Here is a 269889-nt window from a genome sequence, read left to right as displayed (position 1 = left end):
TGTTCCACAACTAGCCATACCATCAGACAAGGTTTGCTCGTACAATCACAACAACCACCAACAATGTGGAAAATTACTCAGGACTGTTTTCTTATCGAAATGGCTAATCTGTTCTGGCCTTAGACTGCATAATCAATCTACTCAAAATCATTTGCAAAGTGATGGAAGGTGCCTTCAACAGCACTATCAAGTATGTCTTACTATATGCAGTAAATATCCGACACAGAAATTAATTGATTGGATTTTTCCAGGATTACTCACAAATCTCACTTCAGCCTCACCGCATCCGGCAAAAGAGTTGGATTCTCAGCATAATAAGTAACTATCCTTAATGTCAAAACAGCATTTGGACAAATGCGGCATCACGACCATTAGTAACATTGAAGTCAGTGGAAATCAGGAATCTCATCTGGTTTGACTCACATCTAGCAGAAGGAAAGTTAGCTGTGATCTTTAAAGTGCAATCATCTCAGCTACAGAATAATACTGCAGGAGTTCTCAGGGCAGCATCCTAGGCTTAACCATCTTCAACTATTTCATCATTAAACTTCCTGCATCATAAGGTCAGAAATGTGTTTCTTTGGTGATGATGGCAGAGTGCTTATTTTATATACCTTTTCATAAGAAATTGAATAAATGTTTGAAATCATGTATATTAATGATAATTTTAAAACAGTAAATGGGACTGGAAATGTTGGTTGCATGCCCTCTGTCTAGGATCATTTCATAAATAATCTTTAGAGAATATATCTTTTGTAAATCATTTTTTATGCATTCATTTAATAAAAACTGCTTATTCAAGGGGGACCGTGAGAAATACCTTCATGCACTAACATGTTCTGATCTGGAATACATTGTCTGAAAGGAAAGCAGGTAGAAATGTAGAATTAAAGCCATTTTGCTCAAAAATCTATGATAGGCATTAAGTACATTGTCCATGCTAGTTTTTAAATATAATCTAAGTCAACATCCACAACTCTAAGGAATAGTAAATTCTGGAGGTTTATATTCAGTGCCAACAATTGAGCACACAATGGGCACCAATTTGTATCTCTCTGAGTTTTCATAGCACCCACAAAATAGTCACTCACTATTGCTCATCGTCAGCAAGTGAAACCACACTTAGACTCTTTATAGAAGAGATCCATATATAAGACACATCACGTGCTCATCCCAGTGTAACTGCCAACCCATTGAAAAGAATTGCTGATCACATTAAGGAGTCTGTCTGACAAAAGGTCTTCAAACTGAAGATTAACAGTTTTTCCATAAACATTGCATGACCAGCTGAGTATTTCTTGCACTTTATTTCACTGAAAGAATTACCCAATTGTTCTTGTTCACCTGCTCCTACATCTCATTGCGTCATAGAATGATACAATGTGGAAACAGGCCTTTCGGCTCAACTTGCCCACACTGGCCAACATGTCCCAGCTACACTAGTCCCACCTGCCTGTGCCTGGTCCATATCCCTCCAAACCTGTCCTATCCATGTACCTGTCTAACTGCTTCTTAAACGATGAGATAGTCCCAGCCTCAACTACCTCCTCTGGCAACTTGTTCCATACACCCACCACCCTTTGTGTGAAAAGGTTACCCCTCGGATTCCTATTAAATTTTTTCCCCTTCACCTTGAACTTATGTCCTCTGGACCTCGATTCCCCTAAAATCTGAACACTTGGAATGGTTTTTGAACAAGAACTCAATTCCCTATTGCTCATATTTTTTTAAGACGTCATGACGTGCACTGGATTTGTATGGTGTTAGCAGAAAAATTTTGAAAACAGAATGAACATTTGAAAAGTTGCATTACATGGCTAATTAGATCATAACCCTGTTATCTTGGAGTTTAACTCTCAAAGAACATAGAACAGTACAGCACAGGAACGGGTCCTTCGGTGCATCATGTCTGTGCAGAAAAAGATGGAAAGAACAAATCTTATCTACCTGCATATAATCCATATTCCTCCATTCCCTGCGTGTCCATATGCCTGTCCAAAAGTGTTTTAAATGCTACTATCATATATGTCTCTACCACCACCCCAGCAGCAGCCTCCAGGCGCTTACCACTCTGTGCAAAACTTGCCCCGTACATCTCCTTTAAATTTTGCACCTCTGACCATCCTGGGAAAAAGGTTCCGGCTGCCTACCCTATCTATATCTCTCACAAGTTTATATACTTCTATCAATCTCCTGTATTCCAGAGAAAACAACCCAAGTCTGCACAACTCTCCTTGTAGCTAATATCCCTTAATCCAGACATCATTCTGGTAAACCTTTCTACACACTTTCCAAAGCCTCCATGTCCTTCCTGTAAAGGGGCAGCCAGAACTTCTCACAATGCTCCAAATGACGCCCAATTAAAGTCATATAAAGCTGCATCAGACAGTTTCATAAGGTTTGTTCTTATACTCAATGCTCTGACCAATGAAGGCCATACGCCTTTTACCACTCTTTCTACTGTCAAAGAGTTATAGACTTGGATCCTATAACTTTAACTAGCACAATCAGTTCACAGAACATAACTATGATGTAAAGGTGAAAAGGTTGGAGTGCCTGAGAGTAGGAATGGACAACAGCATAACGAGGCACAATTGTAGGAAAATGTATTCTGCTAAAAACTAGTGAGATTTCATGGATGAACAAAGACATAAGGGAGTGATGAAAATAAGGAAAAAGGCAAATATTAAGTATATAAATGTTGGATGAAGGATTTGCAAGAGAGAATTCAAAGTGTTTCAAAGCAATGCCAATTTAGGATAGCAAAGGGGGATTATGGAACTAAATTATCAAAAGGTTGGGATGAGAATAGGATCATCACAGGCCAATACCACAGGTAATAATTTGGAGAGATCAAAAATATCAAATAATGTATTTGCTTTATTATTAACCAGAAATATATGCCACTATCTGTTGCGATAACAATGAAATGAAGGGATTCCAAACAGAAGAAGGGATTTCAGTAATCAACTGAAAGAGGATCAGCCCCCATGAGGCAGATGGATTGCATCTATGCATTTTTAAAGAATAGCAAGTGTTGCTAACTTATTTAACAGTTAATTAGAAAAGGATGCAATGCCACAAGCAGGCAGATATACAGTATACCATAGTATTTATATTTAAAGAGGGGCTAGAACATAAAACAGCGTATAGCACAAGAACAGGCTGTTCGGCCCACAATAAGTGCTGAACATGATGCCAAGACCATCTCTAATCTACCTGCACATAACCCATTTCCCTCCATTCCCTGCATATCCACAGGCCTATCCAAAAGTCTCTTGAATGCCACTATGCCTCAACCACCAATCCACTTGAATGCCTCAACCGCCAATCCACTTGAATGCCTCAACCACCAATCCACGGACACCTCATACCTACAATGAGCAGGAAAACAGGATCTTCTGGTTTCCACATGAGGGCTGCAGCATCATCTGCCAAGTGGGAACGGGATATTTACGTGTACTTTCTCTCTGCCAGGGGTGATGGTTGATGTACATACCATTGTGGCATTTAAGATACTTATAGATAGGCATATGGATATGCAGCAAATGGAGGGATATGGATTATGTGCAGGTAAGAGTTGGTGTTGGCATAATTTTCGGCACAGATATTGTGGGCTGAAAGGTGTTTTCTTGTGCTGCCCTGTTTTATGTTTTATGTTGAAAGAGATTTGTCCATGGTATTGGCATGTATTTCACTGTTTTATTACAAACAACTAAAGATCTCATAGTGACAAAAAACATATTTGAAGTATAATGTTTTGCTTTTGCACATTTTACAGGGTACAGTATTCTTATTGATAGATGTGCTGACAACATGTGGTAAAACTGTGGAATTGCAGGGCAGTTTCCATTCCCAGATCAATGCTTGTTTTAGCAAAAAACAAAAAGACGAAGGAACATAGACAGAGCGTAGCACAGGAACGGCCCCTTCAACCCAAAATGCATGTGCTGAACATGATGACAAGGTTAACTTAACAAGGTTAAGATGACTCTTGTCTGCCTGCACATGATCTGGGAGAGTTGCCTCCGGCAGCGCAGTGAGAACGTCCAGTTTATCTCCAATATCTTTCAGCTGCTGCTCTTTGTGTTTAAGAGGCAGAAATATAAGAAGGACAGAAATATTTGGAAAGAAAGAACTTGCATCCAGGTGGTCCTTGGAGCATCCTAATGGACCATACAGCTTTCAAGTAACGTGTAAGTGTTGGACTTTAAGGTTTCAATATGAACAGGTTGCATGAAATGACCTGGTTTTAAGTGAGAATAAAAGATTCAAGGTTACTTCAAGTGAAGTATTTGAAAGGATTCTGGTGGGGATACTGAGCAAGGGACATAACAAATGGAGCTCTGGCATTCATGAGTCATGTCATTTCTATAGCCAAGGGGCAGGGAGGTCTGCAAATCTGCTAAGAATCTATGAAAACAATGGTCCCATATTATGCAGGATCTCCCATATCTGAAAGGAACATTGTCTGTCATGTGTGACAATGATGCAAGACATTTTTCTTTCTTAAAATACAAGATTGGGGTTGGAAATCTCGAGCACATACACAATTCCCATAATAACAGAACTGAACCACTCTGCAACCTTGCTCCTGCTCATTTGGAACCATGATTGGAAGCATTTGAGAAGAGCAGAGTTGCTACTTCAGATTTTTAATGTGCCAACTATACATTAAACCAGAATACACCTGTTTTTGAAGTCTAACATTATCCCAAGTAGAGGCATCATGATGAACACTTGAAACTTTTTGCACAATTTTGCTCAATTTTCAGAATTTGCAGAGATAAAACTAATGAGAATAAGGAGTGAAAGAATGAAGGAGTAAGATTAGAAAACTTTAAGCACTTCCACCTTGGAGAAAAAGACGTGGATGTATATCGCACCCTCCCGAATCCCAGGGATATTCCGAAGCCTTTACTGCAATTTGGTCCCAATTGTAATACAGCAAATACACATTTCCACATAACATAATCAAATTAACTGTTTCACTCCTGAATACCTTCTCTTACAAATATTGACCAGATGCCAACATTACTTGCCTTTGAAAGATGTTTTAGAAAGTTTTGGTTTAACATTTTATCCAAAAGATGATTACATATAAAAATATACCAAAAACAAAACAAAATAATGGGGTTATATATTTAAAAAATCTTTATTTACTTGAAGAGCTGTGACATCCACCTGTGTCAAACATTTTCTATGGTTCCTGATTTTCAGCAGCCAAGAGCCAGATTTTCACATTCTCTCCCCAAGGCTCTCAACAGTTCTCTCCTCAATTCCTTCAGAAATGGTCTCATCACCTGCCCCAAATATTCCTCAACACTTGGCTATTGGCATGGAGACATAACATGGAATCAGGCCTTTTGGCCTTTGGAGTCCATGCCAACCATCAACCACCCAATTACATTAAACCTATACTCATTCCATCCATGGTTCAATGGTAGGTACAAAATGCTGGAGTAACTCAGCGGGACAGGCAGCATCTCTGCAGAGAAGGAATGGATGACGTTTCGGGTCGAGACCCTTCTTCAGTCTGAGACCCTTCTTCAGTCATTTTGTGTCTACCTTCGATTTAAACCAGCATCTGCTGTTCTTTCTTATACTTCTGAGCTGACCTCAGAACACCTAAATTGCCTCTGTGGGCAGGGGAGGTAAGACCCCAGTCCATTCACCAACACTGTTTCTTTCCTAAATCTGCTGCTACCTTGAAGGTATAACCCGTAATCTTGAAGATATCATTCAAGATGATTTGTTGGGGTCACAACCGTAAAACATTGTTTTGCGGTGTTAGTGGCGAATATTTAATTTGTACTTACAGTACTGAACTCGATACCATGGGAGGAATATCTGCAAATTGTACATTGCAAATACAGGTATATCCCCAACCTACTTGCCCCAATCAACATCTGGTCCGTTGGAAGATGAACCTTTAAAAATCTCAGACCCACTTGGTCGGGTGTTTTTATTTTGTACTTTTTCTGACCATCCATGCTCTTGTGGTGACTCCAGTCCACGATTGCACATGTCCAGTGCACGTTCCTGTGTGACACTAGCTTCCCACTCGCTGTTAGAATATGAACATGATGGACTGTAAAAGGCACCATTGGACAGTGGAAACAAAAGGAATCTGCTGCTGTGACCATCAGATGTGAACCTGTCTTGTATCCCTAGCTAAAGCACAATGATACATTTGTCATTCTTGGTAATAAGTGGTTAAGATTACAAGTACAGGACAAATACAAAAAAAAATCATGGTCATGTAATATTAACAAAGCTTCTGCCAGAAGTCAGTGGCTGTTAAGTTGTTTGCTAATCGCCTTGAGCATTTGCTTCATGCACTACCAGTGCTGTTTGCTTTCTTTACATATCATCTACGAAATGTACTATAGCAATTCAACAAGGTTTATTCAACCGCACATGGCAGCTCTATCATCTCCACCGCCAAGAAGTTCACTGGGAGCAGCGCATGAGAATAAATTACCCTGCTAGTTGATTTGCAAGTATACAACCGTTCCTTCACCATGGCAAGCTCTAACTTCTGAGATGCCTGACACCCAACATCGATGGAGCAGCTTCCCCAGTTGACCTCAACGATGGATTCATCAATACCTTTGTAACAGCCAGTTGGAATGGGTGATAATCGCTTGCCTCGCCAGCAGTGCCCATAAGTGCATTAATATGGAGGTTGCAATGTTGAACAAAGAATTTGATTGACTTAATACAAGCTGGTCAGGTGTGTGCAGATTTCAAAGCTGTTGCGATGTAGTTGACTACAATTCGTCATCTTCATTGTGTGCTTTTGGCTTGAACCTCATCGTGTGAATTGGGCTCTCGACCAGCTTGGGGAGGTACATAGGGTGTCGCTCTAATCTCTTGAAGCTCATTCGCATCCCATCACTGTATCTTCGAGAGAAATCCTCCACCTTTGTCAAATGTGCCAAGTCAATAGAGTACCTTCTTGGCGATTTAAGGATCCAGTTGGAATGCAAACTGTGCTCACTTGTGCTGCTGGCAACTAGGTATAAATATAGAAAGATAAATATGTAGAATTGTAATTAGCACATAAGCAATTGACTCCTACATTAAGTTCAGGAACCTGCATTTATAACATAGTAACTTTTTTAACATAGTAACATGGCACACGTCACTCAGCGGGAGAGTAATCATACAATGATGATACATAGGGACATCGATCACCAAATAAGGGCAGCAATGATTTATGTGAAGTCATGATTGCATGCAGTTTTAAATGAGGAGGCAACACTATAATTGTCAGCCGTACAAATGAACAGTCATCCTGGAATGGGCCTTTCACATCTTCGAATCTGCTCCACTGCACAATTAGATCACAGTAGATTTGTTTCACAGTTCTATTTTGCTGTCTTGGATGCATATTTTATAACACATGTAGCTAAAGTTTATCGATCTCAATTTTGAAATTTCCAATTTACTACCAACTTCAACCATATAACAATTACAGCACGGAAGCAGGCCATCTCGGCCCTTCTAGTCCGTGCCGAACACTTACTCTCACCTAGTCCCATCTACCTGTACTCAGACCATAATCCTCCATTCCGTTCCCGTCCATATACCTATCCAATTTATTTTTAAATTATAAAATCGAACCTGCCTCCACCACTTCCACTGGAAGCTCATTCCACATAGCTACCACTCTCTGAGTAAAGAAGTTCCCCCTCATGTTACCCCTAAACTTTTGTCCCTTAATTTTCAAATCATGTCCTCTTGTTTGAATCTTCCCTACCTCAATGGAAAAAGCTTATCCACGTCAACGCTGTCTATCCCTCTCATAATTTTAAAGACCTCTATCAAGCGCCCCCTTAACCTTCTGCGCTCCAAAGAATAAAGACCTAACTTGTTCAGCCTTTCTCTGTAACTTAGGTGCTGAAACCCAGGCAACATTCTAGTAAATCTCCTCTGTACTCTCTCTATTTTGTTGACATCTTTCCTATAATTAGGTGACCAAAATTGTACACCATACTCCAGAATTGGCCTCACCAATGTCTTGTACAATTTTAACATTACATCCCAACTTCTATACTCAATGCTCTGATTTATAAAGGCCAGCACACCAAATGCTTTCTTTACCACCCTATCTACATGAGATTCTACCTTCAGGGAACTATGCACAGTTATTCCTAGATCCCTCTGTTCAACTGCATTCCTCAATTCGCTACCATTTACGTCCTATTTTGATTTGTCCTGCCTGATGTAGCACCTCACACTTATCAGCATTAAACTCCATCTGCCATCTTTCAGCCCACTCTTCCAAATGGCCTAATTATCTACAACACCACCTATCTTAGTATCATCTGCATACTTACTGATCCAATTTACCACACCATCATCAAGATCATTGATGTATATGACAAACAACAGCGGACCCAACACAGATCCCTGAGGCACCCTACTAGTCACCGGCCTCCAACCTGACAAAGAGTTATCCACCATTACTCTCTGGTATCTCCCATTCAGCCACTGTTGAATCCATCTTGCTACTCCACCATTAATACCCAACAATTGAACCTTCTTAACCAACCTTCCATGTGGAACCTTGTCAAAGGCCTTACTGAAGTCCATATAGACAACATCCACCGCTTTAACCTCATCAATTTCCCTAGTAACCTCTTCAAAAAATTCAAGAAGATTAGTCAAACATGACCTTCCAGGCGCAAATCCATGTTGACTGTTCCTAACCAGACCCTGTTTATCCAGATGATTATATATATTATCTCTAAGTATCCTTTCCATTAATTTGTCCACCACTGACGTCAAACTAACAGGTCTATAGTTGCTAGGTTTACTCTTAGAACCCTTTTTAAACAATGGAACCACATGCGCAGTACGCCAATCCTCCGGCACCATTCCCGTTTCTAATGACATTTGAAATATTTCTGTCATAGCCCCTGCTATTTCTACACTAACTTCCCTCGGGAATATCCTGTCAGGACCTGGAGACTTATCCATTTTTATATTTTTCAAAAGTGTCAGTACTTCCTCTTCTTTGATCCTCATAGTTTCCATAGCTACTCTACTTGTTTCCCTTACCTCACATAATTCAATATCTATCTCCTTGGTGAATACAGAAGAAAATAAATTGTTCAATATCTCCTCCATCTCTTTTGGCTCTGCAGATAGCTGTCCACTCTGACTTTCTAATTGACCAATTTTATCCCTCATTATCCTTTTGCTATTACAGTACTATAGCTGTAGAAACCCTTTGGATTTACTTTCACCTTACTTGCCAAAACAACCTCATATCTTCTTTTAGCTTTTCTAATTTATTTCTTAAGATTCTTTTTACATTCTTTATACTCCTCCAGCACCTCATTTACTCCATGCTGCCTATAATTATTGTAGAACTCTCTCTTTTTCTGAACCAAGTGTCCAATTACCCTTGAAAACCATGGCACTTTTCAATTATTACTCTTTCCTTTCAACCGAACAGGGACATAAAGATTCTGTTCTCTTAAAATGTAACCTTTAAATGTCCTCCATTTCTCTAGTACATCCTTCCCATAAAACAAAATGTCCCAATTCACTCCTTTTAAATCCTTTCGCATCTCCTTAAAGTTAGCGTTTCTCCAATTACAAATCTCAACTCTTAGTCCAGTTCTGACCTTCTCCATAATTATATTGAAACTAATAGTATTGTGGTCACTGGACCCGAAGTGCTTCCCAACACATACCTCCGCAACCTGACCTGTCTTATTTCCTAACAGGAGGTCCAGCATTGCCCCTTCGCTAGTAGGTGCCTCTATGTATTGGTGCAAAAAACTATCCTGCACACATTTTACAAACTCCAAACCATCCAGCCCTTTTACAGAATGTGTTTCCCAGTCTATGTGTGGAAAATTGAAATCTCCCACAATCACTACCTTGTGCTTACTACTAATATCTGCTATCTCCTTACATATTTGCTCTTCCAATTCTCGCTCCCAATTAGGTGGTCTATAATACACCCCTATAAGTGTTGCTACACCTTTCCCATTTCTCAGTTCCACCCAAATAGCCTCCCTAGACGAGCCCTCTAATCTATCCTGCCAAAGCACTGCTGTAATATCTTCCCTGACAAGCAATGCAACACCTCCACCTCTTGCCCCTCCAATTCTATCACACCTGAAACAACAAAATCCTGGAATATTTAGTTTCACTGCCTGCTGTACCTGCATGCTTACTTTCATTGACTGATAAGCAATGACCCCCAGATCTCGTTGTACTTCCCCTTTTCCCAACTTTACACCATTTAGATAATAATCTGCCTTCCTGTTTTTGCCACCTAAGTGGATAACCTCACATTTATCCATATTAAACTGCATCTGCCATGCATCTGCCCACTCACCCCTGTCCAAGTCACCCTGCATTCTCATAGCATCAAATACTCATCAGATATAACTCCGATTCCACCAAGTAATTACTTCTACATGCTGGACTTTTATTTTTCCTATTTAAACTTAAATCTATCCATTAGGTAACTATTTCTTAATTGACAGCAATGAGTACACTTCACAAATACCTAATTGTTTGCATATCCCTTTGGAAGATTGCAAGTTTTTGAGGGATCAATATGGATGCAATTGTTTCTTCCCTAAGATTTTACAAATTATTCCTCACTATATTTTATGGGGCTGGGATCATGTCATAATGTTACATTGACACCAGTATGGCCTCCCACGATTTTCAGTGGACATTTTCCACACCAAGAGATAAACAGGGATACATAGACCACAATGGTATGCATCGAACATCCTTCAATCAAATGATGGCCCTGGGAAGTGAGATCCAGCTAGCAATTATCTAATGCACAAGGCAGCTCACCAGCTCACAGCTCAACTCACAGCCCTTTTTTTTTATTGTTCCAAACCTTCACCCAACAAAGGTCCAGCTTTCACATGAGACCGGAGTCAAGGTCCTTCTTGTTGCTGACTACCCAATTTGTCACTCACCACAGAAACCATTGTGAGTTTGCAAGTCCCCTGTTGCATAAAAGACAGTCCAACAATTAGATATATTAAACAAATCTCAGGTCCACACATGAGTGTAGGTCTTTGTTCTATTATATGGTAACTTTATAATCAACTACTATATACAATAGTAATGATTTTTATGGATCAATATTTTCTGTGTTACCATTGTAACACAATGTAAGGGGTTGCAGTGGGGTCAAGGAAAGAGCGTTCACGTTGCGGCCCTATTCTCACCAATCTTTCCACCACCATGCACAAGAAGCACAAGACAGACACCATTGTACGCAGATATAGAGAAGTTCAGCTCTGGGTGAACAACTTCTAATCTTGTGTGTGGACTCGATAAGAAGAAGAAGGGGTTTCAATTTAATTTCAAGATTTATATCTAAATGCTTTAGCTTATTGTATGACACTGAGACTCCTTGGTACCTGCAAATCTACAGCACTTCGATTTTCAACGAGCAGACTAAAAAGATAAACTTTGATTTCTACTAAGACAAACTTACTAACAAAGTCCACATCAATATGCATAGCCCCTGCTGTATGAGTCCTGCTTTTGTTTCCCTGATCAAAAGCTGCGATGACTGAATCAAAGTATGCCAGTGTTTCAGCCTCTGTTGGTGCCGGCGCAGGATTGGATTCATCCTTTGTCTTCTGTTGAATTAAAAAAGCAGTGTTATTTAGGTAAAGATTGAAAATATTTCTCCTTTACCTACAAAATTCGAGCTGCAGACAAGAAATGCAACCCAACATTTCGTACTAGAACATGGAGTCATACAGCTGCATGGATACAGGCCCTTCAGCCCATTAAGTCTGTAATGTCTATGAAGCATCCATTGCTCTTAATCCCACTGTTTATTCTCCCCAAATTCTTACTCAGCCCTCCAGATCCTACCACTCACCAGGGGATTTTTACAATGGCCACATAATTTGCACATCCATAGTATGTGGGAAGAGAATGGAATGGACAAAGGAAACCCATGTAATCACAGAGAGGACGTGCAAACTCCACTGGAGGCTAGAGTTAGTGTATTAAAGGATGAATACAATCTCTATGATTTAATGATTATTTTGATTTGCTTGCTAACATTAAATTTGGGGAGAACAAAGGAAGAATGATTTGCATAAAAATGCCAAATATCTAAACCTCAAGAACACTCTTTAGCTAATGAAGTACTTTAGATTTGTAGTCTCTGTCATAACATAGTCAAAAAGAGACAAGGGTATTTAATTGTCACATATACAACAGAACAATTAAATTCTTGATTGCAGCAGCATAACAGTCCTGTAAACATAATACACATGGATAAATTATAATGAACAACATTGCAATAAATTAATAAGCCAATCTGGTGCACAAAATCCAAAGCCTTACTACGACCAAAGACTGTCCATAGTTCATCGTTGAGGTTAGTGTTTTGTAGTGTTCAAGAGCATGTCACTGAAAGTAAGCATGCAAGTACAGCAGACAGTGAAGAAAGAACGTTGTCCTTCATTGCGAGAGGATTTGAGTTCAGGAGCAAGGAGGTCCTATTGCAGTTGTACAGGGTCCTGTGAGACCGCATCTGAAGTATTGTGTGCAATTTTGGTCTCCTAATTTGAGGAAGGACATTATTGCTATTGAGGGAGTGCAGCGTAGGTTCCCCAGGTTAATTCCCGGATGGCAGGACTGGCATATGAAAGAATGAGTCGACTGGGCTTGTATTCACTGGAATTTAGAAGGATGAGAGGATATCTTATAGAAACATAAAATTCATAAGGGATTGGACAGGCTAGATGCAGGAAAAATGTTCCCAATGTTGGGGGAGTCCAGAATCAGGGGTCACAGTTTAAGACTAAGAGGTAGGCCATTTAGGACTGAGATGAAAAACTTTTTTACCAAGAGAGTTGTGAATATGTGGAACTCAGCCACAGAAGACAGTGGAGGCCAATTCATTGGATATTTTCAAGAGAGAGTTAGATTTAGCTCTTAGGGCTACAGGAATCAAGGGATATGGGGAAAAAGCAGGAGCGGGGTACTGATTTTAGATGATCAGTCATGATCATATTGAATGGCGGTGCTGATTCAATAGACAATAGGTGCAGTAGTAGGCCATTCGGCCCTTCGAGCCAGCACCGCCATTCACTGTGATCATGGCTGATCATCCACAATCAGTACCCCATTCCTGCCTTCTCCCCATATCCCTTGACACTGGTATCTTTAAGAGCTCTGTCTAACTCTCTTGAAAGTATGTCTAACTATTTCTCAAATGATGGGATTGTCCTCGCCTCACCTCCCCTGGCAGGTGTTCCATATACCAACCACCATTTGTGTGAATAAGTTACCCCTAGGATTCCTATTAAATCCTATTAAATCTTCTTCCCTTGAACCTATGTCCTCTGGTCCTCGATTCCCCTACTCTGGGCAAGAGACTCTGTGCATCTACCTGATCTATTCCTCTCATGATTTTGTATACCTCTAAAAGATTCCTCCTCATCTTCCTGCACTCCATGGAATAGAGACCCAGCATACTCAACCTCTCCCAATAGCTCACACCCTCTAGTCCTGGCAACATAGAAAAATAGGTGCAGGAGTAGGCCATTCGGCCCTTCAAGCCTGCACCGCCATTCAATATGATCATGGCTGATCATCCAACTCAGTATCCTGTACCTGCCTTCTCTCTATACCCCCTGATCCCTTTAGCCACAAGGGCCACATCCAACTCCCTCTTAAATATAGCCAATGAACTGGCCTCAACTATCTTCTGTGGCAGAGAATTCCAGAGATTCACCAGTCTCTGTGTGAAAAATGTTTTCCTCATCTCGGTCCTAAAAGATTTCCCCCTTATCCTTAAACTTTGACCCCTTGTTCTGGACTTCCCCAACATCGGGAACAATATTCCTGCATCTAGCCTGTCCAACCTCTTAAGAATTTTGTAAGTTTCTATAAGATCCCCCCTCAATCTTCTAAATTCTAGCGAGTACAAACCGAGTCTATCCAGTCTTTCTTCATATGAAAGCCCTGACATCCCAGGAATCAGTCTGGTGAACCTTCTCTGTACTGCCTCTATGGCAAATCTTTTCTGAACCCTTTCAAGCTTGACAATACCCTTGCCCATCCAAATGCCTGTGTAACCTATCGCTCAGAATACTCTCTAGTAACTTTCTAACTACAGATGTTAAGCTCACCGGCCTATAGTTCCCAGCATTTTCCCTGCAGTCCTTCTTGAAAAGAGGCAGAATATTTTCCACCCTCCAGTCTTCCGGCACCTCTCCTGTATTTAAGGGCGACTCGTAAATTACAACCAGGGCTCCCGCAATTTCCTCTCTTGTTTCCTGCAACGTCATCGGATATATCTGATCAGGCCCTGGAGATTTGTCTACCTTCATACATGACAGTACCTTCCGTACTTCTTCTATGGTAACACTGACTGCTCTCATGACACTTCCATTGACTGCCCCAAGTTCCTCTATTCTACAGTCTTTCTCCTCAGTAAATACAGAGGAGAAATACTCATCTATGACCTCCACACAGGGGTGACTGCTTTGATTCCTGAGAGGTCCCACTCTCTCTCTAGTTACCCTTTTTCTCCTTATGTAATTATAAAATCTTTTTGGATTGTCCTTAATGCTACCTGCCAGAGCTATCTCCTGGCCCCTTTTTGCCCTTCTCTCCTTTTTCAATTTACTCCTTAGTTCACAAAACTCCTCCAGGGATGCACTTGATCCCAGCTGCCTATACCTGTGCCATGCATCCTTCCAGGGCCAGCCTTAGGAGGCGCGGGGCCCAATTGGGAACAATTTTCATATAAATATAAATACATAATTATAAATGAGTCATATTGAGGCACGTGTCATGAGTAATGTGACAGTCAGTCGTCTTTGAAAAAATCTTAAACCGCGCATGCGCAGATTGTTCTCTCCGTAAAAATAAAAAATAAAAATAAATAAAATAACAATTCAATTTGCCCAAGGCTTCCAAATCTCCTTCTTTCTGAATTACTGAATGGGTGGGGGGTGGAGGGTGACGGCAGGTGGAAAGATGGTGGGAAAAACGGGAGCACATCAGGACAACATGAATCAGTTGTCATCTTATTGAATGACTATACTAGTTCAAGAGACCAATGAGGGTGAGAGTTCCTTTCACAGCATGTGGGGAGTCTAGCCAGGGGTAAAGTTGTGGGGAGGGCAGGAGCGTTGAGAAGGAGGGGGTCGAGGTTCATGCCAGTAACCCACTCACTCACCACTGCCGCTCGCTCTGGGCGCAGAGCCACCGCATTGTGGCCGGGGAGGGAAGCAGCTCGCGTGGCTACGAGCGGCCGCCTTCACCGGACAGTGGAACCGACTGCCCGCTCACCTCTGGCAGTGCTCTCCGTCTGAACAGTCAGGGGACCAGCCCAAGAGCAAAGATCATAGAGTGGAGTGGGTCAGCGGGTGATGGATAACATCACAGCGGGCTGTGGAGCTTACTCCTGTGTCAGCGCGAACAAGCGATCAATTGAGGTTACTCGCACTGACATATGGAGTAAGCTCCACCACCCGCTGTCCTGTTATCCATCGCCCGCTGACTCGCTCTTGAGCTGGATGCTGGCATGATCCCCGACCCCCTCCTTCTCAACGCTCCTGCCCTCACCGCAACTTTAACCCTGGCCAGACTACCGACACGCTGTGAAAGGAACTCTCTCTCCCCCCCAGCAGCACTGTCCCTTTACAGCCGCTTCCCATCAGCTGCTAGCAATGAGGGATAGACTTGGCTATCCCTCAGTATAGCAACATCGTTCTTGATGTTGCTGTACTGAGGGATAACAAAATCTATCTTTCTTGGCTAACAACCTAACCTTCGGCCTCCAAGATGCAGGTACATTTTCTAGCAATGTTACAAAATGTTGAGATTTTAAAAATCAAGTCTGCAATTTATCCCATCAGATACAGCATAAAAATAAGTTTAATTTGACACCTATTTCACTTTCGCTTTTCCATTGACTTAACATAAAAGCTGTGATTGACGACAGTCAAAAGCCCATAACTTTCTTAAAAATTAAGAGAACTGATTGAAATTTTCAGTTATTATAGATTGAAGCATTCTGAAACAAATATAAAACATCTTACTTGGATGACCTGAAATGAAAGCATATAATTAGTTAATTACCTAATTGTAGCTAATTACAAAATTGTCCGTTGTGACGGAAATAGTAATAAACACCCAGACTGTCTTGAAAATTCAAAAATGTGATATTCTCAAGATCAGAACTTTAATATTATTGTGTTATATGCTGCAAGTCCGTAACAGATAGGTAAATAAATTACAATTTCTAGCAATAGACAGGTCTTTATGTAGAAGATCAGTTGCTAGCTGGTACATTGGCATACCATAAACAGTAGCATCATCATACTCCACAGATTGTAACCAATAAACAACTCTGGACACCTTGTTTTTCCTCAACTTTTCAATTTTGGCATTGTAAACTACAAGGGGGGGGGGGGGGGGGTGGGGGACGCTATGCCCCCCATGAGAAATGTTATTTAACTCTGAAATTGAGGATAGACAAAAGCGAGAGAGAGATAGGGAGGGAGCGAAAGACAGAGAGACACAATGTGGATCGGTAGGTAAATTGAATGACTAACCTGAAGAAGCTCGCCGAGAAGAAGCCCTCAAAAGTTTTAAGAAATTCTCAATGTGTCATCAATGCATCAATCTACATTCCCCAGAAAATATAAATGTGTTTTGTATTAATGACGCCGCGTGAATTGTATTCAAAGGAACGCAGCGTCATTAATACTTGTTCAAAACACAATTACATTTACTGAGGAATGTGGATCGATGCATTGATGACACATTGTATAACTACTTGTTAACTACTGGCTGTTAACCAGTGCTAACAGTAGTAGTTAACAAATCGTTTGTGTCTGATGGCCACGCAGCGGTTGTTATCCATGTTCGTTTTGTAAAAAAATCCGTATGGTGAATGTTTTTTTTAATCTTTATTTAACAAAGCGAATTTGTATTTCCGTATGAAATACGGAAAATTAAGGCGGGGCTCCCACTTAGGCGCTGGGCACAATTGGGAGAAATCGGTCCAATCGGCTTAAGGCCGGCCCTGCATCCTTTTTGTTTTTTGAACTCATGCACCTATTTTTCTATGTTTGTTTCTATGATGGTTGTTGGGAAGAAGCTTTTCTTGAACCTGGAACTCACTCCAATATCTTCTTCCCGCTGGTAGGAATGAAATGCGAGTGTGGCTAGGGTATATGATGATATTGGCTGCCTTTTTCAGACAGCATCTCCTTTTGATGATGAGGAGGTCATCACTTGGACTTTAAGAAACATTTAGACAGGTACATGGATAGGACAGGTTTGAGGGATATGGACCAAACGCGGGCAGGTGGAACTAGTGTAGCTGGGACATGTTGGCCGGTGTGGGCACGTTGGGCCGAAGGGCCGGTTTCCAAATCTATGACGCTTATCCATTCCCCCACAGATGCTGTCTGACCCGCTGAACTACTCCAGCACTTTGTGTTTTGCTAAACCAGTCATAGTTGGCCTAAGGTATCAATCAACTCTGAAGATTGAGCCTGAATAAAGGGTTCCGATCCGAAGCGTCACCTATCCATGTTCCCCTGGCCCGAGTTACTCCAGCACTTTGTGTATTTTTGTGTGTCATTGCAAGGTGTCAGGTTACAATGAAATAATGATCGGTTGTGCACCGGCCAGCATTCCCTTGATCCTCTTTGCCTGATGTCATGGAATATTTCTATACCTGCCTTCCCGTGGATAATGTGTCCATTTATACATAAACCTGACAAAACAGAACCATAGAGTTATGTAATAGTGAAGCGGGCCGCTATGTCCAATCTCATAATAGTAAACAAATTGCAAAGCTCCTAACTTTAAAGAGCGGGGGGAGGGTGATAATTAGAAGTGCAACCGCCGTGGTCTGTTAAAGAACCGTTAGACCTACTTTGGAGGCGTGTTTCCCAGGCGATGGCTTCTTGCTGGTTTTAGAAGGCGCTACCAGGGCAGAGGATTGGTCGGGCCTGTCCTTGGACTTGCCGTGGTTGCTAGCAGGCCGGTACTGCTGGCGCAGGATGATCAGGTCGTGGAGATACTGCAGGCAGTCCTGAGTCCTGGAGAACATCCATAGTCTGTCCTCGGCCTTGATGTTGTAGATGGATGAGTCGACGCTCACCGCGCTCTGGCTGCGCTTCAAAGAACTTCCGACGTGTTGGTGACTTTCCCCGATCAGGTAGAGGGAGGTGCTACGAACCAGCCTGATGCCGGACCCCTCGCTCGGCCACTCTCTGCCACCGCCGGACTCACCCAGTTTACCCTCGGCGTCCGGCCGAAACATCAGGTTCAATTTCCTCAGCATGGTGAACGGCGAGCCACCAAGCGCTCCGTGTTATTGAGCGATAGACAACTGCATCTTCACAGTGAAATGTACTAACCACAAGTTTATCATTTAGACGGGGCTGACAGGAAGGAGAGCCCACGGCGCCCTGCCAAGGTTGCTGGTTAGATCATTATCCCAAGTCCGTTCAAACATAACTTCTTGATGTTCTTCGCTGCAGCGTGAGGTGCTCTCCAAGGTGCTAAAGGACACTCGGCGAGGTCGCAGTGGCTGCCCTACGGGTTAGCGTTCCCGGGGCATAGAGTTGGAAAACACGGTGTCTGGGGACAGTTGACTCTGTGGTAACATGAGCAGCAATCCGATAGTATCTCCCTCTCTGTCACACGAGCGCCGGGGCTCAAGTGTCTCCCTGTCCATCTGCAGACAAAAGCCGGTGTCAACGTCGCCCATCATCTACCCAGTAAGGATCAATTTGGAAAAGTGAAGTATCAGGCAGTCGCTGTGCACCTTAATGATGGGGAGCGGGCACCAAGAATGTCTGAAAAGAGCCTTCCAGCATTAAGACTTAATTTTTTTAAATAATTCCGTGCCAATACATTGCACCAGGTTTTGGACCATTCCGAAGTCGCTGGGCTAGTGTTAAATCATGAATGGGCAGAGATTAAGTTACAGTGCTTGTCAAGCTGTCTGCTACGCGCTGCACAGTTCGGGAACTAAAGGGGGTAGATTTCACTTATTTGATAAATGTTGCATTGAAGGATGTGGAACAGCCACATAATGGTGTTTCGCTCTTTTCTGCGGGGATCTGCAGCATTAGGAACTTGGTTTGCCTCTGGCTATGGAAGTAATTTAGTACATGCCCGCCGTGTTGATTATGGTGGATCCATGTACAATGCCTGACACTGGACCTCATCATAATTGCAGTTAGTGTCACAGGATACCAATTAACATGTTAATGAATGAGAATAAGACTGTTGTTTTACAGCAGCCCGTGTCTCCAGTTTACCGCAAGCAATTTTTCAGTGCCACCGCACACTGAAGGCACAGATCCGGAGGGGGGAGGGAGGAGGGAGGAGGAATTAGATGGAGAGGCTGTGTGTGCTTCATGTGAAGACAAATGCAGGCCCCTTACAGTCCGAGACAGGCGAATTTATAATGGGAAACAAGGAAATGGCAGAACAGTTAAACCAGTACATTGGTTCTGTTTTCACAAAGGAAAACACAAACAATCTCCCAGAAATACTAGGGGACTGAGGATCTCGTGGGAGGGAGGAACTGAAGGTAATCCACATTAGTCAGGAAATTGTGTTAGGTTAACTGTTGGGACTGAAGGCAGATAAATTAGGGGTAGTTCAAAACAAATGTAACGAGAAGATAGGTTCCACCCTGGAATAATGTAATAGTGGATTCTATTTTTCAGTAGATTTGAATCTGATAAAGCGGGGATTCGTTTCCAACTTGTGAATTTGTGTCATTTCTAATTGAATAAAGTTTAATTTTGGAAGTGATTGTTTACAAGGACCCTGGAAATATAGTTGAACCCGGAGATATAGGGAGAAAATCTAATATGGGAAAAAAGGTATAAATTCTAACAGAGCAATGGGGGAAGCTTCTATCTCAGAAAATGAGAATAAATTCACAGCAGAGGTATTGAATGAGAAAGAAAATGGCAGATTTACAACACTGAGGGGATGATTCAGTGGTTGGAAAAACTACAGTCCTTTTATCTCCATATTCCAGCAACATGAGCCCAACTGGAAAATATTTCATCACCCCAGATGGGACTTGAACCCTTATCCATTAGGCCACTGGGGCTTCCCATAACAGTGGCTAGTTAGGATGGATAGGAAGGTAGCTGAAGCTGGATTCACAGGACATTTTTAAAACATAGAAACATAGAAAATAGGTGCAGGAGTAGGCCATTCGGCCCTTCGAGCCTGCACCGCCATTCAATGTGAACATGGCTGATCATCCCCAATCAGTACCCCGCTCCTGCCTTCTCCCCATATCCCCTGACTCTGCTATCTTTAAGAGCCCTATCTAGCTCTCTCTGGAAAGTATCCAGAGAACCGGTCTCCACCGGAGGCAGAGAATTCCACAGACTCATAACTCTGTGAGAAAAAGTGTTTCCTCGGCTCAGTTCTAAATAGCTTACCCCTTATTCTTAAACTCTGGCCCCTGGTTCTGGACCCCCCAACATCGGGAACATGTTTCGTGCCTCTAGCATGTCCAAACCCTTACACTTTTCAGATAGATTCCACACAGGTACACTGAGTACAGATTCAACTTTGGAAAATTTACCTCAGATGTAAATGTTTAATAATAGGGCTAGCAACAAAACTGGGATGATGGTGATAGTTCTAACTTTAAGTAATAGAATGTGTAATAAGGATATTTTCTATTGTGGATTAATGGGGTAATATCTCAACTGGAGCATTGAGATACAAATTAACCTGAAGTAATGTGAATTTAACCTTAATAAACATTTCTAGCTAGATTCTTGGGGACAGATTTCAACCTGCAGGAACTGGAATAGATTTTAACATAGAGAGATAAAATAAGAATCTCACTTGGAGAGAAAGTGATCCTGGAGTAATTAAGTAATTGAAAAAGATTCCAGTCTGCCGAAATGGGGGAAATGTGAGATTAGAGTAGATAAGGGGAGTAGAAAAGTCAAGATGGTTGATGTCTCATCAGCAATTAGAGATTTAAAAAAAGCCAAGTGGATGGCCATCTGGAGGAATCCAATAGGAGGAGGAATGTTGGAGTGCAGGTGTGCGGGGAAGATGCAAGGATCAGCACAGTCATTGGTCGGAGCCCACGGGGGGCTACAGTACAGGTAAGGGTCAGAGGTTGAGGTTGGTGGCCCCGGCCTGTGATTGGCCGGGGAGGCGGTGAGGACCATCGGGAAGATAGGTCCTGACATAAAACGTCACCCATCCTTTTTCTACAGAGACACTGCCTGACCCGCTGAGTTACTCCAGCACTTTATGTCTATCTTTGGTATAAACCAGCATCTGCTGTTCTTTGTTTCTGTTGCTCCACTCTTCCTACTTTGAAGAGGTTCTCTTCCTCTCTGCGACGGGAGTTCTGCAACCCTCTCTCACCACTCTGCCTCTGTGATTCCTACTGTTCTCTGGCTCTACGACCATGTTGTAACCCAGACTCACCACATGTGTTTCCTCTGCGCTTGCCTGCGCCTCCATCCTGTACCTTGTAGCTGCCAACTCTGATACCAGACCTCCAGTTTGGACACAACCCGGATTTCAGGCACCAACAGTCGGTCCACCGCTTCTCACAACAGTTCTCCTTCTGTGCCCCGGCTGTCAAATATTTCAGCAGGATCTTGATCGGTTGGACAGATGGACTGAGGAGTGGTTGATAAACTAGATTGGATAAACGCAATCTCTTGCCCAGAGTAGGGGAATCGAGAACCAGAGGGCATTTGTGTTAGGTGCGGGGGGGAAAAATTTAATAAGAATCTGAGGGGTAACTTTTTTACACAAAGTGTGGTGGGTCCAATAGGAGGAGGAATGTTGGAGTGCAGGTGTGCGGGCCCCGCATGGACTTACCATCAGGAGCGGGGTCCCTCGCCGGGGACCCCTGGAGGGGAGCTTCAACTGCCGGCCCTGCAGTCTGGGGTGCTTCTGGCTGCGGTGCGGCAGGGACTTTAAATCTTCGACCGCCGGCCGGCGGCCTACACCAACCTGAAGCCGCGGTCTCCGGTGGGGAGGCACCGATTCAGGACTTACCTGGACTTTTACCTGTCTGTACATCTGGACGCCCACAGCGGCGGCTGCAGAGGGTTGAGGTCCCAACCACGGGAGGAAATGGAGGAGGACTGGCCAAATTTTGTGCCTTCATCACAGCGATGAATGCTGTGGTGGATGTTTGTGTTAAATTTTTTGTGTGTTTTTGTGTGTTCTTTATCATTGTACAGCTGCTGGCAAATTCATTTCACTTGCACTTTATGTGCAATGTGACGAATAAAACTGATTGTATTGTATTGTATTGGGGATAGTTTTTGTCTTGGAGCGATAGAGTATATTTACCCTGGAGTAATTGGAAAATGATTTAATTGCCAGAAATGAGGAAAGGTTCAATTAGGGGAGATAATCTTAACCTTGTATAATAGCGGATAGATTCCATCTTGAAATACTATGGACATAATCCCACTTGGATTGACGGAGCCATAATTGATCCATGAACATTTTGAATAGATTTGAATCTTGGAAAATGGGGCACCATTCTATTCTTGAGGCGAAGTTACAGATTCTATTTTTTATGATCATGTTATTATCTGGAGTAATGAGAATGGATCTAATCCCAAACAATCTGGACAAATTCAAACACAGAGAATAAGGAAAGCTTCTCATTTTGCACAATAGGATTTGATTATATCTGGGAATAAAGAAGTACATTTCAACAGCTGTAATAAAAATGATTCTAATCTGTGTGAAAGAGCAGGCCACCATGGTCTTGTTTAATGGGGATATATTTTTAACTTGGAATAACGTGGAATGGAAAGGAATTGTATACAAGAACAAAAGTGAGCACTGTCAAATCTCGAGAAATAGAGAGAAGATCTAACTTGGAAGAATCGGTGTAAATTCCAAAGTGGAGCTATGGAATAAATTTCTAACCTGGACTAATGGGAATTGATTCACACCTGAGGTGTTGAATGATAGAAACATGGAAGAACTGCACCAACAAAGCTCCAGCAATAACGACAGTACATCGCCCAGAAGAAAAGTTCTTTGTCACCCCATCCCATTCCCCACCAGGATGCTCTCAAAGCCCTCCGGTTCTTCCTCGACCAGAGAAGCAACCTATACCCAGCCACTGACACTCTCCTCCGCCTAGCGGAGCTGGTCCTTACCCTCAATAACTTCACGTTCGACTCCTCCCATTTCCTCCAAATACAAGGCGTAGCTATGGGCACATGCATGGGCCCCAGCTATGCCTGCCTATTTGTCAGTTACGTTGAGCAATCCTTGTTCAATACATACCAGGGCCCCATCCCCGACCTCTACCTCCGCTACATCGACGACTGCTTTGGCGCCACCTCCTGCACCCGCACACAACTGACTGACTTCATCCACTTCACCACTAACTTCCATCCGGCACTCAAATACACCTGGACCATTTCCGACACTTCCCTACCATTCCTTGACCTCACTATCTCCATTGCAGGTGATAGACTTCTGACCGACATCCACTATAAACCCACTGACTCCCATGGCTATCTGGACTACACTTCTTCCCACCCTGCTTCCTGTAAGGACTCCATCCCCTACTCCCAATTCCTCCGTCTACGCCGCATCTGCTCCACGGACGACGCGTTCCACACCAGGACATCTGAAATGTCCTCATTATTCAGGGAACGGGGGTTCCCCTCCTCCACCATAGATGAGGCTCGCACCAGGATCTCTTCCATACCCCGCAACACTGCTCTCTCTCCCCATCCCCCCACTCGCAACAAGGGCAGAGTCCCCCTAGTCCTCACCTTTCACCCCACCAGCCGTCACATACAACAAGTAATCCTCCGTCAGTTTCGCTACCTCCAACGTGACCCCACCACTCGCCACATCTTCCCATCTCCCCCCCATATCTGCCTTCCGCAAAGACCGCTCCCTCCATAACTCCCTTGTCAATTCTTCCCTTCCCTCTCGTACCACCCCCTCCCCAGGCACTTTCCCTTGCAACCGCAAGAGATGCAACACTTGTCCCTTTACCTCCCCCCTCGACTCCGTTCAAGGACCCAAGCAGTCGTTCCAGGTGCGACAGAGGTTTACCTGCATCTCCTCCAACCTCATCTATTGCATCCGCTGCTCTAGATGTCAGCAGATCTATATCGGTGAGACCAAGCGGAGGTTGGGCGATCGTTTCGCCGAACACCTCCGCTCGGTCCGCAATAACCAAGCTGACCTCCCGGTGGCTCAGCACTTCAACTCCCCCTCCCACTCCATCTCCGACCTCTCTGTCCTGGGTCTCCTCCATGGCCACAGCGAGCAACACCGGAAATTGGAGGAACAGCACCTCATATTCCGCTTGGGGAGTCTGCATCCTGGGGGCATGAACATCGAATTCTCCCAATTTTGTTAGTCCTTGCAGTCTCCTCCCCTTCCTCAGTCCCCCTGCTGTCTCCTCCCATCCCCTAGCCTTCGGGCTCCTCCTCCTTTTTCCTTTCTTGTCTCCACCCCCCCCCCCCCACCCCCGATCAGTCTGAAGAAGGGCTTCGGCCCGAAACGTTGCCTATTTCCTTCGCTCCATAGATGCTGCTGCACCCGCTGAGTTTCTCCAGCTTTTTTGTGTACCTTCGATTTTCCAGCATCTGCAGTTCCTTCTTAAATTCTTTGTCACCCCAGATTGGATGAATCCACAATCCCTGGCTTAGGAAGCCAATGCCTTATCCATTAGGCCACTGGGGCTATTAGACCCTGCAGCTGTTTGATTAATAGGGAGATTGCCAAAGCTGGATTCACACGAGTTTCAATCATATAATATTTCAACATATTCAACCAGTTACATTTGGTATAGATGTAATTTTGTTCTCATATCATAATACTTTAACCTTTTGTCATGATGCTAGCCTCGAAATTGTGGTCACATGGATAGTTATGTTATGGAAATGGTTCCCATCATACATTTATGAGGATGTTGCCAAGACTCGGGGGCCTGAGCTATAGGGAGGGATTGAGCAGACAAAGGACTCTATTCCTTGATGTGCAGGAGGATGAGTTGTGATCTTATAGAGGTATACAAAATCATGAGAGGAAAAGATCGGGTGGATACACAGAGTCTCTTGCCCAGAATAGAGGTATCGAGAATCAGAGGAAATAGGTTTGTGAGGAGGGAAAGATTTAATAGGAACCTGAGGGGTAACTTTTTCACACAAAGGATAGTGGGTTTATGGAACGAGCTGCCAGAGGAGGTAGTTGAGGCAGGTACTATCGCAACATTTAAGAAACATTTAGACAGATACATGGATAGAACAGGTTTAGAGGGATATGGGCAAAACGCAGGCTGATGGAACTAGTGTAAATGGGATGTGTTGGTCGGTGTGGTCAAGTTCGGCCAAAGGGTCATGACTATATTATGGAATGGTTTCTAATACTGTGCACTGCGGTGATTCCTTTCCTAGATTAATGGGAACACATCCACTGGAGTAGTGGAGTAAAATTATAATCTGGAGTAGCGGCATTGCAATGAGAAACAAGTATTGCAAGTGGAGAAAACACCTTCCATGGTTAGCTAAAGAATTCATGATAGCATCAAATGCAGACAGAAAGTATATATAAAGTGGTAATTGCTTAGCATGCAGAAAGAGTTACCAAGTACAAGACCAGTGCTAGAGTGTTCCATTACGACATAACATGTACAGAGTGGTGCTAGCCTCTGACCATCGCCGCTGATGTACTGGATCAAATCCAGCAAAGAATGTCCAGTGTCTCATTGTGCGTGCTCTGTCCATTAGGGATGTTGTTGTTGTACAATCTGGGGAGAGTAATGAGAAAAGGGGAAGGCAGCAGTTTCCATGATATCGAAAATGTGGTAATGAGAGGGACACAAATGCTGGAGTAATTCAGCGGGTCAGGCAACATCTCTGGAGAAAAGGAATAAGTGACGTTTCGGGTCGGAACTCTTGTTCAGGAAGTAATGAGAGACTGGGTTATCTATCAACACCTGGTGCAGTAGCTGATGGTCCTCACAAATGGAGAACGTTTACAGCCCTGAGCACCACATCGCAGAGGACAGTGCCCTTGCCCCAACCCACTCAGCAGTCCCAGGTAGATGCTACATACTGAGCCAGGGGGTGACTCATTTCTGAGAGAGCACTGGTGGGATGCAGGGCTTGCACCAGGTGACCAGGACAGCAGCACGCAGCCCCTGCAGATGTTCTCCTGATCTTGATCTGCAGGGTCACATTAAGCACGACATCGCTGTAGTGCAAAAACAGGTGGCAGGTCAGAAGATTGGACAGAATGTAAAAACAAAACACAACAAATAACAAAAAGGTGATTGAGCAAGGATAAATAAGAGTGGAACTATAAAGTCTCCTAAATTTACATTGTTTGAAGATCACAGAAATAATGTAAGATATTTTCAGGGTATAGACGGCAATGAGCTGTGCCGTTTTGATTCTTTTTGCTGATCGGAATACAGCAAACTTCCTCACTTAAAGCAACTTCCACTTCACACACAATGGGATACCATGTTAAAATTTAGAAAATGTGACATCATGGATGCAATGCAGCTGTCTTTGTCTATGCCCTGATCTGTGCAGGAGTTCGGGTTACTCTGTGGTGGAGGTTAAGTGTTGAAACCTGATAGACTGTGTGTTTATTTGAAGGCTTGCTATATTTAAATTGCTGCATTCCAGAAGACTGACCAATGTCTGACGATGGGCCGAATGGCATCTTTCTATGCCATCAATTTTCTGCCATTTGCCACCAGTTTCCATGCCACATAGCTTTGATATGATGCTTTACATCATACTCAGCCATGTCACTCTAACAGGGAACCTGCACCAATGTCCTTCAGTGATGTACAACATGTACGGATTCACCCATTCATATCCTCCTGGCTCTAGCATATTTGGTGAAAATAAATTATTTTTCATTACTTTGTGTTCTCCAAAGCATTGGCAACCAATTAGATACATGTTGAAGAGCAGTTAATGTTGTAACAAGGCAGCCATTTTGTGTTACCATGATGCACCAGCGCAAAGAGTAAAATGATAGTGATAGGATAATCTAACCAGAAATGTTGTTGAAATTATAAATATTTTTCAGCTCACTAATGTTAACATGCCTGCTCCCTCACATATCTCCTTTCCATTTCTTTTTTGACATAATGTGTGGGATCATTTAACCTCCTCCCCTCTGGGGGAGCAGGGAGGGGCCTTGGTTTTAATGTCTCTCATCCTCAAACAGCACTCCCTCCTGCATTAGATTAACATCTTCATATTTTTTTCCCGGTAGGGAAAGTTGGAACCCCAGTATTCTGACTCTCCCACTGGGCCTGAACTCTTGTAACTCCTACTTTGTAACTCATCCATCCTGTTTGCAAAGCGAATCCTTCCTGTAAACAGGGGAAAACTGTTGAATAAAAATGGACATTTTTATGAAGGAATGGGCCTCCTCTTAACTTCACTTGTCATTAATAAGTAAAAAGAAAAGCAGAACCGGTACTTAGATTGTACGTTATTGCCCATGCCCAGTAAAGTCTGTTGTCTTATCCATTCATACACAGCATTAGACCTGCTACAGCCTGACATTTGTCAGATCTTCGCACAGAAGGAAATAATCGGCACTCTCCAGTTCGTACATACATATAGACATGCACACACACACACACACACACACACACATGCACACACATATACATATGCACTGAAGGGCAGGATTGTTCGACGGGAATCTCACAGACCCAACAAAAAAGAAAGCTAACCAATAGTAATAGCTGATCTCTTTCTGTTACTGTTTGCAAACACCCTTTTCTGGAGATATACCTGTACCTCACTGTACTTGTGCATATGATAATAAAGTTGACTTGACTTGACACACATGTATACATTTGGATCATCATAACTGGTGCCTCACAGGGTGTATGTCAAGGTTGCCTTCAGTGGGGGAGCAGATCCCTTTGCTGGTGGGGCCATGACCCTCATTAAAATGCACCAGCTAAACTGCACAGTCATGTGATAAAAGCTTTACCTGCATATTTAGACATTTCAATTTAAAAAATGATCATCCTTTTCCAGGATGCACTCCAACCCCAACAGCAACCCCAGTCCAGAAGGCCTCCTGAATCCCAAAGGTGCGTGCCTGTGTGCTTCCTCTCCAGAGGCAGTCGGGCACAGGCACATCCTTGGAGGGAGGGCAGGCCATCAGCCTGCACAGCCCCTCGTCGACCTCTCACCTTGTGCTGCAAATGGCTACTTTGGCCAGTCCCACCAGCAAACCAGCAAGGAGGTACCTTCCTGATCCCCCTCACTCCCCACCATCCACATCAGGTGCCCAAAAATCAGGAATCATAAGGTCATGTGATAGGAGCAGAATTTGGCCATTCGGCACATCAAGTCTACACCACCATTCAATCATGGCTAATTCCCCTCATTACCCCTGACACCCATACTAATGAAGAATCTATCTATCTCTACTTTTAAAATAACCATTGACGGCCTCCCCAGCCTTCTGTGGCAAAGAATTCCACAGATTCACCAGCCTCTGACTAAATAAATTCCTCCTCATCTCCTTCCTAAAGGAAACGTCCTTTAATTTTGAGGCTATGACCTCTGGCCCTAGACTCTCCCACTAGTGGAAACTCGGTCTTCCACTTCTGAAATCAATAATCAGTTCCTTGGTTTTATTGACATTGAGAGCAATGTTGTTGTTCTGGCACCATTCAATCAGACGATTGATCTCGAATCTGAAGAAGGGTCTCGACCCGAAACATCATCCATTCCTTCTCTCCAGAGATTCTGCCTGTCCCGCTGAGTTACTCCAGCACTTTGTGTCTATGCCACCTATCCATGTTCTCCAGGGGTGCTGCCTTAACTCGCTAGACGATTGATGTCCCTACTATACTCTGATTCATCATTACTCGTAATTCGTCCAACAGCCATGGTGTCGTCAGCGAATTTAAAGATGGGGGTGGAAATGTGTCTGGCTGCACACAGTCATTGGTGTAGAGTGACCAGAGCAAGAACACAGCCTTGAGATGCTCCTGGGCTGATGGTTATGGAGAAAGAAGTTTTGCTGCCAATTAAGTTCAAGTTCAAGTGAGTTTATTGTCATGTGTCCCTGATAGGACAATGAAATTCTTGCTTTGCTTTCAGCACACAGAACATGATAGTAGGCATTTAATTAGTACAGATTGTGTTCTATTGAAGAGGAAGTCGATGATCCAGGTGCAAAGAGATGCACAGACACCCAGTTCCCTGAGTTTAGGAATACGTTTGGAATCCATATGATACTGAACACCCAGCTGTAGTTGGTGAACAGCCTGACGCATGCGTTTTTATAATCCAACTCCACCAATTTCCGGGTGATCTACAAATTTACTGATCATGCCACCTACATTTTTATACGGACGCAAGGAACTGCAGATACTGGTTTACAAAATAAAGGCATAACAATTCTTGCCACAGCTGGAGCTGACAGAAACTTGCACCTTGCAGTCTGTGAAGTGACCTGAATAAATCAGTAATCCGGATGTTGAGTTGAATCCGCCTTCAGAGGAGGATTTTCAATCCTAAAACAACGTTTGGGCATCCAGCGATAAGCCCCTTTTAAAACAGTGCCGAACGCATTGCTGGCAGGCAGCAAGGGGGCAATGAAACGTGTTGATCCCGTGCAGCCTAGTCCAACCCCAGTAATATCACAAGGGTATTGACATCAGTCCGGGTTCAGGAAGAACTCCCAAATCCCATTTCCCATCCTCCAGATAGACACAGAAGCTGGGGTAACTCAGCGGGACCCTTGGGTCTCGACTCGAAACGTCACCCATTCCTTCTCTCCAGAGATGCTGAGTTACTCCAGATTTTTGTGTCTATCTTCGGTTTAAACCAGCATCTGCAGTTTCTTCCTACACAATCCCCCTCTTCTAAAGCCCTTCTACCCCCCACCGACCCCCACCACTCCCGGCCTGGTTGTGGGAAGAGGAAGGGGAATTCCCCCAGAAATGCCGCAATGGTCCTAGTTATTTCCGATGAGTGATGTAGTTTTCACCGGCCACGGGGCGACTTGTTTCAGACCTCCTCTGCTATCGCCTTGTATAATGGGTCCTCTAGTACTGGGACCTCACTGTTGTCATGAATCTGTTCCACAGCCGCCAGGTTACACCACGCCCCCTGGAGAGGCGGAGCCAGGGCGAGGAGCATCGCCATCAGTGCAGGAGAGGCGAGCGGAGAGCTCGCAAGGGACAAGTGGGCGATGGAGAGGAGAGGTACCAAGAAGGACTGGGCAGAAGAACCCGGACGGTAGGTCGGTCTGTGTTTGCCAATGAATGTCAGGGAGTCCAGGAAATTTATGGCAGTCCCCAGGCTGGTGAATTGCTCTTTGAGTGTTAACATTGGTGCAAATGAGTAGCTTTGTGCATTTGTGCTGGCGCATTAATGTGTGTGAAGTTACATGCTTTCGTGAATTAAGTTCCTGCTTGTGTGAGACCCACGTTGACAATCCTGGTCTTCTTCTTCTTATCGAGTCCACACACAAGATTAGAAGTTGTTCAGCCAGAGCTGAACACACTTCTTGGCATCTGCCCAATGGTGTCTGTCTTGCGCTTCTTGTGCTTCTTGTGCGTGGTGGTGGAAAGATTGGTTGAAACAGGGCCGCGACGTGAACGCTCTTTCCTTGGCCCCGACAATCCTGGTAACGGATACGTGTTTAAATAATCATTTATTTGAGAATCTGCCCTGTATAAGTTCCCCTGGAGAGGGATTCCCCCATTCATAATACTAATCAGGTCTTTAGTGACAGACCTGCGGTCTTGATAGGACTATTGTCCTATCAATCTCACAGAAATTGACCTCCAGCCAAGGGGATTGCAACCAGTTTCTCTCACTGCCAGGTGTGGGGTGGAACAGGTCATGGGTTGAGACTGAGTTTCAATGGTTATGTGGGAAACAGGATGCCCACAAAGAACCGGCGGGTTAAATTTCATATGAGAATGAGTAGAACAACTGTCCAAGTATAATGCAATCAGCAGCCTGCAAAGGTCTCCAGAAATTCTTCAAATGATAACCAGAGCAAATATCTTTATAAGGTCTTGAACAAAGGAACACGTCACAAGGTGTTACACCCAAATTACGATCAATAATTTGACATACATTTACATGGGAATTATTAGGCAGGTGATGAGAAACTGCTTTTGTTATTGATATAGTTTTGGCAGATGGGTATAAGTGCCAGTCCACCCCTCACCCTTATTCTGCCTTGTACTGAGTGGCCCACCAGAGCATATCAGAGTCACTGTCGATCATCAACCACATAGTTGTCAAGGCTGAACTCCCCTGAAACAGGCTTCCGTCCCTAAGGAGAGGATGTAAGTCAGTGCGGAGGTGTTTTACAAGTCATCTAGTTTCCTGCAGTCATGACTGTCTCTGCCATTCTTATCCCAAATTTAACTAAGTTTAAGTTCACCTGCTGTCTTGGTCAGATTTGAATTTATGTCTCTGACCTTTGTGTTGGTTCCTGAACTGGTAATTCGATGCTGCTCCAACACAAAGGTTGGGGTTTAAAGAGCATCTTAAACAAGACAAAAGAGGTATATGGCGGGAATTTCACAACTTAACCCCTTGGCATCTTGTGGCAAGGTCACCAATAATGATTCAAGTAATGAGTTCCATACCAGGACAGCCGAGATGTCCTCATTCTTTAGGGAACAGGGGTTCCCCTCTTCTATCATAGATGAGGCCCTCACGCATGTCTCCTCATTTCCCCACAGCTCTGCTCTTGCTCCCCCTCCCCCCAGTTACAATAGGGACACAAAAATCTGGAGTAACTCAGCGGGACAGGCAGCATCTCTGGTGAGAAGGAATGGGTGACGTTTCGGGTCAAGACCCTTCTTCAGAACCGAAACATCACCCATTCCTTCTCTCCAGAAATGCTGCTTGTCCCGCTGAGCTACTCCAGCTTTTTGTGTCTATCTTTGGTTTGAACCAGCATCTGCAGTTCCTTCCTATACAATAGGGACAGTATCCCATAGTCCTCACCTTTCACCCCATCAGCCGTCACATACAGCACATAAACCTCTGACATTTTCACCATCTTCAACGGGATCCCACCACTAGACGCGTCTTCCCATCTCCATCTCTTTCTGCTTTCCGCAGAGACCGCCCTCTCCACAACTCCCTGGCTCATCCCTTCCCACCCAAACCACCCCCTCCCCAGATACTTTCCCCTGCAACCACAGGAGATGCATCACCTGCCCCTGTACCTCCTCCCACGACCACGTCCAGGGATCCCAACCTTCAAGGGAAGTAGATTTCACTTGCACCTCCTCCAACCTCATGTACTGTATCCGCTGATCCAGGTGTGGACTCCTATATATCGGTGTGACCAAGCGCAGACTTGGCAATCATTTCGCTGAACACCTTCGCTCAGTCCACCTTGGCCTACACGATCTCCCAGTTGCCAAATACTCTAACTCCCTTTCCCATACTGACCTTTCTGTCCTGGGTCTCTTACATTGTCAGAGTGAGGCCAAATATAAATTGGAAAAACAGCACATATTTTGCTTGGGCAGCTTACAACCCAGCGATATGAAAATTGATTTCTCTATCTTCAAGTAAACATTCCATCCACCCACTCTCTGTCCCTCCCCCACCTTAACCATCATACTAGTTTCACTGTTGCCCTGTTGAATTTGTCAGCCATGATCACATTGAAAGGCGGTGCTGGTTCGAAGGGCCGAATGGCCTACTCCTGCACACTGTTTATTGTCTATTGAATTTCAGTGTCTGTATAACTCGTTACCACCTCTCCCACAGCCAACAATGGACCATTCCCTTGATTATCGTTGCTTTTTGCATATCTTTCAATTGTTCTATATCTTTTGTTTCTCTTTCCCCTCAGTCTGAAGAAGGGTCTTGACCCAAAATGTCACCTATTCTTTTTCTCCAGAGATGCTGCCTGATTCACTCCAGATTTTCGTGTCTGTGTAAACCAGCATCTGCAGTTCCTCCCTACTAATTATCCCAAACCTTGAGAGGCCAGAATCGAAGGGCCACCTATATTGCAGAGGTTGGAGGAAATTGCAGAAATGGGGATGGGCAGGATAATGGAAATGACGGATGGATGGATCAGTTCAGATCTCGCCAGGGAGGGAGAATGGGGTGATTGGGTTTGGATGGGTAGCAGACGTTTGGATTACCTGGTCCTATGATGGACATCACTCAAGTGGAATAAGCCACTGCGTGACAATGCAAGAAAAATGCAGCTTCACTGATAAAATGACATAAAAAGTATCAGCAGAAGTCACTCCCTCAAGATGACGGCATCTATCATCAAGATCCCCACCAACATGGCCTCTTCTTGTTGCTCCGTTGGGCTAGAGGTACAAGAATCAAGAGAATTTAATTGTCATATGTACCGGCAATGGAACAATGAGATTCTTGCTTGCTGCAGCTTTACAGGCCCATTAATGCAATAACTCAAGAAATAAATATACATTAATCAATAAAACAATAAAATAATAATCAATAATACCTGGTCACCAGACTGTAATAGTGCAAACCTGAAGTAAATAGTGCAACCAACAAAGTCCAGAGTAGATCAGTTGCTTTGGTATTGTGGTTAATGTTGTGCAGTGTTCAAGAGCCTAATTGTACCAGTGAGATGAGAGCATGGCTAGGGTGGTGCGTGTCTTTGGTGATATTAGCTCCCATTTTTGAAATAGAACCTCCTGTACATCCCTTCGATAGTGAGGAAGTCGATACCCATGATGAACTGGGTGGCGTCTACAGTTTTCTGTAGCCTCTTTCATTTGATCTACGAATCAGGCCATGATGCCTCCAGTCAGTATGCTCTCTACCGTACACCTGTAGAGTTTGACAGAGTATTTGGCAACATACAAAATCTCCTTAATCTTCTAAGGAAGTAGATACGTTGATGAGCTTTGTTTGTGATTACGTCAATGCACTGCGCCCAGGACAGATACTGTATGCATGCCCCAAAACGTTAAGCTGTTGACTCTCTCCACCACTATCCCTGTTGATGAAGACAGGTTCATGGACCTTTGGTTTTCCCTTCATGAAGTCATCACTCAGCTTCTTGGTATTGCCAACACTGAGAGAAAGACCATTCAATCAGATTTTGTACCTCCGACCGGTAGTCTGATTCACAGTTATCCATTGGGTGGAGTATTAAAGTGACTATCCCAACTTTCTTTCACAATTTGATACATCCCTTACCTGCCTGGTTTGAATGACTCTATTCACTCCCGTCCTCCTGTATGTTAATCCTATAATTTAAACAACCCATCAGAAAGGCAGCTTTCAATGATGTGTGTTGAGCAGTACAGTCTTCTGTTGACTGACCGCCTTGACTAAAAATATTGCTGTTTCTATTTCAGATCAAACTTAAGCTGCAAGTCATCAACAAGCAGTGAGTACTAAGAATACGTACGATAGGTCTATCCTCCTCTTGTTGCATGCACTGTAGTGTAAAAGGAAAAGGCTACACTAAAGCTCTTTATTTCCATACATATTTTACTGAAAAATGGTGCCTCCAAGTATGTAACATTTGCTGTATGATCTAACCTGTGGAAGTGTAGTCATGGAATCATTTGTCATTATTCTGTACCTTTCTAATTTAACTAGCCCTTCTACCGCATGAGGTTACCAAGGACAATTGAATAAGAAATACATTTATTTCATGTAGTTTCAGGGCATCCCACAGTGCAGTAAGATTATTGAAGTACTTTTATAATGTAGTCAGTCTGTGATGTACAGGCATATCTACGCACAGCAAGATCCCACAAGCAGAAGTTCAAGAGATAGAATGGAGGAAAGCAGGATGGCCGTCTCACTGTATTGTTGGTAACTGTTGTTGTACCACATTTCTCTAAGTGCCCTGATATAACATCCTGAATAATAACTTCTTACATTTTCCCTGTGATATGTTAAGTTACATGGCCTGTAATGTTCTTCTTTCCATCTCCCTTCGTGCAAAAGGGTTCAACATGCTATTTTCAAATATAATGGAACCTTCCCTCAAACAAGAGAGTTTTGGAAAATTAAAATCATGCTTCCTGCAATCATCGCCTGTCCACAACTGTTCCATAGGTTCTCATGGCATGGGACTGGGTTATTTGGCCCACCCAATCTACACCAACCATCAAGACACAAAATGCTAGAGTTACTCAGTGGATCAGGCATGGATAGGCAGCGTTTCAGGTTTGACCCTTCTGCAAACACATTCACACTAATTCCATTTTACTCTCCCCACAACCCCAACAACTCCTCCAGATTCTACCACACTTCAAGACACTGGGTGGGTGGGGGGGGTTACAGTGAATCATTAATCTGTTTTGGGAATGTGGGAGGCACCTGCAGGAAACACGCACAATCACAGAGAGAACGTGCAAACTACACACAAACAGCACGGGAGGTCACAATTAAATCCAGATCAGTGGAATTGTGAGGAAGCTGCTTTAATGGCTGTGTCGCTGTGTTCCACCCATAAGGTGCAGAGATTGATTATGTTAACTGCAGCAGTACATTGTAGTCAATAACTGGCATACTAGAGCCCATTTCAGACCCTACCATTTTCAAGGGCATCACAGTGGTAGAGTTGCTGCCTCACAATGCCAGAGCCCCAGGTTCGATCCTGACTGCGGGCGCTCTCTGAGTGGAGTTTGCATGTTCTCCCGGAGATAGTGAGGGTTTCTTTTAGTTGCTTTCATTCCTCCCACATCCCAAAAGATGTGCCAATGTTTAGGTTACTTGACCTCTGTAAATTGCTCATAGTTTGAAGGGAGTGGATGCAAAAGTGGGATAACATAGAACTTGAGTGAGTGATCGATGGTTGGTGTGGACTCAGTGGGCCGAAGGGCCTGATTCCATGCTGTATCTTTCAAACAATCTTTCAAACAATTAATTCAAACAATAGGAATTGGCCCCACATGTAGGCTAGACAAGGATGGTAACTTTTTTTTAAGACTGCAACAAACATGATGAACATGTTGGGTGTTTACAACAGCCTACTCCTTTGTGGCTTCCATAATTTTTGCCTAAAAACCTATCCGCCCTAAGGGTGGTACAGTGGCGCAGCAGTAGAACTGTAGCCTCACGGCGCCAGAGACCCGAGTTAAATCCTGACCTTGGGTGGTGTCTGTGTGAAGTTTCCACATTCTCCCTGTGACCACATGGGTTTCCTCCGTATGCTCCGGTTTCCACCCACATCCTAAAGATATGCAGGCTTAATTGGTATCTGTAAATTGTCCCTCGTTTGTGGGGAGTGGATGCGAAAGTGGGATAACATAGAACTAATGTGAACGGGTGATCGATGGTCAGTGTGTTTAATCACTCTGCAATGACTTTGTCAACCTGTTTAGTACTACTGAACAGGTTTTAAATTCTAGCCAGTCTGCTTGTAACATTGAGATTTTTAAAAAACTGTCTGCTCCAACTTCTGCTTAAACTTTACTGGAAACACAGTTCCCAAAAATGTATCTTGTGCCTCTAATGTCCCTCCCCCTCTCATAAGCAATCCTTGTTCCCCTTTCTTTGGGGCAACAATTGCAGAGCCAGTGGGAAGGGCTTGCGTATGGTAGCCAGTGGCAAATGTTCTCTTCCCCCTCCCTCTCCCTCTCCCCTTAATTTGATGTTGTCCAATGTAGCTTCAGGCAGACTGCCTCTTGTTTTGCTCCCAGCATGTTATCTCAAACCTTTCAAGCCTACAAGAGATTCCAAAGATCTTTGGGCAGTAGAATTGTTTAGGAATGCGTTCATGGGGAAATGCCACAAACTGCTGGTAAACTTCAAGATGCCACAGCGAAAGGTGAGAATGGCAGATGGTTTCTGTCTGTTGATAGGGAAGACGAGCACCTTGACATCTTGGGAGAACTTCCAGCAAGAGGGAGTGCAAGAGTAAGAGCTTTTATGTTCTTGCGAGAAGCGGGAAATGACTGCAGTGTATGGATCCTCTAAAGCACAACGCTCCAACTAAGTAGCGCCAGCATTCCCTCTCTCTCTATCCATCCCCCACCCAAGTCGCACAAGCTTCTAATTTTCACCCTACAAACAGCGAACAATGGCCTGTTTCCTTTATCATCGCCATCGTTTTGCATATCTTTCATTCATTGTTCTTTATCTGTTCACATCACTGTTTATATCTCTCGTTTCCCTTACCCCTAACCAGTCTGAAGAAGGGTCTCGACCCGAAACGTCACCCATTCCTTCTCTCCAGAGATGCTGCCTGTCCTGCTGAGTTACTCCAGCTTTTTGTGTCTATCTACGGTTTAAACCAGCACCTGTAGTTCCTTCTTACGCACTTCAACTAAGCAGTTCGCCAGCACTACCTTGGATTCTCTGCCACAGAAGGTAGTTGAGGCCAGTTCATTGGCTATATTTAAGAGGGAGTTAGATGTGGCCCTTGTGGCTAAAGGTATCAGGGGGTAAGGAGAGAAGGCAGGTACAGTATACTGAGTTGGATGATCAGCCATGATCATATTGAATGGCGGTGCAGGCTCGAAGGGCTGAATGGCCTACTCCTGCACCTATTTTCTATGTTTCCATGTTTCTATGATATGCTGAGTGTCAGCCTGGCAATCACAACTGCCCTGTCAAAGCAGTGTTACGCATTTTAAAAGCATTAATACCTGCAGTCGTTAATAAACATCAAAAAAGCTGCAAATGTGAGAAATTTGAAATGTGAACTGAAAATCCTGGAAACACTCATTTTTATGCAGCATCTGTGGAGAGAGAAACAGTTAATGCCTCAGATCTGTGAAACACATTAGTCAGTGTATCATAGAACTATCATTCACTGCTGATATTTTAGTAATAATTTGAAGAAAAACTTAACAGGTGATGCAAGAAATGAAAAACTGTTTGGTAAATACCCAACAGATAAAGAAGCACCATCTATTGCCCTGCTAGCCAATGAACTGGCCTCAACTACCTTTTGTGGCAGAGAATTCTACAGATTCACCACTCTCTGTGTAAAAAATGATTTTCTCATCTTGGTCCTAAAAGATTTCCCCCTTATCCTTAAACTGTGACCCCTTGTTCTGGACTTCCCCAACATCGGGAATAATCTTCCTGCATCTAGCCTGTCCAACCACTTAAGAATTTTGTAAGTTTCTATAAGATCCCCCCTCAATCTTCTAAATTCTAGCGAGTACAAGCCGAGTCTATCCAGTCTCCAACATGAAGCCTGCCTGAGTTACCTGCAAGGCAGTGTGGAGTTTGCACGTTCTCCCTATGACCGTGTGGGTTTCCTCCCCCTCATCCCAAAGTCATGTGAGTCTGTAGGTTAATTGGCCTCTAGTGAAATTGTCCCAAACGTGTAGGGGGTGTTTGCGAAAAGGGGATAATGTTGAAGTAGTGTGAACAGGTGATGGATGATCAATGTGGACTCGGTGGGCTGAAGGGCCTGTTTCCATGCTGTTTCTCTAAACTAAACAGATTCCCCACATTAGTGGAAAGCCTGCACAATATTTGTTTACATCTCTTATTAAGCGCTTTGCCCAGCTGTAAATTCATCATTTGCACCAATAGCAGCTTCTGTCGGCAATTAATTTTATCTGGGTAGACAATGAATCATCTTAAATCAGAGCTACTCACCAAAGGATTTTGGAGTTTATTAGAGATTTACAATTTAATCTGTGGGATTGACTGGAAAAGGAAAGGATGGTGATGGTGCGTTTGTAATGTGTCTCAGATCTCCTGGGAACTGTGTTCAGATGAATCTTATTATCTGTGCAATTAGGAAAAAGATGAAGCTTTTATTTGTTTATTTGGTTAGAGGCCCATTTGAAACAGCACAGGTTGTGAGTGTCTGAGTTGTCTGAATGCTTGGTCCTACTGGAAACGTCACTGAGTGTATTTGCTGGGCCCTATCCCTGGTTGTTGGTTACACTTGCTGCCATCGCCTCAGACAAAGGATACTATTCATGGATGTGTATGGGGCACCTTGTCTTCAGGCGGTTGCATTGTGCATTGAGTTTTAAACTGTGTGTCGTTTGTTTTTCCATCATTGGGCTGGTGGAGATGGATGCGCTGAGTCTTTCTAAAAGAGGCCCCGCCAACAAAACCCCAGTCACAAAAATGCATATATTTCAGATACATGGGACAATTGATAATGATGGCACTGGAGACTCGTGCATTGTTATTAGATCCAGTTTACATGGTCTAGGAAGGTTGTGCAGCTAAATCTTTCAAGCTGCAGAAATAGTATTCTTATGCTGCTTGATCAGATTCCATTCATATCTTGAGGAGGAAAGGGAGGAAATTGGATCAAATCATCCTATAATCATCTAAATTCAAGGGAATAAAAAGACTTGCACTTTACCTGATCTTGAGTTTGCAACATAGCCTACAAATTAGATCTGTGACTTTTAAGTGTGAGGTTCAGGAATGCACTTGTGTACAAATCACAGCTAGAGAGCTGCAACCTCTCACCTCCAATTACCACGTTCAATCCTGACCTTGGGTCTGTCCGTGTAGTTTGTCATAAGAGTCATGGTGTGATACAGCATGGAAACAGGACCTTCGCCCTACTACACTAGTCCTACCTGCCTGTGTTTTGCCCATATCCTTCTAAACCTTTCCTATCCATGTATCTGTCCAAGTGCCTTTGGTGTGTTCTTCGAGGAGACCGCGTGAGTTTTCTCCAACATCTTAAAGACATGAGTTGGTATTTAATCAGTCATGATAAATTACCGCTCATGTGAAAGTGGGAAGTAGAATCTGGGAGAAGTTGACAGAAGAGTGGGGAAAATAAATTGGGATTAGTGTGAATGGGTGCTTGATGGTCAGTGTGGACTCGTCCTTTGTCTGCACAGTATGACTCTGTAATACTACATTAACGTAAACATCTGGAAAAGTGTGTTTTATACTACGTTTAAGACGTGTATAAAGGCATAGAAGGATATGGTCCTAATGCAGGCAAATGGAATTGGACAAAAAGGTTGGCATGGACATGATAGGTCAAAGAGCCTGTTTCGGAGCTGTACAACTCTATGACAATTCTAGCACAACTTCCTTGTACTACCATTGTGCCAGAATAATATAAAGACGAGTATCACAAATGCTGCCTTAGATTCCATATATACTTTGTTGCTATCTTCAGGGATTTATGGGCATGCAATCCTATATCATTCATACTTTTCATTACCCTTTATTATTATTTCATTTTCCCAAATGCATTATGTCACACTTCAGGTTAATCTACAATTGCCATTTCTGTGGCTACCTATCCAGTCTATTGAAGTTTTCCTGCAGCCTGCAACTTTCTTCCTCAATGTAACTCTTGCTGCCGGTGTGGTGAATAAATTACTCATACTGCATTATTTATGCAAATCATAGGTATATATATATATATATATATATATATATATAACCATGGAAATAAAGATTCATAGAGTCCCACAGAATCTAGCGTACAGACCACTTTTGCATCCACTCTCCACACACTTGGGCAATTTACAGAGGCCAATGAACCTACAAACCCACACATTTTGGGGATCAGAAAGAAACTGGAGCACCCAGAGGAAACCAACATGGTCAAAGGGAGAACGTGCAAAGTCCTCACAGCCAGTTGCACCTCTGTGCTGCCAAATTATCTATTATCCCTTCTGGAAAATGTACTCTGCTCAGAATGTTTTCCCTAGTAATTTAACCTGCAATGAGCAAGTTGATTTCAAAGCATTATTTCCCAATCTCAGGCACTGTACCTGATTTCAGTTTGTTTATTGAGTCTTGCGCAATGCTGGGAAATAACATTTATTGCCTAACTCTATTGTCTTGGAGAAGGTGAGGCAGCTACTGTGGTCGAAGCATCTCCAGCCTGTGAGCCTGTAATACGTTTTATCTAGAGTTGATTTGTAAAGGTTCTTCGAAAGGGCAGAACAATGGCATTGTAGGTTCGATTCTGATCTCTGGTGCAGTGTGTGAGAAATTTGTACATCTCATTGCTAGTGCGTAGGTTTCCTGAAGTGCTCCGGTTTCCTACCACATCCTAAAATTGAATTGCTTGTTAGATTAGGGTCCAGTGTATAAGTGTGTTGTCGGAGAACTGTGGGGTAGGGATGCATGTGTGAAAGAATAGGTTGGAGGAAAATAGGTGGGAGAATGGATTGAGGGGAATGGTGTTTGAGAACCAGCATAGGTGAATATAGCCTCTTTTTGTGTTGTACAAAAATATAATAATCCTAGCATACACAAAGGCAATGCGAACCTTATTTTCATCCAGTGTACTGTGGCATTATAGAATGCATTGTTTGGAAGGCTGGTGTGAAGATACAACAGTAGTTTTCAACAGAGATTTTGGAAGTAAAATTACAAATTGCAGTTATTGGGAAAGAGCAAGGATTAATCGGATAACTAAGAGATAACATAGACAATGAGCTGAAAGGTCTCAGTATGCTGCAATATTTTATTGATGCACCAGGAACCTTTAAACACAAGTGGGATGAAAGACGAAGCCTTGATCTAATATTTTCCCTGAATATGGCATTGCAGGAGCTCCCCAAATGCCACTGGGGTTAGTGATGATTGTGTGTGGCAATCTGACCTGCAGAGGGGGGCATCATCTGCTCCTTCTGCCACTAATGTAAGGTCTCTGTGCACTCCATTTGCACGGACTCTCAACCTTATAAAGATTTATACAAGTATGAGGGGCATATATATAGGGGGGGGGGGAGATTGTCTTTTCGCGGGGTAGAGGAATCTAAAACCGAAGGGCATAGGTTTAAAGTGGGAGGGGGAAGATTCATAGAGGCACGTTTTCCCACACAAGAGGGTGATGCATTATTGGAATGAGCTGCCAGAGGAAGTGGTATAGAGGGTTTAATTACAATGTTTAAAATACATTTAGACTGTTAAATGGAGAGGAAAGACTTAGACGGATATTGGCCAAACACAGGCAAATGGGATTAAGGTAGATGCGCATGGATGAGTTGGGCCAAAAGACCCATTTGCATGCCGTATCACTCAATGAAGCCATGAATCCTGTTGCAAATGCATTCAGATGTTTGCATGAGTTGGCCGAGATATTGCACAACTTCAAGGAGGTTTGTGCACATCATTGAATCATTTTCTGCATCTACCTGGTGATCTTCTGCCATGACAGAGCTCAGAATAGAGCATCTATCCCCGGAGTCTGGGCTGGACATTTACCCAGTTTAGCCCGTTGAACAATTGTTGATCTGATTCTTCCATGGTTTTGAGCACATAAACTTAACGTGAGCAATTGAAGGCAATTGAGTAACAGGGGAGCTGAAGAGAGTGCTTATCCAGTGAATTGCAGTGTTCCTCCTGAAGATGGAGTGAAGTAGTGAAGATGGAGTGAATTATAACTTTTCAAACAGAACAAGGTTTAGACAGAGGAAATATTTGAGGGGTTATTGAGGCCGACCAGATAAATAGAAGTTTGGAGGAGAGCTGCTTTGAAGAACCGACATAGACAAGGTTGGCCTAATGATTTGTGGTGTAGTCTATGAATCTATGTTAACATTGATCCAAATGTCTTCCCCCCTCTTGTCCTCTCTGCACATGCAGGTGAGTTGTGTTTGGAAGATGTGCCCAATCCCTTCCTGGTCACCATGCACATCATCACCAACCCGGGCAGTGCACCAGCCTTGCAGAAAGCTGTTGACAGCCTGGTGACTTGGATTGACCCCAGCTTGCGGCTCTTCGTGGCCTCCGAGGGCGGTTCCGCGCTGCCGGTGGGAAGCGTGACTGACGAGGACCAGCCGGCGCTCGCTGTGATCATCTTCGTCCGTGAAGAGTGCGGGCAGCAGATCTCCCGGCTGCACGAGTGTTTCCTCCACCCGCCGTGGCAGTACCATCACACCGAGAGGGTCAAGGGCAGGATCCTCCCTTACATGCCCAGGAACCAGGACTTCTTCACCCTGGCTGACCACGCCATTCTCTGGGCCGTCAGGCAGGTTCACTACGGGAAAGAAATCATCCGCCTCACCCTTTACTGCAGCTTCGACAACTTCGCCGACACAGTCGGGATGTACGAGTTGATCCTGAAACGCGTGGCGTCGAAGTACAGGTCGGACTTTGTTTTCTTCACTGTCTACTCCAGCATGGAGGTGGAGATTCAGCTGTCTTTGAAGCGGCTGCCAGCAGGTCGGCTCCCAGCTCCATGCCCGTCCAACGTTCTGGAGTTCAGAGTTCACGCTGTGGGCTGCCTGGTCCCTCTCCTGCCCAATCCCTGTAGCCCCATCAGTGAGAAACGATGGCAAACCGAAGACTACGATGGCAACAAGCTCCTGTTGCAGGTAACATTGCCCCCTGCGTGCAAGGAGCAGGACATATACAATATATTGTTTAAAATCCCCGTTTCCAAATGCATTGCTGATAAAATGGCGACTGACATATTCAGTTCTGGGTGCGCCTTCTCTTGGGATCGGTTTCATAGACAGGAGCGGGAAGTTCCTGGTCTGTGCCTACAAACTCCAGAGCTGACTGTCAATGTCACTGTGTGGGCCATCTAGCGTGTTCATTAGTTCATAAGCCATAGGAGCAGAATTAGTCCATTCGGCCCATAGAGTTTGCTCTGCCATTCGATCATGGCTGATCTGGGGTGGAAGATTGCAATCTTCACATGGCCCACCCTGTTTCGACGAATGCAATCAACCCGGCGTGCACAATCAAATAAGATCAAATAGAACAAGCTGTCCTACAACTTTAGGCTGTACACGCCATCCGCAAGAAGAAGATGGCTGATCTATTTTTTTCTCCTGCCTTCTCCCTGTAACATTTGAACACACTTACTAATCAAGAACCTATCAATCTCTGCTTTAAAAATACCCAATGACTTGACCTCCACTGCTTTCTGTGGGAATTAATTCCACAGATTCACCACCTTCTGGCTAAAAAAATTCTAATGGTACATCCTTTCATTCTGAGGCCGTGCCCTCTGGTCCTAGACTCTCCCACAACTGGAAACATTCTCTCCACACCCACGCTATCTAGGACTTTCATTATTTGGTAGATTTCAATGAGATCCCCTCATCCTTCTAAACTCCAGCAAGAACCGGCCCAGAGTCATCAAACCCTTCTCCTGTGGCCTCAAAATCAATATAAAGCTGCACCTGTGGCCGAACCGTTAAGGTGACTCGAGGTTTGTGGGTAAATGGTTAGTCTGGAGACCCTTAAAATTTACAAGACAATTACTGTTCAGTTATCAAGAGTCAGACAGTTTGTAAAGAGATTCAACGGTCTCTCCAGGACAGCATCGACCATCGACCACTCATTTACACTAATCCAATGCTAGTCCCATTTAATTCTCATCAGTTCTCTCCAGATTCTACCACTCGCTAGTGGCAATTTACAGTGACTGAGTAACCTAGAGACAGGCTTGCCCTTCTCGATGTGGGAGGAAGCCAGAGCATCCGGAGGAGACCCATGTGGTCACTGGGAGAACTCGTAAACTCCACACACAGACTCCGAGGTCAGAATTGAACCTGAGTTGCTGGAGCAGTAAGGCAGCAGCTCTACTGGCTGTGTCTGTGTGCCTCTCACAGTTCATTGTCTATGAAAGTATTTTTAACTTGGAGTCATGCATACACCACACTTGGTGGTTAGGAGTCAGCTATTCCTGCCTAAGCTGCAAACCTCAGGTATTGCCCTGGAATCTCCAGGAGCTAAAGATTATTCCATCTGGAATTTGCTCCCAGTCAACTAAGATGGGGGAGGGAAGTTGGGATCATTTTTTAAAAATGTTGTTTATTGGTTAGAAAAATATTTGCTCTGTAGAGGTGAGCTGCACAGGGTAGACAGGGATCATGTGATGAGATATCCCCCCCCCCCCCCCCCGATACGTCCAATCGGATTCAGCAAGATGTTACAGTTGTCACTGATTTAGCCCAGAGAGAGGTCAAGGCCAGCTTGAGACCAACAAACATTATCCCCATTTCTCAGGCAGGCCACTGATATTCCCTAGTTCCCAAATAAAACCCACCGGATGGAAATCTGGAATCCCTTGTGAGCCTGGTACGGGTATCACAGGGTTTTGGCACAATAAATGTCTCTCCCCTCCCTCAAGCCTCTATCTCTCTCTGCTCCACAAGGTGGCTATAAACATCTATGGTTACATTTTTTAATGATTTATTGCCTTCAGGCTCAGAAGCTCTCAGCTCCGACCTTCCAACTGTGCATTTTGTGTCATCTGATTTAGACACAGTGCACAATATAAGTAATGATGAGAATGTCTATATTTTGTTGGATAAGACTGATGCACAAAAGGTGATTGAATTTTTCACAGCACCACACAGGTATTTATTTACACTCAAAGCTCTCCCTCAATCCATCTATGGCTCTTTGCATGTCTCCTCCTGAGTCACTCCTGCCTCCCCCACCCCCACCCCCACTCTGTCTCTGCATTGACCCTCACACCTGCTCAGTGTGGAATACTAAACACAAAACTCTAAATGCGGCCTCACCAACGGCTTATACAACTGCCACATGACTTCCCAATTTCTAATCTCAATGCTCTGACTGATGAAGGCCAATGTGTTAAAAGACTTTTTGACCATTCTATTTACCTGAGATGCCACTTTCAATGAACTATGTACCTGTACTCCTAGATCCCTCTGCTCTACAACACTCCCCAGAGCCCTACCATCCACTGTGTAGGTCCTGCCCATGTTAGTGTTCCCAAAATGCAACACCTCACGTTTCTCTGTATTAAATTCCATCAACCATTCCTCAGCCCACCTGCCCAACTGATCAAGATCCTGCTGCAATCCTGTGGTCAGTCGCTAGCTCGGGCAACAGTCATCTTTGGTCTCACTGAAGCTCTGTTCCATGCCGTTGATCTTCTCCTGACCACAGTGGTTGAATCAGAGAGTTCATGACTCTGCTGTCACATTTCACTCTGTGGTAAGCTTCCAAACATAGACATGCCACCTACCTCCACCGCCATTACGTACCCTGTCCCCACCACCGCCTCGTCCTTTACCCATTTGCAACTTCTCAGCCGTTCCCATATGCTACCCTTGCTCTGCAAACTTGAGGCCATTCAATACTTTGCTGTCAGTGTACCAATTCTCATTTATCTCACCCACATTGGCTTTGGTTTCACAGAGCCCCGTTTCAAATAGGATTTTTATATGTTTCATTTTTTATGTGTTTCTCAAGGCCTCACCCCTGCAGCTTCCAACAAGATACCTGCACTCTGCTTCTAGATTTTTGCACATCCTAAAATGTAATTAGCTCACCAGAGTCAGTGCGCCTTCAACCATCGAAGTTCCAGGAACTGACGTTCCCTTACCTCTTTGTTCCACGTTCTCCCCCCCCCTCCCCCCCCCCCCCCTTTTAATCGCTACTTCATGTGCGGCCTTTGGCCAAGCTTTTCGTGATCACACCCGAATATCTCCAAACATTGGCTCAATATCAAATCTAGGTTGATAATATTTGTACAAAGCACCATGCAGCATTTTTACCACATTGAAGGGCCTATGTAAATGCAGGTGATTGTTGTTGAATGTTATTTTAAATGTTAGCAATATTTAAAAGCAAAGCCAAATACTCGAGCAACCTAACACTGTATGAACATGGTCTTTTCGTATCTGCTTTAAGTTGTCACTAAGTCTCTGTGATGTCGCTCACTGTTGAACAAGTGATTGAGAGGCCTGGTAAACAATTGGCCTTTGTTGTATCAGTCAATACTCATTTCACATGGATTTACAGAACTTTCTCTCTGGCACATACATAAGCGGGAGATATCAGGCAATGCTAGGTAACCCTAAGTGAAGTAATAGGCTTTAAAGGCTTTGGCTCCGTGAGAGAACTGATTTATACATCAATTAATGCACACTTAACATTGAGAGCCATCCACACAATGTCTCGGCTTTAAACATGGGAAGCGTTTTCTCTATCGCCCACAGCCTCCATTACATGCACAAATCTGGTGGATCCATATCTCAATTAACGATCCAACTTGAACATTAGGTGTAAAATGGTACTATTGTGGAAAGGAAATAATTGCAAAAATGGATCCTAGCTCAGGCCCAAAACAAAAGTCTGTTAATCAAAGATAGACACAAAAGGCTAGAGTAACTCAGCGGGTCAGACAGCATCTCTGGAGAAAAGGAATGGGTGACGTTTCGGGTCGAGACCCTTCTTCTGACATTCAGAAATTAATTTTGTTTAGTTGGATGACTAAGCCAGAGAAATTCACATTGATGAAATTCAAGAGAATTGAGCCTAGGGCTTCAGAATTGATCTTCAAGCAATGTGTGTCAGGAACTGTTTGCAAAAGAACAACCTAAGCATTAACAAACAGTTTGATTTTAGTGGGACCACGTGAAGATTCCAATCTCACACCCCTGTCCCATTGTGATGTCATATCATATGTAAATGAAATCCATTGTGATTGGACATCTGTGAGATGGCACTGTGACTCATGCAGCTGCTTGATTTAAATTTTTTTTTTTGTTTTTTACTAAAAAAGCAGGGAAATTAATAACCAAATTTTCTAATTTTCAAAACAAAATGTGGAGGAGGAAAAAAAAATTCTCCGTTACGGCAAAGGGTGGAGGAGTAAATTCACAAACAGCTTAAACAAATTTTCGCGAAATAGAACCCGCTACAAACCAACAAACCAACTAGAGTTTTAATAATTATTAGATTGATTGTGGCTTAAACACTGGTCAGGATGCTATTGGATCTTAGCATCAGAGAGGGTTGATAGTGTCTCAGTTTAGCATTTCATCTGAAACAGATGGTAAGAAATTATTACCCCACCTGTGCTGTTGGAAAACAAGGAGAAAGAAGAATAATCCCTTTTGACCACAGCAGGGACATGCACAATGGACACATCAATTATGACAGCCCAATTTCACCAGAAAACAAGCTTCAATTTGAAAAACATTTTATCCCAGGATGCAAATAAAAAATACTGTATCTCAAATGTTATGGTTTAACAGGATCCAAGATGACACCCAAGCCAGGCGACTCTTTGTGTCCTACTCACAGTTTAAATCTCCATGTATTTGTACACTGTTTCTTGTTTTCTGTGCAGGTGCAGGATTTGTTCAGAGGTCCGTGGAGAAGGAGGGGAGTTCCTCAGTTCACCGCAGTGAGGAGTAACTCCTTCACTCCCCTGTGTACAGTGATGCCTCGTGGTTTGGGCTGTGCACCGGAACGATGTGGTCAACACCAGCTGAGTAGCCACAAGCCCCACCAATCCAGGGCGCTTGGTCGCTTCTGTGGGAGTTCTCAAGAAGATCTCTGGGGTGGTAAAGAAGGGGACACCAGGAGACGTGACAGCAGTGCCTCTGGGTACTCGCGGACAGCCCAGCGCAGCAAGTCCCTGTTCTGCCTGCCGACTTTCACCGGATCAGTTTCCTCCTCGTTGTCTTCATCGCCGCTGGGCGAGATGGCTCTCTCTCTCTGTGACCACCGTCGGCTGACCAGAGTCCCGGCCCGAGGCGTCGTGCAGGGTGTGGATGGCATGGCGGAGACAGATGTGGACACAGGGTTAGCCACCTCCTGCTCCGATCTCTCTGTCTCCACACTGGACAGCTTCAGCCAGGACTTGAAGGTTGCTCTTCCCTCCTCACGGAAGTGCGGCAGGAATCTAGCATCCGGTCTCTTCAACTCCTCATTCTCGGCAAGACACCCACTCCCTTCCCTCTATGAGCAGAGTCCTGGTTCCTTCCCTCACTTCCAAGAGTTCTCCCCCTCCCGTCTAAAGCCGCGCTCTCCATCTCCCCGGGACCCCATTACCACCTCTTGGCTCTGCCACAGAGCAAAGCAGTCGTCATCTCCAGTAGCAAACTGTCCTGCTGGGAACAAAAGGTGCCCCGAAAGCCAACAGGCCAACACTTGCCAAGACCCAGAGCAGGAGTTCTACATCTGACCCATTTGGTAGGGCCCTGGTCTCCTCCTGTTGGCGATAGGCATGGTGAATGGTAGAACACAAACAGCAGGCATCAGATTATTCTGCTGCAGTGAAAGACAGGCCACTATGTCCTTGCAGGAGACGGTGAGGTTTGGATATTACTGATTTAACAAATGCAACTGTTCATAAGCATCCGAGATGAGAGGAGATCTAAATGACATATTCCTTCTGAACTGACCACGTTTTACATGTCCAACAAGACATACTTGCCAGAGATCCAAAGAGCATTGAAGGCTTCAAGAATGAAACCATGTTGTGTTTACAAGGATTAATTAATTACCTGATAGAGGGGAATGGAGGCAGGTTACAAAATGTGTCATTAGATCATTCTTAACAACAGTATCTGCAATTCCTTTCTGTTAAAATGTGCAAATTTGTTTTATAATTCTCCGATTTCAACCAGATAATAGAATATTTTTGGTAATTGACATTATTTTAGCATTACTATTGATCCAAACCAAATTAAGTTTGCAGTCAGCGAATTGAGATCTTCCTGATTTGACCGGGTCAGTTGAGAAGAACTGCAGCAGATTCAACAGAGATTTGTTAGACCTCAAACATCGCTGGTTTCCTCTGTGTCACACAGCTGTGATCATCACCAATGCAGATCTAATCCAAGTGCTGACCAGGGTCAGATAATAACACACAAAGCTGGAAACGTACAACAGCCTTGTCAGTATGTCTCCACAGATGCCACCTGACCTGCTGAGTATTTCCAACATTTAAACACAGAACGCTACACCTTAGGAACAGCCCTTTGGCCCACACTGTGCGTGCCAAATGTGATGCCAGGTCACATCTGCCTCCATGTGATCCATATCACTCCATTCCCTGCATATCCATGCGCCTATCTAAAAGCTTCTTAAATGCCACTATCGTATCTGCCTTCGCCCCTAATAGCCCATTCCACCACTCTGTGTAAAAAAACTTTCACTGCACATTGCCTTTAAATGTCGCCCCTCTTGCCTTAAAGCTATGCCCTCTAGTCTTTGCTACTTACACCCTGGGAAATAGATTCTGACTGTCTGCCCTATCTATGCCTCTCATTATTTTATATAATTTCAATCGCTCCCCTCAACACCCTACACTTCAGAAAAAACAATCCAGATTTGTCCATCTTCTCCTTATAGTTAATGCCCCGTAATCCAGCTAGCATTCTCATAAACCTCTTCTGCACCCTTACCAGAACCCTCACATCCTTCCTATAATGGGGTGACCAGAACTGCACACAATACTCCTAACCAAATTCCTGCAGCATGATGTTCCATGGAGCTTCTGGAGACCTGGATGCCAAGATACCTCTATACATCAATTTTGTTAAGGGCCTTGCCATTAACTGTATACTTTCCCCTTACATTTGACTTTCCAAAGTGCAGCACCTCATGCTTGATCAAATTAAACTCCATTTGCCAGTTCTCTGCATATTTCAGTAGCTGATCTATATTCCACTGTAAAATTTGACAGCCTACCTCACTGTCTGCAACTCCACCAATTGCGATATCATTTGCAAACTTACTAACCAACCCATTTACATTTACATCCAAATCACAAACAACAGAGGTCCCAGCACAGATCTTTGTGGAATTGCACTGGTGACAGATCTCTTACCAGAAAAACACCCTTCCACCATAACGCTCTGTTTTCTAATGGCAAGCCAGTTCTGAATCCATGACAAAGACACTGCGCATCTCATGAATCGCAGCCCTAATCACTGCACTACCTAAACATGAGTTAATGTCAAACCTTCAGCAGGTAAAGTAATTGCACAATTCCAGCACTGGTGGGCAAATTATACAAGTGCCACAACAATAATCCTTTGCTGCTGTGTTTTCATTACCCTTTTCTGCAAATGTTTTGGATCTGATGTGGCCAAAATGGATTATCTCCACACACCAACATTCCCATTGCAAAACTCCAGCCACAAATGATTTTGGAATAGTGAATGCTAAGGTAATCACATATAGACTCAGCTGGGACTTTATGTAATTTAGAATTGCACTACTGTCCCGAACATCACACGGCACATGAAGCCGGCGAATGGTTCAATGTATCTCGGTTAATCACCCTTCCTCACTAAAGCGATAAAATCTTCTTCTTGCGAATGAAACATAAACCAAAGGAATAGTTGGATCTCAAGCTGGGTGTTGAGCAGCCGGGTTGTTGTCTCTGCGTCAATGTCTGCCAGGCCCTGAGCTCCATTGGCAATCCCATCGGCAGACGTTTGTAGGCAGGCTGCATCCAGCCCGTATCGTGAGGCATCGCAGGTTACCGTGACAGGACGCCTCAGGTCGAAGAATGTCAAGGTTGGAGCGCTGGCCAGCTTGGACTTTAAAGAGTCAAATGCTTGTTAATTCCCAGATAGTTCACCATACCCAGGAAGCGTTGTAGGCTTAACACGTCAGTGGGGGCTGGCATTTCTGTGATGGCAGCAGTTTTCTTCGGGTTGGGCTTAAGACCGTCAGGAGTGAAAACATGTCCAACATATGTGACCTCTGGAACCCTGAACTTGCATTTATTAGGGTTGAATTTCAGGTTGATCTCACGTGCCCGGTCCATAATACGCTTTAGGTTGTTGTCATGCTCCGCTGTGTCTCTGCCCTATACCAGGATATCATCTACGATGATGGCACACGGGAGTCCTTCGAACAGCTGTTCCATGTTTCTTTGAAAGACTTCACTGGCCGAGTTGATGCCGAATGGCATCCTGAGAAATTTAAATCTGCCAAACAGTGAGGCAGACGTGGTCAGGTTTGATGACTCGTCATCTAATGGTATCTGCCAAAACAAGCTTTTTGCGTCAAGGACGGAAAATACTGTTGCGCGCCCGATCTGTGCAGCGAAGTCCTCGACCGTTCTCATCGGATAATGTGAGCGCTTGATGGCAGCGTTCAAATCTTTTGGATTGATGCACACACAGAGCTCGTCTTTGTCTTTCTTGAAGGTGACAACCATGGTGGAGACCCAGTCAGTGGGCTCGCTGATTTCGGCTAGTACGCCCATGGGGACCATGTTTTTTAGTTCAGTCTCAATTCTGTCTTTCATGGCATGTGGCACACGGTGGGGGGCACGGATGACTGGGTCGACGTTGGGGTCAATGGCTATCTTGTAGATCACAGGCAGCTTGCCCAGCTTGCCCAGCTTGCCATCGAATAGATCAGGGTATCCTTTTTTCGGGTCTTCAGATATTTGTAACTTGTGAACGGACCAGTCAAAGGAGACTAGCCCTAAGTCTTGACACCATGGATGCCCAGTAGAGTCAGATTTTAAGATATAGAAAGTTAGATTTCTTGTGGTGTTTTTTGCACACATATGAAAATAGTTCTTCCCAGAGGATACAAAACCTCCCTCTCCATAAGCATGTAAGGTGGAACTGTCTCTAGTCAAGGCCTCATTATTTCTTATCTTGTTGTAGACGTGCACAAACATTACATTCACACAGGCCCCGGTGTTGAGTTTGGCCTTCACAGGCTTGTTATTAATTGTCATAGAAATGGAAGGATCCAGAATCTTACCAGCTGTGTGAATGAGTGAATGCACAGTCGACTCCTCATATGTGCTAATTGGATCAACCTCGTGGGCAGAGTCGAGTTGGTCCTGTGAGTCTGGAATTGTTTGAGTTTGTTGCAACAGGTGCAGATTAGATGCTGAGCTAGAGGGTCTGTTTCCACGGGACCTGCAAATGACGGCAAAATGATTCATCTTTTTGCAGTAATTGCAAGGCTTTCCGTACGCTGGACAAGATGATCGCCCCTTGTTGTGGAAGTAGTTACAATTAGGAGACCTCTGAGGGGACTCATTGGCGAATCTCCGGTTAGCCAGTTGAGGGGGTTCATTCATAAATCTTCTTTTATCGGTTGGTGTTTGTTGTCTGTTGAAACCCGTCAGGTTTATGGTCTTCTTCTGAGTGTCAAGCTGGTTGCTTAGTGGAGCACCAATTTCAGACATTCGACAGGCATGTATTGCTTGTTTAAGGGTTAAATCAGCATTCCGCAGTAATTCAGTCCTTAGCTTTAGATCGGTCATATCACTAACAAGCTTGTCCCTGATTAATTTGTTCGTCATGACCTGAAAGCGGCATCGCTGAGCCATATATTTCAAGTCACAAATAAATCTTTCTACAGGCTCATCGGGAAGCTGGTGTCTCTCGAAGAATTTAGTTCTTTCTAAAATACGGTTTGAGGGTAGGTCGCATAGTTCACGGAAATTACGCAGTAAAACAGTGGGGTCACGCATAGACTCAGCAGGTGTAACTACCTGATCATTGGCATCGTGAATGGCTGGTGCATATTCAAAGGTCCGCACTCTCATCATGGCTTCGGGTCCCGCCAGGTTAAGTAGGAGGGAAGCCTTGACAGTATCTGGTTCATTTCGGTGGACAATGTTGATAGAGTGTTCGTAGTCGATTTCAAAGAGTCTCCATCGTTCCCCGATGTCAGAATCGAAGGTGAGCTGCGCAGGTTTTCTGCATGATTGAGCCATGGTGATGCAAATAAAACTGATAAACAGAAATAAAACCCGATATACAGACGCACTGGGTTACTACAAGCTTTCCGACACCATGTAGATATGCAAATTTCACAGTCTGGAGTTCAAAGTCATCTTTAATCTGTACACATAGTATAGCGGTACAGCATGTTGTTAGTTCATCGTTACCGCTTCCAAGACTGCCTAGTGTAGGAAGTGGGTGTTTGTATAAAGCAACAGTAAGGTGATGATAGTGATGCTATTTCTACTATGATTGGTTCACATGCAATAACCAATCTACAGATGGCATGGACAAGTTGGGCTGAAGGGCCTGTTAACATGATATGACTCCAGATATTCCATCCACTTTCACCATACTTTCAGAATTGCTGCACTAAAACACAACCTCCACATTTGCTAGTTAGTTTAAATGTGTGGTGGCACCGGACAAAGACATCTCTTTATTTGCTCTAACAATACCCCTTACAACAGTACCTTTACTAAACTTCTAAAGGACACAAAGTGCTGGACTAACCCAGCAGATCTGGTTGCAACTCTGGAGAACATGGATAGGTTACATTTTGTGTCGAGACCCTTCTTCAGACTGTAGTGGGTTGGGGGAGAAGAAAGCTGAACATGTAAGAGGCAGGACACAGTGTGGCAAGTAAGCTTCTCTTCACTTCAAGCTGTAGAAAGTATATCTCAGTTCTCTCTATGGAACTTTCATCTGCACTGGATATTGATTTTTATTTGCCTTTTGCATCTGGCGCACATTGTGGAAATGAAATAGGATAAGTGAACCTTTTTGATTCTTTTGGAACAAGCATGTAAAGTTCTAAAATGAAGCTGCACATGATTGCAAAGCAATAAATGCCGAGGTAACTAATCCTAACATGCCAATAAACAGGGAGTGATCTGAGGCAAGACAGAGGTTGAAGGAATTTGACGGGTAAAGGTTTCACACAAAGTTGGTGTCTGGGATGAACTGCCAGAAGTTGTGGATGCAGGAATAGTAATACATTTAAGAGGCATCTGAACAGATACTTGAATGAGCAGAGCATGGAAGAGTTTGATTAAATGCAGACAAATAGAATTAGTATGGTTAGGCATGATGGTCAGCATAGACATGGTGGGCTAAAGAGCCTGTTTCTGTGCTGTACAATTATGACTCCGGCTGAAACACTCACTGGATGCATGGAATAGTTGGCTCCAAACCATCACAAGGAAGCTTCACTTTCAGTCCAAAATGGCATGGATTGTCTATTCAACATTACAGAGGGCTAACCCTGTGCAATATTCTGAATGTTGTAACTGTTTCTTAAAATTAAAAATGCCTACTGATTTTTCAGAACCAGAATTCTCACCTTTAATTGGCAAAGGGATAGCTTTCTTAAGTAGCTGCAAGTTTTGAACAGACTATATGTTGGTTCAACAGTTGTGATATCTGCCCTGGGCAATGTTCTCGCCTTTTGATTAAGCCAGTTATCAAAAGAGATTGTGTTAACAGGTGCACCTACATTCAAATTGAAAATGTGTCTTTGGTGTCTGCACACTATGTTATTGCAGAAAAATGTTCTGCACGCACTGTATTCCTACTGTGCTTAACAATCACTCTGGCACAAACACCACACTTAACACAAAGATGTAGCCCGATTCCATCCTACCTCCGATTTTAAACCATGCTTAAAAACTACCTTCAAACCAAATATGTGATCACCTGACCTAATGTCTCTTTATGTGGCCGTTTGATTTTGTCTGACTTTGAAGAGGCATGAGTAATTTAGTTTAGTTTCGAGATACAGTGCACAAACAGACCCTTCGGCCCTCCAGCGATCCCCGCATATTAACACTATCCTACACACACTAGCGACATTTATTTTACATTTACCAAGTCCGTTTACCTACATACCCATACGTCTTTGGAGTGTGGGAGGAAACCGAAGATCTCAGAGAAAACCCATGCGGTCATGGGGAGAACGTACAAACTCCGTACAGGCAGCTCCCATAATCGGGATCAAACCAGGATCTCCGGCGCTGCAAGCACTGTAAGGCAACAACACTACCGCTGTGCCACTGTGCTGCCTTCATTATTAATGCTTAAGTGCTATATAAATCTGTCAGTTTTCTCTATCAAATTGAACATGCGTAAATGGGCATCTTGGTCAGCATGGATAAGTTGGGCTGAAGGGCCAGTTTCTGAACTGAATTATTCTGACTCAACATGAAAGTTGGTGCTGGTTAACAAAGGGCTGAAGTGTCTCTAAATTGAGACTGATGGGAAGGCCTCTCTGGTCAAATGTGGGAGTTGAGGACAGTGGTAGTAGGTGGACATCGGAACTAACAACATCTCACAGCTCCAGGGGTGCCAGAATGACTTCACTGAATCAGTCAACCTAAAAGAATTAACATGATCTTCCACAGAGGGCATCACTGATGTCTGGAAAATCTGCAACGTACCACTTAGTAGTGAAATGAAGAGCAGGGCAAGAGTGTCTACTGACATCTTGGAGATGGTTGGACAATACTGCAAGAGGCATCAACTGTGGAACCCTTATTAAACGTTATTAAATGGTTCAGTGTAACTAGTCACTCTGTGTGATCCAGAGATCACCCCTTCTGCCTGATTTTGTTAATCAATGGTCTGAGCCAAAGGCCATAACATTAAGAGCCCTAATAGACGCTGTAAGCTTGACTGTGCCAAAAACATACACTCTCAAAAGGAGCCCAGCCTGATTGTAAATGAACTGGCTAACCTTTGTGCCCCAAATGAGCGAAGAACCGTCAGTCTTCTGGAGAATTATACCTGCCCACTTGTGCTGTAAAGAATAAAGTGCACCACTGTATCCAGATTGCACTCACTTTACGCAATGGTAATTCTAAAGCTCGGCAGCACTAGCTTTACACATGCAAGGCAGACATATTCATATTGTTCCCATGGGTAGCCAATCTCTCTGCAAGAGAAACTCTTCTATTGTTCGGCTGTCATAGCCACTGAAGCCAGCTCATCCACAGGTGAGGAAAGGGCAGCACAGTGTTAGAGCCATTACCTCACAGTGCAATGGCCCAGGTTCTAACTGACCTCTGGCTTAGCTGTGTGGAGTTTGCACTTTCTCCCTGAGACCATGTGGATTTCCCCTGGGTGCTCTGGGTATATCCCGCATCCCAAAGACACATGGACTGTAAAATTACTTGGCCGCTGCAAATTACTACTAATGTGTAGGCGAGCAGTAGATTTGATGGGAATGCGGGGAGAATAAAGTGAAATTAGAGTACGATTAGTGCGCATGAGTGTTTGATGGTCGGCAAGGACTCTGGGCCGAAGGGCTGGCTTCTGTGCTGTACAACTCTGTTACTGTTTGACTCTCTGTACATTAATAAAAGGCTCACCAGGGTGCCATCAAACACAAATCTTAAACCTCTCTCCTGCCTATCTGCAGGATCCATGGTATTAATATTAAACAGAAGGGTCCCGACACAAAATGTCCTCTATACATTTTCTCCAGAGATGCAGCTTGACCCGCAGAGTTACTCCAGCATTTTGTGTCTATCTTCATTAATACTAATTGTTTGGCTATGTCACCTGCTTAAGATGGAAACCATCATTGCCTTGGTTTCATAAATATCCTTGAAACTGCCCAACCCCACCAGGGCCAACAAGGCCCTTGGAAGAAACCAGTCATTCTTTTTAGTCCATTAACATTTTGCGATTAAGTCACAAAATTATGTTCGCATTTGGGAATTAAACCCATGTATGTGATAAACAAGCAAATTATCAAAACATTTAAGGTCATCACAGTCCTCCCAAACACAAATCAAGTATATTTCAACAGCAGGCAAGATTTCTCCATCAACCACACTGCCAGTTGCCATATAAATGTACGGCGGCATCTGTTTCAATGTGCTTTAGAATGGATTGGAAACTACGATATTACTGAAATCAAAGGACCTCATAGTGGTGTATGGGTTCATGAGGGGATTAGATAGGATAAATGTACATAGACTTTTACCCAGAATGAGGAAATCAAGAACTAGAGGACATAGATTTAAGGTGAATGGGAAAGATTTAATAGGAAACGGAGGGGCAACTTTTTTCACACAGAGTGGTGGGTGAGTGGAACGAGCTACCAGAGGAGGTAGTTGAGGCTGATGCTATCACAACATTTAAGAGACATTTGGACAGGCACATGGATAGGATAGGATAGGTTTAGAAGGATATAGACCACACGCAGGCAGGTGTGATTAGTGTCGATGGGACATGTTGGTTGACGTGGGCAAGGTTGGACCAAGGAGTCTGTTTCCACGCTGTATGGCTTTACGGCTATTTCAGGCAGGATTAAGCTGAGCAGGCAGAGGAAGATATAAAGAAAGCTGCAGAACTATTCTGGGAACAGTAGAGAGAGTTGCTACTGCTGTACTGGAGTATACAATTGATAAACACATGGAAAATAGTGAAGATAAATGTCAGGATTCATGGGAAGCATTGAGAATATGTTGCAAAACTAATGCGTCTTGGAAGCACATCAAAGCAATATGATTGGAATAACAAAAAGCTGATCTAGATCGTAACAATGAACTTCAGCAGTAAAAGAAAAAGAAAAAGGTCATTGGTAGTGCAACAAGTGTAATTATTTACGAAGCATGCAATAGTATTTTCCCCTCAAAAAGAGAAATTTTAAAGAAACTTATAAAATGTGCAATCGTTTTCATCATGTGGGGAATATTTGCATAACTTGTAAATGTCACATTTCGAATGGCAATGTAATGGAGCTTAGAATTTTCAGAAGGATGGAGTGGCTTTAAAGGGATGCCACTTACAGAAGGGACTTCACTGTGTGATATAGCAGTGAGATGTGGATAGGCTCGGATAGAACTCAGGTGTCCAGTAATGTTGAACTCAACGCTGCACGGAAATCTTCCAAGTAGATAAAATTAAAATTAATTGGAAAAAAACCTGCTGGAAATATTCCGCAGGTCGGTTTGCGTCTGTGGAAATAGAGACAAACGTGAACATTTCAGGGCAATGACCCTTCCACAGATGCTGTCTTCCTTACTGGGTATTTTTTAGTTTCACGCGATTTTCTTTCTCGTATTATGAATAAATGTCAGTATGTGATCTAAATCAAATAAATGTCAGAACATGGTTCAAAACGGTAGCGCTGATGCTTCGGGTGTAAGCAGTGCGACGCCGGACCAGTATCAAAGGACAAATGTCACACGCAGTTCGATAAAAATGCTGGAGTAACTCAGCGGGTGTGAGGCAGCATCTATGGAGCGAAGGAATAGGTGACGTTTCGGGTCGAGACCCTTCTTCAGACTGATGTCTTAAACAATGTCACACGCAGGATATTCAACGACTTTTAAAGTAGACCGTGGGATCTAGGAATTGGTGAATACAGCGTGGGAGGGAGAGGGGCAGGGTGAGAGGGAGGGAGAGAAGGAGAGAGCAGGAGGGGAGAGAGATAGAGAGAGGGAGAGAGGGAGAGAGGGGGTGGGGGACGTGGGATAGACAGCAAGGCTTTTACATTGGTCGGTATGCAGTAGTGAATTTGAGTGAAAGATGTTTTGAGGGATTTGGGGATTAGGTCGTGGCTGTGACGTGATGTCCCCTTTTTCCTCGCCTGGTTTTGTATATAAGAGCCGCTTGTAAGGATCCGGGGAGAGTGGTACTGGCAGCGCCGACAGCCGAGACTGCAAACCTGCCGCGGTCACAGGCAGAGTCTCATGACTTCTCTCAGGAGGGCATGAGAGAGGGCGCAAGATAGTTGGGGAAGAGGGGAAAAAAAGGCAAAAGAAACCAGGAAGAAACCAGCAGGTAATTAATCTAAAATGATAAACACAAGAGGTTGCAGACGCCGGGATCTTGAGCAAAGATCAAACTGCAGGTGGAACTCAGCGGGTCAGGCAGCATCTGTGGAGGGAAATGGACAGAGGTCGGAATCCTACAAGAGTAAATAAATTAACATGTTTTGGCGCATCCAGGCGGCTATTTTATTTAAAGAATTGCAGGGAATCATATGCATATTTCAATTACTAAAGTGGGTAAAATGATGAATAAGCAGAGTTGAAGGTGGGGTGATGGCAGCAAAAGCTGAGAGATGAGATAAGATGAAAGATGAGATGCGGTGAGATCAGGTGGGCACATTAACACTGCAAACTAAGGTCCAAAGATCTTCTCTGGAATGATAGAATGACTACTGAAAGCATTCAGCGGACAGACAGTGTCGGTGGAAAGAAAAAACTGTTTCAATTTCTGTATAAGATTCTTCAAACTGGAACGGTAACACCGTCCCGCTTTTCACGGGTGCCTCTGAGAGTTTCCAGCATTTGTAGCTTATATTTCATATTTCCAGCATCTGCAATTTTCTGAGCTTCAATAAGTAAGGATAAAGAGGCAGTCGGTGTGAAATAAAGATTCACAAGAAAGGAAGGAGTTAGTTATGAGAAATTATGGAAAAGTCTGGACCATTGCCACAAGAACACGTCAGTTTTCTCTTCTCAGGCTCATAAGAGGATTTGAGAGCAGATGATACTTCCAGGTGCCACAAACTTCAAGACAGTTTTTAAAATATAGGTACTGCAGCAGAAGCTTCTCTCCACCAGGGGGCAGTTAAGGTGTAAGACTCCCAATTTCACAAGTAGGCTTGGGAGGTTTCAGGGGGAAGCTGGGTGACCATTAGAGGAAAATGGACCAAAGGCTTTGGTGAGATTTTTTTTTAAGGTGGGGGGGGGGGGGGGGGGGGGGGGGGGGAGTGGGGGGGGGGTTGCTAGTGTGAAAATAAAATATTGATGCTGTCTGAGGGAGAGTTGTTCCAGTCCAATCAACAGGCTGAGGAGGGAAGTCACCTGAAAACAGAATGCAAACATAAGGAAATAAATTTATACAAACATCAACTGTGACAATTAACAAACTGATTTGTTTTTAAATATATGGGGTTGTAGTTATTTCCCAAGAAATCATTGCTCTTTGGGAAGTCGAATATAAGGTGAAAATCAATGGTTAATGGCATTGTTACAGAGGCTCTTGGAGTCTACAGTCCCCCAGAAGCAGCAACAGAAGTGGATAGAATGGTTTTGGTGGGTTTACTGGCAGAGGAGATTAGTGGCATCTTGTTCAGCATGGACATTGTGGTTTGGAAGGGGTCTGTTCCTGTGCTGCACTGTTCTATGTTGAGAAGTTGCCTGCAAGCCTAACACGTTGCTTTCCCCCCTCATTTCTTATCCAATAATTTGCGTGGAGCTTACTTACACCAAATCATCCAGGTGCGAATTGTCTTCAACTCACAGAAACCCTTCTCAGCTCACTAGCGTAACCTGGCCCCGTGTCAAATAACAGCTTTCCTGAAAAGACAAGTTAACATTTGATTCTAGCATGGGCAGGATTGCAGGGGTCTATTCTTGATGTTTGTAAAGCAATTTTGTTTACCAAAAAGTTTTAAAAAATTCTCCTTAATGTATTTTCCGCATAATGGTTTTGCGGCTTCAGATCGGTTGTAGTTAAAAATAATCACACTTACATAAAATTAGTAAGCATAAGGGAAAGCTTGTTGCATTTTAAGAAGGAATAGTAAAAGAGAGTTGCAGGGAAGAATTATTATGATTTCCTTGGGTCTGATTGTTTGTGTTTGAAATGTTCCAGGATGTGATGATGAGATTTTAGAAATGTTGGCTCAAGTTATTTTAGAAATATTAACATGTAAAACATGAGAATCACTTTGTCTGTAGTACATCAAGGACATTCTTAGACATACTAACAGTAGTGTAATATTGATCAGGTCATTTGATCAGAGAGGCAGCATTGTACCATTCAAAATTAAACAGGATAAGGTGCTTAGTTGGAATTACAAATCAGTGCACAACCGTTACAAAGCCCAGTAAGCTTAGCTAAAGAGCAAATGAAGTGAAGGCACCAAGATAAGGTTGCTAAATGTGCAGATGACACAAAGATAGACAAGGGGGAAACTAGGGTAGGTTGTGGGAGCTCAAAGATTTGGCAAAAGGAGTGGAATGTGGGAGATTACAAAAACATCTATTTTGACAGGACTTTAAAAAAAAGCATATTGGCTAAATAGAGTCATAGAGTGACCTAGCATGGAAACAAGCCCGTCGGCCCAACTTGCCCAAACCAGCCAACATGTCCCAGCTACACTAGCTCCATCTGTTCCGTTTGGTCCATAAACCCTCCAAATCTGTCCTATCCATGTACCTGTCTGTTTCTTAAATGTTGGGATAATCCTTGCCTCAACTACTTCCTCAGGCAGCTTGTTCCATACACCCACCATCCTTTGTGTGAAAAAATTATCCCTCAGATTCCTATTAAATCTTTTCCACCTTAAACCTATGCCCTCTGGTCCTTGATTCACCTACTCTGGGCAAGAGACTATGTGCATCTACTCGATCTATTCCTTGCATGATTTTATACCCCTCAATAAGATCACCCCTCATCCTTCTGTGCTCCAAGCAATAGAATCCAGGCCTACTCAACCTCTCCCTAAAGCTCAGACCCTCTTGCCCTGGCAACATCCTTGTAAATCTTCTCTGTACCCTTTCCAGCTCGACAACATATTTTCTATAACATGGTGCCCAGAACTGAACACAATACCATTGGCCTTACCAATGTTTTATACAACTGCAAATTGACCTCGCAACTTCTATACTTAATGATGACATACTGCAGAGATCTGAGACGCAGATGGGATCAAAATGTCTGAGTGCTTGATCTGTAAAAGGCAGGCAAGTAATTAGAATTATTAGAGCACTATAGAATTGTCACCTTGTCATCTCTGGCCTTTGTCCACCTATCTGCCAATTAACCGCTGTCACCTGTGTCCACCTATCACCGACCTGCTTTGTCAAGTCCCCACCTCGCTTGCAGCTTCCTTTCTCCGACTACAATCAGTCTAAGGGTCCCGAACCGAATCCATGTCCTCCAGAGATGTTGCTAGACCCGTTGAGTTCATCCAGCAGTGTGTGATATTTGCTGAAGATTCCAACATCTGCAGTCCCTGTGTCTACAGAACACTATCATATATTGCTTCAAAAATTGAATTAAAAAGGAGCTATATATTGGGGATTAGTGTGACCACATCTGGAATACTGTGTAAAGTACTGTTTTCCTTACTTAAGGAAAGATTTTAATGTTGGAAGCAATTCAGAGAGGGTGTACTAGACTAATATCACAAATGGAAAGGTTGTTATAAAATTAAGAGTTGAAATAAGGGAAGGTTTGTATTCAGTAAAGTTCAAAGGGGGACATGAAATATAAGATCATGATGGGATTTGACAGGGTGGATTTGGAGATAATGTTTCCAGTTTTGGGAGAATCAAGGACTAAAGGTTGGTGTTTTAAAATGTAAAGCAAAGATGAAGAGATATTGTTTTGTCTTTCAAGTTTGTATGGCTTTGGAACTCTTTTCCTCCAACGGTAGTGAAAAGAGTCTTTAATTTTTTTTAAAGTAGAGGCAGTTTAGACTGTAGCCTTCCATCACAGTGAGGAATGTGGGGAATCCACTGTGGTGGATGTTAATGTTAACTTTTATATAGTTGTATGTCTTGTTGTTTTTTTTTAGTGTGGCTGCATGGTAATTCACATATCACTGTACCTTAATTGGCACACGTGATAATAAAAGAGCTTTGAAACTTTTGAAGAGGAAGTGCTCCCTCTCCTGGCCAACTTCATCAACAGCACGGGGACATTGTTATTATCGCTGCAGGAACCTTATATTGCCTGTCGCGTTTTTGTGTAACGGTGACCGAGTTGCAAACGTCATCAATCTAGTCAAAAGAATTATGCAAATACCTTAACAAATATATCGCATTATGCATATATCGCATATATGGACCTTATGGCCACATTTATACTTTAGTTGTGTTAAATAATGTGTTGTGCACTCGCTGCAAAGCTGAAGACGAGCAATGTTTTGTTTGTTTCCCCCACCTCATTTGCCTGCATCTTATAGGCACTGCGCCTCATCGAGGCAGAGTCGAAGCTCGCTACAGCCGCCACATTATCATGCGTCCCCCCTCGATCCTCAGTTTACTACTGCACTTGCAGTTAACGTGGGAGAGCAGTGCTTTCCAGGACTTCATCAGGCAACGGAACACAGAGTTCGCTCTCAACCTTTACCAGCAGTTTACTGACGCTGAAGAGAAGAGCAACCTCATCATATCGCCAGCGGGTGTCACGTTTGCATTGGGGCTACTGCAATTGGGAGCCAAAGGAGAGACTTCCGCGCAGCTGGAGAATGCCCTGGGATACACTGTACACGGTACTGGTGAATATAATCTGTAACAATGCCCTGGGATACACTGTACACGGTACTGGTGAATATAATCTGCCAGGGGATACGCTGTACATGGTGCTGGTGAATGGCAATAATGCTCTGGGATATACAATGCGTGGTACTGGAGAATGTGCCCCTGAACAATGCCCTGGGATATAATGTACATGGTAATAGTGAATGTATCCTGGAGAATGTCCCGGTCTTTGTGGCCAACTTGTCCAAGCCGACCAACATGCCCCATCTGCACTAATCCCATTTGCCTGCTCTAGGCACATACCCCTCTATACCTATCCTATACATGTATCTGTCTAAATATTTCTTAAACGTTGCGATAGTGCCTGCCTCAACTATCTCCTGCGGCAGCTTGATCCACACACCCACCAACCCTTGTGTAAAAAAAAGTTCCCTCACCCCACCCAGGTTCACACTAAATCTTTCCTTTTGATATACCGTAGGCGGTACTGGTGAATATTGTTAATTATATTGCACGGTTAATTGTTGATTTTACTAAATGCAAATTAAGTGCATCAAGATAAAAATGTCACCAAAGATAACACAAAATGCTGGAGTAACTCAACGGAACAGGCAGCATCCCCGGATAGAAGGAATGGGTGACGTTTCGGGTCATAGAATAGAATAGTTTCTTTATTGTCATTGTAACATGAACCATGTACAACGAAATTGTAAAATGTCAGCCAGTCAGTGCACCATTCAAACATTTCTAAAAGCTAACGATACATACAAGGTAAAATATTTAAAAAGATAAACAACTAAAATAAATATCATAAAAATAGCACGCATAAACACCCAGCCCTACATCCTTCTGTCGATTTCACAGTCTCTTAGTATGTATTGCCCCTGCGTTCCTTAGCGGCTACATTTAGTGCCTTTATAGCAGTGGGGTAAAAACTGTTTTTAAGTCTGTTTGTCCTTGTCCTTGTAGATCTGTACCGTCTGCCTGACGTTAACAGTTCAAACAGGGAGTGTCCGGGGTGGGAAATGTCCTTTATAATACTCTGGGATTTTTTGATGCAGCGGGAACTGTGTAAGTCCTCCAAGGTAAGGAGAGGGCATCCGACAATCCTCTGGGCGTTGTCAATGGCCCTCTGGAGCGCTTTCCTCTGAGCCGCTGTGCAGCTGGTGTACCATACGCATACACAGTATGTTAGGAGGCTCTCCATGGAGCACCGATAAAAGGACAGCAGCAGTCTCTGAGTGATGTTATTCTCCCTGAGCACCCTCAGGAAGTGCAGTCTCTGCTGGACCTTTTTCAGCAGCGCAGAGGTGTTCACGCTCCACGTCAGGTCCTCCTCAATATGGATTCCCAGGAAGCGGAAATCCGCCACCCTCTCCACACAGTCCCCTCTGATAATTAATGGTACCATGTCCGTTTTATTCTTCCTGAAGTCTATTATTATCTCCTTGGTCTTTAAGGTGTTAAGGAGCAGGTTATTTTCTCCACACCACACTGTCAGCTGCTCCACCTCACCCCGGTAGGCGTACTCGTCCCCCCCGGAGATGAGTCCCACCACCGTAGTGTCATCCGCAAATAAGGAATAGGAGTAGAATTAGGCCATTCTGCCCATCAAGTCTACGCCATTCAATCATGGCTGATCTCTCTCCCTCCCAATCCCATTCTCCTGTCTTCTCACCATAACCTCTGACACCTGTACTAATCAAGAATCTATCTCTCTCTGCTTTAAAAATATCCACTGGATTGCCCTCTACAGCCTTCTGTGGCAAAGAACTCCACAGATTCACCACCCTGACTAAATACATTTCTCCTCATCTCCTTCCTAAAAGAACGTCCTTTAATTCTGAGGCTATGACCTCTAGTTCTAGACTCTCCCACTAGTGGAAACATCCTCTCCACATCCACTCTATCCAAGCCTTTCACTATTCTATATGTTTCAATGAGGTCCCTTCTCATTCTTCTAAACGACTGCTCATTCCTGGAATCATTTTTGTAAACCTCCTCTGGACCCTCTCCCGAGTCAGCACATCCTGACGCAGATATGGTGCCTAAAATTGCTCACAATATTCCAATTGCGGCCATACCGGCGCCTTTTTGAGCCTCAGCATTACATCCCTGTTTTTGTATACAGGCCCCCTTGAAATAAAAGATAGAATTTAGTTTGCTTTCTTTACTATCGATTCGACTTGCCGATTAACTATTTGGGAATCGTGTACCAGCACTCCCACGTCCCTTTGCACCTCCGATTTCTGGATTCCCATCCCATTTAGAAAATAGTCTACGCCTTTATCCCTACTACCAAAATGCAAGATTCCACACTTTGCTACACTCTTTTCCATCTGCCACGGTCCTCTCTATCCACTCTCCCAACCTGTCCAAGCCCTTCTGCAGAGTCCCTGCTTTCTCAACACTACCTGGTCGAGAGTCGAGACCCTTCTTCAAACTGAGCCAAGGGAGAAGGAGACATCGAGATGATGTGAAAACGAGACATCAAAGGGGATGTGGATCAAGGAAATGTAGGATAGATCGTTATTAGCTAGGAAAAGGTACCAACGAAGCATACAGATACAATTTAATCAAGGGGGTAGTCACTAGGAAACTAGGAAGGGGGAGGGACGGTGAGAGAGGGAAAGCAAGGATTACTTGAAGTTAGAGAAGTCAATATTCATACTGTTGGTGTGTAAGCTGCCCAAGTGAAATACGAGGTGCTGTTCGCATTCCTTCGTCAAACTGTGAGCGCTTTCTACTGCCGCTACCATTTTTAAATGTTTAGGTGAAGGGGCGCGTACAGGGACCCCGCCAACCAATTTGAGGAGACAGGTTGGGGAGCTGCACGGAAACAACCCAAGTGATTCGGAGCCAGAACCCTGGTCCCCGGGCAGTCCAGACCTGAAATGATACAATTTCTTGAGTTGGCGCAAACATTATACAACTGGATCAAATAGTTGGGCATGACGACAGTAGCTTATTCTAAAAGTTTTCATGGTTTTACACTGAATGTCCAGTTTTAATTATAAAGCAAATGAATATTTATTTCAACTAATGTAAGATTTGTTACATCAGTTTCACAAGGCATGCAATAACTATTATTAACGCTTATCAGATTCGCGAGTTCAACATTTGTTACAATCGACCTACGGGGCTCTGACGAACTCCAGCCATAGTCCAAACATCCACCTGGCGTGTGGCCTCTTCGTGGAATCCGGCATCCAGCTCTCTCCCAAATTTTCGGAGGACACGGCCATCTGGGTAAACGGGAGCTTGCAGCGGGTGAACTTCGGCAACCCCAATGAAACGACCACGCTGATAAACAAGTGGGTTGGCACCAGGAGTCGAGGTAACCAGCACTAGCGCACATCTGTGAAACAACGAAGCGCGTTCTTTCAGTAGGTCGTGTAGGGAGAACTCAGTCTCATATATTCCAACCAGAATGGTGAAGGAACATTATCCAGAAACAGTCGCGTGTACATCGGGTCTTTACAACCTTACAGCTCCTCAGAGGTTTACATGCAACAAATATTAAAGAGCTCATGGTGGGAAATTTTATAGCTTCTGATCTGTCCCCACCTTATTCCTGAAACCGCGTTGAAAAAATGTGACCGTATCCTGAGCGTTTTTAAGTAGTTAGTTGGATATTGGCCAAAACACCCTCGCTCTTAAAAATAGTGATACGGAATATTTTATATGCCGCAAGGGGAGAGGAGCGTTGGTTCAATTTAACTTCCCTTAGGCAAACTTAAGATCTATTAAGAACAGAATTAATCTAATCATGTTCTAAATTATACTTCTTTGGAATTCGAATTAATTTATTGTTCCAATGTAGTTACGTTTCAGTTTAAATTATTCTTTTCACTTTCAGTGCGTTTTACGAAAAACTGGGTGTTGTGGGAAGTTGGTTTATGGGTGTTGTAGCGGTAATAAAGAATCAAAATATATTAAACAGTGTATATATAAAGTAACAGAGTAATAATCAAAACTCCTAATATCCCAAATAACAAATTGTATAACATTTCAAATCAATTGCATGAGTTACGTTTTTGTGCCGTTGTGTTCTCTATGCCATTAGTTATACTCTTTAACATAACAAACCTATTTCAATGGAAAAACACAAATGCTTGCGAGTCAAAATAGTACAATTATTTGATTATCTTCACAGGTGAAATACAAAATGTAATATCTCAGCCAATAGAAGATTCATCGCCAGCGCAGATTGCTGTTATCAGCACTATGCACTTCAAAAGCAAGTGGCAGAATCCCTTTTCACTCTCAGAGACGCAGCATTTCAAATTTACCAAAGCAGACGGATCTGTCATTAAAGTACCAATGATGTATCAAGTATCAGAAGTAAATTATGGTAAGTGGCATAGGCCATGCGCGTATAGTGCTTGCTCGGCACCATTGGTAATCATGAAAGTACAAGCTCAAAATAAGAATTTCAACTAGAAATGGAAATGGAAAGCAGGTATCAGTGCCCATGATAGAGTTTGTAAAAAAAAAAATTGGTTAATGTCCTGCGAGAAAGATTGACTAGCAATGCTTATCTTGAGTTAGATAGAGCTCTTAAAGATAGCGGAGTCAGGGGATACAGGGAGAAGGCAGGAACGGGGTACTGATTGTGGATGATCAACCATGATCACAGTGAACGGCGGTGCCCAATCCTCTTGCTTCCCGCTGATCTTTGCTACCTTGTACTTCTTCGCTTTAATGTTTAAACTGTCCCTGACGTCCCTTGTCAGCATTGGTCGCCCCTTTCTACCCTTGGAATCTTTCTTCCTCCTAGGAATGAACTGATCCTGCACCTTCTGTATTATTCCTAGAAACACCTGCCATTTTTGTTCCACTGTCATCCCTGCTTGTGTATCTTTCCAGTCAACTTTGGCCAGCTCCTCCCTCATCGCCCCATAGTCCCCTTTATTCAACTGCAACACTGACACCTCCAATCTACCCTTCTCCCTCTCCAATAGTAGATTAAACCTGACCATGTTGTGGTCACTGCTTCCTAATGGCTCATTAACCTCGAGGTCCTTTTTCAAATCCGGTTCATTACATAACACTAAATCCAGAATTGCCTTCTCCCTGGTAGGCTCCAATACAAGCTGTTCTAAGAATCCATCGCAAAGGCACTCTACAAAGTCCCTTTCTTGGGGTTCAGTACCAACCTGATTTTCCCAGTCTACCTGCATGTTGAAATCTCCCATAACAACCACAGCATTACTTTTGCTACATGCCAATTTTAACTCCTGATTCAACTTGCGCCCTATGTCCAGGCTACTGTTTGGGGGCCTGTAGATTACTCCCATTAGGGTCTTTTTACCCTTACAATTCCTTAGTTCTATCCATACTGACTCCACATCTCCTGTTTCAATGTCAGCCCTTGCAAGGGACTGAATTTCATTCCTCACCAACAGGGCAATCCCACCCCCTCTGCCCACCTGTCTGTCTTTTCGATAGGAGGTATACCCTTGAATATTCAGTTCCCAGCCCTGGCCCTCTTGCAGCCATGTCTCTGTAATTCCCACAACCTCATACTTGCTAGTTTCTAACTGAGCCTCAAGCTCGTCCACTTTATTCCTTACACTTTGCGCATTCATATACAGCACTTTGACCTCCGTATTCACTTCCCCCCTCGAACCGCTCGCAATTGGCCCTGACCTTACTCTGTTGTCCATTCTCGAGCTTTCCTTCCCATTAATTCGAGAATCTTTTGTAATTTTTCCTGTAGTCACTTCCCCTTCAACTCCATCTTTATACTCCCAATTTGTCAACCCCCCCCCCCCCCCACTATTTAGTTTAAAACCACATGTGTAGCCCTAGCAAACCTGCCTGCCAGAATGTCGGTCCCCCTCCAGTTAATGTGTAACCCGTCCCTTTTGTACATGTCATCCCTACCCCAGAAGAGATCCCAGTGGTCAATAAATCTAAATCCTTGCTCCATGCTCCAGCCCCTCAGCCACACATTGAGATCCCCTATCTCCCTGTTCCTGTCCTCACTAGCATGAGGTACTGGAAGCAATTCAGAGATAACCATCCTAGAAGTCCGGCATTTCAGTCTTCCTCCCAACTCTCTGAAGTCACAATGGAGAACCTCCTTCCTCTTCTTCCGCATGTCGTTTGTGCCTACGTGCACAACTACTGCCGGCTGTTCATCTTCTCTCTCGAGGATGCTCTGAATTCGGCTCATGACATCCTGAACCCTGGCACCAGGGAGGCAATAGACCATCCTCGCATCTCGCCTGCCGCCACAGAATCTCCTGTCCGCTCCTCGGACAATGTAGTCACCCACCACTAGGGCTCTGCCCGACGTCGGTCTCGCCGGTCGAGTCCCATCTCCAGGATTGGAGCCACCGACGTGTCCGCCGCACGGACTGGAAACATCGTCTCCCCAGACAGTTCCCAAGAGGGCGAACCTGTTTTCATTAGGCACAGCCACCTGGGTCTCCTGCACTCCACGATTTCCACCCTTTCTCTCCGTCACACACCTTGGTTCTTCCTGTATCCTGGGCGTGACTACCTCACTTTAGGTCCTGTGCAGGAAACTTTCGTTTTCGGGATGGTCCTGAGTTCATCCAGCTGCTTCTCCAGTGCCCCAACACGGTCCTTTAGGAGCTGAAGCTGAGCGCACTTGCCACAGTTGTAGCAGCCAGAGGCTCCATCTGTGTCCCTGGGCTCCCACATTCTGCAAGACTCACACTGTATCATCTGCCCCCACGTATTCACCGCGCTCCGTCCTCTCGAGCTTTATGCGTAGCCTCCTCTCCTCAGCCTCCTCGCCAAAGACTCTCGAGCCAAAGACTCACACTTTACTCGCAAGGCACTTCCTTCATAAGGCTGCTCCCTCACTGCCGCTCCCTAAGAACCGGATGCTGGTTTAAACTGAAGATTTAGCCTCACTCTGACAATGGAGGAGACCGACGACAGAAATGTCTGTGTAGGAATGGGAAGGAGAATTAAAGTGTCCAGCAAACGGGAGATTGGGTTGGTTCACGCGGGCTGAACGAAGGTTCCGCGAAACGATCGCCCAGTCTGCGTTTGGACTCGCCAATGTATGAATCCACATCTTGAACAACGTATACAGTAGATGAGGTTGGAGGAGGTACAAGTGAACCTCTGCCTAACCTGAAAGGACTGTCGGGGTCCCTGGACAGAGTCAAGGGAGGAGGTATAGCGACAGGTGTTACATCTTCTGCGGTTGCAGGGTGAGGTACCTGGGGAGGGGGTGGTTTGGGTGGGAAGGGTTGTTAACCAGGGAATTGCAGAGGGAATGGTCTCTGCGAAAGGCAGAAAGGGGTGAAGATGGGAAAATGTGGCGAGTGGTGGGATCCCGTTAGAGGTGGCGGAAATTTCGAAGGATTATGTGTTGTATGCGACGACTGATGGGATGGAAGGTAAGGACTAGGGGGACCATCTCTGTTATGACTAGGGGGAGGGGGAGTAAGGGTAGAGCTGCGGGGTACCGAAGAGACACCAGTGAGGACCTCATCTATGATGGGAGATGGGAACCCCCATTCCCTAAATAATGAGGACCTCGGATGTTCTAGTATGGAACACCTCATCTAGGGTGCAGATGCGGTGTAGATGGAAGAATTGGGAGTAGGGAATAGAGTCTTTGCAGGAAGCAGTGTGGGAAGAAAAATAGTCGAGATAGTTGTGGGAGTCAGTGGGTCAATAGTTGTGGGAGTCAGACGTTAGTCAATAGTCTATTTCTTGTGATGGAGACTGTGAGATCAACAAAGGGGAGGGAGGTGTCGGAGATGGTCCTAGTAAATTTGAGTGCAGGATGAAAATTGGTGGTGAAGTTGATGAAGTCAATGCAAAGTGTTTGTTACAGCAGAAAAATAAGCTTAGTTAAAAAAAATAAGGAAGACATTTCTAAAATGCAAGTGATGTTGCAGGTAGGGCTATCGCTATGGATTTTGCACACATTCTCCCTGATTGCATGGGTTTATCAACATCTTAACAACATGCTTATAGGTTAACTTGCCACAGTAAATTACCAAGTATAGGTGGGTGGTTGGAAAAGTAGGGGAAGTATTACTTCACGCAAGACACAATAGATTACAGGGAAATGAGATTGCCTGAGTTGAACAAGAACGTGCTCTGCCCATCAAATCTTTTGAAATTTTGATTGAAGAACAGCGTGCAACAAAAGTTGAAATGACAATTAAAGTGATACAACTCAATTAAATTGTGATAATCTGATTAAAAGACTTATCACTAACTTTCCCTTTCAAACCTGCCTCCCAAATTCTTTGACCAAATTTTCTTGAAAGCCCATTTATTATTTTCCAATCCAATATTTTACTGAAAGGCTAATTTAAACACTCTTAAAAGGCCACAAATGCAATTGGAGTGACTATCTGCACAATTGGTAGTTCTGAGCATCTTCACCTAACTTATTAACTTCACCATTCCAAGAAAATATTAAAACCCAAAAGTCTCTCAAAATTAGCCTGGGACAAATGTCCCAATTGGTTCTGTGATTCATCCAACTCTGCCGCTTTGCAGACTTGCTCCCTGTGCAGACCATTCTAATCTCAGACCTTTGCCAAGCTGCAGTGAAAACCATTTGAGCTCCAGATTTCCAAGGGTAAATTTTATCAGACCTATTTTCGAAGTAGACTGAGAAAGAAATACATACAATTGTGAGACCTCTCCCTCATTCTCCCAGATAATAAAAACAATGAATATAACTTGAATAAGAGATTCTTAAAAACAAGGTTATTTATTCTGATATTTATTTCTTCCCCATCTAAATTGAAGGCCAGATCAAGACCGGAGGTAATCAGAGATTTATTATAGTTGAACTCAGCTATCTGGAGCACACAGTAAGCATGTTTATCATCATTCCCAGTGAAAGAAAACAAGGCCTCTCTTATGTAGAGCCACACATCACAGCTCAAACTCTTTCAACGTGGGCAAAAAGTATGAGAAGAATGAAAATGGAAGTTTTCTTACCCAGGTAAGTTTGGCCCTTGTAGACATAGAGGTACATATACAAATACATTGGTCAATGTAATGTTTTAGTAACACATTAGTTAAATAAAACATTGACCATGGAACAACACCACAATTCAAACAATTACCCCACGGCTGAAAATAATAACTTTAGCTGGAGTTTCCATGCAAAGGGGAGTATGAATCCTAAGTCCAGGAGTTTGGAGATAAGTTTGGTTAGAATTATGGTGTTGAAGGCAGATATGAAGTCAAATGAATGGGAGTCTGATGTTGGTGTCCTTTATGTCCAGATGAGGTGGGCTAGGCAAATGGCATCTGCCATTTACCTGATGCAGTGGTAGGCAAATTGCTGGAGATCACAATTGTCTGCGAGGCTGGGATTGATGTGTCCCATGGCCAATTACTCTATGCATTTCATGATAGCCATGAAGGCACGCAACTCTGCTTCTCTTTGCCACTGGGATTATATTGGTTGTCTTGAAGCTGGGGGGGACCTCAGAATGGAGCAGGAAGTAGTGGAAGGAGCGGGACTGCATAGATTCTAAGGCCATGACTGGGAAACTGTCTGAGCCAGTAGTGAGATGTTCTCAATGGTGAGAGTTGGTTCATCAGAAGGAAAATATTTAAGGGGTGGAATATCTTGGTTTTCCCACTCCAGGAAGGAATGTCCACAAATACTTGAATAGTGGGAAGTCATTAGAATGAACAATGAAACGTCATCTGACCGAAAATGGCTGTGCACATTCATACACTAACATTGCCACTTCGTGACTTAGTATTTAACAAATACACAAGGGTAACTTTGCTAATTCACTAAACTGAAGACTGGCAAGTACAGAATATCCTCACTTTACACACTCACCTGGATTCACTTTACATTGAAAATGATTTTGGACTACTCAGTGCCGCAGTTGTAGAACATCAAACTGATTGCATCTTATCACACTTAATATTTAGGTTTAAAGTGCAAAGTAAATTCAACCTCAAGACGGTGCTATCAACTTTGGGTATCACTGATCTTTTCAGTCCTACTAAAGCAGACTTCAGAGGAATTTCTGGTAAGCAGCACTCTAATCCTAACTAGGGTGGATTATGGCTATAAATAACATTGTAATACAATAGGCAATAGGTGCAGGAGTAGGCCATTCGGCCCTTCAAGCATTTGAATATTTAAAATACATTTTAATATTCCTACTTGATCTTCACTTAAAGCATTTTAGATCTTTCTATTTAAATATTATTTATGCAGTGAAATTACTTAATTGCTATGCGAGAAAAGTGGCAGATATAACCATATAACAATTACAGCACGGAAACAGGCCATCTCGACCCTTCTAGTCCGTGCCGAACACATAATCTCCCCTAGTCCCATATACCTGCGCTCAGACCATAACCCTCCATTCCTTTCCCATCCATATAACTATCCAATTTATTTTTAAATGATAAAAACGAACCTGCCTCCACCACCTTCACTGGAAGCTCATTCCGCACAGCTACCACTCTCTGAGTAAAGAAGTTCCCCCTCATGTTACCCCTAAACTTCAGTCCCTTAATTCTCAAGTCATGTCCCCTTGTTTGAATCTTCCCTACTCTCAGTGGGAAAAGCTTTTCCACGTCAACTCTGTCTATCCCTCTCATCATTTTAAAAACCTCTATCAAGTCCCCCCTTAACCTTCTGCGCTCCAAAGAATAAAGCCCTAACTTGTTCAACCTTTCTCTGTAACTTAGTTGCTGAAACCCAGGCAACATTCTAGTAAATCTCCTCTGTACTCTCTCTATTTTGTTGACATCCTTCCTATAATTAGGCGACCAAAATTGTACACCATACTCCAGAATTGGCCTCACCAATGCCTTGTACAATTTTAACATTACATCCCAACTTCTATACTCAATGCTCTGATTTATAAAGGCCAGCACACCAAAAGCTTTCTTTACCACCCTATCTACATGAGATTCCACTTTCAGGGAACTGTGCACAGTTATTCCCAGATCCCTCTGTTCACCTACATTCTTCAATTCCCTACCATTTACCATGTACGTCCTATTTTGATTTGTCCTGCCAAGATGTAGCACCTCACACTTATCAGCATTAAACTCCATCCGCCATCTTTCAGTCCACTCTTCCAACTGGCATAAATCTCTCTGTAGACTTTGAAACTCTACTTCATTACACGCAACCCCACCTATCTTAGTATCATCTGCATACTTACTAATCCAATTTACCACACCATCGTCCAGATCATTGATGTACATGACAAACAACAGTGGACCCAACACAGATCCCTGTGGCACCCCACTCGTCACTGGCCTCCAACTTGACAAACAACCATCCACCATTACTCTCTGGCATCTCCCATTCAGCCACTGTTGAATCCATCTTGCTACTCCACCATTAATACCCAACCATTGAACCTTCTTAACCAACCTTCCATGAGGAACCTTGTCAAAGGCCTTACTGAAGTCCATATACACAACATCCACTGCTTTACCCTCATCAATTTCCCGAGTAACATCTTCAAAAAATTCAAGAAGATTAGTTAAACATGACCTTCCAGGCACAAATCCATGTTGACTGTTCCTAATCAGACCCTGTTTATCCAGATGCTTATATATATTATCTCTAAGTATTCTTTCCATTAATTTGCCCACCACTGACGTCAAACTAACAGGTCTATAATTGCTAGGTTTACTCTTAGACCCCTTTTTAAACAATGGAACAACATGCGCAGTACGCCAATCCTCCGGCACTATTCCCGTTTCTAATGACATTTGAAATATTTCTGCCATAGCCCCTGCTATTTCTACACTAACTTCCCTCAATGTCCTAGGGAATATCCTGTCCGGACCTGGAGACTTATCCACTTTTATATTTCTCAAAAGTGTCAGTACTTCCTCTTCTTTGATCCTCATAGTTTCCATAGCTACTCTACTTGTTTCCCTTACCTCACATAATTCAATATCCTTCTCCTTGGTGAATACCGAAGAAAAGAAACTGTTCAATATCTCCCCCATCTCTTTTGGCTCTGCAGATAGTTGGCCACTCTGACTCTCTAATGGACCAATTTTATCCCTCGTTATCCTTTTGCTATTAATATAGCGGTAGAAACCCTTCGGATTTACTTTTACCTTACTTGCCAAAGCAACCTCATATCTTCTTTTAGCTTTTCTAATTTCTTTCTTAAGATTCTTTTTACATTCTTTATACTCCTCAAGCACCTCATTTACTCCATGCTGCCTATAACTGTTGTAGATCTCCCTCTTTTTCCGAACCAAGTGTCCAATTTCCCTTGAAAACCATGGCTCTTTACAATTTTTACGATTTCCTTTCAACCGAACAGGGACATAAAGATTCTGTACTCTTAAAATTTCACCTTTAAATGTACTCCATTTCTCTTCCACATCTTTCCCATAAAACAAACTGTCCCAATTTACTCCTTTTAAATCCTTTCGCATCTCCTCAAAGTTAGCCTTTCTCCAATCAAAAATCTCAACCCTAGGTCCAGTTTTGTCCCTCTCCATAATTATATTGAAACTAATGGTATTGTGATCACTGGACCCGAACTGTTCCCCAACGCATACCTCTGCCACCTGACCCATCTCATTTCCTAACAGGAGGTCCAGTACCGCCCCTTCTCTAGTAGGTACTTCTATGTATTGTTGCAAAAAACTATCCTGCACACATTTTACAAACTCCAACCCATCCAGCCCATTTACAGAATGTGTTTCCCAGTCTATGTGTGGAAAATTGAAATCTCCCACAATCACTACCTTGTGCTTACTACTAATATCTGCAATCTCCTTACATATTTGCTCTTCCAATTCTCGCTCCCCATTTGGCGGTCTATAATACACCCCTATAAGTGTTGCTACCCCTTTCCCATTTCTCAGTTCCACCCAAATAGCCTCCCTAGACGAGCCCTCTAATCTATCCTGCCAAAGCACTGCTGTAATATCTTCCCTGATAAGCAATGCAACACCTCCACCTCTTGCCCCTCCAATTCTATCACACCTGAAGCAACGAAATCCTGGAATATTTAGTTTCCAATCACAGCCCTCCTGTAACCATGTTTCACTGATCGCCACAACATCATACTTCCAGGTGTCAATCCAGGCTCTAAGTTCATCCACTTTTCTTACAATGCTCCTAGCATTAAAATACACACATTTAAGAAACCCACCCTCTCTTATTCTCTGATTATTTTCTTTTTCTTCTCTCTCCCCTACATTTTGGGTCAGAGTGGTATCATTCTCTGCCCCCTGCTTCACACACTGACTGCTAGCTTTCCCAATTTGAGTCCCTCCCCCCAACCATACTAGTTTAAAGTCTCCCCAGTAGCCTTTGCAAATCTCCCCGCCAGGATATTGGTCCCCCTTGAGTTCAAGTGCAACCCGTCCTTTCTGTACAGGTCGCACCTTCCCCAAAAGAGGTCCCAATGATCCAGAAACTTGAATCCATACCCACTGCACCAGTCCCTCATCCACGTATTTATCCTCCACCTCGCTCCATTCCTACTCTCACTGTCGCGTGGCACAGGCAGTAATCCTGAGATTGTTACCTTTCCAGTCCTTCTCCTTAACTCTCTACCTAACTCCCTAAATTCTTCTTTCAGGACCTCTTCTCTTTTTTTACCTATGTCGTTGGTACCTATATGCACCACAACCTCAGGCTCCTCTCCCTCCCATTTCAGGATTTCTTGGACACGTTCAGACACATCCCTGACCCTGGCACCAGGGAGGCAAACTACCATCCGGGACTCCTGTCTGCGTCCACAGAATCGCCTATCCGACCCCCTGACTATAGAGTCCCCTATTACAATTGCCCTGCCCTTCTTTTCCTTACCCTTCTGAGCAACCGGACCGGTCTTTGTGCCAGAGGCCCGGCCGCTGTCGCTGCCCCCAGGTAGGCTGTCTCCCCCACCCTTACTCAAGCATGAGTACTTATTTTCAAGGTGTACAGCCACCGGGGTACTCACCAGTCCCTGCCTCTGCCCGTTGACCTTCCTAACTGTGACCCAGTTTTCTGTCTCCCGTGGTCTTGGAGTGACCACCTCCCTGTAACTCCTTTCTATGACCTCCTCGCTCTCCCTGAGCAGACAGAGGTCATCGAGTTGCTGTTCCAGGTTCCTGACACGGTCCCTTAGGAGCCCCATCTCGACGCACCTTGCGCATTAATTTGTTTCTAATAAATAGCCAATAATCCTCTATTTTAAATGCAATTGTGATTTTCAATGCTAAGTAATAACTGACAATGGTTCATAATTTTAGAGCATGAAAAACTATTTGTTTCTGAAGCTATTCATGAAGCAAGAATAGAAGTAACAGAAGATGGCACTGAAGCTGCAGCTGCGACAGGTATTTATTGTTGTGAATCCGTATTTCCCGGCAATGAAGACGCACCCCCAATTTAAGTAGCTACATTTTGAAAAAAGGATGGCGGGACAGGATCAAGGGTTTGGTTTAATCCAGGGGTCTGCAACATCACCTGCATGCACCGGGACTGCCTGCAGTTCCCAGGTCGCCTGTAAGGAGGGAGGGGGAGGGGGAGTGGGAGGGGGAGAGGGAGAGGGAGAGGGAGAATCGTTCTTCAGGTTACTGTACTGAGGGATAGCCAAGTCTATATTTCTTGGCTAACAACCTAACCTTCGGCCTCCAAGACGCAGGTAAAATTTTGTGCCTTATTTTGGGGTAAAAAATAGCGTCTTCATTGCGGGGAAATAAGTTAGCTCTTCCAATGTAACTTTGAGAACAAGAGCTCTCAGATGTGCAGAAATAAATACCAATTAGTTTGCCTTGCACTAGAATAGAGATTCAAGAGAGTTTATTGTCATGTGTCCCAGATAGGACAATGACATTCTTGCTTTGCTTCAGCACAACAGAATATGGTAGGCATGAATACAGAACAGATTAGTGTGTCCATATACCATTATATAAATATATACACACATGAACAAATAAACAGATAAAGTGCAAATAAACAGATAATGAGCTATTAATGTTCAGAGTTTTGTTTGAGTTGAGTTTAATAGCCTGATGCCTGTGGGAAAGAAGCTACTCCTGAACCTGGACGTTGCAGTCTTCAGGCTCCTGTACCTTCTACCTGAAGGTAGCGGGGAGATGAGTGTGTGGCCAGGATGATGTGGGTCCTCGATGATGCTGCCAGCCTTTTTGAGGCAGCGACTGCGATAGATCCCCTCGATGGTAGTGAGGTCAGAGCCGATGATGGACTGGGCAGTGTTTACTACTTTTTGTAGTCTTTTTCGCTCCTGGGCACTCAAGTTGCCGAACCAAGCCACGATGCAACCGGTCAGCATGCTCTCTACTGAGCACCTGTCGAAGTTAGAGAGTCCTCCGTGACATACCGACTCTCCGTAATCTTCTCAGGAAGTAGAGGAGCTGATGTGCTTTCTTTATAATAACATCAGTGTTCTCGGACAAGGAGAGATCTTCAGAGATGTGCCTGCCCAGGAATTTGAAGCTCTTGACCCTTTCCACCATCGACCCGTTGATATAAACGGGACTGTGGGTTCCCATCTACCCCTTCCAAAGTCCACAATCAGTTCCTTGGTTTTGCTGGTGTTGAGGGCCAGGTTATTGTGCTGGTACCATTTGGTCAGTCGGTCGATCTCACTTCTCAGAAGTAACAAAGGTTCATGGTTTTCTGTACACCACCTATCTTACACACCACCTATCTTAGTATCACCTGCATACTTACGAAACCAATTTACCACACCATCATCCAGATCATTGATGTATATGACAAACAACAGTGGACCCAACACAGATCCCTGAGGCACCCCACTAGTCACCGGCCTCCAACCTGACAAACAGTTATCCACCATTACTCTCTGGTATCTCCCATTCAGCCACTGTTGAATGCATCTTGCTAATCCACTATTAATACAATTGAACCTTCTTAACCAACCTTCCATGTGGAACCTTGTCAAAGGCCTTAATGAAGTTCATATAGACAACATCCACCACTTTACCCTCATCAATTTACCTAGTAACCTCTTCAAAAATTTCAAGAAGATTAGTCAAACATGACCTTCCAGGCACAAATCCATGTTGACTGTTCCTAATCAGACCCTAGATCCAGATGATTATATATATTATCTCTAAGTATCCTTTCCATTAATTTCCCCACCACTGACGTCAAACTAACAGGTCTATAATTGCTAGGTTTACTCTTAGAACCCTTTTTAAACAATGGAACAATATGCGCAGTACTCCAATCCTCCGGCACCATTCCCTTTTCTAATGACATTTGAAATATTTCTGTCATAGCCCCTGCTATTTCTACACTAACTTCCCTCAATGTCCTAGGATCCTCGATGTATATCCTGTCAGGATCTGGAGGCTTATCCACTTTTTCATAAGTGTCAGTGCTTCCTCTTCTTTGATCCTCATAGTTTCTATAGCTACCCTACTCGTTTCCCTTACCTCACATAATTCAATATCCTTCTCCTTGGTGAATACCGAAGATAATAAATTGTTTAATATCTCCCCCATCTCTTTTGGCTCTGCAGATGGCTGTCCACTCTGACTCTCTAATGGACCAATTTTATCCCTCGTTACCCTTTCGCTATTAATATAGCTGTAGAAACCCTTTGGGTTTACTTTCACCTTACTTGCCAAAGCAACCTCATATCTTTTAGCTTTTCTAATTTCTTTCTTAAGATTCTTTTTACATTCTTTATACTCCTCCAGCACCTCATTTACTCCATGCTGCCTATTATTATTGTAGATCCCTCTCTTTTTCCGAACCGTGTCCAATTTCCCTTGAAAAACATGGCTCTTTCCAATTATTACTCTTTCCTTTCAACCGAACAGGGACATAAAGATTCTGTACTCTTAAAATTTCACCTTTAAATGTCCATTTCTCTAAAACAATTCTATTTTTTAGTTCTGCCCATTTTAATTTTATTCCATTTTATTTCAGCCATGTTTCTAATGAAAAGATCCCGGGCACTTGTATTTAAGGCTGACAGGCCATTTTTCTTTCTACTGCGCCATCTCAACACAGGTAATGCGATGTTGATGTGTTTCCTTTTCATATACTGCTTTTCGTATGAAGCAGTTGCTGTTCAAATTACAGTGCATTATGTTTCACCATCTTCCATTAATCTTTTAAGCTCACATGATAAAGAATCCAAGCTTAACACGTCCCTCATTCCTGGTCGAGAACATGCATGTCATCCCTGCATCTTTTCAAAGTCTTTTCCAATGTTTAGTGCACAGAATTGAAAACCATGCTCCGAGGTTTAACCAGTGAATTGCTTTATATGATTTGGAGCATAATCCTTCATGCTTTCGCTAATTACCTACATCTTGCATTGGTCGTAATTTGATTTGCAATTGATCATTTGCAATGAATATTGCTCAAAAATAACACTTATAGACAAGTTACGAACAGCAGCACATTATGCAGCAATTTTACTGTACAGGCATTGAATTTTTACCCTGCAGAACTTGATGAACACAATACAAAAATGTCATGTTAACATGAGCCATTTAATTCCACAGGAACAATAGTTTTCATGGGTCGTGTGATGGATCCGCTTGAATAAAAACATTACAAAAGGTTATCGGGGACAGTCTCTTCAATGAATCACTAAACCAAGGCACTGTCCGCTCTCTCAGGTGGATGCAAAAGATTTCATGGCACTATTTTGAAGTCTAGCCGAGAAAGTATCTCCAGAGTTCTGACCACCATCCATCCCTTCACCAGTATCGCTAAAATAAACCATTCCATCTGCTGTTTGTCGGAACCCGGCATGCAAGTTGCAGTGCATCTGACATTGGACTATAAAGTAGATAACCGGCTTGAAATAACTGTGGGATGTCCTGAAAGGTGTTATAAAATTGATACCTCTGTAGAATTTTAAGGTATGAATTAAGCAATAAGTACTTTGCACATTCCAGGAAATATTATGATGTTGAAATACCTACTTACTTTGTCAATTTAAAGACAGGCATCTGGTCGAGATATTACATACCATACATATCACTTGATATATAAACTCAGTGAAAGTGTTGTATAGTTTAATGCTAAAAGTATCAAACATCTCTGTGCAGCATAACATTTTCTTGCTTCTTGTTGAGTCAAAGCACTATTCACACACAAGTAGCAAATATGCCTTAAATAATTCACCAAATGTTTATATTTAAGCAGTGCATCACTTCCTCCTACCTACAATCCACTTTAAACATTCAGACTTACCTGGTATAAAAGGGAACATCCAGCCGCCCAAATCAGTTTGAATGCACTGCGAATGCATCATTACATTGCAGTGTAGATTAGTAACACCTGTAAAGCCATCCATTCCAGTAGACAGGTAATTTGCTTATTTCAATGAACCATGTCATTGTTGAAATAAATACCCTGAGTACACAAGGCTGGTTACACATGCACAGGAAAACAATCCAATATAAAATAGATACTTTTTAATGCAGGAAATAGTAACAAAGGCATTTTAAATAATCTCAAAATATGGCCTTTTACGACAGAATGTTCCATTCAAAAATAATTTGTCTTAGGCAAATTAGTTTGTTTTTTTAAAAGACAAATGTCCTCATTGTTTATACAGTTTTCTTGATATGGGCCAGTTTCCAATGATTGATCAGAAGGATTGACCTGGGGAAACCAGGTCAGCCCAGAAACTGTGACAAAAAGTAGACGACAAAAACACATCTTGGAATCCATTGGACACAAAAGACTTTTCCTCCTTTAATTCCATGCAACATGAAAATCAAATTGGGTTCATTTTTGCCAAATGATTTATCCCATTTCTGAGGCAAGCTGCTTCAACTGGAAAAAAAAATGGTTAATCACAGAAAGCAAATGTTACAGAATGGTGTCTTTCTGAAGGTAAAATAACATAACTCATCTGCTCGAATAGTGATGTGCCTCGTGCCCAGTGTCCTGAATGTGTCATACAATCATCAAAAGATGGCATGTCTAATACTACTTATGCTAAGGTCCAGATAGTCTAACCGTGCAAAGAAAAGGCGGCAAATTTTGCCACAGAGCAAGTGAAAGTACAGTAAAAGTAAGCTTGCGTGGTCCAATATGGATTTCTCAAAGACTTTAAGAGAACACCAGAAAACAGTCCAGTCTTATGTTTCTCAGGATTCATTATCGGTTGTTGATATAATTTACCCGACTGGATTTACTTTGTATTTCTTCCAAAATCCCTTCAAGCTCTTCAATCAGTACTCGTTTTTTAAACCTATTAAAAAAAAAAACAACATTAGCATTTACAGCAATAACAGCCTCTTCAAATCCATTTGGCGGCCCTAATAATACTAACTGTTCGAATTCCAAAATAGGAAAAGACTAGCTTGATTCAATTCGATATGATCAATTATTTCAGTCAAGTGAACATCCAGAATAAGTCTAATCGGGCTCATTGAATAAGATTACTTTAATACAAAATAAAGGGTGTGTCACTTTCTCAATTGATGAGGTCATCTCACTTATTTTTAAGCATCTCTCTGCTTTTTGTAAAAAAAAAAACAGCCGTCATGGCTTTCTTTCAAAAACAGATTCATTGCTTCTTCCTTCCTGTTCAGGGTTGGAAAGTGAGAGAAGGTCATCTGAGCATAATGTGAGGTGTCAAGTGATTACTGAGAAAACATTTTCAGGAAACTAACTTGCATTAGCATTCATTTCATTGGCTCTTTTTAAAAATATTACACTTTGATATATAGGACAACTAAAAATAATTGTATCCTTTTGGTGGGGGGGGGGGGGGGGGAGGGAAAGAGAGTGGACATTAAAAAGTTTGAGATGTTACCACTTTCATTTTGCTTTATGATAAAGCGAAGAGAAAAGCTGTTCAATAGTAACACATTTGTTGCAGGCAATAGTTTGGGCATCTGTATTCCAGTTTTCCTTTCAGTACCTTGGAATGTTTCTTGCTTTTCTCTAAACTCAATGGACAGGTCATCTGCCGCTGAAACCTCCGAGTACTCTGGCCGATGTTACTCTGGTTATGGCTGGACAACACTCTGCTGCCCATCCTCTCTTATTCCACTCACCATGAACTTACTCAAACAATGCTGCCTGTATCCTAATTAAAAACTCATCCTTCACCTCAGAGCATGCTGACCTATATTTAATCTATCCACGAACAGGTCTCCATGGACTTCCATATCCCAAATATTAAACCATGTATAAAATTATCTTCCCAGGTTTAGTGCAGTTTAGAAATACATCATAGAAACAGGCCCTTCGGCCCACCGAGTCTACGCCGAACACAGATAACTTTCGCAAACCTGTTCTATATTATCCCACGTTCTCATCGACTGCCTACTTATAAGGGACCATTTTATTTTGCAGCAGCCAATTAACCTCCAAACCCACATATGTGTCTTTGGGATGTGTTCAAAAGGGAACTGCAGATGCTGGAATATCGAAGGTACACAAAATTGTGTCTTTGGGATGTGGGTGGAAACAGGAGCACCTTGATAAAACCCATGTGTTCACAGGGAGAACATGTAAACTCTACAGACAACACGAGGTAGAAATATAGAAAAATAGGTGCAGGAGTAGGCCATTTGGCCCTTCGAACCAGCACTGCCATTCAATATGATCATGGCTGATCTTCCAAAATCAGTACCCCGTTCCGGCTTTTTCCCCATATCCGTTGATTCCCTTAGCCCCATAAATCTTTCCCTTTGACGAAAGAGAGGTCAGGATTGAACTTGGTCTCTGGCGCTGTGAGGCAGGAGCTCCAGCAGCTGTGAAACTATGCCGTCCTAAGGTTCTCTGCCTGTCACAATTTCCATGGAATCCATATTAAAAGCCATTAAAAATATAAATTATTGTTGCAAAAATATGACAAAATATAGAAGATAAAAATTTCCAGTAATCTTTCAGTAAGATTGCAAAACAATGATTGGCCAAGTAGGATAGCTGAAGTGGTGTAGACAAGGCTGAGAACTTTTATTTTAATTCAACTAAGTATCTGTATCTTAGGTGAAAGAGTGGTGAAAACATTGCCCAGTGTACTTTATGTGGAACTCTTCCAAGTCTGTTTGCAGCACCCTTTTCATTGTTTGCATCCACACAGACCTCCACAGTGGTTAGCAATTATTTTTTCCATGGTAAGGCCACTTTGCAATGCAAAGCTGTGCAACACATAGCAGGTAACAATTGGGAAGATTCTGGTGGTATTTTATGCAAAGCAGCACTTCGCCCATTACACACTGCAGAAAAATGTTTGCAGATGCACAGGTTTCATAGTTGTGCTCTGCATCAGATAACGACCAAGGAATAAAAAGATGTTAGCGACTGATGAAATTAACTAAATTATCCTTGCAATCATCTTCACATTCAAATAAAAATTGGCAGCGAAGAATACTTTCAAATGAAACTATGCTTGGGAAGCAGGAATTAATGCACGAATGAGTGTGACTGATCAATAACAGAACCCTTTGGAAGAAATTCCATAGAGAGCATCAGATTCTGCATTCCCAGACAAACACATAAATTGTATCACTGGATTACTATCCTTTTTGCTATGTTCCAAGCAGCTACATAATATTATTATTTGGCAAAAGTGAATAAAGGAATCATCATGAAAAGTTAGTCATCATTACGACAAAGTCACAAATGTTTTTATTACAGATATCTTCTGTGGAAAAGTCAGAGGGAATCCTGATCTTGAGTGATCATGTTGCAGCGAGAGAGGATGGGGAGGATGTTAGATCTGTTTGAAACTGACAACTGTTCACAAAAATTTGGCTAGGTGAATATGTTGACAAGAAAGCTTTGAGTCTAACATTGATAGTTAACTTTCAGTGACCTGGTAAACATTCCCATCCCGGCAGTGGTGATTACAGCCAGCCTGGATTGTCCTTGTATTCCTAGTTTGGTGAAGGCCACTTCAGTTATGAAACTTAATGATATGGAAGCAGTATGCATTTCATTTAAAGTATGTGAAATTCAAATGTAGTCATATGGTGGGCAGGATTTTACATGGTATAAAATTTAGAGCTTCAAAATTCTTTGTATATTTGCTTTATTACTTTGCACAGACAGTAAATTTGAGTGAGAAATTGCCATGGTGTGTGCTCAGGGCAGGAACGAGAAATCGGAAATAATTTGAGAAATTCAGAGACAATAATTCAGTTTTTATTGAGAAGGTGAACAGAAATATGGACAGCCAATTTATTCCAAGCTCCTTGGGGAGCAGACCCCCAATCCATGGTCAGGCTACTGAAAATGTTCTGAGTCACTGGCAGTATTTTAAAGAAACACATTTTATTCAATATGTTGTTTGAAGTCTTAAAATCTCTATCTATCTATATATACACTATTAAAAGTCTCATCCTGTCTGTCTGTCTGTCTGTCTGTCTGTGAGATTAAGGGGCTGCGCCAAAACGGTACAAATTAGCATGAAATTTTTCACAGAACTTTACTCAACTTTTACCCGTGGACATCAGTATCATATTTCTTCACATTTTATGTTATATTTCACGTTATTGATATTTAAAGTTAAAAAAAGCCAACTTTGAAAATAATAACTGTTTGTGAGAGTGAGACTTTTCTAGCAGCTTCCAGTGATGATGTCACAATGGCATCTCACAGTCGTCCAATCACAATGGGATCTCATTTACACAAGCTATCGTGAAGATTCCGAAAACCGAAAATGACATCACAATGTGATCTCTGCTGCCAATACAGAAGCTATGAGAGTTGACGGAGTTGGGGATGACGCTGTGTGACGCCAACCCCCCCCCCCCCCCCCCCCCCCCCCTTGGGGGACGGGGCCCAACGGGTCCCACTTGGTCTAGTATATTATTAAAACTCTCATCTTGTTTCTAACTATGCGTGTGATTTCATGTGATCTATGGACCTATGTCAAAACGGTACATGATAGCGCTAAAATGTTTTACACCATCTTACTCACCTTTGTCCCGTGATTGTTTGTATAAAGTTTAGTTCAGATTGCTGTTGTATTTCACAAGTTATTGACATTTCAAAGTTTTTAAGAACAATCACTTCAAGTGCTGTGACAGTTGCTGGCAGATTCTGGCAGTTGCAGCTATGATGTCACAATGGGATCTCATTTACATAAGCTACCCGTCAAGAGTCCTCCACCCGACAATGACATCACAATGGGATCTAATTTACATAAGCTGCCAATCAACAATGTTCCGGTGCAATGAGAGATTTGTTACATTGTTGTAAGGAGAGGGAGTGGGGAGGAAAATAAATGTTATTTAAACATAGTGTTTTGTGGGGGAGTGCGATAGGGGAGAGGTGAGGGAGGGAGTGACTAAGGATAGGAAATAGGAGAGGGGGAGAGGTGAGAGAGGGAGTGGAGGAGGTGAGGAGAAGAGGGAGGGTGGAGCAGGGGGAGGGAGTGTATGAGCCGCACCTGCGCAGTTGGGGGCTATGGGTGAGTGGTGGAAACGGGTTGCGTTGGGGAAACAGGTGAGTGGTGGAATACTGCGTTGGGGGAACGGGGCCCAACGGATCAGGGGGTATGGAGGGGAGAGGGGTTATGGAGGGTGGGAAGGAGTGACTGAGGGTAGGGAGTGACTGAGGGTAGGGGAAAGGAGAGGGAGGGATGGGAGATATGGGGAAATGAGCCACGCCTGTGCAGTTGGGGGCTATGGGTGAGTGGTGGAATACTGTGTTGTGGAACGGGTTACATTGGGGGAACGGGTGAGTGATGAAATGGGTTGCGTTGGGGGAACGTGTGAGTGGTGGAATATTGCGTTGGGGGAACGGGGACCAATGGGTCCCACTTGGTCTAGTATATTTTAAATGTTTCATGGTTCAATGAGAGATGTTGCTCAACAAATGCTGACTTTCAGTCATCTGTGACTTGCATCATCACCATAAGGGTATGAATTGTAAACCAGATTGTTATTCTGCAGAATATTTAACACACTGATCCTTATCCAAGCATTTATCCAAACAACAAACTAAAATACAAGTAAATATATGTAAAACAAAAACGTCTCCTTTTTAAACAGAAATAATTTATAATCAGAAGGCTAGCTAAAAGTTAACTATCATCTTCCAAATAATTGAGACATAATTCATACTGAGAAGTGAGGAAGATCAAAGAAAAAAATCTCAAAGACGATTAAGAACATACAAAAACAATCGAGTCAAAAGTAGCTGAAACCATCCAAATAACCCAAAGTAATTTAGGTGGATGGAAAACTGTGTAGTTGGAATTGGGTGGAGGCGGAGCTATATTCGAAAGCATAGTTTTAAACCCACCAAGGACAATAAATCAAATCACTAATCTTTTTTTAAAGAATTGATTCAATTGTTGTGCATCTAAATTTTTTTTAGTATCTTGCATGCTTGTCAACTGCCAGAGATTGCTTGAGCCAAAGATGGGGAAATGTGTCCTTTAAAAACATAAAAAGGTCAGCTCAAAATGTGAACAGGGTAAAATACTTCAAAAGAAGTCCCGATTAACGTCATCACAAAATGCAATTGATAAGACATGTAATCCTATAATAAATTGACAATGCTCTTCCACCAAAATTCCAAAGATCCATTCGGTAAGAAATTACCTTGCTGCCTCTTTAATGACATTTTGAACAAATACCATCCGTGTCTCCAGACTGCCTTGCACTAGTTTCAATAAATAGAAGATATTTTCATAATCTGAAAGAGATGATATTCAATTAACAGTCAGCACCATGTGGGAAATTAATGATCAATCCCAGTTTAAGCTAACAGAATCTATGGCTTCTGATGTTCACAAAAAGCAAGTAGGTTTAATTAAACGTGTATCAGAAGAATTTACTCAATTACGGGCTAATAATGGGAAAAAAGCTCATACTTAAATTCTGGAAAAATGCGCCCACACCAACAATAAAAATGTGGACATCAAATATGTTTGAAACATTACATCTGGAAGAGATGAGATTCCTCTTAGCAGGTAAAGCAAACCAATTCCAAAAGACGTGGTCTACGTTTATGGACCTATTACAAGCATGAGGTGCAATAGTAATTTAAAAAATAAATAAATAAATAAATGGTATCAGGGCCTGGCAATGGGAGGTAAAACAACAAAAACAGACTTGGTTGGTAGTCTTTTTGCGGAGTTTAATGTTATAATAGAGCGATTGTCCTTACTTTCTTTTTCTTTCTTTTCTAGGGTCTACTTTCTTACTTTACTTCCTTCTCTAACTTCTTTTCTAAGGGGCTTTCTTTTCCCAACACTCTCTTGCACTTCACGACTCTTGCGCACCTTCTTTACTTTCCTTACTTCTATCTTTTTCTTAAAGCTTAAAAAAAAAATGAAGCGGTACAAAAAATGTATTAAGATATATGTGCTGTGTGTTATTGTAATTTACCGTACTTCTAATAAAAATAATTTTTAAAAAAAATTAAAAAAAAAGCAAGTAGGTAATGAGGTTGAGCAACCATAGTGTAACAAAGGTTCATGCTACTTCCACTCAAGGATTTAAACTCCAGAAAGAAACTGAACAGCTAGGCCAGACTGTGTATTCAAATATAATTAAGTGAAATAGGGTTAAACTCCCAAACAGTTAATTATCAGCTCTACCTGATCATGGCACTTTTTTTTTAAAAATAATTATAATCAGAAATATTTAATTGGGTAGATCAGCCAAGTGGTATTATGGCTTTGACAAAGACTTAGAAAAGCAGAGTCCAACAAAATACAGATCGGAATTGAGAGATGTACACTGCAGAACAATGTCTAGACTGGAATTTGACCAGGACCACAGGACTTCTGTGACTCCCTTGCAATTTGGAAACTGAAACTGATCCACAGCTCAAGGTTAAATCAGACCATCTTAACACTGCTGTAGTTTGGCTTCTTAGGTTTGGCAAAAGATAAAGACTTGACCATGTGACAGGTAACAATGGTTTAAGTGAGAGCAGTAGGAAATATGAAACCAAACACGAAGAATATGAAACCAAGTTCAATGAGCCTGCTTCTGGAATAGAGCCTCACAAAGTAGAAGTAGTAGAGACATGGACCAACAATTCTTTCGGACTTCTAATGGCCAACATTAATCCCTCTGAGGTAGAAATAAATTCTGAATACTTGTAATAGAAACATCGTTGAAGACTATTACTCGAGGGAGCAAAGCAAGTAACATTTTATTCTTAAATCATACTTACGCCTGCCAGGTTTCCGAATTTCCTTAAAAATTTGTGTCCTTAACTCTATATTAGTCTCTTGTTGCTTTGACCTCATAAGTGTTTTAATGGCATTTGGTGAAGACCTGTTCAAATGTCCATCTTGGCATACTTCACTGTCCTTTGATTCCTCATGGTTAAGATCAACACCATCAATAGAATTATTATTGACAAGTAAAAGACCACCGTCCATCTCATGACTTGCAAATTCTTCTGCAAAATCCACAGAGTCAGATGTCGCATCGATCAGAGGTGCTGCTAATTCAAGTGTGTGGGGTGGAATTTCAACTGGAAGTAGGTCTGCAATATTGTTTTCAACATATTCAACACACGTAGCCTGATTTTCTTCAGTCTCTGGAAAAGGAATTTAAAAAATCAGTGGATAACTATTAATGCAGGAGACTAAAATCCTGCACATTTTAAATTCTTGCTAATTCTTGTACTAATTAAACAAAATACACTGGAGACACAAGGAACTGCAGATTCTGGAATGTTAAGCGCAACACAAAGTGTTGCAGTAACTCTGTGGGTCAGGCAGTATCTCTGGAGGAAATGGATAGGCAATGTTTTGGGTCACTACCCTTCTTCACTTTGACTACTCTTTCGCATACTCAGCCCAGTTGTCTTTGAGTGTCATCTCAGTTCAATGCTAGCACTCTCAGCTTAGATTTAGAACATAAGTTGACAAGTTGAGTGGAATTCATGCCAGACTGCTGCGGTGGTCAATTCATTGGGTATTTTTAAAATGGAGATTGCTAGATTCTTGATTAGTAAGGACGTCAAAGGTTATGGGGAGAAGACACGAGAATGGGGTTGAGAGGGGAAAACAGATCAGTTATAATCAAACGGTAGAGCAGACACGATAGGTCAAATGGCCTAATTCTGTTCCTATATCCTATGGATACCATACAATGGTTCTTACACAGAAATATTGGCTGGTATTTCAGTGCAGCTGTTCAAAGGATGTGCCTGTTAAATCAGATATATGCGAGATCTCACAACATCCTAAAGCAGAAGAGCCAGTTCTCCCAATGTCGTAATCAACAGCCTTTAATCATTATCATGACCATCGCACAGGCTTCATCCGCAGAGAGAGCCATAAAAAACAAACACAGGTCCTTTGGCTCAATTCATCAATATGGACTGTTGTCACGACATCTCCATAAACTTCTCTAGTTACCCTTCTTCCATTAATATACATAAAATATATTTGGACTTCCATAGGATCCAGACCTGCACAACCGGCTGATATATTTACCATTGCTCAGTTTGTAGCATGTCATTTGGCAGAAAATTAAAGTTTCATTCCAAACACCTGAGGATCACACACCTTGAAGTACTCAGGGAATGCAAGTAAACTGCAAACATTGAACGATGAGGGCAAACTAAGTTTGGTCACACCAAATGATCAAGCTCAATATATTGAAATGTCAAGTGTTTAAAACCATGCTCAAAGTTTAAGCATGGATACAAAATAATGCTGAAAGTTAAGAATCTGTGAAATCATCAACTTCACAGTATCAGAGAAGCAGATTAAGCAATAGGACTTGAAACAGATGCTAAACCACAGACATCAAAGTGGTTAAGACGTCATACTCTCTTTCAGGGTACCCCAGACAGGATAGTAAATGATTACAGGTCTTCCCATGTTAAGAATGCTTGACTTATAGACACCCTGCACATATAGACAAATGCCTGGAGACAAGCAGGATGCTGCAGGCATCTTCTGCCAGGTGGGAATGGGGTATTTCTCTCTGCATCCCCTGCCCCTCCAATCCAGAGCCACACAATCAGGGGCTAGGTGGAGTCAAACAGAGTTGAGCAGACTCATTTGCTCACTTATTAAGCCAGCAAGTTCAACTGGCAGTAAGCGCTTCCCAGGCCTGTTTGCTTTCCTGTCACAGTTGTTTCTGTGATCCTGTCCTACACAATGTTTATGCTTATTTCTGACTTAAACAGTTCGGGTCACAAACAGTTTTCAGTAACGGAATCCTGTCGTAACCTGGGGACTGCCTGTCACATTATATATAGGGCTGAACATTGATTTGTTGGAAAAAGGCACTTACGTAAAGTGATGATAAAATAAGAGAAAGGAGAAGAAGCAGAAAGGGCTGTAAAGGGTACTCTGCAAAGTTTGTGAACTTGCAGGAAGAAGTCAATCTGGGTAGAAACCATGAGCAGGAAAACATTGGTCATACACATTGACAACGATAAAACTCTCCAGCACAATATCAAAGGAAGGAAGATGGTAATGAAAAAAGCCTCCTAAAAGACAAATTCACTTATGTGTTTAAGTACAATGCATTCAACAGAAATGGCTGGTATATTTTGCTTTTGTGATGAAACTTCACATTAGTTCATACACGCCACATTATATTGGTTCTTTCAAACATTCATGATACGACATCTATAACAAACCAATAACTTCGGCATTGATTGAATTACATTTGCCCATACCTGGAACAACAGCTACTGGCTTTATAAGATCTGCTTGTGGCTGTATAACTGGCGAAAGGGGAGGGCCCTTGCCATCACTGTGATTAACCATTGTTGACGGCGTTGGTGGATACTCTTTCAATAAAGGTGACATACAACGACGTCTTTTTGGAATTCCTGCCACATTCAGCTCCATCGGTCGTTTGCTTCTGTTCTGAGGTCCCGACACAAACTCATCGGCTTCATCAATCATCATTCCCTGCAACACAAATATCCGTAACTCTCGTGTCCACAAAGATATGAGTCTCTGTCTATCTATCAATAACTTATCTATCAATAATCTGTCATCACATACCAAAAAACTAAATAAAAATTACATCACAAAAATGTTATACATACAGCACTCAAACTTTAGAACATCTGCAACCACGTGATCTGGGTGCAATATAGAGTACGCCTTTAGATTCACAGTAATTTTAAGTGAAATGCAAGTTTTAAACCGGGCACGGTGAAATTAAAGGAGCTGTACCAGAAAACCGTTAGAACTAATTCATCGGAATAAATAAAGAATAAAAAAAAAATTCAGTTACAAGCAAAGAACACGGGAATGAGTGTAATTAGATAGCTAATGGCGGAAGTGGCGGCGCTGTGAAACGGCTGCTGCTCGCCTGTAGTCTGTCTGTTTTTACTTTTTTTGTGTTGTTTTTTTTGTCTTGTTCAGTTAAACTTTTGGTTATTAGGTTGTGTTATGTGTGGGGGGGGGGCTGAAACAGGGCTTTCTGTCTCTCCCTTTGGGGGAATGCGACTTTCTTGTCGTATCCCCCTTCTCTACCCCCGTCTGAGCTGAGGCCTAATGGCGGAGCTGGCGGCCTCCAACCTGCGACCGATCTCGAAGCTCCGGAGGTAGAGCCAGCCAGGACTTACCAGCGCGAGGCTGGCCGTCTTCGAGATGCAGCGGCGTTTGGGCAGCGGCACGACTCGGCACTCCGGTGAGGGCGGACGGCGCGGGGCTGAGACACTCCCGTGTGGGCGGCCTGGCTCCCGGCTGGAAGGCGCTCCCGTGTGGGCGGCCCGGCTCCCGGCTGGAAGGCGCTCCCGTGTGGGCGGCCCGGCTCCCGGCTGGAAGGCGCTCCCGTGTGGTCGGCCCGGCTCCCGGCTAGAAGGCGCTCCCGTGTGGGCGGCCCGGTGCGGGGCTGAGATGCTCCCGTGTGGGCGGCCCGGTGCGGGGCGGAGACGGTGCTCCGGTGGCTGAGGCGGCGGCGACCTGAATCCGGGGCTCGGCTGCGGGCCAGTGGACGACATGTCGGGAGCTCGCAGGTCACAGGCTGGTGCCTGTTTTCCGGAGCTCCCGTGGCGACAGCTGCGTCCGCTGTACTGGAGGGCGGCAGCTTCGACCACCCCCGGGCCGCGGAGCTTGAACCGTGAGACTGACTTACCATCGCCCGGTGGGGTATCGCCTCAGCGCAGAGGGAGAAGAGGAGGGAAGAGACAGTAACCCTAAGACTTTTGCCTCCATCACAGTGAGGAGGTGCTTGGTGAACTCACTGTGGTGGATGTTAATTTGTGTTTATTGTGTGTTGTTTATTATTACATGTATGGCTGCAGGCAACGACATATTGTTCAGACCGAAAGGTCTGAATGACAAATAAAGGATTCAATTCAATTCAATTCAATTCAGCTTGTTCAAAAGCTGTGATTCTAGCAAAAAATAGGGCAAATATGCAAGGCTGCCAAGAGTCAGAGGGAAGTTTCCTCAGTTAGTCTGTAATTTATCCTTTGGCTTTCTACTAACTTCATCACCCCTAGTTGAAGGAAGGAGAGAACAAAGACCACAGGTTCCAGCAATGTGCACAGCACTTTAGTAAGTATCCGGCAAGGAATATGTAAACCTCAGTTTAAAGTCCCATTGTTGAATAACACTCACTATTGATGCTCACCCATAATTAAATGCATCTAAAATGGTACTGGATACGATACACATTAAATTATTCTCCCTTAAATTGGGTTTGTGTGCAGAAATTGCATAAGAAACTCAAAAGACTGCATGTGTTGAAATGCAAAATAAAAACAAAACGCTGGAAATATTCAGCAGGTCAACCAACATCTGAGGAGAGAGAAACATAGCTGTTTGAGGGAGTGTTTCCATATGCAAAGGCAATGTGAAAAGTATAAAAGAGACATTTGTGATAAGGTGGAGATACATGATACATGTATCTCCAAGTTGATACATGGAGTTGATGCTGTCTGATTAATTTGCAAATCAGACCTTTTGGAATGCACAAATAAATAAATTCCATAGCCAGATTAGAAAATATTGAGATTTACTTAAATACATTGAATGGCATTCAAAGAAGCTTTAAAATTGAGTTCAAAGTTCTTACATTACTGCCTCATCACGTTTTAAAACTGAACTGGTCAGTGTCCATTGACGGCAGTTTCGGTATTGGTAGGCATGTCAAATCTGACACGATTTGCCTGGATAGCATGAAAAACGTTGTTTTGCATTGTATTTCAGTACACAATAATTGTTGCACTGGTTTATTATTGTGTAGAGATACAGTGAAAAGCTTTATGTTGCATGCTATCCAGGTAAATCATGTCAGATCTGATATAAAATACTTCAGTTTGCTTGTTACTTGAAATATTATACAGCAACACTTTGTCCATTCCAAACCCAATCAACATATGCACAGAGGCTTACATTAAACAAAGATTTGTTTCCTCTACCATCCCCGAATAGAAAGTGCACACAAGGTAGATGACATCTGTGTTATGAAGATTTAACTGAGATATACACAATGTTCTATGTAAGCAAGAGTACTCAAGTTAAAACAGCCAAGAGTCTCAAGAGGGCCATTAGCATGTCTGCCGAATGATTTATACTACTTATGGCTTCATAGCCCCAAACATTGCTAAAAATAGCTCTAAGGAAAAAACAGAAAACATCTGACAGCTCAAGAGACTTAAGCCAGAGTACAGCTGTAAATATTTATTTGAACACCTTGGATGGGTACGAAAGTGCACAACCTCTTTTGGAAAGGTCAAGGTATCCTCAATTTGCAGCTGCCCATATTTAAATATATAGGTACATACCTTCTTATCCAATTTGAAAGGATTTCCAAATGTATGCAATCGCCTGGGCTGATCAGGGTCAAGTTCACGCAGGGGAGAAGGCACATGTTTCAGGAACTCCTGGTAATTTCCCATCTGTGCTATTGGGACACTGTGCATCTGATCTGGAGAGGGGAAAAAAATAACATGGATAATTCACCATTTTTCACTCACAGCAAATCTGAGTAATAATATGAAAGAGTCTGCTGAAATACCACCCCAATATTACAGTATCTTTGCAGCATCCATGAACAAAAGCAGAATAAAAGCTGGAATTAACTAAGCATATCTACAGAAATGAAATGGGGTGCACTATACAAACAAAAATAATCATCAAATATTCTAAAATACTGGGACAATTACACACTGGGACAATTACATACAACAATCAGGGGTTCTACAGAAACTGAGATCCAAATACAGCAGATGGAAATGCTTTCTTACAAAAATATGGTACCTCGGAACACGTAACAATAAACTAAACTAAATTCATCATGGTTTGAAAAACCCAAGGAAAAAAAATTATAAATGAGCTAGAAAGTTATGCACCTTTGAGCAACTACTCCAGAATGTTAAAAATATTTGCATTTTAACTGAGCTTAAAGAATAACTTTTGAAAAGTTATTGACATTTTAAGCTTCAATGTAACAGGCTGCCTCTGTGGCAATTAAGAAACTGGAAGATCAAGCCCCATTGTAAGACAAAATTAAAACTTGGTTAGTTGGCATTCAAGTCCATTCAAAGACTCACCATTCTCCATCTCTAACTCTCCTAGCCTCACAGCCTAGAGATAATTTTACAATTCTACTTCTTTCAACTCACCTTAAAATTACCTTCTCTTTCAATACTCTTAAATTCCAAGGAAGTTCTTAATACTGCATATAACCATATAACCATATAACAATTACAGCACGGAAACAGGCCATCTCGACCCCTCTAGTCCGTGCCGAACACATAATCTCCCCTAGTCCCATATACCTGCGCTCAGACCATAACCCTCCATTCCTTTCCCATCCATATAACTATCCAATTTATTTTTAAATGATAAAAACGTACCTGCCTCCACCACCTTCACTGGAAGCTCATTCCACACAGCTACCACTCTCTGAGTAAAGAAGTTCCCCCTCATGTTACCCCTAAACTTCAGTCCCTTAATTCTCAAGTCATGTCCCCTTGTTTGAATCTTCCCTACTCTCAGTGGGAAAAGCTTTTCCACGTCAACTCTGTCTATCCCTCTCATCATTTTAAAAACCTCTATCAAGTCCCCCCTTAACCTTCTGCGCTCCAAAGAATAAAGCCCTAACTTGCACTACCCATCAATTTGTTTTTCAGTTGCAACTTTTATTGGAATTGACTTTGGTATGTGCTTTTGTTCTTAGGTTATTTGCCTTCATAAATCAAGGCAGTATTTTGGAATGGAGCCATAGCATTTTTGAACTTTCCTCAGGTAAGTGTGCACCACAAAATCTAAGTGAGCATCAAGATTCGCTTGTCCAAAATTCCTAACTCATTAAGTTTAAACAGGCTAAATCTTAGAAGGACAAGCACAACCAAGATAGGTGCTGGGCATTTTGTATCAGCTATTTTCATTATTGGCAATCATATGTGTTTGGCAGTTGGAAACCTGCAAATGATAATCTGGTCTTTCAGGTCAATGGCAACAGATTTAATCGTTCATTTCAAACTGCCTTACACATTATAGAATGGACTGCTTTGGTGCAAAACAAAATAGAGAACAGTGTCATTAAAGCACATCTTCCATTTTTTTTTCTCCCCCATTGCTTGTGGTTGGCGTGATTAATATAGTGCGGCACAGTGCCGCAGTGATAGAGTTGTTGCCTTACAGCACCAGAGATCCAGGTTCGATCCTGACTACGGGTGCTGTCTGTACGGAGTTCGTACATTCTCCCCATGATCTGCGTAGGTTTTCTCCGGGATCTTCGGTTTCCTCCAGACAAAGGTTTGCATTTTGTAATTGGCTTGGTATAATTGTAAATTGATCCCAGTGTGTGTAGGATAGTGTTAGTGTATGGGAATCTCTGATCGGCGCGGACTCGGTGGGACGAAGGGCCCGTACTGTATCTCTAAACTAAACTAATATTGAAAATAGTGTTTAATTACCCCAATAGTGGTTGTCCTATTATCATTGCATCCATTTAAATGACACAGAAATTGTTAGCCCTGACCATTTTTACCTTCATCTTGTCCTTTCAATGGACCATGTGAAGTTTTCAACAGGTTTAACCTCATGCGTGTAAGCTGATCCAGAAGATTTCGTCTTGGTATATCATAAGCATTCTTGTAACTCTGAGGTTTCAAATCCTTCAAAATAATTTAAAAAAAAAAAAAATTCAAGTACCAAAGTGACATTACATGACCTTGCATATCAAACATTCACTAAAGGCAACCTCAAACAACCAGGTCCTGAAGCATGGTAAATCTATAGTTAAAGTTATACTACAACTGTCTGGTGTGGAGTAAATTTTGAGTTGGTGTGGAACCTTTCATAGACTCAGAAAAACTGAATGGTTTTGCAAAGGTCAAACTTCCTCTGCAATTACTTTACTTGGACTCTAGACATGATTGTTGTCTGAATGTTGCACACAAGAGTAGGAAATATGACTTCCTACAAAGAAAGAGCACCAGAACATCCATAATCTCAAAAACCAAGACCTTGTCTTAGAACCTGTATGAACATACAGTGCCCTCCATAATGTTTGGGACAAAGACCCATCATTCCTTTATTTGCCTCTGTACTCCACAATTTGAGATTTGTAATAGAAACAAAATCACGTGGTTTAAAGTGCACATTGTCAGATTTTAATAAAGGCCATTTTTATACATTTTGGTTTCACTATGTAGAAATTACAGCAGTGTTTATCCATAGTCCCCCCATTTCAGGACACCATAATGTTTGGGACACATCAATGTCATGTAAATGGAAGTACTCATGTTTAGTATTTTGTTGCATATCCTTTGCATGCAATGACTGCTTGAAGTCTGCGATTCATGGGCATCACCAGTTGCTGGGTGTCTTCTCTTGTGATGTTCTGCCAGGCCTGTATTGCAGCCATCTTTAGCTTATGCTTGTTTTGGGGGCAAGTCCTCTTAGTTTTCTCTTCAGCATATAAAAGGCATGCTCAATTGGGTTCAGATCGGGTGATTGACTTGGCCACTCAAGAATGTAGCATTTTTTAGCTTTGAAAAACACCTTTGTTGCTTTGGGATCATTGTCTTGCTCTAGAATGAACCGCCGGCCAATGAATTTTGAGGCATTTGTTTGAACTTGAGCAGATAGGATATGTCTATACACTTCAGAATTCATTATGCTACTACCATCAGCAGTTGTATCATCAATGACGATAAGTGAGCCAGTACCTTCAGCAGCCATACATGCCCAGGCCATAACACCCCCAACACCGGGTTTCACAGATGAGGTGGTATGCTTTGGTTCTTGACAGTTCCTTCTCTCCTCCATATTTTGCTCTTGCCATCACTCTGATATGTTAATCTTCGTCTCATCTGTCCACAAAACCTTTTTCCAGAACTGTGATTGCTCTTTTAAGTGCTTCTTGGCAAACTTACCTGCCATCCTATTTTTTGCGGCTAACCAGTGGTTTGCATCTTGCAGTGTAGCCTCTGTATTTCTGTTCATGAAGTCTTCTGCGGACAGTGGTCATTGACAAATCCACGCCTGACTCCTGAAGAGTATTTCTGATCTGTCTGACAGGTGTTTGGGAATTTTTCTTTATTATAGGGAGAATTCTTCTGTCATCAGCTGTGGAGGTCTTCCTTGGCCTGCCAGTCCCTTTGCGATTAGTAAGCAAACTGTTGATTTTGGTAAGCCTAAGGTTTGGCTGATGTCTCCAACAGTTTTATTCTTGTTTCTCAGTCTCATAATGGCTTCTTTGACTTTCATTGGCACAACTTGGCATCAAATTGCAGAATGATCTGCGTTGGAATGGTCAGACTCATCATGCAACGGTGAAAGCAACAGGTGTCCTAAACTTTCTGAGGCGCAACTTTCATCATTGTTCAACTTCTGTCAAGGAGAAGCTATACTTCACCCTCGTTAGACCTCATTTGGACTACGCAGTTGCAGCATGGGACCCATACACAAATAAAAACATTTCTTCCATCGAACGTGTCCAAAGACAGGCAGCTCGATTTGTTACTAACATCTATGAGAGAGAAGCGAGTGTCACCAAGCTTCTGAATTCTCTGGGGTGGAACCCTCTCCAAGACAGACATGAAGCTCACCGTTTGACCTGTTTTTACAAAATGTTAAATGGTCAGCTCGACATAGACTACAAGACCTACACCAAACCCAAACCAATTAGGAGCAGACGAGGGCATTCGATCCAATTTGTGATCCCAGCTACAAAGACAGATGTATACAGCAATTCGTTCTTCCCCCGCACAATTAAAGCATGGAATAATCTCCACCCAACTATAGTTACCCAACCAGATGCAATAAATTTAAAGTAGCTCTCTTCACCATAACCTTTTCTGGCTTAAGCCCTCCCTTCACCACCTCCAGTTTAAATTCCATTTGGAATATTTTGGAGGACCAAGTTGACCTGATAACGGTTTCCCACGATTCTCTCTTCACCCCCCCCCCCCCCCACCCCCCCCCCCCCCCCCCCCCCCCCCCCCCCCCCCCCCCCCCCCCCCCCCCCCCCCCCCCCCCCCCCCCCCCCCCCCCCCCCCCCCCCCCCCCCCCCCCCCTCCCCCCCCTCCCGCACTCCAATATGCTCGAAATACTTTTCCTTAGATAATCCTATTTATCATTTAAGAGGCAATACACATCCACCGTTCTTGACAATTTCTCTAGTTATAGTTTTTAAGTCAAATAGTCTAATGTAGTGTAGAGATGCTCAAGGGACCTCCAAAGTCAAAAAGGAGAATTTCCCATTTTCAAGCCAGCTGACAGGTCCCTGGAGAAATTTGCAATTAACTTTGCAATTCCTTTGTTGAAACTGTCAATTCCACTGAAAAATAAATACCTGAAGGTGTCTTACCGTATTCAGAATCCCAATTTGAAAGCCAGTAAACTCCTTCATGTTTAAATCCATAAGTCTGTATGGAGGCTCTCCTGTGATGCCCATCAAGATTTGCCTTAAGTCTTTGCGCTGTGTTAACGAGAGGGCATTGCTTCTATTCCTTACTTTAATGCCAGATTCTTGAAGCGGTTTCTTACCCACTGAACTTATGATTCGGTCGGATTCCAGTTTAGCCTGAAAATTACAAATTAGTGTTTTACAAAGGAAATAATTTAAAATTCAAGATAAAGTCAGTAGACAGTCAAAAATAACCGTAGATTGGTCCCAAACAATAGGAGGTTTATGGCGGGACAATGGAATTCATATTTCAGGAGGCACCCCCAAAATACTAAAGTCCTTAAAAATTCACCCAAAACTAGGCTGTGTTAATCCTGCCTTCGCAAATGCTTCTTCGGCTAGGAGTGGCCTCAACAAGCATGAAGGCACAAAAGAATGTTGTTACTATACCAGATTGACTGGAAGAACAAACATTCCAATATCAGTGGCCTCTCCCAGTCCATTACCAGAGCCTCTATCCAAGTTCCTTTGGGCAGCCACATAAGAATCCTGAATTAATTTTGTTTAGAGATACAGCATGGAAACAGGCTCATCGAGTCAGCACCAACCAACAATACGCTAGTTCTATTCTACACTCTAGGGACAAATTACAGAAGCCAATTAATCTGTATGTGGAATGTGAGAGAAAACCGGCACACCAGGGAAATCCAAAGCAGTCGCAGGGAGAATGTACAAAGTCCGTAAAGACAGCACCCGCGGTCAGGATCAAACCCGGGTCTAAGGCAACAGCTCTACCGCCGCGCCACTGTGTTGCCCAATTTAACATGCTATTCCACCATTTGATTCATGGGAAGAGATTGCCAGGCAGATAAAGGAAAACATTCAATCATGTGCTCAAGTATAAAAATGCAACAACCACAATGATTCGTGGGAATTCTAAACTCACAATCAATCAAGGAAAATCAACAAATTAGGACTGCATTCCATGCACTGGAAATGCACAAAAGTTGCTCTGCTTAAAAAGGCATAATGTGCACATCCCTCCCAAACAACACATCCATCCTGTCAGGCACCTTCCACCCCATCTGCAGAAGAGTCTGCAGTTTCCACCTTGGCCTCACCAGCCACCTCAGAAACCAAAACCAGAGTGGAAGAAAAATCATCTTTAATCTTGCGGGATTGCTTAAGAAAAATTCTGTACTAGAAACTGAGCTGGAAGTCAAACGCCCCTTAAAATTGGTTTTGCCGCACGTAAAGTGGGTGTAATACCTTTGTCACTTCCTCACAATTCACACATGGCTTTCATCTTGGGACAACTTGGCTGCAAATCTTGCTATAAAACTTGACTATACAATAAATATTTAAGAGCTTCTGGAATTAATTCAGTTATTCCCTAGTAGGAAGGCTGTGGGAAGGCTGCTAGAAAGAAATGGTTAGATAAATTGAAAAAAATCTTACCTGTTGACTAAGTTTTTTGAGGTAAGAAATTACACTGTAGCTAAGACCATAATCCACTCCTTCTGCAATCAAGTTGGGAGCTCCCATCATCCTCAATGCTTTTTTCAAAGGCTGGTGAAATTCAACAAAATATTTACTGCATCAAATGTCCTTCACTCTCAGAGAATCATCAGAATGCAAAGTCTAGTAATAAATCTCACGCTCGCCAACATTATACACCACCTTAGCAAAGTCTAATTCTTCAGGTTTAAGCACTGTGCTTGAGGGGGAAGGACACTAAAATTAGAGACAAGACACTGCATTTGCTGAAATCTAGAACTAAAAATCTAACAGCTCAAAGAACTCAGCAGTTAAACAGCATTTGTGGAGGCAAAGGGATGTTTCACATCAGGTCAGATGCAGGGTCTCAACTTGAAACATCGGCTATCTCTGCGCCTCCACAATGCTTCTTGATGTGATGATTTCTTCCAGCAGTATATTTTGTTACTCTTGACACTGTAATTACGATTAATATTCGCAAAAATTAAAATCAGCTCATAATTCTGTTCCTGGAACATTCAAAAACTGCAAAATCAGAATGTTTGATAATGTCTAATGTCACCAATCAAACTGCATTTTAAGTATTACTTTTATATAACATATGCACTTGTTTGATCAATGTGATTTCCAAGCACTGTCTTTTGAAGAGGCAAAGGCAGCCAGATACTTCCTTTACACCACTGCAAAGAAGCACACAAAACTCTCGTAGGCCACATGATAAACCTCAATGCCAACATTGAAGTGTTGGCAACTCTCACGTATTGAGCGTGAGTCTCAAGCATTTCACGCAATTCTCATGCTGATCACAGAATTTCTCACGCTAAAAAAAGTTAATATAAATAAATAGATACAGGGAGTCACAAACAATTCTTCCAGATCTAGACAAGGCTTCCAGATCTCCGCCACACCCACCAATGAGAATAGTTTTCTGTCGGCGGGTTTCCCATAAAGAACGAACAATTTGATTGGCTTAAACCCACCGCACACTATTTATATGCATAACCATCTACCGACAACAATTGATCCGAAGTAAAGCAGATGTCATAGAGCTCCCATACGCCATATCCCATTGGCTGCAGATGTATACGCTCGTTATGCCCATGCCCGCGCGACATGGAATTGTGTAACGTCGCCAGATCGAATCCGGGTACGTTATACGTGCAGACGATCTCAGCTCATCATTGCACTTTGGTGAATTTAGAAGTTCCGTGGTTTCACTGACAGTGAATTTGCACGGTACGTATTTTGTTTATGATTACTTTGTTTATTTATCTATGAAGTGAACATGTATTAACTTTATTTTCTGGAATTTAGTTTTAAATGGGCAGAAATAAACTGAAGAAGTATCAAGTTAGACTGCCAACTTCTAAGCTTAAGTTAAACGCAATAAGCCACGCACCACCGCCCCGACGCTACAGTGCAGTGCAATTAGTGCCATGACATCACTATGACGTGGCGTCTCCGGTTGTCGCCGACAGGGTCGTAGCTTGTTGTATCTTGTCACGGGTGGACGTAAGTTGACCGGTTGTCGTAGGTTGTCGCCTGTGTGGTCGTAGGTGGACGTTCCAATTCGGGAGGAATTATGACGCCGGTCAACATAGCTTGTCGTAGCTTGACGTCGACTAGGTGGTAGCTTGTCGTAGACATTGTCGTTGGGTGGGTCCAGATTTCTCACTCTCAACTCTCACCCAATGTTGGCAGTTCTGACATCGTGAAGCAATGCAAACCCAAGGAGATCTGTTGTAAAGATGCCTGGGACTTGCAATCCATACCCAAGACACTGAATATTAGCATTCCTCACACCTATAGGTGGTTGCCAGAACAAGCAGAAATTCTTCTGATGCACCAAGAAAATTAGGACTAGCAAGACATGTTGTGAATTGATTAATCGATTGATTGAAAAATACAGCATGGAAACGGACTCTACAGCCCCTATCGATCACCCATTCACATTTGTTTCACGTTATCCCACTTTCTCACCACGCCTCACACATTAGAGGTAATTTGACAGAGGCCAATTAAACTACAAACTCGCATGTCTTTGGGATGTGGAAGGAAACCAGAGCACCCTGAGAAGATCCACACGGTCAAGCAAGAATGTGAAAACTTCATTTCGAGTAACCCAGATCTCTAGTGGTGAGGCATCACCCCTACCACCTGCACTACTGTGCCACTTTAATATACCAGTCCATGCTTTACTGTGATGTAAGATGAATCGCAGAAAGGGGACAGAAAGAGGCCGAATGGACAAAGCGACGGATGACAGGAAGAAATGGCAGCTGGTGAGAGGGGAGGGAGGCCCACTGTGACCAAGTGCGTCCAGTTGGTGGCAGCAGCCTAAAAAAAGCACTAACCCCTGGGGCTACAACATCAGCCGCAACAACAGCCACGTCAACAGGATCGTGCAGTGGGTGAAGAAGGGCTCACTGGTTCACCGTGCGTGCTGAGGGTCACATTGGAAGCCGGGGCTGTAAGCAGCCAGGGAGGCTGTGTGAACCGGGGGGTGACATGGGCAGGTCCGTCCGCTATAACCAAAATCCATTATAAAGGGGTCCGTTAAAACGAGGGTTTACTGTACTTGACTCTCACCAAACTGATAAAGTATTTGTGCACTTCTTCTTACACCATCATCCACAACACACTAATCAATGTGATCTTAGTTATCCAATTTTATGCCACTATTGCTGGGAACATAAAAAGCAGGAAACATGGCTCTGTATCTGGGCCTGCCATCATCCTATGATGAAGCTGAAACCAAGGATGGTTCAGAAAAGCCGACAACACAAGTTGTGGATCAAAAGATTTTACCTGCATTTGCCAACTGACATAAGCTTTAAAATAACCTGGTGGAGGCTACCAAATAAAATATGTAGAAGCGCACACTGTCTCTAAAGAAAAGCACAGAATTATACATTCGCAAAATTTTGGGAATATAATGTTCAAAAATTATTTTTCTATTTTAATTTCAAATCAGTGGGAAGTCAGATTTTTTTTCCAAAATCATAACAATTCCTGAATTTATAACAGGATTGCCTTGATGATGATTTGTTCAGTTTTGTCTAGTGTGAGCAACTTGTCCTCAGAATATGACATGTTACCATATATGAATAAGTTGTTCTTTTTAATAAATCAATGGCTATCTTTATACTTAGCATAAGGACATCCCCATCATTTTACCTATAACCCTGCTAGTGCATCTCACTCTTGTCTCCCCTCCCCTCTGAATTATTTCCATTCTGAGGTTCTGATTTACACCAATTTGATACAAAGAAAATTGATATTAAAGCTTCATAATTCATTTATTAACATTTCACGTTAAATCAATTACGTTGATGGGCATTTTTTGCAACTTAACGTAGTAGCAGTTCACACAAAGTTCAAGTACAAACTACATTCAACAAGAATAGGTGTCATAATTTGCAAGAAATGCATTTGATGGAATTGGACTTAAGGAATGTTTCTACAATTTAACATGCAGGTCAGATTTACTCTCCATATCTTCACGTGCTATATTCAGACAAAGGCTACACCAATTTTCAAAGGCTAGACAATTTAAAATTAAAATGCCAATTCCCACTTTGGATTGCAATGAATGATTCAGTGACCACATTTAATTTGACCCTCCTGGTCCAATAATAGCAATGTGTGCTTTAATCTTGGCAAATCAAATTAATCTGCTGATCAAAATTGAGTGTTTTATATTAGGCAGTGTGTCTGTACGATGCATATTTAAAGTAAAACGGTCATAAGTGATATTTAGAGGAATGTTGACACCTAAACCAGGTTATTTGATCTGGGTGACTCATAGCGATCCTCATCTAATTGAGTAAAGTAAATGGATTGAGAACATGCAACAGAAAATGCTGCAGGCAGAGGTCAGAGTGTATCGATTGGGGAAAAAGGCACACCAATAAACATACTGGGTTTAAACCACTCTCTGATTAGACATCTGTCAGATAAATGTCACATTAGTACCTGAACAAAAGGGAAGGGGGGGCGGGGGGGGAGATGATAGGTGCACACAGCTAATTATTTTTGATTTACATACAAAACGACCTGAGAAGTAGCAGCATTTTTTGGTATTCCATGTTTCCCAGGCGTAGAAATTATTTTGTCTTCAACTCATTAAAAATATTAGATGCCAATTTAGCAATGCCACTTATGCAAGGCACAAATTGCACTTTACCGCAACCAGTTTTGTGGAAAATTACTAAAAGGCTAAATGCAAAATAATTGTCGTTAATTGTGAGCAATGTTACATAAATTGCAATGCACAATTCACACATGAAATTTAACTAGATTGTTCTAATCAGCACATAGAAAAAGATGCATTTCATGAAGCATATGATCCTTTATTATTCAAAGAAATATGATCAGTACTTTTAATACCCCTGTACAAAACCCCCGAAGTGCCAGGCACTTTTACAGGTCATCCTTGTTTTCAGAAGGCAACACGCAATACGATAACTGACTGATTGTAACACAACCCTATTCAATGGTAACAGACCAAGCAAATAAAGTTTTATTACTTAAAAATACTTGATAAACTAACTAGAAATATGCTACAATATGATAATAGCTTGAACACTGTTGACAAATCAGCAGTAAAACAAAACTCAAACCAAATAATGCTAAAGCCCAACACAATTTGGCAGATGGGCAGAGATCGCATATTCTAACACACAGAGGCAACTTGATCTGGATTCTAAAGTACATTTAATTTCTATCATTTTCTCACTGTTCATGGAAGTTTTATTTGAAAACTTGAGGGAGATTTCTAAATTTGAACAAGTAGCCTGATGGATATCTTCAAAACTGGAAAATGTACGCAAATGTTTAGTTTGGTTCAACAATGCAGGGCGGAAACAGGCCCTTCGGTCCACCAAGTCCGAACCGACCAGCGATCCCTGCACTCTAATGCTACCCTATACACACACACACGAGGGACAATTTACAACTATACCAAGCCAATTAACCTACAAACCTGTATGTCTTTGGAGTGTGGGAGGAAACCAAAGATCTCGGTGAAAAACCACGTGGTCACAGGGAGAACATACAAACTCCGTACATATAGCACCCATAGTCAGGATCAAACCTGGGTCTACTGGTGCTACAAGGCAGCAACTCTACTGCTGCGCCGCCATGCCGCCCTAAATGTTGCACCAATAACTCAAAAATATTATCCATTATATTTCTTCACAACAGCAGTAGGTTAGAGATGAATTGCATGGTTTGGCTCCTTTTTCAAAAAAACTAAACTAATCATTTAACAATTATACAGTAGACCATGCTTTACAACTTAAATTTTAACCTAATGACAAAGTGTCAGAACTAAAGATATCACAAACCGTTAGACAAGACAAGAGAGTTTATTGTCACGTGTCCCAGAAAGGACAATGAAATTCTTACATTGCTGCAGCACAACAGGATATTGTAGTCATAAATACAGATCAGATCAGTGTGTCCATGTACCATAGAATATATATATACACACATCAGTAAACAGATAAAGTGCAATAGGTTGTTATAGTTCATAGTTTGTTTGAAGTTGTGTTTAATTCATTTTCAGTCTGATGGCTGTGGGGAAGAAGCTGTTCCTGAATCTGGATGTTGCAGATTTCAGGCTCCTGTACCTTCTACCCGAAGGCAGCGGAGAGATGAGTGTGTCGCCAGGATGGTGTGGTTCCTTGATGATGCTGGCAGCCTTTTTGAGGCAACGACTGCGATAGATCCCCTCGATGGTAGGGAGGTCAGAACCGATGATGGACTAGGCAGTGGTTACGACTTTTTGCAGCCTTTTCTGCTCCTGGACGCTCAGGTTGCCGTACCAAGCCACGATGCAACTGGTCAGCATGCTCTCTACTGTGCACCTGTAGAAATTCGAGAGAGTCCTCCTTGACATACCGACTCTCCGTAATCTTCTCAAGAAGTAGAGGTGCTGATGTGCTTTCTTTATGATTGCATCAGTGTTCTGGGACCAGGAGAGATCTTCGGAAATATGCACGCCCAGGAATTTGAAGTTCTTGACCCTTTCCACCATAAAACTCAGCCTATTACTCTGTGCATCGACATTTATTGACCCAATAATTGAAATATATCCTTTCTTTTCTAACCCACACCATAGACATAGCTTAATTGAGAAATAATACATCTTTAAAACTTACAAACGTCTTAACCATTAAGTACAGCCAAAATCTTCTCACCCTGCAATAATCTACACATATAACTATACACCAGATTTACGAATAAAGCTGAATATTAAATTCTACATACCCCGATATAATAAGGAGGCATTGTCTTCAAGTAATTTTCAAACGCCTGTCGCCATTTCATAACTGGCTTCAGCTTATGCACTTTAAACAAATCATCTGCAAAACAGAAAAAAAATTCATTACTAGTTAAGTGAATTAAGAAATTCCCTTTTGTACACCAGCTGACCTGGTTTTTAAAAGAAAACATTCAAAGGTTATTTTCTGATGCAGGAGAAATATGCAGAGTGCGATTTTCCCCAGGCCTTAGTTTACATATAGTGTAAAGATCTTGTGCCTCTGCCATTAAAAAATCTGACCTGCTTCATGCTGGAGGTGGATATGGAGAAGAGGGATTAAAATCAAAAATGCTTTAAACTATCAAATAGGAAGTTTGAACTCTCCTGCACCTCCAAGTTACAATGGTAGGTTGACAGTGAATTCAAAATACTTCAGTATTTAATCAATTTACTTCAATGACTATAATGATACGTCCTAAATGCACGTGTCACAGATGCACATTCCATTTAAAAATGGAATGTTTGGAGACTAGAAACTAATATCCCTGCAACTCTAGGTTCAGAAATAAAGCAGTGTTGAATTAATGTTTCTTCTCCCAAACTGAAGGCTGCCAATGCCTCTATCATGTCCCTGCTGTATGTCATTTCACATTACAATTTTATTCAATTCGCTTATGCATTGCTGTTAAATTAGGTTCCTGGCAACTTGCACCAATTGCTCATGTTCTGCACATAGAGCAGAATTTAGTTTTTCTCAACACAGCAGAATTTTGCTTTCATGAAGTAAACCCAAACATAATAAAAATGGTTTTAAAGGGATGGCTGGTGTCAGAATTGTGAGCACTGTTCCAAAGTTATAGAAGTTATTTCATTATACCAGATTAGACGGAAATGTATTCTGTACTTGGCCACATTATAACTGACGTGGGGATGCCTGAAATTCTCAAAGAGTCCATGTTATTCTGCACCTAAATATTTCCTATAATGCACTAAAGGTTATTAAAAAATACAATGTTATAAAAATATAAAAATTAAATATTGTTGTACATCAGAGCAATTTGGCAGCATTGCAAAATTTTAATCGAAAATTATTTAAGGTAGCAATAACCAGGGAGGTTTAGAATGCAATTCACTATTTTTGCCAAGTCATTAATTTGTGAATAAGTATATACAGTCAGATAAGATCTTATTTAAACCAAGGTATTAAGCACCAAGCATTTCCATATTTAATCTGTGCTTGAAATTTGCTGACAATATCAATGGAGTTACAACACCAATATGAAACAAGTTGAAGCAATTTCTATGCTTCTCGAATTTTGAATGAGTAGGAATCAGTCAAAAACCATGTATAAAGACCACAGTAATTCAGTCCCACCTGTGTTATACAAAACAGAATTAGATACACCACTCGCATTTTTATAATACTCGTTTCTGGACTAGGTAGACAGAATGGAATATGGAAACCTGCCATTCCAGTCCGGGGTTGTGTTGGCTTGAAAATCAGCAGCATCCAATCCAACCAATTCGTACCTGGTAATGCCAATCTAATTTGGCAGACCTTGGAAGTAGTAATGATGCTGTATGGATTTATTTTTCAATTACAGGCAATCCTCACATTATTTGGCAGGGGGAGGAAGGGTATTATTTTCCAAGAATAAGCAAGTATTGTAATTTTCGGTAATGTGAAGCCACACAATGCGTCAAGGAATGTGAGTTTAAAGAAAATAACATGTTTATTTTCTTCCCCAAACCCCGCACAAATTCTGTGAGAGTGAGTTTTATTCCATGTCCCAAATTTTTTTTGGTGGCAATTAGTGAATTATGCGAGGACATATATTGTTATCCGTAATGCAGGGATCACCTGTAATAAGGTCATTTTACCCTAAAAAGCACAAATCACAACACCTCCAACTCTCCTAAATGTATCTGCAAACTGATAAGGCCAACCAACTAAAATACCATTCCTTACCCAAAATCAAGTCACTATCATAACAAAGTGCAAGAACAGCAGCAAAATAAATTTGGGTGCAAGGAGATGTGTCGTCATCATGAGTTAAGTACTATTACAAATACCTTTATACAGGGAAAGAGAAAGCTAATTATACTAATACATTGCCCAGCGCTCAGGATGCATTCTCAGAAACAAGAGTATGAACGGTGGCGCAGCGGTAGAGTTGTTGCATTACAGCGAATGCAGCGCCAGTGTTTTCGCAGCGCCGAGCTCGATCCTGACTACGGGTGCTGTCTGTACGGAGTTTGTACGTACTCCCAGTGATCTGCGTGGGTTTTCCCACGAGATCTTCGGTTTCCTCCCACACTCAAAAAAATGGACAGGTTTGTATTTTAATTGGCTTGGTAAATATAGAAAAATTGTCCCTAGTGGGTGTAGGATAGTGTTAACGTGCGGGGATCGCTGGTTGGCACGGATAGTGGGCCAAAGGGCCTGTTTCTGCGCTGTATCTCTAAACTAAACTAAACCAAACATTAGAAGCAGACAGAGCAGCATTAGAAAGAAAAATGTTACAAACAACAATGGTGTGCTCGGAGCCTGGCATGAACTTGTCCTACCCTCTGCTGTGTTGGGAACCATTGCCCTTGATGTGTGCTGCTGTGCGCATCCTTACCTTCTCCACTGTTGTGCCAGACACCTGGCAGACTTGCAGCAACTAATTGCCCACAGCTTAATATGGAGAAACTGCCCGTGAGGTCTGCAATTGAGCAGGCCAAGTCAAATGGTGCGGCTGCTCAGCATTGTGTGCGTAGGGCTATTGTGGGGTTTACAGAAGCTGCTCCATGTGTTGACAAACGCTCAGGTCCTGTAGTCTCTCCCATTGCTTTCTGCAAATGTAATGGAAATTGCCATTGCCCCTTATGTTTGGCTGCACAGTTCTCCCAAGCCCGGTGATTTCCGAATGGTAAAAAAATATTTCAATAGCAAGCATTGTTACGGCTGTTACCATTCATAATTTCTGGGCTGGGAACAGCCAGGATTTCTGCATCCGAGTGAAATGGGAGACAGCAATGTTCATCAGATCCAAAACTGATAGCCAGATCAGATAGGATTCAGGCAGTCTATCAACACATGGCGTACATGCACCATCCTCACCAACAGTCCTCATTCACCATGCTAGCCAGGGTGCAATCCCAAGGGTCACATCTCAGCTCTGCATCACTCACTTCAGACTGCTCGACTGTCTCTAAGGCAGCCTCCCCACGCTAAGCCGTGGATAATTGATAGCTGTAGGTGTGCCAGCAGATGGCAGGGATTTATCTCAGCATCCGAGCACAACAGCTCACATCCCGAATAGATATATATTTTACAAGTGGAGGGGAATGTGTCTCAGTATTTGGAATGAAGGACCAAGAGCATTATAACAAAATCAATGCTCTGTGGGATACCAATGTATCAGTATTAAGGAAAGTGACAGAGTTTGAGCTTTCATCATTTGTAAAAAACTGATTCCATTGTCTGTCAATTTGCCCATGAAACGCTGCTCTTCAACAGAGTGCAGAGAAGAAGGAAGGGAGACGAGTTGGAAAACTCTCAATTTGTTTGTGAAGCCAAACTTGAAACTTATGTCCTGCTTGGTAAAATGCTGAAGTCTGAGAAAAGGTTCACACATAGCAAATGGAACGTTCACAGCAGAGCTGGCTGATTTACTTTGACAAATTGTAGGTTATACAACAGAACTTGAAAGATGTATTCCTACATGAAGAAGAATCTGAAGAATGGTCTTGACCCGAAACGTCACCAATTCCATCTCTCCATAGAAGCTGCCTCACCCGCTGAGTTTATCCAGCATTGTGTCTACCTTTTCCTACTTTGCCACATGATATGTGCAGCAGGATCGTTGCAGTTTCTTGTGTCAGTGACCAAGAGTCCCAAGAATCTGAGTACACTATCAAGACAAGTTAATAGAAAATGCAATGACATTACTGTCTTTTCCAACCAAAAGCTGCAGGATAGCATAATTTTCGATAACAAAACAGTCCCGCCAAGTTAATTCAAAATGTATTTGAAATGCTTAATTGGATAGCTTGTCAAATTAAAATCAACTATTTAAATTTGTGAATGTAGTCTGATCTGTTTATGGTCATTGTCTTATTCTGGATGTGACAAGGAAGATAAACCAAGCAATATGAAGGGAAGGACATTGCAAACTAAAGGTTTTTAAATGGCACAGAACATTTGAAAATATGGACCTGTGCTTGTTGCCCAAGAATGATTTCCAACCAAGAAAAAGTTTTAACTCCCATCTTCATCTTTAATTACATCCTTGACCTATTATAAGTCTAATCTATACTAATCTTACAAGTCACCAATGGTGATGCCACATAAGCCAACCATTTTACTTGTGGATGCACTTTCAGCTACCAATGTCACATGGTTTAGAATTCTCTCTCTTGGCCTCGACACCTTTCTACTCTGGCCCATCTTTATGACAATTGTTTAAAAAACTCTCATTGCAGTGTCAAATGCTTAATTGCTTAAATCTGTGAAGCATAGAAACATAGAAAAATCAGTGCAGGAGTTGGTCATTCGAGCCAGCACGCCATTCAATATGATCATGGCTGATCATCTAAAATTAGTATCCATCTCCTGCTTTCCCCCCCATATCCCTTGATTCCTTTAACCCAAGAGCTAAATCTAACTCTCTCTTGAAAACATCCAGTGAATTGGCCTCCACTGCATTCTGTGGCAGAGAATTCCACAAATTCACAACTCTCTGGGTGAAGTTTTCCTTGTCTCTGTCCTAAATGGCCTACCCCTTATTCTTAAACTGCAACTTGGAACATTTTGCCATGTTAAAGAAATATGTGATTATTATATAAATGTATGCTGTTTTTGTTTCATAGCTCAGTCCAAGAGTTTGGATTCACATAGCAACATTAAGGTAAACTCTTTCCTGGAGTATGTCTTGGAATTTAAAAAAACATGAGCCAAAGAGGAAACTGAAAGATGAGCTACTGAATGCTTAATCAAAGGAAATGGGTCTTAAAAAAGAGAAAGTGTACAAAACCAGAGATAGTTCTCAAGCTCACTGCCCAAAATAGCAAAATGAATTGTCACCAACAAGAGGATTAAAGAAAATACAGGTGCACAGAAAATGATCAGAAATGGAAAAATACAGAATTCTCAAAGAAAGTATTGGGTTGAGGAGAGGGTTAAGGCCATGAAACAATTTGAGTTGATTGAGAATTTTTTTTTTGCAAGGTGGAATTGCTGGATATAAATGTTTACAAGCACAGGGTATTGGGTAAACTAAACGTCATTATTAATTCTTTAAGAAAAATGGAGCAGGATAAATTTATATTGCATTCTGCTTGTCCAATTAATTATTTAATGCAATACTCTGAACAATGCTGCACATTTATTAGGAAACAGTGAATAATGTGCAATCAACTTGTCAAGGTGTTTTAATAGAACTCGCTATTGATAATAACCCAGAATAAAATCATACAAAATGAAAATGCAACTTCATGAAATCTAAATAAATTGGAGGGAAGCAATTGCATGAGAAAATGTTACATTATACCAGAGTTCAGCAAAAGTTACCTACCCATGAAACAATGCAACAGCAATGGCGGGCCTTGGTGTCGACCAATGAACCATGTTTTCTGACTGTCAGAGGAAGTCGAGAGAGAGGCTTATTGGTCAGGCCCAGTTCGTGCTGATTGCATTTCTCTGGACATGTAAAGACACACACACATATACCATCATTAGATTCATGAACAACAAATAAACGCATCATACAGCAAAGGCCAAGAAGCAGAGATGCAAAAGCAGATTTTCTATGGCTGTTCAAAAATGAACTGTAAAGCAAAACAGCACTGACCGTTTTGCAAATGCAAAGGCCAGTGATCAACAAATCTGCTAATTTCTGTGTCAAACACATACACAATTGATAGATTAAGAAACCATTAATATGAGCATTGATAAATGGATAAACCAAACATTCCATGGGACTCCATTCATTACACAACTGGAAACGGATCAGATTGCAACTTTGCCTTCTATCATTCATAATTATTGTGCATTAGATGATTGAAGAACAGGATGATATTTAATTGTAATCAATTTATACATATCCCTAATCTTTATTCTATTTCATCTACAATATATTACCAGAATGTTGCCTGGAATAGAGGGTTGCAGATAGGGAGAGATAGAATAGGCTAGGTATTCTCACTAGAATTTAGGAGGCTGAGATTTTTTTTTTTAATTATGAGGGAAATAGAATATAAAATATTACCCTCTTCCCCTAAGACAGGAAAGCCTAGAACTAGAGGGCATAGATTTGAATTGAAAGGGGAGAAATTTAAGGAGATCAGAGGGACATGAGGTGTGGTGAATATCTGGAATGAGCTGCCAATGGATGGTGGAAGCAGGTATAAGCAGGCATAGACAAGGTGGGCCAAGAGGGCCCTTATCTGTTGTACGTTTCGATGACTCAAATACACAATCACATCACTTAAGTTATGGTATTCTCCTCAGATACAACCTAAAACCTCATCCTCTGCACAAGGCTAATTGATTAAAAATAATTGTGCTTCCATCCACTTTTCTCCAGAAAACAGGCATCATGGGCAATTTTCATTTTGTGTATCACAAATCGCACAACTGGCCAACAAAACGTATGGTGGGTTGCAATCTAATTTGAAACATAGCTGAAGTCTAAATCAGCTTTTTTAATTTACCTTTAAAGAGGTGGGCGCCTGCCAGTGCTCCCCTCCCCCCCCCCCCCCCCCATGGCTTCTCTGAATGAGATTCATTACACTACAACTTGAAGTGAACAATGCAACAGCACTACCAGGACATTTAAAATCTCAATCATATCATCAACATTAGTTCAGTACTTATTATTTTCTTTGAAATTAAATTTAACCTGCAAGTCCAATGGGTAAGAAACATGCCTGCTTGATTTTTTTTCTTTAACAAGCTACAATGAAGAGCACAAGAACCATCGAGATATGCAATCAGTTCGCAGGGATTGGAATGGTGCAGCCCATTTGCGTACCACACACTGATAGAGATTTATTTTTACTTGTGGCATTGTAGAACAATTAAGATTATACTTTATAGCAATTGGTAAAGGCAAAATGTTTAACTATGCTTCTACAGACTAATTACAAAATACTTCAAATAATTGATGAATCCTAGTTTCACTACCACAAGATGCTTAAAGGTGCACAATTTTGACCCCAAGCAAGTTATTATATATACTATATATTATATAATATATAATATATATTGTATATATATTCTTCCGAGCTAAGATAGATCAACAAGGCATATGTCACTTTTTTTTTAATCATGCAATGCATTAAGATTTCAATTGCAATGAACTTTCACAGCTCATTGGACATTTCAGTGTGTATATGTAGTATTTGACCTGCAATGATATTCATTGGTGCTTCTGCTAAAAGTCACTTATTTAATTCTAATTCAAACATCATTATTCATAGAAACTGACTCAGGTGGCATTTCTTTTATTGTCAAAACATTGCATGTTAATTCAAATAGTTTATGAGCAATACATCTGCATTTGCATCCCATAGAATAAATAGACAATGACCATTATCAATAAATTCACAAGAATACAAAAGAAAATCAGATGACACAAGGACTTTATAGTTCACTTCAAAACTGGGCCCCTCCTTTAGCAGGGTTTACAACAATATACTTACCTAAAAGTGGAAGCAGTACAGGATAGTTGTAAGGCATCACATAAAGATTAACACAATTCAAAGCTGTACTAGCTTTCAGGTAACCAAAAGGATGACCAAGGTCACTATACTTCCCACTGTTGTTCACATACACCTGGAATAACAATAGGATGAATTAGACTATGAAAAAGGAAGTCTGAAATCAAGTTTGGAATTCAGCTGCCTATATGACTTTGTAATAATAAAAATTGCATAGCTCAGATCAAGTTTAAAAACTGAATATGAAGTTTAGGATAATTTTTTTAAATGGTTTATTTTAGAGTTATTTCCTGTAAACTACTTTTGTCTGAAATGTATCTCATTAATTCTTATAATGTGGTCCATGTCAATATTCCATCCCTGATAGTAATCCCTGTCACTGTTCCTGAGAAGCTTAAATCAAAACAAAGAGTTTGAAATACACAATGGCAAAGCTGATCAGAGGGGAGTATTTCAGCCATTCAAATACATGATCTTACTTAACAGTAGACACAATATACTGGAGTAACTCAGCGGATGGGGCAACATCTATGGAGAGAAGGAATGGGCGACGTTTCGGGTCGAGACCCTTCTTCAGACTTATTTAACGGTTTAGTTTAGTTTATAGATACAGCGCGGAAACAGGCCTTTCGGCCCACCGAGTCAGTGCTGACTAGCGATCCCCGCATATGAACACTGTCCTACACAAACTAGGGACAATTTTTACATTTGCCAAGCCAATTTACCTATATAACATACACACGTTTTGCACACGTCTTTGGAGTGTGGGAAGAAACAGAAGATCTTGGTGAAAACCCACGTGGTCACGGGGAGAACATACAAACTCCGTACAGACAGTACCCGTAGTCAAGATCGAACCCGGGTCTCCGGTGCTGCAAGTGTATATATAAATATATAATTTAGCCAATTTTGTTCCCTATTCCTTAATATCCTTGGTCCATGATAATCTAACCCTAAATTATTAATCAGAGTACTACGATCATCAATTGACCGCCATCGACCATGTTTTTGTTGGGTGTCAAATTCCCTGTACCTAGTTCACATCTTTGCAAAGTTAGAAGACATAGCTACGTGAAAATATTAAGTTGTAACAAGAAATAAATTGAGTGGACATACCAATGGAAAATATAAAAATGGGGCAAGTTATTCACCTACACTGGGTAGAGAAAGAATAAGGATTACTTTCTTCATTAAAAAAAAGCAAGTTGGAAGAAAATAAGGAATTGGAAGACACATATGCACACGAACCCAAGAGCGGGAAAACAGCAGCAACTTTCAAATGGGAGTAGGAAGCTTCAAATAAATCTGTGCCCTTGGGTATGATTAGTGCAGATAAACCATTTATTTAAATATAGAATCTATCAGGGCCAGGAATCAACTTAGAACACAGCAGGTACCATAAACTTCAGATGTTCATTTACAAAGAAAGATACAAAGTTCTGGAGTAACTCAGTTGTTCAGACTGCATCTCTGGAGAACATGGATAGGTGATGTTTCAGGTAGGAAGCCTTCTTCAGATTGACGAGTCACAAACCGAAACGGAGCAGAATTTGACCATTCGGCTCATCGAGTCTGCTCTGCCATTTGATCTTGGCTGATCTATATTTTCCTCTCAGCCCCATTCTCCTGCCTTGTTCCCACAACCTTTGATGCCCTTTCTAATCAAGAACCCATTAATCTCCGTTTTAAAAATACCCACTGCCGTCTGTGACAATGAACTCCAGATTCACCACTCTCTAGCTAAAGAAATTCCTCCACATCCCCATTCTAAAGGTACATCCTTTTATCCTGAAGGTCCCAAACTTACCATCTAAACTCCACCAGCAATTTTCTGGCTGTGCATTAACTGTATGACAGACCTGGATTTTGTGAAACTCTAGCATTTTGACGATCAGGGTGGGTTGAGGGTGGGGGTGGGGGAGTAGAAATTGGTATTGGTTCTCAGATCCAGCACAAAGTTAGAACTTTAAGACCATTGGGCAGAAAGAGAAGAATAAGCCAAGCATTTCCTTTTACTTTTGGTTTTCTTTTAATAAATACTTTTAAGTCTGAATTGCAAAACGTCAGGAGGAACTCAGAAATATTTTTTGCAATCCTGACAAAACTTCAGATCATCACCAGGTTTGAGGGAATACATCGAAGTCCCTCACCCTGAGCACAGGATCGCCCCAGGGTTGCGTCCTCAGCCCCCTATTGTACTCCCTGTACACACATTACTGTGTGGCTAGGTTCAGCTCCAACTCAATAATTAAGTTTGCTGATGACACTGTGGTGGTGGGCCTGATCTCCGACAACGATGAGAAGGCCTACCGGGAGGAGGTGGCTGATCTAGCACTCTGGTGTCAAGCCAACAGCCTCCTCTTGAACATCAAAAAAACTAAGGAGCTGATCGTGGACTTTAGGAGGGCACATCATCCGAGGACGTACACACCATTGAGGATAAGTGGGGATACTGTGGATAGGGTGAGCTGTTTTAAATATCTGGGAGTCCACATCTCTGAGGATATGACATGGACATCACACGCCGCAGCACTCGTGAGTAAGGCAAGGCAGCGCCTTTACCACCTCAGGCAATTGAGGAAATTCAGAGTGTCTCCGAGGATCCTCCAGTGCTTCTACTCAGCGGCTGTGGAAAGCATCTTGTCCGGAAATATTACCATCTGGTTTGGGAATTGCTCTGCCCAGGACAAGAAGGCTCTGCAGAGAGTAGTGCGTTCGGCCGAACGCACTATGGGAACTTCACTCGCCCCCCTGCAGGAACTATACATCAGGAGGTGCAACTCCAGAGCCAATAAAATCATGGGAGACCCCTTCCACCCCTGCAACGGACTGTTCCAGCTGCTACAGTCAGGCAAACACCTCCGTTGCCATGCTGTGAGAACGGAGAGGTTGAGAAGGAGTTTCTTCCCAGAGGCCATTCGGACTGTAAATCTCAGCAGGGACTAACTTTACTGAACGTTCTTCCTTCCGCCCACAATATTTAATATGTAAAAGAATATGTGTGTGTTTATGATTGTGTTTATAGTTTGTTTGGTTGTTTGTTTGTTTGCCTTTTTGCACAAAGTCCGCGAGCATTGCCACTTTTCATTTCACTGCACATCTCGCATGTGTATGTGACGAATAAACTTGACTTGACTTGTCTTGAAAGGCTTACAGGAGAGTTTCATGGAAAGACCAAAAATGCTGGAGTAACTCAGCGGGACAGACAGCCTCTCTAGATAGAAGGAATGAGTGATGTTTCATGTCAAGACACTTCTTCAGACCTTTCTCCAACCATCCTCATCACTCCATTATGTCGACCAAGCCCTGCTGCCACATGGAGCCTATTTTGCTCAATTTGGCTGGACAAACATGGGCTTTCTACATCTGGCAGAGTAATATTTAGCAGAGAACTGACCACAAATGAAAGTCTATTGGGCCCAAAGTAATAAAATCAGAGGCATTGGTTTTGCTGCAAATTTCCCTGGCTTTACTTTTATATCATCATATCGAGCAGCAAAATTTGAGTACCATAAATGTTTAATAATTTAATCCTTTTGAAAATGTTCAGCATTAAATGTGCTAGCCTTCTTTATTCTCAGTGGATACAAATGATAAATAGAAAGTGGTTACTCAGGACACCACCTTCCAATTTTCAGCAACATACAGGTGAAACCATTATATATTTCTGGAGGACATGGATAGGTGACATTTCATGTTGGGGCTCTTCTTTAGACTTGAGTCTGAAGAAGGGTCCTGACCTGAAATGTCAGCTATTCACGATCTCTTTTTTCCGTAAGCCAGCATCTGCAGTTCCCTGTTACTACAGGCTACTATATTGACTTTCATTCAGCCCTATTGTTGTTTCTTCTTTGAAAAATCAATTTAACAACGTCAGAGATTTTGGGACAAACAAACAAACATTATAACATTAACAAAACTACTCAATATTTATTTTATCCAACAAAAAGTAGGCATTGAGCACACAACTTTAGACAATATAATTTAACAAAAAACTTTAATGGCACATTATCAATTTTACCTCAATTTGACTCTTTGAAAATGATCCTTGATACAAATTGAGTGCACAAGTTATCTGCATATGCTGGTATCCTCTTTGTTTAGGCATAATGTGCATAGAGGGCAAAAAAATCTGCACCATGCACAAGAATTTTGCGCTCAACAGTTTTACAAGCTTCTCCTACAAACAGATACTTTTGTGAAGATCGCCAATAGGGTACACTTGTGTCAGCTTATTTAATCATGGAGCAATGGGATAAAAACAAAATGAGAATCTCCCTTTCATTAGTAAGGCCACCCAAGCTGTTTACAAACCATCAATGTAAAATTATGTTTTAAAACTTAACACTAAGTTTATGCTATGCTATTCTTGTGGCATCTATTCTGTCAAAATTGGGTTTATTTTATGTGCAGGTCACAATGCACCAAGAAATTGGTCCCATTGCAGGTTTGGGAAGACATATACAAAGACACTGCACCAAATTAAGCATGGATAATCCAATTTACTACCCAACAAAGACTGGGAACATTTGTTTCCCAGTCTTTCAGCGCTAAGACCTTTCCACTTCCTTTGCTTAGAAAATTACAAATCACTTTTGATTGCTTTGTTTTGAGCCATTATATATTCTCCTACACCAGATGTACTTGCACCCCAAATCTGTAAATCATCATGCACTTCATCCCAAGTGCCTGCAGAAATATGCAAATGCCTTTGCTTAACTGTTTTAATTGCAGCATAACTGAATAATTATTAGCTGTACCTCAGAAAATCATAAGAATATCCCATCATTTAAGAAACAGTTAAACAGGTACATGGATGGGGCAGGTTTGGAGGGATATGGACCAGGCGCAGGCAAGTGGGACTGGTGTAGCTGGGACATCATTGGCTGGTGTGGGCAAGTTGGGCCAAAGGGCCCGTTTCCACACTGCAACACTCTATGAGATATTGATCAGTGCCTCTGAATATAAATTTTGAGGTTGGTATGCTAAAATGCAAAACCATAAAAGATATCTTACCTGCCAGCAGGTGAGAGGAGATTTGCGCTCCAGAATATATTGGGTTAAAGGTGAAGGTTCCAGCTCATATTTATCAAAAGGCAGTTTATCAATAACCATTGGGTCACAATCAGCACAAGAAAATTTCACCACTGGATGGGCACTACGAGGTGGCTGAATTAAAAGATAAAACATTCAGAAAGAATTGAGTTACCTGTAATGAAAATGTTAATTGCAAACCTATGATCTCAAGTTGCAATCATCAGTAAGCCAAGGCATCCCCAAATCTGGGTGTACATATTATGCTTTTTAAATGTTAAGAGACATGACGAAAAGAACACAACTGCATAATATTTATATGCAATGCATATTTCTTTGGGAATTCTTTTCTTGAATATCATAAAATAATTTAAATAATGAACCATTGAAAATGCTGTGGTGAATTACAAGAGTAATGCACAGCAAGCTTAGCATAACTGAATGCTGTTGTGCAAAAAAATAACAAGACAAAAGAACATTTCCATCTACTATTTTAGGTAAATATGTATTCAAATACAGTAAACCCTCATTATAATCGACCATAGTGGGGGGGGGGGGGGGGGAAGATGTTTGTTTTTGCCGATTGTCTAGTACAACCAAGGAAAGTATTATCATTGTATGAATTTGAAACAAAGAACGAAAGATGGTGGTTAATACACAAAAGGACACAAAGTGCTGGAGTAACTCAGCGGGTCAGGCAGCATTGCTGGAGAACAATGGAAAGGTGATGTCAAGACCCTTCTTCAGACCGATTCAATCTGCTGAATTACTCCAGCACTTTGTGTCGGTTCACCTTAAAACTAGGTGCCGGTGCCACTGCTCGGCACTGCGACTCCTTCACCAGCTGCTGCCCTAATCGGTTGACACAGATGTTGTTGTGGCTCACCTTTGGGACAGCACTTTCTTCAGGCGACTCCAGGGGAGAATGAGGAAGGAGGTGACGTTAGGGGTTGGGGGAAGGGAGCCCCATGGAGACTAAGAATATGCTGTCAGTCGGCTGAAGAAAGTGCTGTCGCCAGGGGCTACAACATGAGCCTCAACAGCTGCGCCAACAGACCATGCACTGGGTGAAAGGCTCACTGGTGCATCTTACGAGTTGCGGGGGGCGTGGAAAATCGGGGCTCAAAGTGGCCGGGGAGACAATGGGAGCCGGGATTTGGTCAGCAGGTCCGTCCGCTATAACCAAACTCCGTTATAAAGGGGTCTGTTAAAGCTGGTTTACTGTATTTGAAATCAGTTACTAAATATGCAATATCTTTAAGGCAGACAAAAACAGAAGTGATTGGCAAAAACTTACTAGGGTTGGAGAGTTTTGGTCTGGCCAGAAGGATTCAGGGATGGGCCAATGTCCAACTGGAACACCAGTTTTGTGGTTGGGACGTACATAAATGAGTTTGTGACAATTATGCCAAGGTTGTGGTCCAAACGGAGGGGCGGATTTAGGACCATCAGTAACACCATCTAGAACAGATGAAGAATCACCTTTACCTCTCTGTTCAATAAGCAACAATAACTTGTTACAAATAACTTTTTATCTTCCTTCCACTATATATCATATCAGAAATCTATTAAAGGTGTGTGTGTGTGTGTGTGTGTGTGTGTGTGTGTGTGTGTGTGTGTGTGTGTGTGTGTGTGTGTGTGTGTGTGTGTGTGTGTGTGTGTGTGTGTGTGTGTGATTTTGCATGTGAAACGTATCTCCTCGAAAACCAGACGCAAAAACGCGGAGATTTTTGCAATTTCTGTAGGGGTTTAACTGGGGGGGGGGGAGGAGGGGGTGGTTAGAGGGGGGGAGGTGGTTAGAGGGGGGGAGGTGGTTAGAGGGGGGGGGTTAGAGGGAGGGGGGTGGTTAGAGGGAGGCGGGTGGTTAGAGGGAGGGAGGTGGTTAGAGGGGGGAGGTGGTTAGAGGGGGGGAGGTGGTTAGAGGGAGGGGGTGGTTAGAGGGGGGGGGTGGTTAGAGGGGGGAGGTGGTTAGAGGGGGGAGGTGGTTGAGGGGGGGAGGTGTGTTAGAGGAGGGGGTGGTTAGAGGGAGGGGGGGGTTAGAGGCAGGGGGGGTGGTTAAGAGGGTGGGGGTGTGGTTAAGGGGAGTGGGGTTGGTAGAGGGAGGGGTGGTTAGAGGGGGGAGGTGGTTAGGGGAGGATGTGGTTAGAGGGAGGGGGTGTGGTTAGAGGGAGGTGGTGGTTAGAGGAGGGGGGTGGTTGTTTAGAGGGGGGGGGTGGTTAGAGGGGGGGAGGTGGTTAGAGGAGGGAGGTGGTAGAGGGGGGGAGGAGTGGTTAGAGGGGGGAGGTGGTTAGAGGGGGAGGTGGTTAGAGGGGGGGAGGTGGTTAGAGTGGGGGAGGTGGTTATGAGGGGGGGAGGTGTGTTAGGGGGGAGGTGGTTAGAGGGGGGGAGGTGGTTAGAGGGAGGGGGTGGTTAGAGGGAGGGGGTGGTTAGAGGGAGGGGGTGGTTAGAGGGAGGGGGTGGTTAGAGGGGGGTGTGGTTAGGGGGGGGGGTGGTTAGAGGGGGGGGTGGTTAGTGTGTGTGTGACACGGCAGGCTGCTCCCCTGAATTCCATAGAGCAGCCGACAGCTTTCGTGCTTGAGACGCGCACGCTTCATTTCTGGAACATTCTGAACGCGTGATGCATGGTTGCATTTTGCTCTATGCCTGCTCTGCCTCAAGTCTCCTCGAGGAGAACGAAAACCCCTCTCTCCCACCTCAAAAAACACAAGAAAAAACCACAAAAACCAAAAAACTTAAACACTAAAAAGGCCGGGCGCACTATCCCAAAAAACTCCCTTCCACCTCACCCTCTCTCCCCTTCCCTCTCTGTCCTCCCATCTCTCACCCCTCCTCCCCCTCCCTCCCCCCCCCTCACCCTCCCTCCCTTCCTTCCCTCCACCCCCTCTCCCTCTGTCTCTTGCCCTTCTGTCTCTGCCCCTTTCTCTCTGTCTCTCCCCTCACTCTCTACCCCCCCTCCCTCTCTAGACGCGCCTACGAGTTGATGCGCCAGTGGATATGGCGGTTATGGGGTAAAAGGAGCAAATTAATAATAATATAATATCAAGGGGGGTAGTTAGCGTGTGTGTGGGGGGGGTAGACAGTGTGTGTGACACCGCATGCCCACCCCCCCCCCCCCCCCCCCCCCCCCCCCCCCGCAACCACACTTTGGGGGAACAGACCCAATGGATTAACAATTCTAGTAACAATTAAAATTGCAAGAAATTAAGTCCGCAAGAGGCTCAAACTGAATAGTAGACTTTCACTAGGAGTATCTTGGTTTCAAATCTAACCCAGATTGACCGGAACAAGATGTCTGTTATGAGTCTTAGGGCACAATACAGTCGTCAGTTGACAACACGACTGATGTATTGTGAGAAATAACCAGGTTTTTCCACACGTCCACATTACCAGAACCCATCCTTCACTACTATTAGGCTGAATGAGTACACAAACTATTGCAGATTACATGAACAGTGCAAGACCCATCCTTAATGACAAGAATAGTTCAGCCAGCATTATTTATTTATCCACCTACAGTTTATTTGGACGATTTGGATGAGAATGTACAAGACATGATTAGCAAGTTTACAGATGACATGAAAATAGATGACATCGTAGATAGCGAAGACAGTTATCAAAATTGGGAGCAGAATCTTGATCAGTTGGGCAGGTGGGCTGAGGAGTAGTTAATGGAGTTTAATACAGGCAAGTACAACACCTCCGATCTACCCTTCTACTGACGGACTGTCTCTTCCCTTGCGCTCTGCTGCTGCTGAACCCCCTACTCCCTCGCGCTCTGCTGCTCTGTGCCCCCTACTCACGCGTCAGACTCGCTGTGTTCAATTCCCGGGTCACCAATGCTCTCGCCGCATAGGTCTCCGGTTATTTAGCCGGTGAAGAGAGGAGACGCGGATCTGTACCGTACGCGCGCGGGACGGGTTTGTAGGACGACCCTTTGATACGAGGATTTTGTTTGAACGATCTGTACTTCCCTGTACGTGCTATTAGCATTTTGGTTACTGTATTAATCAGTCAGCACCTAGTAACGTGTTTATTCATATATGTCACTTTAATTTAGATGTGTTTCACTTTTATTCCTACAAGGAAAGATGTAGATTGGTTACTAACCAATGTAGTGCTTTAATATAAGAAGCTCCACCTGCTAACGCACTATTCATATTATCGCAACCCGGCATGTGCAATCAGTCTATGCTGCTGTACAGTAGAAGCAGCATGCTGTAATGTGTTACGTGTTATTCAATAAATACCGATGTACCAGATCTGTGAGTATGTGTGATTTACTCGACACAGAGGACATAGGTTTAAGGTGACGCGAGGGGGTAGATTTAATAGGAACCCAAGGATAAACTTTTTTTTTTACACAAAGGGTGGTGGGTAAATGGAACAAGCTACCAGAGAAGGCAGTTGCGGCAGGTACTTTCAGAATGTTTACAAGGACAGATACATGGATAGGAAAAGCTGAGAAGGATATGGGTCAAATGCAGGCAGGACTCGTGGAGATGGGGCACATTGGGCCAAAGGGCCTGTTTGCAAGCTATATGACTATCTCACACCAAGGATCAACCAAAACAAAAGCATTTTGGAAGTCTTTGGTTGACAGTTGCCTTTTGTGGGTTAACAAATAATTCGCAAAAGCAAAGATAAACTCGTAGAAAATCTTTTTACTCCTGGTTAAAGTACTACTAACATTTAACGCCCTTTCTGCTCACACTTTGTACCTATCCAGTAAATTTCTTACTCAATTCCCTTATCAAAAATATCTGATAGGGTTTGGATCACCAAATTTAAAATAAAAATACCCCATAACATCAAACTAGCTTACAAAGCTTCAAGTATTTTCACCAGTTTTGTGATTAAGAATGTAATTCAAAGCTTGCAGGCGGAAGTAAGAATGCAGCCTTTTAACTCAGTATGGCTTCAATAAAATGTTAAAAAATCCTCCTGTGGAATTTTGGTAGTAATTTGGTCAAATCAAAAACAGGAAGAATCTAAATATAGCAATTGTTCCTCTCCATTCAAAATGCAAGTATCAGAATTGGTTTAATGGATCAATACTTTGTTGATGTATATAAATAGTATACATTTCAGACTACTAATGAAGTCCAATATCAACGTTAAGATGAGGGTGGAAGGATTACTAGCAAACCTATGTTGAATGTGAGCTCTTTATGGACTTTCAGAAATAATATTAAAATTATTCATACTGAGCACACAGCTCTCATGGAGTAAATATTAAGTGAACAACTTTTTTAAGTTCGCTTTTTTTCCTATTTATTCTCCTGAAAAGCAGATAAAATATGCCCAAATAAAATGTACTCATAATTTACAGTGCCCTCCATAATGTTTGGGACAAAGATCCATCATTTATTTATTTGCCTCTGTACGCCACAATTTGAGATTTGTAATAGGAAAAAAAAAAGGAAAGAAAAAAAAATCACATGCGGTTAAAGTATACATTGGCAGATTTTAATAAAGGCAATTTTTACACATTTTGGTTTCACCATGTAGAAATCACAGCAGTGTTTATACATAGTCTCCCCATTTCAGGGCACCAAAATGTTTGGGAAACAGCAATGTCATGTAAATGAAAGTAGTCATGTTTAGTATTTGTCGCATATCCTTTGCATGCAATGGCTGCTTGATGTCTGCGATTCATGGATATCACCAGTTGCTGGGTGTCTTCTCTGGTGATGCTCCGCCAGGCCTGTATTGCAGCCATCTTTAGCTTATGCTTGTTTTGGGGGCTACTCCCCGTCAGTTTTCTCTTCAGCATATAAAAGGCATGCTCAATTGGGTTCAGATCAGGTGATTGGCTTGGTCACTCAAGAATTGACCATTTTTTTGCTTTGAAAAACTCCTTTGTTGCTTTAGAAGTATGTTTGGGATAATTGTCTTGCTGTAGAAAGAACCGCCGGCCAATGAGTTGAGGCATTTATTTGAACTTGAGTAGATAGGATGTGTTTATACACTTCAGAATTCATTATGCTACTACCATCAGCAGTTGTATCATCAATGAAGATAGGTGAGCCTGTACCTTCAGCAGCCAGACATGCCCAGGCCATAACACCCCCACCACAGTGTTTCACAGATGAGGTGGTATGCTTTGGATCTTGGGCAGTTCCTTCTCTCCTCTATACTTTGCTTTTGCCATCACTCTGATATGTTAATCTTCGTCTCATCTGTCCACAAGACCTTTTTCCAGAACTGTGGTTGCTCTTTTAAGTACTTCTTGGCAAACTATAACGTGCCCATCCTATTTTTGCAGCTAACCAGTGGTTTGCATTTTGCAGAGTAGCCTCTGTATTTCTGTTCATGATGTTTTCTGTGGACAGTGGTCGTTGACAAATCCACACCTGACTCCTGAAGAGTGTTTCTGATCTGTCGGACAGGTGTTTGGGGATTTTTCTTTATTATAGACAGAATTCGTCTGTCATCAGCTGCGGAGGTCTTCTTTGGCCTGCCAGTCCCTTTGCGATTAGTAAGCTCACCTGTGCTCTCTTTCTTCTTAATGATGTTCCAAACAGTTGATTTTGGTAAGCCTAAGGTTTGGCTGATGTCTCTAACAGTTTAATTCTTGTTTCTCAGTCTCATAATGGTTTATTTGACTTTCATTGGCACCATTTTGGTCCTCATGTTGATGAACAGCAATAAAAGTTTCCAAAGGTGATGGAAAGACAGGAGGAAAGACTAGTTGCTCAGAGCTCACTTATATCTGCATTAAAGAGGCATTTAAACACAAATTGCTCACTGTGATGGAAGGCAAATAAAAGTTCAATCTCTTCCCTTCTTTGTTCTCCCACATCTCCGGCAAGGTAAGAGATTGAAAAAAAGTTTTCCTGATCTTGTAACTGGGATTGGATATTATACCATCATAGCCCTAAATACACTTATAACATCATATAACAAACTTCATTTTCAGTAACCTGTGTGGATACACAGAATCAGTAGCCAGATGGTCAGAACCTGGCAAAGCTTCAACATTTTCTGGGCACCAAAGTTCACACATTTCATCCTAATTAATGTATGATCCTAATTAATGTATAATAGGATAGGTAAAATAAAAGTTATTCTTGCAAGTACAGGACAAGGAGATATAACAGAATTAGAGGGTGCTATCAGAAGACCCTTTACAGTGACGATAATTGAAATTTAGTATTCTATTGTCCAATCTCCCACCACCAAACAGGTTGTAACTTTAACAAATTTATGATTTCAAACCAAAAAGGATAGATTTTGTTCGGCAAACATTTCAAGGACTTAAGTATTAAAACAAGTTGATACTAATTATGAGCAAACAAGGTGAGAACTTGATCTGATTCCTTATTCCTTTGTTTCATTACAAATACCCAGTCTCCTTGAGTGGCATCCGAACCACACTGAAATTTTAAGCCTGGCCCCAAAAACATCACTATTCAAATGCTTTTCATCAAACTTGCACAAACAAACCACTAGATCATTTAACTTGGATAGTTAATGAACACTAGGGTACAACTTACCATCGCCCACAGGTGCTGGATCTGGACCAGTTTTTTCAAAGTTCAGCACCACTCCACTTTGTACTTTTTGCACAAGTGACTCCAGACACTGAAGCAGCATTCGTTGCGTGCACACACAGTATGAACGACCTACAGGCAGAAATAGAAAGTCAGCTATATTTGTGGAGACCAGACATAATCGGCAAATAAATGCTTTGTTTTTTTTGTTGCTATTTTTCACTAGTGAACTCAGCTGTCATCCCTTACAATAGGGTCTGATTATTTTTAGAAAACAGAAAAAATACATGAAACGTCAAAGGTTCCGCAAGGAGATTGCTCATATCAAACTCAGTTGAGATAAAATGCTGATATATCCAATACATCAAAAGCTCAAAAATTTAAGGATAAGCTGTTTATCAAAGATATTACCACGCAAGTTCGTTTTCTTAATTAAGTGGGTGAAATAAAGGATCAACCCTCTGCACAGTTACTGCATGAGATAGCAAAGCATGAAACTAGGGACAGAGGAGAAAGCCTTAAAAGAGGAAAACAATGAATAATACTTGATTCCTGCCTTTCATCAATTCGGCCTGTTGGTCAGTATGTGCAGTCCAGTCCACCTCCACATTTCTTCACAAAGCACCAAGTAAACTGTACAATTTACTATACTGTAAATTTACTGTACAATTATAGTCACTTGTGTTACACATGTTTAAAACTGTCAAATGTGTTCATGTACCTTCACACCCAGCTCTGGTAGAAAGTCATTAACTTAAAATGGTAACAGTCTCTCCATAAATGATGGAGCAATTTCCAGCAATTTATTTCCATTTTCCAGCATCTGAAAATTAACCACACCATTGGGGTCAAGTGTGTTGGACAAACTTTAGTCTACACAGTCCTTTTTTACTAACACCTGGCACACTGCACAAATATTAGGTCATTAAACATGGAATATAGACAGGTTTTGTGATGTTATGCTCTTAATAATTCAGTTTGCTACAACTGCAACTGAATATGTGGAAGGACTCCTAACCTAATAAGTGCATTATGACAAATACATTTTTTTGTTCTAAGCAAATACAAACTGCAAAGTAGAGATTGCTCCTCTGATTAATGGTAGCAAACCAACCATGCTTCATATGATAAGAAGTTATCAGAAACAAGGCAAGGTAGCGATTGTGGGAGATTTCAATTTTCCACACATAGACTGGGAAACACATTCTGTAAATGGGCTGGATGGTTTGGAGTTTGTAAAATGTGTGCAGGATAGTTTTTTGCAGCAATACATAGAGGTACCTACTAGAGGAGGGGCAGTGCTGGACCTCCTGTTAGGAAACGAGAAGGGACAGGTGGCGGAGGTATGCGTTGGGGAGCACTTCGGGTCCAGTGATCACAATACCATTAGTTTCAATATAATTATGGAGAGGGTCAGAACTGGACTTAGGGTTGAGATTTTTGATTGGAGAAAGGCTAACTTTGATGAGATGCGAAATGATTTAAAAGGAGTGAACTGGGACATTTTGTTTTATGGGAAGGATGTAGAAGAGAAATGGAGGACATTTAAAGGGGAAATTTTAAGAGTACAGAATCTTTATGTTCCTGTTCGGTTGAAAGGAAAGTAAAAATTGGAAAGAGCCCTGGTTTTCAAGGGAAATTGGACATCTTGTTCGGAAAAAGAGGGAGATCTACAATAATTATAGGCAGCATGAAGTAAATGAGGTGATTGAGGAGTATAAGGAATGTAAAAAGAATCTTAAGAAAGAAATTAGAAAAGCAAAAAGAAGATATGAGGTTGCTTTGGCAAGTAAGGTGAAAGTAAATCCAAAGGGTTTCTACAGCTATATTAATAGCAAAAGGATAACGAGGGATAAAATTGGTCCATTGGAGAGACAGAGTGGACAGCTATCTGCAGAGCCAAAAGAGATGGGGGAGATATTGAACAATTTCTTTTCTTCGGTATTCACCAAGGAGAAGGATATTGCATTATGTGAGGTAAAGGAAACTAGTAGAGTAGCTATGGATACTATGAGTTTCAAAGTAAAAGAAGTACTGACACTTTTGAAAAATATAAAAGTGGATAAGTCTCCAGGTCCTGACAGGATATTCCCTAGGACATTGAGGGAAGTTAGTGTAGAAATAGCCGGGGCTACGACAGAAATATTTCAAATGTCATTAGAAACGGGAATAGTCCCCAAGGATTGGCGTACTGCGCATGTTGTTCCATTGTTTAAAAAGGGTTCTAAGAGTAAACCTAGCAATTATAGACCTGTTAGTTTGACTTCAGTGGTGGGCAAATTAATGGAAAAGATACTTAGAGATAATATATATAAGCATCTGGATAAACAGGGTCTGATTAGGAACAGTCAACATGGATTTGTGCCTGGAAGGTCATGTTTGACTAATCTTCTTGAATTTTTTGAAGAGGTTACTAGGGAAATTGACGAGGGTAAAGCAGTGGATGTTGTCTATATGGACTTTAGTAAGGCCTTTCACAAGGTTCCTCATGGAAAGTTGGTTAAGAAGGTTCAACTGTTGGGTATAAATGCAGGAGTAGCAAGATGGATTCAACAGTGGCTGAATGGGAGACGCCAGAGGGTAATGGTGGATGGCTGTTTGTCGGGTTGGAGGCAGGTGACTAGTGGGGTGCCTCAGGGATCTGTGTTGGGTCCTTTGTTGTTTGTCATGTACATCAATGATCTGGATGAAGGTGTGGTAAATTGGATTAGTAAGTATGCAGATGATACCAAGATAGGGGGTGTTGTGGATAATGAAGAGGATTTCCAAAGTCTACAGAGTGATTTAGGCCATTTGGAAGAATGGGCTGAAAGATGGCAGATGGAGTTTAATGCTGATAAATGTGAGGTGCTACACCTTGGCAGGACAAATCAAAATAGGACGTACATGGTAAATGGTAGGGAATTGAAGAATGCAGTTGAACAGAGGGATCTGGGAATAACCGTGCATAGTTCCTTGAAGGTGGAATCTCATATAGATAGGGTGGTAAAGAAAGCTTTTGGTATGCTAGCCTTTATAAATCAGAGCATTGAGTATAGAAGCTGGGATGTAATGTTAAAATTGTACAAGGCATTGGTGAGACCAAATCTGGAGTATGGTGTACAATTTTGGTCGCCCAATTATAGGAAGGATGTCAACAAAATAGAGAGAGTACAGAGGAGATTTACTAGAATGTTGCCTGGGTTTCAACAACTAAGTTACAGAGAAAGGTAGAATAAGTTAGGTCTTTATTCTCTGGAGCGCAGAAGGTTAAGGGGGGACTTGATAGAGGTCTTTAAAATGATGAGAGGGATAGACAAGAGTTGATGTGGACAAGCTTTTCCCTTTGAGAATAGGGAAGATTCAAACAAGAGGACATGACTTCAGAATTAAGGGACAGAAGTTTAGGGGGAACATGAGGGGGAACTTCTTTACTCAGAGAGCGGTAGCGGTGTGGAATGAGCTTCCAGTGGAAGTGGTGGAGGCAGGTTCGTTGGTATCATTTAAAAATAAATTGGATAGGCATATGGATGAGAAGGGAATGGAGGGTTATTGTATGAGTGCAGGCAGGTGGGACTAAGGGAAAATAATTGTTCGGCACGGACTTGTAGGGCCGAGATGGCCTGTTTCCGTGCTGTAATTGTTATATGGTTATATGGTTATAAGGCTCACATTTAACTGCCTTCTGAAGTGTCTTAGGGTCAAGTTCCTCAGTTGCATCAAGGAACCACTAATCATTTGGAGGTATCTATTAATTACAGTGGTTTGAACAATAGACAATAGGTGCAGGAACAGGCCATTCAGTCCTTCGAGCCAGCACTGCTATTCAATGTGATCATGGCTGTTCATCCCCAATCAGTACCCCGTTCCTGCCTTCTCCCCATATCCCCTGACTCCACTTTCTTTAGGAGCCCTATCCAGCTCTCTCTTGAAAGTATCCAGAGAACCGGCCTTCACCGCCCTCTGAGGCAGAGAATTCCACAGACTCACAACTCTCTGTGAGAAAAAGTGTTTCCTCGTCTCCGTTCTAAATGGCTTACCCCTTATTCTTAAACTGTGGCCCCTGGTTCTGGACTCCCCCAACATCGGTAACATGTTTCCTGCCTCTAGCGTGCCCAAACCCTTAACAATCTTATATGTTTCAATAAGATATCCTCTCATCCTTCTAAACTCCAGTGTACAAGCCCAGCCGCTCCATTCTCTCAGCATATGGCAGTCCCTCCATCCCGGAAATTAACCTTGTAAACCTACGCTGCACTCCCTCAATAGCAAGAATGTCCTTCCTCAAATTAGGGGACCAAAACTGCACACAATACTCCAGGTGTTGTCTCACTAGGGCCCTGTACAACTGCAGAAGGACCTCTTTGCTCCTATATTCCTTTTGTTATAAAGGCCAACATGCCATTCGCTTTCTTCACTGCCTGCTGTACCTGCATGCTCACTTTCATAGACTGATGAACAAGGACCCCCAGATTCCATTGTACTTCCCCTTTTCCCAACTTGACGCCATTTAGATAGTAATCTGCCTTCCTGTTTTTGATACCGAAGTAGATAACCTCACATTTATCCACATTAAACTTCATCTGCCATGCATCTGCCCACTCCCCCAACCTGTCCAAGTCACCCTGCATTCTCATAGCATCCTCCTCACAGTTCACACTGCCACCCAGCTTTGTGTCATCTGCAAATTTGCTAATGTTATTTTGAATCCCTTCATCCAAATCATTGATGTATATTGTAAATAGCTGCGGTCCCAGCACCAAGCCTTGAGGTACCCCACTAGTCACTGTCTGCCATTCAGAAAGGGACCCGTAAATCCCTACTCTTCCATGCCTTCATATTTAAAGATGGGCAACATGCTGCCTTTGCTTGGAATAATACCTCATGAACATTTTACGTTTTTCCATAACAAGCTTTAGGAATATTCTGTCATTATTGCTGACAGGATATTTAAGTGATCTATTATTAATAATAAAGAACTCGACATCATCTGGCCAAGTGATGATGCAGTTCAAGTAACTTGTTTTGATCAGTACAATAATATGCTCCAAGTAACTGGAGACCATTCTAAGACTAGAAGATGCAAAAGGAAGACATTTCCTCGAGGACTTTTACAATCCTAACACAAGACATGACCAATTAGTTGAAAGAGTGAATACAAGCACTGTAAAGTTTTTAAGAAAAATTAGGAAAGCCAAAGCCACATCTTTTATATTTTCACACAAGAACTTGCATTTCGATGTCCTTTCCACAATATTAGCAACAGTAGTTACTACTGTATTGGTGGAAGTGTATGAGCCATTTGCTAATTCTTCCCTCTGCTTTTTTAACCAACTCTCACTCTATGCCAGTAAATTGTCTTCCATTTCCATTTGGTTTATGCTTTTGATGAACCTGTGGGACATTATTGAAAGCCTTTCAAAATCTAAATAGAGCACAGCTACTGGTCCCCTTTATTTATTCTGCTGGCATTATCCTCAAAGAACTCCAGTACTTTAATCAAACACAAGTTTCATGCCACAGGTGAATGGTGACCCTGCTCAATCCTTTTATACTTTACCGTTTTATATCCTTCATTATACAGTGCAGCAATTTCTGAAAGTTCCTTATTCTGGACCCTACATTTGTCTAAACCAATAACATGCATTACATAGAGCAAGGGACCAGCAAGTGAACCTTGTAGTGGCTGAATAGTAATAACCTTCCAGTCACAAAAACACCTAGTAACCATTATACTCTGCTGCCCGACGATGAACATTTAATCCAATTTGCTGCTCTCCCTTGGATTCCATGGCCTTTATGACCAGCTTGCCTTGAAGCCGCTCGTAAAAGCCTTGCTAAAATCCAAATTCAATCCGTACACAAAATTCACTGTTCACATTAACCCTCTGACCTTTACTCAGAAAACATTAATCAGATTTTCAGACACGAGTCAAGAGTATTTTATTGTCATATGTCCCAGATAGAACAATTAAATTCTTACTTGCTGCATGACCTATCTCTTAAAAAACTACACTGAATTATCTCTTTAATCCATACCTTTCTACCAAATGGTTTATGGCTTTTCTGAGAATGGATTTAAGATTTCCCCTTCTGCTTAGTTTATCCCCATTCAATAGTAAATATTCCTCCTCCTTAACTGTAACAACTGCACTATTCCCCTCCTCTTTGAAGAAAACTATAAATTATTTATTCAGAAATTATATCCTTATATCCCTCATCTCTATGTACATCATTCTCAGTGCCTCATAAACAGCATTCTTTCCTTATCCATGCTCTTTAAATGCTTAAAACACCCATGGTTTCTTGATCTTACTTGCAGTCTAACACACTATTTAGGACAGCATCCTTCACACTGCAATTAGCTGGACCAGCTATAATTTAGTTTATTCTTTTTTTTTGTAGAATATCAAAAGTACACATATAAATTTATGCATATCGTAACGATGTATTTCTTCAACTTGATTACATTTCATTTTGCAGTTCATAAAGTATACAGGTCTTGCTGCAATTCTGTGCTGCATCCAATACAAGCCAACTCCAGTGTACAAGCCCAGCCGCTTGTACACTGGAGTTTTGTACATTTTGTACATAAATGTCACTGTACAAAATGACAAGTACACAAAGTACATGAAGATTTGAATAATATATAAGGGTGCAGTAATTCTGTCATGACTAATTATAGGAAAGCAAATTGAATTTAAAGAGTTTATTTTGAAGGGCAAGATAGTCCATTCAAACTTTAATTGGACAATAATCTCACCTCCTGTAACCTCACACATGGGTGTGATGGCAGATTCATCAGATGGCACACTGCCCAATTGCTCTGTTTCAAGGGGCATCAATCCAGGAAGACGCAAGACTAGGGCAAACAATCGCTGATCCCAACGAAATGGCTCCTTAGTTAATTCACTCCCTGGCAAGGGGGAATTTAATGGTAGGTGGAGCTGGAATTGTGGAAAGAAATAGCTCAATTAATATTTTATTCAAGTGCAACTACAAATTTAATTGTATATCCTTGTTTTTAATAACACGCAAGGATAAACGCGAAAGAAGAAGTGTGTACAATTGTTGTCCATGGCAAAAGATTTCAAACTATAGTTTGAATCAAATCAAAAATGGGTGCTTCCTGTTAAGTTTTGAATCATAAAGCCTGTCAGACACTGACAACCAGAGTGACAAAGAAAGGGCTTCAGCATCCAAGCTTCAGGGGCAGGAGGAGGCAGAACCAATTTGGAGTACAAATTTACAACCTATAATTTATTACCAGCTATTTAAAAAAAAAAAAATCCCTTTTCAATAGTCGAACACTCTGCCAACATATATAAAATAGCATTGTTGCATTTACATTGAAAGGGTTTTTAGTCTTCACGACATCCAATACATCCAATATGGTAATGTGTAGCTTTGTACACCAGTTGGTGTGATGACTCTCAATCTTATTGTTGGAACATTCTAGAATTCTTAACACTGGATGATAAATCTATCCTGCAATGGACCAAGTAATTAACCAACCATCACCTATATGACTTTGTAAACAAATATACCCAAACAAATCTGTCCAACATTAGGCAGATCAATGACTCAATCTCAGTGCCACTAAATTTCACTGTGGTATTCCCATTTTTTTAAAATTTGCTATGAAGCTGAGCAGTCTTAAAATTGATAAAGGAATACTGCAGTTAAAACCAAAGAGTAGATGTTTCTTTTCAAAATTCAATTTTGCAGCTCTAATAGGACCATATGGTGCTGCATGTGAATTACAATAACATTTCACAAACTGGAGGCATTAGAGAAATCCATGAAACATTTTTAACCTTTTCCACAGATGAAGATACAATTGAGAAACGCTATGCATCATGCATTGCCCAGTTACCTATGGGAGGAAAGACTATTCATCTAGCCCATAACACAAGTGTACAGTTGTTGAAAGGAATAACTCCCACTATGAGAAGAATAACATATTGACAATACTCCCCAATCTAAGAATAACACCATAATTACCTGATCCAAATTTCAAATGACTATAATTTATTTTTTTCACTAATTTAATAGAGCAAATGATTCCTTTTAAAGAGAATTGTGAGTTGCACTGGGCTACTTCTGAGCAACCTAAAATTTCCTCACATCCAACCCTCCGAAATAAACAGAGTAAGGAGCATAGTGAACTTATAGACCAGCTTACTTCTGCAGTACATTGAACAACTATTCAGAATGGGCTAATTTGGTTGAAGGCAGAGTAGGCTAGCTGCACAAAGAAACTGTTTGAACCATTTCAGCATTCTGGTATGAGTCAAATAGCACGTGCCAATCCACAGAACTCTGCTCTTCAATGGAACAAGTCAGAGGAGATGCAAGAACTTTGCAAATGTGTTGTGAATCATTTGCAGCACTGACAGGTAAAACCCATGTCCAATCGTGCAAAACAATTATCACAAGGAACCACAATCACTTTTAAATGCTCCACTTCCTTTACGAATCCTCACCAAGAGGAAACAGTGGAACACATTGATTAAAATAAGACAGGAAAATTCTCAGACGAGTTAATCTGTTTAAAGGAAGCAGGGATGTTTCCACTGAAAGACCATTTTCCCTGAATTGTTTCCACTGAATTGCCAGACTTGCAATTTAACGACATGTCAGGGTACATGATTATGCACAAATCCACCATGCTCTCTGAAGGATGTATCTAACATCCTTAGTTTAAAATTTGAAGATCATACCAACCAAGAACATACATGGGTATAATTAAACCTCACCCTTTATAGGGCAGAATGATGGTATAAAACTGGATTTGAGGTTTTTAGTCACCTATTATAACCAAAATGATGCACTACAGTTTGAAACCTAATGTTCAATATCCTTTTTCCATTTTATTTCTTTAGAAATAGGATAGGATAGCCTTTTATTGTCATCCAGACCGAAGTCTGAACGAAATTTAAGCAGTCATACATACAATACAATACAATAAAAAAACAACAATAAACACATATTAACATCCACCACAGTGAGTCCACCCAACATCTCCTCACTGTGATGGAGGCAAAAGTCTTAGGGCTGCAGTCTCTTCCCTCCTCTTCTCCTTCTGCGCTGAGGCGATACCCCCCGGGCGATGTTAAAACCTGTCCCGCGGCTCAAACACCGCGGCCCGGGGTAGTCGAAGCTGCCGCTCACCAGTCCTGCTGACGCAGCCGCTGGCCCGCGGCCGAACCCCGGTCTCAGGCCACCGCCACCAGAACTGCCGTCCCAGCCCCCGGAGCATCGTTCCAGCCCCGAGCCGGATCGCCCTCACGTGAGTACTGCCACCGTCTCAGCCTCGCGCCAGGCCGCCCCGACTGGGCGCCGCTCCTCCCTCGGGCTGGGCCGCCCCGACTGGGCGCCGCTCCTCCCTCGGGCTGGGCCGCCCCGACCGGGCGCCGCTCCTCCCTCGGGCTGGGCCGCCCCGACCAGGCACCGCTTCTCCCTCGGGCTGGGCCGCCCCGACCGGGCACCGCTCCTCCCTCGGGCTGGGCCGCCCCGACTGGGCGCCGCTTCTCCCTCGGGCTGGGCTGCCCCGACCGGGCGCCGCTCCTCCCTCGGGCTGGGAACGCCGTACCTCCCCGAGCTCGGCCACTCCGACGGGAGCACCGTTCCTTCCTCGGGCCGGCCGTCACAGCCCCTCACGAAAGCCCTGTTCCAGCCCCGAGCCGGGCCGTCCTCACGGGAGCGAGCTCATTGCGAGTCCTGGCGGGCTCTGCCTCCTGAGCCTCGAGGTCGCCAGCTCCGCCATTATGCCTCAGCGCAGGCGGAGGCAGAGAAGGGGAATACGACAAAAAAGTCGCATTCCCCCCGCAGGGAGAGACAGCAAGCCCCGTTTCAACCCCCCCCCCCAAAAACACAAACTAAAAACCAAAACTAGACTAACCAAAACGAAAATAAACAACCCAAAAAACACAAAACAAACAGGACTGCCGGAGAGCCGCTGCAGCCAGAGCCGCGCCGCCAAAATGGGCATTGAAATATAGCAGGCTATGTGTGGCCATGGCACAAGGCAGATGGAACATAATATAGTGCTCTTTCAGGAGAGCAAGCATATGACGCCACTACTTCAGGCACAACAGCAGCCATGAATGTGGATGCCTCGTTACACATCCAATACATGCATACAATTATCTCCCCGGGTTGTCAGGATCACCAATCTCTTGAGCATAGTTGCCTTGCAAGATATGTAGTCTTCCTAATGGTACAGGATAATTACACAGAAAGGGTTATGCATTTGGGAGGCCCATCAACCCAAATCTACTCCATCCTATCCCCCTTGGTCAAATCCCTCCCCACCTATGTTCTAGACACCTCAGACTCCATCCTATCCCCCTTGGTCAAATCCCTCCCCACCTATGTTCTAGACACCTCAGACTCCATCCTATCCCCCTTGGTCAAATCCCTCCCCACCTATGTTCTAGACACCTCAGACTCCATCCTATCCCCCTTGGTCAAATCCCTCCCCACCTATGTTCTAGACACCTCAGACACTCTCCGCCGCCTCCACGCATTCCACTCTCTGGGCCCTCACTCCCTCATCTTCACCATGGATGTCCGGTCACTCTACACCTCCATCCCCCACCAGGATGGCCTCGGAGCCCTCCGGTTCTTCCTCGACTAGAGGAGCAACCTATACCCAGCCACTGACACTCTCCTCCGCTTAGCGGAGTTGGTCCTCACCCTCAACAACTTTACATTTGACTCCTCCCATTTCCTCCAAACACAAGGCGTAGCTATGGGCACACGCATGGGCCCCAGCTATGCCTGCCTCTTTGTCGGGTACGTTGAACAATCCTTGTTCGAGACGTACCAGGGCCCCATCCCCGACCTCTACCTCCGTTACATTGACGACTGCTTTGGGGCCACCTCCTGCACCTACACACAACTGACTGACTTCATCCACTTCACCACCAACTTCCATCCGGCACTCCAATACACCTGGACGATTTCCGACACTTCCCTACCATTCCTTGACCTCACCATCTCCATCGCAGGGGACAGACTCCTGACCGACATACATTACAAACCCACTGACTCACATGGCTATCTGGACTACACGTCTTCCCACCCTGCCCCCTGTAAAGACTCCATCCCCTACTCCCAATTCCTCCGCTTACGCCGCATCTGTTCCCAGGATGAGACATTCCATACCAGGGCATCGGAAATGTCCTCGTTCTTCAGGGATCGGGGATTCCCCTCCGCCACCATAGATGAGGCTCACACTAGGGTCTCATCCATACGCCGTAACACTGCTCTCTCTCCCCATCCCCGCACTCGCAACAAGGGCAGAGTCCCTCTGGTCCTCACCTTTCACCCCACCAGCCGGCAAATACAACACATAATCCTCCGCCATTTCCGCCACCTCCAACGTGACCCCACCACTCGCCACATCTTCCCATCTCCCCCCATGTCTGCCTTCCGCAAAGACCGCTCCCTCCGCAACTCCCTCGTCAATTCTTCCCTTCCCTCCCGCACCACCCCCTCCCCGGGCACTTTCCGTTGCAACCGCAAGAAATGCAACACCTGTCCCTTCACCTCCCCCCTCGACTCCATTCAAGGACCCAAGCAGTCGTTCCAGGTGCGACAAAGGTTCACCTGTATCTCCTCCAACCTCATCTACTGCAACCGCTGCTCTAGATGTCAGCTGATTTACATCGGGGAGACCAAGCGTAGGTTGGGCGATCGTTTCGCCAAACACCTCAGCTCAGTCCGCAATAACCTACCTGAACTCCCGGTGGCTCAGCACTTCAACTCCCCCTCCCATTCCCAATCCGACCTCTCTGTCCTGGGTCTCCTCCATTGCCAGAGTGAGCAACAGCGGAAATTGGAGGAACAGCACCTCATATTCCGTCTGGGGACCTTGCGTCCGTATGGCATTAACATTGAATTCTCCCAATTTTGCTAGCCCTTGCTGTCTCCTCCCCTTCCTTAACCCTCTAGCTGTATCCTCCCACCCTCCCATCCGCCCGCCCTCGGGCTCCTCCTCCTCCTCCTCCCCTTTTCCTTCTTTCTCCCCCCCCCCACCCATCAGTCTGAAGAAGGGTTTCGGCCCGAAACGTCGCCTATTTCCTTCGCTCCATAGATGCTGCTGCACCCGCTGAGTTTCCCCAGTAATTTTGTGGACCCAAATGTATTAGCTGCCGGCTAACTGAGTCAATTAGAACTTACTACAATCTCACTAACCATGCCATTTTCCTGACTCACAAGAGTCAACTACGTCTCCCACTATTCACCACATACCCCAAATCCCATGACAAAACAAGTATTTTGGATGCATCAACTGAAATGGATCCAAAATAGTCAATTTGATTCAAATGATCCATCGTGTCCTTTTCCAATACCTTAATTAATAATGTAATAATCACATGACCCTTAAGGAGTCCTTGGTCTTTCAGACTTTCTCAAGTTTGCAAGATCTGCTCCTCATTCACACTTATACCTTCCTTTCAGCCTTCATGTCGTACTGCTGCGTGCATGAAATAATCAGATAATTATCTTATGCTTTTGATCACAATACACATTTCTTCATTACTTCAGTAGCATCCATTTGAAACTTGCCTTTAACAATTAAGCAACAATTGTCAAATGTATATCTAGTCTTCAAGATTTTAAAAAAAAACTAACTTTTTAAACCATGATGAATAACACATAGAATGTGGAAAAATTAAGTTAATTATCCTGTTCATTGAATCATTGGGTAGCACGGTGGAGTAGTGGTAGAGCTACTACCTTACAGTGCCAGAGATCCGGGTTTGTTCCCAATGTTGGGGGAGTCCTGAACCAGGGGCCACAGTTTAAGAATAAGGGGTAGGCCACTTAGAACGGAGTTGAGGAAAAACTTTTTCACCCAGAGTAGTGAATCTGTGGAATTCTCTGCCTCAGAAGGCAGTGGATGCCAATTCTCTGTATGCTTTCAAGAGAGAGTTAGATAGAGCTCTTAAAGATAGCGGAGTCAAGGGATATGGGGAGAAGGCATGAACGGGGTACTGATTGTGGATGATTAGCCATGATCACATTGAATGGCGGTGTTGGCACAAAGGGCCGAATGGCCTACTCCTGCACCTAATGTCTATTGATTATGGGTGCTGGTCTGTACAGCGTTTGTGCGTTTTTCCCGTGACCTGCTTGGGTTTTCTCCGAGATCTTCGATTTCCTCCCACACTTCAAAGACTGGCAGGTTTTAAGGTCAATTGGCTAGGTATAAAAATGTAAATTAGCCGTAGTGTGTGTGTTGGATAGTGTTAGTGTGCAGGGTTCACTGGTTGGTGTGGACTCGGTGGGCCGAAGGGCCTGCTTCCACGCTGTATCTCTAAATAATCTTAAATTACACTCAAGGGACAAGAATAAAGCTCATGAAAAGAAAATCTATTAACAAAAATTGGTATGATCATTGATAAAAAGACCATAATTTACCTCCTCCTGTACGCCACCATTGTTTGTTAATTTATTCCCATCAGTGATTGTAATGATGATTGATGGCTCCAGAAAGAAAGGATTCCTTCCCTGAAAAACAAATTAATTTTATTTTGTAAGTCTGTGCTGTTGTTAATGTTCCTATCTGCATCATAGCTGATACCGAGCGCACGCTGAACTGGAAGAAACCGATAAAAAGTGAATATTTTTCATTGTTTTTCGTAAAGGTTGGTCAACAAGGTGAGAAAAATTCCTTGAAATGGTACTTAGTATTTTTTATAAATCATGCAATAAGCTTTATGCATATGTTTTGAAGTTTTGTTCCCATTTCGTACCAAGGTCCCGCCCTCCTGGATATTGGATACAGCCCTTGCGGACATGACCCGCCTTCACACTAGATGACATACCAGAGGAATTTGGATCAGAACGTATTGACCTATGACCTTCATCAAAAGCACTTTAGGTACTGAATCAAGCATAATTCAGTGTTCCTCCAGTATTTACATTTTATCAGTCACATCATTTTAATTCATTACAATTATCAAAGCTGGCAGCCGAGAGCACCCAAGCATTCATGTAGTGAGATCCACTTCACAGATGCCTTGCTGTGACTCAGGATAACCTGTTATGGGGTTTAATTGGCCTGTTCATGGTGTAGAGGGGACAGTAACTTGAAACCTATGCAGATGTACCTCCACTCTTCCACACCATCCCCCACATCATTGTTTTTGACCTCCCCATCTCCCACAGCTGAGGAGAGAACCCTTTAGTAGTACTTATTCTTCTCATTAATCAACACATGCATGACACAGCAGCCATCTGTTTAATTGAAATCAGATTTGTAATACTTATGGGTGATATCCAATAAGAAACTGTAGCACATAATCAACTCACCAAAAAATATTTTTGAGGATGTGACAAGTAAAATGGAAGGAGAGCCAGTGGATGTAGTGTATCTGGACTTTCAGAAAACCTTTGATAAGGTCCCAAACAGGAGATTAGTGGACAAAATTAGAGCACATGGTATTGGGGGTAGGGCACTGATATAGATAGAGAATTGGTTGGCGGACAGGAAACAAAGAGTAGGAAGAAACGGGTCCCTATCAGAATGGCAGGGAGAGGCGAGTGGAGTGCCGCAAGGCTCGGTGTTGGGGCCACATCTATTTCCAATATATATTAATGATTTAGATGATGGGATTAAAAGTAACACTAGCAAATTTGCAGATGACACAAAGCTGGGTGGCAGTGTGAACTGCGATGAGGAGGCTAGGAGGTTGCATGGTGACTTGGACAGATTGAGTGAGTGGGCAGATGCAGTATAATGTAGATAAATGTGAGGTTATCCACTTTGGCGGCAAGAACAAGGAGACAATTATCTCAATGGTGTCAGATTAGGAAAAAGGTAACTGATAGTAAACATGCAGGTACAGCAGGTAGTGAAGAAAGCTAATAGCATATTGGCCTTCATAACAAGAGGATTTGAGTATTGGAGTAAAGAGATCCTTCTGCAGCTGTACAGGGCCCCGATGAGACCACATCTGGAGTATTGTGTGCAGTTTTGGTCTCCTAATTTGCGAAAGGACATCCTTGCTATTGAGGCAGTACAGCGTAGGTTCATGAGGTTAATCCCTGGGATGGTGGAACTGTCATATGAGGAAAGATGGGCAAGCGTATTCACTGGAATTTAAAAGGATGAGAGGAGATCTTACAGAAACATATAAAACTAGATGCAGGAAAAATGTTCCCAATGATGGGGGAGTGCAGAACCAGGGGCCACAGTCTAAGAATAAAGGGGAGGGCATTTAAAACTGAGATGAGAAAAAACGTTTTCATCCAGAGAGCTGCGAATTTGTGGAATTCTCTGCCACAGAAGGCAGTAGAGGCCAATTCACTGGATGAATTTAAAAGAGAGTTAGATGGAGCTCTGGGGGCTGGCGGAATCAAGAGATATGGGGAGAAAGCAGGCATGGGCTACTGATTGTGGAAAATAAAAAATATATAAATGATCAGCCATGATCACATCGAATGGCGATGCAGGCTCAAAGGGCCAAATGGGCCCCTCCTGCACCTATTTTCAATGTTTTCTATGTTTTCTGAGTGAAATCCAACTTGCAAGCAGGAAATGGGTACAAACACTTCAGAGCATTGTGCACGTAAAATCATCTTAAATATATTTCATAAGCATGTTCCAGGGAATAAAGAGATCATGTTGCCTGATTATGTTTGGAAAGAAATTCAAGAAAAAAGATTTCAGATTTTTTATTGGAGTGGGAATGGGTTTGCAGAAAGCTTGCTTAGAATGTCATAAACATACAGCAAAACCCAGAAGTATCAAACTGGTAAATCCTGTACAGTACTTCCCCAGGCAAATAACACCTCATGTCAACTGTTCCGATTTAGGCATGTAACAACAACAACAACAAAATGTTAACCTTTAGATTGGGTGAAATTAGGATTTAATAACTAGGGAAAATCCAAATCCAAAACCCATCGCGCTTAACATTTAATTTGGACACATTCCATCATGCCCGAACTATTGAATATTCAACACAGATGAAAGCAAAGTGATGAGCAGCAGACAAATTATTTCGCCCTGACCAAAAACAAGCCTCAGTCCATTCAATCCAGGAATTGCCTGATGGCTTGTAATAGGGAACTCTTAACTGTTTACAAATTCTAGCAGTTATTATTGCTGAACTCCGACTCACCCAAGTAGGTCAAATATTCTGGAAAACAGCTTCAGAAGAATACACAGCCATCAAAAGGTTTCATAGCCTAAGCTGCCAAACACTTGCTCATAACCAATGCAGCAAACTTGTGACCCATCAGCAGAATTTCATTCTGATGATCACTCATTCATGAATTTGGAAATGGACCAAGTTTATTTTGAACCCCTAGGTGAAAATGGCCTTTAAATCAACCCGAGAAATGTTAAATGCACACTAAAATTTGCCTTTGTGGCAGTATCAATTCTTACCATGATTAACAGGCTAAATAGCAACAAAAGATGGAGTAAATATCTATTCAAACAAATGTGGAATTCTCTCTTTTAACCTTTTTGAGCACTTGGACTGGAGTGCAGACTAATGTTCTCTCTCGCTTCTGTTATTTTGGCTGCAAAATGAAATTGGACCCATGATATCAGCTGCAATTTAGCTGGTAGCACTTTCATCTTAAATCCCACTCCAGAGATCTGAACACAAAAATCTAGATTAAAGTGTGCTCAATGGCTGGAGCTGCTAACTTTGGAATGAAGTTAGTCCCCATCTGTCCTGTCAGCAAGATGCAAAAGATCTCAAAGCACTATCATTACGAACGTTACATAAAATATTCAGTAGCCTGGCAAGTATTTATCCATCACTTCACATTAAAAAAAAGTGACTAGAAATGTCATTGTTTGTAGGGATTTGCAGTTGTCAAAAAGGTTACCATTATAGTTACATAATAGAAGTGGCCATGTTTTCTGAGTACTTCCAATAACATATTCTTGCAATATTCAATTAAGTCTTGAAAGTTCAATTTGAAGAATAAATACAGTAAAATTCTGATCATCCAGCACCCTTGGGATTTTGGTAGTACATGACCAACGGGATTTCCCGACTATTAGGTATTCATAAGAGTATCATCCAATGCACTTATGTTTCACTTTAAAACAAATATATCACAATGTACTATAATAAACCTAGTGAGTTTAGAGAGAGTAGGAAATATACCAGCATCCTGGACCCCAACTCCAGCAATGCATCTTCCTGCCCCAGATCCCAACCTTGACACCAGTTGCACACCCAGCCTTGTCCAGACACTGACCCTACACCCCACTTGTACCATCTAATTCTGACTCACATTCTCGACCAATGTGCTAGGCAAATGCCAACCATTAGGATTTTAAACAATTCGATACTAAAATAGTCTGAGTTTTATTGAATCGGTAAACATGTTTTATTCGTATGGCTATATGGTGACCCCAAATTTCACTGTACCAATTGGTGCATGTGACAATAAATGTTTCTTGAATCCCCTTGAATCTTGAATGTAACATGCAAGCATCAAAATATAAGAAAGTCCATTTGCTTTGCTAACATTACTTGAAAAAATCAAGCCAAGAACCAAAACAAAAAATACACTGGAATAACTCGCGACAAACAGTGAAGAGAAAGGGATGGTCGATGTTTCAGATCAAGGGTTCTGTAACACACAAGTCTCTGTTTCTACCCTTCCCCCTCTTCTATCCCCAGAGATGCTGCCTGTCCCGCTGAGTTACTCCAGCATTTTGTGTCTACATTCGATTTATACCAGCATCTGCAGTTCTTTCCTACTCATGGTACCCACGTACAGCCAGAGTTAAGATCAAAGGCCATCAATCCAGACACATTCTTTCCCCATCCATCCCCCCTAAATTCTCTCCTAAGTACCTTCAGCATTGTCTTTTTGAGAATCCTTCAGTTACATGGAATGAAATGCCATTTAAAGACAATGAATATAAATGCCACACTAGTCAAGAAACACTTGAAATTGTTTATATGATGCTGCCACAGGCACAAAGTATGTCATTGCCTCATGTGTATCTTTATAAATGAATGGTGAAAACATATGGATTTCTGGCCCATAGTGTTTGTCATATGATAACTGGCTATCAATGCAGCTATTCCTCCATGTTTCATAAATTATCAGATTTTGGCAACATTAAGCAAATTCATTAGGATCTTTTGTTATTTTCATTGAGCAAGGCTATTTTGGAAGTACTGATGACAATTGCTTTGCCAATCAATTTGTTTTTGAAAACTAAACAGCACAGATGCTGCAATAGAGAACAAAAATCAGAACGCAAGAAGAACTATGCGGGTCAATCAGCATCTGTGGAGACAAATTATGTCACTGACCTATCAGATCAAGATCCTGCATCAGGATTGAGAGGAAATTGCCAGTATTTAACAGTAAATGAAGGGTGGGGTGTGATAGATAGAACCTGATGAAGAGGGAATGATGAGCAGATGGCACCAGGTAAGGAGCAGGAATGGAAAGGATGAACAAAGGAAGATACAAATGGTGGGTAAAACAGTATTTATTGGAGAATACCCACATTGTGAGTTACCAGAAATGGGAAAATTGGCCTCTTGAGCAATCCAACCCACTTCTAAAGATCCGTAAGAGAGATACAATGAACTGCAGATGCTGGTTTATACAAAGAGGAGGCACAAAGTACTGGAGTAATTCAGTGGGTCAGGCAGCATCTCTAGAGAACATGGAAAGGTGAAGTTCGGGTCAGGACCCTTCTTTAAGTCCAAAGAAGGGTCCCGGCCCAAAACATAACTGTTCTAACTTCTGCAAAGATGCTGGCTGGTCCGCTAAGTTACTCCAGTACTTTGTGTTTCTAAGATACATGACCTCCATCTCAGTCCACATTCTTGATCCCACATCATCCCACTAAAACAGAGAGCAGTGCTGAACTACCTCTTTGGTGACCCTCAGATTATCCTTGATCGGCCTTTGCTGGCTTTACTTTGCACTAAACGTTATTCCCATATCATGCATCTATAAACTGTAAATGGATCGATTGTAACTATGTATTGTCTTTCCGCTGACTGGTTAGCACGCAACAAAAGCTTTTCACTGTACCTCGATACACGTGACAATAAACTAAACTGAACTGAAAAAGTTAACTGATCAGTGTTACCTGCTGGTGCCACTAACCAAATAATCTGCATGCTTGGATTGGAGCAATAAACTACAATATATAAGGATTGTGCATTGAAAAAGCAATAACTTTAAGGTAAAACCCCCCATTGACATAAATTAATCGTTTGTGTATAATTTAAGATAACTTTCGCTCCAAACATCCACCCTACACCCTAGAAACTGTTCCTGTTGACTGTAAACAATATTAATCTTCAGTTGACCGATCCTCCGCTCAATTATTTTTGAAGTTCTTCCAGCAATTTAGATAGGGTCTCATTTAACAGAGAAGTGAAGAATTTTTCTGCCACTGTTATGACAAAAAAAAGAATTGAAAAGCAGTGGATAGTTATGTTCCTTCACCAGAAGAACTATCCAGTGTCATGTTTATTGGTTACGCAGTAACTGAACAGATGTAAAAGCTTAAATCTGAAAAACAAGGAAATCCAATCAGGAGAGAGTGTTATATGTCATCCCACTCAATTATTCCACTGTTGGACCATTGGTGGTCTTGCTTTTGGATGAGATCCAATGCAAATAACACAACGCAGGGCAGGGAAAATAATGTCACAATTAATGGAAGGATCAATTCAATAGCTTACACTGAATGATAGTGTGATATGCCTTTCAAATGGTGGTTCCCCTGAAAGTAGCAAGTTTCTACAGTGCATAATACAACGCAAGAATTTCCTGTTTTATTAAATGAATATAAAAATAGCAACTATGATAGGTTGCAATAAAACAGTGAAATGGATAGTCCTATGAAATATCGTTAGATCAAACTAGTTTAGGCAAGTTCACTATGAATCAATCAATGACATAATCAGAAGCACCATGAGACCAAAGTTCAATGACATTTGGAAGATATACATTAAAAAAAAAGCAAAAATGACAAAATAATGTAAATGACCACTAGCTAAAGTTGAACCCCATTGAATTGAAGGCAAATTACTGAACTGACACAGGAACTGTCATTTGGCAGAGTACAATATGCATAACCAGCATGTATTCAAATTAATTTATTGGGCCCAACAAGAATTTGTAATCAATGCTATAACCAAATCACCGTATTATTGAATGATTTTTCATGGCGCAAAAGAAAGCCATGCATTGAAGTTGAGCCTAAAAAGTTTAAGGTGTTCTCTTCAATTGTATGTAGATCCAAAGAGCCATATTAAAATTATCAATCCTAATGGAAAGCCTTTACATTAGAGGTTTGGTACGCAACAGAGTGGTACTTACATTAGAACTCTGCAAAGCACATTAGAACACACTAGGTGCAGTGATCCGACCTGGATACCACATCCAAGGAAGAATACATGAGGCTTGGCAGGTGCACATAGTAAATTTATCAAAATGGCATCAGAGGTCAAATTACATGGAGTGATCCAATTTTCTATAAAGTAAAAGCAGAAACAGTTTGCAAAAACATCAAGCAAAGTAAAGTTTTTAGGGGTGGACGAAGGGTTAACAGTGGCACACGATATAAATACGAACAGCAAGTGTTGGGTATGTTGTAATCAAATCCCCTCAGTGCCATACAGATGGAACCTCATTGCAAGAACAATATCTAAAAAATGGAGATCAATTTGACCCATATTCATATCTCTTTTAGATTAGTTACAGAGAAGGACGAGAAGAAGCAAGATAGCAACTTAAAGTCTAAATAGTCACATGTAAATAAGGAAATATGGAGCTGGCTTGGCGGGAACACACAAATCCAAAAAGGTACCATTATAGCACTTAGGCCAAACAGCACAAGGCATTGTGAAGAACACTTAAAATCACATAACATTGCTAATATCTACCTACATTTTTGCCCCCCCCTTCCCAAAAAAATCTTAGCAATGAGTGTGTCTGGCAATTAGATTTTTGACAGGTCATTTTGTAATCTTGCGAAAATCTGTAATGGACATCTACATATGCAAATCATGCCTGGAATGTGTAATGTCTTCAGCAATGTGATGGAAGGTGTTACTGACAATGCTATTAAGTGCCATTTACCCAAATAACCTGTTCATCAATGCCGAGTTTATGCTTGGCCAGAGTAGCTCTGCTTCAGACCTCAAGTTGTCTTAGTCTTAAGACAAACCAGAGAATTGAATTCCAGATAAGGGATGAGAATGGTCCCCTATACAGAGATTGCATTTGACCAAATGTGGCATCAAGGAGCCCTGGTAAACTAAAGTCACGTGCCTTCAAGGGGAAAACACACCAATGGATGAATTCATATCCAGCACAAAGATAGATGATTATAATAATAATAATAAATTTTATTTATGGGCACCTTTCAAGAGTCTCAAGGACACCTTACAAAAATTTAGCAAGTAGAGGAAAAACATGTAAGCGGAATGAAATAAATAGTAGAGACATGACTAGTACACAAATTAAAGACAGAATTCAATTCAAAACACAATATGAGGCAATTCAAGCACAGATGAAAAGGGAGGGGGACGTGGGGCTAAGGATAGGCAGAGGTGAAGAGATGGGTCTTGAGGCGGGACTGGAAGATGGTGAGGGACACGGAATTGCGGATCAGTTGGGGGAGGGAGTTCCAGAGCCTGGGAGCTGCCCTGGAGAAGGCTCTGTCCCCAAAACTGCGGAGGTTGGACTTGTGGATGGAGAGGAGACCGGCTGATGTGGATCTGAGGGACTGTGAGGGTTGGTAGGGGGAGAGGAGGTCAGTGAGATATGGGGGGGGGGCAGATGGTGGAGGGCTTTGTAGGTGAGGACCAGGATTTTGTAGGTGATCCGGTGGGAGATGGGAAGCCAGTGAAGTTGTTTGAGGACTGGAGTGATGTGATGCCAGGATTTGGTGTGGGTGATGAGTCGGGCGGCTGCGTTCTGGACCAGTTGGATTATGGGTTTTAAATGCAGTGTCTTAGCGATCAAGCATTTTCAGCTGCTTCAATGAACTCTCAATCATAAGGTCAGGAATTGAATGTCCAATCATTATACAATGCTATTTTGTTTGTAACTCCTCAGCAAATGAAACAATCCCTGCAAAATTTGGCCACGGTTCAAGTATGGAATGATGTATGGAAAGTAACATTGATGTCACAAAAGTTTGAGCCAATGATCACTTCTCGGAAAGAGTTTCAACACCAGCCTTGACAGTAAACAGCATCACCACTGCCAATTGCCTCAACAATACCCAAAGGGAATCTCAACTGATGCAACCACAAAAACAGTGGCTACAAAAGCAGGTCAGAGTCTGAGTATGCTATGAGTGGTTGAATTTAGACTCAAAGCCACTCAACAAATACAAGACAAGCAACTACCCATTAATTCCCTTCATCACTGGGGTTGGGGTGGGTGCAATCCACAAAATGCATTGCAGTTACTTGCCTAATCCAACACCACCTCCCAACACTCAACCTCTTTCACCATGTGAAGATTTCCTTTTAAGTCATACCCTATTCCGACACGGAAATAATTAACTGTTTCCTTATCACTGGGATTCCCTACTCTTCAGAATTGTGCAAATAACCTCACAGGACATCAGTGGTTCAGATAGGTAGCACTCTTCTTTTTAAATGGTCATTAGTGATGGGCATTAAACATTGAACTTGTCAGCAGTGCCCATATTACTCTGGAAAATAAATAAAAGCAAACGCCAACAGTGACCTTTTAAAACCACCTCGTCGCTCAAAGATTAAAAGTTAATAGTCCCAGTCTGCAACCTGAAATTATTACTTTCAGCAGATTATAACTAAAAAATATTAACTACATTTTTCAACAATCTCAGAAAGTGAGCTTCCTAGCTGCCAATGTCCATTCAGATAGCCATAATTCTGAAATTAATCAAGTTCATTTCATAGAAACATAGAAAATAGGTGCAGGAGGCCATTCAGCCCTTCGAGCCAGCACCGCCATTAATTGTGATCATGGCTGATCATCCCCAATCAATAACCCGTGCCTGCCTACTCCCCATATCCCTTCATTCCACTAGCCCTAACTAACTCTCTCTTAAATCCATCCAGTGATTTGGCCTCCACTGCCCTCTATGGCAGGGAATTCCACAAATTCACAACTCTCTGGGTGAAAACGTTTTTTTCTCACCTCAGTCTTAAATGGCCTCCCCTTTATTCTAAGACTGTGGCCCCTGGTTTTGGACCTGCCCAATATTGGGAACATTTTTCCTGCATCTAGCTTGACCAGTCCTTTTATAATTTTATATGTTTCTATAAGATCCCCCTCATCCTTCTAAACTCCAGTGAATACAAGCCTAGTCTTTTCAGTCTTTCCTCATATGACAGTCCCGCCATCCCAGGGATCAATCTCGTGAATCTACGCTACACTGCCTACAAGGATGTCCTTCGTCAAATTAGGAGACCAAAACTGTACACAATACTCCAGATGTGGTCTTACCAGAGCCCTATACAACTGCAGGAGAATCTCTTTACCCCTATACTGAAATCCTCTTGTTATGAAGGCCAACATTCCATTAGCTTTCTTCACTGCCTGCTGTATCTGCACGCCAACTCTCAGTGACTGGTGTACAAGGACACCCAGGTCTCGCTGCACCTCCCCCTTACCTAACCTAACCCCATTGAGATAATAATCTGCCCCCTTGTTTTTGCCGCCAAAGTGGATAACCTCACATTTATCTATATTATACTGCATCTGCCCACTCACTCAACCTGTCCAGGTCACCCTGCAACCTCCTAACATCCTCTTCAACATCTTTCGGATAAACAAAATACAATTTTACAAAAACTAAAGTTACAGACACTCCATCAGACCTTGTTCTGTATGGAGCAAGGTTTAACATTGATTCTTGTATGTTAATTTGATTACTCTCAAAGAATAATTTAATATTATACCTTTTTCAAAAATTATGTTGTTGAACAAGGAGGCGATTTATAAACCAGATGAGCCTGGATAACACTAACAATTTCATACCAGCTAGGAGTGCAGCATATCAAACTAACATATCATTCCAAAATACAAAGTTTGCAAATTTTCAAAACAGCTAGACACAAATGAAGCATTTGGTTCCCTGCTGGGCACAACCAGCAGCACTTAAAGGAATTAAATCCAAAATGAAACGTTGGTATCAGTAATAATCATTGTAAAACACCTAAATTATCCTAAACCCACCTGCATCACATGTCTTTCAGGGCAAAGATCTGTCCCGTGTGCAACTCCAGGCTCACCCAAAGCCCACTCTCAACAGCCCTTCAAACTCTGGAAAGCTGCTCAGTTCAAGGAGCAATTTGGGAAGAAATAAAATGTTGGCCATAACAATGACGATCACAACCAATGAACAAATATCAACCTACAGTACTTAGTTGCCAACAGCTTGTTTCCATATAACATTGGCAGAGATGATATAACAAGCCACATGATCTAGAAATAAATAATTATTCAGATTTGGGAATCAAACCCAAACATTTTCACTTCAACGTTGGTATTCTGTGCTCTAAAACAAAATTAGTTTCAAATATTTGCTGAATTCTAATGTGATAATTTTCTCAATGGAATCCTAAATGTGTAATTGCACACACTGTTTATTACTGCAGAACTTTGCAGAATATAAAATCTTTTCATATATTATCTGAATGAACTTGGATCTGTTGCATTCCTGCTTCTTTTAAGGTCATCTGTTCAAGCTGCACATCAGAGATTTGACACACAACTGAAGTGACATTCAATTGAAGATTGCTACTTTAGTGAACAAATGGGAGATATTTTCCAATAGGAATATCAGAACAAAGCCTAACATTTACAACAACCCAAAGAAAGTTTATCGACTATAGTATAATAACTGGGAAAAAATTAATGTTAAGATTTTGGAAAGGTCCTATTACCCCCACAATTAAAATGTGGATTGTGGAAATGTCGGAGACCTTATACTTGGAAAGAATCAGACTTGTCTTAATGGACAAACAAGAACTTTTTATCAGAATATGGTCTCCATTCATTGACTACTTGAAGGGGCAGACTGGCTCGGCACGTGAACCTGACTGAAACTCGAATTAAGGATCAGATGAAAAGTTATACTTTATAATTTACGAACTTATCTCCAAAGCTGTATTTTTAGTAAATTATTCCATTCTTCTTTATTATACTTTTTTCATTTTTTTTCTCTCTTTCTTATTTTCTATCTATATAAAAAAAAATACTAGAAGCAGAGTTAATATCAATTGATAATATTAGTAATGTAGGAATGATATACATGAAATGTTTTTAATATGGTATGTACCTGCCTCTAATAAAAAGATTATTAAAAAATATATATATTTTCCTGATATACTAGGCATCTTTTATTCCTTAATCCATTATTAAAACAGATTTTCTGATTTGTTTTCTTCCATTTTCTCGGATATATGTATCATTGAAAACAGTGGATGACCATTGTGAGGACCATTCCCGGGTGAAGGCCAAGATCGCTGCATACAAGTCAAACAATCCCAATCAGTAAAAGAAGGCTTGCTATATTCTTTGCAAAGCCACCTGGAATGCCAATACCCGGACAAACTTATAATCACTCTCACCCCTGCCGACTGTGGCAAGGCCTAAATAACATAACTGGCTGCAAAGCAAAGTCAGGCAGCATTGTTTGATGAAATGGCAGAGCCCTTCCTGACGAACAATGCATTCTATGCTCGCTTTGAGGAGGCCAACAAGGTGATAACAAGGTCAGACTCAAGTATGCCTTTTCTCAGAGTCACTGTTGCAGAAGTTAATATGCCTTAATGATTACCATCCAGTGGTCTTGACAACCACCATAATGAAGTACTTCGATAGGCTGGTTACAGCACACATTACATCCAGCCTACCAAACAACCTTGATCCACTGCAGTTCGCCTACTGCCACAACAGGTCCATGGCAGATGTCATCTGACTGGCTCTACACTCATCCTTGGAACACCTGAATAAAGACACAAGTTCCAACTCTCCCCTCTGCAACTGGCAGTGTACACGTGGTAAAAATACCAACTCTGCACGACACTTTCCAAATCTGATGCACCTTTCTGAAGATGCAGTGCCAGAAGTACGAATATAATCCCAAGTGTGTGCAGGAACAATCACACATTCTACACCAGTAATTATAATAGCAAGCATTGTGTTACATTTTTGGTAAGTTTTGTACCTGCTTGCTCCATTTTAGCGATCAGTGCACACGGATTCCATCTCTTTAGAACTCCACTCTCATTTTAATATATTATGACACTATATTAATTTATCCACTTGTCTAATTTTATACTCCCAGTTACGCTACTTACCTTGTCATCGGCATGTGTCATTTGCCATTTTTGATATGGTTTTCCAAGGCATTAGTAAATATAATATTTGAAACTTCAACATAGATCCTTGCGGGATACTACAGCATTGCCATTTCCGATAAGGGAATGGCAATCGCATTGTACTACTTGCCCAGAGAAATTAATAACTGTATGATCAGTTCAAATTATACATGGCAGCTGGGAAATAAATGCACCGAATAAACAATCTGAGGAAAGTTAATCAGATATGGTCACCATGAACCTAGTGTGTTCTATGAACCCATCAGGAAAATTGGGACATCCTTATCTATCTGCGAGACACCTCATACCCATCTTTTGGATGACTTTTGACTACCTTCTGAAAAGGTTAAACACACTTTCAGTTATATAAAACTGCTGTAATAAATTTTAACTAAAGAGCATACTGAGCATCAACACTGACAGGCCATCCAGAGTTGACACACAAGCAACGCTTGAAATCAGTCAATAAGGAAAAGTTGTCCAACAATATTCATGACATGACTGAGCACAAGAGCTGTTGCATAGACTATTTAACTAAAAGAGAATCATACTTTCAGCTTCTGCCCTACTTGCTTGCATCACTAAATTGAAGAAGTGTTTTTTTTTACCTATCTATAGATCCACCATGGTGCTCCAGAAGAATACCTTTCCAAAATATGGAAAATTTACCATATGTTCCAACCAATTACTGCCTCAATCATTCTCAATCATTAAATTAACTAACATGAATGGAAATTGCTAGGTAAGTGCTCTCAAGTCACTAGCAAATAACCTGCCCACTTCAGATTGTTTTACAGCCTTGGTCCAAAGAACCGAATTCCTCGATGAAATAGAGTAATTGCCTTTAACAAGCAAGCAGTGATGTAAGTGAAAATCAAGAAACTCTGACTAATTTCATGAAGAATAATAGAAATGGTTAAATAAATCTACTTTAGGAGGGCAGTAAAGAAATTATTGCAACTGGGTCAAGGGACACAAATCAAATGGGAAAAAGTCAGCATGTTTCTTTCCCCAATAAACTGCAGTCAACCATTTGGATTTAAGACTAACCAACAACGTTATGTTTTTTATCTATTGTTACCATTTTTTTTTAAAACTCCATTTTAGGTGCCAGAAGTAATTTGAACTAATTCACTGGATGAGATCAAGCCTTGTTTTTAAGCCAATGATCTTAATGATAACAATGCATTTTTATATCCATATTAAAGGTGCTCAAGTTCCACCTACTTGCCACTCCTCCAATATTACAGGAGACAGAGCAAGGATGAAAATAACATGAAAATCAAAAGAAAATTCTGCAATGCAAAGAAAGAACTTTAGGTTCTAAAATTGACAATACAATGTAACTGATTTAAAAATCTGTGAGGCAAAGTAGCTTTTATGACAGGTCAACAATGCTAATGATAGATGGCACTCAGCTTTTGCATAAGGTTGTGGCTATATGCTCCACTTAAGTTTGTGAACGCTCCAGAATTGATTATTTGCCTCGGTGCTACAGGTGAAATCTAATTCCAACTCTCACCATGACTAAATTTTACATTTCTTGCTGCAAATGTCAGCATGCCAACATGGAGTTAAGTCAAATCAAGAGGCAAGTTGTTTAATCCAATGGATCCACAACACCTATTGGAATATTCAAAAGAGCAAAATCTTTCTGTGAAAACATTTGGGACAGCCTTAAAGTAAGGGCCAAGAATACAAGACAATCTCAAATATATCCAAAGTTAAGAAAAATTAGTCATGGGGAGATCATGGAATTGGAATTCATCTTTCGAAGTGAAGCAAATAATATAGATTAGTTCAAATGACAAGTATCACAGGGAGAAATGCAGTAGGCCACGGTAGGTTGAAAATAAAGTTGAAAAGGGAAGATGTGGACATGGGGCATGGACACCAGGCAAATGAGACGTTCTCACACACCCAACATGACAATGCACACCCAACATATAAACAAATCCACAGTGTCACATTCTGACAGCATTACATTATTTTCTTACTATGTTACAAGAATGTATAGGAAACCAAGCAAAACAGTTGTAGGTTCCACTGGATCCATTTTAAGCATGCCTTGGGGGGGAAACAGATTAGTTTATGAGCACCTATAGTGCAAATCAGTAAACTTGAGCACATGGACTGCAACAATTGAAGCAGCAGATACCTTTCAATAGCTGAATGTCCAAATGCAAGCCTTTATGAAAATTGGGAGATGAAAACCTTAATTTTAAGCATTCATTTTATTTATTTCCTGGTTCTGATTAAGGGTCTCAGCCCTGAAACATTAAGTTTCTTTATTTCAGAGCAGCTGAGGGTTTCCAGGTAACTTATATAGTAGTTTGCAGTTAGCTGATCTCATTACAGCAACAATAATTAGCTCACAATAGCCATGAATGTCCAAGCTGGCAACAGGACTAAAAGTGGAAGTAGCTATCATTGAATATTATTTTCTGCCCAGCTCTGATGATAAATACATCTGCCTCTATTCCATATTCACATATTCTGATCATAAAAACACAGAAGGTTATCTGGGCCTTCTAGCCTATTTCACCATTCATAAAGATCAAATATTTTGATCCATATCTGTATAAAATTATGTTTGACCATGGGCAGTCGAGAAGGGACAAGTAATACATTTTTATCACTGATTTATTTTCTCATGCCAATACGGGCAAAGACGTTATTTGGACTATAAAACCTGCTGTGCCAAGAAACAAAAGATTTAACAATAATCTCACTAATTATTCCCAAACTAGAACTTAGATGTTTTTGTGACTGAATTGAATTTCCTAGAATTCAAGATTGAGAAGAGTTACATGGAACTTTTTTAATAGTATTGGAAAAGAACAATTTTTACCAGATTAAATTAGTGATAAACATATTCTGCTACATAGGTAGAACATTTGCAGGAATTCAAAGGTAACATTTGAAATTCTGAATTTGAAAATGTTGCCACATGAATAGATATGTAATTCTTTAAAAAATGTGTTTTTATTAATGAAGAATAAATTTTGTATTTCATAGTATCAAAGTTTTTTTTAAATCTGAAGGTACTATTGTGTTTCCTGATATTCACGTGGCAAGCATTCAGAATTATAGCTTTCCATGATTTTCATGTATATAGAAATTCTCTATTCATGAATATAGAATTTCAACAAACCAGGCCATGCAAAGTTGTAATAATGTGATACCGCTTAAAATAATAACTGGGATAGTTTCTTAATTTCACAGAATAGGTGTTTGCTCTAAAAGCCGTCTAAAGTATTTTAAAGTCAGAAAGTAATGTTTCCTACATTAGCTTTCATCTGTAACTAGTTGTTGATGGCATTGTCACATGAATTGGTTATACTCAAATACTCTAGATGGCAGTTATAAGCCACCTGTGTGCCTCACTGCAGTCTGTACAGAAACGTGCATTATTTTTGATCAGGAATTCCAATACTCTGATCCTGTGGCTTTAAGTAATTCTCAATATTTTCCTAAACTAGAATGAAGTGAGACATGGAAGGGACCACAGTCTGTATGATTAATTTAAATTACTGAATTACAGCACTGCAGCTCTGTCCAGGCTGAAGTTATTCGCTCAAATCATGCAGTGAAGCTCAAGCTACTGCAGTAAATGAGGTAATCAAAAATATTATTTCTGTCCTTTTGTCAAGTATAGTTTGAAGATAGTATAAGTGCATCAAACAGAAAAGTGGCATTCTAAACAACTGATCAGTCAGAAGATTGTTCCCGATGTTGGGGAAGTCCAGAACAAGGGGTCACAGTTTAAGGATAAGGGGGAAATCTTTTAGGACAGAGATGAGGAAAACTTTTTTCACACAGAGAGTGGTGAATCTCTGGAATTCTCTCCCGCAGAAGGTAGTTGAGGCCAGTTCATTGGCTATATTTAAGAGGGAGTTAGATGTGGCCCTTGTGGCTAAAGGGATCAGGGGGTATGGAGAGAAGGCAGGTACAGGATACTGAATTGGATGAACAGCCATGATCATATTGAATGGCGGTGCAGGCTCAAAGGGCCGAATGGCCTATTCCTGCACCTATTTTCTATGTTTCTATGTCTTCATTCTTTGTAAAATAAAACTGAGATATCAACCACATATGCCAATTAAATATTACAATTCTTCCCAAGAAAAAGTTCACTTTGTGCTCCTTTAGAACACTAACACTTGGTTGCAGAGTAATAACTAGGTCTATTATTTCTTTCATTACCTGATCATAGCAAGGTTTTTCAAAAAATAATTTTTGGTTCATGGATTTCCAGGTAAAAAAAACTAAAATAACTCGAAATTCTTTTTTTATGAGTGTATTTTTCACATAAATTTAGTGAAGTGATTTGTAGTAAGACCCAAAATATAGTAAAGGCAAATAGGAACTTCATTAAAATGAAAAAAGATTGAGTAACTGCCAGGGATAAAGTCAGTGGCGAGAAGAGTCTATTCTTCAGTTATTCAGATGCCAGTAAAGGGAGGCAATTCAACTGTGCTGGGGAAAAACCCCAAAATCAATGTCCATGCTTTCAGACATCCACACATGTTCACCCTTTGCATGGATCTAGATTGGAGCCCTGCCAAAGAGAAGTTGAACCAAGCCAGGAAAGCAGAATTTTGATTTACTCTCATTTAACAGGGATATATGGCAGACAACCAATGAATCAATATCTTCAGTCATTTTCCCAATAGTTCCTAAACCTGAAATGACGTAAATATAAATTTTAATATGTGAATTCCCTTGCCCTACAAGAACATGCATTGTGTAAATGGGTGACAATTCTAAATTGACAAATATTGAAATGTTTAATATCATATATAACACAAATAATTAGGCTAAAAACCACAACATTGAATGTAATTTTGAAACTATGCCCACCCAGAAATACTATGACCAAAAACAAATCAGTACCTAATGAGTCAGGGCTTGTCATTATACTTTGAATGCCCCCAAATTTAAAACCCCTATGTGTCTATCATACCAGCAATCCGTTTTCCTTTGTCCAATTTTAAATATACCTAGTCCTACACATTATTCTTGAATATGATCAAAGTATTACTCGTCGGAGAAACATTCTATTCATTATACAGATAGCAATTGCTAACAGAACTGCAATGTGTTTCTTCGGAAGAACTTAAGACTTTCTTGCATAGTGTTGTAAACTTTGTCCAATTGATACAAATGTTTAATTTTAATATCTGTACTGATTATGCCAATTTGCAGACAAAGTGGAGACAATTGAAAAAATGTTGGCCACATTAATGCAAGGCATTTGGATTTTTAATGTATGAAATTTGTAAGGAACTACTCTCCACTGACTGGATTTTCTGTAGTTTTATGTTCATTGTTTTGTTACACCTATTTAAAGAATGGCAAAAACAGGCACTTACCCAATTACTATACAAATGACAGTATGCTGAAATTTTGCACACAGACACCCCATTTTTCTCTTCTCAAATTAAATTAAAGTAACCGCTTGGCAGAGATAGGCACCCGTTCCGTTTGACCTCAGTCACTCTGTGGGTTCAAACACTGGATCAATTCAGCATTGATTACTCATTGAGTAAGCCATTTGCTAATTGCTCAGGCTCTCATTTAAAATGGCTATTCATTCAAGTTACTGGAGGGCACTCAAGACATGCTAAATCACTTTAAGATTCTTCACATCCAAGTATTGCTTGAATTACTGCAGAGAAATTGAAAGGAAGCCCTATTTTACAAACATGAAATTATAATTTATGAAAACTACTCAAAAGTTTTAGAACCGATCTCTTAGATGAGCAGGGGGACTAGAACAATTATTGCTTTTCTTTGCCTTCCACAAGCTTCAATATGTTAGAGGTATATAAAATCATAAAGATAATAGATAGGGTAAATACACCCAGAATAGGAGAATCAAGAACCAGAGGGCATAGATTTATGGTGAGAGGGAATAAATTTAATAGGAACCCATGAGGCACCTTTTACAAACACAGAGGGTGGTGGGTATATAGAACACGCTGCAAGATGAAGTAGTTGAGGTAGGTAATATAAATATATTTAAAAGACATTTGGACAGCTAAATCGATAGGGAAGGTTTAGAGGGATATGGACCAAATGAGGGCAAATGGGCCTAGCATTAATGAGGCATCTTGGTTGGAATGAATAGGTTAGGCTAAAGGGCCTGTTTCTGCACTGCATGACTCTATGACAAAAAATAATCGTGGGGTTACATGAGAATATTTTTCAAGCCTTGGTAAACACAACATAGAAAATCGACAATTGTAGGCAAAGCGGCATGGTATGAAGTAGAACTTTTATAATCCTCAGTTTGGTTAACCTTCTGGATCAGAGGGCAGAGCTAAAAAAAGGAAATGGTTTTATCCTTCAATTACCTTTCTGTTAATTAACTAACCAGCTCCACATTCTGGTTAGGAGTTTCAGCAGAGCACAATTGGAGAATGTCAAGATGGGAAGAATTTCAAGTTCTGAAGAAAATTTCAAATCATATTTTCAAAGACTGCTTTGATGAGGATCAGTACAGACTTCATCAGATTCTATCTCCTTATCTTTGGAACTTGATGCTGAATCAAAGAGCTACACTCTTACATGGCGAATGCCCCCAGTGGTTAGGTGATGCAAATTCAACCATTTCCAAAAGCTGTTTGCAAACAGAATATTTGTCCTTCGAATTAGTCTTTCAAAAATAACAATAAATATTTTGTCTTCTATTATGTTTTCAAATGAATGTTTAGGAAGTCAAAAATGTTGAATATATTTACAGTATAAGCCACAAAATAAATGTTGTCACTTATACTGGAAACATGAAATAACTTGTTTTCTAAGAGACCCACGTGCTTTTAATCACCTGCCCTAATACGATACCAGATAAGTTGGCCAAAGCAACTTGAAAATTAAAATCTTTCAAGCCAAAATGGTAAACTAAATTAGTAATGAAGCATTAGTAGTACAGCCAATGTGAATGTACAAATATGCACAAAACACCTACTTTAGCTGGATCATCACGAAGATAATTCAAATGTAATGTTTTAGGCATTGAGGAAATGTCAGCAAAAGTGGCTCAAATATTTAGACATTTAAAGTTTTCACACAATCAACATCACATGGAATGATTTTTCCAGCAATTGGTGCTCAGACTTCAATTAACTCAGGAGCACAATGTTTTAATAGTGAGACACTGATTTCAATGCCAACCTTAGAACACATGTGGTTTTGGTTACATCAGCCCATCATTGCATTTGGATGCAGATCAGAGGCATGGTATTAAGTCAATAAAGAGACTAAAATAATCAGCACAGTTACATATTTGCCATGTGTTCAATTTCTGTGCATACTTGCTGATTACAGTAAACATCAGAGATCTATACTGTCTGCATCCTTTCTTAAAGGATATACAGCTTTGGAGATCAGCAAGTCTACAGGGAAAAAATAAGCACGAGAAGTTTTAAAATCATGGTATATGAAGACATTCGTGAAAAGTACTTCAGGAATATCGTGAAAAGTACTTCAGGAATATTTTCCTATGACTAAATGCAAATTATGGATTATTAATTCAACATATTTAATTTAAAGTTTTAAACATAACTCCCAAATATTCACTACTTAAAAAATGATTTAACATTTAACTTGCATTATATTTCACTTCCCTTGTGATCAGCCATGATCACAATGAATGACGGTGCTTGCTCAAAGGGCCGAATGGCCTCCTCCTGCACCTATTTTCTATGTTTCCCCATTCTCAGAGTTTTTGCTTCGGCGTTGTTCCATTGATACCACCAGATACCTTCAGTACCATTCCCAAGCAGCAGTTAATGCATTTGCTTCAACAGCAAGTCATTATGTTATCCAGATACTGGAATGGTAAAGAAATCGGTGAAGCCCAGTCACGTTGCCTTTGGCCAGCATACTGTACATCTTATAACCTAAGGGTCAAACCTTTCGGTCTGTGACCTGGTTAACCACTAGATTAACTCTTGATCTCAAGTTACCAGTGCTCCCTCCTGGGCAAAACTGCATCAATGTCCACTGCATTGTTGGTGCACTCCTTTCCTAAATAAATGCTTGCTTACCGAGTTAACTAAATGGCCATTCTTCAGTGACGCAAGCAGCAGTATTCTGCCTTTCAAGTACGTTAACACTTTAGCACAAATTACCGTTTTGCAATCAATATAAAATTACCCTTTTTGCACACAGGGAGTTGTACATCAAAAACCCTGGCAAAAGTGAAATAATTATCGACAGTATAGGAGTCAGGCTTCAAGATTCCACGTGCATTTGGGGAAATCAAGTCACTTAACTGCCAAAATGTGCACTGTCACGTGTCCATGTGTTTTTTTTATTCATAACTGCGAATGGAATGGTTGCAGGGATTTTTTATTATACCTCAGATAGAGGTTTTAAGAAATATTTTGTAGAACTGTATTTCTGTGTTAAACATACCTGCCCATAGTTGTCTATTCCAGTAACTAATCTATTTAAATTTAATAAATCAAAGGATGTCCTTAAAGACTGGCCAAGGGTTGACAATCCTACAGCTTGAAGATTTTTCAATTCGTTCATGAACGTTGCATGGTTTTCCTTCCAGCCAGCCTGAAAAATAAAATATTTCAGTCATGCTCTCTCATTTCCTGTTCAGAAATCCTTCCAAATCTGTCCTCACTTGTTGCATGGAGACAGCTTCCGCAGGTCATTTTAAGATGTCAATACAGAAAAAGCATGGAAATATGAGATTAGTAACTTCACAATATAAAAGATTTTAAAAATGCCTCATTTTAATAGAATTTCTATTGTCAGGCTTCACTTCATTTTATTTGTAAATTGCTGCACAAGCCTAAAAAAGCATTGTCCCTTGAAATGGGAATAGAGCCGTAGAGCTGATATAAACATGTGCCACACCAAGTAACCGGAGTGTTTATGAGCGTTTATGTATAGGGCCGCTAAAAACATTTCAACCCAATTTAATCTATTCACCTCCAGTGCCTAAGAGGTTACTTATTTATTCAGAGGCAAGAGCTAAAAGGACAGCCAATTTTATCCATCAGAACTCAGGTCTGCACTCAGTCTAGGCCGAGTTTGCTAATGTCATCCATGCAGAATGCATTTATATTAAAAGTCTATAGGTACAGGTACATATCCTACTGGTTCACCAGCATACCCATCCTACAGTGCCCTCCATAATGTTTGGGACAAAGACCCATCATTTATTTATTTGCCTCTGTACTCCACAATTTGCGATTTGTAATAAGAGGGGGGGAAAAAATCACATGTGGTTAAAGCGCATTGTCAGATTTTAATAAAGGCCATTTTTATACATTTTGGTATCACCATGTAGAAATTACAGCAGTGTTTATACATAGTCCCCCCCACCCCCATTTCAGGGCACCATAATGTTTGGGACACAGCAGTGTCATGTAAATGGCAGTATTCATGTTTAGTATTTTGTTGCATATCCTTTGCATGCAATGACTGCTTGAAGTCCGCGATTCATGGACATCACCTGTTACTGGGTGTCTTCTCTGATGATGCTCTGCCAGGCCTGTATTGCAGCCATCTTTAGCTTATGCTTGTTTTGGGGGCTAGTCCCTTCAGTTTTTTCTTTAGCATATAAAAGGCATGCTCATTTGGGTTCAGATCAGGTGATTGACTTGGCCACTCAAGAAATGACCATTTCCTAGCTTTGAACAACTCCTTTGTTGCTTTAGCAGTATGGTTGGGATCATTATCTTGCTGTAGAATGAATCGCCAGCGAATGAGTTTGGAGGCATTTGTTTCAACTTGAGCAGAGAATGTGTCTTGACACTTCAGAATTAATTATGCTACTACCATCAGCAGTTGAAGATAATGAAGCTAAGTGAGCTAGTACCTTCAGCACCCATACATGCTCAGGTCATAACAACCCCATCACCATGTTTCACAGATGAGATGGTATGCTTTAGATCTTCGGTTGTTCTCTCTCCTCTATACTTTGCTCTTGCCATAACTCTGACATAAGTTAATCTTCATCTCATCTGTCCACAAGACCTTTTTCCAGAATCGTGGTTGATCTTTTAAGAACTTCTTGGCAAACTGTAACCTGGCCATCCTATTTTTGTAGCAAACCAGTGGTTTGCATCTTGCAGTGTAGCCTCTGTATTTCTGTTCATGAAGTCTTCTGCAGACAGTGGTCATTGACAAATCCACACCTGACTCCTGAAAAGTGTTTCTGATCTGTCGGACAGGTGTTTAGGGATTTTTCTTTATTATAGAGAGAATTATTCTGTCATCAGCTGTGGAGGTCTTCCTTGGCCTGCCAGTCCCTTTGAGATTAGTAAACTCACCAGTGCTCTCTTTCTTCTTAATGATGTTCCAAACAGTTGATTTTAGTTAGCCTAAGGTTTGGCTGATGTCTCTAACAGTTTTATTCTTGTTTCTCAGTCTGGTCCTCATGCTGATTCTGGTCCTCATGCTGATAAAAAGCAATATCAGTTTTCAAATGTGATGGAAAGACTGGAGGAAAGTCTAGGTGTTGAGAACTCTCTTATACCTGCATTAAGGAGGCAATTAAACACACCTGAGCAATTACAAACGTCTGAAGCCATGTGTCCCAAACATTATGGTGCCCTGAAATGGGGGGGGGGGGGGGGGGGGGGGGGGGGAGGGCTATGTATAAACACAGCTGTAATTTCTACATGGTGAAACCAAAATGTATAAAAATGGCCTTTATTAAAATCTGACAATGTGCACTTTAACCACATGTGATTTTTTTCTATTACAAATCTCAAATTGTAGAGTACAAAGGCAAATAAATAATTGATGATTCTTTGTCCCAAACATTATGGATGGCACTGTAATTAACCGCAGTACATGAATCAGGTTAAAAGATTAGTACGTCTGGCTGACAAAATACTAGGCCAGGATGCATACTCAGTCTAAATTAAAGGAAGTATGTGTATCATCACTGAAATATCCAATTTCCTTCAAATTGCAAGCAGCACAACTGGCAGAGCTGCTGCCTCACAGACCTGGGTTCAACTTGTGACCATGCGAGCTCCTCTGCACGCTCGTGTCCCCGCCCAATCCCACATACCATGCGAGTTGGTAGGTCAATTTGTCACTGTGAATTTCTCCTAGTGTGTAGATGAGTGTTAGAATTTGGAAGAGGATTGGGGGGGGAAGGGGGAGTTGATGAGAATGTGGGGAGAATTATTTTTAAAATAAGATTAACATGTAGGATTAGTGTAAATGGATGGTTGATGGTCAGTGCACTCAGGGTGACAGGGCATGTATCCATGCTATATCTCTCCACGACTCAACTGCCTTCCCACCATTTCCCCTCTATAATAAAACCAATCAAGATTTTTTCCAAACAACATAACCCAAATGGAAATTTAGCAGCACATTTTTGATGCAGTCCTTTTCACAGAACAATGCATCAATTCAATATAAGCCACCCAATTTAAATGGTGTCTATTGTGCAATAATATCACAAGGCATTTTTGCAGGAGTTTTATAAACAAAGTATGGCACAATCATGTTCAAAAGGGAACTGCAGATGCTGGAATATCGAAGGTACACAAAATTGCTGGGGAAACTCAGCGGGTGCAGCAGCATCTATGGAGCGAAGGAAATAGGCGACGTTTCAGGCCGAAACCCTTCTTCAGTCTGAAGAAGGGTTTCGGCCTGAAACGTCGCCTATTTCCTTCGCTCCATAGATGCTGCTGCACCCGCTGAGTTTCCCCAGCAATTTTGTGTACCTATGGCACAATCATGTTCAGGCAGATGACCAAAAACTTTCTCACAGGTTTTTTTTTCTTGAACTGAGATGCAGAAGGCTAAAAGATGGAATGCCTTGGCCTTCAAGGGAAGTTTTAGCAACATCTCCAATGGTCAGAGATGATCAAGAAACAGAAAAAGGGAGAAACACAGATTTCTGCAGGCTGAAGACCATTGATAAAGTCATGGCTATGAAGAAAGATTTTTTTTCAATTGGAGCTCTACCTAATTGGAAAACAATGAAGGTCAGCAGGCCTGGAGATAAGATGAACAGGTCAATGTGAATTAAGACAGACTGGCTGATGCTGGAACGTGGAACAATGTGAACTGAGAGAGTTTTGAATGACCTTAACTTTATGAGTATAGAAAAATTGACATCACCATTGAAGTAACCATTTTGGGAAACAAAGACATGAGTGAGGTTTCATCAGCACTCGGGCAGGGGTAAGCCATGTTACAAAGGCAGAAAAAGGGCATTCGTAATGATGCTTCAACTTAAGGTTGCAGCCTTCCAGCATTTAGTTCAGATTAGCTTCTCTGGATCCACAGTTCAACAACAGTCTGAAAATTGTGACAAAAGCGTGAGCAAAGAAGGGTGGGGAAAACAGTCTATAGGAACATGGCGGTTATATTACTGGATTATTAATCCAAACATCAGGATTAATGGTTCATGAAGGCAAAATTGAAATCAGAGCAGCCAAAATATTTTGAATACAATGAATCAGTTATGTCAAATAAATAAAGTGGGCTGTTGTTATAATTTAAATAGTTAACCAACCTAACTACACCCACAACCTAAGAATGACATTTAAAAAAAAGTTGTCTGTGTTCCTGTATAGTCTTAAGTGTATCTTTGGATATGGTTGTGGAAAAACATGGAGATAATAAATTGTCACTGCCACAAGAGGTAACCATTCAGCCACCCAAAGATTAGCCAATACAAACTCAGCCTCCCAACCACCACTTGAAGTGTCTTCAGCATTCAATTAAAAGTGCTCCAGACTATATTAAACCTTGATGTCATATTCTCCAATTCTACTTTAGGCCACTTGCTCATTCCATTTGATGACTTAGCTCCACGTTACTAATACCATCTGCTCCCATCTCAGTCCATCCACGCTCAAAAACCTCGCCCACATCTTCAGGAAATTGAACTATTCCAACACACTCCTGGCTGACCTATCTCTCCTCCTATTCGTCATAAAACTATCATCTAAACTTTACTGTCAGCATCCAGATCTCACCTAAATTCATTTGTGCCCTCCTTGGATGTTTGCTAATCTACAGTCACTCCCAGGGAAGTAATGCCTATATTTTAAAATAATTATACTTGTTTCCCCTCCTCCATCCAAGGAATCACTCCATGGTATTAGCTGCCCTCAGTAGTGTCCTCCAGTATTACAGCCTTTAAAATGCCATGCTTTGGCAGATAGCATTAAGGCCAACCCCAAAAGATTTTATAAATACATAAGGGGAAAAAGTGTACCGAGAGAGGGAATGGGACCCCTCAGGAATCACAGCAGTCAACTCTGTGTGGAGCCACTGGAGATGGGCAAGGTCCTCGATTAGTATTTCTCCTCTGTATTTACCGAGGAGAAAGTAACAGGAGGACAGAGGAACTTGGGGCAGTCAATGGAAGTGTCTTAAGAGCAGTCAGTGTTACGGTCGAAGAGGTGCTGAAGGTACTATCACATATGAACGTAGCCAAATCTCCAGGGCCTGATCAGATATATTGGAGAGAAGATATACAGCGAGAGAATTGCAGGAGCACTGATTGAAATTTACGAGTCGTCTTTAAATACAGGAAAGGTGCCGGGAGACTGGAGGGTGATAAATGTGTCTTTCTTCAAGAAGGGTTGCAGGGAAAATGCTGGGAACTATAGGCCAGTGAGCTTAACATCTGTAGTTGCAAAGTTACTGGAGAGTATTCTGAGGGATATGATATACATGCATTTAGACAGACAAGGGCTGATTGGGGATAGTCAGCATGGTTTAGCACATGGGAGGTCGTGTTTCACAAAGCTGATGGGTTTTTTGAAGATTTTTTTGGAAGTTTTGAGGTTTTTTTTGCTGCAAGATCTCGATCAATTGGCCAGGTGGGCTGAGCAATTGTTGATAAAATTTAATACAGAGAAAAGTGAGGTGTTGCATTTTGGGAAGTCTAACCTGGGCAGGACCGACACAGATAGGGCTCTGGGGTATGTTGTAGGGCAGAGGGATCTAGGAGTGCATGTGCATGGTTCCTTGAAGGTGGAGTCGTAGGGAGATAGGGTGGTCAAAAAGGCATTTGGCACATTGGCCTTCATCAGAGAGTATTGAATATAGAAGTTGGGAGGTCATGTTGCAGTTGTAGAAGACGCTGGTGAGGCCGCATTTAGAGTATTGTGTTCAGTTCTGGGCACCATGTTACAGGAAAGTTGTCAAGCTGGAAAGGGTACAGAGAAGATTAACAAGCATGTTGCCAGGACTAGAGGGTCTGAGCTATTGGGAGAGGTTGAGTAGACCGGGACTCTATTCCTTGGAGCGCAGGGGGATGAGGGGTGATCTTATAGAGGTGTATAAAATCATGAAACTAATAGATCAGGTAGATGCACATAGTCTCTTGCCCAGAGTAGGTGAATAGGTTTAAGGTGAAGGGGAAAAGATTTAATAGGAATCTGAAGGGCACCTTTTTCACACAAAGGGTGGTGGTGGTATGGAACAAGCAGCCATAGGAGGTAGTTGAGGCAGGAATTATCCTAACATTTAAGAAACAGTTAGACAGGTACATAGATAGGACAGGTTTGGAGGTTTACAAGCCAAACGCGGGCAGATTGGACTAGTGTAGCTGGGACATGTTGGCCGGTGTGGGCAAGTTGGGCCGAAGGGCCTGTTTCCACACTAACACTCAACGACTTCTGCCGTTCAGACCCTGGAAAATTCTAAACTGAAGGGTCTCGACCAAAAACATCACCCATTCCTTCTCTCCAGAGATGCTCCCTGTCCCACTGAGTTACTCCTGCTTTTTGGGTCTATCTAAATTGAAAAGTTCCATCACTCAGACGCCGTTACCCAAAATTCTGGAAACCTGCCCGTAAGGGTCAGAATCTCTGTCTCCTTATCTAAGATGCTCCTCAACATGTATTCTTTTGATCAAGCTTTTAGTCTTGTGCGGTTCAGTGCCAGACTTTGTTTGACAACACTCCTGCGAGTTGCCTTGAGACATTCTGCTCCATTATATGATGCCAAGTTGTTGTTACCTAAAATTGGAAGAAGATATTTTAAACAAAAATAATTTAACAAGACTATCCTTAATTTTTCGAGAACAAATTTCAGCATTTAATTCAAGGTGCCTTGCCATTTTACAGGAGTATCTTATTTAAGGATCACTGTAATGCCATCCCCAATTGAACCGAATAGCAGTAATAGTAGCAAGCCATCTTGAACCACAACAGGACATATGGGGAAGGGAAGACAGACAAAAAAGGCTGGAGTAACTCAGCGGGTCAGTCAGCACCTCTGGAGAAAAAGCATAGGTGACGTTTTGCGTCGAGTCCCTTCTTCAGACCTGAAACATCACCTGTTCCTTTTCTCCAGAGATGCTTCCTGACCCGCTGAGTTAGTCCAACATTTTGTGTCCGTCTTCGGTTGAAACCAGCAGTTGCAGTTCCTCCCTACACATTCTGGGAAAGGGATATGGAAAGGAAGATCGTTCAGGATAAAGATCAAGAAATGAAAAAATTGTTAATAATTACACGTCTTTATAGCCTCTGACTTGGAGGAGAGCTTATCAGTAGGTGTGCCCACATGTACCTCTTTATGTAAGCAGTTGTGTGTTTTGAGGTGTGTCAAAATATCTTGGTTAAAACAGCTGAAATGTTTTATCGGGTGGCTTTCCCCTTTAAGAAACAAGTGTGGGCATTTGATTTGGATTGCCCTCCCCTTAAAGGAGCAAGTTTGCGTATGTGACAAAGACCGCCCTGCCCCTTTAAGGATCAAGTCTGCCACACATCCTTGTGAGAATGAATCACCAGGGAGCGGACCGACTTCACATTCAGTACAAAGCAGCGGACTTGTTTTGAAACTCCCCAAGTTAGCTTCCCTCCAGCACCCTCCCACCCAACTAGTTGTGTGAAACGAAGCGGCGTATCCGCCGTCCCCCGGCAGCTGTAGCCCAGCCTCAGAGGAAGAAGTCGGCCATGTTTGAGGTGCCATGGCGGAAAGGCAGCCACAAGCCTCCCCTCCCTTCTTACACAACTCAATCAATGCAAATCGACCAGTCTCTTCCTCCCCTCCCTCCCGCTGCTCTCCCCACAACGTTAGCGCCAGGGCACGGGTTTACCTTAATACCGTAGGGCGGCTCATCGAACGACACCAACATGTACCTGTCCCCGCGGCTGCCAGGGTCGCGGGCCCGCAGCTGTGTAGAGACGGGGAATAAGATGGAAGGGGAGAGAGAGGAGACAAGTTAGAGGATCAACCACCGGCGCCACTGCGGGGCCTGAGGCCTGTCCCCCAACCCGTTTTTCTTTCAATAATTAAAAACAAAACTCCCATTGCTTTTAATTCCTTTTTTTACCTTCATGAAGGTCTCAACCGCGCCTTTGGCTATGTCCAAGTAGGTGGTGCCCAGATGGGTGCGCTGGCTCATGGAGGCGGACGTGTCTATGAGGAAAAGTAAGATGGGCATGGTGGAGGGGGCAGTTAGGGGGTCAACCCCGGCGGGGTGGGGGAGCTGTGTGCTGTCACCAGAAACCCCCTGGATGGGCGGCTGGTGGGGGTAAATATGGGCGTGGGGGGTGCCCACACTCAGGGGAGGCGGGGTGAATGAGCCCCGATTCTCCGCTCAGCTGGACACCGACCGCTGACGTTTGAGGGGTCAGTGGAGGGAAGGGGCTGTGGGGGTCTCGGCTCTGTTGTGTCTGCCTTTTACCTTTACCCCCAAGCCCTCCTCCCTCCCCACCCCGTGCGGGCAGCTCCCACGCCCCACCACACACGCTATCTATCTATCCAGCCCCGGCTCTCCGCCTTGCCCTTCCGTGTGCCTGTCCCTCTCTTAAATGCCGCTCGGCACAACTTTGCTTCTCGTTTTGACTCCCCCTCCAATCCACCCACCGGACCCACGTGACTAGTCGCTGCCGCGGCCACCCATTGGTCACGGGCAGCCCCCCTTCGTTTGCATGTTTGCATATTCCGACGCGCTGCTCGCGCTGGGGGGGAGCCCGTGCCGGGGCGGCCGCGCGCATGTCCGAGCGGCGCAAGCGGGCAGAAACGCACACGTCAGCCGTCGCCAGTGCGCATGAGCAGCTATTTTCAAATCACCCAGCCTTCCAAAACGTCCCGAGTTCTGCGCGTGCGCACTGGCGACAGATGCCCAGACACTGGGCTCGGAGGTAGGGAGTGCTACGTCCCGGCTCCCGGCGATCTCTCCTTCTCTGCCATCCCTCGGTATCGTGGACGACTTGCTTCCACTACGTTTGTTTTGTGTGTCTGATTAAGCCGTTGTGGGAACTATGGGCACAGAGAGCGCAGCAGCTCAAACCCACAACCCAATCCCAGAGAATGAAGCCTCAGATCCACAGCCCAATCCCTGAGAATGAAGCAACTCGGCTCCACAGCCCAGTCCCTGCCAATGAAGCAACTCAGATCCACACCCAGGTCCCTGCGAATTAAGCAGCTCAGATCCACAGCCTAATCCCAGGGAATGAAGCAACTCAGATCAACAGCCCAATCCCGAGGAATGAAGCAGCTCTGATCTACACCCCAATCCACAACGTAATGTTAGGAAAGTGCAGCTCCTCTCTTCCACAGTCGTGTCCTGTCTTTGGGAGCGCAGCATAGGAATAAGAACTTTAGAAAACTGGAATGGGAATAATCTATTTGGTTCTTTAAACTAGCTCGACCATTTATCGCTCATGGTTAATCATTCAAATTCAGTAACCAGCTCCTATCTTCGCATATCAATTGATCTCTTCAGTCTTTAGAACTAAATTTGATTCCTTCTTCAGTATATTCAATTATTTGGCCTCAAATACGTTCAGTGGGAGAGAATCCCATGGGGTGAATACATTTCTCCTCATCTCGTTCCTATGTGCTTACCCTATGTCCGTGGCTTCTGTCCATCCATCATTTTATGCTCTTATTGGTTTTTTTTTGTTTATTATATTGTTTACATAGTACAATGTTCTGATATTCTGTTGTGCTGCTGCAAGTAAGAATTTCATTGTTTAGTCTGGAACATATGACAATAAAACACTTTTGACTTGATCCGACATCGGCCTGTCGATTTGGATCATGATTTTGTAAATTTCAATGAGATTCCACTCACTGCTAAACTCCAGTAAATATCAGTCTGTCATCCCAATTTTTCTTCATATACCAATCTTCACTGCATTTCTTCTAACCCAGACCATCATCTGAGAAGTCAACTAAAACCCCACATAGCACCTGCCAAGATCCTATTGGTTGTAGTGAGACATCCCTGCTCCTGCTTTCTCTCACAATGAAGGCCAATGTGCCATTTTTATTCGTAACCACCTGATGCTCCTGCATGCTTCATTCTATTCACTGGCATACCAGGCCACCCAAATGTCATTGCACCTCCCCCTTTCCTAAATCACCATTCAAATCTTCTTCTTCCTCGTGTCCGGCCATCTTCCATATCACGTCTTTCCGGTCGGTCAGTGACGGTTGACGGTCGGTGGTTGCAGAATTGGCTACTTCAGTCAGTCACTGCGGTACAGTTTCTGTCGTCAGCATTGCCTGGGATGCACCACGTGGAGGCTTCTGCTTGCATCCCACCATTCAGATAATAATCTTCCTTTCTGTTTTTGCCAAAAAAGGGATCTCATATTAATCCCCCGCCCACAAACACCTCCCCTCACAACTCCCCCCCCTCCCCACCCACACCCTCCCTCCCCACCCACACCCACACCCCCCCTCCACTCAAGATTATATAAGGGAAAATATGATTTATTCCGATTATTCAAATGTCATTTTTTCCATGAAGAATTTGAATTCTACAATAATTTGGATGTACTGTATATGCCCAGTAATAAGGGAAGGTAGAAAATCCATCCAATCATTTCAGACTCTAAGTCAAAAGGTCAAGCCTGATACCAGACGTTCCCACGAGAGGAAGCTCTGAGTTCTGGCTCTCAATTCTGAGTTGGCATTCAACAGGATAATCACAGCCAGTTGGCACGAGTTGCTTGCTTTATTACATGGATTGTGAGAGCCCATAAAACACTTGTTCTATAGGTCTGACCACCTTGACAGCTGCTATAAAGATAGATGTGGGCCATGACAGGAACATCATGATGCCAGCTGTCATCCTGTTAATTAAATGCGAAGCCTCCCACTCCTTCACACAGTTTGCAAGGGATGGGTGAGAAAATCTAAAAACAACAAGAATAGAAAAATTATTAGAAACGCCAACTTAAGTGTGAGGGTGAGTTTAATACAAATGTGGAGTTAATATTTCCCCTTAATGTTGACATTGCAAATGCTCATCTAAAGGTTTTATTCAACAAAGGCAACAGCAGGAAACAAACAAAAACATAGACAGAAAGAAGCTTGAGGAATGCAGCACGGTCTGGGGGTGTGGAGAGTGTGGGTAGCTGAGGCGTGGTGGGGTGAGTGAGGTCCCAAGGACACAACCACCTAGACCAACCAGCTAAGAGTCCGACTGGTATAACAGGTCAAATTGATTTACAGAATTCACATCATAACTCATCCTTTCTGGGATGTCAGTATTTCACCCCTCACATTGAATATCAGTGTCCCACCCCTCAGACTGAATATCAGTATCCCACCCATCACACTGGATTTCATTTTCCCACCCCTCAGACTGAATATCAGTGTCCTGCCCTCAGGGGATGTCAGTATCCAACCCCTCATATTGAATATCAGTATCCCACCCCTCACACCGGATGTCACTATCCCACCGCTCCCAGTATGTCAGCATCCCACTGGCTCTCCAACAGTCCAGCAGGTCTGATTTGGAGCCCCCTGAGGTAGTGCACATCAGTGACTTCCATGGCATTTTTCCCCAAGTGAAAAACAAGTAAAAACAAGCAGCCAGGTGTGCCAAAGCCATATCACAAGCCAAACAAGGCCGCTGGATGACGTGGGATGGCGTTGAGAGGAGAAAGATCACATGGAGAGAGCTGTGGACCATGGAGTCAAATAAGTAGAGCTTCATTATCAGAGCCACATATGACATCCTTCCCCTCTCCCACAAACCTAAATCTTTGGCTGGGAGAGGTTCCAGCAAACCTCAAGCACATCCTGGTCGGTTGTAAGAGCAGCCTAACACAAGGCAGATACACCTGGCGACACATCCAGGTGCTGAGCTGTTTGGCAGCTGAACTCGAGTGCAAGAGAGTTACCACCAACGCCATGTCTATCAATGCCCAGATAACATTCCCGCAAATACCATCCTTCATCCGGGAAGGAGAGAAACGGAGGACTAACCCCTCGCCTCTCAACTCATGCCCACTGAACGCAGCCAGGGACTGGGAAATGCGTGTTGACCTAGGCCAGAGGCTTTCGTTCCCAGTTGAAATCGCAGTTACAAACCTGCGACCAGACCTCGTTCTCTGGTCCAACTCCTGTCGGCGTGTTTTCATCATTGAGTTGACGGTCCCATGGAGGAGGCTGTGGACGAGGCTTATGAAAGGAAAAAGCTTCGATATTCAAACCTTGCAGCAGAGGCAGAGGAGAGAGGTTGGAGTGTAAGGGTGTGTCCAGTGGAGGTGGGGTGCAGGGGCTTTGTAGCCAGTTCCACCGCAAGACTCCTGAGGGAAGTAGGAGTCAAAGGGCAGGCACAAACGAGGGCAATAAAAGAACTTGCCAATGCCGCCGAACAGAGCAGTCACTAGCTGTGGCTGAAGAGGAAAGATGCTGTCTGGGCTGCCACGTGACCATCTAGAGGCTAACAATAAGACACATACCCAGGTCTGATTAACCTGCGGTGGGCCTGCCTCAACTGAGGGTGTATTGTGATAAAAGGCCGAAACACCCAGTGACATTGAGGTACACAACTGAAGATGTGTCTGATTGTTAACAAATTCACCAAGAAGACAGCATTGTCTTCTTGGACCTCACAGCTGCATATGATACTGTCTGGCTGCGTGGACTACACATGAAGCTTCTGGAAACCATCCCAGACAAGCACATGGTGAGCTTCATCATGGAGATGCTGAGCAACCGCAGCTTCAGGCTATACACCAGCAACGGGCAATGCAGCAGGGTGAGGAAACTTAAGAACGACGTCCCACAGGGTCGGTGCTGGCACCAATGCTGTTCAACATCTACATCCATGACCTGCCTGCAACCCAGTCAAAGAAGTATGGCTATGATGATGACCTGGCCATCCTACTCAGTGAGCCATCCTGGGAAGCAGCAGAAGAGGGTCTCTCGGAAGACATGAACATCCTGTCTTCATACCTGAGGAACTGGCGCCTCAAGCTCAGCATGGGTAAGACAACATCTTCAATGTTCCACCTCAACAACAGGGAAGCGACCCGCGAGATGAACGTCAAGGTGGATAACGCCCGGAAGTGGCGGCGCTGGGAACGGCTGCGGCTCGCCTGCAGTCCGTTTGTCTTTTACTTTTTTGTGTTGTTTTTTTTCGTTTTGTCTAGTTATGTTTTTGGTTTTTAGGTTGTGTTTATGTGGGGGGGGGGGGGGGGGGGGGGTGAAACGGGGCTTGCTGTCTCTCCCTTCGGGGGAATACGACCTTTTTGTCGTATCCCCCTTCTCTGCCTCCGTCTACGCTGAGGCCTAATGGCGGAGCTGGCGACCTCGGGACTCTGGAGGCAGCTGACAGGACTCGCCCTGAGCTCGCTCCCGTGATGGTGGCCCAGCCCGGGGCTGGAACTGCGCTCTCGTGAGAGCGGCCTGGCGAGGGGCTGAGAGACTCTCCCGTGAGGGGCTGTGGCGCGTCGGAATGGCCCAGCCCAAGGGAGAACGGCACTCCCGTCGGAGTGGCCCAGCCCAAGGGAGAACGGTACTCCCGTCGGAGTGGCCCAGCCCGAGGGAGAACGGCACTCCCGTCGGAGTGGCCCAGCCCGAGGGAGAAACGGTACTCCCGTCGGAGTGGCCCAGCCCGAGGGAGAACGGCACTCCCGTCGGAGTGGCCCAGCCCAAGGGAAAACAGTACTCACGTGAGGGCGATCCGGCTTGGGGCTGGAACGGTGCTCCGGTGGCTGGGACGGCGTTCTGGCGGCGGTGACCTGAGTCCGGGGTTCAGCCGTGGGCCAGCGGCTGCGTGTGCTGGACTGGAGGGCGGCAGCTTCGACCACCCCCGGGCCGCGGTGTTTGAACCGGCCCGTTTGCGGGGTTCGGTGAGCCGCGGGACTGTTGTGCCATCGCTCGGTGGGGAATCGCCTCAGCGCAGAGGGAGAAGAGGAGGGAAGAGACAGTAACCCTAAGATTTTTGCCTCCACCACAGTGAGGAGGTGCTTGGAGGATACACTGTGGTGGACGTTAATTTGTGTTTATTGTTGTTTATTATTGTATGATTGTATGTATGACTGCAGGCACGAAATTTCGTTCAGACCGTAAGGTCTGAATGACAATAAAGGTATTCAATTCAATTACGGTCCCAGCCTGTCCCCACGTACCTCGGTGTGAAGCTCGACAGAACGTTGTCATTCAAACATCACCAGGAAGGTGCTGTAAACAAGAGCCAGAGACAGTGTGTGATTTAAACACATCTTTAATGAGCACTTGAAACTCAAGTGGGGTGGAGTTATGTGTGATTGGTTCACATGCAGCACCAATCTACAGGTGCCAAGGCAAAGACAAGCGCCCGTGCCGCACTGATACGCCGCTGAGCCGTCACCACATGGGGAGCCATGACGAAGACACTGCGTATGTCCACAGTGGCCCTGGTGTTCTCAGCTGCGAGTACTGCGCCCCGGTCTGGTGCCGTAGCCCTCACGCCAAGAAGCTGGATGCTGCCCTCAACAGCGCCCTGCGGACTGTCTCCGGATGCCTACGAGCCACCCCAGTAAACCAACTGCCCGTCCTCGCTGGCATCACCCCAGCCAACATCAGACAAGAAGCAGCCACGCTGGCCCTCTCTCGAAAGGCACAGACCAGTGAATCCCACCTCCTCCATCAGATTGTCACAGAGACACCACGACGAGTGCACCTCAAGTCACGGCACCCCTTTGCCACACAAGCCCAAGAGCTGCTCTGGGTTTCTGCTCATCGCTATGTAATTACATCCACAACTTCCTCATCAGCACACCACAATCATTGTGACTAGGCAAAGACACTTCCTCCTCGATAACCATTAACAAGGGAGCATCTTGCAGATGTGTGTTCAGTCGCCTGCTCTACACTGTCCATACTGAAGATAGACACACAAAGCTGGAGTAACTCAGCGGATCACGCAGCATCTTAGGAGAAAAGGAATAGGTGATGTTTTGAGTCGAGACCCTTCTTCAGACTGAGAGTCAGGGGAGAGGGAAACAAGAGATAAAGGGAGGTTGCATGTAAGGTCATCGGGTCAAAGGGCACGACGCACAGAGCAGCTCCATCCATGTGGAGGACATGGCAGCCTCGATATACACTGTTAACACACGAAACGGGAAACTTTCTTACCTGTTAAAAAACGCCGAAATGATAATTTTTTTGCGCTGTAAATAATTGTGGGTGCTGTCATTGAAAGTGGGAAGGTATCAGGTTTAAACTGGTGTTATCTCATGGTGTAGCATCTTTTACAATCCGCGACTAATAGCCGCATTCATTGCCGTGTCCAGAGAGACAGCACCATCTCGATAAACCTTCGCTATATAAAGCAAACTCAAAGTCAGAGCAATTTGATTGCAATATTGTGGGGTTATTATTTTGGGTGACTGAGCGCTCAGAACCAAATGCTATAGTATCTTTGCTTTGAACCCGAGCACCAAGGTGTAAGCAGCCGAAGGAGCGCATCCCTCGGGACAGCCCCTACTCTCCCCCCCGGGGTCAGCGCTGTCAGGCCACGGCTGCCGTCCACCCTGTCTCCCCCTATGGGCCGCATTGTCAGGGGCTGTGGGTCGGCAGCAGCCACACACGGGGCCGGGTGAAGTGGAGCTGCGGCTCCGGGCAGCGTCAGCTGCAGCAGAGTTGGGGACCATGCTGCACCGACATCCCTCCCCCTCCCCCCCCCCCACCCCCGGACGTGGGGTTAGACGGCCCGTGGTCCGCGAGTGTGCAACCAGTCCGGATGCTGGGCCAAAAGAAGGGCCCGCTGTGCTGGCAGCCATAGTAAATGCTTACCTGCAGTTTATCGCGTGTACTCCAGTTCGCGTTGTGTGGCAACAGTACGGGTCACGAGTCATGACCTCGACTGCGTGCAACCTCACTTTAGAAGGTACATAGAACAAATGAATGAAAGATATGCAAAAAGCAACAATGATCAAGGAAAGGTGGAGCCACAATGGTCCGTCGTTGGCTGTGGGGAAGTGGACGAGTTATACAAACAGTGAAATTTCACAGGACTATAGTGGGTGGGGGAGGGACGGAGAGAGAGGGGATGCAAGGGTTACTTGAAGTTGGAGAAATCAATTATACCATTGGGCTGTAAGTTGCACAGTTCACCTCGTCTCTGTGGTCCGGCTTAGCGCAGATATACGGCGCCCGCCTACACCAGACAACCGCTTATCACCCGGAGGCGCACGGTTTGGTGATTAACCCTGCGAAGTGCCAGTTCGGCTTGCGCTCCATCTCCTTCTTAGGGTATCGGGTTATCCCTCATGGCGCCGAGCCACTGCCTGAGAGGGTCGACGCTATCCGCCAGTTCCCTAGGCCGCTCACTGTCAAGGGTTTACAGTTTATCGGGATGGTAAATTTCTACCACAGGTTCATGCCGTCAGCCGCCGCTGTCATGCGCTCACTATTCCAGTGCCTCGCGACTAAGCCGCAGGACCTGGTATGGTCGGACGAGGCCAACGCGGCGTTCGAAGATGCTAAAGCTGCGCTGGCTAATGCCACCATGCTGGTGCACCCGAGGGCGTCCGCTCCCGCTGCACTCACGGTCGACGCTTCGGATGTCGCCATGGGTGCAGTCCTGGAGCAGCGGGTCAGTAACCACTGGCAGCCACTGGCGTTTTTCAGCTGGCAGCTTCGTCCTCCAGAGTGTAAGTACAGCGCATTCGACAGGGAACTCCTCTTGCTCTACCTCGCGATCAGGCATTTCCGTTACTTCCTCGAGGGCCGAGCTTTCACAGCTTTCACGGACCACAAACCGTTTACGTTCACGTTGGGCAAATCTTCGACCTGTGGTCCGCCAGGCAGCAGCGGCACCTCGCCTACATTTCCGAGTTCACGTCTGACATTCGGCATGTAGCGGGGAAGCTTAACGTCGTGGCCGACGCGTTGTCTCGTCCAGCCATTCTGTCGGTTTCGGCTCTAGACCTGGGAGTCGACTACGCTGAGCTGGCAGAGGCCCAACGGGCTGATGCCAGCATGGCGGATTATCACACGGCTGAATCAGGCCTTGAGCTAGCTGAGGTGCCTTGCGGCACGGCTGGGGTCAAGGTCCTCTGTGATATCTCCACGGGTAGAGCTCGCCCGGTTATTCCAATCTGTTGGAGACGGCGCGTTTTTGACACAGTCCACAGTTTGGCCCACCCATCCATTTGTGCCACGTCCGCCCTGGTAGCGTCCAAATTCGTTTGGCACGGGCTGCGGAATCAGGTGGCCCCCTGGGTCCATTCTTGCATCCCGTGCCAGACCTCCAAGGTTCAGCGACATGTACGGCCGCCCGTGGATTTTGTGGTGCCTGATGGCAGGTTCCTGCATAATCATGTAGACCTTGTCGGTCCCTTACCATGTTCGCGTGGTGCCACGCACCTGCTTACTATAGGGGACAGGTTCAGATTCAGATTCAACTTTAATTGCCATTGTCAGTGTACAGTACAGAGACAACGAAATGCAGTTAGCATCTCCCTGGAGAGCGACATAGAATATAATTTCAATAAATAAATCTATTTACATGCATACAGTCATAGTGTTTTTCCTGTGGGAGGAGTGTCCGGGGGTGGGGGGGGGGTTGATTGGCAGTCACCGAAGTACAGTGTTGAGTAGTGTGACAGCCGCAGTGAAGAAGCTGTTCCTGGACCTGCTGGTCCGGCAACGGAGAGACCTGTAGCGCCTCGCGGATGGTAGGAGGGTAAACAGTCCATGGTTGGGGTGAGAGCAGTCATTGGCGATGCTGAGAGCCCTTCGCAGACAACGCTTGCTTTGGACAGACTCAATGGAGGGGAGCGAGGAACCGGTGATGCGATGGGCAATTTTCACCACCCTCTGCAGTGCTTTCCGGTTGGAGACAGAGCAGTTGCCATACCATACTGTGATACAGTTGGTAAGGATGCTCTCGATGGTGCAGCGGTAGAAGTTTACCAGAATCTGAGGAGACAGATGGACCTTCTTCAGTCTCCTCAGGAAGAAGAGACGCTGGTGAGCCTTCTTGACCAGAGTTGAGGTATTGTGGGTCTAAGAGAGGTCATCGGAGATGTTGACCCCCAGGAGCCTGAAGCTGGAAACACGTTCCACCTCCGTCCCGTTGATGTGGATGGGGGTGTGCGTGCCACCCCTAAACTTCCTGAAGTCTACAATGAGCTCCTTGGTCTTCTTGGAGTTAAGGGCCAGGTTGTTGTCAGCGCACCATGCTGCTAGGAGCTGGACCTCCTCCCTATAGGCCGACTCATCGTTGTTGCTGATGAGGCCAATCACCGTTGTATCATCTGCATACTTGATGATGGTGTTAGTACCATGTACAGGTGTGCAGTCGTAAGTGAAGAGGGAGTAGAGGAGGGGGCTCAGCACACAGCCCTGTGGAACGCCGGTGTTCAGGGTGAGGGTTGAAGAGGTGTGCTTGTCTAACCTAACAGACTGGGGTCTGTTGGTTAGAAAGTCCAGTATCCAGTTGCAGAGGGAGGGGTCGATGCCCAGGTTACCGAGTTTGGTGATCAGTTTAGAGAGTATAATGGTGTTGAATGCTGAGCTGTAATCGATGAACAGCATTCTTACGTTCACTAGGTGGCCCGAGGCTATCCCGTTATCGGATACCTCCGCGGAGGCTTGCGCTCAGGCTATTGTGTCGAACTGGATAGCTCATTTAGGGGTGCCGTTTGACATCACCACAGACCGTGGGGTACAGTTCACCTCGTCTCTGTGGTCCGGCTTAGCGCAGATATACGGCGCCCGCCTACACCAGACAACCGCTTATCAGCCGGAGGCGAATGGGTTAGTCGAGCAGTTCCATAGACACCTTAAGTCGGCGTTGAAGGCCCGGCTCACCAGCCCCGATTGGGTGGACCTGTTGCCCTGGGTCCTTCTGGGCATCTGAACCACGCCTCCATGCCTTCTGGGCATCAGACCTGGACGCCTACTCGGCCGAGTTCGTTTATGACTCGGCTTTGCGGGTACAAGGGGATTTCCTGCCCGCCACCAGTGGTCAGGAGGTTTCGGCTTCGGCGGTGCTAGCCGACCTTCGTGAGCAGGTGGGCGCGTTATTCCCCGTCCCCACCTCCAGGCACGGGTCGGCCTCGGTGCATGTTCTGGTGTCATTACAGAATTGTGCTTATGTTTTCCTTCGTAGGGACGTCCACCGCTCGCCCCTGCAGCAGGTTTATGAGGGGCCGTATAAGGTGCTGTGGACTGGGGTCGCCACATTCACGATGGACGTGGGCGGCCGGGAGCAGTTCGTCTCTGTTGGCCGCCTCAAGCCTGCGCACGTGGATGAGGACAGCCCTGTGGTCATAGCCACACCACGGCGTAGAGGTCGTCCGCCGGCCGTTCTGTTGTCTCCTGCCCCTGTTGTTCCCGGCCCTGTTTCGCCGGCCCCCATTGTTACGCCCGCCCCTTGTTCGCGTTTTTCGCGTCCCTCCGGTTCTGTTCTGCCGGTCCCTGTTGTTACGCCCGTCCCGTGTTTGAGGACTACGCGTTCAGGCCATACCATTCGGCTCCCGGTGCGTTTCCGTAGCTCGGTTTCTGGGTGGGGGGGGGTCATGTAGCGGCGCCTGCTGGTGCGCGTCAGCATCGAACCCTCGGTCGGAAGCCACGCGCACGTGACTCTGGGAGAGGTCGGGTTTTCGCGCGGTTTCTGGGCTCTACCCGTCAGACATTCAAGGACCACCGTTGTGGTCGGTTGTGTTGTATGACTCGTATAGTCGGAGAATTGCGATTGTGAATAAATCCTTTTCAAAACCACCGATTATCGTTTTGCATCCACTAAAATCTCATGGAATCCAGGTGCAGATTAGGCGGTGGGTGGTGCAGTACATAAATCACCCCCTAACACATTCTCACAGCATAGTGAAGAAGAGTCTCGACTCGAAACGTCACCTACTTCCTTTGCTCCATAGATGCTGCCTCACCCGCTGAGTTTCTCCAGCATTTTTGTCTACCTTCGATTTTCCAGCATCTGCCATTCCTTCTTAAACAACTCACAGTATAGGGGGGTTGCACGGAAGGTCACTGGGCCATAGGGCTCGACGCACGGAGCCGCTAAATCCAACTGGAAGACATCCGTCACTTCCGGTATATGTTATTAATGCTAGAAACGCGTACTTTCCTACCTGTTAAAAACCGCCAAAATGTTGAATTTTTGCGCTGAAAGAAATTGTGGGAGTCGGGGTAAGTGTGAGAGACATGTACCCAACTTTAGAATTCCAAACGTGAAGCGAAATGAAGGTATAGAGAAGCGAGAACTGAAGGGACTACAGCAGCTAAAGTGCTTGGTAAACATTGAAAATATTGGGAATTATCGCGTTTGCTCACCGCATTTAATCAAGTAAGGCATTATTTGTGTTTTTTCTTGATTCCTTTGGTATCTAAAAATTCTCAGAAGTGATAAATCTGGCTGTAAATTTTTCTTCAGATGCGTTTTCATTTTGTATGTAAAAACGCACGAGAACCATGGGCGATTTAAAAAAATTACAGCCAGATTTATCACTTCTGAAACTTTTTAGATGCCAAAGGAATCAAGAAAAAACACAAATAATGCCTTACTTGATGAAATGCAGTGAGCAAACGGCCAATGTTCGCCAAGCACTCTGGCTGTTGTCCCTTCAGCTCTTGTTTCTATCTACCGTCATTTCTCCTCACTTTTGGAATTCTGAAGTATGCTAAATGTCTCTCACGCTTATCCCGATTTCCATAATTATTTACAGGCAAAAATTGACAATTTCAGCGGGTTTAACGGGCCCGCTACGCTGGAAACAATGGTAAGTGCCTACCTGCAGTACATCGCGTGTAATCCATTTGGAGTAGCGTAGCAACAGTACGGGTCATGGGTCGTGAAACCTCCCTATAGTGGTGTGTCTTTGAGTGTTGTAGCCTCAGACCTGCAGGAACACAGGTTCAATTCCAACTGCTGTCACGAATTAATCTGCACTTTCTGTGATTGTGTAGGTTTCCAGTTCCCTCCCATATGCCAAAGACATGCTCAGAATTGGCTACACTAATTTATGTAGTGGTGTAGGTTAATGGCAAAAAAATAATCAAGCACGCTTAGCTTTTCCAAGTACCCTGGTACATGTGACAATAATATACCAGTACAAATAAGGGAAGGCATGGAACTTATGGAATTGTTCCCTTGCAAGCCTCATAAATCCAAGGGACAAATTGGCGCTTTCTGTGCCATTGCAGATAACGTTGTAATCATCAAAAATGTTTACATTTCCCCGTGCAGAGAATTGGAACGCTGCATTACTGTTGCCAACTCAAGTTTGTTGTCTTCTAACCAAAGATCATAGAATCTAGTATCTTTGCTTGTAAAGATTGATTGGATGAGCCTTTCCTTTCCTTTCCCGCCGACTACAGGTGGGTTCCTTCCGTTTCTGACGGAAACATTTCCTCGGCGCACAGGCCGGACTGGTTTCGAAGCTGAACCGTGCAGTCGGCTTCCGGTGCTGCCCAGGACGGGCAGACGGTGCCTGGTGACGCGGGGCAGGGGCGGGCATCACTATGGCGGCTGAGAACAAGTCGAAGGCGCTGACGCGCAGACCGGTGCTGCTTAGCAAGATCGAGGGCTCGCAGGACGTGGTGAACATGGCAGCGATCATCCCCAAGGAGAACGGCGTTATCAGCGTCAGTGAGGACAGGTCGGCGTCGGGGCGACGGGGTCGAGGGGGAGGAGGGGAGCGAGCAAGTATCGGGGCGATTGGATTGTGGGGAGGGGACAGATGGGGTGAGGAGGGAAGAGGTGGTGAATGTCAGGGCAGGTGTGGTGTGGAGGGAAGAGGTGGTGAGAGACAGGGTGGATGGGATGCGGAGGGAAGAGGTGGAAGTGAGGGTCGGCGGATGGGGTGTGGAGGGAAGAGGTGGAGGCAGGAGTTGGTGGATGGGGTGAGGAGGAAATAAGCGTAGGTGGGATTCAGCGGATGGGCTGAGGAGGGAAGAGGTGGAGGTGAGAATCAGAATGGATGGGTGTGAGGAGGTGAGCATCAGGGCGGATGGGGTGAGGAGGGTGGAGGTGACAGGTGTAGGTGAGAGCTGGATAGGGTGAGGAGGAAAGGGGTGGAGACTGGTAGCATGAGGAAGTAAGAGGAGGAGGTGAGAGTCAGTGCGGATGGGGTGAGGAGGGAAGATGTGGAGGCAAGAGTCGGGATGGGTAGGGATTGGGTGAAGCAGGGCATGGGGCTAGGAGATCTTGCATTTGACGGGGCTGGGCTGGGCTATGAAGTGGAGGATGGGAAGAGCTGAAGTGTGTATAATAATAGGCAACGGTTCTGATATGGGGTGTCAATACAGACCTGCATTGTGGTGGGGGTCTAGTTTTTACTTTTAGAGATACAGCATGGGAGCAGGCCCTTCGGCACACTGAGCCTGTGCCGACCAGCAATCACCCATACAATAGTTCTATCCTACATATTAGGAACAATTTACAGAAGCTAGTTAACCTACACACCTACACATCTGTGGAATGCAGGAGGAAACCGGAGCACCTGGAGAAAACCCATATGGTTACCGGGCGAATATGCAAACTCCATTCAGACAGTACCTGTAGTTATGAGTCAACCTGGTTCTTTGGCGCTAGTGTTGGGGTGAGAGGAAGGCATGGCATGGGGTTAAGCAATAGAGAAATGAGGTTGATGCACAGGGTGCTGGGGGAGCTGTGAGGGTTGCGTACAAGAGAGGTTGATGCATGTACTAGGAAGATGGGATGGGAAGGAGCCTTGTTGTTGTAGTTGAAAATTGGAGAGGACAAGAATCTCCATCTCTATGCAAACTTAGGGATGAAGGCACAGGTGAGAAAATGTGTATCAGAAATGGATGTGGCGATTGAGATAGTAAGATCAAATATGAAGGATTGGATAAAGTGCTCCGTGGAATTGGATAAACATGAGAGTGAACGTAGAAAATAGTTTTCGAAGCTATTAGATTTAGCTGAATATGGCCTTAACTGTAATAGTGGTGTAAGCAAATCAGTCATCCGTTAATATGAAATGAAACTAAGAAATGAAGAGAGCATTTTCCAGGGAAGCTCAAGTATTTGACAGACTATTGTCTTGCCACCTGCTTTCAATTCTCTGTGGACTGCTGGATTTTCTGAGTTAAAAAATGCTGAATAGAAAAAAGTTAATATTTTGGTATGACTGCCCCTCATGACATTACTACTTTCAAAGCCAAAATAAGTAAAATGTTGACTAGATATGAAATTCTATGTTAAAAGGTCACTAGTTCTATTTCCCCTAAAATGTTGTGCTCACCAACTGCTTTGAAAATGGTGCTTTTAAAATTTGCGAACATTTGTTATTGTTGTTAAAAAATACTACATGATGACTCCCAAAGAATCATGCTAACCAATGGATCCACTTGATTTACAATCCCAGTGCAGACTGGGCTAAAACAACTCTCTTCACCTTCCTCGCTGCAATACAGTACTTTGCCTCCAACAAACCTTGCCTCCTGAAGTGGAATTCTACTGCAGGAAGAATGGGAAAGCAGTTCAACCTCTTGTCACCTCTTTGCCAGAAGCAAGATCATCTCAACATCAGTTATTGATTTACAATATACTGGCATTACATGCAAACATAAAGTGGCTAACAAACATAAAGTGGTCCAAGTTATGGCCTGATACTGCATTCATCACTGGAAACTCAAATGTTCAATTTTATATCAGTTGTGTTTTCTTCGTCTGTTTGTTAAACCATTGTTTTTTTTTAAAATAGGACAAATCTGTGAATCTTTTTCCATCTGGTTGTGGTTTTGTTCTCTGTTATCCGAGCTGAAGTGATTTGCGTTTCTTCAGGAGTTGTATTAAGTGCTTCCTGAAACATCAGTCAGTCTTGTGCAAAGGGACCTAGTAATTATACCACAATGGGAATGGACAAATAAACAACCATCATCCTGCCAAGTCTGATGGCTGACTTTTGGTCTTTGAACGGTAATTTGGGCATCAGTCATGATTTCAACATGCTACATGAAAGGAAAATTAAATGATGACAACCTGTCATTGTTCCTGCACTGGTAGATTTTAACAAAACGTCCAATGACAATCATTGTTTGAAAGTAGGAAAAGACCGATCAGTCCTTTGAATCCGTTTTGGTAATTGTATAGATCATATCTGAATGAAAGAAATACAAGGTTGCTGCAAAGATTTAATGTTCATCAGAACTGTCTGTGTTTAGTGGAAAAACATCTGTTACTGGAAACATTTTTGTGGTAGCAGCAGGGGGTCTAAAAAAAATAAAACTGATGTCGAACCAGTTTATTTTTAATGGCAATAGTTCGACAACTTAAAGAAAAGCAGTCATGTACAAGTAGATAGAACATAGATAGAATGCCTTTATTGTCATTCAAACAAACAGAGGTTTGAACGAAATATTCGTTCCCTGCAGTCATAACAGCAAAATAAACATAACACACAATTAGCACAGTTTCACACAAACATCCATGACAGTGAAACCCCAAACATCTCCTCACTGTGATGGAAGGCAAAAGTCTTATCTCTTCTCTGTTCTTTGTTCTTCTCCCGTGTTGAGGCGATCAAGGCTATTGATGTTAAAGTAGAGGGAAGAAACAATGTAAAGTGGATGAAAAAATTATGGAAAAAACAAAAAAGAAAAGAAAAACACGCAGTTGACCCCATGAGACTGCTCCACTGTTCGATCAGATTCCATATTTGAGAGAGGACAGAAGGTCTTGGTCTTCATTTAGGTTGTTAGTTTCAGGTAAAGCTGTAGGACTAGAGGTAAATTGACCTACCCAATAAATTGACTCTTGCAGGAGATAAGTAGATGGCAGTGCTTAATTCATGGTGTCCTTCAAATACGAATGATAGGTCTGTTTCCTCTGTTGGTCAATGACTTGCGTGATGGAATAAAAAGTGTTGGCATCATAAGCAGAATATATGGCAATGTTAAATTACAAATTATCTTGGGTGAATGGGTAAAGTTGTGACAAGTAGGTTCAACATAGAAAAATGTGAGCCATCTACTTTGGACATAAATAGAGGCAAAGTGGAGTACTAGCACATGGGCAAGTAGCTAAAAGTCACAGGTCTGGAGAGCATGGATTGGTGAGATTTGGGGTCAAGAGTCTTTTTCAGATAGTTTGCGGCGATGGGGGGGGGGGAAGGAATGATGGAAAAGGCCTTTATTGACACAACCAGTATATAAGAGTTAGAAGTTATGATGCAGCTACACAAAGCCTTGCTGTTCCCACACCTGAACATTAAGAGCATTTTTTGACACCTCACGAAGATTTACTGACTTTGGAGATGGTCTGATGTAAATTGATAAGAATCGGTTCAGGGCTTAAAATACAAGGAATAATTACACAATCCATAGTTGTATTCTTGTTTGCTAAATTAGGCCATGATTGAAGATTTTATGGGGAAACTGAAACTTAAAAAAAAGAGAAACATATTTTTGCTGATTTAGGAGTTTAGGCGTACAAAATTCTTACACTAGTGCATCTGATGTCTGAAGGGATATGGGATAGAAGGGATTTAGTTGGGAGGTGGGAGAACACTCGAGGGACCAAATAGTTCATTCTGTTTTTGTGTTCCTATAATCTGCTTTTATATCCTGTCGGAATAGGTAATTTACAGTCTTGAAGCTTTCTATAGCCATTTAGAGAACATGCTCTGATTTCTCCCAATCTCAATGTCGACTGATTGGAAAAAAAAGTGCTTGATCTACAGAAGAGAATGAGTTCTCTTTTGTCTCCTTGCAAACATTTTCTCTCAACCATGAAGAGCAAAATAGATGATCTGATGACTAATATTTCCATTTGTGGGAATTACAATGCTCATCATCTGTTGGGACTTGTTGAAAATGGCAGTTTATTATGTAATTGGAAATTAAATTGTGCATGTCTTGAGAATTTGTTAAGCTGTTATTTAAATGCATAATTTTTAAACTGGGTACTGTATTCAAAGTATATGCAAGCACAAGTTGCCATTGTCTCAGTCCTCTTATTCTCCTCTCCCACCTACCCACTTAAGTAATGAGATGGCTTGAAACATTTCAAACGGTTTATCTTTTGGCTGATTTAGAGACAAAATTTGATCCAATGGTAAATAAAAGAAGTACCTAACAGAATGCGAAGGCTATGAAAATGCTAAGTTGCATTTTACTTGGTTGATGCTAAGAAATTGCCAGAAGAATGAGTAGCAAACCTAGGTAGTTGATAATTGAACTGGCCTGAATTGGAAATGTTGATTGTTTTAATGTTTTTGTTGGTGATGTACTAAGAGCACAATTCTCAATTACATTGGGCAGATCATAGATTTTCAGCAACTTCAGTTCAGTTGGTAGAAGTCCAAGAATGTAGTGTTCTTTAAAACTGTGTAATATTTAGAGCTGAGCAATTGTATCAATTTATGAATGCTCTGTTCTCAGTGGGTTTCTCTTTCCGTGTCGCCACTGTTGTTTGTTATCTACGTTAATGGTTTGGATGACAATGTAGTTAACATTGTTAGTAAAGTTGCTGATGATGCCAAAACTGATGGTATGGTGGTGAGTGTGGAAGAATATTTAACTTTACAACAAGATCTAGATCAGTTGGGAGGGTGGACCAAGGAATGGAAAATAGAATTTATCTTTGACTAGTGGCACAATGTCGCAGCGGTAGAGATGCTGCCTTTGAACCTTCCCAGGGATGAGGATTCTAAAACTGGAAGGCGTAGCCTTATGGTGAGGGTTCTTGGGGGTAACTTTTCACTTGGAGGTAGTCTGTATCTGGAATGTGCTGCCAGAGGAGATTGTGGAAGCAAATACACTTATGAGGTTTAAAATACATTTGTGCAGAGGTATGGATAGGATGAGTTTGGATGGATATGAACCAAAAACAGGCAAATGGGACAAGCCTCGTAAGCAGCTTGAGCAGCATGGACAAGATGGCCCCAAGGACCTATGACTATTTACTGCTTTTCAGTTCAGTATGCACTTGCATTTTCAAGGCTTCCACTGCTTAATGCTTGATTGTTGCAGCTGTTCATTCGATGTTTGCAGAACATAAACTTCCGCTTCTACGATGTGTCACACGTCCTGTGCACAGCAAATCGTAAACGCAACTGAAATATTAATTTCACATCCTTGTTCGAAAGTTTATTCCCCTTTGGGGTGGGGGAAACAAAACTGAAAACGGAATCAGTTCATTGCACTCTTACTTTTGAAGCAGACGGTTATGGGTTCAAGTTGTACTCTAGAGATATGTATAAGAATCTCAGCTGCCCTTCTAACATAATACCAAACAGTACCCCACTTCAGAGGCTCTATCCAGTATGAGATGTCAAATCAAGTCACAGTTCCATGAGGTGAATGTCCGAGTGCCTTATGGCACTATTTTGAGAAAGAAGAGGGAAGTTCTTTCCAGTGATTTGACCCAAGTTTTTTCCTCAATCAGCATTACTTTTGCAGCATGATTTAGACCTTTTATCTTTACTGTCCACAGATGTGTTCTCCGTTTTCTTTTGAGTTTACAATAATTTGAGGTATTTTATTATTTGAAAGGTAAATTGACCTAAGATTGTGAAATATACTGTGTGAATGGAAGTCCCTTTCCCTTGGGTCCTGTTTTTGATCAAACAAAAAAGGCTTGAAGAAGCTGTTAATTCTCCACTGCGACAGGATTTATTTACTGGAGAAAATAACTCGATTAATCTCAGTGACTTCTAGAGATGGTTCCTTTGAACTCTGAGACTGAGTGTGAGCCTATGCAACCGTTGACCTTGATTTCGCTACAGAAGAGATAACAGCCTAAACTACTTGTGGTTTTGCTAACAAATCATTCAATGGTAAAACACTGAATGCACAGAACAAACCTAAATTAAACAAACAAAGTTTATGTCGGATCCTTACAAATAGCATAATCAATGATAGTGAAAGCTACATAGTACAATCAGTTTATTCTAAGTAAATCAATAACACAGAGAAACTTGCAGAGTTGAAATTCAGTCATATGAGATAGAATTGTGTGGTGATATAATAGAATACTTAATTTTAATCCCTATTTACGTGTTACTACAAACTAGTCCATAGCAATTAGTGCTTCTGGTTTAACCTAATAAATGGCAGGTGGATTGCCAATCCACTCAGTAATCCTGTCATTCACATGCACAAAAGATGACCAGCACAACCCAGTGGAAGACTTTTTTATTTTTGTCATGTTACATGCAGGGGTGCAATGAAACAGCATTTTGATTTCAGGCTTCAATAACTTTTGAGCAAGGGAAATTGACATCTTGCTTCAAACACAATTTCAATTACTTCAGTTAGTTCTGCCCACAGTTTGCAAAACAAAGCCTAAATATTTGGGTGAAAAATTTAGATGTCTGTCACACAAAATGAATTTAAAGTGATCAGCGAAAAGAGTTTGCTGAAAATCAGGGATAAAAAAACTGGGAAATTGTTTATTTTCCACAGATGTAGAAATGAAAACCTTTTAAATTGCAGTGAAGGAGTGGCATGGAGGAAATGATGGGTATGTGTTTGGGTGGCAACTGAGAGATTGAATGACTTGTAGTGGTGAATGCGTATTAATTGCCTAGTTATATCAGGAAGAGATGTTACTAGGAGAAGACTGCGAATTAAAAAGTGGGAAAAAGTAACACTGGAACTGAGTTACAAGCATTTGCAGTTGTTGGAAATCTAATATAAAAATGCCTTGATTACTCCTTCTCCCATCCTGCCTCTTACATGGACGCCTTCCCTTACTCTCTATTTCATCTGCTTCCAGGATTAGGCTTTCAATTCCAGGACACCTGAGGTGTTCTCTTTCTTTAGTAAATGTAGTTTCACTCCACCTCTGGTTGGCGGATCCCTCGCCCGTGTCACCTCTGCATCCCAGTAGTTCTGCTCTTGCTCATTCAATTCCCCAATTTTAAGTTCTACCCTCTCCTCTCTCCTGTGCCCCCTTCCCCGCCCAATCCCCTTCTACCTAACTCCTTTCCGTTTCCTTTACATATCATTCCCCCTCTGTTCTTATCTGATACCATTTTGTCTCCTTTTCATATCTGCCATTTGTCACTTCACCATTTTCCAATTAAACCCTTCTTGTCTGTATCCACCTATGAATTGCCAGACTTTGTCCAGCCCACACCTTTTTTCCAGTTTTCTTCCACCTTCTGCAATGTCTGATAAGGGTTCTGAATGGAAACAGCACCTATCAATTCCCCCCACAGATGCTGCCTGACCCGCTGAGTTACTGCAGCAATTTGTGATCTGCCTGAGACTCCAGTATCTGCAGTTTCTTGTATCACCATAAAAGAATGCTCAGCAGGTCAGACAGCATCCGTGGAGAAGGTAGAATTTAGTTAATGTTCCTGATCTTCTGGTGCAAACTAGAAAGATTGATCATCTGAAATTAGTTGAGTTCCAAAGGATGCAAGGTGCCCAGTCAAAAGTTATTCGTTGGCAATAGTTTTGTTTTGTCGGAAGAGTGTAAGAGACCAAAGACTGATTAGTGGCATGAGGAATTAAAGTGACAGACCACTGGATACCCTTGGTCATAGAATTGAGATGTACTGCAAAGCATTTTCTAAGTCTACGTTTGACATTAAGGAAAGCACATTGTGAGTGTTGATTGCAATATAGTAAATTGGAATAATTACATGCAAAAAAAAAACTGCTTCATCTGGAAGGTTGATTGGAAGGGAAGAATTAAATCCCTGGTTGATTGGAAGGGAAGAATTAATGTTGCATCTTCAGTGGTTGTGGCAGAGAGCTGATGTTCGTTTTCTGTGGGGTAGTGATCTGTTTGCTACACAACAGCACTGCCACTGTGAACAGCGTCTTTACACTGGTTAAAAATTAAGCCTCATTTCTTGAAGTTGTCGAAGATTTTAAGGGCCTGGAACTGTGAAATGTCGTGTTTGAGTCCAAATCTCTTTATTTGAAAAGAAAGAAGCTTAAATTCGATTTATTTGAAGTTTTTTGCTTTCCAAAACCATTTAAAATTGTAATGAAGTCATATCAATATTGACGGGAGCATCCAGAGCAATTATTGGCGTTTGAATTTCCTTGTTCAACCAAAATGTCAGTGTTAATGTTCATGGGAATGAGCTTCACAAATCAAACAGGTAGTACTTTTCTACCTGCTCCCTTTAATTACTGGTGAGATTGTTGAGCTATGGTTCACAAATGACATTGACCCTCCATAAACGACGCTAATCATTGTGTGGTAGCAATGAATGACAAAATCCTTAGCCAACCGCTCATAACTAAAGAGCACTTTTGAGGACGGATATTATGTAATGATTCTATAATGCACTTCACCATCTTCAAATCCGAGGTTTAATGGAATACACATGCCCGTAAGAGTGCAATTGCATCAGTGTTAAAGCTTAATGTCTTATTGAAGAAAGTAGCCTGTTTGATAGGTGATCCCTCAACATTTTTAATTATTTATTACTTTGCAAATTGTGGCTGCTTGCCAAGATGCTATTAAATACTACCTATTAAGGCAAGGAGAAAGATTCATGAGAGTACGGCTATCAACAGTTTCCTCTCAAATCATAATACCTCCTGGCTTGGAAGTATATTATTGTTCTTCATCTCCAACACTATTGACAATACCACTGCTGTAGTAGAGCGAATCTGGAGGACAAATAGTGAACTGTTCGCATCTTTTGCCTCCACTCCAGAAGCACAATCACTCCAGCATCCATTATTGAATGGCAGTACACTGACAGTATTCTGTAATCAAGCTCGCTGGTCATCACACAGGAGAGTGACCCTTGCTTGCAGCAATCATCTATTGAACAAAGATTTTCTAATAACCAATCTAAATGAAGGAGCATCCTTGCGTCTCTTTGTAGGACATGAAGCCCAGGATCATCGGCGAAAGGAACATGACCTACCCATCCATCACGTGATGATGTCTCTAGCTCCCATGTTGGTATAATCAGCTACCTGATAACCCACAGAACATATAAGCAAGTTTTTCCTTTTCCTAATCGGCCACCATTCAGATAAAAGTCTACTTTCCTGTTCTTGCCACCAAAGTGGATAACCTCACATTTAACCACATTATACTGCATCTGCCATGCATTTGCCCACTCACCCAACCTATCCAAGTCACCTTGCAGCCTCCTAGCATCCTCCTCACAGCTAACACTGCCCCCCAGCTTTGTGTCATCCGCAAACTTGGAGATGTTTAATTGCCTCCTGAATGCAGATATAAGAGAGCTCTCAGCACCTAGTCTTTCCTCCAGTCTTTCCATCGCCTTTAAAAACTTTTATCAACATGAGGACCAAAGATGTGCCAATGAAAGTCAAAGAAGCCATTATGAGACTGAGAAATAAGAATACAACTGTTAAAGACATCAGCCAAACGTTAAGCATACCAAAATGAACTGTTTGGAACATCATTAAGAAGAAAGAGAGCACTGATGAGCTTACTAATCGCTAAGGGACTGGCATGTCAAGGAAGACCTCCACAACTGATGACAGAAGAATTCTCTCTATAATAAAGAAAAACCCCAAAAGCCTGGCCGAGAGATCAGAAACACTCTTCAGGTGTGGATTTGTCAATTACCACTGTCCGCAGAAGACTTCATGAACAGAAATACAGTCTACACTGCAAGATGCAAACCACTGGTTAGTGGCAATGGCAAAAATAGGATGTCTAGGTTACAGTTTGCCAAGAAGTACTGAAAAGAGTGACCACAGTTCTGGAAAAAGGTCTTGTGGACAGATGAGATGATCAACTTATATCAGAGTGATGGCAAGAGCAAAGTATGGAGGAGAGAAGGAACTGCCCAAGATCCAAACCATACCACCTCATCTGTGAAACACGCTGGAGGGGGTGTTATGGCCTGGGCATGTATGGCTGCTGAAGGTACTGGCTCACTTATCTTCATTGATGATACAACTACTAATGATAGTAGCACAATGAATTCTGAAGTGTATAGACACATCCTATCTGCTCGTTCAAACAAATACCTCAAAACTCATTGGCCGGCGGTTCATTCTACAACAAGACAATGATCCCAAACATACTGTTAAAGCAACAAAAGAGTCTTTCAAAGCTAAAAAATGGTAAATTCTTCAGCAGACGTCAATCACCCGATCTGAACCCAATTGAGCACGGCTTTTATATGCTGAAGATGAAAACTGAAGGGGGACTGGCCCCCAAAACAAGCATAAGCTAAAGATGGCTGCAATGCAGGCCTGGCAGAGCAACACCAGAGAAGACATCCAGCAACTGGTGACGTCCATGAATCGCAGACTTTGCATGCAAAGGATATGCAACAAAATACTAAACATGACTACTTTCATGTACATGATATTGCTGTGTCCGAAACATTATAGTCCCCTGAAATTTGGAGGGGGGGAGGGGGGGGGGATCTATGTATAAACACTGCTGGTAATTTCTATATAGTGAAATTGAAATGTATAAAAATGGCCTTTATTAAAATCTGACAATGTGCACTTTAACCACATGTGATTTTTTTTTTTCTATCACAAATCTCAAATTGTGGAGTACAGAGGCAAATAAATAAATGATGGTTCTTTGTCCCAAACATTATGGAGGGCACTGTAGCTGGAGGGGACTAAATCCTTGCAGAGTTCCGTATGGAACTTTGTGCATGTCCTTTATTTAGAGAACTTGATATTGAGAGTTTGCGGGTTATTGTGATTCTGTGATCTCCTGACTGATGGCATCTGCAAAAACTAGTAACTCCCCTTGCAAATAAGTTTTTTGGGATGTAGAACAACAAGTAAGAATTTACCTTTGATTTATTTTGTCCTTTAACATTTTTTAATGAAGTAATTAATGTGATAATGTAATTCTTTTTCTAGAACAATTCGAGTGTGGATAAAGAGAGACAGTGGTCAATATTGGCCGAGCGTTTACCACTCAATGACGAGTAAGTTTGCTTTTCTAAAAATACCATGCAATAATGCAGGTTTAGATTCTCTGTCTGAATTGATTGAAATTAAAGTTTAAGGTATACTTCTGAAAGCATTCTGTCCATCATTCAGTTTTCAAAGATATTAATTTGTTTTTGAAGTATTTTTGATTTGGTTTCTAAACAACTGTGGCCTCAACATCTGGCACATTGACTATTTTGCAGCTAGAAACGGGTTAATGACCATGACAATCCAGGGCAGCAGGATGAAAATATTTTAGAATATGTTTGCAGATGGGTCTTGAGGACCATCTGACAGATAAGTTCACAGACACAGGTTTTCTGACAGGCTCTTTTAGCCAGAGGAGAAACATAGAAAAATAGAAAATAGGTGCAGGAGTAGGCCATTCGGCCTTCGAGCCTGCACCGCCATTCAATATGATCATGGCTGATCATCCAACTCAGTATCCTGTACCTGCCTTCTCTCCATACCTCCTGATCCCTTTAGCCACAAGGGCCACATCTATCTCCCTCTTAAATATAGCCAATGAACTGGCCTCAACTACCTTCTGTGGCAGAGAATTCCACAGATTCACCACTCTCTGTGTAAAAAATGATTTTCTCATCTCGGTCCTAAAAGACTTCCCTCTTATCCTTAAACTGTGACCCCTAGTTCTGGACTTCCCCAACATCGGGAATAATCTTCCTGCATCTAGCCTGTTCAACCCCTTAAGAATTTTGTAAGTTTCTATAAGATCCCCCCTCAATCTTCTAAATTCTAGCGTGTACAAGCCGAGTCTATCCAGTCTTTCTTCATATGAAAGTCCTGCCATCCCAGGAATCAGTCTGGTGAACCTTCTCTGTACTCCCTCTATGGCAAGAATGTCTTTCTAATGCTGCTGGCTATATGTCGACCAAGAAGAAAACCAGAAATGCTCACTTGGGCCTCTGTCAATCTGTTTATTATGTCCCTTTTTTTTATGGAAACTGATTCAAGAACAACTTGAATTGATGGGAGGACTCTGTTGTTCTTGCTGCTCCAGTTAATATTCACATATCATCTTAAGTGCAAAATCTTTCAATTACCTCACTCGACTATCTAAGAATGAACTTGTGCCTCCATCATTACAATTCTTGCTACAACCTCAGGCTCATAAAATATGAAGTCTTGCATTCATATCTTGGCTGAGCTCTCTGTTATGTATTGCTTTATTATTTATTGTGGTGCCGCCTTATGGCTCCCACAGGATGGGCTCAAACCTGATCTCTGGTGCTGTTTTCTGGTGTTTGTAACTCCTGCTGTAACCACATCCAATTTTCTGCCATGTTAGTTACCTGGGCTAGATTAACCCCTTATGTAAGTAAATAGTAAATACATCAAAAATAATTTGAGCTTCTGAGGCCACAAGGCTACAGATAAATAGGAGGAGGGATTGGAATTGGTGAGATATCTCTTTTGATGGCATAGACTTGATGGCCCACATACATTTTTGTATTAATGAATAAATATTCCTGCTCCTGACCATGTAGCAGTTCTCCTTGATTTAATGTTCACTGACATTTTTATTGGCGGTGGTTTGCTCTTCAAAACTGCCAACATCTCTTTCTTTCAATTATCTATGCCCATCTCATCTTTCTTTAAAAAATCTCTGTCCATTAGTCCTGGAATCTTATAATACTGAAGGAAGCCTTTCTGGTCATTTGCTCTCAGGGTTTTGAAAGGTTATCCAATGAATTATAGCCCCTTCATTCCACTATCCCTTCTTGCATTCCCATCCTGAAGCCCATTTACTCATGGGTCTGTGAACATTTGGTGGAAATCCAAATGTTGATGCACACAATTGATTGTTGATTCACGTATTGTAAGTGTAATGTTTCAAACAAAAACAACTGGTGTTGCCTCAGTGAAATTGTGGAGGCACTGAAAATGATTGAACATTCTGCATGCGTCTCGATACATTGTTGCTATGACAGCTGAGGAGAAATAATTTATTGCCTCCCCATGGCATACTTTGTTGTCTAATGTTGGTAAGTCAGCTATTTTGTTAAGTACTCAGTGACTAGATGCTGCAATGGATTTAACTTCTGGCTGCTTTGACCTGCCTTTTAACCAGCAGGATGGTGTGCATTTCCTGAAGGCTTAACTGAAGTTATGCACATTATTGGGCTGGTAAGGGTTTAAACTCAAACTCAAAAAGAAGAGAGAGATGTTAATATAAGCACTTAAACCCCTGTCTCACGGTGCGAGTCCACCCACGAGTGATCCCGAGTTTAAAACAAATCAAACTCGTGGTAATCACATAGAATTAATGTAGCGGGAACGTCGGAACTCGTAACGCTTACGGTAGGTACTCAGGAAACTTGTTAACTCGTGAAAATCTTTCAACATGATGAAAGATTTCCACGAGTCAAATTTACTCTTGAAGTAAAAATTTTTAACTTTTAAACTCGTTGTAAGAACGTAGTAGCCCGTGAGTTTACCGTAGTGACTCGTGAGTCTACCGTGGGCACTCTTTAACTCAGTGGGACAGGCAGCATCTCTGGAGAGAAGGAATGGGTGACGGGATGACGTTTCCAAAATTCTGCTGCGTCTTTGTGTTACTCCAACACTGTGTGTTCACTTTCTGTCAACCAGCATCTGCCAATTCTTGTGTATGACATTATTTGTATCCGTGGCAGTTGATTGTCGCTCCCTTCAGTTTCCCAGGGGGTCGGGACAGGACTGGAGTTGGGAGGAAAAGGTGGGGAGAGGAGGGGACGGGAATGGGAGGGGGGGGGGGTTGGGGTGACTTAGTACGGGAGACAAGTGTAGGAGAGGTGTGCTGACTGTGTGGGCAGACACTTTGGTAGTGATTGGCCATGGGGTTCACTGTCGAGGACTTCATAATGCAGAGAGCATTATAAACAGTGGAGCGATTAATCCTAGAAAGGGGGGGAGACTTCTCTCTGAGTTGGATCCAGGAAAATGAAGCAGGCTCACGTAGACTTAATATTTTCTTGAGGTTATTAACGATATATGGATGGGAAGGGTTTAGAGGGCTATGGGCCACATGCAGGCAAATAGGACTACCCCAAGATGCCAACTTGGAATAGCACGGCCAAGCTGAGCCGAAGGACCTGTTTCCGTATTGTACAGCACCATGACTAAGGCCTATACCGTGGGATTGACATGTTTTGTATTTTTCCTTTCTAAAGATGCAGTGTATTTTGGTGACTATTGCACACTGCAGACCAGAAGCGCCTTCAATACCCAGATATACCAGATCTTTTTTTGCGGCAACTGTTTATAATGCTCTCTGCATTATGAAGTCCTCGACAGTGAACCCCATGGGCAATCACTACCAAAATGTCTGCCTACACAGTCAGTACACCTCTCCCATACTTGTCTCCCGTACTAAGTCACCCCAACCCCCCCCCCCACCTTTCCCTCCCAACACCAGTCCCATCACGACCCCCTGGGAAACTAAAGGGAACGACAATCGACTGCCACGGATACAAATAATGTCACACACAAGAAAGGGAAGATGCTGGTTGACAAAAAGTGAACACACAGTGCTGGACGCAGCAGAATTTTGGAAACGTCATCCCGCCACCCATTCCTTCTCTCCAGAGATGCCGCCTGTCCCGCTGAGTTAAAGAGTGCCCGCGGTTGACTCGCGAGTCACTACGGTAAACTCACGGGCTACTACGTTGTTACAACAAGTTTAAAAGTTTAACATTTTTACTTCAAGAGTAAATTTGACATGTGGAAACTTTCATCATGTTGAAAGATTTTCACGAGTTAACAAGTTTCCTGAGTACCTGCCGTTAGAGTTACTAGGCGCTAAGTTACGTCCACGAGTTCTGACGTTCCCGCTACGTTAATTCTACGTGATTACCACGAGTTTGATTTGTTTTAAACTCGGAATCACTCGTGGGTGGACTCGCACCGTGAGACAGGGCCATTAGTTTTAGCTGCTTGTGCAGACGGTGTTTATATCTGATTGCTTTATCAATCTGATCAAACATATTTCTGAGTTCTTGAGCACGTTTTTCCAGACATCAGATTGTCAGCTGAATTTGAGCCGTTGAATTTAATTTAAGGTAATTGCTTTTATTTTCGGCTTTTCTATTTGTTCCAGATTATGTCTTCTCTAAATGCAATCTATTGCTCCAATGGCCTCTTATGGCTAGTATTTATGAATATATATTTTCCATTCAACCTTCTTCCCAAGTCTATTAAGGAGAGGTGTGATCGTTTTCTCTCAATACTGCATGGTACCATTATCGGCTTTCTATAGCTATCCATATCGTATCCACTTCCGATAATTTCATTGCATCAGGCACCTTCACTGTTCGGCCGACCACTCCTCATAGTTAAACTAATGGAACCTACACAGTATCCAGTTATTAATGAATTATAAGGTGTTAGGCTAACAAAGCATTCACTTTATTCAATTTGTAGGAGAATTTGTATAAACCTTATTTTCCATGTCAGGTCTGGAAGCCCCAGTACTGTGGGATTTGTTTGATATCTTGCCTCTCCATTCATCTTACAATGTAGAACAGTACAGCACAGGATGGTTGTGCTGAACACGATGCCTAGCTGAACTGATCTAATCTGCTTGTACTTGTTTCATATACCTCTATTCCCTGCATTTCCAGGTGCCAATCCAAAAGCCTCTTAAATACTACTATTGTATCTATTGTACTATTGTATCTGTCTCCACCACTATCCCTGGTAATGCATTCCAGGCCCCCACTACCCTCTGTAAAAAATAATAAAAAATGCTGGCAGCATTCTGACAAACCTCTGCACCTTTTCCAAAGTTTCCACATCTTTCCCGTAATGGCATGACCAGAACTGCAAAGAAACCCAAAGTTCATCACCTCGCACTTGCTCAAATTAAACTGCATCTGCCTTTTATCTGCCCATTTCTGCAGCTGATCTATATCCTGCTGCATCTTCTGACAGCCATCCTCACTGTCTGCAACTCCTCCAATTTTGGTGTCGTCAGTAAACTTACTCAGCAACCCATTTTTATATTTATCACAAACAGTAGAAGACCCAGCACAGATCCCTGCGAAACTTCACTCATCACAGACCTCCAGCCAGAATATCTACCTTCCACCACAACCCTCCATCTTCTATGACTAGGCCAGTTCCGAATCCATACAATCGTCATCATGAATCCCATGCATCTTAATCTTCTGGATCAACATACCGAGCGACCTTATTAAAAGCCTTACTAAAATCCTTGCATACAACATCCACCGCACTACTTTTATCCATCTCCTTTGTCACTTCCACAAAAAATTAAATCAGCTTAATAAGACATGACCTGCCACATACAAAGCTGTGCTGGCTATCCCTAGTTAGCCCATTTTCTTCCAAATGGGAGTAAATCCTATCTCGAAGAATTCTCTCCTATAGTTTCCGTACTACTGATGTGAGGCTCACCAGCCTATAGTTCCCTGGATTCTTTCTTAAACAAAGACCACTCTCTAGTACTTCGGTACCTTGCCTGTGGCTGGAAAAGATACAAAGATCCACATCAAGGCCTCGCACAATCTCCTCTCTAGCTTACTTTAACCTGAGATAAATCCCATCGGACCCTGGGGACATCCACAGCATACAATTTGAAAACCAAGATTGAAGGGATATGATGCTAAGGTGGAAAAAGAGAGTTAAGGTACAGGTCAGTCAAGATCTAACTGAATGACATTAGTCTTAAGCAGTGGAATGTTTGTACTATTTTCTAAATGACCATTAAAACCTATTTGATATAATTTATTTGACACAAGATGTGCACATGGCTATTGCAAATACCTGCGACATATTCACCCAATCTCAGAAAAAATGTTGCAACATGAGGTTGGGCTCTATATTGAGACCCATTTCTGCTTTTATTGTTGCATTATAGCATGCTTGAGGCTTTCTAATGGGTGGAGGAATGTGATGGTATCTTTATATCTCTATAAAGCCTGGGAGCACAAGTCGAGACTGGTCAAAAGTCCTGCTACTCGCTTGGTTTTGCAGAAATCTCTGGTTATTGTGTGATGTGCATGCATTAACCTCTTGCAGAGAACAGAAATTGAGTATTATCTTAAAACTATAAATATATTGCCATCCAATTTCATTTTAAGCAATCAGTGTGGCCAGAAAATATCTTTGTGGAATGTTTTATTGAGGTCATTTGTAATGTTATAAACAGCTGAGTTTAAATAGTAATTCCTAGCTTTTTGAGTAGAATATTCACATTGACTCAGCCAATATTACAACATCTCTTTTCACAGCCTCATGTTCGTGCATGTCCTTTAATCCGGAAACAAGAAGGCTCTCTGTAGGATTGGACAACGGTACTGTCTCCGTGAGTATTTGAGTATAAATTAGAAAAATGTTTTGAAATTGATTCTCAATGTGTATCTCACCTATTCTTACTGTACTTTTTTTTCTGAGGTCAGCCCATACCTCATTCACAACATCCAATTAAGAGGGGAATTCTCTGTCTTACACTAAGCACTTGGGGCTTTTTTTACAATAAAATTGGGGTTATTAAATGACTTTTTTATTTATTATATGTTATCCATGGGCATTGTGTTACAGACTTGTTATGCTGCTGCAAATAAGAATTTCATTTTTCCGTTGTCAATGCTTAATTAAAATTAAACACGGTTAGGGTTCAATAACCTGACCACTGTATTGCTTTCCATCGGTTGGTAACCTTTCATGTGGTTGGCCACATGATCCTCTTATAAAGCATTCAGGTGGGTGGGACCCCATTACTTGCTTTTCCCCCTTTGGCTAGTTGTATGTAGAGAATTACCTAGCCGCCTCTCTTTCTACTCTTGCACTGGTGCTGTGTTTCCCAAGAATCCTTCATCCCACACTATTTTATCACGGTTTTCTCCACTGCGACACCATCAAAAAGATTCTTGTTTTTACTCTTATGATACCCTTTTTGGCTGAGGTGAGGGAAAAGGAGAGTGAGGGAGGGAGTGGGAGAGGTGAGGAGGAGAGGGGAAAGAAGAGTGAAGGGAGGGGGAGGGAGTGCTGGGGGATGAGGGGGAATGGAGGAGGATATGGGGTAGGAAGAGGGATGGCGAGGCGCAGTTGGGGAGGTTTGCTGTGACTCGCGTCACAACGGGAACCTGTCAGCCGTGCCTGCGCAATTGGGGGCTATGGGTGAGTGGTGAAATATTGCGTTGGGGGAACAGGGCCCAATGGATCCCACTTGGTCTAGTGAGAAATAACGGTAGGAGTAGGCCATGTGGTTCCTTTTGCCTAATCCACCATTCAACGAGATTATAACCACTTGTTTACATCCGTGGCAATCTCCTGCATTAACCCCATATCCCAAATCCATAAAGACTGCTTTGAGGAAAAGTCGCAACCTGAAACATAGTCGTTGTTTTTTCTCTCAACAGATGCTGACTGACCTGCTCAATATTCCAGCATTTTCTATTATAAATTAAATTCAAATATCCTGACTTCTCTCCTTGTCCTCCAAGACTTGTATCACTGCCCCCAAGTGCACAGAGTTAGGCATGTTATTGGTCCATTTAAACATTTAGAAATAGATTGAGGCATTCTGGCTGGAATTTATTGGAAGCATATTTGAGTTTTTGCCCATTCACCAACCCTGACTGTTCAAAGGGTTTAATGACAGCAAAGTTGAAGAGTTAGATATAGCTCTTAGGGCTAACGGGATCAAGGGATATTGGGAGAAAGCAGGAACAGGGTACTGATTTTAGATGATCAGCCTGTTGATATTCTGTTGATATTGAACCAAATCATCTTGAGACTATTGTGTAGGAAAGAACTGCAGATGTTGGCTTAAATCGAAGGTGGACACAAAATGAATGAATGAATGAATGAATGAATACGTTTATTGCTGGAGTATCTCAGCGGGAGAGGCAGCATCTCTGGAGAGAAGGAATGGGTGATGCTTCGAGACACTTTCCCAGAGGTCTTGACCCGAAGCGTCACCCATTCCTTCTCGCCAAAGATGCTGCCTGCCCCGCTGAGATACTCCAGCATTTTGTGTCTATCTTGAGACTATTTATGGTTGCGTTAACTAGATGTTAATCCAGCATGTGCTTGGGAAATCCCATTTGCACCACTGCACCAGCTAGGTGGTGGTTAAACCTGTGGCTTTTTAAAGAAAAAGAAACTGTAATGTCAGCACTTATCTAAGGATTTCTTAAAATTTTAACTGCCAAGAAGCATTGTTTAAGCAAAGTGCGAATTCAAGCAATGTACTTGTTTACATCGACGTGGACATGATCAGGGGCAATTTGCAACTTAAATTTTATATCTTCTGACAGGAATTTATTTTGTCGGAGGATTACAACAAAATGACTTCTGCAAAGGACTACCTGGGTAAGAAACTTATTGACTCTTCAAATGTGGGAAGAGGACAGCAGTGCGTGTGAGAATAAAGTCAGAAGGTATTGTATTTTTATCTGCTTCCAAGGGCTAGGATGCTGCTACCATACTCATTCTTACTGCTTCACAAAGTTTTGAAACATCTGAAGCAAACCTTGTGTTTTAGAGACAGCTAGATACAGTGCCCTCCATAATGTTTGGGATAAAGACCTATCATTTATTTGCCTCTGTATTCCACAATTTGAGTTTTGTAATAGAAAAAAATTGCATGTGGTTAAAGTGTACATTGTCAGATTTTAATAAAGATCATTTTTATACATTTTGGTTTCACCATGTAGAAATTGCTACTTGCAATCCCTTCAAACCCCAACCTAATGGCATCGCAAGCATATCATTCCTCTGAGCTCTGCTGTGAAGCCACACCAATTGCATTACACCTTGGTTCACCATCGAAGGAATGGTATACATCGACCAAAGGGTATAATCTATATGTTTTTTCTCAATTTCATTCCTGTTGCCTTCTACCCATTACCTGTTCAGATACCACCAGAGTCCTAGAGTAGAGGGACACTCACAGGCAAAGATTGTTTTCTTAGTTGACCCAACTTTGTAATTGTGTCTCCCAACACAGAGTCTAGTATGAAACGGTTGCAGGATTAAATCCCACATGCGAGAATATCCTTTTTCATTCTGGTATTTATTATTAGAGACATTTCAAAAGAAGAATTAACAGTACTCTTCTGTTCATCCTTGCTGTTAAGTATTAAGGGTCTATCTGTTTTGCTTTGGTCAATTTGGAATAGATTTTTAAGTTAAAGCTCTAGGTAGTGGTATCACTGCTGTTTGCCACATGTGCATTTGCTGAATGCTGGTTTGACACTCATGAGCTTTCAAGAACTGTTGTTTGTTTTTCTCTGTTTTGCCAGCTCATCAGAACCGAGTGACAATGGTCCTATTTATCTTGGAAATGGAATGGGTGCTGAGCACAGGACAGGACAAGAGTTTCACATGGCATTGTTCAGAGAGTGGCCGAAGGTTAGGTAGCCACCGAACCTCTGCTTCAGCCTCCTGTCTGCAGTATCCTCAACACAAATGATCAGTTATTTTATAACACGTTCTGCTGAATTGATTTCCTTGAATTTTTTTTTCCATAACTGATGTTCTCAGATTTGACATTGAAACACGACATGTTTTTGTGGGTGATTATTCTGGGCAGGTGACAATATTGAAGCTCGAACAAGACAATTGTTCTGTTGTTACAACGTTTAAAGGACACAGTGGTAAGCTGAGTGGAGTTTGTCATTATATTGAGTTTATATTTGCCCTGCTGTCTCAGCCCAATGAGCACATAATTGCATAATTCCCAGCACCAATCATTGGTTATATAATATGCCCCTTTATTATTGGTGTAAGAGAATGTTCATGCATAGAAATCAGACTATTTCTAGATAATTCTAGATAAACTTTGGTCATGTTTCAACTATTAACCAATTTTGGTTTGCTGCTCAAGAGCATACCAGTTGCTATTGTAATTGAAATGCAAGTAAATTGAGCAGAACACCAAACTAAATTGAAACCAATTGTTATGTTGATAATTTGCAAGTGAATGACATCAGGAAGCAGTCCAGTATGATTTATGTTAGTTGCAAATCTCTGGCGCTTCATTTGTAGTGAGGGTAGAGAAGAGGTTATTTCTCGGAAATACCTGATTAGATTATGTAATGCAATCACTTCCATCCTGTCTTTTCTATACATTTATTTGCTTATACGGTCATGGAAACTGGAAGACAGAAACGGCAGTTTATATGAAATCACTAATAAACTAAAGGACACTTAGAGGAAAAAAAAGGGGAAAATCTTAGAAAAGTAAAATAAGTGCAGGAGCAGGCCATTCAGCTTTTGAGCTTGTTCTACCATTCAACAAAATCATCGCTGATCATCCCCTTGCCTTCTCCCCACATTCCTTGACCCGTTTCATATTGAGAAATATATCTGGTTCCTCTAGATATAACTCTCCGATTGGGGGGGAAATTCAGTGTTGTTTGCTCTTCTTCCTTTCATGGAGACCTGCTGTTTCTTAGATAAAAGGCCAGTAGAAGCCACTGCACTACTTTGCCTCAATGTGCATCCCTTCCCTGCCAGCCTATGTCACTGCCACCACGGCCAGCATCTATGTAACTGCCACCTGTACTTAGTAAATCTGTAAGGGATTCCAAAGTTGGCTCAAAGCCAAGCATATTTTGTGTATGTTTTTCTTCTAATAAGCATTTAAGATGGTTTTGTTTTAATTGAGTGAAAGGTGCAGCATGGAAGAAGGGCTCCAACCTGATACGTCACCCATCCATTGCATCACCCATGTTCTCCGGAGATGTTGCCTGACCCGTTGAGTTAGTCCAGCACTTGTGTCCTTTTATGGAATTCGGTCCAGCGAATTCATGCTGACCGTTGATCACCGTTAGTCTATATTAGCCTACTTTCTCATCCAATCCCAATGCATTAAGGGCAATTCTGCAGAGGCAAATTAACATACAAACCTGCATGTCTTTGGGATGTGGGAGACAACCGGAGCACTTGGAGGAAACCAGTGTGGTCACAAGCAAACTCCACACAGCCTGCACCGGCGGTCAGAGTTGAATCTGGGTCTCTTGCACTGAGGCAGCAGCTGTATCAGCTGTGCCACCGTACTGACACTATTCTGAACAAATATTTGGACTTTTTTTCTGTAACTTGTTTGTGAAGGTTAGAAACTGTTAAAATTATCAATAAGTAGTTTGGTTTCATTTCTCTGTAAACTAGAATGCAAATTTATTGGAGTTAATAGTGCGAAGACTTAAACTCCTGCACTGTTACTTCTGTTTAAAACTAACCCCGACTGGGAAAACATGGGCCTCTTCAATTCTATTTGTCGTGTCTATTTTGCAAAATTTCAGAAATAGGTCATTTTATCCAGAGGGGTGAAAAATCTGATGTTTCAAGATTGGGATTAAAGTTATATCTAAACAGAGTGAATCATTTACAAGAGTGATGGATTTACATTTAAACATGCATACATGAAGCCTTTGCTTGAACAGTAAATGAAGAACTTACTGAAATAAGGGCAAGGGCATGATCATAAACATAAAGCAAAAAGTAAATTATGCCATAAGTGTAATTCAAGGTTGGATCTGGTTTCTGTTAAAAATAGCATGGATCAAAAATTAAGTTTGCTTTCAAAATTCCTCATGTTGTGTCTTATATCACTTATATACCTTTCAAATTTTATTGTATGTAATGACATGGCCAGACTTTAACTTTCAGGTAGCATCACCGCACTTTGTTGGGACCCAGTTCAACGGACACTATTCTCAGGCAGTTCTGATCATTCCATTATTATGTGGGATATAGGAGGAAGAAAGGGAACAGCTATTGAATTACAAGGCCACAAGTGAGTGTGCAACTTCTGTACTGACTTGCGCATTCTTATTTTTCCTATCAAATACAATTGTGCTGCTCCAGCTAACTGTGTTTTGTTTCTGCAATATAGTGACAAAGTTCAGTCCCTTTGTTACGCTGTTCATACTCGGCAGCTAATCTCTTGTGGTGCAGATGGTGGGATTGTTGTGTGGAACATGGATGTAAAGAGGCAAGAGGTCAGCAAAATAATTCATTCCATTTTTGAAAATGACAACAGAAAGATTGGAAACTTTCATCGTAATGTCTCCCTAATAATTCGGGTGCTAATTGCAGTGAACATTCCATCTTTTAGTGTTTGTTGTGGAATTTGCGGTAGGAAGTATTTCAAATCTCTACATTTGTAATAATTAAGTTTTGCATTATATAGGTTAATACATGTAACATTCCTACTATATTTGGAAACCAACTAGTCTGGCAGGGGCTGGGAATCAAAGCAATAGTGAGGCTGATGAGAAGGTTAAGGAAAATACAATATAAAGAGTGCAGGTTCAGTGGATTGCACAGACAGAAGCATAGCAGAGAGAGGTGAAAGAATGATGGATAAAACTACATTTATTTCCATGCAAGAGTCCTGACTGGTGAGACAGATGAACTTGCGGCAAGGATAGACACATGGAACTGAGATATAGCTACTATAGAAACATGGTTGAGGACTGGAAGCAGAGTATAAATACTGCTGGATAAATGGAGGTGGAGGAAAGAGAGGAGGGAAAGTTGCTTTGTTTTTCTTTTTGTTTTTTTTGTTTTATAAAAGTTGCTTTGTGATGAGGGAGAGCATCATGGCAGTATTTGGAGAGAATATTTATGGGGGATCATGTAATGAGGCCATGGAATTGAGAAATAGAAAGGAGGTAGTCGCAAGGAGCTGCAGATGCTGGTTTACAAACAAAAAGCATAGCGCAGGAGTGACTCAACAGGTCAGCCAACATCTCTGGAACGCATGGAGAGGTGACATGGGTCAGGACCCTTCTTCAAACTCAGGGGGTCTGAAATAGTCAGGGGGAATTAAGAGGAGGAAATATTTAGGCAGGTCACAGATGGGTTGCAAGAATAATAGGCTTGTAACAGTGGGGAATTTTAACTTAAACTAAAATGATCTGGGATTGTGCCATCGTGTTAAAGGCTTGGATGGGGTGGAATTTAAGTGTGTTCAGGAAAAAGTTTTAATCAATGGGTAGATCGCCCTACAAGGGAAGGGGGCAAAACCCCACTCCTCATGGAAAATAAAGCAGGGCCAGTGACTGATATGTTAGTGGGGGAGCATTTTGGGACAAGTGTTCATTATTCTATAGTTCTAAAATAATACTAGTAAAAGATAGGATTGGTCTTAAAGTTAAAGTTCTAAATTCGCCACGGCTAGTTTGGATGGTATTCAATAGGAACCTACAAAAGATGATTGGGAAAAGCTGCTTGAACATGAAAGGATGTCTGGCAAGTGAGAAGCTTTTAAATGAGGAAGGGAGGGTTTTGGGACAGCATGTTCCTGTTAGAATGAAGGTCAAGACTGGCAGGATTAGTGCACCCTGGATGATGAGATATTGAGCCTTCGGTCAAGAAAAAGATTTGAGGATGTTACTGGTTCGAGAGGCTTTGGGTTGTAAGGCGAGGCTGGATATGCTAGGACTTCTTTCCTTGAAGTGTGGGAGGCTGAGGGGTAACCCAAGTGATTTGTAAAATCATGAGGAGCATAGATAAGGTGAATAATCAGAGTCTTTTACCCAGGGTTGTGGAGTCTAAACCAGATGTAAATGAGGTGGAAAAGATTTAAAAAGGAATGGGGGAATAACTTCACACAGAGGATGGTGCATATACAGAACAGGCAGGTGCAGTTATAACATTTAAAAGTCATTCGGTCAGGTGCATGGATATAAAGGTTTGGAGTGGTGCAGCCCAGGCTCTGGCAAGTGTGATGAGCTGGGTCAGGCAACTTTTTTTTTCATGGACACACAGGGGAGATGGGGGGGGGGGGGGAGAAGGTTTTGGGCTAGTTACCTAAAATTGGAGAATTCAATATATACCATTAGGTTGTAAAATACCCAAGGGGAATATGACATTGCGACCCGAAGCGTCACCTATCTATGTTATCCAGAGATGTTTCGTGACCTGCTGAGCTACTCCAGCACTTGATGTCTTTTTTTGTAAATCAGTATCTACAGTTCCTTGTTCTAGGGAATATGAGGTGCTGTTCCTCTAGTTTGCATGTGCGATTCTGGCAATGGAGGAGGCCCAAGGCAGAAATGTCAGTGTGGGAACGGACATGTCCATGAAATATTTCATGTTTCACAGTTTAAATGGTTAGCTACCGGGAGATCTGGTAGGCCTTGGCCGACCGAGCACAAGTTTTTGGCAAAACAGTCGCCAGCTCTATGCTTGGAGTTACCACTGTAAAGAGGCCACATCAGAAACACTGGATACAGTAGATAGGTTAGAGGAGGTGAGTTTGTCTGCTAATCTTGCACAAAATACCCCAGATTTTGGCCGCATGTGCCGCAAATGGCGCCGTAGGTAGCTGCTATTTGTATACATTGTTTATGCAAGCAAAGAATCACATGACAATAAAGTATTCCTCCTTTCTTTAATGAACAGCCACCAATTCCCCAATATATTAGACCATGAGACCTTGGCATAAGAGTTGAATTCTCTTTGATTAAATTAATTTGTTGTTTTTTATTGTCTTCTAATTTAGTCGTACAATCCTGTGTTTTAGGAATTTAATTAGTAATTCAGGAAGAATTACCATAGATTTAAATCTGGGCTAGGTGATAAATGACTGAGTTTGCTTTTCTCCTCCATTTTGATGCTAGACTCCTGATTGGCTGGATAGTGATTCCTGCCAGAAATGTGACCAGCCTTTCTTCTGGAATTTCAAACAAATGTGGGACAGTAAGAAAATTGGTTTGAGACAGGTAATTTTTTTTGTTGCAATTTATATGTTTTTAATTTGAAAGACAAATTCAGTCTGATACTCAGACTGGCATTGTACAGTTTGCAATAGTTTAGCTGATTAACATAAAAACCTCTTTGCTTCCTCCCCAGTACTTCATTTACACCCGTAATTTCGGTCTTGCTTGTTTTTGTTATTCAGTCGGGAATTGTCAGTACCTTGTCACACTTCTCCTTCGCAGTCTTCTGTGTTTGCAAATTATCATAAATATTCATTTGCACTAGTTTCCAGTGAGACATGTGCTCCACTTTCTGAAGTACATTGCTTTGGAAGCATTGCTGGTAAGGCGTGTAGAAAAGCCAGGTGTATAATGTACACTCATCTTTCAGTGAACCTTAGTTTTGCAATATTCTTCCTTTGTTCAATTAAAAATGAACAGGTTCTACCAGTCAAGTCTCAATCATGCATACAGTTTTGATTTTCAAGATTGCACCAAATTAGGATTTTTTTTTTCCCCGTCAAACAAAATGTGGTTGTCAATATAAAGCCAGTATTTTTCATTCTCACCACCGATCTGTTATTCTAGGAAGCACCTTTCCAATTCATTCATCTAAAGTTTCATGATTGTCCTCAATGGCCCAGGTGATAAATCTATCTCCTCATTCCCAGTGCAGAAAAAGATTAAGCTGTTCCTTAAATAGAACATTCGCAGCCCAATTCAGAGATCTGCTTCATTTGATAGAAGCCTTTGTATTCTGATCTGCCATCAAACCAATATAACAGAAAATATATTTAACAAGTGTCAGGATTAATAAGATCAATAGGTGTCCATGAAATAAGTTAAATCCAAGGACACTGATTTAGTTTGCACATAGAATAAATGGCATGATTCCCAAAATACCACATAGAAAGGCATTTTTGAGTAATAAGCTGACAATCTGATGGCAAAGTTAGAGTAGGCTGGTGTTTTTTCTAATGTATGTGCAATCCTTTTCTTGCCTGGATAGGTAATTAACCTCTGAAAATTGAGAGTGCTGGAATAAAATATTTCAGTAGTTTAACGTGAGGTGGTGATAAAGAACTTAACATTATATATACTGGTAAGAAAGAACTGCAGATGCAGTCTGAAGAAGGGTCTCGACCCAAAACGTCACCCATTCCTTCTCTGCAGAGATGCTGCCTGTCCCGCTCAGTTACTCCAGCATTTTGTGTCTACCTCCTATTTATACTGGACCAGACGACAGATCTATATAGTTGCAATGAATGTCCAGTTAATAAATTCACAATACTATCCAATGAAAAATTACTAAGGGTGCGAGCGGGGATTGCTTTTCCAGAACTATTTTTAACATGAAATCATATGAAAGTGTGGTACACAATGATTTTGTGACTTTACGCAGATGTTAAGGAGATGCAGAATTCAAAATTTAATTTGTAATATATTTAGTTGTGATCATTCCTGGTGAGCTCTATTAATGGATAAATGTGAGGTTATCCACTTTGGTATCAAAAACAGGAAGGCAGATTACTATCTAAATGGCGTCAAGTTGGGAAAAGGGGAAGTACAACGGGATCTGGGGGTCCTTGTTCATCAGTCTATGAAAGTAAGCATACAGGTACAGTAGGCAGTGGAGAAAGCAAATGGCATGTTGGTCTTTATAACAAGAGGAGTCGAGTATAGGAGCAAAGAGGTCCTTCTGCAGTTGTACAGGGCCCTAGTGAGACCACACCTGGAGTATTTTATGCAGTTTTGGTCCCCTAATTTGAGGAAGGACATTCTTGCTATTGAGGGAGTGCGGCATAGGTTCACAAGGTTAATTCCCGGGATGGCGGGACTGTCACATGCTGAAAGAATGGAGCGGCTGGGCTTGTACACCCTGGAGTTTAGAAGAATGAGAGGGGATCTTATTGAAACGTATAAGATTGTTAAGGGTTTGTACATGCTAGAGGCAGGAAACATGTTCCCGATGTTCGTGGAGTCCAGAACCAGAGGCCACAGTTAAGGAATAAAGGGTAAGCCATTTAGAACGGAGACAAGGAAACACTTTTTCTCACAGAGAGTTGTGAGTCTGTGGAATTCTCTGCCTCTTAGTGGAGGGCAGTGGAGGCCGGTTCTCTGGATACTTTCAAGAGAGAGCTAGATAGGGCTCTTAAAGTCAGGGGATATGGGGAGAAGGCAGGAATGGGGTACTGATTGGGGATGATCAGCCATGAACACGTTGAAAGGCGGTGCTGGCTCGAAGGGCCGAATGGCCTACCTCTGCACCTATTGTCTATTGTCTATTAATGGTGTAATTACTTGCAAGCCAATAGATAGATACAGAGTGAAACTATTTATATTTCATTTACTGTTTTTTTAATATTGATAACAGACCATTTTTCCAATTGCATGTTGCTGCTTTTTATTCTCCTGTCGCCATCCCAATCCTTCGAGGCATGGAGTATGTGTGAATTCATATACTTAGAAACAGAATTCTACTTAGAAACTGTTCCCAAGGCAAATCTTCTGGTGGGAGCAACTGCAACTGGCACCTTTCAGTTTTAAGCTGCTTCATGGCACTGCAGTTCTGCCAGTTCCACGGTGTGTCTTTTCTCAGTCTCAGAGAGCGTAGAAAAGTTGGTAGAGTATCCGCTCCAGTTACAGAAACTGGCAGCATTGCCTGTAAAACTCTCCATGGTAACATCAGTGATGTTCATCATTGGTGGCTTTTTGCATTCAGTAGCATTTGCTTTCTGTGAGTGCGCAGGGAATGCTAAGGATTTGCGGGCCTGTGCCAAAAAGTAAATCCAAAGAGCACGTGAAGCTTCACATGCTGCTTTGAATCTAAATGTGCCAAAGTTTTGTACACGCTGACTGCCTGTGCAAAGCTCAGGAGTATCTACTTGGCACCAATACATATAACATTTCCAGCACTTATTCCCATTGTGCTTGAGGGCTGGTTACCACAGAAGCTGAGCCCTCTTGCTCACTGACACAATTGTACAGGCAAAGAAAATATTTAGCCCTTTTTATTTTAAACCACTTTGCAGTTGTGACGGTCTTTGTGGTTTATTTGTGTTATTCTGTTCATCAAAGGTGTCCAATATACAAAATGAACTAACAAAATTAGTATATGCTCTTGGCCATTTTGCTAGTTCATTTTGGATTTTCATACAAAATGAGCCAGGAAAATGGCCGAGAGCAAATACTAATTTTGTTGGTTAATTTTGCATAAAAGATGTAGTACGAAGTGTCAGCTTTTTATATTGCCCAAATCTTTAAATACAAGGGATTTTTGTGCCAAGCAATCATAGAAACATAAAAGGTAGGAGCAAGACATTTGACCCTTCTGCTGACCATCCAAATTAAATCTGCCTTTCCAGCTTCCTCCCCATATCCCTTGATCTCTTCAGCCTTTAGAATAATTTTTGTGTTCTGCAAAAGTTGTCAATATACTAAAGTATCCTTAGCTGTATTTCCTAACCCAAACCCAAGATAGGAATAACAAAGTGCATTCAACTTCAAGTCTGTTCTTCCAGATCAAGGTTTACCTGTGTTGTCAGCTCTGACAAATAACAGCTTTGGATTCTTAACGTCTCCTTCCTCCGCCAGCTTGGCAGTCCTTTAAGATGGGAGAATTTGTTTCTTCTACCCTTAACGTGCTTCCTGAAATGCCGCTGAGAATCCCAACTATAATGCGAGATTACAATCTCTTATTTTGAACATACTGTAGCTACTGGAGGAAATGGTTTCTGTATTAATGGCATCCTTTTGTTATCTTAGACAAAAGGCAAAATCACGTTGTGACATTTGAAACCGAAGCACACATATTTAACATATTTTCATAGTTCGAAAACAATTGTAAAGTTACAGATGCTGAAATAAAATAAAAAAATATCAGATACCCTGAAAGTTAGGCAGCACCTGTGGGGAGAGAGAGAGCGAGAGAGTTTACATTTCAAATCAATGACACTTCACCTTTCATTTTTTGTCTGCTGTTAAACCTGGCCAGACAGTCTTCAGGGTTAACGCTAAATTGTAGCCTAGCTTTGAATCTCGGGCAGTCTCTATTGCAAATATCATTAACCTTATCTCTTTTGTTTGATTCAGCACCACTGCAGGAAGTGTGGCAATGCTCTATGTGGGAAATGTAGCTCCAAGCGGTCCTCTATCCCATTGATGGGATTTGAGTTTGAAGTTAGGGTCTGTGACAGCTGCTATGATTCAATAACAGATGAGGAGTGAGTATATTTCAAACTTATAACTGGAAAACGATTGCAATGTTTGTTTTTTATTAACTTTTTGAAGTACTAGTATAACAAAGATGATTTGATTTTATTTAAACTCCATTTGATTGCTGCAGATGCCTTGTCAACACTTATCAAAATTGGTAGGATATTTCAAACATTTGAATTTTGAGCAAGTTGCACTAGACCTATAATAAATGAGTCTACTTGTCACAATGGTAACATTGCCGCTTCAGAGTTAGAAAATTGTTGCTTCTAATCATGAAATTGGTTGCACAGAATTCCTCAGGTGACATAAAATGGACATCCTATCTGACATAGGGTATGCCAGGGTAGAAGTAAAAAGCTCCACTGGAGGTGGAGGCCAAAGATGGCACCATGCCACAGCTAGTATAGGTCTCCTGCCTCAGGTTTAGTGACTGAGGTTCATCCTGAACTCTAGTGCAGTCTGTATGTAGTTTACACATGCTCCCTGTGCATGTGGGTTTCACCTGGCACTCCTGTTTCCTCACACATCCCAAATACATGGTTTGATAATTTAGTTGTCTGCTAGTTTACCATATGTATGCAAATGAATAGTTGCATCTGGAGGGTGTTGATGGCTATATGTGCAGAATAAATTGGAATCGCTATAGGATTAGTATAAATGGGTGCATGATATTCGGCATCAACTGGGGTGAAGGGCCTATTTCTGTGAAGGAGCAGTAAGATGAACAGGGGTGGACACGAGGAAACGACCAAGTTTCAATCTTGACTTTAGGCCCTGTCGATGTGGTGTTTGTTTGTCCTAGCTGTGACTAAGTGGGTTTCCTCTAGGTGCTGCTCCCACATCCCAAGTATAAGCTAGTGGGTTAAATGGCTACTGAAAATTACCTCCTGTGTGTTGATGGAAGGTAGGGAAATTACCTTAGTTATGAGATTAAATCAGTTTTGAGCGAATAGGATTGCTCTTAGAGCGAGAAGGGCTTTTAGTCTATTGTTTTGTAAGGAAGAGTAGTGAGGTGTAAGATAATGTAGTCTTTTTAGAGGTTATCCACTGTGATGTAAGATTGCAAGGCAGTGAGATGGCTGAGTATCTAGAGGAAAAGATTGAGAGGATAGTGAAATTAAAAGTGGATAAAGTGAGTTAATATTTACAGTGCCCTCCATAATGCTTGTGACAAAGACCCATCATTTATTTATTTGCTTCTGTACTCTACAATTTGAGATTTGTAACATAAAAAAATCACATGTGGTTAAAGTGCACATTGTCAGATTTTATTAAAGGCCATTTTTTATATATTTTGGTTTCACCATGTAAAAATTACAGCTGTGTTTATTCATAGCCCCCCCTATTTCAGGGCACCATAATGTTTGGGACACATGGCTTCACAGGCATAAGTGGTCAGGTGTGTTTAATTGCCTCCTTAATGCATGTATAAGAGAGCTCTCAGCACCTAGTTCCTCCAAACATATTGCTAAAGCAACAAAGGAGTTTTTCAAAGCTAAAAAACGGTCAATTCTTGAGTGGCCAAGTTAATCATCTGATCTAAATCCAATTGAGCATGCCTTTTATATACTGAAAAGAAAACAGAAGGGTACTAGCCCCGAAAACAAGCATAAGCTAAAGATGGCTGCTATACAGGCCTGGCAGAGCATCACCAGAGAAGACATCCAGCAACTGGTGATGTCCATGAATCGCAGATTTCAAGCAGTCATTGCATGCAAAGGATATGTAACAAAAATACTAAACAAGACTACTTTCATTTACATGACATTGCTGTGTCCCAAACATTATGGTACCCTGCAATGGCGGGACTATGCATAATCTCTGCTGTAATTTCTACAGGGTGAATCCAAAATGTAGAAAAATGGACTTTATTAAAATCTGACAATGTGCTCTTTAACCACGTGTGATTTTTTTTTTTCTAATACAAATCTCAAATTGTGGAGTACAGAGGCAAATAAATAAATGATGGGTCTTTGTCCCAAACATAATAGAGGGCACTGTAAATTTGATGATGCATATCTGGAGGATATTCGCTAAAGGCCATGTTCAGAAAAATAGAGAAGGTTTCAGTAGGACTGTCAGTCAGAAGCCAGATCTCAGCACAATCTACCATAAATAAAGTTCCTTTTAATTTCTGCCGAGAAGGTGAATTGCAATAACTTTTTTTTTAATATTAAAGACATGAAGTCATCTTGATTACAGAAAATTCACTTAATTGCCTTGACTATATCATCACTCGCTTTGCATGTGCCAAATAGTGCAATTGGTGAATTAATATTTATGCACTTCAAATTTGTTTTTCGATATTTCGACACGAGATTTTAATTTTTTGCTATTGATTATGCTTTTGTGCATGATATGCGTTGTTGTGCACAGTCGGGCACCCACGGCAACTTTCCACGATAGCAAGCATCACGTGGTCCACATGGCATTTGATGTAACGAGAGGCTGGCTGCTGACATCGGGGAATGACCGGGTAATCAAGGTGAGAAAGTTATGCATGAGAACATCCCACTATCTATGTTTAGTCACAGCTTTTGGGCTTTTGATAGAAGGTTTCAAAGGTCAAAGGGTTTTTATTGTCACATGTACCAATTAAGGTGCAGTGATATGCGAATTACCAGACAGCCATACGAAAAAAAAAAAGTAACAACACACACAACTACATAAAAGTTAACATAAACACCCACGACAGCGGATTCCCCACATTCTTCACTGTGATGAAAGGCAAAATCGTCCAATCATCTTCCCCTTTATTCTCCCACGGTCTGGGCAGTTGAACCATCCGTCGGGGCAATCGAAGGTCTTGCATCGGGGCGATCGAAACCCCCGCATCAGGGCGGTCGAAACCCCTGCGGCTTGGAGTTCCCAAAGTGTGAAGGGGAGAAAGGTGAGGTTGGAGCAATGGTGGTATGGAGACTAGGAAAGGGGACTGGTCCAGGGAAGTGATTGGGTGATGCATGAAGCCAAGGAAGAGGACCTGGGTGGAAAGTGGAAAACCTGGATGCAACATAATTTCCTCAAACTCAACAGCGATAAGACAGAATTCCTCCTCATAGGCTCCAAAGCCACACTCAGCAAAATCAATAACCCCACTCTCACCATCGACGGCACCACTGTCTCCCCATCTCCCCAGGCCCGCAACCTTGGCGTGATCTTTGATTCCACCCTCTCCCTTGAGCCTCACATCCGCCATGTCATTAAAACCTCCTTCTTTCATCTCCGCAACATCGCCAAACTCAGACCCTCTCTCACACCGCCTGCTGCTGAAAGACTCATCCATGCCTTCATCTCCTCCCGACTGGACTATTGCAACTCACTTCTCCTTGGCATCAGCTCCACCTACATCAACCGACTCCAACTGGTCCAGAACGCAGCCGCCCGACTCATCACCCACACCAAATCCTGGCATCACATCACTCCAGTCCTCAAAAAACTTCACTGGCTTCCCATCTCCCACCGGATCACCTACAAAATCCTGGTCCTCACCTACAAAGCCCTCCACCATCTGGCCCCAACATATCTCATTGACCTCCTCTCCCCCTACCCACCCTCACGGTCCCTCAGATCCACATCAGCCGGTCTCCTCTCCATCCACAAGTCCAACCTCCGCAGTTTTGGGGACAGAGCCTTCTCCAGGGCAGCTCCCAGGCTCTGGAACTCCCTCCCCCAACTGATTCGCAATTCCGTGTCCCTCACCATCTTCCAGTCCCGCCTCAAGACCCATCTCTTCACCTCTGCCTATCCTTAGCCCCACGTCCCCGTCCCTTTTCATCTGTGCATTAATTGCCTCATGCCGTGTTTTGTATTGAATTCTGTCTTTACTTTGTGTACTAGTCATGTCTCTACTATTTATTTCATTCCCCTTACATGTTTTTCCTATACATGCTCAATTTTTGTAAGGTGTCCTTGAGACTCTTGAAAGGCGCCCATAAATAAAATGTATTATTATTATTATTATTAAAGTGTCTGCACGTGTTTAGCTTGTGTGCAACTGTGTCCACATCCTTGTGTGTGCTGAGCTGGTGCAGTAGAGCCTGGCAGCAGTCGTCTTGGAATCTGTTGCTATTGAACAAAGCGGGTCTCTGTCAAGACTACATGGTTGTTGGTGTACTGTGATTTTGCCCCACCTTTATGAAATTCACACATGGGCATTTTCCACTCCTCAATTGGAGTCAAATCAAAATGTCCGTAATATGTTAATTCCACTTGCCAATGAAGATTGCAATGCCACATACTTCCAGGAAATTCCCTCCCTTTACTAATTTGGAATCTGTTTTCTTACCATGTAATTCATGAGTACAAGTAATGGCAAAGAAACCATGATGTATCAGTTTCCTTTATTGCTTTATAGATTTTAGTTTTTTGTTGAAAAAGCCACAGGTTAGTTCTCTTGAGTTAATGGTGAACTCACCATTGTCTATAACTTGCATTCAGTCTAAAATACACATCATCCATTAATGAGTGAAGAACTCATTATCAGAATACAGTTACCTCTGCTAATAACAGATGTAGCCGGAATACTGAAAGGGGGAGAGGGGGTTAATTTATTAATTTTGAGTGATAAACAAATTTATGACAGTTGCTAATTTTATTAAGAAATTTGAACAAACTTTCTTGCAGCTTTGGGATATGACTCCTGTGGTGTCGTGATGTCTTCTCGCTGATGATCGTAAGGGATTCTGTCCAATGCGCTAATCTGCTCATGGAGGATCAGTCAGCAACACTAATGAAGAGTTATGGCTTTGACAGGGAACATAGGAATTTGATATTTTCTAAAGCAGCCTTCCAAACCTTGATCAATATCTGTCGAAGTTTAAAGGTTGCACAGTGATTCCGGCAAATCTTGGCTACAAGAATTAAAGTACGGTTTTCAAGAGGGTCAGTTGTACAATTAAGACGTTTGTATGATTTTCTGTCATTTTTTTGATAGACATTACTGATTTTTGTTGGCTGTTTTAAAAAAAATATTGTGGTGATAGGTTCTTGTCCGTTCATGACTTTGTGTTTATGTTTTTCTCCTGTCGCTTCCTGGTGAGCGAATGTGTGATGTTGGAGAGATGTCTGGTTTTGTTTTGCTAATATACTTTGCAATAGTTGTACAGTTGTTTGTGCTGAGAAATCATAAAATGCTAATATAGGATTTTCCCAAAGCAGAGTGAAAGAGAAACTAATGACAGGATTGCAGTAGAAAATGTATAAACTTAATTTGTGTAAGACGGAACTGCAGATACTAGTTTAAACTGAAGATAGCCACACAAAGCTGGAGTAACTCAGCGGGGCAGGCAGCATCTCTGGAGAGGAATGGGTGACGTTTCAGGACGAGACCCTTCTTCAGACTGGTTAGGGATAAGAAAAACTAGAGATATAGACTGTGATGTGGAGATATAGAACAATGAATGAAAGATATGCAAAAAAATGTTTTTTTTGCATATTTTTCATTCATTGTTCTTTATCTCTCCACATATCTCTCTACGTATATCTCTCATTTTTCTTATCCCTAATCGGTCTGAAGTAGGGTCTCTACCCGAAACATCACCCATTCCTTCTCTCCAGAGATGCTGCCTGTCCTGCTGAGTTACTCCAGCTCTTTGTAAAAAAAACTTAATTGTCTGGATGGTCCTTTTCTCTATCTCAAAGAGAAATTAGTTAAAACCTCTGACTGCAGAAGTGTAGTTTGAGAAATCCTGGTGTCTTCTCGAATTTGAGATGTAAATAATTAGAAATCAGAAATACAAACTCTAGGCATGTTTAATGCAACACTTGACAATAGGATGACCAGAACCTAAATACATATCTGTGCAAAAGATATAAAGCAGGATTATAATGACTGACTGCCCAGTCTTGCTGACAAGGCAGTGGAGAATGATATTTTCATGCTTAACAAAAAATCTATTATTTTGTTCTAACTTCATCTTCCCTGTTATGGTAAAGCCATTGTTGTCCTATACTGCTCTTTGAATCAGGGAGGTGCGAATTAAGGAAGAGAGTGTGCCTTTCATTTCTATCTTGAGGGCTGCTCTTTGATTTCCAAATTAATGTGTCCCTTTGTTTACTTCTTATTATGTCTTATTTGCTGCAGTGCAGAAGCAAGTGCTTACATTCAGTTGAAACCTGGTCCCATATATGATGAGTGTTCCAATCTGTTGATACATCCAATGATCTAGATAACCTCTGATTAGTTTAAATTTAAATGTTGGTTCTGACATTGCCTGGATGGCGTATTGTTTAGTTGAGCTGAAGTCTTCAGTCACCGTCTTGTAGAAACTTGAGTGCAGTGGGGAGATATCCTGCTGATTACACTACTGTCTGCTCCATATTGGAGCGCTCAAGTCCATCCCCATTCCTTCTCCTTTGACTGTATATACACACACAGTTCACTCAGTTCTTACACTATTTGCTGGGGGTAATTTCATATTTAATGGGCCAGTGATGAAGAGACTTGTCAGCTATCTGACACCAACAAATGGTGAAAACTGGGCTTTGGGTGCTCACGAAGGCTGGATGGATGTTTGGGTTAATGGATGATGATGGCACAGTGTGGTAAATATTGATAATTAAAGAATGAAAGACTGGTATTAGCATGTTGCCTTTGTTACCCTCGGTTCCTCACATTCAGGGAAGTATTTTGAAAAGTAGTTATTGTTAGCCAAATCGATAGTTAATTTAAGAATTTAGACTGTATTTTAATGGAATTTATAAAGGGACACAAAGAGTTGGACCAAGCTAGTCTCAATTGCTGTCATAGTTAGAATTTTTCTTTGTCTTCAGAAAACAAATCATGTCCATGCTTAGTTCTCTCAGATCATGTACTGCACACATTAAAAAGAAATGAACATTTGTTCCACCTGCTGTACTATTTTTACATTTTAATAGACAGAACAAAAATCTTATTGAAGCACAACTTAAACCTGCAGTGACTATTTTAGCACAATTTTTCAGAGTAATTATGTATAAATGAACATGGGAACTGGTGTAAAGTATCTCATATTCCTTGACTCCCTTATCTTGTCATAGATGTCTGTTTCTAATCTTGAAAGTGGTGGAGATTCCATATTTGGTTTACACTATATGAAGAAATACTTGTTTTCTGACCTAAATGGTTTGGCTAAATTTTGAGCATCACGATCCCTTCTTTATTTCCTTCTCGAGAAAACATCTTTCCATGCAACCACCCTCATAGAGTTTTAAATCATTCTAAACTCTTTCATTATCTAAAGAGTCTAAGCCGAAAAGCCTCATGGCAGTCTGGTCACTTAGCATATTTGTAAGCACAATCATACAGTGGTTGTTTTATTTTGCAATTGGCCTGCAAACAAATTGCATCCTCCAGTGAAACTAATGCATCTTTAAGGGATCTATAATTAATTGGTGCAAATAAGCCGAAAATACAATTTGTACTTCTCAGTCACTTAGTCAAGTGAGAATTAAGCCTCCCAATAAAGAGGTATATTCCGAAGCTAAATTTACTCCATATATTTGCAATATTTCAGTATCTTATGTTTACATATCGAGGCAGTTGAGACAATTATTTGTACAAGTTTACCATGAAATTGCATCCCCGGTTTTCTACCCATTCTCATGTATCCTAGTTATCAAATTGTTCCACTTTATTTTTAAAACTGATCTTCTGCCACATAGCATCTCATACTCTATGTATACCATCATTAACTTAAACCAACCCAGTTAGCGCTTGAAAACATTTGAGCAGTTTTAAGATCAATCAGCAAATGTTGTAGGAGGCAAAATAGTGATATGATAACATTTTATGTGGTATACTACAGACTAATGGTGCTGAACTTAAATCTTATGGAAACTATTTTGCCTCGAAGATCTACGTACTGTGATGTGATCCCTTTCCCTCACACCACCCCCCCCCCCCTTCAAAAAAAGTTTACCTAGGCAAAGAAAACTAGTGCTTATCTAGCATATTTCTGTCACGTTTTTAAAAGAGGGGATATCGACGTCATCAATTTTTTTTTAAATAGGGAAGTGGTACGCAATATTTTGTAAGATCATGGCTTATCTTTAACCTTAGCTTGATAACTATATACTTTCATTGTCCAAAAACCTCTAGACCGCTACACTGACTCTACTCAGTGACTGAGCCTCCACAGCCCCTTTATAGTTCTGAATTTCTTCTCATGATAGTCCTGAATGGTTAACCACTTATTTTGATCCTGTGACCACTTGTTCTCGTTGCACGACCCAGGGAAACCACTATCCCTACATCTACCCTGTTAAGCCCCATAAGAATGTAATATTTTAACGATATTCCCTTTCACCTTTCTAAACTAAAGGGCATGGATCCAGTCACCTTGTCTTTGCTCAAAGTTCCCGTGAATCAGCCAGGTGGATCTTTATTACACTCCCTCTCTATTCGTCTGTAGGGAGATCAGAACTGTACAAATTTATTCCAGGTGCAAAAAAACGTTCCTGGCAAATCACAGCACAATAAAACTGCCAATTTTGGAACAGAGCTTCAAAGATTGTTCTGTGAAGGCTGGGCATAACACAAACTCGTGTGATTTAATGCCGTTCTGGAAGCTCCTTTGTTCAAATGTGAATGAGTATTTTCCAAGGGTTTTTTTGATTTAATCCTTGGGCTTTTTTCTGAATGTGGCTTGATTGGAAATCCACAACAACAACTACTGCAGGAAACCCAGATGCCCATTGCACCATGACTGAATTTACTCTTCCTGATCTAGTTAATTGAAGGTGCTTGTAAACTATCTATAAAGTAGCCAGCCAATGCAGCATTAAATTTAAAGCTAACTTTTTCAAGATTATGCAGTTTTTTTGTTAGCATTTGCCAGGAATGGTTAAGGTAAGACCCCTGAGGAGCAATTCAGAAGTCCCAAGAAACAATCGAACAGCAATTATACTGCTGCAAAGCTTTCACCATCTCATTGGTTTGCTACTGTGCAAAATAGTTGGCTTTTTATTTTGACAGTATGATTAAAAAAAATAAAATATTTCATCTATTCAGATACATGTGGTACATCTCTACTTTTCCACTTCCTTCCCATCACTGGAAGCACTTCACCTAGGTTGCCAGAGATGATAGCTGGCCAGCCTTGGATGAATTTAATATTTGTGAGTCTGAACATTTTCGCTAGCACATGTGAAAGAGAAAATTGAAACTAGTTCCAGCAATGTAGATTAATTTTGGTTAATTTTGAGAGTGTAAGAGTTAATTCTCGGGCGAGGGGGGAGGAGGGGTGGAGCGAAAAATTGAATTAAGCAATATTCTATGGAAATCAACTCAACATGCACAATATTCCAATAATCCTCTTACCTCAGTCCCCAGAGATGGTATTTGCATTCTTCATCTTATACCAGAACCATCCAGACTCTTGTATTTCACCTTGGGGCACACTCTATTCAATGCCTGTTCAGTTCCCTACATGAGAACATTGCAATTCCTCAGCCACGAGAATCATGGGTCATAAGAAATGTCAACAGAACAAGATCGTTACCCAACTTTGAACAGGAATCATCAACCACGCCCCACTGAGAAGATAGACACAAAAAGCTGGAGTAACGAACCAGCAGTTTGGTCTGATCCACAGCTCTACAAATGGAACTGAGTCTATTTTGAAACCATTTAGCAATGTGAAATTGGAGGTATTTTGTTTTAAATGTGATCAAATCCCAATGCAAAGAAGTAAAGGAATATCACGATCCCAGGTGAAGTGTATTATGCACACTCTGTTCTTGGATAAATTTAGGTGAAGTTGCAATTAATGCTCAAAAAAGTGTCTGAAATATGGCACTGGTAAAATAACAAAAACTGATGCTGATACGTTCTGATAAAACATTCCAAAGGAAATATAGGTTTGTTTCACAATTAATGCTGCAATTCAGTACAACACTTAAAATGTAAAATACTTAAATACTGTTACACAATGTATGTATTGGCAATCACAAAATAAAACTCTTCTACAGAGATGTTTGGAAAAGCATTGCATCATTGTCACAGATGGCTTCATTTGACAATTGTTGTGCATTATTCTTCATTTGACAATTGTTGTGCATTATTCTTCATTTTGACAGATCTCTAGTTGAGTTGCACAACACTGAAACAGGCCCTTCAACCCTCATGTTTGTGATGATCATTACATACCCCTTTGCACTAATTCCATTTATTTTCGCCTTATTCCCTCTGGTTTCCCCTCCTTCTACAATGGTGTACCGCCATGGGCTAGCTACTGTATGAGCCTTACTTGTATGGTTCTCAGTCGTGATTTCTCTTTCCTTTTCACCACTATCACTTCCACATTTGCTTCAGGATTCACTTTTGTCCCCTGAGGGAAAGGGATCACATCACAGACCTACTATCAACCTCATTTGAGACCCTTGGACTATTTAATTGGCCTTTACTGGACTTTATTTTGCACTAAACAATATTCCTTTTATCCTGTGTCTGTACATTGTGGATGGTTTGATTGTAATCATGTATAGTCTTTCTGCTGATTGGGTAGCATGCAACAAATAAGGCTTTTCACTTTACCTCTGTATACATGACAATAAACTAAACTTAATAAATTAAATTAAACTAGATCTGTGATCTCATCTTAAATCTTGATCATGCATGAATTTAAACCTTTGTAGCGTTGGCTTTAAATCCACAAGTACCAATTGTCAGTACATAAGAACATGAGAAAATGGGAGCAAGAGAAAGCCTCAAGCCTGTGCTGGTTTATGATTACTATTGTGGTTCATTTATATAATATTATCTAGTATTATTGATAACATTGTATTTTTAATTAATCAAATAACAAGGGTGCAATAATGTGCCTGAAAATATGCAGCAATGAAGAATTTTGTTTCATTCCCAGTGTATGTGATAATTCATCACCCTTTACTCTTGATTCAGTTGAATAACAGCTGATTACACCAGGCTTCCTCTTCTATGACGATTTACACAGCTCTAAATTCCATGATCTTGATCTTCAGACTTTTGAATAGACCTCTTATCCCAAGGATGTATTCTCCATCTACCTTGTGGCCCTTGCACTTTTTCGAAACTCTGTCCTTTCTCTGTAGCTGTAACATTATAATCTGCAATCTATTTATTTTACCTTTTTCCACCACTTGTTGTACTTGTGTATGGCATGATCTGCTGAATAACACACATAACAACGGTTTTCACTGTGTCTTGGTACAAATGACAATGATAAATCAATACGAATCTTCCAGAAATATAACTGTTTCAGGGGGTTGATCCTTTTCACTCCAGATTTCAGCATCTGCAGTCTCTTGTCTCTAGATGATTTGGGATGTGTAAAGAGACAGATTGTGCCAGAGATTTGGCACTCAGCAAGAAGAAATGCAAGAAGAATTACTGTTCCCTTGTGTCTAACATTAGTGAAATCGATTTCAACATCCACCCTGATAGGCGCCATTCATTCAAGATCACTCCTCATCCTTTTAAACTAAAGAATGCAGATGCAGGACCCCCTTCATTTTTGCCAAACTGCTCTTTTCAACTTTAGGTGGCATGGTATGGATCAGTTCTTCAATGATTATTGCAGAGGTACTGGTCAGATGGTCTGCAAACGAGTCATACTTCACAATGTTTTAATTCAGTTGATTAAATCAAAATGAATAACTGGATTGTAAAGCTGGTGTCTTCACTAGTGACAGTTCATCTTCCAGATAGTCATAAAAGTTCACCTCTTAGTTTTGGAAAATGAACACTTTGACCTTGTGCCACATGTGACTCCAGGTGTGTAACACTATGGTTGACTCTGAAATGCCCCAACGGCTAGTCAGTCAAAGACCAAACAGTAAATGTTGATCTTTGTTGCAGCACTCCCAACCTATAAACAGTTGTATTGCCACATCCCTGAAGCAATGATGGTCAGGCTGGACTTGATATCCCACTACTGTCCTTGCTGCCTCAAAATCATTTGCAAATGCCAGCACCCAGATCTGTTGCTTATGTAAAAGCCTCATTGACACTTTACACACCTCATTGGTGTGCAGCAGTCACGGTGCTGCACAGCAGTAGAGCTGCTGCCTTACAGCAAAATGCAGCGCCAGAGACCCGGGTTCGATCCCGACTACGGGTGCTGTCTGTATGGAGTTTGTACATTCTCCCTGTGATCTGCGTGGGTTTTCTCCGAGATCTTCGGTTTCCTCCCACACTCCAAAGACGTACAGGTTTGTAGGTTAATTGGCTTGTTTAATTGGCTTGATAAAAAAATGTTAAATTGTCCAAGTTGGCGATATGCAGAGTACTGCCCTGCCGACTACAAAATTCAGAAGGTTCATTGTCGCTTTTCACTGGCTTAATGTACATAGAAATCTATCAAATAACTGCATAAACACGTGGCCAGTGTTTTGTGAAGTGGGCCGATGGAATCCCTTGATCCACAGAACAGTTGATACTGTAGGAATTCTCAAAATATTGTATTTTGCCTACCAATATGGAATAGTAATTCAATTAACTTTTTACAATCAAACTTGTTGACCAGAAGTATTTATGAATTCATACAACCTGATACAAGATCTAGGCAGCCTGTGCCAAACGTTCACTGGATCAGAGTGGAGATAACAGTCTTGCGATAAATGATTGTACAAAATAACCAAAATGTTGTCATGTTGAAATTGCTGATATTTTATTAATTGTATGCAAACGAGCAATTGGATCAATCTTGGAAGCATTGAACATACATATAAAAAAGCTTATGTAAAAAACTTTTTTTAAGTTGAAAATTAGAACTTGAAGAATTTGGAAATATGCAACAGAGTTGAGTACATTTGGTGAAAATACACTGATATGTCAACTCTTTATTGTAACAAGAAACCAAGTTAAAGTCCCTTGTAGGATTGATGTTCTAACTATAAAATTAGCAGCTGAAGCTTTTAGTATCCTGTGATGAGTCAAATAAAGTAAAATGTAAATACAGACAATGAAAAAGCAGGAGATAGGAATAAAAAGGCAAATATATGATATTGCCCATGGGATGAAGAAACAGGAACCACAAAATGGAGTAAAGGCTGGCTGCATATCAACTTTCTACTCAAGGTATAGTTAAGTTGCTAAAAATTAAGGCAAATCTGTTCTCCACTGTAGTGTGATAATAGGTGAATGCAATACTGAAATAAATATCATGGGATGTTAGATGACTTGTCATTTGATTTGTTTTGAGGTTCTCCAACATGAATCAAATGGATCAGGATATTTTTTTGGCTGCTGTGAAAATCTGAATGAGTGTAAAGACTTCAGTTCGGATTGGTGTTTCCGTGAGCACCCAGTTTAAAGTTTTCTGCTAATTCCTCCAGCATTTTCATCAGTTTCTCTTCCTCTGCAGGTGTTGCTCTTGTTTGGGCCAGAAATAGATGAGAAGGCACTGGTTTCCGATCTATGCAAGCAGAAATAAAAATTAGGCATAGCATTTTTAAAGAATGATATTTGAAAACCAATGCAAGGAAAATTATGGAATGCCTTAGAGAATCATAATCATTTAACGTGCTTCAATTAAAGTTTCTACTTAAGAACAGATCTGAAACTGAGACACAACAAATATGCCCAATATTTAATTGCAACAATCAATTTTCAAACTTTATTAAATGAATAGCACTGGAAATGGGGTAAGATATTTAAAACTGAGTGGGGGAGAATTTCTTCATTTAGAGGGTACTGAGGCTGTGGCAGAGGTGAAGTTCCTGCGTATAGAAACAGGCAATTTCTCATCATGATTTCTAGTCACAAAAGGCATGAATACGTATCGGGGCAGAAATATGATATTGAGAGTATCTGATAAAATTGTATTTAGTGGTGAAAATTAGAAAGGCCAAATAGTCTACACCTATAAGTTGACCATTTGAAACCAAAGAAGTTTTGATAGCCTCAAAGCATTGGAATTACCATAATGGTATTATATGACAGACTCATACACTTAAGGGCCTGTCCCACTTACGTGTCCTTGGCACGCTAATTACGCAACCTCGTGGTCGCGTTGAGCCGCGACGGTCCCGCAAAGGTCGCGCGCGACTTCAATCTACTGCACAGCCGTCTGGAGCGTGTGACGTCATTTGAAGATGGACACAAAATGCTGGAGTAACTCAGCGGGACCGGCAGCATCTCTGGAGAGAAGCAATGGGTGATGTTTCGTGCCGAGAGTCTTCTTCAGTCCGAAAGAAGGGTATTGACCCGAAACGTCACCCATTAATGTCTGCCAGCTAGTCCAATAGAACTAAGTTGTTGACACACCTCAGGCATATTCACAAAGGGGTGGTAAGTCCTGGAACCTGCCTCTTTAAAATGTTTAACTTTGAGAGACAATTAGTGGTGTTTATTTGGAGAGACATTGAGAGAAAGCTTAGGTCCAAAGTGAAAGTAATCCATCAGTTTCAAAGAACAAATAAATGGGCACAATGGGGAGAACTGTCTCCACTGTGTTACACAATTTGAGAATAAGGCTGGAACCACTCCACTCCCTTCATGACTTTATAACTTACAAGACAGTTAGAAGTGTATTTAAAGAGGAATAATTTCCAGTGCTATTCATTTAATAAAGTTTGAAAATTGATTGTTGCAATTAAATATTGCACCTTTGGCAGCGATTACAGCCTCTAGTCTTCTTGGGTATGACGCTACAAGCTTGGCACACCTGTATTTGGGTAATTTCTCCCATTCTTCTCTGCAGATCGTCTCAATGTTTCAATGAAATCTCATCTTGTTTTTTCTAAACTCGTGAACACAGCCCAGTCAACCTAATCTTTCCTTTTAATATGGTCCCACCATCCCCGGAATCAGACTGGTGAATCGTTGTTGCACTATATCCTTTATTAGGATGAGGCCATAAATGCACACAGTACTCAAGGTATAGCCCCACCAAGGCTCTGTATAGTTGTAGAAAGATTTCCTTTCTCTTGTACTCAAATTCTCGCAGTAAATATCTATATAACATTAATTTCTTATCTGTTTCTGCCACAAAATGTTTGCTTTCAGTGACCTTAGCACATAAACATTTCCCAATCTCTCAACATTCAAATCAATATTCTTTCTGTTTTAGAACCTAATTTATTCACATTTTCCTTCGCCTGCTGGCATTTGCCTATTCACTTAACCTTTCCCAATCGCCTTGTGAGCTTTGCAATTGCCTTTCCAATCCTCTTTGCATCCTCCTTACAATTTACAATCCCAGTTTCATGTTCTGCAGCAGACTTCAATATATTACTTTCAGTTCTCTCATCCAAATCAGTGATACATTCTGAATAACTGGGGCCCCGAGCATTGATCTATGAGGCTCGCCACTCTTCAAGGCCAGGCATCCTGAACATGACCTGTTCTAATCGTGAAGTTGAGTACATTGTGAAATGCCCAAGTACAGTGAGGTACAGGTACAATTAAAATCAGGCTTGCAGCAGGATCACAGAGTCGAATACAACATTAGACATGAATACACAGTCTGAAAAGAAAACAAATGTGCAAAAAACACGTATTAGTGCAAAACACATTTAGCAAATAAGTTCATGGTAGTGCAAGAGGTGATCCTGTGTGTTCCGTTGCTGAGGTTGTATTAGGGTTGTGCAGGTCGCTTCACCATCCTGCTCATTGTAGGTAAGTCTGCTCCTACTTTTCTCTCTGTCAACCAATTTTAAATCCATACCCCAATCTCGGTTGCTTTTAAAGGCACACACCTGTCTATATAAGGTCCTGCAGTTGACAGTGCATGTTAGAGCAAAAACAGCCATGAAGACGAATAAATTGTCCGTAGACCTCCGAGACAGGATTGTGTCGAGACATAGATCTGGGGAAGGGTATAAAACAATTTCTGCAGCATTGCAGGTTCCGAAGAGCACAGTGGCCTCCGTCATTCTTAACTGGAAGAACTTTGGAACCACCAGGACTCTTAATAGAGCTGGCCGCCCGGCCAAACTGAGTAATCGGGGGAGAAGGGCCTTGGTCAGGGAGGTGATCAAGAACCCGATGGTCACTCTGACAGAGCTCCAGAGTTCCTCTGTGGAGATGGGAGAACTTTCCAGAAGGACAACTATATCTGCAGCACTCCACCAATCAAGCCTTTATGGTCGAGTGGCCAGACAGAAGCCACTCCTCAGTAAAAGGCACATGACAGCCCGCTTGGAGTTTGCCAAAAGGCACCTAAAGGACTCTCAGACCATGAGAAACAAGATTCTCTGGTCTGATGAAACCAAGATTGAACTCTTTGGTCTGAATGCCAAGCGGCACGTCTGAAGGAAACCAGGCACCGCTCATCACCTGGCCAATACCATACCTACAGTGAAACATGGTGGTGGCAGCATTGTGCTGTGGGGATGTTTTTCTGCGGCAGGAAAAGATGGAATGGAGCAAAGTACAGAGAGATCCTTAATGAAAACCCGCTCCAGAGCATTCTGGACCTCAGACTGGGGCGGAGGTTCACCTTCCAATAGGACAATGACCCAAAGCACAATGCCGAGTCAATGCAGGAGGTGCTTTGTGACCAGTCTGTGTATGTCCTTGAGTGGCCCAGCCAGAGCCCAGACTTGAACCCGATTGAACATCTCTGGAGGGACTTTAAAAAAGCTATGCATCGACGCTCCCCATCCACTCTGACAAAGCTTGAGACGATCTGCAGAGAAGAATGGGAGAAATTACCCAAATACAGGTGTGCCAAGCTTGTAGCGTCATACCCAAGAAGACTAGAGGCTGTAATCGCTGCCAAAGGTGCCTCAACAAAGTACTGAATAAAAGGTCTGAATACTAATGTAAATGTGATATTTCAGTTATTTATTTTTAATTACTTTGCAAAAAATTCTAAACACCTGTTTTCGCTTTATTATTATGGGATATAGTGTGTAAATTAATGATAAAAAAATGAATTTAATCCATTTTAGAATAAGGCTGTAATGTAACAAAATGTGGAGAAGTGAAGGGGTCTGAATACTGTCTGAATGCCCTGTATGTTCATCTGAATGGCTTGTTTCTTGCGGTGATAAGCTGGGCACAAATGTACCCTTAGGCAGTCCAAGTGGACCAATCTCTTACCCTGGAAGAAAAGGCCTCTGGGTTCCTGAAAGGCCCTGTTGGAGATGGCGAGCCACACCAACGTATCCGCACCCTGAACTGCTGTCCTCAACCTGTTCTTCATCCTTGCATGGAAGTCGGGCATGGAAATTCTAACAGCTTTCCGGAGAAGTGAAGACAACATTAATATAGAATCAAATCAAACAACATTTAAAGATGTGGTGTATACTACTGCACATCATGCATTGAAAACTGGTTAGTTTACTCTTATCTTTGACATTACCTGGGGTGTCAGCCCAGCCAGGGTGCATGGAGGAGAAGTGGATGTCCTTGTACATTTTGGCCCATTGTTCCGTCATAATTACTTGTTGACGCTGGGTTGGGAAAACAAGGAATACACAGAAAGGTGGTTAAAGCATTGAGCGGACCCAGCTGCCGGCGCGAAGGCGATCATGATCGGGCTCAGCCGACAGCCATCAAGACAAGGACGAGCCTGGCGGCCGAGCAAGGAAGGTTGTCGGCGAGCGTGGAGGGCCATCGGAGAGCCATCGGTGAATGAACAAGTCGGTCAGAGAACCGTGGCCCGAGTGAGTGCCGGCAGTCGGCGGAGGACGGATCCGCGTGGGTCTCGCTGAGAACGACGACGGACTATATTGAATACTTTGTCATTTTGTCTGTCCCCTATTTTGTCAGTGACTGTTCGCATTCTTTGTGTATTGTATGCAAAACAAAGTATTTCTTTCAGTGTACATGTGACAATAAAGTATCATCATTTGCAAATAGAAACACAACATGCGAGAAATACTCGTTGGATTAGGCAGTGCTGTGAGAGACAGGTTTTAATATCTTGTTTGATGACTCCAAATATAGAATTGGCAGGAGCTATTAAAACACTTGTGCGATCAGTTGATCTGGCTACGTTGGACATAACATTGGAACCAGGATTACTCTGACTTGACAGCCACAATAAATATAAACTGGTCCTGCCCAACAGTGCAGAAAATCTCCCCACTTTGTGCGCATCGGAAGTACAATATTGTGGACATGAGTTAATTATCGTGAGTTATATGCAATTCGGAAATCTTCTTTGTGTCTCATTACTTGTTGTGCATCTTAAATCCAGAATACCGTACATTTCAAAGTATTAAATAAGTAGATACCGGGGGGAAATAAGGGAAAGCTGTACAAAATAAAACCTGCATTGACACATTTGTCTGAAGAAGGGCCTCGATCCGAAACGTCACCCATTCCTTCTCTCCAGAGATACTGCCTGTCCCGCTGAGTTACTCCAGCATTTTGTGTCTACCTTCGATTTAAATCAGCATCTGCAGTTCCTTCCTACACTTGACATGCCAAGTGTTTGCTGACAAACACAAGACGGACAAGATGGTGCATGAAAGTTGCTGCTTTCAGCAGAAAATATGTTGGATAATATAACGAATATTCACAAAAGCTCTGCACTGAGAAATCAAAAAATAAACAAAAAAGCAAATTCTGAAAATCGAAAGAAAATGTTGGCTTTACTCAGCATAAAAAGTCATGAATCTGGCTGTTTCTCTCTACCCAAATGCCTCATGACTTTCTCAGTATTTACAGCATTTTATGTTTTTATTTTATAACTTGGTGTGGAAATAGTTAATGTTCAGAAAAAAGCAGCCCAGCACAGTGAAATCTCACAAATAAACAATCAAATAGGTTGTTCATTATGTTGGTTGAAAAGCAAATATTGGCCAGGATTACTGTAAAAAGTCTCTTTAAATAGTGTGATATTACATCCAGCCTAAGGGACCTCAATTTATTTTTAAATTAAAATGCAGTACTTCCTCCAATCTATACTGCACGGTGACCCTGGATTATATGTCCAAATTTATGGAACGGAGACATAGGTGGGTTTCCTCTAACATGGGCACGGTGGCGTAGTGGTAGACTTACATCGCCAGAGACCCGGCTTTGATCTGACTTTGGGTGCTTGTCTGTACGGATGTTGTACATTCTCCCCATGACCTGCGTGGGTTTTCTCCAAGATCTTGGGTTTCCTCTGACACTCCAAAGACATGCAGGTTTGTAGGTTAAATGGCTTGATATAAATATTTTTAAATTGTCCCTAGTGTGTGTCTAGGGTAGTGTTAATGTGTGGGGATCGCTGGTCGGTGCGGACTCGGTGGGCCAAAGGGCCTGTTTCCGCGCTGTATCTCTAAACTAAACTAAAATATGAGAAACATGCTGGTGGCTTAAATGAATTCCCTCGTAGTGTAGGGCAGTTACAAACAAATCAAAGGAATGTCCAGTCATGTGAGGGAGAATATGTTGCAGGGAATTACAGGGAAATAAGGAGATGAGGAATGGGACCGCTCTGCTGGGGGCTGTAACTAGCTGGACGGTCTGCTTCATGTTCTAACAAGTAAATACATAGGAATTGGAAATCATTAAAAAACTGCAGATGGAAGAAATCTGAAACAAAAACAGAAAATGACAGAAAAACACAGCAACATCTGTGGAAAGAGAAAATGTTCCTGTCTTAGAATGCAATCCAAGTAAGAATGCGGGGATCGCTGGTCGGTGCGGATCTGTGGTCTGATGTAATCCAAGTAAACTCGGTGGTCTGATGTAAACCAAAAATGCTCTGATGTAAACCAAGAAAATACCCTTAGGGCAATATCAACTGTATGGGCACCATGAGCAGAAGCAGCACATTGTCTTCAGGTTTAGACCACATAGGGTTTCCAATAAACACTCATTCCAGGGCTGAGGAATTCCACAAGCCCATTCTCATACTCCCTGTGCGTTTGCTTTAAACTTCCAGTAAACCTAACGTAACATATTTGTGCCCTGGGGAAGTTGTACCAATTAGTGTACCAGAGATGAACATTAATCAATATCCACCCACAAATTTGTGTCAAAATACCAGCTGAAGATCAGATGCAACCAGTTTCCATTACATTCTACAGGGTACAATTGGGCTTCTAATCCTCCAGCATTGTACTGCAGTCTTTAGCCAATGAATACTAAATAATTTGCACAATGTCGCCATACGTAATTCCAAATAAACTATACCAACTTGTTTGTTTGGCTGAAGGGTTCCGACCCAAAACATCACCCATCCTTTTTCTCCAGAGATGCTGCCTGACCCGCTGAGTTACTCCAGCACTTTGTGTCTATCTTCAATAAAAACCACCATCTGCAGTTCCTTCCGACACATTGTTAGTTTGTTATTTGGCCTAGATTAGTTTCATTTACCAGTTTTTTTAATATTTGGTGCAAGATGTTTTATTGACAATAAAGATTCATCAACTCAGGTCAATGAAAAGTCGTATTGCTTGCTTATTACCAAAGGAGGGCAGGGCACTATTGTACTGGGGGACTAACAGAGATGGCAACTCTTTGTGAGCGCAGGGGGTAAGTAGTTTAATCTCAAAAGACAAACCTTATTCTGTGCATAAGCCATGGTCCCATCAAATTGCCCTTTCTCAAACTGCAAATCTTCCACATTTAGCTTCTGAACCAGCATTCCTCCGGATGACACCGTGATCTAGCAATCAGGGAAAGTGTTTGGTCAGAACAGACAAAGTGGTTGCAAACATATTTGTATTTGGGAGAGGAGAGAGGGTGGAGGAGATAGTACAGATCAGGCAAACACACATGAAGCTGCTACTTAATATGCAGAATGTGTGATAGTAAATGAAAATGAGCTCACCACCCTGGCATCTTCAGATTTTTGCAAGAGAGGCACCAAAGCTGTTGTGAGAATGTACGTACCTGTGGAAAAGAGGAACACCTGAAGTAAACATTCACCAAGATCATTAACCCTGAAGGGGTCACTTGTACAGTGGTTATCTTTTAATACAATGCTTTTTGTGTTCCTAGATGTGCAAGAGGAGTGTGGGGACCTGAAAGCCAGTTGTCATATTTTTAAGTGTTTAAGAAGGAACTGTAGATGCTGGAAAATCGAAGGTACACAAAAAAGCTGGAGAAACTCAGCGGGTGCAGCAGCATTTATGGAGCGAAGGAAAAAGGCAACGTTTCGGGCTGAAACCCAAAGGTTGCCTTTTTCCTTCGCTCCATAGATGCTGCTGCACCCGCTGAGTTTCTCCAGCTTTTTTGTGTACCGTCATATTTTAAGATGAGCTGTTTTACAATTGATTTAGGACTGTGATGAGAAAAAACTTTTTTACCTAAAGAGTTGTGAATCTGTGGAATTCTCTGCCACAGAAGGCAGTGGAGGCCAATTCACTGGATGTTTTCAAGAGATAGTTAGATATAGCTCTTAGGGCTAACAGAATCAAGGGATATGGGAAGAAAGCAGGAACGGGGTACTGATTTTTGGATGATCATCCATGATCATATTGAATGGCGGTGCTGGCTCGAAGGGCCGAATGGCCTACTCCTGCAACTGTTTACTATGTTTCTATGTTTATTCCCCTCTCACCAGGACCTCAGTTTCACATTCCTTTTAACCTGCTTCACAGGGAAATTTATTGCAGAGTAACTTTGAGAAAAAAAAGTCAATTAAAAAGCATGTTGTCGCATTAATAGAAATAATATCCAATTGTCTGGAAAATGTGCTGCATCAGCCCTGTTCAAGTCTCCAGCATGCCAGATTTAATGAGTTTCAGGACTGTGTTTGTCCTGGAGTTGGTGCAAGGTAGATTGACTGACATAAGGGGCCGTTCTGTGAACTGGTTTCAACTCAGTTTTGCAGTGCAGTTCTGAATGTGACCCATTGAAACAAACCAGATTATTGGGACAGAAGCTGAGAAACGGCTTCCTTTTGGGTGAGAAGATCAGGATAATGGGAAGGGCAGGGGAAGGGAATCTTCTTCAGGTGGAGGGTTGTAGACTTTTGAGATTTTACCACCTGAGTGGAATGACGGATGCTCCATCATTGACCACTCTCAGACCATTAAATGTTTGGGTACAGCAGCAATTACAGAATGGAGGCCCTTCCCGAGTTTTGAACACGCGACTTATGGACATTTTTACATGGGAATGAGTCTCAACAATTGGGGCAGGGGTTGAGCCGAGCAGAGCTGAGGGCATTGTGCAAACTCACCCGCTCACTCACCGAGTCAGTGAGAGCGACTGGTTGCTGCTCCCCCCCACGTCTTCTCACTCCCCCCTCACTGCTGCTTCTCTGACCCTCTCCCATGCATGCTTTTTGTTCATTTCCGTCATACAAACCATTCTGGTTACGAACCGTTCTCGGTAGCGGAACCCCATCGTGACGTGTATGGAGATCCAGTGGACCAGTCGGTGAGGCACAGGACCAGTCACTTTCATGGCACAACAGGTTTGAGGCGCCAGAAACTGACTGATTCTCACATCCTAATATCCTTAAATTTGAAACAGGCGATGAGCAGTAAGTGCAGCATTTGGGACCACTCGCCTGGGGTGCATCTTCCAAAGGAATCGCTAGAGATCTCAATACCAGGACATTCCCATGAGCAAATGTCAAAGTGCACCAGAGTTTCCAAAGTAGATAATTAATAACTTACCCAAGGTATTTGTTGCAAAATTACTTTCTAACTGATCAGCAGTCATCTGGCGTTCATTGATCATGCACCCTGCATTGTTGATCTGGCAAAAGAATCGCAAATAAACATAAACGAGATTAATTTGCCATCTCGAAGCTCCATATACAGAACAAACATTATCCACAGTTTAATGGGGAGTTTTCTGATTGGATTCTGTCCGGCCTAGTTTAGTTCTTTGTTTAAACAACATTAAGCTTTGATCACCATAAAGGTTCATCACAAGGACTGTGCCTTCCATTACAAATTCCCATTACATTACATTACAAATTCCAATTCCATATCCGACTGCAGTAGACAATGTAGCTGTCACACATTGAGCTGAGACAGAGGAAAAGATGGGAGATAGTATAAGGCCATTCAGCCCTTCAATTCTGCTCAGTCATTCATCTGGGTCATGGCTGACTCTTATAAACTCACTTGGCTTGGTTCCCAGCCAGAATACAAGACAAACTATGCTCCCAATTGCACACTGTATATTCATCATTGTTTCCCTATTCTCTCCCAGCTCCCATCGACTCCAATGGGATTCTTCTGCACGCTGCCCTCCGACACAAAAGAGTCATTCACAGCAGTCAAATTATCCCACTGGCACATCCTTGGGAGATAGGAGGGAACTGGAGCACCGGACAGAACTTACAAACTCCCCACTGCCAGCGTTCAAGGTCAGATGGAAACCCTGGAGCCATCAGACATCAACATCAACTGCTGCACCACCATGCTATTTCCCTCGGGGTGAAGAGGTCAAAATAAAAGCAGGCATAGATTTAACGTAAATGGTGGGAAGACGGGTGGGAAGATTAGAACTATTTTCTCAGCCAGTAAGTGGGGAGGTCTTGAACTCATTCCGCAGTGGACAATGCAGGCAGAAAACCTCCCCACAGCACTTGGCCATGGAGAGGCCTGAAGAGCTGTGACCTGCAGAAGTATGGACCCAACACTGGAAGGTGGGACTGCGCTGACTGCTCTTCTTCAACCAGCACAAACACTTGGGCTGAATGGCCTCTTATCCTTTAAGTTTCTTCCAACTATTAAGAACCTCTCCACCCAAACAACAGTGAGAAGGTGGATCTTGCTTGAGGCAGGCAGTTGTGATCCATTACGATGAGCTTAGACAACCACACGAGGGAGAGGGGAACCCAGAGCCACAATGATAGATCTGGATGAGGAAAACTGAGATTCGATTCAAGTGAAGCACAACACTGACAAGTATGGTTGGGCTGAATGGTTTGCTTCTGCTGTACATCCACATTCATCTCGGTTGTCATAGTTACACACTCACATACTTATAAATGCTCTTTTCTCCCCATCCATTTTAATCGGCACATCACTCCAATTACGGAGACATCATTCGAGTGCAACTAAGTACTATCCACGCGAGTATCAACAGCATGGCAACGTGGTCAGTGAACTGGCCCTGTGTGTTAAGACATTTCAACATCCCTTTTACAGGCTCCATTTTCTTTGCCACATCGTCCTCGTCAGGCGTCTACATTCTGTTGTTTTTATGGACTCAGGTGGCTTATGAGTCTAATCCTGGCTTTGCAGCTCACAGAAGGAAGACGCCTGTGCATGTGTTTGTTTAACGTGTACTTGATGTTGCACTCCAAGAAGCACACGGCCCTTCACAAATCAATCAACTAGCTCCAATGGCAAGAGAACCAAGCTGATTGGAGCTGATAGATCTGTTGCAGCCTTCATCCGCCTTCACTACGTTGGGTTCAAGATAACTTTGTCCGCATAGTCTACAATTGATGTCTTGTAGATTGGATCGTTCTTAGTCTGTACCCTCATCCTCGCCCTTACCGCCATGGGTGGCCCTACCAGAAGCTGGTGCTTCCGACGGCATCATTCTCGGAATCATGGGGTCACGCAAGCCTCTTCACCACGACAAGGTCAATGATCCGAAGAGGATCCACATACTCCCTGCCTGTCAGTACTGGTTGTCTCCACTTTCCTGTCTAGAATGTGTGGATTTCTATCACCATGAAAAGTGGAATGAAAACATTCTGGTGAGAGTGTGAAAAAGCCTTACCAAAACATTCAACTTGCCATGAGTTTGTTGGAATTGATCAGCAAATGTCCAGATCACCGTTGGTCTTGACATGTCCAAGATGTGAACAAAAACATCCTTCAAAATACAATGATGAGACACATCTTCAGTGTTGAAACAGAAATGAGGCTAACCTGACAGCTACATTACTTCCCTATGGACGGTCAGTCTTTATATTGGGGTAGGATAACAAGATGTTTACTGCTAATGCAGCCCAACACCTCTCTACAGAGTGACCAGCACCTCTCAATAAAAAAACACATACACACCTCTCTGCAAAAGCCCCACCACATCTCTGCAAAGTCCCCACCGCCTCTCCCAATATCTCTGCTGCCTCTTAACTGGGAGGCCACTACCTCTCTGCAGAAGGCTCACCACCTCTCCGCAGAAGCCCCAACACTACCCCTTCCACCCACCTCTCCATTAGATGCAACTCGACTAGCGCAGCGGATCAGCTCCCCTCTTGTACAGCAATGCTGGAGGCCAGATCAGAGTCCAACATTGCCTTTCTCAAATGCTCATGCCTCAACTTTACTCAATCCTTCACACCTTCCATGCTTGTTCCTCCACATGTCTCAGGTTGGCTTTAGTCTCAAGACCCAGGGCGACTTCTGCACTGATCATTCCATCACTGGGAGCCACCCACTCAGTTGTAAGGGACCCATACTCCGGGACATCTTCCCACGTCCTTCTACCTTAACTAGCCTCCTATGACGTTCTATGAAAACTTCCATTCTGATCATATTCTGCGCTTCAGCTGAAATATTGCCCAATGTTAAAACTGCTAAATAAATGCAAATTCTTATTTTTGTTGCAGCTGGGCCCTCAAGTAAAAATATGATTTTTCTATTTGGCTACATTTGAGTTCAATAAGGTCACGAAGGTGCCACAGGTCACAATAACTTGAGGCATTTTCATAGTCTTTCTGCTTCTGAAAACCTTTCCCCCGTTATTTGGACAAAGATTCAACCCACTTAAAAAGAGGAATGCCTGTCATAATATTATAAATGGGAATCTCAGCAGGTTTGTCGATGAACCCCACTCTACAGGTTCAAGGCAGTCTCGCTCTGTATGCAAGTTGCCAGCAGCAGTACTCAGAATATTCTGCTGGTGGAGCTGTTGCGTCTCGGGAGCGTTGCCAACATGAGCCAGCACAACAGTTTAGTTCAGAGATACAGCATGGCAACCACTTTGGCCCACCAAGTCCACGCCGACCAACATACATTAGTTCTATCCTACACACCAGGGGCAATTTACAGGGGCCAATTAACCTACAAAGCTGCATGTGTTCGGAGTGTGGGAGGAAACCGGAGGAAACCCACGCAGTCACAGGGAGAACGTACAAACTCTACAGAGATCGAACCCGGGTCTTTGGCGTTGTAAGGCAGCAAATCTATCGCTGCGCCACTGTGCCGCCCTGTGTTTATCAGTGTTTATCCAAAGAGTAAGGGAGGTGCAATGTTGTTAATGTGGATTCCAGGAAACGGTTACTGCCTCAGGAAGGAAGGCACACTGAATGGGATGGACAACTCACAGTCCTCGCCCCAAGTATCACTTTGTTAAAAGGTGTATGGAAACAAGTTTACTGTCACTCACAAACTTTATAGTCTCACAAAATAATTATGTACAAAATTCTTTACCTGATTATTGCTGGCCTTCACAATCTCAGCTTTGGCCTCTTCGGCTCGCTCTTTGTTTCGACAGACGAGGTGCACGGTTCCCCCTGTGGGAAGCCAAAGGGTTTTACTGAGCACAATAGTCAGTGGCCAGAGAATCAGAAAGAGAAAGCTTTTGAAATTCCAGTAACAGTCTTCCACCCAGCGTCAGTTAGGAAAAACATTTCCCTTTCTTGCAGATGTCTTAATTACCACCAATCTCATGTTTACCATTCACCTGTTAGCCAGTGTCCATGACAGGATGCCACCAATTTCAAAGGTCTGAGTTGTGAGACAGGAATTAGTGAAGAAATGAATCCAGTGGAATGTCACAATTTTACAACCTTTGAAGGCGCCCTGCACATTCAATCTTCAAAAGCACTTGTGTCTGAAGGAAATAATAAATATTCCCCCACAGTTATAAAAAGGTGACTGTACTCAGTTCTCAAATTACTGATACAATAAACCCTTCTGCCCAGTTTCAGGTTAATTCATCAACGTTTAACCCCTTCACCAGTTAAAGTTCAGTGTGAAATTCTGGTTGAGAGATCGCTCATTAACTGACATCTCCGTTGAGCTACAGTACGCCTTGTTTACATGCAGACCCAAGAGACTGCAGGTGCTCGAATCTTGAACAAGAAACAGTGCTGGAAGAACTGAGTGGATCAGACAGCAACTGAGGGAAATAGACAGATGATGTTCTAGGTTGAGACCGTTCTTCAGACTCACAGATGTCCCTTGTCCTGTTGAGTTCCTCCAGCACTGTTTTTCGCTCTTGTTTACATGCCTTTTGTTTGCAGGGTAGAGGAAAGGAATTAATATTTTAATAATTAATATAGTGTAGAGGAATTAATATTTTTCAAAATATAAACTTTGGACTAGGGATAGTCTCAAAACTATGGACTTTGATTGAACCAGGATTACAAATGAATTACTTTCTTGCCTGTCAGATGGTACTTGAAGCATTTCATTCTTAAATAAAAGAAGGATATAAACACAAGGAGGGCAGTGGGGAAATGGAGAAGGTGAACACAGGCGCCGTGATCTGGGCTGGTGAGGTGTAGATGAGCACAGGAGACATAGAGGTCAAATGCGCTGGGGGAAATGAGATTAGAGGGCACCAGCTGATTACTAAAGATGGCCAAAACCAGGGAGTTACTTGAAAGCAGCCGATTATGGTTTTAACAGTCAGCGAGATCACCCAGAACGTTGAAGGATTTCAATTCACAGGAGCTGCTTCTTAAGTGCAACAGGCCAGCTCTGATACCGTGTATCCTGTGGATTCTTAGTTACCAATCCCCAGTGGACCTAGGTTCAGCCAGTGGAGTGTGAAATGCAATGGGGGATTGAAGGGTTTTGGAGGGAGATGTCACTTGTTAGGGACAGAGAGCTCGCAGAAGCCACGCTGGCTGATCACAGGTACAAAAGCAGTCGGCCCTCGCACCTTTTGCTTGGTTCATTTGCAAGGAAGGGGTGGGTGGAAAAGTACGGCGGAGGCTGAGGGAGAGGATACAGCACCCTCCTACCCAAACCATGGGCGGCAATGAAGGAACCGATGGAATGAAGACCAAGGACACAAAAGAGGTGGAATCTGAAAGGAATTAGATTGGAGCTGAAGAGGGGCCAATGGCTTCCAGGATCAGGGAATGGAGGAGAAGTGGGTGCCATTCGCACCACGACTTATCCCATGTGATGTATATGTAATATAAATGCCAGTGCCCCTTTAATATAAATGCCTGTGCCTCGTGATTGAGGTCAGGTGACCTTCGAGAAGTTTCCGTGGATTGTTCAGATTAAATCTTACTTACAAGGTGTCGGACGTGTTTTCTTTGTGCTAGTCACAACTGGGCCTTACGTGGTCTCAAATATTACACCATGCATTCAGGTAAATTTGCCTCGGATATTATGCTAACAGAGAAGAGAAGTAAATGTAGGGTAAAAGATGTGTTGATGTAAATAGGCATGCAGACATTTATTGGAAGCTATGGAGGCATGCATGGGTCAGCATCCAATGGAGGATGTGCAGAGGAAACACATTGGAGGCATCAGCGTTGACCTTTTGCTGATCCTGCAATGTCTGGATGGTCTGAAGAAGGGTCCCGATCCAAAACATTGCCTATTCATTTCCTCCACAGATGCTGTCTGACTCGCTGAGTCACGCCAGTACAATGTGGCTTCTGCGGCACCTTCATGGAACTGCTGCCCCTTTGTAGACACCCACAGCCTCCAACTTACCTTCATTCCCTATTTACATCAACACCAGAGACCAAGAAGCAAAAGGAAGATGCGGCAAGTAGTGGTGAGAGTTGCAGGCAAGATAGAGGGAGAAATACGAGGAGCTAGAGATGAATGGGATGGTCGGAGCGGCTCAACATTTATATGCATTGTTCATGCCCCTTCCTTCCCTTTTGTGCCAATCTTCAGCAGCAAGCACACTCTACAAAGTGCAACCTGCTGAGACTCAGAAAGGATAATGGAACCATTTCAAATGTCCAGGAGACTTCGAGCATTCCTGACTAGCATGCTTCCTCCCAGATAAACCATCCTAAATATTTACCAGTACAGATAATCCACCTGCGCAAAGCTCTGTTGGAAGGATGATGGAAATAACTACGAAGATAGACACAAAATGCTGGAGTAACTCAGCGGGACAGGCAGTACCTATGGATAGAAATAAATGGGGCCATTCCTTCTATCCAGAGATGCTGCCTGTCTCGCTGAGTTACTCCAGCATTTTGTGTCTATCTTCAGTGTAAACCAGCATCTGGAGTTCCTTCCTGCACATGGAAATACCTACCTCGCATTGCAATCTCCAGAGCAGCAGCTTTGCCAATCCCACTGTTAGCTCCCGTGATCATGAAGCTCCTTCCTGTCACATCCACATCTAGATCTTTTGCACCGAACTGCTGTGCTGCAGCTTCATATCCACTCCTGCAGAACACCAAGCAACACAGGGAGGGTAGAGAGGCTCCAACATGTAGCTAAGATAGACACAATGTGCTAGAGTAACACAGCAGGTCAAGTAGCATCTCTGAAGAAAAAGGAGGGGTGATGTTTCAGGTCAGGACTGAAGAAGGGTCCTGACTCGAAACGTCACCCATCCTTTTTCTCCAGAGATGCTGCCTGACCCTCTTAGTTACTCTAGCATTGTGTCTATCGTTGGCATAAACAAGCATCTGCAGTTCATTTCTACACACGTCCCCAACATGTAGCTAACATGAAACATAGAGAAGGCATGGATGGGTCTTTTTCTGGTCAGCAGGTGTTATGAGTGGTAATTCACCACTGAGGGATTGGTGCCAGGGCCTCAACATTTTACAATTTGAGCAAATGCACAGATGAGTGCACGCAATGTGTGGTTGTTACATTTGCTGATGATGCAAAGATGGTGGGAAAGCAAGTTGTGAAGAGAGCAAGAGGAGGCTACAAAGAAACATGGTTGCGTTAAGTGAAAGGACAAAGATATAGTAATTGCAGTATAATGTCAGAAAATATGAAATTGTTCTCCGGCACTCTTTCAGGAAATCTAAGAGCATGTCATCTAGATGGTGATGGATTGCAGGGTATTGCTGGGTATTGCTAGTGTACTATATACAGAGGGCTAGTGTGCAGGTATCACAAATCATCCCGAAAGCAACGGACCACCGCCTGCACCATCCTGGACCTTTTTTTTCCAATTTAGTTTTGCACTAATGTATATTTAATGCACTCTGCTTCTTTTTATTGTCATGCCTAATTTATGTGTAGTCTTATGTGTAAGTTATATATAATTTATGTTTTATTTGTCTGAATTAATGTGCCTATGATGCTGCTTCAAGCAAGATTTTCACTGTACCTGTAACCTCACTGTACTTAGGTATATGACAAAAAATGCAATTCAACTTGAAAGCTAAAACATTGCAATTGCTTCTTGCCAAGGGAATTCAATTCTGAATCAGAAGGTTATGCTTCAGTAATATAGGGCATTGATGAGAGCACTTCTGGAGTACGATGTCCATGCAGTCTACGTTAATGCGTGTTAGCAATTTGGATAAGGTTTACATTTTACTTCGGAGTCACGTGAGTGACTACGTGAAGAAGAACCCCGCCAGGACGCATGCGTGTCATATATCGCTTTCACGCTTGCGAAACGACAGGCGGGGTGGAGCGTTTCCCCGCAGCGGTAAGTTTGAAACCGCGACCTGCAGGTAAGTGATTTACTCTGCGGTAGTTTTTGTCCCCGCGCTGTTTTTACACAGGGGGGGAAGCTGGACAAAATAGTGTCCACAAGTGCTGCGAGTAAAGCTGGCTGGGGAGGACCGCGAAGTTGCGGGAGCCAGCAGCAGCTGAAGGCACAAGCCCCGTAAGGGATCAGCTGTGCCGACTTTTGATCCCGCGCCGGCCAGAACACCAGGGCCGGGCGGGAGACTATTCAGATGGGGCCGTCGACTTTTGACAAGTCGAAAACGGCAGGAGGCGGGGTGGAACGACGTTCCCCCGTAGCGACAATTTAAACCCAGGACCTGCAGGTAAGAGCTGCGGTCTTTTTGTGTTTTCCCATGCTGATTACAGGTGGAGAAACCAACGGGCTGCGACAAAGCTGGTGGGCTAGCAGCGGCCAGCGGCACTTGAATCACCTATAATGGGATCAGCTGTGCCCGATGTCGCCTCCGCACCGGCCAGATCCACTCCGCGGCCGGGCGGTAAGGCAAGACAAAAAACCATCAAAGTCGTGGACTCAGATGAGTCCGACTTTGAGCAGCCGCGGGCGGCCAGCGATCGTGAGCGCTGGAGCCGGACGGAGCGGTGTGTGGAGCATTTGCTCCAACGTGACAGGCTCCGGGAGATGGAGTCGGGTCACAGTGGGCTCTATGGCAAACCCACAGCAGTACCTCTTGAAGGGCTGCACAGTGCTTCTACCTCATCAGAGGGGAGCACTGCGGGTCAGTTCTGGGCTGATCTGGAAGAGGGGTGCGCAGAAGAAAAGTCAAGTGTGCAGGGGGTGCAGGAACAAGAACACCTACTGGACATGGTGTCCAACTTCATACAGCCAGACCAGACTGGCCAAAACCTGGAGCAAAAGCTAGCTGCCAGTATAGACTCTATGTCTCTAAACCAGCTACAAGAACAGGCTGTACTGGACACCACATACTACTATTTGGAGGCAACCTATCGAAGCAAGTCAAGGAGCTCGATGAGGAAGCAAAAACCCTGGGACTAATAAAAGGGACTCCATCAAAAACCCACTACAGCCATAGACAGCACCCCTACGCACCCACCAGTAGAGCAAGACCGACTGGTGAAAGCTCAAAGGCCCGGTACACAAAACATGAGTCTTTTTTAGGCCATGGCCCAGGCCGGCCTTCCTGGAAAATACGCGGACCTCCAACGTCAACCAAACCACAAATCCAGACACCAGCGCATCAACATCAGCGAAGAAGTTACAAAAAGAAGTAAACCTGCCACTGGTAACTATGGAGGTAGGTGGGTCTGGTTCCCTACAAAATACAGGGAGCATGGAGGTTTGGGGGGAGAATACACTCCTTTCTGAATGCATGGAGCAAAGGTGTAATTGAAAAAACCCAACACGAACCACTAGAATTCGTGTCCAATATATTTACCAAAAACAAAAAGATGGTGGTTGTCGCATCATCATAGATCTGACCAAATTGAATACATTTGTACAATATATTCATTTCAAAATGGAAACCTTTGTTACTGCTAAACAATTGATTTCCAAAGGTTACTTCATGGCCAGCATCGATTTAAAAGATGCTTACTATTCAGTGCCTATACGAGGTGACCACAGATGTTACTTAAAATTCAACTGGATGGGACACTCTGGCAGTATACAGCACTACCAAATGGATTATCATCAGCCCCAGGCTGTTCACAAAATTTTTGGAACCAGCCCTAGCGTTTCTACGGAAACAAAAACACATGGTCATGGCATATCTAGATGACATACTTATTGTGGGCAAAACTTTGGAATTGGCCAAACAAACTGTAACAGCCACAAAACAGTTATTTAAAACTGGGGTTTATTATCCATCCAGTTAAATCTAAATTAACGCCTTCCACTACTATGGACTATTTGGGGTTCACAATTGACTCAGTTCACATGTCGGTGACTTTGCCAAAGGGAAAGGCTATAGACTTAATAGAGGCTTGCAATAACCTCATTGACATCAGTAACTGTCCATCAGATTGGTAGCAAAAGTAATTGACAAAATGGTGGCTGCTTTTCCAGCCACACAATTTGGACCTTTACATTACCAAAATTTACAGAGAGCAAAAATACAAGCACTCAAAATCAATGCTGGTCATTTTGACAGACCAATGAAGCTACCAATCAAAGTTATAATGGAACCAAAATGGTGGATAGATAACATTTGGCTTTGTTTCAATCCAATCATTGTCAGTAACCCTTATATGGTGCTACAAACTGATGCCAGTGCACTTGGTTGGGGTGCCACCAATTCCATCTCCAGCTGTGGAGGTAGATGGACTGCTCAGGAGGCATCATTCTTACTAACACTGGGCATAAACTACCTGGAAATGTTGGGTGCATTCTATGGCTTAAAGTCATATTGTACTGGGTCATATCACCAGCATGTTAGACTACAGATTGACAATACCACCGTGGTAGCATATAGCAACCACATGGGTGGAAACAAATCGACATCATGTGACAATCTGGCTAATACAATTTGGCAGTGGTGTATCCAGAGAGATATTTGGATATCAGCTACTTACCTACCAGGTAAACTAAATTTAGTGGCAGACACCAGGTCACGCAAATTTAATGAAAACACCGAATGGATGTTGAATAAAAAGTATTTGCTGATATTACAGCACGATATGGAACACCAGATATCGATCTATTCGCATCCAGGCTTAATCACCAGTTATCAAATTATGTTTCATGGGAACCAGACCCTGGGGCAGCGACGACAGATGCATTTTCGCTGCATTGGGGGGGAAATTGTTTATTTATGCATTCCCTCCTTTCTGCCTCATCAGTCGGGTATTAAGGAAAATACAGCAGGACTCTGCGTCTGGTATTTTGGTAGTACCCGATTGGCCTACTCAACCATGGTTCCTAGTGATAATGAACATGGTATTAGAACCATGTATCACCATCCCGAATAGACCAGACTTGTTGGTTCATCCCGTAACAAGGGATAGCCACCCATGCCATAACTATTTGAATTTATTAATTTGTAGAGTTTAAAAATACCTCTACTACAGCTGGGACTGACGGACCGAACAGTGAACATGATTTCGGCGGCCCAAAGACAGTCCACCAAAAAACACTATCTGGTCTACATCAGGAAGTGGGAGATGTATTGTAACAAAAACAGCATCGCCTACAGAGATATGAACATCCCGTCTGTTCTGGAATACCTGGCAGGCGTCCATTATGATGAGGGGCTCAGTTATAGTGCCATCAACTGCGCCAGAAGTGCCTTATCGACTTATCTATGGCAAGGAACAGAGCGTCACTCTGTTGGAACTCACCCACTGGTAACAAAACTTATGAGGGGAATTTTTAATACCAATCCCCCAAGAACCAGGTACAGGTGCACAACCTTTTATCCGAAAGCCTTGGGACCAAACACTTTTCGTAATTCAGAATTTGTCGGTCTTCGGAATGGAAATTTTTTAGCGTAGATTTTAATGGCTGGCTCAGTGGTAGAGTGCTCGGCTCATATCCGCAAGGTCGCGAGTTTGCGCCTTGATCCTGGCAGTTACTCGATCGCGAGTTTGAGTCTTCAATGTCGTTTTTTCTTGCAGAATAAATGTTTGTATGAAATGCAGTGTAGGAGAAGTGTACTGACTGTGTGGGCAGAACTTTGGAAGTGATTGCCCACCAGTCTAAAAAGCCGCTGTGTCTCCCTGTCCCTGGGATAGCAGGGGGCGATCAAACAGCACAATACCCCCCTCCCCCTCCAACTCCAGAGGAATCCGCTCCCCGATGGGCCGCTACCAAAGATCATAGAGGAGCTCCTCTATGATCTTTGGCCGCTACGGCGACAAGTGGCAGTTTGCCCACAGCCCGAGCTGCGCCCCCTCATCCGCCACCCCAAGAACAAGACGTACCTTGCACACCCTCAGCTTCTGCCCCTACGTGTTCCTCTGGAGTTGGAGCGGGGCTGGGCTGGAGTTGCTGCTGGCTGTGGGTCTCTGGGATCTCCGTGCTTGCAGTGGGCCTGGGGGTCGGTGGGCGGCGGTGGGAGCTGTGGACCTACGGACCTACGGACCTACCTCCGTGGAGCTAGCCAGCTTCGGAGCGTGGAGAGCTGCGGTGGCGCGCTGCTGCGACCCGACTCCGGTGGATGGTGACACCGGGAGCTCGCGGGTCTCCGGTGGGAGACTGCTTTGCGGGGCACCGGCAGCGGCGACTTCTCCCGCCCGAATTACGGGGTTGAGAGTGACCTGGAGGGGGGCCTTACAACGCCCGGCGCGGCTGTAAATTGCCGCGGACTTGCTAGCGCCCGCCGGGGGCTCCAACATCAAGACCGGGGCAGGGCCTTACAACGCCCGGCGTGGCTTTGAGTGGCCGCTCCCCGATGGGCCCCTACGACGCCCCGAGCTGCGCCCCGTCATCCGCAACCCAGCTTCCTCTGTAGTTGGAGTGGGGCTGGGCTGGGCTGCTGTTGGCTGTGGGTCTCTGGGATCTCCGTGCTTGCGGTGGGCCTGGGGGTCGGTGTCCAATTGGTCCTGACGTCTCCGGTGACTAGCACAGTCCTGCTGCAATCGCCGACGTGAAGACAGTGCAAACCCCCGCGCCGGTGCAATGAGCGGGGAGGTGGAGAGGGGAGGGAAGGGGTCACACACATGGCCGGGAAGCAGAGGGGCGTAGGTGGGGTGAAACTGAAGGGAGCGACAATCTGCACTGTGTATCGTGAGTCTACCGTGGGAACTTTTTAACTCAGCGGGCAGGCAGCAGCAGATTGTCAATTATTAACCCTCCCGCGCAATATACCCTCACCTTCTCTTTTATGAATGGGGATTTAGTTCCCCTTTCTTCGAGGACCGACCGGAGGTTCCGCTGTCACCTCTGCGGGCCGCCCTCGGTGAACGTTTTCAAGGACCTTTCTTCAAGGACCGAAAAAATGGCCGCTATTCGGAGGTTTTCGTTATTTGGATCTTCGGATAAAAGGTTGTGCACCTGTACTCCCAAATATGGGATGTTAGTATTGTCCTGAAGATGCTCAGGAATTGGTCTCCAGCAACAGCTCTGTCCCTACATAGACTGACATTAAAAACAGTCACGCTAATGGCATTGGTCACGGCACAAAGGGTACAGTCATTACATAAATTAAGACTGGACAACATGACTTCTTCATCTAAAAACGTTACGTTTCATATTTATGAATTAGTGAAACAGAACAGACAGGGATCAGCGGGCCTCAATATCGAATTTAGGTCTTACCTAACAGATGATCGTCTCTGTATAGTAAAACATTTGTCGTTATATATGGAGAAAACGAAAATCATCAGAGGCAATGAGAAGGCACTTTTAGTCAGCCATAAGCAACCACACAAAAATGTGTCGGTCCAGACCATCTCAAGATGGCTGAAACAGGTTCTAACACAGGCTGGGATGGATACTAATATTTTAAATCTCATTCCACCAGGGCTGCAGCTCATCGGCAGCTATGCAGTTGGATGTACCAATGGACCAAACCCTCAAGGCAGCAGGATGGTCAGGGGAAAAAACATTCCAACTATTTTATCATAAACCAGTCATTAAACCTGGAACATTTGCAGAAACAATTTAAGTTCTGTAATTTAATTACCCCATAAATAGGGGTTATAATTTGTGTTAATAAATTCATGGATTTCAATGTCGGATTCATGTCTAAAATATGTTGACACAATTCCTCCTACAGTCATCAAGGCAGATGTGATGCATGGACTCGTTTCCACGGCATGAAATCACAGAGCTTTAAAATCTTCACGTAGTCACTCACGTGACTCCGAAGTAAAATAGTAAGATTAAACGAGAACTTACCAGTTTGAAGTTTGATCGTTATTTTATGAGGAGTAACGTTGAGGGATTACGTGCCCTCCGCTCCCACCCTTGATCATATACTTAACTGGTATCTCTTCTCTAATCTTACTATGTTTAGTCATTACAGTTATCTGTGATTTCACACCGGTGCTTTGAAGAATGACACGCATGCGTCCTGGCGGGGTTCTTCTTCACGTAATCCCTCAACGTTACTCCTCATAAAATAACGATCAAACTTCAAACTGGTAAGTTCTCGTTTAATCTTACTATTTTTACACATACATGATTTTTGGAATGAGCAAGTTGCCCTATGAGGAAAGATTGCGCAAGTTGGTGTATGGTGGAATTTAGAAAGGAGATTTGATTGAAACAGATAATATCTTGATGGATGCTGACAGGCTGGAGAGAATGATTCCTCTTGTGGGAAAATGTATCGCAGTGGTCAATGTTAAAAAAAATATTTGAGACAAGAGGTGGATTTCTTCTCTCGTGAGATTGTAGGGTTTTGAAATTCTCTCCCTCAAAGGGCAGTGGAAGTAGAATATTTGAACATTGTCAAGGCAGAGATAGACTCTTGCTAAGAATTGGGGGTGAAAGGTTACCGCAGCAGGACAGGGAAAGGGAGTTGAGGTTCTGTCATATAATCCATAATTTTATCAACAGTAATGGTCTGGATGGGATGAAGATTGATGTTGGTGTAGATGGGTACAATATTGTCAGCATGGACCGAGCGGACTGAAGGGCCCGTTTCTATGCTGCATGCCTCTATGCTGAGGGCCCGTTTCTCTGCTATGTGACTATGCTCCTGATGGTATGTTCACATGACAAACTATTTCATGCATTTACATGTGCACGCACACACAAAGGCACAAGTGTGCCGTCATGCAGACACTCTTTAAAAAAATACACTGTCACACACCCGTGCACACACATGGATACTCTCATACGCACATGTTATGCGCATGCACTAGCACACAAACATGCAAGCCCACATACATGTGCATGTGTTTAGGTGCACCCATGACCTTAGATTTGTTATACATTAAGAGCAAAACCTTTTCTCTATACTTATCAACAAGGCACATGTGAAGTGATCTGTTTGTATGTGAGAGAGGAAGCAAATTCCTTGTTATTCCCACCGTGGAGCAAGGTTGATTATGCAGTCGTTTGCCGCACTATGAACTGTATAGGAGCGCCCGCCTGTGGTCAACAGAATCCCTGTGTCACTATTCCATCCACGGGTTCACAACCAACCAAGAGAACACCACCAATACCTGTTTCACTCGAGTCCCTGGAATCTCCCCCACTCATGCGGTTTCAAAACCATTAAAGGGGGATTCAGAAGGATAGTCTACTTGGCTACAGAACCTTTAGGTGCTGCAGTTGGTGTAAGCAATCAGTGGAATGCATTCTGCTGTTACCAAGGATGGGGACAAAAAGATATTGGATGATGGATCAGGTCTTAATAACAGTAACGCTGGCTTTTACCAGCCTCCTGCATCTATAATCCCTTTCTTAATGAAGTAAACAATGAATCACAAATGCCACAGCACTAATCCTTCTGGATTCCAACCCATTGTCACTGGGAATGGCAAAGTATATAACATGTACACATAGGATTAAGATTTGGTTTAATCTTATGATTATGGTTTTTGATTTTTTTTTTTACATAAATATTTGTAGATTTTTACCTTAGCTGGAGGAAAAGAAATGGTTCTAAGTTCACTTCCAGGATGATTTATGATTTAATGTATCAAAGTACAATCCAGCTGACTATTTATTTTCCGCAGGGGTACAGGATGTGCTAGTTTGTGCCTGTTGATTTAACTTTATCAGTGCATTGGGAACCAATAGCCTGGAGTCAGGAAACAGGACAATGGAATCAGTGTGACTAGCAACATAGACAATGCTAAACAAAGCTGACAACCTGAGTTAGGGGAGCTTTAACATTTATGCAGGTCTTATTCTCTACAACCTATTCTCATGCCATAAGGACTAGTGGAACATAGCGAGTCTCAACAGGCCTACAAAGGGTCTTGTGTTTTCCTTCACAATCTGTAGATGGAGACACAAATGAAAGCATTGATGAAGTCAATAACTCCCAACCCCGAGGAAAAGGTGGATATTTCATTCTGCAACAGGGTTTGTCACGTTGTGCTGCCTTTAAAATGTTCAGTATTATATTCTGGATGGAGGATTGGGAAGTGGCAATGTAAACTTTAGCATGGTGTAAAGGCTTCAGAACATGTGCAGAAGAGATTTATTAGAATGAGTCCAGTGACGATGGATTTCAGTTTCATGAGAGGAATAGATCAGGTAGACACACATAGTCTCACATCCAGAGTAGGGGAATCAAGAACCAGAGCACATAGGTTTAAGATGAGGGGGGAAATATTTAATAGGAACCTGAGGGGTAACTTTTTCACACAAAGGGTGGTGGGTGTATGGAACGATCTGCCGGAGGAGGTAGTTGAGGCAGGGACTATCGCAATGTTTAAGAAACATTTGGACAGGTACATGGATAGGACCGAAGATATAGACACAGAAAGCTGGAGTAACTCGGTGGGACAGGCAGCATTTCAGGAGTGAAGGACGTTTCAGGTCGAGACCCTTCGTCAGACTAGTGAAAGCATTAGACATTTCGGCCAGAAAAGTCACCCATTCCTCTCTCCAGAGATTCTGCTTGTCCCGCTAAATTACTCCAGCGTTTTGTGTCTATCTTCGGTTTAAACCAGCATCTGCAGTTCCTTCCTACACATGGATAGGACAATTCAGAGAGATGCGGGGCAAACGCAGGCAGGTGGAATTGGTGTAGATGGGACATGTTGGATGGTGTGGGCAAGTTGGGTCAAAGGGCCTGTTTCCACGCTGCATGACTCAATGACTATGACAGGTTACAATAGCAGGTGTCATTCTCCTTGGAACAGAGGAAGTTGGGATAAGGGTGTTTAAAAAAACTATAGGCAGAGAGAAGCCATTGCTTAGGTAGAAAGGTCAAGAACAAAGGATGAAGAATGAAGGTGACTGGTAGAAGAAACAATACAGATACAAAGGAACATGACAAAGCCCGCCATCTGGACTACATTGCCTGGTAGAGGTAGGTTCAATTGTAGCATTCAAAAGGGAGCTTGGAAAGAATCTGGCGTGAAAGAAAAAGTACAGGGTCATGGGGACAGTGTGCTGGTTCCGTAGAACCAGTGGGCTCCTTGTGTGTTGTAACGATGGGGCAGCACAGTGGAGCTGCTGCCTCACATCGCCAAAGACCCAGGTTCGATCCTGACCTCGGGAGCTGTCTGTGTGGAGTTTGCATGTTTTTCCTGTGACTGCATGGGTTTCCTGTGGGTGCTCCGATTTCCTCCCACATCCCAAAGACTTGCGGGCTTGTAAGTTAATTGGCCTCTGTAAATTGCCAAAATCATACTTTTCTTCAGTTCAGTTGTGAAGGAGGAATTGTTGTCCTGGAGAGTGGGATAACATAGAACTAGTGTGAAGATCGTGTGAAGATCTAGAAATCGTGGATGCATTGGTGATAATTTTCCAATGTTCTATAGACTCAGGAACAGTTCCTGTGGATTGGAGGGTAGCTAATGTTATCCCACTTTTTAAGAAAGGCAGGAGAGAGAAAACGGGGAATTATAGACCAGTTAGCCTGGCATCGGTGGTGGGGAAGTTGCTGGAGTCAATTATAAAAGATGAGATAGCCGCACATTTGGATAACAGTAACAGGATCGGTCCGAGTCAGCATGGATTTACGAAAAGGAAATCATGCTTGACTAATCTTCTGGAATTTTTTGAAGATGTAATGAGGAAAATGTACAAGGGAGAGCTAGTGGATGTAGTGTACCTGGACTTTCAGAAAGCATTTGATAAGGAGATTAGTGGGCAAAATTAGGGCACATGTTATTGGGGGTAGAGTGCTGACATGGATAGAGAAGTGGTTGGCAGACAGGAAACAAAGAGTTGGGATTAACGGGTCCCTTTCAGAATGGCAGGCAGTGACTAGTGGGGTACCGCAAGGCTCGGTGCTGGGACTGCAGCTATTTACAACATACATCAATGATTTGGGTGAAGGGATTCAAAGTAACATTAGCAAATTTGCAGATGACACAAAGCTGGGTGGCAGTGTGAACTGTGAGGAGAAAGCTATGAGAATGCATCTATTTTTTGGCCTTCCATCACAGCAATGTGATGGATGTTTATGTAAATTATGTTGTGGCTTGGGTCTATTTGTTTGTAATGTATGGCTGCAGAAACGGCATTTCGTTTGGACCTCAAGGGGTCCAAATGACAATAAATTGAATTGTATTGTATTGTATTGTATATTATTGCAGGGTGACTTGGACAGGTTGGGGGAGTGGGCAGATGCATGGCAGATGAAGTTTAATGCGGAAAAATGTGAGGTTATCCACTTTGGTAGCAAAAACAGGAAGGCAGATTGCTATCTAAATGGCATCAAGTTGGGAAAAGGGGAAGTACAACGGGATCTGGGGGTCCTTTTACATCTATGTCTATGAAAGTAAGCATGCAGGTACAGCAGGCAGTGAAGAAAGCATATATGCCATGTTGGCCTTTATAACAAGAGGAATCGAATATAGGAGCAAAGAGGTCCTTCTGCAGTTGTACAGAGCCCTAGTGAGATCACACCTGGAGTATTGTGTGCAGTTTTGGTCCCCTAATTTGAGGAAGGACATTCTTGCTATTGAGGGAGTGCAGCGTAGGTTAATTCCCGGGATGGCGTGACTGTCATATGCTGAGAGAATGGAGCAGCTGGGCTTGTACACTCTGGAGTTTAGAAGGATGAGAGGACATCTCATTGAAACATATAAGATTGTCAAGTCAAGGGCTTGGACATGCTAGGGGCAGGAAACATGTTACCGATGTTGGGGGAGTCCAGAATCAGGGGCCACAGTTTAAGAATAAGGAGTAAGCCATTTAGAACAGAGATGAGGAAACACTTTTTCTCAAAGAGAGTGGTGAGTCTGTGGAATTCTCTGCCTCAGAGGGTGGTGGAGGCAGGTTCTCTGGATGCTTTCAAGAGAGAGCTAGATAGGGCTCTTAAAAATAGCAGAGTCAGGGGATATGGGGAGAAGGCAGGAACAGGGTACTGATTGGGGATGATCAGCCATGATCACATTGAATGGCGGTGCTGGCTCGAAGGGCCAAATGGCCTACTCCTGCACCCATTGTCTATTGTCTAAGACGGACACAAAATGCTGGAGTAACTCAATGGGTGAGCAGCATCTCTGGAGAAAAATAGGTGACATTTCGATCGGAACCCTTCTTCAGACTGAAGGGTTCTGACCTGAAACATCACCTATTATTTTTCTCCAGAAATGCTGCCTGACCCACTGAGTTACTCCAGCATTTTGTGTCTATTTTCGGTATAAACTAGCATCTGCAGCTCCTTCCTGCTGCACATAGAACTAGTGCGAACGGGTGATCTATGGTGGACGTGCTCGATGGGCTGAAGGGCCTGGTTCCACCTGTATCTCTAAACTAAATTAAAATCTGGTATTCTGAGAGTCCGGAAGTACACCAAAATAAGTGAAACTCCAACTCCCAGTATTCACTGAGCGCCGTGTCCCGCTGGGAAGATTATGAAAGCCTTGGTTCGTGCTATGGGCGTGGTGTGAGTGCTGTAGGGGTGTCTGGTTTAAAGGGTAAATGCCGGACCAGGGGGACCAGGCTTTGGTTTTAGACAGCGAGCATGGCTCTGCTCAGCGGGACAGAGGCGCTTTATTTGAGGGCGGTATCGCAGAATCACCCCAAGGCCAGCAGATCAAATCCCCGCGCAGTTAACCCGTTTCCGACATGCCTTCCAGTAACCCCGCGCCGGCCCTCTGCAACACGGCCAGTGCCAACGTTAAACAGCAGCGGGAGATGAAAGTAGACAGCGGCGTCCCAGACTAACGAGCAGCTTTTAAATGCAAAAAGTATAACCAAATTGGGGGGGAAGCACCACTAAAGTTTAACTGGAGCTAGAATAAAGCATCGGGTGATGCGAGGGGAGGTGACTTGTGGCAGGACTCACCTGGTGTACTCTCGCAGCCCCTTCATAAACCAGACGGCGTTCCTGTACAAAGACATGCTGCCCCCGCTGCTCCTCTCCACCGCACCACGGCGCCACTCAGGCCACGGTTATGTAACCTCTCCGATCAACTCGTGTTCGCCTTGTCTTTCATAACAAACACATTTTATTCTCCGGAAGCAAAACGGATTGGAGAGGTTACAAGCGAGGCTCCCGGTCCCCACTCAGCATCATTACACTGGGTGTCACTTCAGATATTGTTACATATTATTGTCCTGCTGCAAGTAAGAATGTCATTGTTATATCTGGGACATATGACATTTGACTCTTGATAACCGTTCTTCTGTTGCCATTCATACCTCCTCGGGGCATAGCTCCTATTTCTTTCCTCATTATTAACCCCCGTTACATTGCACCGTGATCCCGTGCCTGTAAAACCACAGCAAGTAAGAATTCCATTGGTACACAAAATGCTGGAGAAACTCAGCGGGTGCAGCAGCATCTATGGAGCGAAGGAATTGTTCAGGTTCATATCCAGTGCATATGACAAATAAACAGCACTGTCTCTTAATTCCTAACCATTCAACCTCTCCTGGATCAAACCCTTCCAAAGTTTCCTTACGATACAGATGCCCATTGAGGCATATACAGCAGAGAAATATGTCCATTGAGTCCATGCTGACCATCAATAGCCCATTTACATTAATCCTATATTAATTCGTGTTTATTCTCCTCATATTCCAAGTCAAATCAAGAGTGTTTCATTGCCATCTACACTTGGACAAGAACAATGAAATTCTTATTTGCTGCAGCTTAACACAACAACATTATAAATAAATAAACAATAAACAATAGTACAATAAATGTTTTTTCTTTCATTCCCTCAGGTTCTACCACTCACCTACACACTCGGGACAAATTACAGCGGCCAATTAAACTATCAACCAGCACGTCATTGGGATGTGAGAGGAAACTGGAGCCCCAGAGGAAACCATGCAGTTACAAGGTGAAGGTACAAACTCCACAAAGGCAACAGTGGGGTTTAGGATTTCATTCCAGATCAATGGGGCTACGAGGCAGCAGCAATACTTGTTCACACACACTCTCTTTTTTTTTTTAATTTTCTAATGTGATTTGTACGAGTTTTATGACATCACTGTCGCTAAATCGCATAAGATTTCAAGCTTCAACAATACTTCATCCAGAGTGTTTTATTGTCAATAGTCCCAAACAGAACAATGACATTTTTACTTGCAGCAGCACAACAGAATATGTAAACATTGATCCTGACTATGGGTGATGTGATGTCTGAATGGAATTTGCACGTTTTCCCTGTGGCTGCTTGGGTTTCCCTGGTGCTTTGGTTTCCTCCACATTCCAAACACATGCAGGTTTGTGGGTTAATTGGCTTCTGTAAAAAAATACCCTTTAGGCTGTAGGATGCTTATTTGGGATAACAGAACTAGTGCACAGGTGATCGCTGGTTGGCCTGGACCTGGTGGGCTAAAGGGCCTGTTTCCACGCTGTATCACTAAGATAAACAGAAAAGTTGGAAGAACTCAGCCAGTTGTGGTAAAAGAGACCAGTTAACATGTTGGAGATAGACACAAAATGCTGGAGTAACTCAACGGGTCAGGCAGCATCTCTGGATAGAAGGAATGGGTGACCTTTTGGGTTGAGCCCCTTCTTCAGACTGTATCAGGGGAGAGGGAGACACATAGATAAGGAAGTGTAAGGTGTGAAAGCGACCCAAAAGGGATGAGGTTCAAGGAAAATGGAGAATAGATCATTGTTAGCGAGGAGAACAAACAACAAAGCAAACAGCGATAAAATGTAAACAAAGATAGTCAGACTAGTCGGAGAACTAGGAAGGGGGGAGGGATGGAGAGAGAGGAATTGCAAGGGTTACTTGAAGGTAGAGAAGTCAATATTCACACCGCTGGGGTGTAAGCTGCCCAAGTGAAATATGAGGTGTTGTTCCTCCAATTTGCACCTGGCCTCATTCTGACAATAAGGGGGCCCAGGCCACAAAGGACAGTGTGGGATTGGGAAGGGGAGTAAAGGTGTTGAGCAACCGGGAGATCAGGTAGGTTTAGGCGGACTGAGGTGGAGGTGTTCAGCGAAAAGATCGCCAAGCCTGCGCTTGGTCTCGCCTATATATAGGAGTCCACACCTGGAACAGCTATATATGGGAATGGGAGAAGGTACACTCCCCCTCCCATTCCCACACTGACCTTTCTGTCATGGGCCTCCAGGCCAGGTTCTGTTGTGGAGGAGGAATCCATTATTGTCCTGGAATTTCCAGGCATCAAGAAGAAGAACTTAAGAGATGGGAGTAGGAACTGGCCATTCGGCCCTCAATCCTCCTCTGCCATGCAACAGGATTGCGGTTGATTTTTTTTACCTCAAACAATATTTTGCTGCCCTATCCCTTTATCTGACTAAAGATCGATCCCCACCATCTGGGCCATGCCTCTTCTTCATGCTACTGTCAGGCAGGAGGTACAGAATCCTGAAGTCCCACAACACTACGGTCGGCAACAGATACTTATTGACATCCATCAGGTTCTTAAACCAGCCGACAAATCCCTAAACCCACCTCGAACATTACAGACCACCTCTTGTACTACCATGGACTTTGTTTTCTAATTGTGTTTTTCAGTAATATTTTTTTGCACTGTTATTTTCTTGTCAATGTCTTGTAGAATTTATGTGTACTTTATATATAAAGTATGTTTGTATGTTGTCTATGTGGTTACAAGCATGATGTTCACCGTACTCGTGTATATGAAAATAAACATGACTTGACTTGTTCTTTTAAATCCCTGATCTCTTAATACCCACCTCAGCTTTGAGTGAACCCACTGACCAAGCCTCCAAACTCTCCCGGGTACAGAATTCCAAAGATTCAACACGTACTGAGTGCAGAATGTTCTCCTTATCTCAGTCCTAAATGTCCTACCCTCTTTGTGAGACTGTGCCCTTTTGTCTAGACTCTGCAGCCAGAGAGGCCAAACTCTCTCTGCATCCAATCTGTGCAACCCTGAAGAAATCACAAAAGTTTCTAGAGGATTTACTTCCAATTTCCTAACCTCTGGACAATATTACTTAATTATCACAGAACAGAAAGTGGCCACTCTACCCACTGAACTGGGCTAGCTCTCATTAGAACAGTCCCACTTCCCACCCAGTCTCTCTCACATGACCATCAGCTCCCTCCTGGTTCCCCTGCCAGTCACTGAGACCATTAATCAACCAGCGCACTGTATGCAGTGGGAATCTGGGCTTCCCTGGGGGAACCCACGCAGTCACAGGGAGAACTTGCAAACTCAACACAGACAGCATCCAAGGTAGGATTGAACCTGAGTCACTGGAGCTATGTGATTGCCATGATTGAATGTCGGAGTAGACTCGATGGGCTGAACGGCCTACTTCTGCTCCTATGACATTAGCTCAGACTAATGGAGCTGTGAATTAGCTGTACTACCTGCTGCACCTTCCTCATATAGCATGAGGCCATCCTTGGAATAATTCAATGAATTTTTGTTGCACTTTATGGCAAGTATATTCCTTTTCATGTAACATATTTTAAATGACAATACTCCAGGTGACGTCTCATGGTGGCCTGGTTTATTTCCAACAATGTCATTGTTATTCCTGTATTCAAATCTTCTCACAATAAAGGCCAGCATACCACATGCCTTCCTAATCGCTTGCTGCATTTGCATTTGGCTTTCAGTGACGTGTGTACAACAAAAAACAGGTCCTCTTGAACATCAGCATCACTCAACCTTCCACCATTTCAGAAATCACCTTTACTTTTTGCACCGTCAATAATTTTACATTGTTCTTCATTACACTGTATCTGCAATGTTCTTGCAGATGTTCTAGCAATCTTATTCTCTGCACCTTCTGCTTGTTCCTATCCCCTTCCGACTTCCTCACAATCCTACCTATTATTGGAAAGATATTGTCAAGCTTGAAAGGGTTCAGAAACGATTTACAAGGATATTGCCAGGACTAGAGGGTGTGAGCTATAGAGAGAGGTGAAGTAGGCTGGGTCTCTATTCCATGGAGCGCAGGAAGATAAGTGGTGATCTTATAGAGGTGTATAAGATCATGAGAGGAATAGATTGGGTAGATGCACAGAGTCTTTTGCCCAGAGTAGGGGAATCAAGGACCAGAGGACATAGGTTCAAGATTAAGGGGAAAAGATTTAATAGAAATCCGAGGGTTAACTTTTTCACACAAAGGATGGTGGGTATATGGAACAAGCTGCCAGAGGAGGTAGTTGAGGCTGGGAATATCCCATCGTTTAGGAAACAGTTAGACAGATACATGGATAGGACTGGTTTGGAGAGATATGGACCAAGCGCAGGCAAGTGGGACTAGTGTAGCTGGGACATTGTTGGCCGGTGTGGGCGAGTTGGACTGAAGGGCCTGTTTCTACACTGTATCACTCTATGACTCTATGATACTACCTGGTTTTCTATCTCACATTCAGCATTGCTTTTATCTCTCTGTCCTTCTTTTCTGTTCCCATTTTTCTTCCATCACCCCCAGGCAGACCAGCTATGACTAATAAGCCTTCATTGCCACTCACAGACAGCCTCATCATCGCCTATATCATTCTGTCTCTCGGGATCTCTAGATACACACGAAAAGCTGGAGTAACTCAATGAGACAGGCAGCATCTCTGGAGAGAAGGAATGGGTGATGTTTCGGGTTGAGACCCTTCTTCAGACTGAAAGTCACGGGAAAGGGAAAGGGAAAGGGAAAGGAGCGATATAGATGACGATGAGAGATAAAGACCAATGAATGAAAGATATGCAAAAAAAGGTAACGATGATAAAGGAAACAAGCTATTGTTAGCTGTTTGCTGGGTGCAAACGACAAGCTGGTGCGAACTTGGGTGGGGGAGGGATAGAAGGAGAAGGAATGCCGGGGTTACTTGAAGTTAGAGAAATCAATATACCACTGGGCTCTAAACTGCCCAAGCAAAATATGAGATGCTGTTTGTCCAATTTGCATTTAGCCTCATTCTGCCAATGGAGGAGACCTTGGACAGAAAGGTCAGTGTGGGAATGGGAAGGAGAATTAAAGTGTTTAGCAACTGGGAGATCAGGAAGGTTCAGGCGGACTTGATCTCCACCCTGTCAGAGACATCCCTTCATTCTCTGCATCATCACCACCAACTTGCTTACCCTTCTAACTTTTCCTTGTTCTGATGAAAATGTTGTCAGAAACATTCTTCTCTCCCCATAGATGCGACACAAGGTGTTCAGTATTCCCAGCACTGTCTGTTTTTGTTACAAACATTGGACATTACTGTTGGACTTTTCAATGGTATAGATCGGGTGAATCCGCACAGTCTTTTTCCCAAGGTTTGAAAATCAAGAACTAAAGGGCATAGGTTTTTCACAGAGATTGGTGGGTTTATGGAACGAGCTGCCAGAGGACGTGGTTGAGGCAGGTACAATAAAAACGGTTAAGGTATATTTAAGGTACACAAAATTGCTGGAGGAACTCAGCGGGTGCAGCAGCATCTATGGAGCGAAGGAAATAGGCGACGTTTCGGGCCGAAACCCTTCTTCAGACTGGTATATTTAGACAGGTGCATGGATAGGAAAGGGTTTAGAAGAATATGAATCAAACACAGGCAAGTGGGACTACTGTAGATAGGCATCTTGATCAGCATGGACAAGTTGGGTTGAAAGGCCTGTTTTCAATGCTGTACTATTCGATGGCTCAAATTGGTATCTGAGGCAGGTGACGAGGTTGCCTTTGTGCATGGCAGTATTTCTACCAGGTTGTTGGATGTTCATGTTAGATCTTTGTGCCCCTTCTTCAACATGCTGGCACGTTGATCTCTGGTGCATTATTCTTTAAATTGGAAGATAAAATAGGTTAAGTATTAATCTTACTACAGTAATGCGTACGAACAACTGGAGTGCTGTTATAAAAATAGTTCTCTGTTTTTTTAAAAGCCATGGTAGTAAAATATTAACTCTGGCATTATTGATTTAGCCCAGAGTTTTTGTAGATAATCTAACCTTTTCATGCATTGGTATTTAAGACCACTTGATGAAACAACATTTATACTTCATGCAGTGTACACTTACAGAATGCAAATCCAACCACGGACTTGCACAAAGATGTGTGAAAGACGCATGCTATGATTACACACATTGATTGGCACTGATATGTTAATCACCCGAAGATGAGGAAAACACATAGTAAGTGGCCTTGCAGCTGGTGTCGGCATTCTTTAAAGTTTCTTGGTACTACAAATTTAACACTTCTGTTCAAACCTACTTCAGGACCAGCACCAATTTGTTTTCAATCCCAAATCATTAACACTTCTGGGTTTACCTATTGCCCTTCACTCATGAAACATTAACTTAAGCCTTTATCTAAATGCTTGCCTTATATAACTTTCTCCCAGCTGGCTATCTACATTAACTTTGCACAAGTTACAATCCATACTAATGCCACAGGTCCTGTCCGTTTACAAACTGTCTTGGTTGCCCTATAGACTTTGGGCTTTCATTTGTTTTGCACTAATATTGTTTTTTGTTGTTATTGAACTTTTTATTGTTTGTTTATTATGTTATCTATTAAGTATTGTGTTTTTAGACCTGTTGTGCTGCTGCATGCATTTCATTGTTTTGAATCCCCCTACCAACCCTCACGGTCCCTCAGATCCACATCAGCCGGTCTCCTCTCCATCCACAAGTCCACCCTCCGCAGTTTTGGGGACAGAGCCTTCTCCAGGGCAGCTCCCAGGCTCTGGAACTCCCTCCCCCAACTGATCCGCAATTCCGTGTCCCTCACCATCTTCCAGTCCCGCCTCAAGACCCATCTCTTCACCTCTGCCTATCCTTAGCCCCACGTCCCCCACCCTTTTCATCTGTGCATTAATTGCCTCATATTGTGTTTTGTATTGAATTCTGTCTTTACTTTGTGTACTAGTCATGTCTCTACTATTTATTTCATTCCCCTTACATGTTTTTCCTCTACCTGCTAAATTTTTGTAAGGTGTCCTTGAGACTCTTGAAAGGCGCCCATAAATAAAATTTATTATTATTATTATTATTATTATTATAAACACTCTTGACTCAACTTGACTGGTGGTGAGGAACGCACTGTAGTTCAGTGCAGCCAATGCAAAGGCTGTGTTGGGGAGGACCATGGTCTAGGGACCTTCCATTGCTGGACTTTGAGGGGCTAAGTCTGGGGGGGACTTGCCTTGTGCAAGGGAAGGGACATCACCCCAGGGGGCCACATGAGTGGCAATGGTGCTGTGTGTAAAGAAAAAGAGAGGTGCTAACACTACTGGGGGTAGCACTAGCAATATTGAATATGTAGACACTAAGAATATATTAAGTTTAGCATGATTTTAATTATAACTCTATTTTAGAAATTTTTAAAAAGACTGGATCTTCACCAATGCAAAATCTCTTCATTTCCATTTCTCACCATTCCTTCCTTGGGCTCTGCACACAGTAACCTGAGGAATTAACCTTGGATTTTCATGCCTTTCCCTCCTCACTCCCAACTCCCATAATCCATACAAGTGTCTGCTCCATCACCTCCATGCCCTCTTTTTTCATTATCTTCATCATTCTCAAAGTCATTTTCGACCACTTCCTTGTCTCCACTGTTACATAAACTCCATCTCCCAACCCCATCCAATCCCTCACACGCAACAACAACCTCTGGAAATAACTTTCTCCTAAGACCATCACAATTGCTCTCTTCGCTCTCCAGCCTTCTGTATTTATAATAGTGACTGATTTAATCCAGCTGCTCTTTACTAAACTTGATGTCCTGGGTTCGCTGTTTAAAAATGCCATGTCACCCATGTAAAATAGATGGGACACATTTTCTCTCAATGGGTTGAGAATTCTCTTCCTCAAAACACAATTGAAGAAGTGTCTTTGAATGTTTTCAAGGCAGAGGTGAGTTGATACTTGATGAGCAACTTGGGGAAAAGTTAGATGGTTGCAATTGGAGCGGTCATGATCTTACCAAATGGCAGATTCAAGGGGCCTAGCAGCTTACACCTGCTCTTGATTGATGTATGCTGTGTTCCCGCTCATCTTAATGCTCATGCTTTCACCCCGTGGATGCTGTGAGTTGTTGAGTGGCTGCCAACGAAGATGGTGCTTTACTCAATCTGAACAAACTGGGTTCAATAATGACCAACCCCACTCACCCACTCCATGCCCTGAAGGTGATCAAGAGCAGCATCTTCAGTCAGAGGCTGATTGCACCAATGTGCAAAACTGAGAGACATAGGAAGTCCTGTTTACCAGCTGCTATAAGGTTATATAATGCGCATAAATAACTGCACTTTTTTTTAAATTAATTGTATTTTAACTTGTATTTTAACTTGTATTTTAACTTGTTAAGTATGGAAGCCATTTGAGGAAATGTGTGGTGTTATGTCTGTCTTGAAGCTGTCGTGGCACTGTAATTTCCTGTAAAGGATTATTAAAGGTATAATCTAATCTAATCTATCCTGCAGACATTACATCCATGGTCCCCGCGTGGTGGATGGAGTGGAAGTGACTGGAGGAAGAGGAGCACCATTTGGATGGCACTGAGTTCCTTGAGAAAGTCTGCAGCTGCATCCAAGTAAGTGGAGAGTATTTCACCACTCACCTGACTTGTACCGTATAATTGAGGGAGAGGCTCTAGGCTCTATCCACACTGCAGAATATTGAGCTTCGAGCCTGCTTTATTCACCAAAGCCTTTATATTGGCTGATCCAGTTGTATTTCTCATTAACGTTGTTGGTCAAGTACAAATGTTATTCATCATTTATTATCGGCTCAAGCCTGGAAGCTTGAATGTAAAGCTCCGTGTGGGTATCTTACAGAGAGTGACTCAGGTTCTGACATTCCAAAGCCTTGCCACTATCTACAAGGCACAAGAAACATAGAAAATAGGTGCAGGAGTAGGCCATTCGGCCCTTCGAGCCCTCACCGCCATTCAATATGATCATGGCTGATCATCCAACTCAGTATCCTGTACCTGCCTTCTCTCCATACCCCCTGATCCCTTTAGCCACAAGGGCCACATCTAACTCCCTCTTAAATATAGCCAATGAACTGGCCTCAACTACCTTCTGTGGCAGAGAATTCCAGAGATTCACCACTCTCTGTGTGAAAAATGTTTTCATCATCTCGGTCCTAAAAGATTTCCCCCTTATCCTTAAACTGTGACCCCTTGTTCTGGACTTCCCCAACATCGGGAACAATCTTCCTGCATCTAGCCTGTCCAACCCCTTAAGAATTTTGTAAGTTTCTATAAGATCCCCCCCTCAATCTTCTAAATTCTAGCGAGTGCAAACCGAGTCTATCCAGTCTTTCTTCATATGAAAGTCCTGACATCACAGGAATTAGTCTGGTGAACCTTCTCTGTACTCCCTCTATGGCAAGAATGTCTTTCCTCAGATTAGGAGACCAAAACTGTACGCAATACTCCAGGTGTGGTCTCACCAAGACCCTGTACAACTGCAGTAGAACCTCCCTGCTCCTATACTCAAATCCTTTTGCTATGAATGCTAACATACCATTCGCCTTCTTCACTGCCTGCTGCACCTGCATGCCTACTTTTAATGACTGGTGTACCATGACACACAGGTCTCGTTGCATCTCCCCCTTTCCTAATCGGCCACCATTCAGATAATAATTCAGAGAGGAATATGATGGAAATTTCTCCACTTGCCTGGATGCTTGCAAAACTAAGATACTCAGGAAGTTCAACATCATTCAGGACAAAGCAAGTCACTGGACTGGCACCAAATCTACCACCTTAATTCATTCCCTCCATGATGGGTGCACAGTGCTTGCAGTGTGCACCACCTACAACATGCACTGCACTTACCCACCCAGTACACCGCGACAGCATTTCACAAATCCCCAATGTCTACCACCTTGAAGGGCAAGAGTAGCAAGAGCACCACCACCTTCTAAGTTGAACACTATCTTAAGTTGAAATTATATCAGTTGTCTTTTGTCATTGCTGGGTTGACCAACACTACTGTGGGACTACACCATCTTTGCCCAACACCACTGTGGGACTACACTTCCCATCAATCTCTCCAACAAACTTTGTCAACACTTAGATCGAGACCAAGCATTCAGTTGCTCCTCCTTCCCTTACTCGCCTGGTCAATCAGTCCAAGGCCTACACACTTCTTCATCTCCAACTGGATAGAGATAGAATCAAGGGGAGTGCACTGGACCCTCTGGCTAACTCCACCACACAACAAAATATGCTGATCTTTTACCTCAACAGCACTTTCCTGCACTAAGCTCATTCACCTTGATTCCCTTAAACTCGAAAATAAAATCATGAATCTCTTTCCTGAACATAATGAATAACTCAGCCATCTCGCGGAGAGAAAGAGAATTCCACAGACTCATCAAATCTGGGTGAAGCAATATCTCCACATCTCTGATCTGAACAGACACCTTGTAGCGGCGCCTGCTAGCGCAGGCAGATATCGAACCCGGCGTTCGGAAGCCGCGGTCACGCGACTCGGGAGGGGCTGCTATTGTAACGCTTTTCCCCTTGCGCGCGTTAGTTCAGCGCTGACCAAAGATCTTATAGCAGCTATAGGATCTTTGGCGCTGACCACCGATGTGGGCAGATGCCTGATAAACCTGTATGCTGCAACTTGAGCTTTCGAATAAAGTTTTGTTGAAACTCCAGTAGTCGTTTCTCAGACCGCTAAAACCTCTTATTTTGAGATGGTGACCCTACTTCTAGATATCCCAGCCAGAGGAAGCATCTACCCTGTCAGATCCACCTAAATGGAAGGAGATCCATTTATTCCTACTCTCTGCTTTCTGCCTATTTACCATTTATATATCTGTGCCAGTAAGTTATTCCCCATGCAATCATCTACTCTTGCTTTATTTATTGTGTGACAGCTTATCAAAGTCCTTCTGAAAGTCCAAATACGCCACACCCACTATCCTACTACTTATAAAAAAAATTAATCCATTAGATTTGGTAAACATGGTTTTCCTCTCATGAATCAAATCATCCATGAATCAAAAGCTATTTTGAACCAGGCATTGAACTCTTATGAACACTATGCTAATTTGCACGTGACATGGGTAATATTTAATTTGAAAATTCCGTTGTTTATATTTAGACCCTAGCTGCCCTATTCCTTTTGCAAACCTGCCTTCTGTCCTGTCTTGGCCCTTGGTTCCCACATTGAACTTTGACAATTAGACTATTCTCCTCTCCTCTGATGCCAAGCTTCACTCAGCTCGTAGGAGTGTTGGGCAGGAGCAGAGAACAGTATCCATCCCCACTAACTCCCTTTGCATTCCCTTATCTCATTCACACAAGCTGCCAGACATGTGTACCTGTTGGACAAGACTCCTGCAACACTCCCTTCTTAATCCCCATACCTGCCTCACCCTACCGTCCCTCGACTAACAAATTCTAAAGGGCGTGGTTGCTTCCTGGAACAACGTGTTCGGGTAGCATTACCTCACTCTGACTCATCACAATATCCAACTGTCGGACTCTAGCTCATTAAAGATGTGGTCTCCATAGCTCCTACATACTACAGCTTCAATACGTCACCTGCATAGCCATGTCTGTGTCACAATATATTTGAACTATTTATTTAATTCTGCTGCCATTGCTTTTACCACATTGAAGTACCTGAATCGTCAAAGACTGGACTCTGTGCGCATGGCACAGTTTTAAAATTCCAAGGAAGAATTGAACATTTTTACCCTGGATCCATGTGGTCAGAATGCACAGATTTTCAACTGATCCCTTTCCTCATTGGTGCTCAATGTGGGATATTCAGAATCCAGGACCAGAAACTCTCCACAGTTGGTACCTAATTTGCTGAATGTTTCCAAAGTGTTCTGTTTTTATTTCAGGTTTCCAGCATCTGCAGTTTGTTTCATTTTCAGGAACAGGCAACAAACTAAGACTGGAGCCAGGGTCTTTGGCGAAATGATCAGAAGGGGGAGATGAGAACTTCTTGTGGGAAGAGAAAATGCAGGAAAACCCCTACAGGTGATGCAGCACCTGTGCAGAGAGAGGGTGTGGAAAGTGTTGGTTCAGTTTCTGTTCAGATACCCCTTGTCGGGTGAGTCGAGTCAATAAAAGGGGCGGCACAGTGTTTCAGACATCAGAGTTCCAAAGACAGGCTCAATCGTGACCTTAGATGTTTTCTGTGTGGAGTTTGCACATTCGCCCTGTGACCACGTGAGTTTGCTGGTTCATTGACCCCTGTAAATTGTCCTTGTGTTCAGGGAGTGGAAGCGAAAGTGAAATACAATTGAACCAATGTGAATGGCTGATGAATCGTCGGCATGGATGAAGTGGGCCGAAGGGGTTGTTTCCATAAGTAACGTTAGCAAGACAAAAAGTGTGTTGGCTTAATTCGAGCATCTTGTAGCATCTCTGGTGGACATGGGTAGGCGACGTTTCGGGTCGGGACCCTTCTTCTAGAAATGCATTTAAGTTAGGTATGTGTGGAAAGGAACTGCAGATGTTGGTTTAAATCGAGATAGACGCAAAAAGCTGGAGTAACTCAACGGGCCAGCAAGCATCTCTGGAGAAAAGGAATAAGTGACGTTTCAGGTCGAGAAGGGTGTTCGAGACATATAGAAGGTACATAGAACATATGAATGAAATATATGCAAAAAGCGACGATGCTGAAGGCACAGAGGGGGTGCAGCGAGAGATTGTGTTGCTGAACTGTAGTTGCGGGGATAGCAGTGGGAGAGGGGTGGAAGGGTGCGGGAGGTGAGGGCTGCTGTGCGAGGCAGCGCCCAGCAGGGTGAGTGAGGATCCGCGGCTGTGGGAGGTGACGCCCGCTCTCTCCCCGCAGGTGGAAGGTGCGCTGCCGGCGCAGGCGGGGACACAGGCTGGGAGCACGTACTCGCCGACCCATCTCAGGCGCGCTTGTGAAGCGACTTCCCACCTCAGCCCCGAATGAGTGAGTGTCCCCGCGGATCCGGAGCCAGT

The 269889-nt window shown here is 42.7% G+C and overlaps 7 protein-coding genes and 1 long non-coding RNA gene across 16 annotated transcripts in view; 4 read left to right on the top strand and 4 right to left on the bottom strand.

Annotated features, from left to right (window-relative positions):
* Positions 1-6521: 6521 nt before the first annotated feature.
* c14h13orf42 (chromosome 14 C13orf42 homolog) lies at positions 6522-18594 on the bottom strand. The gene is made up of 3 exons (XM_033033506.1): positions 17927-18594; positions 11495-11642; positions 6522-7018 (listed from the first exon to the last, which is right to left on the bottom strand). Exons 1-3 carry the CDS (start codon positions 18335-18337, stop codon positions 6774-6776), a joined length of 804 nt encoding a protein of 267 aa, XP_032889397.1. The 5' UTR covers positions 18338-18594; the 3' UTR covers positions 6522-6773.
* Positions 18595-30222: 11628 nt separating this feature from the next.
* fam124a (family with sequence similarity 124 member A) lies at positions 30223-49329 on the top strand. Its single transcript, XM_033033514.1, has 4 exons — positions 30223-30302; positions 34397-34428; positions 42549-43279; positions 48028-49329. The coding sequence occupies exons 1-4, from the start codon at positions 30256-30258 to the stop codon at positions 48865-48867; spliced, it is 1650 nt and encodes a 549-aa protein (XP_032889405.1). The 5' UTR covers positions 30223-30255; the 3' UTR covers positions 48868-49329.
* Positions 49330-63167: 13838 nt separating this feature from the next.
* On the top strand, positions 63168-81731 carry serpine3 (serpin family E member 3). Its single transcript, XM_033033505.1, has 9 exons — positions 63168-63638; positions 66731-66977; positions 67487-67518; positions 67784-67981; positions 72388-72586; positions 73540-73640; positions 77848-77934; positions 80522-80605; positions 81106-81731. Exons 1-9 carry the CDS (start codon positions 63383-63385, stop codon positions 81147-81149), a joined length of 1248 nt encoding a protein of 415 aa, XP_032889396.1. The 5' UTR covers positions 63168-63382; the 3' UTR covers positions 81150-81731.
* Positions 81732-82006: 275 nt separating this feature from the next.
* Positions 82007-171584, bottom strand: ints6 (integrator complex subunit 6). 6 transcript variants are annotated; one of them, XM_033032796.1, is made up of 18 exons: positions 170971-171491; positions 170734-170811; positions 163101-163250; positions 141751-141840; positions 135080-135263; positions 128341-128469; positions 122142-122305; positions 120827-120979; positions 115793-115925; positions 108109-108203; positions 101797-101907; positions 100300-100515; positions 97474-97600; positions 95261-95403; positions 92189-92426; positions 89714-90085; positions 88129-88222; positions 82007-82811 (listed from the first exon to the last, which is right to left on the bottom strand). In XM_033032796.1, exons 1-18 carry the CDS (start codon positions 171079-171081, stop codon positions 82718-82720), a joined length of 2682 nt encoding a protein of 893 aa, XP_032888687.1. In that variant the 5' UTR covers positions 171082-171491; the 3' UTR covers positions 82007-82717. The 6 variants fall into 6 exon arrangements, 5 of the variants coding, with proteins under 5 accessions (XP_032888687.1, XP_032888688.1, XP_032888689.1 ...); XM_033032797.1 differs by lacking the exon at positions 163101-163250 and having other exon boundaries at positions 170971-171456; XM_033032798.1 differs by lacking the exons at positions 163101-163250; positions 170734-170811; positions 170971-171491 and adding an exon at positions 148666-148793.
* A 1763-nt stretch (positions 171585-173347) lies between these two features.
* On the bottom strand, positions 173348-184216 carry LOC116980506. Its single transcript, XR_004413988.1, has 2 exons — positions 183632-184216; positions 173348-173788 (listed from the first exon to the last, which is right to left on the bottom strand). It is a non-coding gene; the product is annotated as an uncharacterized LOC116980506 (long non-coding RNA).
* An 83-nt stretch (positions 184217-184299) lies between these two features.
* On the top strand, positions 184300-219951 carry wdfy2 (WD repeat and FYVE domain containing 2). 3 transcript variants are annotated; one of them, XM_033032793.1, is made up of 13 exons: positions 184300-184498; positions 195651-195718; positions 201977-202050; positions 204008-204062; positions 204995-205145; positions 205236-205348; positions 207366-207492; positions 207592-207697; positions 210326-210427; positions 214496-214626; positions 214749-214775; positions 216998-217106; positions 219245-219951. In XM_033032793.1, exons 1-13 carry the CDS (start codon positions 184362-184364, stop codon positions 219272-219274), a joined length of 1230 nt encoding a protein of 409 aa, XP_032888684.1. In that variant the 5' UTR covers positions 184300-184361; the 3' UTR covers positions 219275-219951. The 3 variants fall into 3 exon arrangements, with proteins under 3 accessions (XP_032888684.1, XP_032888685.1, XP_032888686.1); XM_033032795.1 differs by having other exon boundaries at positions 184354-184484; XM_033032794.1 differs by lacking the exon at positions 214749-214775 and having other exon boundaries at positions 184301-184498.
* Positions 219952-226499: 6548 nt separating this feature from the next.
* Positions 226500-257147, bottom strand: dhrs12 (dehydrogenase/reductase 12). 2 transcript variants are annotated; one of them, XR_004413987.1, is made up of 11 exons: positions 256873-257147; positions 243639-243772; positions 240827-240909; positions 239169-239264; positions 237098-237179; positions 235300-235361; positions 235030-235134; positions 231889-231979; positions 231627-231764; positions 227403-227994; positions 226500-226509 (listed from the first exon to the last, which is right to left on the bottom strand). XR_004413987.1 is itself a non-coding variant. In XM_033032792.1 (10 exons), exons 1-10 carry the CDS (start codon positions 256926-256928, stop codon positions 227855-227857), a joined length of 987 nt encoding a protein of 328 aa, XP_032888683.1. In that variant the 5' UTR covers positions 256929-257147; the 3' UTR covers positions 227229-227854. The 2 variants fall into 2 exon arrangements, 1 of the variants encoding a protein (XP_032888683.1); XM_033032792.1 differs by lacking the exon at positions 226500-226509 and having other exon boundaries at positions 227229-227994.
* A 12591-nt stretch (positions 257148-269738) lies between these two features.
* Positions 269739-269889, top strand: part of shroom2 (shroom family member 2) — a 150317-nt gene continuing 150166 nt past the window's right edge. The window contains exon 1 of the mRNA XM_033032784.1: positions 269739-269889. This exon is cut by the window's right edge and continues 200 nt beyond it. The gene's annotated coding sequence lies outside the window, so the exon portion shown is untranslated.

Source organism: Amblyraja radiata, chromosome 14 (assembly GCF_010909765.2).
Source record: "Amblyraja radiata isolate CabotCenter1 chromosome 14, sAmbRad1.1.pri, whole genome shotgun sequence".
Lineage (NCBI taxonomy): Eukaryota > Metazoa > Chordata > Chondrichthyes > Rajiformes > Rajidae > Amblyraja > Amblyraja radiata.
The sequence above is the reverse complement of the archived record's forward strand: the minus strand, read 5'-3'. Positions and strand labels throughout refer to the sequence as shown.

What these genes read in the sequence shown, in the direction of transcription:
- wdfy2 (XM_033032793.1), top strand. Translation starts at nt 184,362, where the DNA reads ATGGCGGCTGAGAACAAGTCGAAGGCGCTGACGCGCAGACCGGTGCTG. An exon ending in CGTTTACCACTCAATGACGA is followed by an intron (nt 195,719 to 201,976) that starts GTAAGTTTGCTT and finishes CTCTTTTCACAG; the next exon opens with CCTCATGTTCGTGCATGTCC. An exon ending in TGGACAACGGTACTGTCTCC is followed by an intron (nt 202,051 to 204,007) that starts GTGAGTATTTGA and finishes ATCTTCTGACAG; the next exon opens with GAATTTATTTTGTCGGAGGA.
- ints6 (XM_033032796.1), bottom strand. Translation starts at nt 171,081, where the DNA reads ATGCCCATCTTACTTTTCCTCATAGACACGTCCGCCTCCATGAGCCAG. An exon ending in ACCAAAACTCTCCAACCCTA is followed by an intron (nt 120,980 to 122,141) that starts GTAAGTTTTTGC and finishes CTTTTAATTCAG; the next exon opens with CCACCTCGTAGTGCCCATCC. An exon ending in CTCCTCTCACCTGCTGGCAG is followed by an intron (nt 115,926 to 120,826) that starts GTAAGATATCTT and finishes TTGTTATTCCAG; the next exon opens with GTGTATGTGAACAACAGTGG.
- serpine3 (XM_033033505.1), top strand. Translation starts at nt 63,383, where the DNA reads ATGCGTCCCCCCTCGATCCTCAGTTTACTACTGCACTTGCAGTTAACG. An exon ending in CCTGGGATACACTGTACACG is followed by an intron (nt 63,639 to 66,730) that starts GTACTGGTGAAT and finishes AACGCTTATCAG; the next exon opens with ATTCGCGAGTTCAACATTTG. An exon ending in AGTCGAGGTAACCAGCACTA is followed by an intron (nt 66,978 to 67,486) that starts GCGCACATCTGT and finishes TTTCACTTTCAG; the next exon opens with TGCGTTTTACGAAAAACTGG.
- c14h13orf42 (XM_033033506.1), bottom strand. Translation starts at nt 18,337, where the DNA reads ATGCTGAGGAAATTGAACCTGATGTTTCGGCCGGACGCCGAGGGTAAA. An exon ending in CTGGGAAACACGCCTCCAAA is followed by an intron (nt 11,643 to 17,926) that starts GTAGGTCTAACG and finishes TTAATTCAACAG; the next exon opens with AAGACAAAGGATGAATCCAA. An exon ending in TATTGATGTGGACTTTGTTA is followed by an intron (nt 7,019 to 11,494) that starts GTAAGTTTGTCT and finishes ATTTATACCTAG; the next exon opens with TTGCCAGCAGCACAAGTGAG.
- fam124a (XM_033033514.1), top strand. Translation starts at nt 30,256, where the DNA reads ATGGAGAGGAGAGGTACCAAGAAGGACTGGGCAGAAGAACCCGGACG. An exon ending in TGGGCAGAAGAACCCGGACG is followed by an intron (nt 30,303 to 34,396) that starts GTAGGTCGGTCT and finishes TTTCTATTTCAG; the next exon opens with ATCAAACTTAAGCTGCAAGT. An exon ending in CTGCAAGTCATCAACAAGCA is followed by an intron (nt 34,429 to 42,548) that starts GTGAGTACTAAG and finishes CTGCACATGCAG; the next exon opens with GTGAGTTGTGTTTGGAAGAT.
- dhrs12 (XM_033032792.1), bottom strand. Translation starts at nt 256,928, where the DNA reads ATGTCTTTGTACAGGAACGCCGTCTGGTTTATGAAGGGGCTGCGAGAG. An exon ending in AATCTGAAGATGCCAGGGTG is followed by an intron (nt 235,135 to 235,299) that starts GTGAGCTCATTT and finishes CCTGATTGCTAG; the next exon opens with ATCACGGTGTCATCCGGAGG. An exon ending in TGGCTGGGCTGACACCCCAG is followed by an intron (nt 231,765 to 231,888) that starts GTAATGTCAAAG and finishes TTCTCCGGAAAG; the next exon opens with CTGTTAGAATTTCCATGCCC.